This window comes from Molossus molossus, unplaced genomic scaffold, assembly GCF_014108415.1.
Source record: "Molossus molossus isolate mMolMol1 unplaced genomic scaffold, mMolMol1.p scaffold_m16_p_6, whole genome shotgun sequence".
Lineage (NCBI taxonomy): Eukaryota > Metazoa > Chordata > Mammalia > Chiroptera > Molossidae > Molossus > Molossus molossus.
In genome coordinates this window covers 41,255,900-41,544,257 of record NW_023425399.1, presented here as the reverse complement: position 1 = coordinate 41,544,257, position 288,358 = coordinate 41,255,900, and the positions used below count along the sequence as shown (strand labels likewise).

Here is a 288,358-nt window from a genome sequence, read left to right as displayed (position 1 = left end):
CCAAGTCCAAGTCCAAGCCAGGGAAGGCCTTGGGTCTGGAAGGAAGAGGAAAGGGAGGGAGAGAGAGAGATGGCGAGAGGGAGGCCTTTACGTCTAGAGGGGCTGCATAATGTTTCAGTTGGCCATTTCCTGTATCAGGAATACACTTCTGGACCACATTTAGTCCCTCCCCTTCACACAGTGCTGTTTGTGTTCAGGGCATTTAGTGTCCGAAATCATCTTATTGCTATCTCCTCCCTAAAGAGCATTCTTAAGATGACATGGTGGGACCTCGAGAGTATTATGCTAAGCGAAATAAGCCAATCAGAGAAAGACAAATACCACATAATCTCACTTATTTGTGGAATATAATGAACAAGGTGGGCTGATGAATGAAACAGACCCAGAGACATAGAAAGGAGTATGGTTCAGACTGACAAACCTCAGAGGAGGGAGGAGGGAGGGGTGGATGAGACAAACCAAAGAATTTATATGCATTTATGCATAACCAATGGACATAGACAACAATGCTGAGGAGGGGCAGTTTGGGGAGGAGGGTGTCTGGGGGGGGGGGGGGAAACATCTGTAACAAAAATAAATTAATAATATATATATATAAAAAAAGAAAGAGCCCTGGCCGGTTTGGCTCAGCGGTTAGGGCGTCGGCCTGCGGTCCTGAGAGACCCGGGTTCGGTTCCCGCTAAGGGCACGTACCTCGGTTGCAGTTTGTCCTTGGCCCTGGTCGGTTGTGCGGGTGGCAGCCACTCGATGTGTTCCTTTCACATCGATGTTTCTCTCTCTCTCTCTGTTCCTCTCTCTCCCTCCCACTCTACCTGAACAAAAAAAAAAAAGAAAGAGCCCTGGACTGTTTGGCTCAGCGGTTAGAGCGTCAGCCTGCGGTCTGGAGAGACCCGGGTTTGGTTCCCGCTAAGGGCACGTACCTTGGTTGCAGTTTGTCCCTGGCCTTGGTTGGGTCGTGTGGATGGCGACCACTCGATGTGTCCCTTTCACATTGATGTTTCTCTCTCTCTCTCCCTCCCACTCTACCTGAACAAAACATTAAAAAAAAAAAAAAAAAATGGCCTCAGGTGAGGATAAAAAAAAAAGAAAGAGCATTTTCTATATGGTCAGAAACTGCACCCTTTTCACTATGTCAGCTCATAGAATGAGCTTAGAATTTATTCCTTTACTTGCCATATATTTGTTGAACTCCTACTATGAGCCAGATACCACTTTGGCACCTGGCTGTCAGGGAGGAGCTGGGTCTGGCTGCTCTAGAAAGTTGTGCAGTTAGAGTTTCTTTTGGTGGCTATGTCTTGAGGCTTGGATCCAAGCTGCCTTATTTAGGAACAAGGAAGAACAGAAAGTGGCAGATTCATAATGCAGGGAGCACAGGCTGGCTCACCTGGTTGCCTGCTGTTCCAATTATCTGTTGCTGCCCAGCAAGTTACCCCCAAACCAAATGGCTTAAAACACAGCCTTTTCTTATTTATTTTTTAAATTATTGCTTTCTGTTTGAGAAAATATAGTCTGGCACAATCAGCCTCTTGAGTTTCAGTTTCTTCATAGAATTATTGTGAGGGTTATATAGGTGAAAATTTGAATTTTAAAAAATGAGCTAGCCCGACCAGTGTGGCTCAGTGGACTGAGCATCATCACATGGACTGAGAGGTCCTGTTTTGATTCCTGGTCAGGACACATGTCTGGGTTGCCAGATGTATCCCCAGTAGTGGGTGCACAGGAGGCAGTCGATTGATGTTTCTCTCTCACATCAATGTTTCTGCCTCTCTCCCTCTCCCTTCCTTTTTCTCTAAATAAAAAATTTTAAAAACCAATAAATACATAGTTTTTTAAAAATGAGCTAAAAAACTAGCTAACATGCCAAGGGCCTGAGTGGATAATTTCCCCCCTTTCTTACTCAGAGGCATTTACCTTTTGCTTCATTTTTTAATTGTTCATGAAAGAGTTCTTGGGCAGTGATTGCCAATTTTTTTTTTTTTTTTTGGTCAGAGTTATTGAGGCATGATTTATGTACTGTAGAAGTCACCCTTTTGCGTGCACAGGCCTACGAGTTCTGACAATGCGTATGCAGTCATCTAGCCACCACCATGGTCAGAATATGGAACATTTTCACGAACCAAACCTCTTCACAGCCAACGCTTCCTTCCCCAGCTCCTGACAAACACTGATCTATTTTTTGTTCCCATCAGTTTATCTTTAATAGGAATCAAGTGCACCCTTTTGAGTCTGGCTCCTTTCATTCAGCATAATACTACCTTTGGGATTCATCCACGTTGCTACATATCTTACCACTGCATTTCTTTGTGATGCTGAGTAGTTGTCTGGCAACTAGCTATACTACCATTATTTATCTATCCCAACCTTGCTTTTCAGATAAGAAATTCTTTCAATAAAATCCAATGTGGGAACTCAAAATATAGAACAGATGAGAACTGAGATCTTCTGGTGTAGTCATAGGTGGTGGGGTAAGGAATTCAGGGATTTCCTTGGAACACAGCTTGAAGACTCCTGGTCTAGCCACTTGTGGCTGAACCTGTCTGTCCCTTGCCCTCTCTCAAGTTTTGAAATCTCTGTGGGGTTAATTTTCCTGGAAGTTGTTTTTCATCTTTGCCAGGAGACGGACCTCTGTGTGTGAGGGACTGTGTGACAGTAGGAGGACAGAAGCTTAGAAGTCAGTCTGTCTTGATCTAGGCATGACCTTAGGTAGGTTCTGGACCCCCTTCAAGTCTCTGTTTCTCCATCTGCAGAATGGGGATTAAATGAAAATAGACACATGGGGAATCCTGTTAGGGAACAGGGAGAAGCTGAGGATGTTGTAGACCCCAAGGCTCCCATGCTTCTATTCCCTTTCCTCTGACCCCAGCCAAGAAGAGGAATCCCTACAGAACCACCATCCTGTTGAGCAATGCTGGGAAGACAGATGCAAGTAGCATAAAGCATGGAGGACTGGGAGGAGAGTCTGTTTTTGCCTTCTCTAACTAGAAAAGGAACTACCCCTTGGCCCTGCTGTCTTCTGGCCAGGACAGCTGGAGCCCAAGGAATCAAAATTCTTTTATGTGACTGACACCTCACCACTGTGATGATGCCATGGGGATGCTGGGGTGACATTGCCCAGCTCCCAGGACTCACTGCTTTCTGTTTTTTTTTGTTTGTTTGTTTTTTGTTTTTTTTTATCCTCACCTAAGGATATTTTTCCATTTTTTGTACAGATAGAGTGGGAGGGAGAGAGAGGAAGGGAGAGAGAGAGAGAAACATCGACGTGAAGGGACACATCGAGTGGCTGCCACCCGCACGACCAACCAGGGCCGGGGACAAACTGCAACCGAAGTACGTGCCCTTAGCGGGAACCGAACCCGGGTCTCTCCGGACCGCAGGCCGACGCTCTAACCGCTGAGCCAAACCGGCCAGGGCTGCTTTCTGTTTTTTGACTTAGCCAGAGAAGTGTGGTTAAACAACATGTCAGCCTCTCATAAAAGTGATGGTGTTCTCACTGGAATAAATAATTAATAGTGACACTGTACAACTTAATATCCAGGAGTATCATTTTCTCAAAATCCCAGGAACTATTAGATTCACACCCTGTTCTGAGAGAAGGGACATTTAACTTGGTTTCAGACTTTGTTCTTGGGATATGTTCCAAAAATACTCCCAACACCACCTTGGACATATTTGTGGCTAGGATCACCTTAAACAAATTACCTTTACCTATTTTAACCTCACAGTTGTCATTATACTTGTAGGTTATTTGGGTAAGTAAAACAGCTCTCACCCCTACACTGGCTCCAGACTCAAGAATAGCAGCCTGTTTCATTCCATTCAGCAGTGGGTGGGTTTTCCACTTGTCTACCCTGGGCTCCCAGAATCAGTGGGACCATGCTGCCCTATATTGTGGGTGGACATCTGACTTCCTCATGTACCAGGCTTGGTTCTCACCCAGGAAGCCCAACTTGGCATAGCCTCAGGGTCTCTGGAGTAAGAGAGAGTTTTTCTCTGTGGCTGAGATGTGTACCCATGCAAAACAACCCCAGATGAGCCAGTAGGGTCTTCTTTAGGAAGGGTCTTATTGTTCAGGCCCATGAAGAAGCTTGAATGAAATATCCAATTATAACCACGCCAGACACCCCCTGGCAGGCTGCTGCTTTCAGTGTAGCCATTACAGTGCTCCTGTTTCCGAATCCTCGCTGGCCTCCATCCTCTCTGACACCCACCGCATATGTGTGCTCTGTGGACATCCAGGCAAGGTGCTCAGGGCCTAGAGGTCCAAATTTAGCTTGTGCAGCATCAGATGCCATATGTATAAGAGAAGCCCTGCTACGGGGGTTGGAAACAGGGATTTAAGGGTACATCATTTATCGGGAGGTGACCCGAAAGGGAGAGGGACAGGGAAGGGGAGAAGCCAGTGCAGGTGTGTTATGGAACAGGTTACTACTGTGAGAGGCAGTGTTGTGCCCACTACTCAGGAAGGCTGCCCTAAAGGGATGGAGGGGGTGTTTGTGCACCAGTTCTCATCAGCTGATGTGGGGTTGACTTCCCTAGCCCTTCCAGCCCAGCCTACTCACTGGCAGAACAGCCTTCTGAGGCTTCAGACAAAGAATTTGTGTAAAGAGAGGCAGACACAGGCAGGTGAAATTGGTAATGCCCAAAGAATTCAGTATCCACACCCGCTACAGACAGGTCTAAACATCCATCCACTCATTACCTATTGTTGGCCATCTACTGTGCCAGAACAAGTGCTAGTGGCTGGGAATAAATGTTGAACAAGTGAAGGAAAGGAGGAATGAATCTTGGGGGATCAGGAAGAATGGGAGGGGGGTTGGGGACAAGGGGGAGGATGCTGAACTTCCAGCTGCACATTTGCCAGTTGGTCTGCAGGGCTGAGACCATGAGTGTGGAGATGAACTGGATGGCCATCCTGGGCAGCTGCAAGGGGGATCAGCCTTCACAGCCCAGTTTCACCTCAGCCCCATCTGTTGTCTTGACCAACATGCCGGGGATTCCTGTTTGGGGGACTTTTGCCTCTTTGAGGAACTCAAGCAACAAAGTCTCAATCACCCTGGGAGTCTTTTTCACCTCCTTCAACACATTTTTCTTGGAGTTAGGGTTCTAAGATGGTTGACTTAGCTCTGTTTCCAGAAGAAAATCTAAGAACCAAGGCAGAGAGAGGAGAGACTGAGAGGGGCAGAGTGAAGACAACAGTTAAAGAAGGGAAGGCACAGAGGGGTGGGGCAGTGAGTTTCACAGCCTTCTTTCCCTCAAGCCCCTCCCCAGCTGTCCCTTCCCTCACTTCTTTCCTTCCTGTCTTGTTTGGCCACAGGAGGACAGGAGAAAGGCCAGGTGAGGTGTGGGGGGAGTTCTGTGACAGAGAGGTCACTGACCAGCACCTCTCACTCCAGCATGTCATGAGGAAGGGACAGTTTCTGAAACTCACCCAGAAAGTAATCTGTCACCAATTCCACTGGAATAAATTTATAGTCACAGCTGTTTCTTCCCATAGACAAGCCAGCATTTGGTATGGTGATAGAGGAGTGGGAGATAGGATAAAGGTCAGTGGCCACCAATTAAAAGGTCTTGTGGGAACTTCAAGCACAGCAGTGAAGAAAAATAATAGGGATTCCTCCCAAAGCTCCCCTCAAACTCATCCTAGGTCTCTCATCCCCTCCCTGGGACAGGGAGAAGAGTCCAAGTGGAGAATACAGGAAAGAAGAGTTCCAGCCCATTGTGAGAACCCGCCCATCCCTGATCCCACCCTCCGACCCCAGGCCCTTTTGGAACCCCCAGAGTCAACCCCTGCCCCCTCAGCCCTTCTTTCCCCAGAGCCAGGGAAGGGAAACTAACATTTAGTGAGTGCCTGGTACTCACTATGCATTCCCCATGTCATGTAATCCTCAGAGCAGCCCTTCAAGATAGGTCCTCGCCCTCCTGGCACTTCATCTGGAGATAAAGATACTTAAACAAGCAACTTCAGGACACGCAATGAATGATATGAGGAGTGAATGCCATGACAGGAAGGGTCAGGGAAGGCTCCTCCATTATGGTTGAGAGCTGTAGGGTGATCTGGGAGGAGTGATGGGGTCCTTGTTGAGGGTGATTGGTGCACTGGGAAGAGTACTATTTTTGGTAGGTGAGAGCTAACACCTATGACCCACTTAGGGACCTGAAGTCGGTTTTGTAGGGGAAAAGAAGATGGGGATGGAAGAGGGGGCTGTGAGATGAGGCTATGGTCACTCTGCTAGGGCCCTGTAAACCATATTAATGAGGACAGAAGCAAGGCATTGAAGAGAGTCAACCATGGAAGTGACCTTCCCAGCTTTGTGGTTTTGAAAGATACCCCATTACCTATATACCTCATCTTCCTCTTCCCCACAGATCTCATTTCAGGTTCCTAAGTAGATCACAGGTGCTCTCTCTGATGGCTGTGTAAACAGTGGTTTGTGTGTAAGGTGGGTGTAAGAAGAGGGACAGTGGTGGTGGGGGGGTAGAAGGAACTGAAGGTGACAGTGGCTTGAACTGGGATGGTGCTTGGGGTGAGAAAAGAACCCCTGCCTCTTGAAGTCTTTTAGGGAATTCCTAATAGGATATGAAAGTCAGTTAGCTCTGGGATACCTCTTCCCCTTTCCCAGCCTTTATTTTTATGTTTTTACCTGTCATTTTGTTGTTAACTTCTTTACTTGTATATAACTTATAGAATGTAAAGTACAGGAATTGTTAAGTGGAAGCTCACTGGATGTTTATACATGTGTACGGCTGTGTGGCCCAGGTGGAGACATCGGGCATTTCCAGCCCCCAACAGCATCCTTCATGTCCCCTTAAAATCATTCTCCTTTCCCAATTAGCCACCATTCTGACCTCTATCAGAAGTTAGTTTTAACTGTCCTCGGCCTGCACAGAAATGGAGTCATATAATATTTGCTTTCCCTGCTCTACATTACATCTCTGAAGTTCATCCATGCTGCTGTGTATTGTCAATGGTTTATTATTTTCTTACTGTGTTGTGTTTCATTGTGTGAAGACACACACATTATTTATATTTCCTCCTGCTGATGGTATCTGGGTTGGTTCCAGTTTGAGGCTATTGTGAATAGTGCTGCTGGAAATATTCTTGTACATGCCTTAGGTGCTCATATGCAAGATAAGCACTCATTTCTGTTGGACACACTCTCAGGAAGAAATTCCAGGCTGCATTTTTAGGAAGCCCTCCTCCACCTATCTCCATCCTTCAGCGAAAGGAAAGGTTTGAGAGGCAATGAAATGTAGGACTGTTACTGTTATAATGAGGTAGCTAATATTAATAATAGGAAGACAGCAAAGGGAAGGCCAGACATTATAAGCATGGTCATCTAGGCAGCTTCACAAGGAAGCTGCAATTTTACACTCCCTACAAGGAACCACCAGTCCATTCCCTGCAGATCACTTGGGGAAGGGGTCCAACAAAGGGGTAAATGAATGCTTGCTCAGTGAGGTTGGGGTGATGTAGGGAAGGTGCTTGCCTGTCAGTCTAATCTGAGAAAAAGATACTTGGCTAGAAGTGATGGAGCCACTGCAAGCATGTGAAATCCTGAAAGATTTATTAGATAAGCTCCTAAGTTAAAATTTCAAAACAAAGCATTCTTGCTTCTTGTTCTTCTTGCTTTGCTCCTGCTTCCTTGCATTCACTTGTTCCTTGACCTGCACTAGTCCACCATGTGGCCCTAGAAGCCACATAGTCCATGGCCAAGTGAATCCTACACACAAGGGACTGCAGCTGGGAGTACAAGTTAAACAAGTTAGGCTGGACTGTGCTTCAACATGGAACAGAAACTCAGAGCAGTGGCTTTAATCCTAGCTCTGCTGAAGAAAAAATGGGACTTTTTCCATGGCGGATGGAGGGAGATGGGACCTTGAAGAGAAACTCCCTCAATGTTACATCATCAATAAAGCTTCCCATAATACCTCATCTTCCTGTGGGGGGGCTCGGGAAATTCTTATATCTGTGGCACCCCAAGAAGCCCACTTCCACGGACGATAGGTGGAGATGCAGAGGATACCCCACCGATAACAGGACTTCCTTACAATGAATGTACTCCTACAGATGGGCAGTAAACCTGATATCCGGGTACTTGTCTGTCCAGTGAGCCCAGATGCTTCCCAGTTAAACAAAGTAGGGCAGGCTTTCTTACTTTGGTGAATATCCAAAAGCCTCCTACACCCCTTTTCTCTCTGGTGGATCATTTTGCAGGATGAATGATCTGAGGACCCCATACTGGGAAAGTCTGTGTAGAGGGATATTTAGAATGAAGTATTCATAGAACATTTATTTTTGTCCCCAGGGCCTGGTTTTCTCCAAATCTGAGCCTGAGGCAGAGGTTGGGCCCACCAAGGCATCTCTCTTGGGACTGCCAGGGTGAGCACATCAGTGTTCATCTACTCTTGATTTTGACTCTACCCAGCTCTGAGTATTGGGTTGACTTGTTCAATTTTGTCTAAATCAGGGGAGGATGGAATCAGGCCTCTGGGGAGTTCTGAGGAGCTCCAGGTCACACAGACCCCTATACAAATGAGGGGTTTCTCTCCTCTGGAGTCCCAGGGGACTGTAAACCTGCCAGCCCCTCTGGCTTTCCTCCTAGATAACTGACAGCCCACTCCCTGACCTCTCAGGCCTTGACTTTCTCAGTGAGATCCCTGAACACCCTAGAACTGCCACCCTCCATTTCCTGTCCACCTTCCTGCTGTTCCCCTCCTTAGGTCTCACCACAACTTACCACAATGCTCTGTTATCTAATTTGTCTGTTGTTTATCACCCTTTTCCCCAGCTAGAGTGAAAACTCCCTGAGAGCAGGGATTTTTATGTCTTTAAAAAAAAATTTTTTTTTTCTTTATTGATTTTAGAGACAGAGGAAGGGAGAGAGAGAGAGAGAGAAACATAGATGAGAGAGAGCATCGATTGGCCACCTCCTGCATGCCCCTCACTGGGAATCAGGCCCACAACCTGGGCATGTACCCTAACCAGGAATCAAACCAGTGACCTCTAGGTGCATGGTCAACACTTAACCGCTGAGCCACACCAGCCAGGCTTATCTGTCTTGTTATGCTGTATTCCTCTGGGCGTATATTCTGCCTGGCACCCAGTAGGTACTCTGCAATAGGTACTGAATGAATGAAGGCATGTTTGCTGTGTCCTTATCAGAACTGTTTCTTCTGATTTTGTTTTTTCTGCCTAGAGGGGGCCAAGTTGGCAAGACCTATATGATTTAGAGAGGTGGGGGCCACACTGGCTTTATTCAAGAAGGACCTATTGGTTATTTGCTCTGAGCCAGGCACTGGGAGGAGAACTGACGTAGGAGTCTAAAACCCACCATGAGACTGCACACCATGGTTAGTGAATTCAGACTAGAAACAAGGGCTCCTTTTTGTTTTTATTGATGTTACATTAAAAATGTGTGTGTGTCTGTGTATTATACAAAGTGAATTCTCTCGCCTTGACCCACTATGTTCCACTTCTCCCCACAGTCAGCCCCTAATGATAGTCTTTTGTTTGTACTTCCAGAGATGTTTTGTGCATTTTTAAGCACATGATGCACACTCTTCAACATGATGTCCTTTCACTGAACAATAGGTCTTGGAGGTGCTTCCAAGCTCAGAGCAAAAAAATCTCTCCCTCTGGAAAGGCCACTGAATAATCTATTAGATGGAGAGAGCATAATGAAATTAACCCTCCCATACCCACAGGCACCAAAGTGGGGTCCAGTTTTTGCCCTATTACAAGCAATGGCATCACGTGTATACTTTGTGCTGAGAGAGATGTTAGGAGTTAGGAAGGGCAATCCATCCATATGGCTTCAGAATTTACTTGACACATATTTATTGGTACGTATTTTAAGGGCCAGAATTGTTAAATTCTGTGAAGCTCTTGTCCTTGGAGCCAGTCTAACAGTGAATCTCAACACCCTGCCTTTTTTTTTTTTTTTTCCTCAGTAGAAATTTCTTATGGATTCTCAGGCAGGGTGGGGAGAAAGGGAAAATGAAGAGGCTCCTCTTTGAACAGCACACTGCAGCTGGGTTTTACATGGAGACACTCAACCACATGCTGGGAGACTCTCACAAATATGCATCTGGGCAGCCTGAGGGTTGTGAATTTGTCCAGATATATTTAGAATGAGCCCTTTAGTGGTGTTCCAGGCCAGAGAGTAAATAGCTGCTTGCAGGGGCCTTCAAAGCCAGCATAGAAAGAGGCTGTAATTGCAGAGCTCAGGAAATGCTGTACTTGGGAGCTTTTCTGAAATGACATGCTATTTGACCCAATATTTTCCCCTGAGAGCAGAGGCCTCTTTGATCTCTGTGGCCAGCCTCCCTTGCACAAAGACTGGTTCACAGTGGGGCTCTGGAGGAACTTGCTCAGCTGGGGTAGAGGCTGATAACTGGCAGGACTGGGCTGAGAGTTTGTGGAAGTTGTTTTGAGTTGAATTCTTCCAGGAACAGATGAGGATCAAGTGCCAGCAGACGATTTGGGAGGCAATTCCTGGAAGCAGGATGAGGGGATCGGGGAGGGGAGAGTGGGATGGGAAGGAGGCCCAGGCAGAGTGTAAATGGGCAATTACTGGGGTTCTGGGAGCCTGCACAGAACATGTTGCACACTTGCCCACCTGAGGGCAAGGAAGGTGGATTATTCATTCCACCAACACAGATACATTACTGGTTGAAGTCTCCTCATGAGGTAGTGGGGGTTGAGTCCTCAGCCTGCCACGCAGGAGTGGATGAGGCTGAGGAGGGAAACTATTGGGTTGCCTCCAAGGGCCTTTTATGCAAAATCTCCCAATTGAGAAGTGTTAGCAAACAACCCCCACATTTTCTAAATGCTATGAGAGGCAAATGACACAAGTTGAACACCTGGGATTCAGCTTGTGCCACCACTGCTGGACTAGGGCAAGACCCCACTGCCTGCCACCCCACTCCAAGGGACTGCGTCCTCTGTGTCCTGGCCAGGAGACCTCCCAATTCATGGGGCCTAAAGAACCATGGAGCCCTGAGTGGCAAGGGTTTTCCCATGGATCTTCAGATGATTTGCAGTTATCCATCTGTCTATCTTCATCCCCACTTTTAAAAATTCTAATGAATTTATCTGAACTGGAACTAAGTTCTGCATACTTGAAATTTATAGGACTGGTACAAAATTGGAGCATTCTTTAAAGAATTCAAATATTCTTTGTGAAAACTTCTGATTGAGGGTAATAAGAATGACTGCCAGCAGCAGGGGCAATAGTTGTTTACAGGTTGTGATTTACGTCCCATCAACAGCACCCTCTCCCTTTCAAAGCCTCACCTAGCCAAGTCCCCACTGGGGGAACAATGCCTGAGGCTGACATCACTGCACTATTCTTCAGCTTTTGGCCCAGTTAAAAATTCCACTAAGTCAGAGAGGGCTGACAATGTAGACCTCATCAATTACTTTACTTCAGTTTAAATGAGTTTTTAAGATTAAAACGGTGTTTCTTTTTACTGAAATCTTTATCGGCAAAATGATATGATATTTGGTATTGTTTCAAAGTAATACAAGAAGTGAGGAATGGATCAGGTGTAGATACAACCTGATTGATCACAAGTGATAATAATTGAAGTTGGATCATGATGGTCATAGTATTTTTGTATATGTTTAACATTTTCTATAATTAAATTTGAGGGGACTTCAAAAGTTACTATTTTGTAAGTGAGTAGCTTAAATGTGACATCATAGAATAAAAGCAAAATGGAATGACGTACTTGCTGAAAGTATACAAGGCCTCAGAGGAGGTTTTGTAGAGGGAGTCAGCTAGCACCTCTCTCTGCACATTTTTACTCTATAGCCTGAAGTAGCCTTAACTTTAATTTTGGAAGTGGCTCTAAATTCTAGACGAGAATTTAGGTTTCTTTATTGGATTATCATAAGCAAATCTACTTGAGTGACAGTAGGTGAAACAGCATCAACAAAACATCTAATGTGGCCGACCCGGAGCCTCAGCAGAGCCCCAGGCAGCGCGGCTCCAGCCAGGACTGGCCTCGGCCTCAGTACCAACCTGCCTTCCTGCCCAGCCGGGCCCAGAGGCCACCCGCCCGTGGGCCTGTGGTCCTGCCCCCAACCTGTCACTGGGGCCAGGGGCACACAAAGCCGAAGCCGGCCTTTGGGCTCCCTGACCTGCCAGGCCTCGTCCCACCTTCCCAGCCCCAGGGACCGTGTGGCCCGAGGGTGCGCAAGCCTGGGGAAGACTCAGGCCATTGGGTCCCCAGAGGACCCACCTCGACCTAGGGAGCCCGCGGGGGCCGGACTGTCCTCAGAGCCCACTGGACCATCCAGCAGGGTGTCTGCAGCCCTCACCTGTCGCGTGCCTGTGTGCGTGCCTGCCAGTGGGGGCTGTGCCTCGAATGGCCCAGAAGTTGCAAGGGAGCGGGGCAGCTTCCACATGCTCACCAGCCAGAGATACTCCCAGAGGATACCATGATTCTCTCCATTAAAACAGCAGCTCCACTTTATTAGCAACATCTCTTTACGTGTGTCTCTGACACTAGACGCCAAGAAGAGTGAAAAATGGCGGCGGAGTGAATGGAAGCTACACAGACCATCTCCCAGGACCAAACTGGATTTACAACTAAAATAAAGACACATCGTCAGGAAAGGGCAACTGAAAGGCAGCTTGGAGGACCACATAACCAGGGGCACTGACTCAATCCTGGTAGGCTTGCGAGGATGTGAGAGGGGGCCAGGAGCCCATGGTCTGCAGCGGCCTGGGATGGGACCAGCGGATTCAGCTGGGACCAGGGGACTCGGCTTGAAGCTGTGCTCTCGGCTGGGTCCTGTGACCTCCGCTGGGTGCTATGCCCTCGGCTGGTGCCTCAGCCTTGGCGGCCCTTGGCTGGGAGCAGCGCCCTCGGGTTAAAAGTCCCAGGCGACTCCACGACACAGAGCCTAGACAGAGGCTAAATTGGCAGCAGCCACTCACCTTGGGCTCTGGCAGAGGGAGGGCAGACTGGACTGGAACTGTGTGGGGACCCTCGGGATTTGGAGGGTGCTCAGAGCTTTTGCTGAGTGCAGCCAAGCAGGATTGTGGTCATCTTACTCCTTTCCAGGGCCCTGGGGAGAGGTGGCGGCCCCTCCCTCAGAAATTCAACCCCACCTGGTGGCCATTGAAATGCTAATTGAGGCCCATTAACAACCAGCATGTGCCCCACCCTCTGGAAATCCTCTTACACTGAGCACCTGAGGGAGTTTTTCAGCCAACTCAGAAACCAAGGCTCTTCAGGTGACCTCTACTAATAGCCTCCAGGCAAAAAAAAGTTAGAGGATAACTACCATTCCCTGGGCTAGCAACTCTAACCAGGAAATTTAAGACTTGACAGTGGTATTTAAAGTGGGTCCTTCCTGCCTCATCCAAACCCAGGACAGGGAGCCACAAACAGCAGAACACCAACACCGGAAAATTTGGCAGACTCCAAAGCCCACTGTAATAGCCAAAATGGTGAAAAACAGAAACAAAAGCCAAAAGAAAGAAAAGAGACCTCTACGGAAGATGAGATAAATGAGGTGCAGTTAAGCAAGTTAATAGAACTAGAATTCAGAGCCATGATCTTGAGGAAGCTCAACAGCATGTGTAAAGACATAGAGATGATGAAAATAAGCCAATTGGAAATTAAAAACCACCAAGAAGAGATAAAAAATGACATATCAGAAATGAAAAACATATAGGAAGGTCTAAAAAGCAGAGTAGAGGAAGCTGAGGACCAGATCAGTGAATTAGAAGACAGGGTAGAAAAAAATCAACCAATCAGAAAAACAAAAGGAAAAATAAATTAAAAAACAGGAAGACAGCTTAAGAGAACTGTGGGAAAACTGGAAACGGAATAACATTCGCATCATAGGAGTCCCCAAAGAGGAAGAAAATGGGCAAGGGTTAGAGAATATATTTGAAAAAATAGTGACAAAAAGCTTCCCTAACTTGGTGAAGGAAGAAGGCATTCAAGTTCAAGAAGCACAGAGAGCCCCAAGTATGAAGAACCCAAACAGGCCCACACCAAGACACATAGTAATTAAAATGCCAAAAATTAAAGACAAAGAAAGAATCCTAAAAGCAGCAAGAGATAAGCAACAGGTTACCTACAAAGGAACCCCCATAAGGTTCTCAGCTGACTTCTCACAAGAAACACTAAGAACAGAAGGGAATGGCATGAAGTAATCAAGGTCATGAAAAACAAGGATCTGAATCCAAGACTACTCTATCCAGCAAGGCTATCATTCAAAATAGAAGGTCAAATAAAGAGCTTTCCAAACAAAAAAAGGCTAAAGGAATACATTAGCACCAAACCAGCACTGCAAGAAATGTTAAAAGGACTGCTGTAATTAGCAGGAGAAATGGGAAGAAAAATAGAACCACACTAAACAAAAATGGCAATAAATAAGTACATATCAATAATCACCTTAAACGTAAATAGATTGAATGCTCCCATAAAAAGATACAGAGTAGCTGATTGGATAAGAAAGCATAACTCATCTACATGTTGTTTACAAGAGACCCACCTCACAACAAAAGACTCACGTAAATTGAAAGTGAAGGGATGGAAAAAAATCTTCCAAGCAAATGGAAAGGAAAAAAAAAGCTGGGGTAGCAATACTCATATCTGATAAAATAGATTTAAAAATGAAGGCCATAACTAGAGACAAAGAAGGCCACTATATAATATTGAAAGCATCTATCCAACAAAAAGATATAACCTTGATAAACATATGTGCACCCAGTATGGGAGCACCAAAATATATTACAAATCTTCTGGAGGACTTCAAAGGAGAAATCGATAGCAATACAATCATACCAGGGGACTTCAAAACCCCGTTGACAGCACTGGATAGATCCTCTAGACAAAAAATTAGCAAGGAAACAGAGACTCTAAATGAAGCACTAGACCAAATAGATTTAATAGATATCTACAGAGAATTACACCCGAAAACTATAGAATTCACATTCTTCTCAAGTGCACATGGGACATTCTCATAGATAGACCACATGTTAGGGCACAAACTAAGTCTCTACAAGTTCAAGAAGACTGAAATCACATCAAGCATCTTCTCATATCACAATGGCATAAAACTAGAAATCAATTGCAAGAAGAACATACAAAGACATTTCAACACATGGAAGCTAAATAGCATGTTATTAAACAATGAATGGGTCACCGAGGAGATCAAGGAAGAAAGTAAAAACTTCCTGGAAACCAATGAAAATGAACACACAACAACACAAAATCTATGGGATGCAGCGAAAGCAGTTCTGAGAGGGAAGCTCATAGCACTACAGGCCTACTTCAAAAAACAAGAAAAATTTCTAATAGATTATCTAACCTCACAACTTAAAGAACTAGAGAGCAAACAAAAGGAAAACCCCAGAGCAAGTACAAGGAAGGAAATAGTAAAGATCAGAGCAGAAATAAACAACATAGAGACAAAAACAAACAAAAAAAACAATTCAAAGGATCAATGAAACAAAGAGCTGGTTTTTCAAAAAGATAAACAAGATTGATGAACCCTTAGCTAGACTCACCAAGAAACAAAGAGAGAGAACCCAAATACAGAAATTTGGAAATGAAAGAGAAGAAGTAACAACTGACACCACAGAAATACAAAAGATCATTAACAACTACTATGAACAATGATATGGCAACAAATTCGACAATCTAAGTGAAATGGACAAATTTCTAGAAACACATAGTCTCCCAAAACTGGATGAGGAAGAGATAGAAAACTTGAACAGACTAATAACAACAGAAGAAATTGAAGATGTAATCGAGACTCTCCCAGCAAACAAAGGCCCAGGCCTGGATGGCTTCACGGGGGAGTTTTACCGAACATTCAAAGAAGAACTAATACCCATTCTCCTCAATTTCAAAAAATTCAAGAAGAAGGAAGACTTCCAAACTCGTTTTATGAAGCCAGCATAATTCTAATTCCAAAACCAGAAAAAGACACAACAAAGAAAGAAAACTATGGGCCAACATCCCTGATGAACATAGATGCCAAAATCCTGAAAAAAATACTAGCAAATCGGATCTAGCAATACACCAAAAAAATTATCCACCATGACCAAGTGGGATTCATCCCAGGAATGCAAGGCTGGTACAATATTCGCAAAATCAATAAACGTGACACACCACATAAATAAAATGAAGAATAAAAACCACATGATCATATCAATAGATGCCGAAAAAGCCTTTGACAAAATCCAGCATCCATTTCTGATAAATACGCTCAGCAATGTGAGAATAGAGGGATCATATCTCGACATAATAAAGGCCATATATGAGAGACCTACAGCCAACATCATATTCAATGGGCAAAAACTAAAAGTATTTCCCTTAAGAACAGGAACAAGGCAAGGATGCCCACTTTCGCCACTCTTATTTAACATAGTACTGGAAGTCTTAGCCACAGCAATCAGACAAAAAGAAAAAATAAAAGGGATCCAAATTGGAAAGGAGGAAGTGAAACTGTCATTATTTGCAGATGACTTGATACTATATGTAGAAAACCCCAAAGACTCCATTGAAAATTTACTAGACTTAATAAATGAATTTGGCAAAGTAGCAGGATACAAAATTAACATCAAGAAATCAATGGCATTCTTATACACCAAGGATGAACTCACAGAAAGAGAAACTAAGAAAACAATCCCATTTACCATTGCGGCAAAAAAATTAAGATACCTAGGAATAAACTTAACCAAAGAAATAAAGGACCTATTCGCAGAAAACTACAGATCATTGAAAAAAGAAACAGAGGAAGTTATATAAAAGTGGAAGCACATACCCTGTTCATGGATTGAAAGAACATCATTAAAATGTCCATATTACCCAAAGCAATTTATAGATTCAATGCAATCCCTATCAAAATACCAACAGCATACTTCACAGAATTAGAACAAGTACTTCAAAAGTTCATATGGAACCAAAAAAGACTTCAAATAACCACAGCAATCTTGAAAAGGAAAAACAAAGTTGGAGGGATCACATTACCAGATTTCAGGTTATACTACAAAGCCACCGTAATCAAAACAGCCTGGTACTGGCAAAAGAACAGGCATATAGACCAGTGGAACAGAGAACCCAGAAATGGACCCAAGGCAATATGCTCAATTAATATTTGACAAAGATGACAAGAGCATACAGTGGAGTAAGGACAGCCTCTTTAATAAATGGTGCTGGGAAAATTGGACAGCTACATGCAGAAAAATGAAACTAGACCATCAACTTACATCCTACACAAGAATAAACTCAAAATGGATAAAAGACTTAAATGTGACTCATGAATCCATACAAATCATAGAAGAAACTACAGGCAACAAAATTTGAGACATCATACGCAGCAGAATTTTCACTGATACATCACCTAAGGCAATAGTAACAATGGAGAAAATGAACACATGGGACTACATCAAACTAAAAAGCTTCTGCACAGCAAGATATAATCATCAAACCGGAAAGGCTACCCACTGTATGGGAGAGCATAATTGCCAATGATATATCAGATAAGGGGTTAATTTCCAATATATATAGAGTGCTCATACAACCCAACAAAAGGAAGACAAAGAACCCAATCTAAAAATGGGCAGAGAACTAAATAGACACCTCTCCAAACAGGACATACAAATGGCCAAGAGACATATGAAGAAATCCTCATCATCACTAATCATCAGAGAGATGCAAATTAAAACAACAATGAGGTATCACCTCACACCTGTCAGAATGGCCGCCATCAACAAATCATCAAATAACAAGTGTTGGTGAGGGTGTGGAGAAAAGGGGACTCTAGTACACTGATGGTGGGAATGCAGACTGGTGCAGCCACTATGGAAAACAATATGATGTTACCTCAAAAAATTAAAAATTGAACTTCTATTTGACCCAGTGATCCCACTTCTAGGAATATACACTAAGAAGCCTGAAACACCAATCAGAAAGAATATATGTACCCCCATGTTCATAGCAGCACTATTTACAATAGCTAAGATCTGGAAACATCCCAAGTGTCCATCAGTAGAGGAATGGATAAAAAAGTGGTGGTACATAAACACAATGGAGTACTACGCGGCTGTAATTAAGAAAGATCTCTTATCCTTTTAGACTACATGGAGGGACCTGGAAAGTATCATCCTAAGTGAAACAAGCCAAACAGAGAAAGACAAGCATCATATGATCTCACTTATTTGTGGAATATAATGAACATAACAGTCTGAGGAATGGGGTAGTCCCAGAGACGTGGAGGTGGGGTACAGACTGACAATCCCCAGAAGAGCAGGTTGTGGGGCAGAGATAAACCACAGAACTTACATGCATGTATGCATAAACAGTAGACATGGACAACAAACTGGGGACAGGGCAGGGAGGGAGGGATGGGGGAAATCAGTGAGGGAAAAAGGAGAAACGTGTAACAAAAATTAATTAATAAAAAAAAATAAATTAAAAAATTTAATGTCGTTCTAGAGTCACATAGAAAGTATAAGGTACTCTTAGGCTGTGGGGTGCTAGAACTGGTTCGCATCAGCTTTTAAGAGCAGTAGACTTGTACACATTATATTTGTGTCTATAAACTGATAGGGGAAGGGTTTGTAATAGGAATAGAACCACAGTTGTTTAATGATTATTCACTTTACCAACTATAGATATGAGGTATCTTACAGACCCTGGAACACTGGAGGATGTGTTGCAAGAAGAAAAACAGGGCTGTGAAAAGATAAGATGCCTTGGAGCCCAGATAGGTCTATTACTCAGAAAAGAAAATACATTTTGAGAGTAGACCAAGGTCAGGACACACTTTGACTTGGTTGCTATGCCTGGACCCTGACCCCCTCTGGGAGTTTGACTGGGGAATGTTGACCATTCTTTGGTCCCAGGAATGGGCTGAGCTGTTTTTAACATCATAGAAAATTAACTCCCATGTTATTGGACTTCAAGATCCTGGAAAGAGACACACGGACCCTGCAGCCCTTATCCTACCCCTTCCCCCTTACACACAGCCCTTCTTTCTTATCCCTATATAATTAATCAGCTATAGGATACGGGAGAGCAGAATTTTCAGGATGACCTGCTGCTCTCTCCATAATGTTGGCATTATTGAAATAAATCCTCATATATAATTCAACACTGTCTCTGCTTAATTGGCTTATAACAGGTGGCCTTGGACTCCTTTAGTGTCTGTATCAAAACCATAAAATTCTGCCAGAAAAACAAAAGTAATAGACCCTATCTTTCATATATACACACCATGTGCTTTGTGAATGGCTTCTTTTGCTCAACATGATGTCACTGTGCAAAGCTGTGGATTGTTTAATCTCATCACTGTAGAGTATTCCATTGAATGGCATTTATTTATTTATCTACGTGTTTATTTTTGATTAATGATTATTGTTGATTATCTTTATTTAATTTATTTATCCATTTTACTGTTGATATTCAGGTAGTTTTCAGTTTGGACAACTGTGACGGATGCCAAGTGTCTCTTGCTTTCCCTGTCAGCCAATATCTGAGAGGGAACTGCAGAGCCCTGGGGTGAATGCGTATGGCAGGTCAACTGCCTTAATTCATAGAACATGGTTTGTTTCTTGGGGGGTGGGCAACATATGGCTTTCTAAGGCTTTTGGACCTTACCATGTTGGGTATAAATTGCCTGACTTGGTTGAGAAACATTTTCACTTTCATTTTAAAGGAAGCTGCTGCATCTCTCTATATCATGACCTCCAAAGAAACTTCCAGAGCCTGGATCCTGTGGGACCACATTCCTTCTTCATCCCAACCCAGCTCAGGGGCTGCCCCAAGGCTAAAGGGGTGTGATCACCACATTGGGGAAGTAGAAGGGGGTGGGGGTTGGGGCAGGAGGATAGGAATGAGGGAGAGAAAGAGACTGAAGACAGAGACACCATCAGCTGCAAAGCAAAAATGAATGAAACCTGGGGTTTGTGAAGTGAAACAAAATAGATCTGGGGGAAATATGTAGCTTTGAATGGGTGACAGTTGTGTTTTAATATCAAATTGTTGCAAGATGTGGCTTCAGTTTAAAAAGTTCACAAGATTCAAAGCAAAATGACTCCAGGGAAATGAGATAAGTGAGGTCACTGGACCAACTTCAAAAGCAGCAGGAGGCTTGGCAGGAGGAAGATGGACTCCTGGGAACTAACTGGGACCTTCCACTATGGCCATGTTCCTAGGACAGTGAAAGCTTCCAGTCCTACAGGCCCTGTGGGTCTAAAGGAAGAGACTGTAGAGTTGTTCTATAGCATGCAGCAGTGAGAGCTTCCTCCTCTTCTCTCTGCACAAGTTTCGCTCGGGGCAGGGCACATTTCTAAATGTCAGGCTGTTCAGAGGGGTAAGGACCATAACAAGAAGGCCAGGCCGGGACTGGGACTAGGGTAAAGCAATGAGGTGCTTGCCTTGGGTGCAATATTTAAGTGGACACCAAGAGACTTAGTAATTAGGATAAATTACATTTTAATGGGGCATCTTAAAAATCAAAAGTAATGCAAAAAATCTATGATGAATAAATATCAAAATCTTAAATGGAGACAGGATCCAATCCTGCACTTGTCTTACCCTGCCTTGCTTATCTCTCAGCCCCAGTGTCTGTAAAAGTAGGCAGCTGGCCTGCAGACCATAGTTTGTCAATTTGGTTTTTGAAAACTATGGGTGAGATTAATCATCTTTTTTTTTTTTTTTTATCCTCACCTGAGAATATGTTTTTATTGATTTTAGAGAGAGAGAGAAAAGGAGACAGAGAGGAAAAGACATCAATGTGAGAGAGAAACATCCATCAGTTGCCTACTATAGGTGCCCTGACTAGGATCGAACCCACAACCTTTTGGTGTACAGGACAGTTCTCCAGCCAACTGAGCCATCTAGACAAGGCTGATTATCTTTTTTTTTTTTTTTTAATTTTTTTATGAGCAGCAAGAGACAAGGACTTCAGGTGTTGTGAACATTGAGATTAGTAGACAGGAAACAGAGAGCAATGAGATACTCATGTGTGGGTGGCTGACTGCATGGCCAGGAGGAGGGGTGATAAGATGGCTAATAGTCCATCAAAATATATGTTCTGTCCTGGCCGGTTTGGCTCAGTGGTAAAAGCGTTGGCCTGTGGTCCAGAGAGACCAGGGTTCAGTTCCCGCTAAGGGCACATACCTCAGTTGCAGTTTGTCCTTGGGCCTGGTTCAGTGGTATGGAAGGCAGCCACTCGATGTGTCCCTTTCACATGTGTCCCTTCCTCTCCCCGCCCCCATCTGAACAAAAAGTGGAAAAATGTCCTCAAGTGAGGATAAAAAAAAAAAAAAAAAAAGTATGTTCTTCCTTATATAGTATAAAGTTGTGGCTAGGAAGAATTGTCTATCCAGGAACTACATTTCCCATCACACCTTGCATCCTGATAGAGTCATCTGACCAGTTCCCACCAATGGGACTGTGAATAGAAGTGATATGGTTAAGAAATGAGTGTGTCTTCCCATTCTATCTTTGCCCACCTTCCTGACTGAATGCAGAGGACTCTGAGACAAGAAAAGATGGAGCCACAAATGGGAGAATTCAGAACCCTGAGTTAATATGTGAAAGGCAACCTCAACTTTAAACACATTGAACTTTGAAGTGAGCCAGAAACAAACTTGTATTATACAACTTATTATAATGTAGAGGCTAATTTGTTATAGCTGGTAGCATTACCCTAACTCATAGGGAAAGTCATCAAGAGTTAGAGTGACTCTAGGAAGGAGGTCACAGAAGAAGCCAACCTAAATAGTCTCTCAAGCTTGGAGAGGATTTTGGCAGGAGTTGAGCAGAACTTCCAAGATGGAAGAGTGAGAAAAAAGGATGAGCTTTGGGTACCTTCCACCTATCTCATTAGACACTTCAAAGCTGGCAGTAAATTTGGAGGGGACATCTATGGTTGGGTCTACAAGGCTGCCCACCTTGAGAAGCTCTTTCGACCCTATTGCCAATCATTGTGGCCCACTCCCTCATGACCACTGAGTTGATCATTGCCCTCCCCCAGGACTTTAAAACCTGCAACTAAAGATTAGACCCTCTGTTTCTTGTTGCAGTGGATATGAGGCTCCAGGACTGGGGGCAACAAAGTTCCTTGCATTGTGGAAATTGCAGTCTGTGGTCAGAGAGATTAAAGCGTCGAGAGAGAGAGACAGAGAGACAGAGAGAGAGAGAGAGACAGAGAGAGAGAGAGAGATAAAATGCAGAGAGAGAGAGTAGTGCAGGGTTGGATTATGGATCCAGCTGCCTGAGACCTAGGTTCAGTCCTACCTTTCCCACACTAATTTGCAATAACTCAGAAATGACTCTGCAACAAACTCCTGCTCTGGGCCTGTCGAACTGAGTTTTTGTCATGTACACAGATCTTTATGGAGCACCTACCATGTGCAATACAGCATGGTCAGCTTTTTGTGGCTTTGTGGGGGGCTGTGGGAGAGAATGCCTCAGGAAGGTATAGAAGGAATGGAATCCCGACAACTGTGTCAGGAGCCTCTGTTCAGATCCAAAAAGGAGAAATGAGGTGAAGAGAGAAAGAGGGAATCCCACCTACAGCTCTCTGTTGAAGGACACAACAAAGTTGGCCCACTCCCAATTCTCTCCCAAACATCTTCACTGATCTGTTGAGTGATTTATTTATTTACTTTAAATATGGTTTTATTGATTACTTAGAGAATATGGGAGAGAGAGCTAGAAACATCGATGTGAGAGGGAAACCTATCAGCTGCCTCCTGCACACCCCCTACTAGTGATCTAGCCCACAACATGGGCATGTGTCCTGACCGGGAATCAAACCAAGACCTCTCAGTCCACAGGACGACACTCAATCCATTGAGCCACACTGGCTGGGCTGATCTGATGGGTGATTTAGATCCAAGATCATCTCTTGAACCCAGGAGCAACAAATGCCCAGACTTTGGGAACCTCAGCTGGTAGGAGATGGGGTACTTGAAAATGTGGAGACTTGCAGGGAATACAGACTTTAGAACTGCACTTGTTGTTTTGCTTTCCAAAAAACAAAGCTCAGAAATGAACAGAATTTAACCAAAGAGAATATACAGGTGACAAATAAGCACATGAAAAGATGTTCAATATCTTTAGCCATTAGGGAAATGCAAATTAAAATGACAGGTTATCATTATACACCTACCAGAATGGCTTAAATAAAAAATAGTGATAACATCAAATGCTGGTGAGGATTCAGAGAAACTGAATCACTCTTTCATGGCTAGTGGAATGTAAAATGGTACAACCACTCTGAAAAAGGGTTTGGCAGTTTTTTTAAAAAAACTAACCATGTAACTACTAGACAATCCAGCAATTGCAATCCTAGGCATTTATCCCAGAGAAATAAAGACTTATGTCCACACTAAAGCCTGTATACAAATGTTCATAGCAACTTTATTTGTAAGTCAAAAGCTGGAATCAGTCCTGATGTTCTTCAACAGGTGAATGGTTAAAACAAACAAACAAACAAAAAAAAAAACAATGGCACATTCACACCCTGACATAAAGAAATGAACTATTTATACATGCAACTTGAATGACTCTTTAGAAAATTATGCTAAGCAAAAACAAAACAGGGGGTGGCGGGGATAGATGAGATGAACCAAAGAATTTATCTGTATGTATGCATAACCAATAGACATAGACAACAATGCTAGGGGAATGGGTGGGGGCGGGATGGGGAGGAGGGTATCTAGGGGGGAAAAAGGAGAAACATCTGTAACAAAAATAAATTAATAAAAATTGGAAAATCAACACAACACAAAACAAAACAAAACAGAAATTCCCCAAAGGGTTATATACTATATGATTCCCTCTAGGTAGTCTTGAAGTGACAAAGTTTTAGAAATGGACAACAAATCAATGACAGCCAGAAGTTAAGGAAGGGGTGAAGGTGGGAGGGAAGTGAGTGTGGATATACAAGGGCAATAATGAGTGATTCTCATGGTGATAAATTTTTTTCTGTATATATATATATTTTAAATATGTCTTTATTGATTTTTTAAAGAGAGAGGAATGGAGAGAAAGGGAGAGCTTTTGGTGCATAGGACAACTCTCAACCAATCTGAGCCATACCAGCTAAGGCAAAATGTTCTGTATCTTGACCATATCAATATCAATATGTTGATCGTGATATTGTACTAGAGTTTTGCGAGATGTTACCATTGAGGGAAACTGAGAAAAAGGTTCAAGGGTTATCTCTGTATTTTTACAAAGAATGTATTCATTCTTACAAATGAATGTAATTTTATAATTATCTCAAAATTAAAAGTTTAATTAAGAAAACCCTGCCTGAATATACTAGAGAGTGAACAAAAGCAGGCAAAAATAGGAGGGTGGCTCTGCATTTGGTCATAAAAGATTTACATAGAGAGAGTTCCTCATTTTTTTATTTTTATGGCTTTTAGCCTGAGGACAGTTCCCTGCCTGAAGGGAAGCTAAAACTCTAACAGAAAACCTGCAATCTTTATGGTTTGAAGAAGTCTGGGCAACCACAGCTGTTGGAAAGTGCAAGAAGAACCCCAATAAGGTGAGGACCAGTGAAGGAAAGACCCACATTCTGAGTATTAATTCTGTCCAAACTTCTGGCTGACTTCTGAACCATGCATGTGTGGGGAAACTTATAACAGTTTAGCCAAGGCTAAGATAACTGAACTGAGTTTTGAATTCCTGTCCAAAAGCTATTTGGAAATTTGAGTCTAGCAGGCTTGTTGCTTTATAGAACAAGTAATCAAACACACAAACAAGCATTAATACTCTTCAGAGGAATATAACAGAATCTGGTGTCTCTACAAAATAGTATTTACAATGCCTAGAATACAATCCAAAATTATATGACAAAAAGAAACCTAGCAGTGATCCTTGATTCTTTTTTGTTCCTCACTTTCTATAATCAATCAATTCATGGTAACTGTTAGTCCCTCAAGAACACTGCCTAACTCTAAATGCTTGTGGACATCTCCACTATGACCTCCTGTCCCAGCCACCCCATCTCTGGCCTGGATTACTACACAAGGTTCCTTGCTGGTATCTCAGATTCCTTACTTATTCCTCTGCAATTAATTCCCTGAACAACAGCCAGAGCCATCTTTATAATGTACAGACCACATCACTTGCCCTTGCTCTTAGGATACAATCTAGCTTCCTTGCTTTGTCCCACAAGGCCCTGCAAGACCCCACCTGCCACTTTGGCCTCATCTCCTCTACTCATGCCCTTCTTCACAGTTTTCTGTCTATTTATCTAGCATCCTTAGCACCTTTGTCTTTGATGTTCCCCTGGTTTCCCGTTATCATTCATTTCAGCCCAAAGATCATCTCATCAAATAGATCTCCCAACACTACCACCTCCCAAAGGTAGCCTGACAGTCACTGTTACATTCTCTGGTTTTATGTTTCTAAATAGAGTCACTGCCTTAGTGTTTATTTACATTATCTGTCATCCTCAGGAGGAACATTATCCTTACACATGACTATACTTTGCCTATCTGGCTTATTGATTATCTACAGTGCCTGGAATAGCACTTAATACACAGCAAATTGTTGTCCCAGCTATCTACTATGCATAGTCTTCCCAAGCCTAAAGACACAAAACAATAACCATTTTATTATGCCCACAGATTTGGAGAGGGCCTAACAGGAGTAGTTTGCTTCTGTTTCATGATGTCTGGGGCTCAGAAGGGAAGATTGAGTGAGTGGGATCACTCAAAGTGCTGGGTTGGGACTCGAGCTAGAGCATCCACTTGCAGGAGATCTTCGTCTTACCCTTGTCTCATGCCTGGGCTGGAATAATTAGGAAGTTGGGCTCTGTTGAGAATATTGGCTAGAACTCAGCCTGGAAACCACAGGGTCATAAGATTTTTTATATTGTGGCTTAGCCTTCAGTGAATGAGGCTAGAGCTGTGTAGCATCAGAAGTTACACAGCAGAGCTTCTACCATACTCTGTTGGTCAAAGTAGTTACAAGGGAATCTACCCTCCAATTCTTGATGAGAGAAATATATTTAAAAAAAAATTGTGATCATTAAAAGAAATCTGCAACAGTTATCAATAAATATTTGTTGGGTGAATGAATGAATGAATGAATGAATAAGTCTATATTAAGGCATCGTTAGGTCTTTGGTATCATGTATCAGCAACTGAGGTCAAATCCAATACTGAGGAATCTCTCCAAAGGAGAACATTTAGATAAATGCATTTTTCATCTATGGTAGTTTGATTGGAGGGTCCTTCATGTTGTCTTTTCTGCTTCTTGTTCTCCTGGCCTGCGTGAACATATCAGTGAGTGAGGACATTAGTCACTGCATTGAAATTTCTAACACCTTGACTTCCTCTCAAGCTGCTGATGGCAGACACTGGATCAGATCTGAGCAATCCAGCATGTGGTGGCTCTCCCAGAGATGTGGAGGTGTCCCATTGATCTTTGTGTAACACAGCCTATAACAGAGAACCAGATGGCCTCCCTGACCCTAACAACTGGGTATTGATTATCAGTGACCACATGCCATTCTAGATTACTTCATATGAAGTAAAAAGGTGAAAGAGCCTGGCCAGTATGGCTCAGTGGATTTTTGTGTCGTCCCATGGACTGAGAGATCTCAGTTCAATTCCTGGTCAGGGTACATACCTGGGTTGTGGGTTTGACGCCCAGTAGAGGGTGTGTAGGAAGCAGCCAATCAATGTTTCTCTCTCACATTGATGTTTCTCTCTCTCTCTCCCCTTCTCTCTCTCTAAAAATCAATAAAAACATATTTAAAAGAAAAAAGACGAAAGTAAGGTTCCTGCCCACACACCCTCTTAGAAGGGTAAAACCATCACTAGAACTCAAGCCTGAAACTGATCAAGAGAGATAATGTGTGTGAATAACTGCTTTGTAAGCAGTTGTAAACACTCTTCGAGAAGATGATAAAAAATGGAGAGAAGCCCTTCTCCCGAAAGCTAGTCAAATGAAGGAGATCACTGACACACAAACAGGATTGAAAAGATTAATTAAACTGCCCTGGCCAGTTTGGCTCAGCGGTAGAGTGTTGGCCTGCGGTCCAGAGAGACCCAGGTTCAGTTCCCGCTAAGGGCACGTACCTCGGTTGCAGTTTGTCCCCAGCCCTGGTTGGGTCGTGTGGGTGGCAACCACTCAATGTGTCCCTTTCACGTCGATGTTTCTCTCTCTCTCTCTCCCTCCCCACTCTATCTGAACAAAAAATGGAAAAATGCCCTCAGGTGAGGATAAAAAAAAAAAAGCTGATTTCAAAATGGTGATGGAGTGAATGGAAGCTACACAGACCATCTCCCAGGACCAAACTGGAATTACAACTAAAATAAAGACAAATTGTTGGATAAAAGCAACAGAAAAGCAGCTGAAGAGGACCCATATAACCAGGGACAGAAAAAACAAACAAACACTGAATCGAGCATGGTAGGTCTGTGGAGGTGTGACAGGTCGGGCTGGGAGCCCACTGACAGCAGCTGTTTTAGCTGTGAGCAGCTCCCTCAGGGTTAAAATCCCAAGCCAGCTTCACAGTGCAGAGGGCTGGGTCAGAGCATTTAATTAGCTATAGCCACTCACCTGGGCTCTGGCAGAGGGAGGGCAGACTGGACTGGAACTGTGTGGGGACACTCAGGATTTGGAGGGTGCTCAGAGTTGTTGCTGAGTCATGGCCACACAGGATGGTGGCCATCTTGCTCGGGGAGCTGTTCCCCGGAGCTCAGGGAGAAGCAGCAGCCCTTCCCTCGGAGATTTAACCCCACCCAGCTGGACCAGAGAAATGCAAATTGAGGCTCATTAACAACCAGCATCTGCCCCACTCTCTGGAAATCCTCTTTGCTTAACACTGGGTGAGTTTTTTATTCAACTGAGGGCTACAACCTAAGGCTCATCAAGTAACTGAGACTAATAGCCTCCAGGCAAAAAATACTAGAGGATAACTGAACCTATTTGCAGAAAACTACAGAACATTGAAGAGAGAAATAGAGGAAGTTATAAAAGAGTGGAAGCATATACCTTGTTCATGGATTGGAAGAATTCACATCATTAAAATATCCATACTACTCAAAGCAATCTATAGATTCAATGCAATCTCCATTAAAATGCCAATGATATATTTCACAGAACTAGAACAAATACTTCAAAAGTTCATATGAAACCAAAAAACACCCTGAATAGCCTCAGCAATCTTGAAAAAGAAGGACAAAGTAGGTGGGATCACAATACCAGATATCAGGTTATACTACAAAGTGACCGTAGTCAAAACAGCCTGGTACTGGCACAAGAACAGGCATATAGATGAATGGAACAGAACAGAGAATCTGGAAATTGACTCAAGACATTATACTCAATTTATATTTGACAAAGGTGGCAAGAGCATACAATGGAGTAAAAACAGCCTCTTTAATAAATGGTGTTGGGAAAATTGGACAGCTACATGCAAAAAAATAAAACTAGACCATCAACTTACACCATACACAAGAATAAACTCAAAATAGATAAAAGACTTGAATGTGACTCATGAATTCATAAAAATCCTAGAACAAAATGTAGGTAACACAATTTCAGACATCATACACAGCAGAATTTTTACTGATACGTCACCTAAGGCAACAGAAACAAAGGAGAAAATGAACACATGGGACTACATCAAACTCAAAAGCTTCTGCACAGCAAAAGAAACAACCATCAAAGTGGAAAGGGAACCCACTGTATGAGAGAGCATAATTTCCAATGATACATCAGATAAGGGGTTAATTTCCAATATATATAGAGTGCTCATACAACTTTACAAAAGGAAGACAAAGAACCCTATTAAAAAATGGGCAGAGGACCTAAATAGACACCTCTCCAAAAAAAAACAAAAACATACAAATGGCCAAGAGGCATATGAAGAAATGCTCAATGTCACTAATCATCAGAGAGACGCAAATTAAACAACTATGAGGTATCTCCTCACACCTGCCAGAATGGCTGCCTTTAATGAATCATCAAACAACAAGTGCTGTCGAGGATGTGGAGAGAAGGGGACTCTAGTACACTGCTGGTGGGTATGCAGACTGGTGCAGCCACTATGGAAAACAGTATGGTGTTTCCTCAAAAAATTAAAAATTGAATTGTCATTTGACCTAGTGATCTCACTTCTAGGAATATACCCTAAGAAGCCTGAAACACCAATCTGAAAGAATATATGTACCCCTATGTTCAGAGCAGCACTATTTACAATAGCTAAGATCTGGAAACAACCCAAGTGTCCATCAATAGATGAGTGGATAAAAAAGCTGTGGTAGATATATGCAATGGAATACTATACAGCAGTAAGAAAGAAAAGTCTCTTATCCTTTGAGACAACATGGAGGGACCTCAATAGTATTATGCTAAGTGAAATAAACCAATCAGAGAAAGACAAATACCACATGATCTCACTTATTCATGGAATATAATGAACAAGGTGGGCTGATGAACAAAATAGACCCAGAGACATAGAAAGGAGTATGGTTCAGAGTAGGAGGGTGGGTGGGGGGAATGGATGAGATGAACCAAAGACCTTATACGCATGTATACGTAATCAATGGACATAGACAACAATGCTAGGGGGTTGGGGGGTGAGATTGGGCGGAGGGTATCTAGGGGGGAAAAGGAGAAACATCTGTAACAAAAATAAATTAATAAAAATTGGGAAAAAATGGCATTAAACTGAAAGCTGAAAGGTTGCAGTTTAGCTCTTCAAAGCCTGCCAAGGGGCCCTGGGCTAGGCAGGGTAGATGGGGTACTGTGTGAAAACACTGGCTTCTGGTCCTGGGTCATCTTAATCATTTCTGTTCTCACTGTCCCATGTCCTGGACTCCTGTTCACTCCTAGGGCACTCCAGTCTGCCCCACTGAATGCTTCTCACTAAGCTTACCAGCTGCATCCTTGTTGCCAAATTTCATGGGCACTTTGGGTCCTTTTCTTGCTCAGCCTCTGAAGAACTGACACTTTTTTGGAAGCTCTCTCTTCTCTCCATGATCCACGGAACCTCTCTCTTCTGGTTATCTCCCTTTCCTCTGAATCTCCTTCTTGGTGTCCATCATGGGTCTATCTATACCCTCTCACCCCTGAAGTCTTTATTCCTGATTCTGTCCCAGGTCTTCAGCTTTTCCGACTGTGCTTGATCAGTCAAGTCTCCTCTGTGTCTTAACCTGTGTTCTGGTAATCCCTAAAGTGACATCACCAGCCCCAGTTCTCTTTCTGATTTCCAGATCCACATGCTTACAGGATGCTGGCCCTCAGATACTGCACAAACACCTCCAATTGAACATGTCCAAAACAGAACTTATCAGCTTCCCCTACAAACCTCTCTCTGCACCACCCCCAACTTCCAATCAGTCCCCAAGTCCTAGAGAGGGGAAAAAAGCTTACAGAACATTTCTCTAAATCCCTCTCCACGGTTTCTTGTCCGAACACAGTCTCCACTGAGACCCTACCCTTCTCAGCCAGATTCCTGCAATCATTCTCAGTCCTGTCTTTCCTCTCCCTGCCTTTCCTATTATGTAGTCATAGTGACATGAACCCCCTTCTCCCCTCCCGCCCCCCACATAGCTTAAACCCTCCAGTGTCTCTCATCGTGGTTAGGAAAAAAATGTAAAGATCGACAATAACACGACAAGATATTGATTGATCTGGCTTCACCGCAGCTAGCTGTAACAAGGCTCTTCCACTTACTGGCTGTGTGATTTTGGGCAAAAAAATTTAACCTCTCTGTGCCTCAATTTCTTCATATACAAAGCAAACAATAATTCTAACATCTGTTCTGAAGTTGCAATGAAAAAATGCACACAAGTGCTTAATACCATGCCTGGCATAGAGTGGACTGCCATTGATCATCTTGCTTTTTTGTTTGTTTTGTTTTGTTGTGTTTTATCCTCACCTGAGAACATTTTTGCATTTAACTTCAGATAGAGTGGGAGGGACAGAGGGCGGAAGAGAGAGAAAGAAACATCAATGTGAGAGAGACACATCGACAGGTTGCCACCCACATGACCCCAACAGAGGCCGGGTACAAACTGCAACCAAGGTATGTGCACTTGCAGTGGTTCTCAACCTTCCTAATGCCTCAACCCTTTAATACAGTTCCTCATGTTGTGGTGACCCCCAAACCATAAAATTATTTTTGTTGCTACTGCATAGCTGTAATTTTGCTACTGATATGTCTTAGGCGACCCCTGTGAAAGGGTCGTTCGACCCCCCAAAGGGGTTGCGACCCACAGGTTGAGAATCGCTGCCTTAGCAGGAACTGAACCCGCTCTGGGCCAGGGGCCAATGCTCTAACCACTGAGCAAACCAGCCAGGGTGATCACCTTGGTTTTTATGGACAATCCAGGATCTCTCCTCACAACCTTCTGTGTTCCCTGCATCCAGACACATCACCCCTCAAAGCTCTAGGGGCTCTCTTTATTTTCCATGCACAGCTCAGCCTGTTACTTCTTCTGCCTGACATTCTCTTCCTCTTATTTCTCCACCTTCTTCCCTTAGCTGTCTCCTTCTCAAGACCCTATTCAGGGATCACATCTTTCAGAAAGCTTCTTCCCCTTCCTCCATCCTCCTGGCTGGGGTCCCTGGGCTCTCTGGACACATTTGTTTATGTGTAACAAATTCCTGGCTGTAAGGCCCATTACAGTTGCTGACATGCTTTACTCTAAGCAATACTTTTCAAACTTTTGCATTGGTGACAACACAAAAAGTTGGGAGACAAAACATGGAAATCTGAATTTCTGATAATTCTTGAAAAACTGAAGGGGATGACAAAATGGTCACCACCAATCTGAGCTGAGTGTCAGCTCTCCCTACAGGAGCACAGGCGCTCCAGTTTTTCACACTCCCCACTGCTTCCTATTGATGACACCCAGCTGTTTCAGTTCCTCCCACACCAGATGCTGAGATGAGAAGTTGGGTGCAGGTGGTTTATTGGGAGGTGAATCCAAGCAGCACAGGGAGGGGTTGGAAAAGTGAGGTGAGGAGGACGGGAAGCCAATACTGGGCATGTTGATGGGTGGGCTACCTGTGGATAAATGAGGCTCAGTCCCACGGGGCATCTCTGGTAGACACTATAGAACATGCCTCAGGATGGCCCCAATGGGGATGAGAAAGCCAGAGTATTCATCCATTAGCTGTCATCCTCATTAGTTGTGGGTCACTCCTGGGGTCATACTCTCCCCACTCTCAGCTTGCCAAGTGTGTGAGCACAGCAAGTTCTTAAAGAAACAGAGAGCTGCAAGGTGTCTAAGGGGTGTCTGCTGCAGCCACAGGTGAGCCCAGAGGTGGGCCAGAGGAGACAGGGCAGGGCATTTCACAGCATTTGTCTGGACCCTATAGACATGTTTGCAATCTCTGAACCCAATAGCATTGCACTTGTCTGGTTATTTTTCTTCCCCAACTAAACTGTGAGTTCCTTGAGGATAGGGATGATGACTTTCTTAACTCCAGTACCTAGCACTGTGCCTCAAAGGTAGTCAAAGATGTCTCATTAATGTCCATGCGCCTCAGTTTCCCTGTTGTAAAACAAAGGAGTCCAGCATAGACACAGGTGCACTCTGCAGGAGTGGAATAGCTCCCCCAACTTTTGCAGTCATGCTGCACAAATCCATGAACCAGCAGAACTCACCTCCCCTGTGTGGCTGCAGCTGAGGTGGAAAAAGCCCATATACCCGCATGCATTCATGGACCGTCCCCCTGAGAAAGGTGGCCCTTGAGCAGTGGTGAGGATACCACCACAGGTTGTGTGAGCCGGGGAAAGGGAGGGGAGCCAGAGGACATGGCCCTACTGCTGCTGGAAGTGTGTTAGAAGTCACTCAGCAAATACATGCGAAGTTCCTGCAGTATGTTGGTCACCTTTATTTTTTTTTTTTTTTTATTTTTTTTTATTTTATTTATTTTTTTTTTTATCCTCACCCAGGGACATTTTTCCATTTTTTGTTCAGATAGAGCAGGAGGGAGAGAGAGGAAGAGAGAGAGAGAGAGAGAGAGAGAGAAACATCGATGTGAAGGGACACATCGAGTGGCTGCCACCTGCACGACCAACCAGGGCCGGGGACAAACTGCAACCGAGGTACGTGCCCTTAGCGGGAACCGAACCCGGGTCTCTCTGGACCGCAGGCCGACGCTCTAACCGCTGAGCCAAACCGGCCAGGGCTGTTGGTCACCTTTAAAGGTGCTGGACCTTGCCCTGGCCAGTTTGGCTTAGCGGTTAGAGCGCCCGCCTGCTGTCCGGAGAGACCCGGGTTCAGTTCCCGCTAAGGGCATGTACCTTGGTTGCAGTTTGTCCCCGGCCCTGGTTGGTCGTGCGGGTGGCAGCCACTCGATGTGTCCCTTTCACATCGATGTTTCCCTCTCTCTCTCTTCCTCTCTCTTCCTCCCACTCTGTCTGTACAAAAAATGGAAAAATGTCCTCGGGTGAGGATAAAAAAAATAAAAAATAAAAAAAAATAAAGGTGCTGGACCTTACATACTAGTGCTGGGGAGACAGGCATTTCAGAAGTAAGTGCAGATCTTTCTAGAAGGTGATAAGTGCCATGAAGAACATAAACAGGGTGATATGACAGGGAGAGAAGATTACTTTAGATTGAATGGTCAGAAAAGGCCTTTTTGAAGAGATGATGTTTGAACTCAACGCAAGTATCAGTGGGAAAGGCATTGCAGGTGGAGGGAAGAGAATGTTCAAAGAGCCTGAGGCAGGAATGAACTAGTCTAACATATAGAATGGAAAGGAGTTTATGTGCATTTTAAATATGTTTTTATTGATTTTAGAGAGAGAGAAAGGGGGGGAGAGAGAGAGAGACATCGATGAGAGAGAAACATTCATCAGCTTTTTCCTGCATCACGCCTTACCAGGGATCAAGCCCACAATTCGGGCATGTTCCCTGACCAAGAATCAAACTGGTGACCTCTTGGTGCATAGAACAATGCTCAACCAACTGAGCCATACCAGCCAGGACTAGAAAGACATTTGATGAGGACAGAGAAAGAGAAGTACAAACAAGGTTCAAAAGGGAAACAGGAGCAAGTCGCATGGGACCTGGCAGTCCCAGAGAGTTTTGGGGTTTCTAAGGGCAATTGCAGTTTTAAGAAAGTGCTGTCATAATCTCACTTTGTTTTTAAAGAATTTTTCCAGGCAGATAATGGCCCATGGGGGCAGGCGTGAAAATGGGTGGATTGGTGGGGAAGCGGTTGTCATGTTCCAGACAAGACCTCTGCTGTGGTATGAAGCTAAGGAAGTGTGAAGGTTGTGGCTGCATTTTGGAGTTAGAGTTGACAGGACTAATGATGAACTAGAAATGAGGGTGAGGGAAGCGGAGACTGAACCTTTGGGGTCTAGAAGACATGATCATTTCTGCGCTAGGCTATTGGCAATGTCCCCAGTGTCTACTTGTCACCCTCCCTGGTCTGCCTGGGATGTTAGGACAGAGGCTCACAACTCTCCTGAGGAAAGCAGCACCCTCCCCATCATCTTTTTTTTTTAATCCTCACCTGAGGACATTTTTTTGCATTTATCTTCAGATAGAGTGGGAGGGGGAGAGAGAGAGAGAGAGAGAGAGAGAGAAACATTGGTGTGAGAGAGACACATCGAGTAGTTGCCACCCACACGACCCTAACTGGGGCCAGGAACAAACTGCAACTGAGGTATGTACCCTTAGCTGGAACTGAACCTGGGACTCTCCAGTCTGCAGGCCAACGCTCTAACTGCTGAGCCAAACCGGCCAGGGCAATCTTCTTTTTTAAGTTAAAAACTAATAATTCTAACTACAGTTGAATATTATATTAGTTTCAAGTGTAATGCATAGTGGTTAGACATTTGTATAATTTACAAGTGATCCCCCAATAAGTCTAGTACCCACTAGACACCATACATAGTTATTACAATATTATCAGCTATATTTCCTATGCTGTACTTTACATTCCCATGACTATTTTGTAACTGCCATTTGTCAGACAAACGTTCATTTTTTGGTTATCTTTATTGCTGAATGTACTACAGATGTTCCACATTTTTCCCCATTGACCCCCTCCTCCCCACCCCCGTCCCCTTTTGCCTTTCCCCACATTGTTGTCTGTGTCTATTGATTATGCATATATGCATATAAGTTCTTTGGTTTATTTCTTCCCACCCCCCAAAGCCCCTTCCCTTTGAGGTTTGTCAGTCTAGCAACCAATTTGTACTTCTTAATCCCTTTACCTTTTCACCCATTCCCCCAAACCCCCTCCCATCTGGCAACCAACAAAATGTTCTCTGTATCTATGAGAATGTTTCTATTCTGCTTGTTCATTTTCTTTGTAGACTCAGTTGTCGATAAATATATATTCATTGCCATTTTGTTTGTTCATACATTTTATCTTTTTCTTTGAGAAGACCTTTCAACATTTCATATAATAATGGTTTGGTGATGATGAACTCCTTTAGCTTCTCCTTGTCTGGGAAAGTCTTTATATGGCCATCGATTCTAAATGACAGCTTTGCAGGATAGAGTAATCTTGGTTGTAGGTTCTTGCTTTTCATCACTCTGAATATTTCTTGCCACTCTCTTCTGGCCTGCAAAGTTTTTCTTGAGGAATGAGTTGACAGTCTTATGGGAACTCCCTTGTAGGTAACTAACTGCTTTTCTCTTGCTGCTTTTAAGATTCTCTCTTTGTCTTGAACCTTTTGCATTTTGATGATGATGTGTCTTGGTGTGGGCCTCTTGGGGTTCATCTTGTTTGGGACTCTGTGCTTCCTGGACTTGTATGTCTGTTTCCTTCACCAAGTTAGGGACGTTTTCTGCCATTATTGTTTCAAATAGGTTTTCAATTTCTTGTTCTCTCTCTTCTCCCTCTGGCACCCCCAAGATGCGAATGTTGGCACAATTGAAGTTTTCCCAGAGGCTCCTTACACTATCCTCATTTTTTTGGATTCTTTTTTCTTCTTGCTGTTCTGATTGGGTGTTTTTTGCTTTCTTATATTCCAAATTGATGGTTTGCTTCTTGGCTTTACCTACTGTACTATTGAATCTATGTAAATTATTCTTTATTTCAGTTAGTGCCTCCTTCATTTCTGACTGGTCCTTTTTAATGCTCTTGAGGCCCTCACTAAGTTCGCTGAGGTTCTCACTAAGTTTATTGAGCATCCTTATAAGCACTGTTTTGAACTCAGCATCTGTTAGGTTGCTTATCTCCATTTCACTTAATTCTTTTCCTGGGGTTTTGTTCTGTTCTTTGGGACCTGTTTCTTTGTCTCCTTATTTTGGCTGCCTTCCTGTGTTTGTTTCTGTGTATTACTTAATGAGAGGTATGGGGCTACCTGAGACCAGATGCTGCTTGTTTGAAAGAATATAGGAAAACCTGAAACAGGATCCAAGACAGGCCAATTCTATGGTTAAACAACTGGCAATAGCTTGGGTGGGCCTGAAAGTTGGTTGGGGCGGGGCCTTGGAATCACCAGGGTGGGGCAAACAGTGTGAGCCAGGTTGCTGGAGTCCCAGATATGGCGACTGTCTGCTGCCCCAGGGAAGGGCTCACCAAAGGAACAAAGGCCTCTGACAGCACGTCTGTCCCGGAGAAAGCCCCCTCTCCAGCTCTCGCTCCAGTGCCAAACAGCTCAGTTCTTCCCTGTATGTCTCTGGCACCCCTTGAGCTGCCTCCCCTCCAAGCTTAGAGGGAGTGAGTCCAATAAGTCTGTGCGCGGGCCCTTTAAGAGGAACTGCCTGGGGCTCCAGTCGCCTTAGCCTCCCTGAGCCTCAGTTCCTGCTGGTTTTCCAGCCAGAGGTTATGGGGACTTCTCTTCCTGGCACTGGAACCCTGAGCAAGGCACCTGGGGTGGGACAGCGACCCCCTCAGTCCTCAGGGAAGACCTTCCCAGCTGAGGTTTCCTCCTGATTTTTATCCGCCACATGTGGGTGTGAGACCTGCCGGTCCGACTCCGCCCCTGTCCCTCCTACCAGTCTGGGTGTGGCTGCTTCTTTAATTCTGTAGGTTGTAGGACTTCCATTCAGCTGGATTTCAGGTGCTTTTGAATGATGGTTGTTCTGTAGTTTAGTTGTAACTTTGATGTGGTTGTGGGAGGACGCAATACAGCCTTTACCTACACTGCCATCTTGACCAAACTTTCTTAACCAGAGGCCAATCTTTCCTTGATGGGCACTCAGGAATCTTGGGGTTAAGGTAGAGATGGAGAGTTTGAGGAATTATTTGTAGGAATTCTGAAATGCCACCAAGAGAGGCACTCCATGCTCCTCCCCAGCCCCCAGCCCCTTTGAGAAATACCTGAATTACTGTAGCACACTTGGAATGTGTTTGGCAGTATCTAGGAAAGTTAAATGTATCTACACACTTAGTAGCCAGCAATTCCCGAGATAAATGATAATATATCCACCTAAAGACACATATAAAAATGTTCTCTCCAGCATTATTTGTAAGAGTTAACAAACCAATTAGTCAATTCATGGAATGGAATAGTATGCAGCCACAAAAAAGGGTGAATTGCTGCCTGCAATATCATACACGAGTCTCACAAATATAATGTGGAAAGAGCCAGGCACAGAAGTGTACATATTGCAGGCTCACATTGTATCAAGTTCAAGAACAGGCTAAGCAATTTCTGCTACTAGATGTCAGGTACCCTTGGAGAAATAAGCCTGCCTGAATGGACCTCAGGGGCCTCCCAGCTGCTGGTAATATTCTATTCTTGCTTTGGGTGATGATTACCTGGCGGTATTTTATTTCTGAGAACTTCCAAGCCACTTATTTATGATTTGTTCATTTTTTTGTGTGCATATTATACTTCAAAACAACAACAAATTTTTTAAGAACATGTTCCATTATATTCATAGCACTTTGCTCTAAATAACTTTATTCTTCCCCAAATTCAAATGATCTTTCAGAAGACAGAGATGTGCAATATTGATAATATTTAAAATAACATTTTAGGCATTAGTGAACCTTCTGAAGGAGAAATTCCAGAAATGTTCTGAGCCAGGATTGAATGGTCCCTCACAGTGGCTCAGTCCCCAGGGACCTGGGTGGGCAATGAACTTATGGGCAAATCAGGATGGAAAATCCTTGGGCCCTCAAGTTGGGTTCTATTGCTGGTAGAGGTGACTTAGGAGTAGCTCTGGGGTTGGGACCAGTTTTGAATTTTCTTTCTTTGCTGAGGACCCAAATCTATAACCACTAATTATAGGACATTATTTGCCCATTCACTTAGGGACTCTTTAAAAACATGGCTGTATGGGTTTGGGAATGCCGAGCCTCTGCCTGAACTGGAAACCCCAGGAGCCTGGCCAGAAATGTCCCACAATGGGAGGCTCCAGAGGGACTCCCTGATGCTTTGCCAGCCTGGCCAGAGAAGGAATTTCCAGACTTTCCATAGTTTCTTCCTATCCTTCCCCCTGCATGCGCTGCACTGGGCCTGGCCTGTGTGCAGGAAATCACCTGCTCTGCAGAGACTGGTAGGCTGCTGTCCTTATTTGAGTATGGGAGCCTGCTCCCTGCAGGGTCCTGGTGAGTTCACAGGCACCCCATGGGCAGCTCAGGGGCCAGAGGCTGGGTGGGTCACTGGTGGGCTCTGCTCTGTGTGGCCCTGGGAGAGTTTGCATTCCTAGAAACCCAGTCACAAGCCAGCTGATCTGCCAGGGGCAACTTCCAGGTTTTTACTACAGGGCAGAACAAACAGTACTCAGGGCAGTTGTCTATTCAGTTTGCTCTGGAGCTGAATCAAGAAAGCTGACTAGGACTTGTTGGAAGACCAGGGCCTGCTGCTGATGTCTTGGGGGAAGGTTGAAGTAGCCCCCCAATTTCATAAGGAGAGCTCTGAGTACTATCTGTCAACTAAATTCAACATATATTTATTGAGAACCTGTCTTCCTAGGCCAGGCACTGGACCAGGCTTTAATGGTTAATTTTAGTGGATTAAAATAATAAATAAAATAAGCAAATTATGTAGTATATTAGAGGTGATGTGTGCTGTGGAAAAAAATAAAAATAAAGCTGGGAGAGATGATAGAGAATGTGGGGGTGTGATGTTTTTAATGAGAGGACTTTATAAAGAAAGTGCGAACGCCACTGACCTCCTTGCCAGTGAGTGGCTGTGGCATTTAAGGACTAACTGGAATGGAGAGCGGCAGGGTGGGAGAAAGAAGAGGTTATTAGAGAAGAAAAGGGCTCAGATTATGCAGAGCCTCCTTGGGCCATTGTAAGAAATTTGGTTTTACTGAGTGAGATGGAATGAGATGTGATTGGACTAACTCAAAGCCACATTCAGCAGAGTGGGTCAAACTTTCTAGAAAGCAGTTGCAGTAAGAATCAGAAGTCTTAAAAATATATATTTTTTTTCATGCAGTTAAATCCATTTCTAGGCAACTTCCTTGAAGGAATAATAGAAAATTTGGTGAGGATTTATCTTTAAGGTTTCATTCATTCATTCATTCATTCATTCATTCCATAGAAATCTTGTTTATAATGGTGAAAAAGAAACTAGCAAACACCTAAAAGTCCATAAACTAGGGGCACATTTCAACATATTATTGCACACAAATTTGATAAATTGTTATGTAATTGTTAGACCTATTTTTCAACAATCTAATAATGAAGGGGAAATGTTTAAAACATATAAATAAAGGAAACGGTAACAAATGTTTGATGGGATCTCAATTTGCTTTATAGAAATGTACACATGTGCATGCTATTGGTGATGGTGAAATGGCACCAGGGACCTCGGTTCAGCAACCTGGGTCCCTGAGTTCTGGCTAAGAAAGAATTCAGAGTCAAGTCTCAAATTATAAGAGAAAGTTTACTTAGAAAGTTACAGAGGTAGGAGAAGTGAGCTGCAGAAGAAATGGGCTCAGGAAACAAGTTACAGAGGCAAAAGAAGGGCCCTTGGAGCTTAGGAGAGAGAAGCAAGGAAACCACACCTGGGGGAAGGGGTAGTGAAAGGCATGGGTGTTCACCTTAGAGAGAGCAGCACTGGGTATTTATCTGAAGTCTCCTACTTAAGGATATTTATCTAAGGTCTCAGAAAGAGCCCAATGGAATATTCATCAGCTTTTCAGGTGTGTCCTTTCAGGGTTGTGGTCTCTGCTGATTGGTTGATGCCAGGGCAGAAGGTCATTAGTCAGTGCAGCTGGTCCTGAGGTCAGCTATGGAGTCACTTGTCTGGTTTTGCTGCTTTTCTGGGCCTGGAGTTGAAATACAACTGAGGCCTAGATGTATTTGATACCAGTAAGAACCTCATTGTCCTAAGGGCTTAATGCTTAAGGGCTATTCTCTGGTCCCCTTTCCATTCCCACTTTAAGGGGGTCTAAACCCATGACTAGCAACATGCCAGGAGAGGAGAGGTCAGGGGAGGGTCCTAACTGCATGACCAGCAATATGAAATGTCAGAAGTTCTAAACTGCATGACTAGCGATATGCTAGGGGAGGAAAGGTTACCCGGGGATTGAGATCCTTGTTTTCCCAGTTTTGTCCATTGCTAGGCACCTGGGGTTTTCACCCTGGTGACCTTCTGTCCTTATTCTGCTCATGTCTGTCTAACTGCCTACCACACTGTCATATGAATGAACCCTGAACACATTATGTTAAGTGAAAGGAGCCAGTCACTAAAGACCATATATTGTACAATTCCATTTATATGAAATGTCCAGAATAGGCAAATCCATAGAGACATAAAGTAGATTAGTGGTTGCCAGGGGCTGGGCTGGGGCTGAGGAGTAACTGCTATTAGAACTGCTAATGGGGTTTTTGGGGTGTGATGAAAATATTCTGAAATTAAATAGCGGTGATGGTTATATAACACTGTATAGAATAAAAACCACTGAATTATACACTTTAAAAGGGTGAATTTTATGATGTGTGAGATATATTTCAATAAAGCTGTTGCTAACAAATGTATGCCTGTGCAACGAAGAATTACTGGGAAGAAGTACAGTGAAATGTTGGATGATAGTTTTTTTGGGGGGAGTTATTAATTTTCTCCTATACAGTTTCTTATATTTCAGTGATGGAGATAAATTTGCAAAAAGACAAAGAAAAGTGACAAATATGGTATGGAACAGAGTGTTCCCAGGGTCTTTCTGTGGGTCTCTCCTCCACCTCCCATTGCAGTGATTTGCCTCAATTTTCCTTTCTTCCTCCTTCTGGCAGACGGCACTGCCTGGTCCCTTCAGGGTTGGGTGGGACTATATAACTGATTCCTACCAATGATTTGCTAGTAAAAATGACATGTTACTTCTAAGCCAGAGCATGTAATTGCCAGTGTAAGACACCCCCACTCTTAATGCTGAAGCAACCTTCAAACACTCAAGATGGGGGCTGCTTTTCATCCTATCCCCAGCAGACCTGAGATGGGCAGGTGATGTGAGTGAGATATAATGCTTTGCTCCTCTAAGCCACTGAGTTCTTGGTTTTTCATTGTTGTTATCACAACCTAGCCAGTACTGACTAATGTGTGCAAACAGAGAGATCTGAAGAGCTGCTGCCGCCATTAGCCATCTGTAGCTGCTATCCAAAATAAAATAGTGTAGTAACTACACGCTGCATTGCTGTAGGGCACACCATCTCCTTTAAAATGCCTTTCTATTTTTGAGTTGTCTTCAAAACAAAGTTGGATGATAGGAGAATCAGATATTTTCCTTATTTCACAGTAAGTCAAATGATTCATTCATAGTCCCAGACTGACTTAGTGGCATTATCCAGGTCTAACTCTCAGCCTAGTATCCTAGCCACAGTGGCTACTCAGTCTGATCCAAAAAGTTCCAATGACTGGACCAGGCTAAGCAATAAAACAGCATCTTTTGTGCAATATGTTTTCTCCTTAAAATAAACCAGAGATTTGACTATGGAGGGGAAACCAATGCACAGCTATGAAGAATCTGGTAGAAATGTGTGGGAATGGGTCTATTAAGACAATTATTCTCTTCCATTTCTCCAAGGTAACTTTGGCCTTCAGAAAGTAAGGGGAGAGCCCTGGCCGGTTTGGCTCAGCGGTTAGAGCGTTGGCCTGCGGTCTGGAGAGACCCGGGTTCAGTTCCCGCTAAGGGCATGTACCTCGGTTGCAGTTTGTCCCCGGCCCTGGTTGGGTCGTGTGGGTGGCAACCACTTGATGTGTCCCTTTCACATCGATGTTTCTCTCTCTCTCTCTCTCTCTCTCTCTCTCTCTCTCTCTCTCTCTCTCTCCCCCTCCCACTCTATCTGAACAAAATATCGAAAAATGTCCTCGGGTGAGGATAAAAAAATAAAAAAAGAAAGTAAGGGGAGAATGAGAGTATGAAGGTAGTGAGAAGGGAGGTCCAAAGTTTCCAAGCTGGAGAAATCTCAGAGGACCTTTCCCTTTGCCTAGAGGGACAGAGTCGTGATGTGAGACCTGTCATATGGGAGAACCCAGGGCAGGACGGGGTGTTGGCCACATAGAACGCTGTTTGAAGGGCCTCAGTCCACCTGTCTCTAGAACTCTAATTCTTTGTGGTCCAGAATGTAAATGTCTTTTTTTCTTCAGATTTACAAAAGTAATACAGCTAAAAAGTTCAAATGATGGACTGAATAAAGTGGAAAGTGAAAGTAATCCCACCCTCCAAGAATAACCCCTGTTGACAGTTCAATGTATCTCTGTCTCTGTCTAGACTTTTTCTATGCATATACCTTTTGCATAGCTAGGATCTATTCTAGATCAGGTATCTGTAATTAGATTTGCTATCTATCTGTCATCTATCTATCGATCTCTGTCATCTATCTAATCTATCATCTGTCTACACTTCTTATACAAATGAATCTTTTTCTCTGTACTACCCTCTATTATCCTAGAAAACTCCACTCCCCATTCTCACTCAGCCTGCTATCTTGTTTCCTATTGCACTAAGGCCATTAGAAGAGAAATTCCATACTCTCCCATCCCACGATGGCCCACTTCCCTGGTCAGGTCCCCTGCTGTCCTTTCCCTTCAACGGTCCACTACGGGAGAACTGTGTGTGCTCCTAGCCAAGGCCAGTCCTTCCTCCTGTGTCCTGTCACCTACTGAAGAACACAGTTCCCACGATGCTTCCGTCTTCCCAGTATCACCAAAATTTTCCTCTTTGGATGGGCTGCACAGCACACAAAAAACTGTCCAACATCCATTCCCAGTTCTCACCTCTACTGCCCTATCAGCAGCATTTGACACAGTTGCCTTCTCCCTACTCTAGTGTGCTCCCACCCAGTCTCTGTAGCTCTCTGTTATCTCTCTGCCATCTAAACATGGAGGCCCCAGGGCTTGCCCCTGGTGGCTCTACATTCAAAATAGATTCTGATCTGACCCACCATCATCTCTCACCTGGATTATTGTGTAGGCACCTAACTGGTCTCTCTGCTCTCACTCCTGCCCCTTGAGACTCTTCTAAACATAGTAGTGATCCTTCTCAAATGTATGTCTGACCACGTGATTCTCTAATGATTTTTCATTTCTACCTGAGCAAAAGTCAGAGTCTTGCTGGTGACCCACAAAGCCCTACACCCTTTTCTGACCCCCATCCTTTTCTCTCTGGCCTCATTTCCTGCTGCCCTCTGCCTGACTCCGCTCTTAAACTCATTAGACACACCCTACCTCAGGGCCTTTGCACTGGTTGTTGCCTCTGCCTGAAATGGTCTTCTCCAAATCGTCCCATGACTCTCAGTCTCATCTCTTTCAGGACTTTACTTCACCTCAGTGCATAATGAGGCCTCCCCTAGCTACTCTATTTAAAATTTCCCATCTCCCACCTCTCTTGACCCCCCATTTTCTTGCTTTATTTTCTTCGTAGAACTCATCCTGAAACTAACATATAAGGTTGAACCATATTAAATTGTCTATAGTCAGTAACTTTTGATTTTCCCCAAGAGTCAATTTCATATCATCCAAATTAATATATATTTTACTTATTAACCTTCATCTTCTGCCTTCCCCCATTAAAATGCCAGCTTCACCCTGCCCTGTTTGGCTTAGCAGTTAGTGTCGGCCCACGGACCAAAGAGTCCCTTCTAATGCCTTGTCTGTTCCTGGTAGGTGTGACATTTGAGTCCCTGAGAAACACCTCTAAATCACCAAATATACCATCTACCACCACCACCAAGATGGCTCTGCAGGCAGTGGGTACAGAGTTAACATCAGGCAGCCTGGATTGAAACGACTTGCCAAATCATTGTAGCTATGTTATTTAACCTCTTTGGTCCTCAGTTTTCCCATCTGTAAGACAGAGAAAATAACCCCAGTCTCACACCTGGGAGGATATGGGGAATGCTAAAGTATCTGGTGTAGTATGTGCTGAATCTACTGCTTGTGTGTTCTGTTTGTAAAGATTTAGAGCAGCAAACATTTAAAAATCGCATATATGTTTTTCCGGCCAGAGTGGCTCAGTGGTTGAGTGTCAACCCACGCACCAAGAGGTTACCAGTTTGATTCCTGGTCAGGACACATGCCCAGGTTGTGGACCTGATCCCCAGTGGGGGGCATGCAGGAGGTGGCCAATCTGATGCTTTCTCTTATTGATGTTTCTATCTCTCTCTCCCTCTCACTTCTGCTCTCTCTAAAATCAATAGAAGAAAAAACAATTTTTTAATCAGTTTTAAAAAATGAAATAAAATAAAAATTGCATATATGTTTTAAAATGCTGGATATATATATATATCCAGCAACACTTGCTAAAAGTTTTATTTGTGAGAGTGAGCTTTCTTTTAGAGGTTTCCAGGAATAAGTCACCCAGGCCACCCACAACTAGTCACACAATCGATAGCTCTTGTCTCGCTGTCTGAGATTGTCATAATTTTGTCCTACCTCCTTCCACTCTGAGTCACACTTTTAAAAAAATACTGTTCATAGCTTACCTTCCACTGTTCTCTTCACTGTTCCCCCACCACAGTTGCTTGGTTTTCATGTATGAGCCATGGTGATCCCTTTCATTATTACAAATAGAAAAATATTCCTCAGGATGGTTTCTAAAAAATAAGTAGGAGGTTCCCACTTTGCACCTGGACATACTCCACACTCCGAAGCCGAATAGCTGCATGACAAACATCCCCCAAAATACAGTAGCTTAGAATAATAAGATTTATTTATGTGAGTCTGTGGGTTAATTGGGTGGTTTTTCTGGTCTTGGCCAGCTATGGCTGATCTCAGCTGGACTTACTTACAGACCTGAGGTCAGCTGATAGGTTGGCTGGTCCAGGAAGACCTCACTAACATGTATGGAGGTCAGCTGGCTATTGGCTGAAGCAATGGGGACAACTAGGCCATGTGTCTCTTGTCCTCCTGGAAGCTAGTCCAGGTTTGTTCCCATGGTGGTCACAGATGCAGGAGAGCAAGCAGAAGCCTAGGCTCACAGAAGTCACAATGTCACATCTGCGATATTTTGTTCAAAGCAAGTCACAAAGTTAGTCCAGATTCAATAGGAAAGGAGAATGACTCCCCCTCTTGTCAGGAGGAGCTGTAGTCATATGAAGAGTATGGATAGGAGAAGTAAAGGTTTGTTGGTATTTTTAAGAATCAGTTACTACAGGGTGTTTCTCAGGATTGAGGAACAGAGCCAACCAATTTTGGGTTATTAGCATGGCTGGGGTCCCAGTTCCCACTGACTGCTGTAGAGCGCTAACATTCGTTAGGAGTGACTGGCTTCTCAAATGGGGCCAACTACCAGCTCACACTCAGTCTGGGGAAATGGGAGGAGGCCTCTTACCGTACAAACTCCAGCACTACCCCTTACCTGTTCCTACAGAGTCCCCACAACTCACTCTTTCTGGGCCAACTATGTTTGTCTTTTTCCTTATAGCTCCTTCTCTCCCTCCTCCCTGTCTCCCTTCTTTCTCCCCTCCCTCTTCTCCATCCTTAGCTTATTCAACCCTGGCCTCCCCTTTAACATCAAGCTGAAATGTCACCTCTTCCTAGAAGCTTTCCCTGACCAGTCTCACCCATACCTACTTCTCCTTTGTTTAAATACCAATACACAATCAATCAGTGCCATACATTTCAATACTTAGGTTTATAGAGCTATCCATGCATGAAGCTTTTAGCAGGTGCCAAGAATTTTAATCTTCCTAATGCTTGAGTAAATACTTTTATCATCATCATTTTATAGAAGGCAACTGGGCTGAGAGGGTGATTTTCCAAAGGTCTTAGAACAAGCATTAAGGGGTGCATTCTGTTTTCAAAGTTAAGTGTGTCCTTACTCCAATACCCACCATGGCAGAAGCTGTGGGTGCCCTGCTCGCTATGTGCCCTCACCCTCTCCACTTCAGTGCATGTGGCTGGCCTGGCTTCCAGTTGTCCGTGCCTGCAATCTCTGCCTGACTGCTTTCTCAATGAGGTTCACTTTACCCACGTGGCAGGCTCAAGAGCTGAAGGATTAACTTCCTGTGGGAGCAGTGCTCAATAAATAGCTGCCAAGAGTTGTGTTTAGATACCCTAGGGTAGGGTAACTAAATGCCTGTCTACACTGGCTCCTGGAGTTCTCTGGCAGCACTGAGGTCCAGTTGCTCGCAGTGATAATGATGACACACCTTTTTTTGGCTGTTATGCCCTCCCTGACACACTCCTCCCTCCCCTACAGGCATTTCCTGGGAGCACTCCTGAATACACTCCTTTCCCTCAAACCATGTCTCAGGATCTGCTTCTGGGTGGGTGGCTCAAACTAAGATACACCTTCTACCACCTTGGCTGTTTTGCCCTCCCTTTTTTCAATCGCTTCTTATTAAGTTGTAAGCTCCTTTAAGCTAGAGAAACTCATACCTCTCTTGCTTTTTCCATAGCACCTAACCATACCCAGAACCTTAGACACTCCATAAATACTAATCAAAATTGTTTGTTAATTCATGGATATTTCCAGACTACAGATGTCAAGCCAAGAGTCAACATCTGGCCCCTCTTCCATGCAGATGGTTCAGTTCCTGTTTAAGATGCTGGTCAAATCCATGACAATTCGTAAATATTTTTAGGCACCAATCCTTTCCCAAATCATTGAAATAACTGCCCTGCCAAGTAGATGATGAGCCTTTAACTGGGCTGAGGACACAAGGCAAGCCTGTTCCTCCAGAGTGTTCTTGAAAATGCTTTTGGGGCTCCATGGGATAATGTGACCCTAACAAGATTCCAATAAAAATCTGAAATAATCTGATTTTTATTAGTTGTCCTCTTCTACTCACCCACTAAAGAATTTTTTCTACCAGTTGTATAGTGTCCAGTACTTGTACGTGAGACAGAATTGGACTAGATTGGATAAGCTGATAGCTGGGCTCCTTCCAACTCGCAGCTGTGAATTCTCTCATGAGTGCCACACAGTGTCCAAGCTCTCAGGAAACCAGGCTCGAGGAGATTTGAAGAACAGGGACAATGTTCCTGCTGTGTACCACATACCAGACAGATACTACTACCTTAGTTCATTCACCCTGTGAGGCAGGGTATTTATCTATTGCCCCCACTTACAGGTGAGGAAACCAAGGCTCAGAGAGGTTAAGTAGCTCACCTGGGTAAGGTGGCATTGGCCATAGCTCTTCTTTCAGTGTTAACAGAGGCACAGGAGAGCAAGTGGAAATGTGAAATGAGGCTCAGAACTGGCACGCTGTCATTTCAGGCTTGTAACACTGGCCAAGTCTATGTCTAAGGACTGGGAGTTACTCTGCCTCTAATGGGAGGAACTGCAAGATCTTTTGGCAAAGGTGGGGCACACAGGGAAAGGTGAAGAACTGGAGCCAAAAACTTCATCTACGAGGAAGACAAAAATAGACACAAGGGAATGAATGGCTTGTGGAAAACATTCCCAGTGTCTGTGAGGAAGATTTTGGGGAGCCAGATATGTGGAAATAGAGTGAATGACAAAGCTACTTCCTTCTCTCCTTTCTCTATAGCCAGCCAGCTCCTGTCTTAGAAATGGAATGACTTCTAATAGTATGACTATTTTAATGGAGAATTAATCCACTGAATTAATCTATGCAGGAGGGAACAGGGGAAAGACTCTGGATGGTCAGAACCTGAGCTCTCAGGAGATGGAGCTATTCAAATCTTTGGACAACCAGTTGGCTCACCTAAAATTTTTCTCTAGTCTCTTTTTGGGGTGAGTTAAAGAAGCAAAACTAGAGAGTTAAGCAGGCCCCAATAGAAATATTCCAGTCATATTATACACTTAGGAAATATAAAAGTTTTGAGGCATTCAGGGGAAAATAATAAACTTAATTGAGTATTGTCACTACATTTCCACTTTTTCTGATTTCAGAAGAATCTTTGCCCCTTTGGAGTTAGGTATGACCATGTGACTTGCTCAGGTCAATGAAATGAGAACATAAGTGGAGGGTATCACTCTGAGCAGAGGCTTTGAAAGACACTGTGTAATTCACCATGGCACCTTCCCACTGTGTGGTACTCATGCAAGCACACATTGAGAGGGGATTTCTATCAACTTAAGACTCAGAGTGATGACAACAGACAGCACTCACCTAATAACATGTACTGAACATGTAGCAGAAGACAGAAATAGCTAATTCCTGACCCTCAGAACCTGTGTGAGATAAAATTACTGTTTAAGCTGCTGTGTTTAGTGTTTATTTGTTATGTAGCAATAGATAACTAATACACTGACAAAATTTAATTCCCATTTTTAAGCAAAATTGTTCATTCTTTTATATAAATATATGCTGAGATATTTGGCATGTTATTCGTGTAAGGGAAATGACAGTCACTTCTAGGTAGTGGACTTGAGTCATTTTTCTTATGTTTGTCCTTTGTTATATTCTTGAATTACTTTTGTAACAAGCATATATCATTAAAGTTAAAAACAAAAAATAACGACTCTGAGCCTGGGTCTGGGTACAGAAGGTGTCATTCCCCGGGCGGCAGTGCAAGGAGGTATGTTTATAGGAAGCAGGAGCACCACTCCTTCAGGCAGTTAGAACTCTCCTGGGCCTCACACTCTGTGGCGCCACAACAACAAATAAGCCACCTCTGAAATTCAGCTTCATTCTTGTGCATCAGAAGGAACTGTCCCAGCAGGGTGTAGGCCTGTGGAGAGGGGATGAGGCAAGGAGGAAAATAGAAAAGGTTATAATAAACCTGCTCACATGTGCTCTTCCTCCCTCAACATGAGGGCCCACATGAAAATCGAAGGAAGGGCTGGTCATACTGGCAGTCCCCGAAACCCTGAGTGGGCAATAGGGATTTGGGACAGGCTTTTTGTTGAGATATAAGGCCAAGTCAAATGCTTGTCTCTCAGGGCAGAGTTGGAGGCTGTCCAGTCTGAGATAAACCAGAGCCTGTCCTTCTCAACTTTAATGAGTGCATGAATCACCTGGAATCTTGTTAAAAGACAGATTCTGGCTCAGAAAGCCTGGAGTGGGACCTGAGAGTCTGCATTTCTAACATGCTTCTGGATGATGATCATCCAAGGGCAACATTTTGAGTAGCAAGAGCCTAGCATACCTCTGATGCTCCCTTCAGGCCTCTGATCTCGTATTTCTCTCTCTCTCTCTCTCTCTCTCTCTCTCTCTCTCTCTCTCTCTCTCACACACACACACACACACACACACACACACACACACACACACAGTTGCTCTCCAATCCTCTACTTTTTCAATTATTCTAGCAAAGGGTTTCTAGCCCTAGGCACTGTTGACATTTTGGATACTTGTGTATTGTGTGTATGTGTGTGTGTGGTGGGGTCGGGGGTCATCCTGTGCATTGTAGGATGTTTAGTGACGTTCCTGGCCTTTACCCACTAGATGCCAGTAATACACACCCACTCCCCTGAATTGTGACAATCATAACCATCTTCAGACATTTCCAGGGACAAAAATTTCCCTTGATTTAGAAACACTACACATGAGACTAGCAGATGAAGGGAGTCTTAGCATTGATTTGCTTCTGTGTGAGAACCTGCAGAATCTGGGCCTTAGTTTCTGCTGTCTTCAAAGGCACATAGTATGTTCTGCCCCATCCTGCAAATTGAATTAAGTGAGTTCAATGTGAGAGTATTAGAATAGTGTAAATTCCCTTTTCACCCTAGATACATAGCCCTGTGGGTGGAGCAGAAGGCATACAACACACCCATCTTTCCCTTCTGAAGAGTCTCTGAGGAAAAAAACACATGTAAAATAAAGATTTCAGGACTCTTAGTCTATGGCATTCTTAGTTTTCTAATTACTTTGCCCCACAATGTTGCATTTCCTTTTTATCATTTTAATCACACTCTGACTGATGAGGAACAAAGACCATGTGGAGAGAGGGACATCCAAGACCATATGACCACAGATTGGCCCAGCCACCAAACAGTGAAGCCTGGAGATTTAAGGTGATATTAAATGTCAACCTCTCAGAGTGGTTTGGTGGCTCTCCAGCCTGGAATGGACAAGAACCAGTGTCCACATCTCAAGTTCTGGACCATCTCCAGGAAAACCCAGTGGCATCTGTTTACTTTTAGTTGCATAAAACAAAGCAAAGTTAATCTTGACTGAAGGAAACATATTTTTTAAAAGAGAAATTAAATAAAGCGGAATCCCAGTCATAAAACATACCTGAGCATTGGAGTTTGGGCTTTTTTATTTTGAGTCATTGTCCAGTTGAAAAGAGGAAAAGCCAGAATTTCATGGACATTTAAAACTATTTTAAAATAATTTTTCATGCATTTTTAAAAAATTAAATATTTATTGTTGAGAGTATTACAGATGTCTCCCCTTCCCTCCATTGTTCCCCTCCTCCTAGTTTTCTTCCGGCCCCAGGCCTTCACCACCCTATCCTCTGTGTCCATGGGCAGTGCATATATGCATATAAATTCCTTGGTTAATCTCTTCCTGCCACCCTTCTCCCCTTCCCTCTGAGGTTCATCAGTTTTCATGCTTTTTTAAAAAATTGATTATATACATATATATACAGAAAAAGATCAATGTAAGAGCAAAACATCAATCAGTTGCCCCCCACCTAGGCCCCAAAGGACATCGAATCCACAACCTGGGTATGTTCCCTGATTGGAAATCAAACCTGTGACCTTTCAGTGTACGAGATGATGCTCCAATCAAGTGACCCACACTGGCCAGGGCTAAAACTGCTATTTTAATCATCCTAAAAAGCAGTATAGTTGCTTAAAATGATCTCATTTTACTTTATAAGTGTTCTCAAAGTTTCAGTGATGGATTTTACTGAGATGTTTTTAATTGAACATTTAAAAAAATTAAAATTTATTGAATGTTAATTGAGCCAATTGCTGCAGTAGGTGTGGGAGGTGAAGACATGAAATGACAGGATCAAGAAACACAGAGCTTTGTCCAAGGAGAGAGAACATTGAGAATGATGATGATGATGATAGTAAGTTGCACTTCTGAGTTCCTTTGGTGAGCTCCAGGACCCTGGCATGTTTTTTTATTTTTGTTACAGATGTTTCTCCTTTTTTAACCCCTCCACCCCATTGCCCCCACCCTCTCCCCGGTTTTGTTGTCCATGTCCATTGCTCATGCATACATGCATATAAGTTCTGTGGTTTATCTCCTCCCTTCTCCCACCACCCCCTCTTCCAAGGGTTGTCAGTCTGAACCCTACTTCCACGTCTCTGGGTCTACCCTATTCCTCAGACTGTTATGTTCATTATATTCCACAAATAAGTGAGATCATGTGGTATTTGTCTTTTTCTGCTTGGCTTGTTTCACTTAGGATAATATTTTCCAGGTTTCTACATGTCATCTCAAAGAATAAGAGATATTTCTTTCTTACCGCTGCATAGTACTCCATTGTGCATATGTACCACAGCTTTTTGATCCATTCATCTATTGATGGACACTTGGGCTGTTTCCAGATCTTAGCTATTGTAAATAGTGCTGTTATGAAGATGGGGGTACATATATTCTTTTTGATTGGTGTTTCAGGCTTCTTAGGGTATATTCCTAGAAGTGGGATCACTGGGTCAAATGGCAATTTAATTTTTAATTTTTTGAGGTAACACCATATTGTTTTTCATAGTGGCTGCACCAGTCCGTATTCCCACCATCAGTGTACTAGAGTCCCCTTTTCTCCACACGCTTGCCAACACTTGTTTGATGATTTGTTGATGGTGGCCATTCTGACAGGTGTGAGGTGATACCTCATTGTTGTTTTAATTTGTATCTCTCTGATGATTAGTGATGTTGAGCATTTCTTCATATGTCTCTTGGCCATTTGTATGTCCTGTTTGGAGAGGTGTCTATTCAGGTCCTCTGTCCATTTTTAAATTAGGTTCTTTGTCTTCCTTTTGTTGAGTTGTATGAGCACTCTAAATATTTTGGAAATTAACCCCTTATCTGATGTATCACTGGCAATGATGTTCTCCCATACAGTGGGTTGCCTTTCCATTTTGATGGTTGTATCTTTTGCTGTACAGAAGCTTTTTAGTTTGATGTAGTCCCATGTGTTCATTTTTTCCTTTGTTTCTGTTGCCTTAGGTGATGTATCAGTGAAAATTCTGCTGCGTATGATATCAGAAATTTTGCTGCCTACAGTTTCTTCTAGGATTTTTATGGATTCGTGGGTCACATTTAAGTCTTTTATCCATTTTGAGTTTATTTTTGTGTATGGTGTAAGTTGACGGTCTGGTGTCATTTTTTTTTTTTTTTATTGCATGTAGCTGTCCAATTTTCCCAACACCATTTATTAAAGAGGCTGTCTTTACTCCATTGTATGCTCTTGCCTCCTTTGTCAAATATTAATTGAGCATAATGTCTTGGGTCCATTTCTGGGTTCTCTGTTCTGGTTCACTGGTCTATATGCCTGTTCTTGTGCCCTGGCATGTTTTAATCCCTCTGATCCTCATGTGTCCCATCCCATTCTCCAGATAGAGTCACTAAGAATTAGAAGGTGAAGACTCCTGTTTTCCTCAGCCTCACTTTTGCACATCCCAACCATCTAAGTCTGGTCTGGCATCTGTAGAGTCCTCTGCCACTTTGAAGGCCTCGCTGCTAATATCCACCAGTCTGGTAATAGGACCTCCATGTTCCCACCAGACTTGGTAGCCCAGAAGCCAGGGAATACATGGTACACAGGGTCAGAAGCAAACTTTCCAGGAATGCTGCAGGAAGAAGGGCCTCATCTTACAGCCTCCAGAGCCAAGTTGCAATCTGACACGCCCTTCTCCATTTTCTCTCTGTTCTCAGCCTGCTACCTCCCATCAGTAGGGAGGGAAAGTTAGCTTGCTTCACTTTGCTCCCAAAGGAACTGGAGTTATGGATTCCCATCATGGCCCTGCTGGAAGCCTGCTTGGTTTCTCTACTGGCTCCAGAAAGGCAGCCCATAACCCTGGAGAAGAGAAACTACCCCTCTCCCTTCTTGGGCCAAAGCTCAGAAAAATCTGGCTGTAGGAACGATGATGTAGAGACACAGAAATCCTGAGCAGACATTCCCATGCTCCCACCACCCTGGACAGTGGCCATGTCAAAGCCAGTGATGTTCATTCTTTCCTGTGGCAGCCATTTCCATGTGGAAGGATGGTGACCCAACAGGGCACACTTCCCTTCAATTCCAAGTCCAAACAGTGAGCAAGTCTGGGTCACCCTCCAGTTTTCCATGTCCAATTTCTTGCCGAACAATAGCAACATTTGTGTCTGCACTGGAGTTGGGTTCCCTGTGTGTGACCCACACAGTCACACCAGGACTGCACTGAGAAGGCCCCACCTGGTCTAATGCTCTGCTGCTGCCATCTTAAAATTCTTCATACGTTTACACAAGGAGCCTCACATCTTCATTTTGTACTGGGCCCCGAAAATGAGGTAGCTGGTTGTGCTAACTAAAAATTTCAGTCTTCACTATGACACCTGGCCTTTCAAACAATGATATGGAGGCTCAGCCCTCTCATTCTCAAGCTTCTCTGTTCCCTCTGTCAAAGCTCCCAGGGCTCCTCAGCACCCACAGTGAGTGATTTTCCATCGCCACAAGACTTCACTGTGTGACGAACAACTTTCTCTCTGTTTCTCTAATTCAGTGATTTTCAACCTTTCTCATCTCATGGCACACATAAATCAATTACTAAAATTCTGTGGCACACCAAAAAATGTATTTTTCACAGATCTGACAAAAAAAAAATAGGTATAATTTTGATTCATTCACAGTAGATGGCTATGGTTATGTTGGCTATTTTTATTTTTTAATTTGACAATCTAAGGGAAAAGAGGTCAGTGCCCCTGACTGAATAGTCAGGTATCGCATGTTTTAAAAATTCTTGCAGCACACCAATTAAAAGTCACTGTTCTAAATGGCTATTGGTTCTAAGCCTTCACGGCTACTGATAGCCAATGATAACCTGGCAAATCCAATATCTTTCAGTCATTTCCAGTTTAAAAATTATTTTCTTTAGTGTAAATGCTCAATCCAATGCAGGACTTGCCCCTTCTCCTTTCTCTTTCCTGTCTCCCTGGGGCAAACGTATACTAAAAATATTGTTTATCTAAAATTTAACCGGGCATCCTTATTTTGTCTGGCAACCCTATGCAAGGTAACCCCAAACTTATGTGAATGCCTGTCCCAGAGCCTGTCTGCCCAGATTCAAATTTTGTCTCTCTCACCTTGAATGACATTGAGTGAATCATGCAGCTGTTATGTGTCTCAATTTCCCCATTGGTAAAATGGAGCTGAATATAAATTATAGGATTTTTTTATGGTTAATAAAATAAATACATGTGATGCACTTAGAACAGTCCCTGACATGTAGAAAATATCTTATGCTAATTCTCTTATTAGGAGAGATTTGGAGAGCAGATGGCACCCAGAACATTTACTCCACCCTGATCTTCCAAGCCTCTTTTAGGAGGAAAATTTAGACTCAAGGATGTGACTTTATAGTGTCTTCAAAGAGCCAAATCACAGTCTCTGGGATGTTAGACTTACTTCCACCTGTTGGAATAAGTCTAGAATTATCCCCAGAGTAATGCATCTTCCCCTACGAGGCACTGTTTGATAACTCTGAATTTATCAAGCACCTAGAAATTCACTCACTCCTGGGCAAGATTTTCATAGGGACAAGAGGAGTACAAAGAACATAGAACCATCCTCTGCCTCAGAGGAGGTGTGGGAGTATACCAAAGGCAAGCTGTGCCTCCAAATTCATGTGTTTCTCAGTCCACATGTGGAAAAAATAGTCAATGGTATGAATATCATAGCAAGGGGTCCTACTGAATACTCAGTCTTCAGAAACAGAAGCCTGTTAGGCTGGGGTAGTGAGCAGAAGGAAGGCTTACTTCCCAGAAGGGGTGGGCTGTGAGAGGGCCTTGGAGGGGATGGGAATCCATTTTGAGAGGGGACTCAGGTCTGCAGGAGGGAGGTCCCATATGTGTTTGTGGATTGTGGATAGTCTGGCTGGAATATGGGGTGGGTTCACAGAGAGACAGAAGAATATAAGATGTAGCTAGAGTTAGGCTGTAGAAAGCCTTGAGTATTTGTGCATAATGTATTTTCCTTTCTCAGTAATTCCTTTTTCCCATGCAGCCCTCCCACCATTAAATCTAGACCAATGGTGTCCAGTAGAAATCTAATGTGAATTAGCCACATATGTAATTTTTAATTTTCTAGTAGCCACAGCAAAAGGGAGAAAGAAAACAGGTGAGGCCCTGATCAGACAGCTCAGCTGGTTAGAGCGTCATTCCGCGACACCAAGGTTGCAGGTTTGATCCCTGGTCAGGGCACATATAAGAAGCACCCAATGAATGCATTAATAAGTAGAACAACAAATCTCTCTCCCTCCTCTTCCTCTTTTTTTCTTTCTCTCTGAAATAAATTAATTAAAAAAAAATAAAAAGAAACTGATGAAATCAGTTCTAATGTTTTATTTTCTCCCTTATTTCTAAATATTATAATTTCAACATGTAATCATTAATATTGCAACCAAAAATATTGATGAGATACTTTTAATTTTTTTGTCTTAAGTCTTTAAAATTGTAGTGTGTATTTTATATTTTTAGCACATCTCAATTCAGATGGATGCTCACCGGTATAAGTGGCCAGGGACCACCATGTTGGACAGTAGAGATCTAAGTTCTCAGGCCAGAGCTGACTGCTCCAAGGAAGGGCAAGCATGAAATCACCCAGAGAGGATGTTTAACTTTTGGGATCCTGAGGAGAATTGGATGAATACATTGCAGGGAGTCTGGACTCCAGTGTTTCAGTGTTTTGGGAGAGTGCTGATGGCCAGGCAAGTAGGGCTGAGGACAACCTCATGGTCTGCATCTCAGTGGAGCCTCAGAAATGGTGCAGAAAGAACCAGCACCCATGAGACAAGACCGAGAAAACTATCATGACTACAGCCCAGACTCTGAGTAGCAAGTGCTTGGATGCCTGAGAATTTCTCATTCATTCCTTTGTCTTACACATGCCTATCACCCTACCTGCAATTCTCATTAAAAACACAGTTAAACTGGAAAAATAAGAACTATAGGAACAGAAAATAAATCAGTGGTTTCCAGGGACTGAGGGTGGGGAATATGAAGATTATGGGGGACATTTTGGAGTGACAGAATTGCTTTATGTCTTGATTGTGGTAGTGGCTACATGAGTGCTTGTACCTGTCAAAACGTGCAGAACGGTATACTAGAAAGGTAAAATTTACTGTATGTAAATGAAATTATTTTTTAAATGATGAATATGGCTAACCCATAGCCAAACCTCACAATTATGGAAAGACTAAATTAATGGCGATAGAAGCCAGAATACTGTTTATGTCTTGAAGTGGGGGATGGCATTGATCTGGAAGAGGCACGAGAGAACCATCTAGAATTCTGGAGGTATCTGACCATTTGATCTAGGTAGTGGGTCCATGGATGTATAAATATGTGAAAAATTTATTGAACTGAACCATTCATATCAGTGTAAGTATGCTATACTACAATAGTAAAGTAAAAAAGACAATCATTTCTTTTTAAAGAATTTTTTGCCCAGGCTGGTTTGGCTCAGCATTTAGAATAGCAGCCTGCAGACCAAAGAGTCGTGGGTTCAATTCTTGGTCAAAGGCACATACTTTAGTTGCAGGTTTGGTCCCCGGCCCTGGGAGGGGTCATGTGGAAAGCAACGAATCAATGTATTTCTCTCACAGTGATGTTTCTCTCTCTCTCCCTCCCTCCCACTTTATCTAAAAAGAAAAAAAAATTTTTAATTTAAAATCTCTCCTCTAGTCAGATTTGCCCACCATATTATGTACTGGGGAGTGGTCCTACCTCTTTTATCTGAGAGGAAAGAATCAAATGTACCTTAATCATGGAATTCCAACTTTCTAATAATACTACCTATTGGATATTAAATTGGCTGCTAGATTAGGGTAATTTTCAGAATATTTAACATCTGGTGCAAAGCAGCATGTCAATTAGAAAACCACAGGCCCAGTAGTCCAGATGCCTCCTGGAAATAGCTGTGCACTGTGCAGGTGCAAACCAAACTGATTATCAGCCGTGCAAGCAGCAGTTCCCAGCCTCATTGGGTGTTTCTGCACTGTCTTTCTGCCTGGTCATGTAGACTGATGTTGAAAACTGAAGGGAGTAAGCAACAATAGTTCTGTTGTTGGTGCCTCTCTTGACAGAGCATGCAAGGCTCTGTGTGAATTCCCACCCGCCTCTGTGTGTGCTCACTTTCTTTGGGTGCTCATTGGGACCATCTCTCATTCTGTCCTAAAGTTCCAAGCAGCCTTGTAATAGCACCATGGAAGCAATTACATGGAAGCAATTACATGTTCAGAATCCATTAGATATCCTTGAGGCCATTGTTGGGCTGTGAGTAACATCTTCGAACAACTCATATCCTCTTACTCTGGTGTAGACCCCAGGCTGCTGTTACTCCACCTGCCTTCTCCAGGCTGGTGCCCAGATGGGGCAAGTGAGACCCCACAAGTCTCTGCATGGATGTGGGGAGTGCACCCAATTCATCCATTCCAACAGTTCAGCCCCAGACTCAGGTGTCTGGTTCATCTCTGTCAACCACTGGGTGTTTGAACACCAAATAAATCATACCTGGCTCAGATACTCTGAGCCAAAGAGGTTCAATTTTCCCATCATCCACTGACTCTTGAAGATGCCCAAGCATATGGGTGGGATCAGTATCACAGAAGCATGTGGCGCCCTGCCAAGTGGAAGCTTTGCTCTTTCACGGCCACTTGCAGGAACATAATGCAGGGCTAGGGGAAGAGAGGCTGGGAAGAGAAGTTGGAGAAGTAAGAAAAAAGGAATTACCTTGTTGAAACCTTTGGCGACCAAATTGATTGCAAGTTCGTGGCTGATCCCATCTACCCAGCCAACATCCTTTTCTCCAATGGGTTCAGAGAGGAAAGCTCTCAACCTGGGAGACATGTGATCCATTTTCTGCAACAGCAGTGGAGGAAAAGGGTTAAGTGGTGACTGGCTTCTCAGAGTATGAGTGGACATTGGGGAACTCCCTCAGCCTACCAAGAGACAAGGACAGATCATAGGTTTCCTTTCATCTTCCAAATTTATTGGGGACTTTTAGATGCCAGGTGCCATGCCCAGCACTGAAGGCCTTTACACATCCATTTCCATGGATGGACTAAGCAATGTATAATGATGGCTGCAGATGAGTCCAATAAAACCCCACATAAAGGATGTGCTTGATACTAAGAACTACAGTGATCCTTTTCAACCCTCCATCCTAAATGCTTAAAGAAACATTGCTTCTCTTAGTGAATTATCCTACCTTCTCAATTACCCAACACTTTTTCATACTTTTATTTTTAACATTTATCACACTCTATAGTAGTTGGTTGTTTGGTTGCAAGTAACAGAAGACTCTTTAACTGGATCAAATATTAAAGAAGACAATATAATAAAAGCCAAGGGCAAAGGTGGGTACGGTACAATCAGGTCACAGCTCCATTTCTCTGATTCTTTCCATTTTCCTCCTTGTGTTTGCTTCAGCCGTGGTTATTTCCCCTCATGGTGGTGAAATGGCTGCTCCAACACTTATATTCCCCAACAGTGGTACCCCGAAAAGAGAAGGAAAGAGAGAAGGTGTCTCTGAGGAGTTCCAAGCAGAGCCTCATTCAGTTTCAAAGGTCTGCGTGGAGTCACTGTGTAAGCTTAATATCAGCTGTACTCCCCAGTCCTAGTGGGAGTGGAATTGGCTTTCTCTAAGCCATGCATTAAGCTGTGAGTTTGAGCATAGTTACCTGAACAAAATAAAGGTTATTATTCAGAGTTTGGGAGATGGGTGTTACAGCAGTAACTATAACATCTCACTATGGTCCACCCTTTTGGTGAACCAATGTTCATACACTCTCCTTCCCTTAAATAATTATCAGAAATGCCCACACTCAGTTAAAAAAGACCCACTCCTTCCCCCAAATGGTAAAGTTCCACAATTCAGCCAGTTACTGGATTCAATTCAAGTTTATTATTTTCTGGAAGACACATCATAGTCTCCATCATGTCTGAAAGCAGCTACTCATGGAATGGTAACCTCTTAACTAAATTCTGAAGCTCACCTTCAGCACAGCCAGCAATGCCAAGAGAAACCCAGGATACCTGCATCAAGCATTTCCAGAATGGGAACTCTCCATTTGGAGAAGGGGAGAATGGGGAATAATAGTAAAGAAATAATGAGGATTCTTTGTCCTAGTGGTAGAGCAAGTTCTTCAGTTAGACAAGATGGCAACACCAAGTTCTGAATTTGAGTGTGTCTCCTCCATCCACTACCTTGTTAACATCTGTGTGGGCATGGGATTGATGCCTTCCAAGAAGAGTCACTATTTTGACACCCTACTTCTTGTACATACAAGTTCAGAGAGTCTTAGACCATAGTTGGCCACTTTCCTTTTTTTTTTTTAATATGTTTTTATTGATTTCTTAGGGAAAGAGGAAGAGAGGGAGGGAGGGAGGGAGGGAGGGAGGGAGGGAGGGAGGGAGGGAGGGAGGGAGGGAGGGAGGGAGGGAGAAACATCGATGTAAGAGAGAAACATCCATTGGCTGCCTCCTGCACTCACCCCACTGGGAATCAAGCCTGCAACCTGGACATGTGCCCAGGCCAGGAATTGAACCAGGACCTCTCAGTCCATGGGACAATGCTCAATTCACTGAGCCACACTGGCCGGAAGCATAGTTGATCACTTTCTTTGACAATTCAGCTCCCCTATGGATTTAATGGGTTTCTTCTATTCAAGTTCATGGGCTAGTGCTTCAAGCTGAGATACTGACCTCAGTCTCCTTAATTTGGAAATTAGCTCTGTGCCTTGGCCACTGCCCTGCTCCTCAGATTAGTGGTATCTTCTTTCATCTCTGAAGTGGGTAGCTACCCAAAATTTGTTCCTTGCTCCCCAGCTGTATCCCAGCTGCATCTTCACAATAAGTTAATTGTTCCCTTTTTCAAGATTGGTGTCCTTGAGACAAGATGCTCAAAAGAGATGTGGAAACTGGAGCAATGTTTTTCTAGGACCCCAGTCTTTTTCCTTTGATAAGTCACCCAACTTATTGCCTGTGTTTTAACTTTAGCTAGAAAAATCAGCTTTCCAACCCATCAGGACTTGGTCATCAATGTGCAGTCCATAGGCAGAAAGGCCCTCTCATTAGCAAGGTTGTATTTTTATCCCTCTCCACTCTCAAATGGACCACCTTCCCCCTAAATATGAGTCTTCTAGAACCTTAAATTAATTAAGACTATCACAGGTAGGCAAAATCCTGAACACTTCCCATCAGATCTCCAAATGTCATGTCTCCATATGCAGAAGGTCTGTCTTCCAGGATATAAGAGGCCTACCATACCAGCCATTTTGCTAAACCAGGATTTCTGTCTTCCTAGTTGGAGTAAAGACGTCCTTGTTGCTCTCTGTGTAAACATCTCTTCTCAGTCAACCCATATTTTAGGTTTGTTCATTGTCACATCCTCTTAGCTTATGATACAAGCAACAGAAAATCAGTTCTAAGAAAATTTACTAGCATAAGCTACCCAAAAGTCCAGAGGTGAATTGCATGAGGTTTGATCAAGATCCCCACTTGATTTCCTTACAACGCTGTTGACTAAACCTATCTTTACATATTGGCTCAATCATCAGCTGATTCTTCATGGAAATAATAGGGCTGCAGCAGGGCCTGTTGTGATTTCGTAAAGCTACCAACAAATGCCTTCTTCAGTCCAAACCATCATATGCCAGGCTCTAAAATGTTATCTATGGCCTAACACGAGTGTACTACTTCTAATTCAGAAAGTATGTTACTTATAAAGCACATAGGCTATAGGGTGAGAATAGGGCATAAAATCAGGGTAGTTGCTATGTTTCTGGGGATAGTTACCCTATACCACAATACAGGATGAAGTTAGGAGAGCAACTCAGCATCAATCACATATTCCCCAGTAGATTGTGAAGTTCCAAGGGCCATAGCTGCCTCTAATGGCCTTTGCTCCCCAATGGAGGCCCAGACCTAGTGCTTGGTAGAGCCTCACACATGGTAAGTACTCAGTGACATAAATGATCAATGCACCCACTGCTTTCAAATGCCTCTCTTTACCAGCACTAAGTGCCCTTGCCTGTCTCCCTACTCCCAATTCTCCTTCAGACCTTTCTGTAAAGTTCAGCTCCCCCTGTAAGCCTTTCTGCTTCCAGATGTTTTGACACTTCAGATGAAACTAAACTGTTCAAGAAGTACTGGATCTGGCCCTGGGCGATGTGGCTCAGTTGGTTGCATGCCATCCCACCAAAAGGTTGCCAGTTCGATTGCCCGTCAGGGCACATGCCCAGATTTCGGGCTTGATCCCGGTGTGGGGTGTGCAGGAGGCAGCCAGCCGATGTTTTGCTCACATGGATGTTTTGCTCTCTCTCTCTCCCTCTCCTTTTCTCTCTCTCTAAAAATCAATTTAAAAAAAGTATTGGATCCGAAGGCATTGATTTTAGGAGTCAGGGGGCTCCTAAGGAAAGTGGTCTCAACATGTTGGCTAATTTTAGAAAAGGAAGTATAGGCAAGAGAGGTTGCACAGGGGCCCAACTCTGTGGGTCTCAAATACATGAATGTATGAGCTGCAAATACATTATTATACAGAGAGCATTGATCTCTCTCTCTAGCAGCTAAATATGAAGATCGCTCTTAATCTGTGAAAATATGTCAACAGGTGAACTCTACAGCACCCATTACCTCGTGGACAATAAACCAGGATTGGTGGCCCAGCTCAAGGCAGGCAGGTAAGAGACTGGGATTTCTGAAGCGGAAGAAAGAGCCCGAACATGCTGGCAGGACTCCTCACTTTACTGAGGGAAAATTCCATTCACTATCCACATTGGCCATCTGTTAAGTTAAACATCTCTGCCTATTTTAAGAATAAATGGAAACTACAACATTGTTATCAGTTTACCAGCAGCATCAAAGACAGGTAATAACTAGCAACATCTTGTATGTGTTTGCTTTTCTCACACACCTGATCTCACTTTGATCCTTGGAACACTCTGGAACAGGGGCAGTGATTTTACCCTCCTAAGGATCCACTGAATAAAAGGCCTTTGAATTAATTAGGATGTCTTTGTCTGAGATAGGGGTTCTCAACTAGGGGTAAATTGCCCCCTCATAACATTTGACAATGTCTGGGGGCACTTTTTGTTGTCTAAACTGAGGGAGGGGAAAGTGTGGCTGGCATCTAGAGAGCAGAGGTCAAGATTGTTGCTAAACATCCTATAATTTATACAACAGCCTTCTACCCCAAAATAATTATCCTGCCCCAAGTCCATAGTATTGAGGCTGATAAACCTTGGCTAAAAGTAACAGAAACTTTTATTCAAACAGTTAAAGAATAAATACATTTCTGATCTCACATAAGCAGAAACCCACCAGTGAGATGGACCCAATATTTTGTGAGTCAGTGATCCATGTTATCAAGGACCAGACTAGCTGCCCCCATGGTCCCAAAATGCCTACATGGAGACTTTCAAAGGAAGGAGAGGCCATTGATTCTTTGTGTCTCCAGAACGCCTTCAGTAGAACTTCCCTTAGTCTCATTGGCCGGAACCAGGCAATCTGCCCACCCATAAAACAGCTACTGGCCAGGGGACTGGGACCACGTAGGGTGTGAATGAAGTCAGCCTCCTGAGCATGCAGCCACTCAGAGAATGTAAGAATTAGGAGGGGAGCAGGTTGATGCTGGGTAGGCAGACAACCTAATAACTATGCCCACTATGTCTTCTAACCCTGCTCTAATAATCAGTCCATCACCGCCAGTGTTTCTCAAGGTTTAATGTGTGCACAGACCACCTGGGAATTCTTGTTAAAAAATGCAGGTTTTTATACAGCAGGCCTGGGGTGGGGCCTCAGATGCTACATATCTAACAAGTTCCTGAGAAGATGTCCATGCTGCCAGCCCACAGATCACGCTTGGAGAAGCAAGGTGTTACATGATGCCACTTATCCTTTTTATGTTATTTTATATTTAATTGTGTTAGTTTATATTTAAAGTACAGTAGTTTTCCCTTACTTGTGGGGAATACATTCCTACACTCCCAGTGGATACCTGAAAACTTGGATAGTACCAAATCCCATAACATACTACAATGATTTCCAATCGGTATGACACAAATTTTTTTTTTTATCCTCACCTGAGGACATTTTTCCTTTTTTTTTGTTCTGGTAGAGTGGGAGGGAGAGACAGGAACAGAGAGAGAGAGAGAGAGAAACATCGATGTGAAAAGGACACATCGAGTGGCTGCCACCCGCACGACCAACCAGGGCCAGGGACAAACTGCAACCGAGGTACGCGCCCTTAGCGGGAACCGAACCCGGGCCTCTCAGGACCGCAGGTTGACGCTCTAACCGCTGAGCCAAACTGGCCAGGGCGACACAAGAATTTTTAAAACATGCAATACCTGCCCAGCTGGTGTGGCTCAGTGGCTCAGTGGTTGACCCATGCACCAAGAGGTCACTGGTTCAATTCCTAGTCAGAGCACATGCCCAGATTGTGGGCCCAGTCCCCAGTGAGGGGCGTGCAGGAGGCAGCCAATTGATGTTCTCTCTCATCAATGTTTCTATCTCTCTCTACCTTTCCCTTCCTGTCTCTCTAAAATCAATAAAGAAAAAAAAAATTTAAACATGCAATACCTGACCATTTAGTCATGGGCACTGATCTCTTTTCCCTTAGATTTTTTTTTTTTAATACTCACCTGAGGACATTTTTCTATTTATCTTCAGATACAGTGGGAGGGAGGGAGAGAGAGAGAAGAAGAGAGAGAGAGAAATATCAGGGATGAACTACACAAGGTACATGCCCTTGACCGAAATCGAACCCGTGACTCATTGGTCCTCGGGCTGACGCTCTAACCGCTGAGTCAAACTGGCCAGGGCTTCCCTTAGATTGTTAAATTAAAAAATGATGAGAGCCAACACAATAGTCATCCAGTGTGAATGAATCAAAATTATGCCTATTTTTTTGTCAGATCCGCAAAAAAATAATATTTTTGGTGTACTACAGAATTTTAGTAATTAGTTTATGTGTGCCATGAGATGAAAAGGGTTAAAAATCGCTGATATCCTACACACATACCTTTTTATTTAAAGGAAGCACTTTAGCTCTTGCTAGTTTGGCTAGCACGTACCTCGGCCCTGGTTGGGGTTGTGCGGGAGGCAGTCACTTGATGTGTCCCTTTCATGTTGATGTTTCTCTCTCTGTTCCTCTCTTTCCCTCCCACTCTATCTGAACAAAAATGGAAGAATGTCCTTGGGTGAGGATAAAAATAAAATAAAAAGTAAAGGAAGCACTTTACCACTTCTTTTTGGTGTATTTGAATTGCTAACATCTCTTGTACTTTGTAAAAAGGGTTATTTGAACACAAGCACTGCAATACCTACCAACAGTCAGTATGGTAACCAAGAGGGTTACTAAATGAGTGACGGGGTGGGGGAGTGGGGCAGGGATCATATACAGAGTGGAGACACTGGGTGAAGAGATGATTCACGTTCCATGTGGGATGGCGCAGGACAGCACAAGATTTCATCATGCTACTCAGAACGATACACAATTTAAAAGGTATGAATTGTTTATTTCTGGAATTTTCCATTTAATATTTTTGGACTGAAGTTGATTGTGGGTAACAAACTGCAGAAAGCAAAACTGCAGATAAGGGCAGACTACTGTACACAGCATACAATTTACCATCTTAATCCCTTTTAAGCATACAGTTCAGTAGTATTAAGCATATTTACATTGTTGTGCAATCAATCTTCAGAACTCTTTTCATCTTGCAAAACTGAACCTCTGTCCCCATTAAATAACTCTCTCCATTTCTACCTTTGCCCAGTTCCTGGCAACCACCATTCTAATTTCTGTGTCTGAATCTGACTTCTGCATGTACCTCATTTGTCCTTTTGTGACTGACTTATTTCGCTCATTATAATGTCCTCAAGCGTCAACCACCTTGTATCATATGTTAGCATTTTCTTTGTTTTTAAGGAAGCTCACCTTGTATGTACATAGCACATCTTGTTTATCCATTCATCCATTAGTGGACACTTGGGTTGTTTCCAACTGTGTGCTACTGTGAATAAGGCAGCTATGAACATGGTGTACAAATAAATATTCTTCAAGATCCTGCTTTCAATTCTTTGGGGTATAATATACCCATAAGTGAGATTGTTGGATCATAAGGTAATTTTGTGTTTAATCTTTTGAGAAACTGCCATACTGTTTGCCATACTGGTTGTACAAATGTCACTTATTCTTAAACTTGACAGGACATTAGACTCATATTGGGAGATTTACAAGTTACTGACACTTTAGTCCCTCTTCCAATGTTTGATTTAATTAGCATAGCTTATTGCCCAGGCATTGGAATTTTTAAAAACTCCCCAGGTGATTCAATATGCTTGCAAAGTTTGAGAGCCACTGCTTCCTTGTCATTTGCTTCTTTCTCATGAAACTGTGAGCAGGTTTTCTAGAATTATGGGACTCCAGCTAAGTGGGACTTTATGGTGGGCTTTATAATATCTGAGTCACCAGATGGCATATGCTCACCAACTCACAGGCAGTGTTTATTCCCAACCCTCAACCCCAGTGATGAGGCACATCTTATCCTCATTAACCATCAATAAGAAGGTTTAACTATGACCCCTGATGGCTTTGAAGTCAGAGAACTTCAGAGCAAGCAGACTTCAGTACCAGCCTATCCATCCCCCTTTTTTTTAATTAAAAAAAAAATGAATCTTTACTACAAAGAAAAATTTACCTGGAGTTCCTTTATGTAAAATAGATCAAAGCAGAATTACTCTGTTGACTTGGGAATGAGGTGAGGGCACCAGAGAAGCTTCTTTCCCCCAAAATACAGAGTCATCCCTACAGCTCCCCTCGCATTTCCCCCAAACCCTCTCTGATCTAGCCAAACCCCTCATTTTACCCCAAGAAAGCTGAAGCCCAAGAATTTACATGATCTTCTCAAGATTATGCACCTAGCAAAGCACAGTTGTCTCCATGTTTCCCAGGGGAGTGTCCCCCTTCTTAATCACTCAGCATTTCCTGGGTGAGTTTCCAAGTGTGCTGTGTTATGGGCAGATTAAGCACATGGCCACCATGTGACAAAATTACTGAAAATGCCTTTAACAGTTCTGTATCAGATTCTTGTGCTCTCAATTACTTTATTTTGAACCACAAAGTACTGTTGGTAGCGGGGACACATTGGCAGGAAATGACCTCAATCAAGTCTGGTTTTAGATGCTTAGAGAAGTAACCTGTTCAAACAAGGAATAAAAGAGTGGATGGAATTTAATCATGGTTCCCAAAGTAATGGCCTCTTAGTTGCAAATGGTTGACTTTGTTTAAAGGTCACTTAAAAAATCTATACAAGAGGTCTTCATGTGGAGTCATCACAGATAAACCCTATTAGATAAATGGGGTAGAAGTGAGGGCGCTGCTCTAATGCCACACCAATAGGTATCTGGGGGCTTGGGATACAATTTTCAGTGGGGATGTTATGCATGAATTAAAAAAAAAAAAGACATCTCTCAAAAGCAACAATTAGCTGGAAATGAAATCATTTCATTCCTGAAAACTCTACAAGATGACTCAAAAAGTGACTACAATGATGAAGCCACTGATGTAGACAATACATTTATATAGTGATAATACTATTGTTTTCTTGAAATATAAATGGAAAAATGTCAATATTTCTAAATATGTAGTTTTGTATGCGTGATTTTAAGTGTATATAATTAAATTATGAAATCAAATGGTATAAGTAGACTATTTACACCCCTAAACATTTATATTCAAATGGCCAAATATTTTTGGGGGGGTCTTCTTGTTGAGAAAATGGGGTATTATCATATTTTCATGCTTGCTTTATATTTCGGCATATATGGGATTGCCCCAGGAACTGAGATGTTAATAGTCAAACTTCATATTTTGCCCTCAACCTTTACTGAGGGTGGTAACAGGGGTAAGTGTGTGTGTGTGGGGGGGGGGGGATGAGGGGGATCTGCATATGTGCTAACATTACTGAGAATACTGCTGCTATATTTTGCTCTATAAAATATCCCACATAATAAATCATTTGGAATTTAATGTAAAGAAAAAAGTGTACCTTTCAAGATTGATATATTTCTATTTTTATGATAAAAATAATTTGTAAACATATTTCTCTTTTTACTCAGCCAGCTAGGAAGCTTTGAGCTAAATATGATGACCATATAGAGAAACTAGCATGGATTAAAACCTCCCTCCCCTCATTGTTCTCATATTTACTTCTTCTGTTCAATGCCTCCATTTTCTCTTTCTACTTTTACTTTAAAACTTAAATTCATGTACTCGAAGTACTCAACCCTTTATTAAAACCTGCTTTATAATGTGCTCAAAGCCTCAAACATATGGAGAATATAAAAAGTTCCTAAATTAAGCAGATTTATGGGAAATTTTAGATCCAATCCTATGTCCTCAAAACTGCAGCCTTGTAGCACCAAATGAAGGCAAGAGAATGAGGGTAAGAATGATCTCAGGATTGTCCCTACAGAGCTCCTTGGCCTCCAGTGAATGGATAGTGGGATGATGGAAGTGGACCAGGAGGGACTGAAGAAATTATACACTTCACACCATTCAGGATCCAAAAGGAACACTGTCTATCAAACGCCACTCCTGACTCTCAGTACCTCCTCCCTTCTTCTCCCTTCAGAAGACCAAGACCGGCCCTTCCCAAGTCATTCATAGAGAAAGGATGAAAAGAAGGATGGTAATATGTCTGTGACACTGAGGTCTGACTCTGAGGAGCCCTTTTTTTCTTTTAAGCTGTTGTGTCTGAGGAGACCCTGTAAGGTTGCCTCCCTTTTGGATGGAAATTGATGGCCTCAATACATAGAGCTCCAGCCCTGGCATGTGTGGCTCAATTGGTTGGGTGCATCCGAGAGAACCCAGATTGCTGATTCGATTCCCAGTCAGAGCACATGCCTGGGTTGCCGGCTTGATCTCCCATAGGGAGTGTGTGGGAGGCAGCTGATTGATGTTTCTTTCTCTCATCGATGTCTCTCTCTCCCTTTCTCTAAAATCAATAAGAAGTCTAAAAAAGAAAGAGACATAGAACTCCAGTATGTATAGTCAACTAGAGAATCACTTTCCGGGTACAACATGCTCACCACAATGTCCTGGGGCTGGCATGTGACCACTTCTCACCTTCTCAGCCACATCCTGGCACACCTATGAATGTCTTTCTCATGAGAATTGCTCACCTGGTGGGATCTAAGCCTGCTGGCAGCTACCTTTTCCATCACCGATTGATAGCCTACCTGAGAAGGAAGTAACATAGAGAAAAGTAGATCTGAGAGAAAGAAGCCTCCAGCAATGCATATAGGCAGAAGAAATGCCCAAGTAATAGTCAGCAATAAAAGGGTGAAAATATCTATCGTTTCATTTACTGGCTATGAGACCCTGAGAGGATTCCTGAACCTAAGACTCAATTTTCTTATCTGTAAAGTGAGGATCATGTCACCTACCCACAGGATGGTTATGCAGAGCAAATGAGTTAACTGAATGTCAAATGCATAGTACACTGTCTGGAATAGAGTAAGCACCACTACAGGTGAGCTAATTCATTGGGGTTATATTTAATCATTATTTCTCAAACAATTTTCTATGAGTATATGATCAAGTTGATTTCTGTTTCTTCTAAGCACTATTATCTTCTAAAACATGAGCTTAATGCATCCTTCACATATCATGGAAAGATACTTTGACATCAACCCTTGTAAGAGACATTTATTGTCAATCTTGCTCAGTATCCACACTCTCTACTTCCGGGACCATCACTCCTACTTCCTTGTAGAGACTACTTTTCCCCAAATCTCATTCTCTGTCTTCCCAACACCCTGGCTCCAGGGGGCAGCCATATTGAGGCCTGGGCAATGAAACTAGAACATCACTCGGCTATAGTGATTTATTGGTTCAGAAAGGGGTACACTACCTAGCTCATGCCAAGTCTGGGAGTTCAGTTAGAATTACTGGTAAAAAGGCTGTCTTTCTCTGGAAGGATTGCTGAGCTTGTAGGATATGAGTGCAGACCATCTTTGCCATTACCTGTGCCCGAGAGCCTGCCTGAGAAGGAAACAACATATAGGAAAGCAAATATGAGGGAAGGACAGAGACAGATTCCCCAGTAACCATTTGCAGGCCTGGGTTTAGCCATGCCTGAAGGCATCTACCCCTGGACTTTTCAATTATGTTAGGTAACATTTCTTACTCTTGTTTAATTCTGTTTAAGTTGGAATTGTGCTATTTGAAACAAAGAGTTCTCATTAAAACATCCCCAATATTCATTCAAGTGTTTGTAGTTATGCCTACTTTGTGCCAAGTACTATGGTAGGCACAAAAGCATTCTGTCCAGAGACCTGTGGCAGGATTAGTTCCATGGCTTAGGTATCAGGGATAAAAAAATCATTTTTCAATGACCTAATTAATGTTCATCCTTCAAAAATAAAGATAATATTTGCCTTCCTTGCCCTTAGATTCAAGTCTACAATGAGAAATAAGATCTTTGGTGGCTGTCTTACACATGACCCTTTAAGGCTGAATAATACTGTATTGTGTGCATATACCTCATCTTATCATCATTCATCTATCAATAAATGGAAAGTCTACATACAAGTGATTAATACTCAAATAAGTCCAATGATTCCTCAGACTTTTACTGAGTACCATCTGTATACGAGGCCTTGAGTTAAGTCTATGAGCCTGGAGGACAAGGTCTAAAATAGATACCTCTTCCAGAGAGTATTTAATTGGCTCATCTCCAAGGTATAACAAGCAAAAGTCAGAGATGAGGAGTGGGGTGGGGGAAGCATTCCTAGAGGCAAGAGGTTACTTCTTCAGGGAACTAGAAAAGAGAAGGAGATTTGACTTTATGGATTCTAGACTCTACTCAAAGATAAGGGCATGAAGGCCATTGTTAGATTGCCTCTGGGTGTGCTGGGTTGGCGGTAGGAGATATAAGCCTGATCTTAGCTCATGACCAGCAGTGTGACTTTGGGCAAGTCACTTTTGTGTCATATTTATAAAATCATAATGCTGGATGAGCTGGAACCCATTGTTATGGCCTCTTCCAACATTTTGTGTCTTGGTTAATTTATAGTCTTTAGATGGCACAAAATTCATACAGATCCACAATCCCTCTTCTTCTACATTTGAATCCAAAAGGTTCTGGAAATCAGAAGGTTTTCTTGTTGAAACTATTTGGCAGCAAAACCTGGCCTGAACGGACATGAGGCTATTTATAGTCTTTATTATCCCACTTACTGTGAATATTTATACATTTGTTACAGGAATATTAATGGATTTGTTTACAGGGTGCTGAGCCAGACTCCACTGGGAAAGTTCTGTAATGTACATAATATGCACCATATTGCCTTTCTAAAATTTAAAAAAAAAAAAAAAAAAATCTGGCTCCAGTGGTTTTGGGTCAGGTATTACAGACCTGTGCTAAGATCACTGTGCCTGCAGCCAAGACAATTACGATAATCCCCTCAAGAAGCCACTTGTCTCAGTTTGACCCAGTTTGTCAACACCTCACCTTTCTCATTCATGACACTAAGTCTCCCAATATTCTTACTCTGGATAAACTTGTGCCCTTTCTCTAAAATCCTACTGATGCTGGATATCCTTTGTCTGGATAGTGGTCTAGCTGGCACTAGACCACTGTTTCTGGTTGCATCGTTCTTTCATAAAAATATTCCCTTTCTTTTGAGGCCCTTTTCTTTGCAAAGGATCAAGGGTAGATCTAAAAAAATAAGTCACCCTCTTGGTCAGGTGGCTCAGTTGTTTGGAGCATTATCCTGTGCACCAAAATGTTGTAGGGTCAATTCCTGGTCAGTGCACATACCTGGGTTGCAGGTTTGATCCCTGGTCAGGGCATGTATGGGAGGCAACCAATCAGTTTTTCTCTCACATTGATGTTTTTCTCTCTTTCTCTTCCATCCCCTCTCTCTAAAAATCAATAAAAACGTATCCTCAGGTGAGAATTTAAAAATATATTTTAAAAATATTAAAACAAAACAAAAAACAAGTCATCTAGGGAATAAATGCATGTATTAGTTACCCTGCATTTGTAACAGACAGATTTTATACACACACACACACACACACACACACACACACACATTCACTTTTTATTTTGCATGGTGGTGAAATGCACATACCATAAAATTTTCCATCTTAACCATTTTTAAGTGTGCAGTTCAGTAGTGTTGAGAATATTCACATTGTTATGAAACCAATCTCCAGAACTTTTTCATATCCATTAAACAATGACTCCCTCCTCCCCCTTCCCCAGGCCCTGGCAACCACCATTCTACTTTCTGTCTTTATGAGTTTGACTACTCTAGATACCTTATATAAGTAGAATCATACAGTATTTGTCCTGTTATGACTGGCTTATTTCACTCAGCATAATGTCCTCAAGGTTTATCCATGTTCTATCATGTGTCATAATTTTCTTTTTAAGGCTGAATAATATCCCATTGTATGGATATACCATATCTTATCATCATTCATCCATTGATGGGCATTTAAGTTGTTTACACCTTTCTGTGAAGTTGGATGTACTATAACATTTATTTTTAAACATCTTGATTTATATCCCCTTATTGGTAAACCTTTTTTATTCCTCCTATCTGCCATTATAGCCCCAGAGAGAAGGCAAAAGCAATGTCATCTTGGGAAACAGAAGGAGTTTCCCCAAAAGAAAGAAAGAGGAAGAGAGTGCTTACCTCTTCTGCTCATAGATTCTAGAAAGAAGGAGAAAGCTTGCCCCATTATCCACAAGAGAGAAGGTGATGTTTGGGAAGTAAGTAATAGGGGAAGGGGGCTCAACCTTCCCTCTCTGGGACAAAAACCAAAAGTGGGCAGACACATTAGATCCAGAGGGCAAGGTCTGGAACATTGGCTATGCCATGGGAGTGCTTCCCTGGGCTTACCAGATGACATGAACACACAGCTTCCAAGGTGCTTTGGGCAGTGGTGCAGTAGCCATAAACAATGGTTGGATAGATGAGGCTGTGCACCTGGCAGAAGATGCTTTGAGGGCTGAGAGGTGAACAGAAGACTGGAGTCAAAATGAAGAAGTCCCATGAATGGAAAGCTTATAACCAGGGCAAATGACTTTAGCAGTGGGTGCCAAAATATCCCTACAAGAACAAAGTGGGCTGGTTATCCCTGAGGATCAGAGCAGCCACTCTGCCACAAAGATCAGGTCATCATCCTATAGACACCACAAGTATTCAAAGCCTCATTCTCCCGCTGCCATAAAAATACATAGGCACTTCTCCCTACACCAATAGCCACATAACACCTTAGAGAGGATGGGGAGGGATCCGCCTGGATAGTTGACTACTCACACTGAAAGAAAAAAGGTATGAAACTGAAGAGAGTGTGCATAGTAGATGCTATTGGTGCCATGCACAGATTCTCTGGACCAGATGGTGCACCCATTCCCAGCTGCTAAAAGTGCTCACTAACACAATGATGGCTCTCCTGAGAGTATTGGCTTCCACTGGCAAAGGAAGCAGCCACACCTAGAGATACCTGGGAGGGTAGGAGGCTGTCTGAGGGCAGCCAATGTGCCCTGACACTGAAGCACAAAAACCTGGTCCTCTTGTTTCTAGGTGGGACCAACTCTCTGGCACAATCCTACTCCAGAGCTACTGTGGGATCAGGGAGATTCCAGCAGGCATGAGCTTTGCTCAGCTTCTTCTCCTGCCCTCTTCCTCTCTGGGCCATGTGTACCTGAATCCTGGTCACAGGGGAATCAGCCAGAGACATAACACTTTGCTACGTTTATCTACATTTCCCTGTACCCCATTGGGTGGTGGTGTCTAAGAATAAACAAGTGTGTTTTCTTTGTACATCTAAGTATAATGCAGGTAAATTTGTGACTGTCTCCATTGTATAGTTATCAATGCCTTAAGGAAAAAAAGTAACTCTAATGAGAAGTTTACAGGCCTGGAGTAAGGCCCCCAGGATACAATCTGGAAGCAGATAGTCCCTCACATCTCTTTGCCTACAGGGCTGACTGAATGGTTTCTGGGCTGGTCTCTTACCCAAACCTCCCATGAGGGCTTGGTCCTTGTTCCCCCAGACTAGCATGGGCAGGTTTAGGAAATTAAAATACAAGGTGCCCAGTTAAATTTGAATTTCAGGTGAATAATAAATAACTTTTTAGTATATCCAAGTATTTAACAAGACATACTATACTAAAAAAGTTATTCATTGTTTATCTGAAATTCAGTTTAACTGGGCATCCTGCATTTTTCCTGGCAGCCCTCTTCCACGTCATCTGACTCAGCAGAAGCCCCGAGATCTGCCCACACTCCCAACCCTGGGCTACTGAGTGAGCAGTGAAGGTCAGAAATGTTTCCTGTTGGGATTTTGCTCTTGGCTTGACCTCTTTCAGGCAAGCCACTTATGCCTCCCATTCTAATTCTGATGAAAGTCACAGACTCATTAAGTTTGAAGATAAAGAGGAAACAATGTAATAATACATAGCTGGGGAGATCATTGTGTCACTCAAAAGTCACCTCAGAGGCAAACACTAGTTTGGATGTCAGCATTCCCCTGCTCATCTGGAAAGAACATCTCCTGCCAGCTGAGGCTTATCCTGAGACTAAGAAGAGAATAAGGATTGTAGGAAAGTGGGAGAAACAAAACCAAGGGGGTTTACGTTTGTTGGACACCTACTATGTGCCTGCCTCTTTATGGCCACCATCACAATAAACCTTTAAATTAACATGGCAGCACTAGAGAATTGTTCCTATTTTGAGAGATGGGGAAACTGAGGCCCAATGGGGAAAGAAGGTCACATATCTGGTAAAAGGCAGTACTGGGATGTAAAACTGAGGTGTGGGTAGTTCCAAAGCCATGTTCTTTCCTCTGCAGGGTCATAATCAGGAGAAAAACAAAGGCAATTTTAGCAGATGCCACCCCTGCCTGCCCACATTTCCTCAGGGCTCACAATCCACACTGCTCACTCCTGTGGATAAAGCACCAGTAGATGAATAAATACACAGTCCCTGCATCCCTCAGGTGGAACAACTCTGAGGCTTATTCCAAGTTACCTGCCAGATGTCACCTCAATTGCCGGTGGTGACCACAGTTATTGGTGGCCCTCCCTTCCCTGTCTTGCTGCCTCACTCCTCTACTTGTGTGACCTGGATTCCTTCCCAAATTAACTATAAATGGCCTAACTTATGATGGTTCAACTTATGCTTTTTTTTTACTTTATGATGGTGCAAAGTGATACACATTCAGTAGAAACCATACCTGAATTTTGAATTTTAATCTTTTCCTAACCTAGTGATATTCAGCAGGCTACTCTGGTGATGCTGGGCACCAGCAGCTAGATACAGCTTCCAGTCAGCTACACAGTTATGAGGGCCAACAACTGTATTCATGGTGTTCCATGATTGGCCCAACTACCATGTTCGGGAGTTTAGGTGTATTAAATGCATTTTTTACTTACCTTATTTTCAACTTACTATGAGTTAATCAGGATATAACCCCATCAAGGGTCCAAGAGTATCTGTACTTGTACTTAAAATAGATTCTCAAAGTTGGTGGCCTGCCTAAGAGAGCAGTTAGTGCTTCTCCATGCTTCCTAAGGCACTGGGCAAAGAACTTCTCTTGTGTTATCTCATTTAATCTGCCCACAGTGTGAGGAGGTAAGGTTCTATGATTATCCCCATTTTATAGATAAGATACATTAATTGACTCAGGGCATTGCTATACCTCAAACACAAGTGTACCTCAGACTAAATCTGTGTTCTCAAGCACTGGTTCATCAAGAAAAGCTTCCACTGGATTTCTGGGCTTTGAGAAATCACTTCCTCTCCTTCCAGCTCTGGACTGAATTTCTCTACTGAAGTACAAATACAAACTGGGATGGCAGCATTGGCTGTCAGCTAGGAAGGGATATCTTATTGTATAGGTGGAATTGTGCAACTGGGCAGCATTTTAAACATTGCATTGATTTCAGTCTACAATATGTAAGGCCCACATTCTGTGTCATCTACTTGTTCTTTGACAGACAGCATACCTAGTCCAAGATTTAAATTTCCTTTATCCCTTCAGCTGTCACATTCTGTGCACCTTCCCTTGTCTGCTGGTTCTCACCACCAGCAGTTCCGGTACCTTCTAAGGACCCCTCCAGTTCTGCACGTCTCTGGGTGTAAGGGTATGAGGGTATGCATCCATGCATCTGTGAGTCTTTATTCAGAAATGGCTCTTAAGTGACTTGCCCAATTTTTTCAAATGCAAAGACCTATTTGAGACTACAAAAATAAAATAAAAATCACAGCCTTGTTGGCTCTGACTTTAGAAAGGAGGTCTCAGCAGGAGTTGTGTGTGTTTGTGTATGTGCGAGCATGTGTGTGTGTGTGTTTCTGATTTGTCTCTACTCAAAAGCCAAGTTCTCAAGGCCATAAAGAAAGGATTCCCCAAAGATCGCCATGGAGTTCATTGATGGCATTCTCATCTGAGCAGATAATGAACTATTTGTATTGTAAATAGGACTCTTGCAGAGACTATATGAAGGAATTTCAGTAATTTCTGAGACTTTTGGAGTTTTGTGACCATCAAAAGATAAGCCTGCTTATTTGTAAGCACATTCATGGACACAGAAGAACATAACCACATTCCTTAGGCAGAAGAGATTCTGGGCTCCTTGGCCTGGGCAGGGCAGTGCTCTGCTTCTAATGCTGAATTGTGATGAAAAAGTTTAACCTGGAAGGGATCTTAGTCTCAGTCACCTTTTTGAAATCAGACACACCCTTTTGAGTATCTATTAGAAGTTCAGATTAGAGATCACAAACACAAAAACCAGTGAGTCCAAGCAAGTGAAAAAAGTAAATCAGTGAGGAAAGACAGTGGAAGGACAATGATAAAGATTGACATTTGGCATTCATCAGGGAGGTCACAAAATAGTACGTATAGACTATCTCACACCCCACCTAAAGGAGGTAGTAGCCCTCTCTTGGCAATGTGGATCTCTGGTGGGCAGATCTTGTGTTATTTTAGGAGAAGCCCCAAATTTTTATCTTTTTGTGCAAGTTCCCAATTTTAAAATACTGAGCAATGATTCAAAAATCTGTTACACAACATGAACTCAACAAAAAAAAAACCCATACCCACCAGTTAGCCTTTCTTGCTATAGACTTTCCTTCCAGCAAAATGCCTAACACACATATAAAGTTTGACTTTAAGTTTCAGGGGCTGTGGACCAAGATCCCAGGTTAGAAAATTCTATTGTCAAGTTTTAATTCTTATAAAACCCTCATCTTGGGTTGAATGGTTACTATCTTCAACCTTGGATATGGTTTCCTAGGAATATGTTCTGACCTTCTTAGAGATCTCTACAAATTTGTAGCCAACATTCTTGCCTCCACTCCATCTTCCACATAGTGGCCAGACACTACTCCTAGCACCTTCTCTTAAATCCTCACTGGGATTTTCATCTCAAATGCATCCACTGATGCTCAACATCACTAATCATCAGCAAATGTAAATTGAAACTACAAGAGCTATCAACTCACACCTGTTAGAATGGCTATTATAAAAAAGACAAGAAACAAGTGTTGGTGAGGATGTGGAGAAAAGGGAAACTTTGTGCACTGTTGGTGAAAATGTAAATTAGTGCAGCCACTATGGAAAACAGTATGGAGGTTGCTAAAAAATTAAAAATAGAACTACCATATGATCCAGCAATTCCACTTCTGGGTATTTATCCAAACAAAATAAAAAAATAAAATAAAAAGATATATGCATTTCCATGTTCACTGTAGCATTATTCATAATAGCCAAGACATGGATGAATAGATAAAGAAAATGTGGCATATATGTATGTGGCTCAGTTGGTCGGGCATTGTCCTGTGCACCAATAGGTTGCCAGTTTGATTCCCAATCAGGGCACATGTCCAGGTTGTGGGATCAATCCCTGGTGGTGGGCAGTGCAAAAGGCAGCTGATCAATGTTTCATTCTCACATCAATGTTTCTCTCTCCCCATCTCCCTTCTTCTTTCTCTAAAATTAAAAAAAAAAAAAAAAAAAAAGGAAATGTTGTCATTTGTGACAACATGGATGGACCTTGAAGGCATTATGCTAAGTGAAATAAGTCAGAGAAAAACAAATAACATATAATCTCACTTATATGTAGAATCTAAAAATTAAAAAAATTAAAACAAACCAATCTCATAGATACAAAGAATAAATTGGTGGTTCCCAGAGGTAAAGGGATGGGGAGTGGAAGGTGAAAAAAATGAGTGAAAGTGGTCAAAAGGTACAAAATTCCAGTTGTAAAATAAAGACGTCATGGGAATGTAATATACAGCATGGGGACTATAGTTAATAACACTGTATTTTGCATTTGAAAGTTGCCAAGAGAGTAGCTCTTAAAAGTTCTCATCATGAGAAAAAAATATTTGTAACTATGTATGGTGATGGATGTTAACTAGCCTTAGTGTGGTGATCATTTCACAATATATACAATATCAAATAATTATGTTGTACACCTGAAACTAATGTAATGTTATGTGTCAGTTATATCTCAATTTTTTTTAAAGCATTTGCTGGTGAAGACTTGATTTTCAGTGCATGTTGTCCCCAGTCTCTTCCCCCAGGTGGCCTTGAGTTCTGATGACAGATGCCCACCCAAGTTATACTTGGCACTGGCTCTGCTCTGAGGGGTCAGGGATGCACACCCCAGCCTGCTCTACATCTAGTTCTCTGTCTAGCCTTCAGATAGAGTTACCTGAAAGTGACCAAAGAAACAAATATACCACCCCTCTTTTTACATAGAGGAAGACTTGGAAAAGCCCTTTGCACCTCTCTGTGCACCACCATCTGCTCATAAATTCTGCTTCTCTAAGTAACAGTGCAGGGGCAGTAAGAAGCCAAGTCAGGGCATTGGCTGAACCTATGTTATTTCATTTTATTTTATTTTTAATCCTCACCTAAGGATATATTTTTATTGGTTTTTTTTTTTTTTTAGAGAGAGAAGAAGGGAGAGGGGGAGAGAGTGAGAAACATCGATTTGAGAGAAATATTGATCAGTTGCCTCCTGTATGAGCTTTGATCAGGGATCAAACTTGCAACCTAGGTGTTTGTCCTTATCTGGAATCAAACCTGCAAACTTTTGTTGTATGGGACAATGCTCCAACCAACTGAGCCACCTGACCAGGGCTGGCTAGACCTGTGTTTGATCTTGGCTTTGCCCCTTACTAGATGCCCCTTACTAGAACCTGATCCAACTTCTCCATTCCTTCTATCACAGAAGAAGTTATTACTATGGATGGGTTAGGCACATTGCTATTTCACAGATATCATCTTATTTATTTCTCAGAACAAAGCTGTGAGATAGGAACTATTTTAGCCCCATTTAACAGGTGAAGAAAGTGAAGCTTAGAGAGTTTAATAACACATCCAAGACTGTACACTTGCCAAGAAGGAAAGCTTGAATTCTTTGTGTTTTGCTAATACTTGTGAGTTCTGCCAATTAACTGATGCTCACTTTCTCTGCTTTATAACTGTGGGTCTTAAAGTGGCATGTATGAAGTGTCCAGACTAGAGAGATCTTAAAAAATGACTTTGTTATAAGAATTATCTGGCGTCCGCAGGCCACAGCCTTAACACACAATCTATGTCTTGATCTAAACGGCATGCCTGTCTCCAGGAACAAGATTTCACCTCTGGCCCATCTTTCCTGGCATTCTCAGTGTCCTGGCTACTGCTGCCTTCCACATTTGGACAAGCATTGAGCCTCTCAATCTCATCAATGGCATCATCTTGCAGGTCAGGTGGATATGACCCTCGTGGCTTTTTGCACTTTCAAAAAGCTGCAAGGGGCATGTCCCAGGCAGGGGCCAGAACTCTGGGCACCTGTGGTCTCCCATAGAGGCCATGCCATGGAAACCTAAAAAGGACTGTTATGGAATGTCTATGAGAAAGGAAAATTAACACTCTCTGGAGGGAAGCAAAATAATGCAGCACTGGGACAGGGCTCCCCTGAGGTACAAGGTGATGCTTCTCTACAGCATCAGATATGTCTTGGTACAGCAGCTACGGATAAACCCCATATTAACTAGTTGCATGACCTTGCCCAAGTCAGTTTCCCTTTCTTGGCCTCAGTTGCTTCATCTACAAAATGGGTGAAGTGAAGTTAGGTTAATAATTTCCCAAAGTGTGGTCAACAGAAAAATAGCCTCTAATCTTCTCCACTCTTGGGGGGATTCACAGTGTGTGCCAGCTTATTCAAGGCCCTGACCCGGCCTGCACAGAGAGAAAAAAATTTTTTAATGAAATTACCTTTTTTTAGAATTTTAAAATTGATTTTAGAGAGAGAGAGAGAAGGAGAGAGAGAGAGAGAAACATTGATGAGAGAGAACATCAATTGGCCACCTTCTTCATGCCCCCCACTGGGGACTGAGCCCACAGCCTGGGCATGTGCCCTGACCAGGAATTCAGGAATTGAACTGGCAACCTCTTGGTACATGGGTCGATGCTCAACCACTGAGCCACATCAGCCAGGCAGAGAAGAAACTATTGATTTGGCCTAATACATTGTCTCCTAAGTTTCCTGGACTGCACAGCACTTTTTCCCCCACTGATTTTTAGAGACAGTGGAAGGGAGGGAGGGTTGAGGGAAGAGAGAGAGAGAGAGATCGATCAGTTGCCTTCTGCACATGCCCCAAGCAGGGATGGGGATCAAACCTGCAACTGAGGTATATGCCCTGATGGGGAATGGAACCTGTGACCCTGCAGTGCTCAGGTGGATGCTCTAACCACTGAGTCATACCAGCCAGGGCCACACAGCCTTTTAAGTAACATCAATTAACATCCTTTGGGCCAGTGTTCAGGAGATCATGCCTTATCTAATTTTCAGGTCTCTTCTGGTGCTAAAGTTCTTCTGTAGCTCAGTGGAATCTGAATCTATGCTGGGAGATAGGAGACCTGGTTAGCTATGGGCCTCCTGGGATTGAGAAGGACCCTCCCTGTTCTCTGATTTCCCAGTCATCACAGAATATCTGTTCTCATAGCCAACTGTGGTGATTTTTTGGCTTCCTATCAGCTCTCTCTCCTTTCCAGTTTTACATGGAGAATCATACCTTTCCTGCTCTCATTCCATGTGGCTTGGGTGGGGCTGAACTCATCACCTGGCTCCAAGGGCGCACAGGTGACCCAGGCCTACTCAATGAGGTTATATATCCTCCTGGCCACAGTGAATGGTTCATTGTGGGCATGTGACCCCAACTAGGCCAACCAAAGAGAACTCAAGCACTTTTGCAGGAAAAAGTAGAAACTAAATGGTCCTTCATTTTTCTGTGGTTGCAAAACAGGAGGTTGTCTTTTCCTTCACTTGGGGACAGCATGCCTGAGATAAGAAGGCATAACTGAAGATGGTGACAATATCACCAACGGCTTTGCTCCAACCAGTCCTGAAGCTATGGCCCTCAGTCCTTTCCTTTATAAAGTAGAGGAGGTAGGCGCCATAGAGCTTGGTGAAGAATGTGTGGGGAGCATTCAGGAGATGGAGTGGTATGGGCACAAGCCCACTGGCCTGGGAGAAGGGATGATCACATGGACCCCCATCAAGAGTGAGTAATGCTTAACCCAGTATAGTGATGTGCCCCTGGTGGTATTTGGGTCACTTGGAGGCCAAACCTAAACACAAGGTCAGCCCTAACCACATAACCTAAGCCAGCCTTGCTACTCCAACTATGGTTGTGGACCTGCAGTCTTCAAATCTCGTGGAAGCTTGTTAAAAATGAAGAACCTCAGGCCATACCCAAAACCTGCTAAATCAGGATCTGCACTGTAACAAGATTTCAGATGGTTCTTGTGCACATCCCAATCTGGGAAACACCACTATAGGGTTTGTGGTAGCATGCAAAGGTGGCCACCACCAGTTCCTCCTGTATGTACCATTGCCCCACCCATCAGGAAGAAGACAATTTTCACTCCCCTTTTATCTAAGCTCACCCTGTAACTTGTTTGGACTAACAGAAACCAGCTGTCATATAAAAACTTCAACTATCCTAAGCCTGAATGAAGATGCCATCAGAGGACCTGTGAGCTCCAGATAACCAAGGGAGGCTTTCTTGGACCGCCTAGTCCAGCCTAAGCCCCAGCCGAATGCAACTGAGTAAGTGATCCTTATTGGTGTCACATGGAATTGAGTCCTGCCCAGATTTTTGGCCCATAGAATCAGGAGAAATAATTAATCACTGATGTTTTAATGCACTAAGTTTTGGGACTATATTGTTACACAGCAAAAGATTATTGAGGCAGGGACTGTCTTTCCTCCACACAAAAGGAGGAGGCTGAGGAATGCATCCAGGCCATATGTGGGGTGTTCATTCACTTTATTCACTTTGGACACTTGCCTGAGCACTTTCCACCTGCTAGGTGCTGTTCTAAGCACGGTTCCAGGTCTGGGGTGAAGTGCTGACAAGGATAGACACACTCCTGCCTTTGCAGAACTGAAGTTCTTGTCCAGGAAGACAGCAATAAACAGGAAAACACAATGCTGTGGACTGAATATTTTTGTCCCCCTCAAATTCATATCTTGAAATGCTAACACTCAATGTGATGGTATAGGAGGTGGGGCCTTTGGGAGGTGATTAGGTCATTCAGTAATTAGGGTGCAGCCCTCATGAATGGAATCAGCACCCTTATAAAAGTGCTTGCTCACTCACTCACTCTCTGTCTCTGTCTCTGTCTCTATCTCTGTCTCTGTCTCTCTCTCTCCCTCTCCCTTCACCAAATGAGGATACAATGAGAAAATGACTGTCTGCAACTTGGAAGTGGATCCTCATCAGAACCCAACCATGCTGGCATCCTGATCTCAGACTTCCAGCCTGCAGAACTTTAAGAAATAAATTTTTATTGTTTATAAGCAATCCAGTTGATGGTACTTTGTTATAGCAGCCTGAACTAAGGCACACAATCATTTCAGAGAGATAAAAAACAATTTCGAGGGGAGATGAAGCGATATTAGACAACAACATGAGGAAGGTTTCTCTGAGGAGACACACTTGATCTGAGGCCCTGATGTTGAACAGGGGCAAACTGTAAAGAGATCAGGGGAAAGGTGATGCTGGCAGAGGGAACAGCAAGTGCCAAAGCCCTGAGTAGGGATATGCATGCTGTTTGAGGTGCAGGCAGCCAATCTGATGGTAAATGCAGAGGGAAGGAGCAAAGCTAGGGTTGGGGGGTGAGGTCAAGAGATGAAGTCACAGAAGTCATTAGGGCTATAGCTGTTCCATCCAGTTTATTGGCCACTAAACTCACAAGGCTATTTTATATTAAACTCAAAGTTAACATTAAAATTAAGTAAATTTATATTAAAATTAACTATAATTGAAAATTCAGTTCCTCAGTCCCACTAGCCACATTTCATGGGCTTAATAGCCACGTGTGGCTACCATATGGGACAGCGTAAGTGAGAACATTACAGTCAAAGCAGAAAGTTCTATTGGCCAGCACTGGCTATGGAACAAATAAAAAGTAAGCCAAGGTTCAAGGTCAAACCATACACTCTTGGCCTTGATACTTCATTAAATCCCTTGAGGTTCCAGTTTTCTCCAGGATTAAATGAGACTCTTCCAGCCCAACAATAGGCCCAAATTATCCACAGCAAGATGCCAAGTCCATGAGCAGCTAAACTGGGGTCTTACCCAAAGGGCATGTTCAAGGCCTCATCCATGGTAACTGGCAGCAAAGAGGCCTCTTTAACTTCTTTGCAACCTTATTCACAATGCTAATTTGGGGCTCCCTGATGTAAAAAAAGAACAGAGCATGGCTACTATTCCAGGGCAACATGCAGAAGGGAAATTGCTACAATTAGCCAAAGCTGATTTTGATTAGCATATTTTCTTCCTTGGTGCATAACATCTGTCGGTGTGGAAACAGCCGTTCCATCTTGCCCATCAAGGCCAGAGGTATGGGCAGTGAACCAGGCAGGCCCACAGGAAGCCCAATATCAGCCAGAGAAAAATCAAGGAGGGGCTATATATTAACCCCCAAGGAGCTGGGAGAGTCACTAACAGTTTGTCTTTAGGAAGGATAAATATGAAAATACTTTCTTGCATACACTGGGAGGCAGCAGGTGGAGGTGCATTCTCTCTTTGGAGTTAGAGAGACCTGCATTGACATTTAGTATTTGTGACATCTTCACAAATCTCCTAACATCTGGAACAGTTAGGTAACCATCCTCATCTGAGAAATGGGGATGATGACACCCACCTGATGTGTGGGTTGGATTACATGAAATAATCTCTGTGAATATAGTTGGCAGACTGTAGGCACTCATTAAATGTTGGCCAAAGCATAATCTTGATAGGAAAATCTTGGTAAATGAAGAAAGATGAGCTAAAGAGATGTTTGCTTAGCGTTCAGGTTGGTTCCAATCCTGGGCCCCTTACTCCTTCCTATATTCATTCATTCAATATTCATTCTTTGAATTGGCTTTGTGGCTTTAGACCACCCCCTTAACCAGCCTGGCCTCCTGGTTTCTATCTGGGGCCCAGAAGGTCCAGGGAACTGATCTCTAGAGTTCCTTCCAGCTCTCTCCTAACAAATTTCACAGCCACCCTGGAAGGCCTGATCCATTTGGTTTTGAACTTGGAGGATTAGCAAGATATCAAGACCCATATGTTGCAATCTGAAATTTAGAACAACCTTTAAAGATCTTTTGGTCCAGCTCACAAATGATCCCAAAGATCCTGTCCCAGCCCTGGAAGGTACCTGGTTTTCCTGGATCCCTTTACAGGCACACTCTTGTTACCCTTCTATTTTCAGAGCACTCTAATGTTAGGGACACTCATCTCTATGTGCAGTGTATATAAATTCTAGGTTAATGTTCCTCTTAAAATGTGGCACCCATCACAGAACATAGTTCTCAGCTTCTGTATTTATCAGTGGAGCAGGAGAAGACCTACTTCTCTTTCCTGGTGGTAGGAATTAAGAGCAATACTATAGGTAGTATGTCTGACACTAGTAGGTGCTTACTAAGTGTTTGTTCCCTCCCTCCTCTCCAAAGGAGGACTGGCTCAGGCAGAGGACAAGGGGCCCCTTTAGCTCTGTTCCCCTAGTCTGTTCTTTCATTTCAGTGGGGCCTGGGGTGGAGCTAACATGTTCTTGGCAGGCTTGGTGGACTCTTTAGAAGTCTGAATCCACCATCACAATAAGATCAAGGAGGATGGCATAGCTTCAAGGTAGAAAATTTCTTCTACCGTTCACCTCGCTTTCTGCCTTAGACACTCGGGTAAAGCCAGGAGCTGCTCAAAATCTTGGGCCCTCTGAAAAACCTGTGTGTGAGGTGTGCTACGGCTACACAGACCTATTGGTTTTCACAGATAGCAAATGGCCCATCTGGATGCATGAGGCTGATGGACAGATAGGCTGAGGGAGTGCATGACTATGGGGGAGGCTGGCTCTGCCTCCTAGTGCCCCTGCCCCAGTTGGCTGTAGAGGCCTGTGGCCCTCAGACCACCCTCAACCAACTGCTGGTGGCCCAGCTGGTTGCAGAGCCAGTGTCCTCTCAGAAAAATGGCTTTCAGCTCTGTGCCCATTCCCTCACCTGCTTCCATTTTACCTACTCTTCTGGTGTTCTAATCTATCTGCCCACTTCCCAGCATGGTCTCACATCTCTTTCACTGTTCCTAAAGGAAAGGAAGAGATTTGATACAATGGGGTCCATGGAGCATTGGATTTAAAACTGCCAAAGAGAGAAGGCAAAATATACAGACAGGAAGGGCCAACATGAACATTTTTTGGAGGGGAAGTGGTTATAGCATGCACCACACAAAGCTACACCTGCTCACACTGCTCTGAGGAGCGTAACTGGGCCAAATAGCTGCCTGTGGCTTTGGCTGCCACTTGGAGTGATACTCCAGTGGACTTCCCATCTGAGAGCCTGGCCTCCCTGCCCTGAGCCTCTACAAAGCACACAGTTGACCTGTGTCCAGGGAGCTGGAGCAGGTGTCAAACTGGGCCCTGGAGGTGATGAGAAAATATCACTTCCTGCAGCCAGTAAAGTACTGGGCTAGCCCACCATTGGCTGTATTTCTTTCCATGGTTCTCGGGAAGTCTAAATACTCACCAAGAGTGCCTGGTAGGTTGGCGCCACAGGTCAGCTTGTTGCCGTGGCCCTATAAATGCAGGCCAGCCCTAGGAGGGTAAATGTATATCCAGGGCCCAGGGGAAAGTCAGTCCCAAGATCCTGAATGAACTACATTATGATGTCACACCACTGGGGTGGTCTCCACAAGGCCTGCTGTTACTGCTGGTGTCAGAGGATTGAGAGCTCCTCCTGAACAAATGAACACATCTGGGTACCGTTCTGGGCTGGCACAACTGGAGAAGCAATGAGAGATGCCTGTCCTGGAAGAGACATCCATCAGTTAGCTGGAAGAGAAACCACCCCAATGCCATATGTTCCTACCTCTGCCTGGCCTGGGTGAATGCAGTTACACCAAGCCCAGTTTTCTCACACAAATTAACTGAAGGGTATAACCCCAACTCTTTTTTTTTTTTTTTTTTTTTTTTTGGTGCATGGGAGCCACTGGCCAGGGTTAGAACTTTGTTTATTTTATTATTTTTTTTTATTAATTAATTAATTTTTTTACAGATGTTTCTTCTTTTTCCCCCATTGACACCTTCCTCCTATTCCCACCCACCCCCAGCATTGTTGTCTATGTCCATTGATTATGATTATATGCTTAAGCTCTTTGGTATAACCCCAACTTTTACTTTTTCTTTATTGATTTTAGGAAGTGAGCGAGAGAGATAGAAAGAGGGCGAGAGAGATTGATGAGAGAGAACATCAACTGGCAGCCTCCTGCATGCTCCCCCACCACAGATCGGGTCTGCAACCTAGGCATGTGTCCTAACTGGGAATCGAACTAATGATCTGTCTTTTATTTTAGATAAAGTGGAAGGGAGGGAAAAAGAGAGAGAGAGAAACATCAATGTGAGAGAGACACGTCAATTGGTTGCCTCCCACATGACCTGACCAGTGCCGGGGATAGAACCTGCAACCCAGGTAGGTGCCCTTATCTGGGAATTAAACCTATGACCCTTCAGTCCATGGTCTGATGCTCTAACCTCTGAGCCAAACTGATCAGGGCTCTGTGATTGATTTAAAAGTCCAGAGCAGACCCTTGACTTTTCCCCTATCACCCACCTAGTGTGTTCAGAGGGCAACCAAAAGAATTTAAATATTAGCTTCAGGAAAACAAATAGGAACATAAATTTCTCTTGTCCTCTGTCTCTTTAGTCAAATCCAACACAGGTGTCTTTCAGGTTATCTTCTATAGTATATATGCCTCTGCTTTCCATCGGAGGTCATTGGCAATTAAGCACAACTTATATTTAATAAGCCCCCCCCCCCCCCCGCCGCCAAAAAAAGAGAAAAACTCACAAAAGGGCCAGAGTCTAAAATGTTTCTAGAGGCTCCATCCACTTTATCCTCTTGTGCTTCATGTTGGGAGTCAGAAGCATTCTAACCAAAGAAAAAATTGGCTTGCCTTGGAGACTGTCCTAAATTTTAGAGTCTAAAATAGTGGTTTTCAAACTTTAGGCTTCATTCAAATCAGCTGGAAGGCTTGCTAAAATACAGGTTCCTGGGCCTCACCCCCAGAGTTTCTGATTCAATAGATCTGGGGTAGGTCCCAAGAGTTTGCATTTCCATTAAGTTCCCATGTGATGCTGCTGCTGCTGCTGCTGCTGCTGCTGCTGCTGCTGCTGCTGCTGCTATGCCAGAGAGCACACTTTGAGAACCATTGCTCAAAAATGTAAGGGGTGCTGGGCTCCTGGGTTTGATCCTAAAGTAGCACTGCCAGCTGATAGCAGAATTCTGGGGTTGCTGGAGAACAAACAAAAGCTGAGCCCTCTGGGTTCAACTACCTGCTTTATGGAGGATCTACTCATTGCCAGTCTGAGCCATGTTGAAAGGCACAGCTGAGGTTGTCTGTGCCCTGTCTATAGCCTCTTGGTTTTATCACTTTAGTGCACAAAGGTAGCCTGACTTCCTGCTGCCAATACCTGTGTCTCATTGCTTGAGAACTGTCTCCAGCTACTGAAGCCCACCCTACCTGCAGGTGGTACAAATGTAAGGCCAGGAATTTAAAGTCTCTCCAGGAACATCCTCAACTGATGACTGTTAGCATGTTAGCAGTTGATGGATAAATACCTCAGCTCCCTCTGCTCAGTGTGGTAATGTAGAGGCATGCCCAGTACCATCTCCCAGAGGTCCCCACAGGACTGACTCTCAGCTGCTCCAGTGGTAACTGGCTTGATAACACACCTATCTTGCTGCCCTCTCTCTCCTAGGTTTCCACTTCCTCACTGCCCTGAGTTTTCTGGGATTGCCATCTAAATAAATGACTTGCACTTGAATACTGGTTCCAGGGTCTGCTTTTGGGGAAACCCAAACTAAGACATTATGAATAAGGAATGGTTTTTGTCCTTGATAAGTTCATATTTAGAAGGGGGTAAGACAAATAATGTTGCTTTGTATGATTAGGAATTTCTGGAAACTCCTGATGAGTGTCAGGTCTCTGGGCAGCTGAAGGCATTCTGCTGGTTGCCCTTTAAAGTGTCATCAGGGGCACCTTGAGGAAATGCAGGAGCTCAGCTGATACTCTTGGAGAGGCAAGGGGGAAAAGGGGCCTGGCAACCTGGCCCAAAGACCTTTTCTTCCACACAAGAAGTCCTGTATGTGGTACCAGCAGGGCACTTATTTGCTATGCAAATTCCTCCTGCTTTCCACCTCTCTGGACAATTCATCCTGAGATAATATGCAGGTGGACCTGCATAAAATATGACTCTTGTTAGGTTCAGGGGGCTGTTGGATGCTTGGAGAGGGGTTGATGAGGGTCTCTGCTGGCCTGATTGGATTAATATGATTTCCTAGGTGCCCAGCTCCAGTCATGGCTGTTCCCAGCCTCACACCTGCACTATGGCAGAGTTAATCCAACTCCTTCATTGCCTTCAAATGGGCCATAGTCCCCCCCCCCCCCGCAACTCTTCCCACATATGCCTTCCCATCATCATCAGTAGTCCTCCCAGAGTCCCTCCACACAAACATACACACAATCCAAATGACAACATTGCACATGGCATCAAAATACTCTTCAAATCAAACCCCCCGTTCAACCACACCCTTCATGTACAGAAATTCTGAAACTACCATTAAATGGACCCAATCACTGCTTGGCTGGGCACTTTCACAGATCATTCTGAGGGAGCAAAGCACTCCAAAGTGCTTTCCTCACATTCCAACTTGGTTAGAAGGAGAGTGAAGCCTATTGCAGTAGAGCATTGTGTCAATAACAGTACTAACCTTTTCAGCATTACTCAGGACTCAAAAAATAATTGGCTACAAAACAGCCATTAGCTCTGTCTCTAAACATAAGGATCACATACATGAATGGGACCAATTCTAACAGAGTTCAGGACAGAGCTAAGAGATATAAAAGGCTTGTGTCTTCAAAGAGAGTCTCAATGGTGACCTCATATTTCACATTCCCAAAGCCACAAAAATGCCTTTGACCCAATCATTTTACTTTTGTGATTAATTTAAAAAAATAATCTAAAATATTATTTAGAAATGTGCATACTCATGTTAATTTCAGCATTATTTAGAATTGTGGGAAATTGAAAATAATTTAAATGTCTAATAGAGGAATGATTAAATAAATTGTAGAGAATTTCCTTGTTGGAATATTAGGCACCATTAATGTAATGGTCATGAAAACTCAGGGTAACGGAAAAATGGTAAGATTAAGGGTAAATTTAAAAAGCAGAGAATACAAATAATTATAACTACAAAAACACGTGCCTGTGAAAAATGTCCAACATCATTAATGATCAGGGAAATACAAATTAAAACCACCACACATTCACAAGAATAGATAAAATAAAAAGAGCAACAATACTGTGTGTTGGTGAGCATGTGGAATAAACTGAACTCCCATACACTGCAAAATGGTACAACCACTTTGGAAAATTACTTGGTACTTATTTTTTTTAAATCCTCACCCAAGGATATTTTTAAATTTATCTTCAGACAGAGTGGGAAGAAGAGAGAGAGCCAGAAAGAGAAACATCGATGTGAGAGACACATCGACTGGTTGCCACCCACATGACCCCAACTGAAGCCGGGGACTAACTGCAGCTGAGGTACGTGCCCTTAGCCTGAATCAAACCCAGGACTCCTTGGTCCGCAGGTTGACACTCTAACCACTGAGCCAAACTGGCCAGGGCTATTTGGTACTTTTCTATAAAGTTAAACATACAGATCTACTTTATGATCCAGCAATTTTACTTCCAAGTATTTACCTATGAGAAATGAAAACATGTCCATAATTGTACAAGAACGTTCATAGCTTGTTTATTCATAACATTTCCAAACCAGGAACAATCCAAATATTCATTAATAGGTGAATGGATAAACAAATTTTTGTATATTCTTATAATGGAATACTAATCAGCAGTGAAAAGGGAAAAATGACTGGTTTATACATGATAACATGATGAAGCTCAGAAACAGACAGAGAGCAACAAGAGCCAGAGACAAAAGAGTATACATTTAATTCCATTTATATGAAGTTCTGGAACAGGCAAAACTACTCTAAGGATAAGGCTGCAGAAATAAGTTTAGTGGTCGCCTGGAGGAGAAGACCAGGCAGACAAGGGAATTTTGTGGGGTAAAGATAGTATTCCAGATCTTTAGCATAGTGGTGGCTAATCTGGTGCACACATTTGTCAAAGTTCATTGACCTATACACCTAAAATGTGTGAATTTTAAAGCATGTAAATTATATTTAAATAAAGGTGAGAATATGTGTGTGTGTGTGTGTGTGTGTGTGTGTGTGTGTGTGTGTGTGTAGTTGTGGTGTGTGTGCTTAGGGGGAAAATCCAGAAGGAAATATACTAAAATGTCAAAAATGTTTGTGTTCCATGAATGAAATTATAGATGATCTTTTTTTCTCTTCTTAGATTTGCAAAAACTTACCTGTATGGTTCTATTTTTCATATGATAGAATAATAAATGTTCATTTTTTAAAAACCTCAAGATGCTGGAGGCAAGTACCTGCCATGGTCTACAACTCACCTGGTTTTATTGTATGTTTGCGTGATGAAGTCCTATGAACTTTTTTTTACTAGCATCCACCAGTTTAAATATTCAAGTCAGGGTCAAATTTCACACCCCCTATTAAGTCATCCATAATGTCTTTGCCTGAAACCAATACTGTCTAGTATCATCCACCATCTCTTCATATATTATTTCTCTTTAACCCCATCATGTGCTCACCAAGGGCTGGAATAATATCTTTATTTTTTGTATTCTCCATAGCCCCTAGCATAGAAAAGGCACAGAAATTTGGAGAAAGAAGACAGAGCTGGCATAGGGTCACTATGTACAGTGACACCAGCCTGTGCACTGCACAAACTCCAGGCAATGCCACGAATGGTACCTCTGCTCTACAGATAGCATCCTCTGGAGTTATATAAACTTAGTCCTTGGTCGGAGTCCCTGTCCCACCACTTCCTAGTTTTGTGACCTTGAGGAAGTTACGTCTTGAGCCCGTTTCCTTATTTACATAATAGGGTTGTTTGGAATTACAAATTGAGATAGTGTGTGTTCAAAGCCTTCTGCAAACTAGAACACACTTTACATTGTTAGTTGTGATGTTTCTCATAATAAACCTGGTCTCTGCCTTTCTTTACCCTTCACTTACTCACCAGCTTTTTAAAAATTGCCTAACATGTTCCTGCCTCAGGGACTTCGCACGTATTACTACTGCTGCTTAGAAGACCATTGTGCCCAAATCTTCCCCCAGCTAATTCCTTCAGGTGATTCAGATTTCAATTCCAGTGTCACTTGAGGCTTTATCTAAGCATCCTAAAATAGCTTTCTCTCTACTATCATTTCCTATCTGTTACTGGAGAATGTGTGGATTGCCTTTCTCCATTGCTAGTGGGAGTGGGGTTCTTATGCTGTCTTGAGAAAAAAAATTTCTAAGACTCACATGGGAGAATAGTGATCTTTACTTGTATGAAGGTACATCTCTGGGGTTCTAAAGTCCCATTTGTTTTAATCCAAAGTAGAGCCAAAAACAAAGCCAGTGTCCAGTTTCTGTACCATGGTGGAGTTGAGTCGGGCGTAACATGAGGCTAATCACAGTCCATTAATCCATTGTGTGGGGTCCACGTTGGCCATGTGGATGAATGCAGGAGCCTGAGAGCCCCTCAAGCCAGGAGTCAAGTGTGAGCAGCAAGAGAGCAAGAAGGGCCAAGGGAGTCAAGAGAAGGAACTCCTATTGTTCAGGAGTTTAAATATCAAATCTTCCCCTGCTTGCAGTGGCCACATCTATTTTGGCCAATTACCCACTCCCAGGTGTGACTGATAGGTAAGCATCTTCTGACATCACCCAGACCTTACTGGACATGTGTCTATTGTCCAGTCCCTTCCCCTAGCGATCTGCAGAGAACAGACTTGGAGAATGTTAAATTGCAGTTTTTGGCCAAAGCTGTATAAATGGCATGCCTAATTATATAGCCTCCCCTTTGCTCCTTTCCTGTTAATTAATAACCAAGTTATTACAATGGTATCATCATCACCCTGTGTTATTAGTACCTGAAATTATTTTGTTCAATGCTGATTGTCCACCTCCCATCTCAAACCTCTTTTTATATAAAATATATGTCTATTTTGTTCACTGCTGTATCTCCAGCCTCTGGAGCATACTAGGTATTCAAAAATCATTTACTGAATGAATGAACAAATACTTATTGATAACTAGGTGACACACTGTGTTTATTCAGTTCAGTCTGCCAACTGTTTTCCAAAAACAAGAGACTATGAGGCAAACACTGCTTGTTCCCACCTCTGCTGAGTGTGGGAACCCACCCCAGTAGCTAGAGGAATCTGCCCAAGATGTGCCTGGCAGACGTGCCTGGGTAAGGCTCCAAGTCAGCCACCATGTGGTGAGGACACAGGGAATAAGGAGAGCATTGTGCTGCCCACAGAGATGGAGGGTTCTGAGAAGGGCTCAGGGAGAGTACCTCCCTCTGACTGGACACACCTCTTCCAGCCAGGTGCTCTTTTCCTCCTTTCTTTTCCAGACTGTCAGCAACAAAACCAGGCCAATTATCCATACCTTTGTTCCTCATAGCTCTCAATGTGGGGTTTCTTTAAAGTTCTGATGCCTCGGAAGAAACCCTGCCAGCGCCACAGTGGAATTTTCTAATCCATGCCAAAGATGGAGCTCATTAATTTTCCTGCCTGAAAGAAAGAAAACACTTCTTTAGGAACTGACGTGTTGAGTGTTCTGCTGAAGGAGAGTGAGGCCTCCCTGCAAGGAAGATTAATCTCGATTTGTAGGTGGGTCATTCAGGGAAAAACCCAGCACACTGCAAAGTGCTCAAAGGCTTTTGAGGCCCCTGGGCATTGTCCACAACCATGGCAGAACTGCCCCTGGGCTGAGATCTGGGGGTGGGGCTGCTCAGAGACTTGAGCAGAGGCAGGAATGCACCTCCATCTCCCCCTAAAGTGTCCAACCAGTATATTTCCAGAAAGTTATTTTGCCCTCTCTTCTTTTCTCTTTTGAAATGTGCATGACTCCTGGAGGGTATCGCACCTGATGCCCCTCTTTTCAAACTGGAAAACAGGTGGGCCATCCCCAGTGCCTGGACCTGACACCACCAGGTAAATAGCCAGAATCTTTTTACACAGTGGTAAATCATGTAACACTTTATTTTATATTAAAACAAACAATGTGTATTTATTATTAGAAAATAGTGTAGTAAGAAAAAAGTGATATATACAGAATATAATGAACATAACAGTCTGAAGAATAGAGCAGACCCAGAAACATGGAGGTAGGGTACAGACGGACAACCCTCAGAAGAGAGGGTGGTGGGGGGTGGGAAGAGATAAACCACAGAACTTATATGCATGTACACATAACCAATAGACATGGACAACAAAGCCGGGGATGGGTTGGGGGTGATGGGGAGGAGTGTGCCAATGGAGTAAAAAAGGAGAAACATCCATAACAAAAATAAAATTAAAAAGAAAGAAAGAAAGAAAGAAAGAAAGAAAGAAAGAAAGAAAGAAAGAAAGAAAGAAAGAGAAAGAAAGAGAACAAAGTAAAAAATGTCACATGAGAGTTGGGGTTGGGACTTCAGGTGATTTTCTACATTTCTCTTGATACTTTTCCCTGTATTATTTAAATTATGTATTCATAGGTATTACTTTCATGTCATAAAAATAACAATAAGATGGTTTCCATTTTTAGAAAATCTGCCTTTGTGGATATATTTTGGGGAATAATGCAAAAATCACATGGACCTTTAATTTAAACCTAACACCTTCCTGATACAGATGGTTTAGAGGCCAGAGACATCCATCCTTAGTATCCACCCTCACTCTCCCCTGCCATTAGTCATTTTGTTGAGACTGTTTAAGAAGCATTGCATGGTAAGTCAGTAAAACTTTAGTATGAATTAGCCTAGTTCTCCTCCTCTCTCATTCTCTCACACATTGACACACAAGCACACGCACACACACACACACACCCCTCAGCACCTACAACTCTGTAAGTCTGTTAACTCACAATGAAATCACACTGTAAGAAGAAATGAAAGTTACCTAAATTAAACCGGCTAACTGAATTCTGCCCAGACCTGGATTTTTCTAACCACAGTAATCAACAGCAATCTGAAGAAGAGGGTCAATGGGGCTGCCAGCTAAATTCTCATCTTTCCAAATTAAAATTTTCTGCAGCACACATTCAGATTGGAAGTTGGAGTGTTTTTTGAGTCAGGACAGTCTGCTTGATCTATGATATTAGCTGCTTGCAGGGCCTGCCAGTCAAAGGCAGAACACTGGTCTCAATCACCCTACCATCCCTCTCTGTATTTTATTGTACTTGCTTTTTTGTTTCTGGTTTAAAGACCCACTTCAAAACTTTCACTAATGATTTTTTAAAGCTGATTAACATAGTTTGAGAAGAGCTATATAATGATTAAGTGGTTGAGGGGAAGACATAGACGAAAGCTTTAAGAAGCTGTAGTTTTTAAGTCTGGAGAGAAGAACCCAGAGGAGGGGATAGAATAATGATGCTTAAGTGCCAGGCACTTACTAACACACACTCTGTGAACATAGCAGAGTACACAATGAAGTAGGAGTGATTTAAGACAGACATAAGAAAGGACTTCCTGAAGCTAAAAGCAGCTCATTGAAGAACTGGAAATCACAGGAAATTTAGAAGGAAAAACACAAACATAAATTTTTGTCATTATTGAAGAGTTATAATTCCTGTACACAGACTCTACCAGCAAACTCTGGTGCCCAGTTGTGTCATAGCAGCCTCTAAATGAATAAGGTGATGGGAGAAAATATATTCAGAGACTTTGTGGAGGGAGCAGTTCTGTGGGTTTTTCAAGGGCAGATAAAAAGCAAGTTTAATCCAACTTTGTCCCCCACCAACAAGAGAGTGCCTGGCAAATTTAGTGCTCAATTCCAGAATGAATAATCAAAGGCGGACCTTGAGAGATGGCGTGGAAGAAAATGGATCACAGTTAGAAGAGCGTGCTTTGGGCAGAGGCACAAAGAGGGCATAGATGGGAATAAGGGGAAATTGTAAGGTACGGGGCACCAGGCTATGGGCTGGGAATCAATTTATGCTCCTGAAGGGAAGACAAGGCAATATGCAAATAATGGTTTTAGAATGTTAAGTTTGCTAAAAGTGAGCAAGATGGATTGGAACGAGAAAGAGAAAAAAATAGGTCTTTCATTGTACCTGTATCCATTTTGCTCTTTACTTTGGAGCATTTACCACAAGCTGAATCTTAGTCTAATAAATTATTAATTGCTTGCCCCCATCTCTTCTTGGCTATAAGGTCACTGAACATAGGGTCCTATTTTTCTTGTTTTCTTTTGAATTCTTAGCACCTAGCATAGACCCTAGCAGGCATCAGTGCTCCATAAATATTTATTGAATGAATGAATAAACACACCAGAAATGGGGGGAGGGGAAGTTCTGGTCCTGAGTTCTTCATCACTGGTAATCTTATTCGAGAAGAGCCAAGATGTCTGAATAGCTAGGTTAGTTAAGGATACTTTCTGCTCAGGACAAAAGATGAAGCCCCATGTGTCTGCTAACTAAATAGCCCTCAGATTTTGTCCCAAGATGTCCAGTGTGAGGCATCTAGCCAAGCCAGGCTGACTTCAAGGCCATAAAATCTTTCTCATGATTGATATTTCCCATCTGAGAAAGAGGGACATGATTCCAGAATTCCTAGGACAACATAGCTGGGCAGCACAACTGGACAATGTCTACAGTTCAATTAAAACATTTTTATAGCCCTGGCCAGTTTGGCTCGGTGGTTAGAGCGTTAGCCTGTGGTCCAGAGAGACCTGGGTTCGGTTCTCGCTAAGGGCACTTACCTCGGTTGCAGTTTGTCCCTGGCTCTGACTGGGTCGTGTGGGTGGCAACCACTCAATGTGTCCCTTTCACGTCAATGTTTCTCTCTCTCTCTCTCTCTCCCCCTCCCACTCTATCTGAACAAAATATCGAAAAATGTCCTTGGGTGAGGATAAAACAAAACAAAACAACATTTTTATAGTTTACCAAATGCTCACTGTTTTCCAAGGAGTAGGCTGAAGGGGAGACCCATGGAATCCTGGAAGGTCAGTGGAAAGGAGAAACGTTTCATTAACTTGTAGGGTCTGTTATACTTGCTCATTTCCCCATTGGCTTTTCATGGGAAAGCAGAGATGAATCATGTAAAGATGCCACTTTTGGAGTCTCTGAGGTTTATTCACCTTTGTCATTTATAAGTATGAAGTCTTGAACAAACTACTGCACTTCTCTGAATGTCAGTTGCCTCACGTGTAAACTGAGGGTAATGATAATACTCCACTTTCATGGATCTAGTAAGCATCATTTTCAAAGCACTTAGAAACAGGAAGTGCCAGACAAATCCATTCATCTATTTTTTTCCCCTTGTTTTCTTTGTGGGCTCATATCCAGCCACTGGATCAATCCTCACTTTTGCAAAAGCTCCTATAGCTAAGCTCACTTTCCAATATTGCCCAGACAGCAAACCAAACATTCTTACCCAGGTTATTTTTTACTACTACTAGCAACCATATAAATTGGTAATTTGGGTTCACACCACCTATTTTCTTTGGTAAGTTTTATTTTTCTTTTGCCAGTTACTATAACCTATCTGCAGAGATTTTTAAAAAGTTTTATAGGACCTACATTTTTTTTTAATTAAATTTTTTGTGGTCACATTGGTTAATAAGATCATATAGATTTCAAGTGTACACTTTTTTTTTTTTTATAAAAAAAATTTTTTTTATTAATTAATTTTTGTTACAGATGTTTCTCCTTTTCCCCCCACTGATTCCCCCCTCTCCCTCCCTCCCTGCCCTTTCCCCAGTTTGTTGTCCATGTCCACTGTTCATGCATACATGCATATAAGTTCTGTGGTTTATCTCTTCCCCACCACCCACTTCTATGATACATGATCTGTATATTGTATTGTGTGCCCACCACCCAAAGTCAAATCATCTTCTATCTCCATATATTTGGCCCCCTTTACCCTCTAGAACCCACCACCCCCTTTCCTCTGGTAACCACCATACTGTTGTCTATGAGTTTTAGTTTTATTATGAGTGAAATCATACGGTTCTTAGCTTTTTCTGACTGATTTATTTCACTTAGCACAATATTCTCAAGGTCCATCCATGTTGTTGCAAACGGCAGTATTTCATCTTTCTTCATGGGTCAGTAGTATTCCATAGTATATATGTACCACATCTTCTTTATCCAATCATCTATCAAAAGACTCTTTGGTTGTCTTCATGTCTTGTCCAATATGAATAATGTTGCAATGAACATAGGGTGCATATATCCTTGTGAATAAATGTTTTTGAGTTTTTTGGCTAGGTACCCACAAAAGGGATTGTTGAGTCATGTGGTAACTCTATTCTTAATTTTTTGAGGAACTGTCATACTGTTTTCCATAGTGGCTGTACCAGTTTACATTCCCATCAGCAGTGAATGAGGTTTCCTTTTTCTCCACCTCTCCAGCACTTGTTATCTGTCTTATTGATAATAGCCATTCTAACAGGTGTGAGATGGTAGTTCACTATAGTTTTGATTTGAATTTCCCTAATAGCTAGTGAAGTTGAGCATCTTTTCATATATCTGTTGGCAACTTGTGTGTCTTCTTGGGGGAGGTATCTGTTCAGGCCCTCTGCCCATTTTTAAATTGGATTGTTTGTTTGTTTGTGTTTAGTTATATGTGTTCTTTTTTTTTTTTTTTTATTTTTTTATTTTTTTTATCCTCACCCGAGGACATTTTTTCATTTTTTGTTCAGGTAGAGTGGGGTGGGGAGAGAGAGGAACAGAGAGAGAGAAACATCGATGTGAAAGGGACACATCGAGTGGCTGCCACCCGCACAACCGACCAGGGCCGGGGACAAACTGCAACCGAGGTACATGCCCTTAGCGGGAACCGAACCCGGGTCTCTCAGGACCGCAGGCCGATGCTCTAACCGCTGAGCCAAACCGGCCAGGGCTAGTTATATGTGTTCTTTATATATTTTGGATATTAACCCCTGTCAGAGCTGTTGTTTAAAAATATCATCTTACATTTGGTTGGTTGCCTTTTTGTTTTGTTGTCAGTTTCTTTTGCTGTGCATAAGCCTTTTAGTTTGATATAGTCCCATTCATTTATTTTTGCCTTTACTTCACTTGCCTTTGGGGTCAAATTCATGAAATGTTCTTTGCAACCAAGGCCCATAAGTTTAGGACCTACATTTTCTTCTATGTGATTTATTGTTTCAGATCTTATATTTAGATCTTTGATACTAAATATATTGAATTAATTTTTGTACATGAGGACAAACTATAATCTAGTTTTATTCTTTTGTATGTGGCTTTCCAATTTTCCCAGCACCATTAAAACCTAAATTTGTGTTCAAAGGAGCTCAAAAGGCCCTATATTCATGCAGTTCATTTTTTTCATTCATTCAATAAATATTTATGAGTTTTGGACCAAGACAGTCATTGCCCTGTTCCCATCCCCTCTGCCATCCCTGTGCATATCAACAACCCCTGATTTCAAGCACCAGCAACCTTCTTCCTCAGGGCTTTTTCTGAGATGTGGGCTGGAAATGCCAGGAGAAGCCTTCCACCAGTGATGTTTAGGAGTTGGTGAATAAGTACCCCGGCATCCTCGCTTCTTAGTTTGGGTAACTCCAAGGCATACAGGACACTTTCTCCCAGTGTTCCTCATTGGATTACGCTTCAGCTGTCCACAGCAGAACTTATTGGTGATGCACTGTTCGTTGGTCAACTTTTTTTTTTGTCTCACGTCTTTACTTCCTTCCTGGTGATTCCTGGGATCACCTTCCAAATAAACTGGTTTCACTCAAATCTTTTTCTCAAGGTCTTCATCTGGGGAGATCCAACCTAAGGTGAATTTTTACCAGAATCAAGGCATTGGGCTAGGTGTTCAGGGAACAAAATGATACATCAGATAGAGCCATTGACCCTGAGTCCACAGTCAGACAGGGAGTGAGCTGTGTGTAGAAATGTCAACATGAACATGTACAATATTTCATTTTTGTAATCGTGTTGCGCTCCTCTCCCTCTCCCTCTCCCCCTCCCTTCTCCTCTCCTTCTCCCCCCCCCCCCATCTCTCTCATACACACACACACACTTCTCTCTGGTCCAGAAGAGTATTAAATTTAGTGTAAGAACCAACCAGCTCATAAAAGCTACTTGTTACATTTTTAGGAATTTTTATGAAGTTTATAAAGCATAGCCATTATTAAAAATTTAATGATATAAACTTACAATGAAATCAATTACATCAAAAACAAAAATAATAAATACTCAACCTGTCATTCCCAAGTTATTTGACTACAGTTTACTATCACATAGTCCCTTGAGAATATTTATAAGATTATCTATATGGTATATAATGTTATATTCCTGCAAATTTCTTTCTACCTTAGTGTTCAGTGACTCAGTAGTTTGAAATCAGCTATGATGGGAGTATTTACACCACAGAAACGGGCAAATGGCACAAATTAGGAATCCTCCCAACCTCCCACCTCCAATAGCCAATTGTTAAATATTTACCAGCATATCAAACATATCTTGCCTGAAATTTTGCAAAAGCCTACTAACTGATCCTGGGAGAATCCATTACACCATCCTAACTATTCTACACACCACTGCTAATGTAATCTTTTTTTTTATCCTCACCTGAGAACATTTTCTGCATTTATCTTGAGAGAGAGAGAGAGGAGGGAGGGAGGGAGGGGAGGGGAGAGAAAGAGAGAGATCGATGTGTGAGAGATACATCGAGTGGTTGCCACCCACACAACCCCAACCAGGGTTGGGAACAAACTGCAACTGAGATACGTGCCCTTAGCGAGAACCGAACCTGGGCCTCTCTAGTCCGTGGGCCGATGCTCCAACCGCTGAGCCAAACCGGCCAGGGCCTAATGTAATCTTTTAAAATGCAAATCATATGCTATCTGTCCTTCTCTGATATTTGTCTTAGCATAATACCCTCCAGGTCCATCCATATTGTTGCAAATGGCAAGATTTTGTTCTTTTTTTATGGCTGAGTAATATTCCATTGTATATACATGCTATATCTTCTTTATACATTCATTTAGGTTGCCTCTGTATCTTGCCTATTGTAAATAATCCTGCAAAGAACATAGGGGTACATATATATATTTCTGAATTATTGTTTTCATATGGTTTTACTTACATGTGGAATCTAAAAAACAAAACAAAACATAAACAGACTCACAGACATTTGAGAACAAACTGATGGTTGCCAGAAAGGAATGAGTGGGGAAGGGTGAAAGGTGAAAGAACAGACACATTTCTAATTATAAAATCTGTAAGTCAAGGGAATGTAATGTACAGCATGGGAAATATAGCCAATAATATTGTAATAACCTTGTATGGTGTTAAATGGTTGCTAGACTTGTTGTGGTGATCACTTCATTAGGTATATAAATGTTGAATAACTATGTTGTAAACCTGAAACTAATATATTATATATTAACTATATTTTAATTAAAAAATAAAATAAAATGCAGATCAGATTTCATTACTCTCTTTAATGCTCCCTGTCCCCATTGGCTTTGCAATATATCCCAAGGTCCTTGCTGGTATCTAGTATCTTTCTGCCTTATGGATCCCTTGCCTTTTTCTCCCTTCCTCCTTCAGCTCCAGCCACACAGCCTTCTTTCTGTTCCCTGAACAAGAGCTAAGCTCCTCCTCACCCCAGGATTTTTCATATAGTTATTCCTCTTTCTGAGACAAGATCAACTTCTTCTCATTATTTAAGTGTCAACTCAACTATCACCTCCTCAGAGAGGCTTCCTTTAATCATCTTTACATCTACTGCATTTCTCACTCCCAAATCTCTGTACTTCTCCATCCTGTCCTCCTTCATAATTCTATTCTCCTTTCATCATTTTAATTTATCTTTCTTATTTATTGGTTGTCTTGTCTTCTCTCTCTCTCCCCCCACTAAAATGTGAGCTCCATGAAAGGAAAACCTTTGCCTTATTCATGGCTGTCTCCCATCACCTAGAATAGTATGCTAGATATTGAGTTGGAGTCATCTATTGGATGAAAGGATGTATATTGCTTCTACCTTTTCCTTTCCCATTCATTTATCAGCCTTTCATAGCTTGGTGACAACCTTATCACACACACCCTTGTCTAAAACTGTATTCTCAAGTCCCTGGTGACTCTTGAATTGCCATGTTTCATACATACTCGTCTTCATCTTGTTGGATTTCCAGGCTGCATTTAACAGTGCTTACCATTCTCCACTTCTTGAAACTCTCTCTCCTCCATGAACCTATCCTCTCCTGATTTACCTTTTCCAACACTCTTTCTTGAACTCAGTGGTAGAGTGCATTAATGGTGCAATTTCTTCACCCCTGACTGTATTTTTCCTCCCCTTGAACCTGTGCTTGTTCATGTGGCATGCTTTGCTCAACAGAATGAGGTAGAATCAACACAACTCTAAACCTTCAAATGAACTTGTGTATTTCTACTTGTTTTCTTTTGCTTCAACTATCACCAGAAAAAGTGCTGATTCCAGAAGAAGGGCATGAGCCAAGTGGAGTAGAACTTCTAGGTTGTCTCAGTCAAGTCCAGAGTAGAAGTGACCTCCTAGCCCATCCAAAGAGTCATGCACATGCCAGTCAAGATCCACCAAGCCTCAGCTGACCCACAGATGTGTGAACTCTAATAAGAAACCATAATTGTTTCAAGCCACTGAGTTTTGGAGTGGTTTGTTATAGAGCAAAAGCTGACTTCTACAGACTCTTTTGTGGGTTTTCCTTTCTCTGCCCAGGACTGAAGCACTGGCTTTCTCCCCATATCCACATGCAGCTCCCAGCTTTATATGCTGTGTATGATCATCTCCATTTTGAGGTTTAAAATTCCACTTATGTGTTTAGGTTTCCAAACTGTATTACCTATGCTGGCCTCAACCCCTGAGCTTCAGACCCACAGAAACATTACTGACACCTGGACTTCCTCAAGTTCCTCGAATTCAACTTGTCAAAACAACATGCAACATCCTCCCTAATTCCTGCCCCAACCTGTTCATCTGCCTGTGTGTCCTGCCCCTACAGTGACACCATTAAGCTCTCTGTCACTCACGCCAGCAACAGGGGCTCACAGATGACTCCTCCCTGTCCCTCACACCTTGTAGTTGCCAGCCTCGCCTACTTTACTTCCTAAATATCCCTAATGAAGGACCCTTGCCTCCCATTCTACCACTACCCAGTTCAAGCCCTTACACCTGAGCTATTGTAATGACTCCCAACCCAGTGGATCCACAACCTAGCTGAGCATCAGTGACCTATAAGAGAGGGTCAAGGGAGTGACCTCGACTGTCATTGATCACAAAATCTTCCCTAAGCCATCACCATAGAAGGTTCATCCCTCCCTGTACCCTACACACAGGCACAGCATACCTTCCAGATCTGGCACCAAATGCAGCAGTTATGTGCATGGACCCTAGTCCTCCTCTGACTAGCCCTCCTCTAACACTGGGAAGGTTACTCAGCCTCTCTGTGCCTTAGTTTCCTCATCTCTAAAATGAAGATAATAACTCTACCTCCTTTACTGCGTTGATCTGAGGGTTAAATAATTTTACTTACTTATAGGACATCTTGACCTAAGACCTAAAAATATGATATATTGTTATAATGGCTTTTTTCCCACCCATGACAGTTTATTCTGTTTACCATTTATCATCCTTTCAGAGTTATAGATAAAACAAAACCTCTTTTTACACCATAAGATATAACATATTCTCATCTTTCTGCCTAGTCTTTTAAAATAATATTTGCAATTTAGTAATAGAAAGCAAAGCACTGTCATGAGTTAATGGACCATATTAGATAATTATTCTGTTACTTTTTGTTGTTGTTAATCCTCACCTGAGGATATTTTTTCTATTGATTTTTTAAAAAGAGAGAGAGACTTCGGCCCAGCTAGTGTGGCTCAGTACTTGAGTGTCAACCCATGCACCAAGAGGTCGCTGGGTTCAATTCCCAGTCAGGGCACATGCCCAGGTTGTGGGCCCAATCCCCAGTGGGGGGCATGCAGGAGGTGGCAATTGGTGTTCTCTCTCATTGATGTTTCTCTCTCTCCCTCTCCCTTCCTCTCTCTCTAAAAAAAATAAAGAAAAAAATATTTTTAAAAAGAAAGAGAGACATCGATTGATTGCCTCCTGCACAACCCCAACTGGGGCTAAGGATCGAACCTGCAACCCAAGCATGTGCCCTTGACTGGGAATGAAACCCGAGACCCTTTGGTCCACTGGCTGATGCTCTAACCATTGAGCAAACTGGCCAAGGCTAGGTAATGATTTTTGTATGTTTAGTTTTTCCTAATAGTAATGCTTTATTTGTTTTAAAACCCAATATATTCCTTGAGTCAGGTTGATTGAAGTATAATTTGTTTACAAATTAAATTCAGCCTTTTCAAGAGTGTATAATTTGATTATGGTGACCATCACTATCACGGAGACATGTGACATTTACATCACTCCCAAAGAGTTCCCTGGTGCCATTAAGATCACTGTTTGAGACTCATCTCTTCTTACCCTTTTCCTTCATCCTTCAGGCTTTGGCAAAACCCAATTTGTAGTTGCCCCACATGCATCATGCTGAGATCACCAGGCCTTTGCTCAGGTTGTTCTCTCAACAGGTGGGCCCTTCACCCACTTCTTGACCTGGCTAACTCCACTCAAGCTTCTCCTGTCACCCCCTCTACTGTCCTCAGTCTTGATTAACACCCCTGCCTGTCCCTGCCCATGGTCTCCTCTCTCTCTGGCCTGCTTACATGTGACAGTACCTCACTGGACTATTATCCAGGGGAATGGCAGAGACCTGTTTCCCAAGCTCTAGCCTGGTGCCTGACACTGGGCAGACAGGCCTGGAGGCCAGACTTTGTGATGGGCTTTCTCTCCTGCAGTGGAAGGCTGTGTAATTTGGCAGATACAGGCCTGTGGTAGACAATGCAACAGGCCCAAGGGCTCTGAGTCTGGAGGAAGGTCCTCACTCCCACATAGGCACCCCTGTCCATTTAGTCCTGGGTGGTTCTAGTTTTTCCCAGATGCACCTTGGGAGCGTGCAAAGCTGAAACTTGATGATCAGGCAAAGCAGGGCCAAGGATAGCAGTCCATGGATATAGCAGTAGCCAGGATAGGCCAGAGAATGGAGGGTTGAGGTGGGGGCTGACCTGGTCCTGATGAAACCTGGTAGAGGAAGGACAAAGGGCAGGGAGGGCGGAAAGATGAAGAATCATGCCAGGGCACCTTTCCATACTGGAACATATCACCACCCCTTACTCCTAGGAAGTTTATAATCCTATGATTCATTTAACAATATTTATGGAACATATATTTACCGAGTCTCTACTCTGTGCAGGGGCGGTGTCAGAGTTGGGTAGAAGACACTATTGTGACCATTCCCCTCCTAAATCCACCCTGCTTTGCACCCTCTAGACAGTCACCTTCTGTGGAGGGCTTCTTGCTGCGTTGGTCTGGCTGACGGGGCATGGAGATAAGTTAACGCCCCCCCAGAAGAAGTCCTCAACCAACAAGGACTGGGAATGTGTAGGTAAATAACCCACTTTCTCACCCCACATGTAGGACATCTTTGGGGTGTGTACCACAGGGTTTCTGAGTGCCCAGAGACAGTGAGCCCTGGTTGCCTTCAGCAGTTCCTTGCTTGATTCTGTGCTCTTTATCAGCTCCTTTGATCACATTTCTCTACCATTGTTTCCTGTAATCATCCCCAAAATGAGTTACTTGAACCCAAACCCTCCTGTCAGGATTTGTTTCTGAGAAAATCTAAACAGTAAATAAGGTAAAGGAGGAGGTCTCTGCTCACAGAAAGACCCTTGAGGACAATGGGTCTTTACTGAGTCAAGTATATCATTCAAGGCTGATTACCTACAGGCATTCAATAAACACAAATGAATGAATGAATTTCCTGTTTAAAACCCAGAGAGAGCAATTATTGTCTTAGCGGAGTATACCCATTTTTGGAGAGGTTAACTGGTTTACCCATGCTTAATTAAAACTAGATGGTAGCATATGCCACCCAGAAGCTGGATTTCTTGATTTTTATTTCAAGCCAGAGCTTGCTACTGGAAAAAGACTGAGGATTGAAAGCTAATTCAGGTTAATTCCCATTGATTAATCATTAATATGCTAAGGAACTGCTGAGATTAAAAATAGGAATGAACAGTTTTATTTCAACCCAGCCCCTCTTTATTCCCTCATGACAACTTATATTTTCCACATCTTCCTAAAACCAACTAGTACAGTACCAGCAACAAAAGGGGGGTTATATGAAATTGTCCAAGAAATAGATATTAGGAACAGGATTCTAGAGCCACAGGGGCCAGGGAAGTCGTGTGGGGCAGATCAGGCTGCAGCAGCCCTTTTGGCCTCTTAGAACCTTAATTTCAAAGATGCTAGTTCAAAGAGTTAGCTTTAAGAGACACTGATATAACAGTTAAAAAGCAGTCTTAAAATTATATTTACTTATTTGTCAGTCTGATTCCTACTTCTATGTCTCTGGGTCTATTTTTTTCATCAGCTTGTTTTGTTTATTCCACAAATAAGTGAGATCATGTAATATCTGTCTTTCTCTGAATGGCTTATTTCACTTAGCATAATACTATCTAGGTCCCTCCATGTCATCTCAAAGGATAGGAGATCTTTCTTTCTTACAGCTGCACAGTATTCCATTGTGTATATGTACCACAGCTTTTATTCACTCATCTATTGATAGATACTTGGGCTGTTTCCAGATCTTAGCAACTATAAATAGTGCTGCTATGAACATAAGGGTACATATATTCTTTCTGATTGGTGTTTCAGGCTTCCTAGGATACATTCCTAGAAGTGGAATCACTGGGTCAAATGGCACTTCAATTTTTAATTTTTTGAGGAAACACCATATTGTTTTCCATAGTGGCTGCACCAGTCTGCATTTCCACCAGCAGTATAGTAGAGTGCCCTTTTCTCCACACCCTTGCCAGCACTTGTTTGATGATTTGTTGATGGCAGCCATTCTGGCAGGTGTGAGGTGATACCTCATAGTTGTTTTAATTTGCATCTCTCTGATGATTAGTGACCTTGAGCATTTTTTCATGTCTCTTGGCCATTTGTATGTCTTGTTTGGAAAGGTGTCTATTTAGGTCCTCTGCCCATTTAACTGGATTATTTGTCTTCCTTTCATTGAGTTGTATGAGTTCTCCATATATTTTGGAAATTATCCCTTTATCTGATATATCATTAGTAATTATGTTCTCCCATACAGTGGGTTCCCTTTCCATTTTAATGCTTGTTTCTTTTGATGTGCAGAAACTTTTTAGTTTGACTCCATCAAAAAACTACTAGATTTAATAAATGAATTTGGCAAAGTACCAGAATACAAAATCAACATCCAGAAATCACTGGAATATTTATACACCAATAATGAACACACAGAAAGAGAAACTAAAAAAAAAAAAAAAAAAAAAAAAAAAAATCCCATTTACCATTGTGGCAAAAATAATTAAGATACCTAGGAATAAACTTAACCAAAGAAGTAAAGGACCTATTTGCGGGACATTAAAAAAAGAAACAGAGGAAGATATAAAAAAAGTGGAAGTATATACGTTGTTCATGGATTGGAAGAATTCACATCATTAAAATGTCCATACTGCCCAAAGCAATCTGTAGATTCAATGCAATCCCCATTAAAATACCAATGACATATTTCATGGAACAAGAGCAAATACTCCAAAAGTTTATATGGAACCAAAAAAGTCCTCAAATATCCACAGCCATCTTGAAAAAGAACTAAGTAGGAGGGATCACAATAATGGACATCAGGTTATACTACAAAGCCACTGTAATCAAAACAGCCTGGTACTGGCAGAAGAGCAGGCTTGTAGATCAATGGAACAGAACAGAGAACCTGGAAATTGACCCAAAACATTATGCTCAATTAATATTTGACAAAGGTGGCAAGAGCATACAAAGGAGTATAAAGACAGCCTCTTTAATAAACGGTGTTAGGAAAATTGGATAGCTACATACAAAAAAATGAAACTAGACCACCAACTTACACCATATCCAAGAATAAACTCAAAAGGGATAAAAGACTTAAATGTGACTTGTCAACCCATAAAAACCCTAGAAAAAAATGTAGGCAGCAAAATCTCAGACATAACACGCAGCAGAATTTTCACTGATACAATACCTAAGGCAAGAGAAACAAAGGAAAAAATTAATACAGGGGACTACATCACACTAAAGATTATCTTAATTCAAAGACTTAATTGGTTATGAAGAGAGAGTGTTGACTTACCTTGGGAAATAACATCATGTAATGAAGAAATACTATTTGCTCAGTTTTCTGGGAAATGGGTGTTCTCCTGAGTCAGACCCTATCACCCTCCCCAATGCAAGGAATAAAAGCCATAAGGCGGCCAGAAATTATGCTTTGCCAGCTGCGGTTTGGATGGGTAACTCAAACAGACTATGCCTCAGTTGTACCTTCCCTAAAAATGAGTGCAAGGACGTCCACCCTCCATTCATTGTGCACCTTCTGGCCTTTCCACCCCAATCCTCCATTTACTCAAGAATATTCTGGTGCTGATTGCAGTCTCTTTGAAGACAGGATTGACCTCCAGCAGAGCCTGTCTTCACACACGGGGCGGGAGGAGTCGCTGTTGTGGGGAAGTTAGTTGGATTTAAATAAAGCATTTCTTTGGGCCGTTAGCGGGTTGTGCAGCCCTGCTCGGCCTAACACCCACCGCTACCTAAGTCGGGCGGAGTACAGGGGCGCAGGCCCAGCAGAGCTGGGATTTGAACCTTCCGCCGCTCACGCAAGCGGAGCCTGCTTCAAGTAAGCCTTTGGGACCCGCGCGGGGCCCGGAGTGGGCGTGGCCGGTCAGCGCCCCATCCCCCGACCGGCGGGGCGTCCGACCCGGTCCCGCCCCCGCGCAGGGCCGAGCGCCGTGCAGTGCGGCCCCGCCCCGCCCCGGCTCCGCCCTCCCGGTCCCCTGCAGCTCCTCCCCTCTCTCATTGGTTGAGGCGGAGACCCTCCTCTCTGCCCAATGACCGCTGTCGCTGCTTGGTCTCCCGCGCTCTGACTGGCCAGCGGCTGGCGAAGTGACGGGGCACGACCCAATGGGGAGAGGCGGCTCTATGAATGGCTGGCCCGGGTGGGGACGGCAGGAGGCGGCGATCCCGGCGGAGGGGGCCGTTCGCCAGCTCCGAGGCAGAAAGTGCCACGACTCCACACGCGCGCACGCAGCCAGCTAGCGGCCGGAGCGGACAGCGGACGGGGCGGGCGGCGTTGGGGTCGCGACGCCTGCAGCTGCTCGGTGGCGGCTTCTCTGCGGAGGCTCCGCCGGCTTCTCTCACTCGGTTCCGCGGCGGCGACGGCTGCTTCTGCCCTCATCCTCTCCCTCCCGCTTCTCAGGCTGCAGGTAAGAAACTTGGCCGGGCCCTGCAGCGGCGGCGACCGTGCGCGGGCCAGGCCGTCGGGGAGCCGGGGCCGGGACCAGGGCCGGCCGCGCCGCGAGTGACACGTTTCCTCGGCGGCCCCTCCCCCGGCAGCGCCGCCAGTCGTCGCCGTGGCCGCAGACCCTCGGAGTCGGGTCGGGCCCCGGGGGCGTGTGCCGGGCCGAACCCGTGTAGGGGCGTCGGCGGAGTGCGCCCCACAGTGTAGACCCAGCGCCCCTCGCCGTCGGGGGGGATCTCCGGCGGCCCTGAGGCGCGACGTGGCGTTCCCTCCTTCTCCGCCGGGCCGTCGGGCAGGCCCGCGCGCACCGAAGTTGGGCGAAGAAAGTTGGCGGGGCGGGGCGGCGCACAGCTGGCAGAGGAAGGGGTTAAGTTTCGGGAAGCGGCCGGATGACGTTGCCGGGCTGCAGTCCGGACTGGAGGGGGTGAGGGGACGGGCGGAAGGCAGCGGAGGCCGGCCTCGGGGAGGAGGGCGGAATTGAATGAGTGGCCCGCGAGCCGAGCGCGCTCGCCTGCGGCCTGAAGGCCCTTCTATGGGCCGAGCGGCCCTCGACGGGACGGGCCTGGGCTGCGGGGCCGCGGGCGAGGCCGTGCGGCGACCGAGGGCTGTACGGGGTCCGGACGCCCTGGCGGCCGCCGTGGCAACTTCCCAGTGTGCGGGAGGCGGCTTCCTGCTCCCCCTGGCGGTGGGGCTGTGGGCGCCGTTTACTCCGGCCCAAGGCGTGCGGAGCTCAGCGCCAGGGCATCCGGCGGGAGAACCGGGGCACCTCAGGCCCTCCCCAACCCACTCCGCTCGCTCCACGATGAATGGGCTGGCGGTGCCAGGCCCGGGCGGAAGCGGACACCTCTGGCCCGGTCGGCCAAGAGCGCTGGCACCCAGCCTGCCGGGCTGCTGGCTGGGGCAGGGGAGGGCAGGCAGGGGTCCTCGCTTCCACTGGGGCTTCCGGGAAGTTTCAGGACCCCTCCTCACATTACAGATCATAAAAGGTAGGTCGGTATGTTGGAATGGTTTAGGGGGTGGGGATGGGGTCTTCTGAAATCCCAGCGCCGCTGAGGGTGACCTCGACCCAGCTGTTTAACTCCGGGTTCCACTTCCCTGTGTGAAAAACAGGGCTGCTGATGTTTCTACTTAAGAGAAAATTTGAACACCCAGCAAACGTAGGGAGTAGTAAACAAGTGTTGGCCATTATTGTTGGGATGGGTTTTTAGGGGTGTGTGGAGCCCAGGACGGAAGTGGAATCTGGGTCTGGCTCCATCCTGCTTGCTGCAAATGCAGGGCTGGATTCCACCCCATGCCACCATGCTTACCCCTTGCATAGGTCCCTTAACCTGTCTGAATCTGGGTTTCCTTATCTGTACCCTGGAGATAGTAAAACACGCTCACAACTAGGAGCTGGGCAGCCGCCCAGAAAAGTGCTAGATAAAACGGGGACCTTGTGCAAACAGGGCAGTTTGGCAATAATTCCTGGAGGTCAGAGGTTAGCAGATCCTAGGAAGCATCAAGGAAATGAAACTTTGAGGACTCTTGGGAGCCTCCCACATCACTGTTTGTCTAGTGTGCTGGAACCTTTAGGGTGAGGGTGCCTAGCTGGCATTTTCTGGACTTCGGGCCTCACATCCCAGGCTGGACATCTCTTCAAGAACACTGCTGCTGAGGGTCCAGAGACCTAGGTCTTTTGTCCAGCACTCCCAGGAGGGATAGCTGCATGTTTTATACCATCCTATGCATTTTGGGAGATGTATTTTCCCCTGACCCTGCCTCCTGCTTTACACTTTTCCCCTGTGCTTGGTTGACTTAACTAACTTCCTGTTAATCTGACACCAGAGAAGTCTTGGTGATCCTGCAGCATGCTGCTTACTGTGGTGATGTCTCAGTTCCTTTATGAACTTTCCAAAGGTCAGCCCGACTATGGGCTGCCAACCCGTTTCCCTTCCAGAGAGTAGCTTCCGGTTCTGAGGTCCTGGAGATGCTACTTCCCTCTCTATTTAAGCAAAGGATGGAAGGTGGGGACAGACCTAGTAGGTTGTTTTCCCTTTATACTGAGCAGTTTGAACCTGGCTTGCAGGGCTTCTGGGCCCCATTGAGAGCAGGAGAACAGTAAACCTTTGAAATAAAGTTGGGCTCAGTATTGGGGTTTGGAAATAGAGGGTATCCAGTGGTTAGAGCTAAAGTCATGCTATAACAGAATTCTTTCATAGTTAGGAATTGGCCTCTGACCATCTATAAAGAGATTAAGAAGTTAGAGTGGTACTTGGTGTATGAAAATGTTTTGGTGTATGAAAATGTTTTGGTGTTGGGAGAGTTTTAAATAAATGCCAAGTCATAGAGTCACATTTGAACAATTTTTCTCTTTGCTGAAATGAGCTCTAAGTCAACAGGCTGCAGTAATTATGCAGCACCAAATTCCATTTAAGTGGTTGAATACAAGTGATTTATTTGGAATATTGGTTTATTATGTAGTAGGGACACCTTTAAAAAGTGACAGGAGCTCTGGCCAGTTTGGCTCAGCGGTTATAGTGTTGGCCTGTGGACCAGAGAGTCCCAGGATCGGTTCCTGCTAAGGGCACGTACCTCAGTTGCAGTTTGTTTGGGGTTGTGTGGGTGGCAACCAGTTGATGTGTCCCTCTCACATCGATGTTTCTGTCTCTCTCTCTTTCCTCTTCTCTCCCTCCCTCTCTATCTGAAGATAAATGCAAAAATGTCCTCGGGTGAGGATTAAAAAAAAAAAGTGACAGGACCCCAGACTTTTCTTATTTGTTCTTTTATTCCTAGGAGCTTAACCTAATAGGTGGATGACACAGAGAGTCAACAGTTCATTTGAGACAGCAGATTTTTCTTTGCTAAAATCTTTTGGGGGGATGGTGGTGGTCAATCAGAATAATGAAGGCAAGACTGTGCTATTTTCAGGACCTGCAGTGGTTAAGGCCTAGCCCCATAACACAATAAAAGTTGACTAAGTGAGATAGACTGCAATACCTATTGACATAGTCTCCTTAGTTGTTTCATATCTCATTGGACAAGTGAAGCTGAGCCCAACTTTATTTTAAAGGTTTACTGTTTAGAATCAGATTCCACAACTTTGATGTACATCTTGTAATAACTCCATTCTATAAGAGTAAGTATGGTTGTCTCCATTCTGTGAATGAGAACATCGAGATTCAGTCGGTCGGGTGGTTGTCAGGCCAGTTCCCATTGTGGAGTTGCTGACTTATGTGGGCACAGCTTTCATATTGTTCACCTACAGGTCCATATAATTCCACATTTGTTGGGACAGTAACTACCCAAGGGAGGACACAGAACTAGAAGATCTAAATTAAGAGTTTCAGTGGAAGAAAGGTGGGGACTCAGTTGAAAATGTGACAATGTAAGAAGATACTTTTAATTTTAATTTCATCTCATGTGTGCTGGGCCTTCAAACACTATAAATACAAAGTTGTGTGACTTCTTATCCGAAGAAGCTACCATCCAAAAGACTGTTGTCCAATATGGCGTCCACAAAGAACTATTTAATCTTAAAATTAAATAAAATTTAAAATTCAATTTTTTTTCTTTTTTTTAAAACTATTTTTTTAAAATTGATTTTAGAGAGAGAGGAAAGGAGAGGGGGAGAGAGATAGAAACATCAATGAGAGAGAACATCGACTGGCTACCTCCTGCATGCCCCCCACTGGGGATTGGACCCACAGCCTGGGTATGTGCTCTGACGGAATTGAACTAGCAACCTCTTGGAGCATGGGTTGACGCTCAACCAGTGAGCCACACTGGCTGGGCAAAAATTCAATTTCTTAGTCACACTAGCAACATTTCAAGTACTCAGTAGCTATGTGTTGGTCAGTGGAAATAGAGATCATTTTCATCATCACAGGAAATTCTCTTGGACAGTGCTAGTCTAGAGATAGTTGGTATTCTGTAAACATTCAAGTTTCTATTTCTTGGATCATTTAGAAATGTTAATATGTTGAATCATGAAATTGCCTAGTCTGTACATCAAAAACGGTTGACCAGTGGCAGTTCATGCGCTTCAAACTAATGCATTATCTCACCTTTAGAAAACAATCCTTCCCAACTCTTTGGGTGCATTGTAAATTGCATACCAAGAAAAGGAAGGAGGGTGGATGGGCAGCACAGATAGTGGCCTTGCCCTGAAGAGATTCTTACTTAATACCAGTAGCATCAAAATGGTCAAATCAAACACACACACAAATAGTTATTGGACAAAAAGCATTTAGCTAGTAGGGAAAGTAAATACTTAATTTTAAGTAAGAGAGCCTGGGCAAGAGGGCCACTTAGCATTATAGAAAATTAACTTGGGTGCTTCCTAGGAGGCTGTTTTTTTAACCTGACAAATTTTGATGAGTCTCCTGGAACAGGCACCCTGGCTCCCAGGTCTGAAAACCAGACATATCTAGTGTATTTTTTTTAAGTGCTATAAGTGACTTGTGTCTCCCACCTGTCTAGCAATGGGAAGCAACTTTAATCTATAAAGAAAGTTTTGCAGTTTCTACATTCAATTATTTTGACAGGACTGGAACAGCTGCCAGTTCCCTAACCTTACATGTTCCAATATACTGGTGTTTTTATACTTGGCTGACATAAGTTTTTTCCTGGGTCAGTGACTATTTACAAGGCTCTATTATACTAGTGGGCTGATCTTAGTACTCTGAGTAGAATAACATAAAACCAGAGTTAACAACCCAGAATGATGGGTAGCTACTTACTCTCTTCTTGGTCAGAGAGGAGGTCCACTAAGATTGCCAGAATTTATCTGCTATTTATAGTTATAACGAATATCATCTGCTGACTCAAAAGCTGGAATAAAATAGCATTTTAAACCCAAATCTTTAATTTCATAATCTAACCCTGGTCAAGGTGTGGGCAAACAAGATATGTTTTAGGCTGTCTTGAGACTGGTTCCAGGCTGGCTGTCTTGAGACTGGTTCCAGGCTGGTACCCTGTATGGACACCATACAGAACTTGTCTGCACGTGAGATTTGCTTGGCCAACCTTATGTTACTAAACAACAAGTAAGCCACCTTTTTAAAATGGAGAATTTTTTTCATAAAATCTAGATTTTTGAGTTCTCTTGGGGAAAATGGGAATTTCTGGCCACACCAGGTCTGCCTTCTTGAATGGCAACCATGGACCATGGTCACCCTCTCTGGGCAAGACCTGTGCTCTTTCACCAGCATCCTACTCTGATTTACATGACTTTTGTGGGTATTGTTTGTTCCTGAGAAGGCACTGTCTAGTCCAGCATCAGAGAGCAGAGTGGAGTTGGAGGGCACCTGAGTGGTCACCAGTGTCCACTGCTGAGCTGCAGTTTGGGGTAGTGGGAGAAGCACTGGTTGGGAGTTCCAGTCCCAGAAATAAGTGGTGCAACCTTGGACATGACTTTTCTCTTTCCTGGGCTTCAGTTTCCTCCTCGTGTAAAATGAAACTAGGCCAGATGGCTCCATCGTTCAGGCCACAAACCTTGGTTTATCCTTAACTCCTTGCCTTCTCATACTTGTATCCTATATAATAGCAAATCCTGTCAGCTCTACTTTTAAATTAGAGCCAGAATCCAGCCATTCTCACTACTTTCACTGGTACCACCCCTGATCCAAATCCCATTTGTTGCTTGGGTTGTTTATTTTTATTTGATGAATATTTATTAAATATTATTTTACCTGGGTTATTTCACTAGCTCCGAAGTGGTCTTCTTTTGCCCTCACTCGTTCATGTCACTTTTCTGTTCAAGATTCTCCTTGGCAGTCCCTATAGTGGCTTCCAAGGACCCCACTTTTACTCTGGCCTCACTCCTACCATTCCCTTGTTTCTGATCCAGTCACACTGGCCTCCTCTTTGTTTCTCAGGCATGCTTCTGCCTCAGGGCCTTTGCACATGCTGTTGCTTTCAGTGGGAAGCTTTTCCCCAAGTGGCCACATGACTTGCTCCCCCAGCCTTCTTCAGGTCTGTGAAGTATTACCTCCCTGACCACCCTATTTAAATTGGCAGTCCCTGACAATCCCCCACCCCTACTCTGGCTCCCTGCCCCACTTCTCTGAATGGTTTTCTCTTCATTATTACCACCTGACATGCTGCATATGTAACTTATTTTGTCCTCTCTGCCCTTGAAGCATAAGCTCTACCATTCCAGGGATGTGTCTTATCCCTAATGCCTGAAACAGTGACTGGCACACAGTAGGTGCCCATCCTTGCTGAGCTAATCGAGAGATGACTTTCTGCTTGTGTTCTATGAGTAAATCATTATTTAACTTATAGTCATCTGAATTCCTAGAGTATCAAATATAAACATATTCCAAAGCCAGGTGATATTTGGATTCCCTCCAGCTTGGCTGCAGTTGGGAAATTGACAGTTACACCTGTGGAGGGGTGCTGTCAAATGTGGATGGTCCTGCTCTGTAGGCAGAGGTCAGGGGTTTGAAGTGACCCTTAGGAGGAGACTGTGTCTTTATTTCCCTATGTAGCTAATGAGTGTTAAGTGGGGCTTGAAGAGTAACTGAGCAAATCAGTGATGATACACTTACCAGAAAACAAAAGTTATTTTTGGTTTGAACAAAGCTGGCTTGCTCTGAAAAGAGGTGGGTTTTGTGTTAGTGGCACAAGTATTCTGTAGTGGTAGGACGGAAAATTCTTTCCTTGTAGCTGAGATTGTGTTCTCTCTTAGTCAGACTGAGGAGAAAGAGATGTTGCTAAGCTTAACCTTCTGACTCCTCATGAGGTGGTTTTCTTTCCTCTGGGAGCACTTGCCTGTGGAAGCCAGGGAGGTGGAGGAAAATTATTGGGGCAGGTGGTCTGGTTGGTGAGTGGCCATTCCAAGCCTAGCCCTCATCCTTCATTTCTCTTTTTCTCTTTCCACTTTTGCTTTTAGGCAAAGAAATGAAAAGTAGATCCTAGATTCCTACCTGTTTTTTTTGCTTTTTTATTTTGTTTTAAATTTTTTTTCTTTATGATTTTTAGAGAGAGAGGAAGGGAGAAGGAGAGAGAGTTAGGGACATCGATGAAAGAGAACATTGATTGACCACCTTCTGCATGCCCCCCACTGGGGATCAGGTCCTCAACCTGGGCATGTACCCTAACCAGGAATCGAACAGGCAACCTCTTGGTGCATGGGTTGATGCTCAGCCAGTGAGTCACAATGGCTGGGCCTAGCTCTTTTTGACCAGAGGATCTGGCCTACGCATTTTATGTGGAACACCCTGGTCTAGCCTTAAGCCCAACTGGTATGTTTTTCTGGAACTTCTTATTCAGTCATTAAAATGCACAACTCGACTACATAAAAACTATTTTGTCTTCCATCAAGACTCATTCTGAATAGGAATTAGATGTAGCTTTATTTCTGTTGCATACATTTTTATTTCTCTGTGAGTTCTAGATACTTGTGATAATTAGAAAGAATCTTAATTTTCGGAATTTAGTGGTAATCATGGTGATGGAGGGAAGGAAGGAGTCAGTGCTGAAGAATAAATGCATTATTGACACCGTGAATGGAAAGTCTCAGTGATGTGTCAAGGGACATTTTAAAGGTCAACTTCAGCCACGACTCTGAAGCCCAGCCACTCTTTTCAGTGTTACGTCGCTTCCCTCTTAAGTTGGAAGATCCTGAGCCTTAATCTGAACAGTTTGATTTTTAAGGTCAGTGAGGAGGATGGCACAGTTGTAAAGCCCACGGACAATGAGGGTCTTGGGACAGTTAAAGCAGGAGGTGACTGCCCGGCTTACCTTGGTTCTATGCGTGTATGCATAGGTGAGGCCTGGGCGATAGCAGGAATGAAAGTGCTGCAACAGATTCTCCAGTCATTAAAAATGCTCCTCCTTCAAGAGCCACATGGTCATTTTCCTACCAAAGTTGGCATATGTACACTGTTTTTCTCTTTATTAAAATAAAATACATATACAGAAAAATGTAGTCATAAGTCTGTAGATCAGTACGGGGTGGGCAAAAGTAGGTTTACTGTTGTTCATATGGAAAAATATATAAAACAAGAATACATAGTAATACAAGAATAAATTCAGTTTTACATACCCATAACTGTAACCTACTTTTTCCCATCCCTATATATACTTTCACAAGCTAAACACTCTGTTTTACCAGCAGATCAAGATTATCATACCCCATGCCAGCCCCTGCCACAGGCTCCTCTTATGCCCCCTTTATTTATTTATTTATTTATTTATTTATTTATTTATTTATCTATCCTCACTCGAGGACATTTTCGCATTCATCTTCAGATAGAGCAAGAGGGAGGGAGAGGAGTAAGAGAGAGAGAAAGAAACATCGATGTGAAGGAGACACATCGACTGGTTGCCACCCACACACATCGACTGGTTGCCACCCACACAAGAGGGAGGGAGAGGAGTAAGAGAGATAGAAAGAAACATCGATGTGAAGGAGACACATCGACTGGTTGCCACCCACACAACCCCAAGCGGGGCCCTGGACAAACTGCAACCGAGGTACATGCCCTTAGCGGGAACCAAACCTGGGTCTCTCTAGACTGCAGGCTCACACTCTAACCGATGAACCAGGGCTTGTGCCCCTTTTCGTTGCTGTCCATCCTCCAGAATATATGTTCTGATTTTTGTCTAGCACACAGATTCATTCAGCCTGTGTTTAAACTTGATGTAAGTAGAATCAAATGGCATATGCTCTTTTGGGTCTCTCATTGGTTATGTGTGAGGTTCATCCTTGCTGTCAGGCTAGTTCATTCTTGTCGTATAGTATTCCATCATGCATCATAGTTGATCCATTTCACTATGGATGAGTACTTGGATAGTTTCTAATTTGGGACTTACATTATAATTTAAATTACATTATATTATAAAATACAAAGTGTTGCCTCTGACTCTGGTAACTGCTTATTTACATTTCCATTGCGTCTCTTCCTAGGAGTGGGATCTTGGGACCACAACGAGACATATGCTCAGCTTTAGAAGAGAGTGCTAGACTTTCTCCCAAAGTGCTCATACTAATTTATACTCCCACCCGCATGCAGTATATGAGAGCTTGGAATATATTATACAATGGCTGACTTTAAAAATGAGCCAGAATGAAGTTTGAGTTACCATTGCTGTTAATAAGAAATAACTCTCATGTCATAGTTCTCCTTGTCAGAGAGATGGGAAGGTTTGGCTGCAGAATTCCTTAATCAAAGATAGGCCTTGCAGAGGGCTTGTGAAAGAGGGCCAGATTTTATTGCCTATGAGCAAATGCTCTCTCTTAATCACAAATCTGAGAAGAAAGGCAGCTTCTCTGCTGTAGTTAAGTGAAGGTTGGAGTTCCTCAGCAGGGCTCTGATCTGGAGATTTGAGTGTTTTCTCAGAAAGAACCCCCCTCCCCATCCAGGTTAATGTTGGGGTATTAAGTGGATTTCATAAAAACAAAGGAGCCAGCAGTTGGGTACCAGAGGTCATTCAGCCCTGATCCACAGTTTCTAACCTGAAAATCTGCCCACCTGGAATCTGTGCAGAGCTCAGGGCTGGTGGTATAAGGACACAGCAAGCTCCCCTCTTCCTGGATTGTTGTATATCCAGGTTTGTCTTTGGAAGGCTCCCTAGCACAGTCAACTCTCCTGTCATGTAGCAGGGATGATCTCCTTTTACTTTTAAGAGCTTGGTTGGCTAGGATTTGCTTTGTCTAGGAGTGACAACAGTGCCAAATGTCAGTAGCTTAAACAAGGAAGGGGCACTGGGTGATTTGACAGGGTTTGGTGGGGCAAGTGCTATATAACAAGTACAAACATCTTCTGAAAGCATTGAATGACTTGGAAGATATTGAGGGAGGATAGCAAGGAGGCTGAAATCTCAGTGACTGAAATAATCCTGGACGGTAAGCACAACCCTAAAGGCATTTGGTGAACTGGGCAAAATCTTGAGTTTTGATGGCATCTCTGGGCACAGGGGGCAGTATGATGGAAGACCCTTACTCTTAGAGCTGTGTCTATGCAGGTAGTCTAACTACAGTTCAGTTAAACTAGAAATACGAATGAAAAGATAAATAGAAAATCTCCATGCCCTAGCCAGTGTTGCCCAGTGGTTAGAATTGGCCTGCACACCAAGGGGTCAAGGGTATGTACCTGAGTTGCAGGTTCTATCCCTGCTCCAGTCAGGGCACGTGCGGGAGGCAACCAATTAATGTGTCTTTCACATTGATGTTTCTCTCTCTCTCTCTCTCTCTCTTACTCCCTGCCTCCCTTCCACTCTCCAAAAATCAATAGAAAAAATATCCTTGGGTGAGGATTAACAAAAGAAGAAGAAGAAAGAAAATCTCAGTGTATTTGTAAATTTTTTAAAAATCTGCTTCTAGAATTTATTTGTAAGCCAAAAGGAAAAAAAAAGGAAAATAGAAAATGTTTTGAAGTGACTGATAATGAAAAGACTACATATCAAAACTTGTAGGATATAGCTAAAGTATTATTTATAGGGAAATTTATAAGTTTACATACATTAAAAAAGAAAAGATAAAAGTAAATGAACTAAGTAAGCATCTCTCAAGAAGCTACAAAAGGTAAAATAAAGTTAAACCAATCAGAAGGAAGTAACAATAAGAAGGAATTAATTAAATAGAAAACAAATGTACAGTAGAGAAATTCTACAAAGCCAAAACTTCTTTCTTACAAAAGATGAATAATGTTGACAAATATTAAGCAACATTGACCAAGGAAAAGACACAAATAATATCAAGAATGTATAATGGGACTTCACTACAAATGTGGTTGACATTAGAAAAATGAGTGATTATTATGAACAACTTGTGCTAAGTAAAAGTAAATCAAACCATTATCATTGGTGTTCATTAAAAGCATCTGAAAGATCCAGAGGAGTGGGTGCTGTACCACACATCATACATAGAAGACTTCTTTCTTACCTCTCAAAGTGGCAATCATTTTGCAAGTTCTGACAACATAAATAAATTTCTAGGAAAATAACTTATCAACACTAAACCAGCTAAAGAACCAAGAACCTAATTTAAAGGATATCTACAAAAAGCCTACAGCAAACATCACACTAAATAGCAAGACACCTTAATTTCCCTTTGAGATGAGAAAAAAATAGGGTGCCTGCTGTTATTCCTTCTCTCTAGCACTGTGTGGGAGGTTCTGTCCTATGCAAAATTCAGGAAAACTAAAGCAACAGATATGAAGATTGGGAAGAAAGGAACAAAAACTGTGATTCATAGGCACATAATGCTTATATATGTAGAAAAAAATTTTTTGATCTATCGATATGTTACTAGAATTAGGCAAGGTTGCTAGGGGAAAATGTCAATTATATTTCTGTATATCAGCCACAGAGAATGGAACTTAAAAGACACCAGTAGCAATAGTGTAAAAACTATGGAGAACCAAGGAATAACTCTTTCCAAAAGCATGTTAAGTCCCCACAGTGCATTATTTTCCTCTGCCAGGATACCTGTGTTTTTCTGTTTAGATCTGGTCCTTATAACCATATGAATGAATGACTCCTATCCTGCTGTTATATTTAGTAGAGCCTTCATTCAGTTTACATGCTGAGGTTTGCTTGGTGAATACAGTGCGGAAGAGACTGATTCCTGCTTTCTGGTAGTCTTGTGTCTACTGCAGTAAGAATCCTGTTGTGGGCTAGCACATCTTAACTATTGATGTTCATTTTGAGAAGTTAGGATTCTTTTTTTTTATCCTCACCCGAGGACATTTTTTTCCATTTTTTGTTCAAATAGAGTGGGAGGGAGAGAGAGGGAAGAGAGAGAGAGAGAGAGAGAGAGAGAGAGAGAGAGAGAGAGAAACATCGATGTGAAGGGACACATTGAGTGGCTGCCACCCGCACGACCAACCAGGGCCAGGGACAAACTGCAACCGAGGTACGTGCCCTTAGCGGGAACTGAACCCGGGTCTCTCTGTACCGCAGGCCGACACTCTAACCGCTGAGCCAAACCGGCCAGGGCGAGAAGTTAGGATTCTTGATTCCTACTTCAAATGCATATTGTCTTCATAAATGAGGTGAAGCCTGTAGGCTTGTAAACTCTCAGAAGATTTAGATCTATTTAAGTACCTGCTTTTCCAAAGACTATTATTGTGGAAAAATACAAGAACATGTCAATTCTTTATATTTTTTAATTGGGCCAAGAAATTGAATCTGAAATGGCTGATGAATAAACAAAGGCTTATAATAGAATACATTTCTATTTTTAGTATTTAAATTTTTCTTTAAAATTAGTAGCATTGCCCTGGCCGGTTTGGCTCAGCGGTTAGAGCGTCCGCCTGCAGTCCAGAGAGACCCGGGTTCAGTTCCCGCTAAGGGCATGTACCTCGGTTGCAGTTTGTCCCCGGCCCTGGTTGGTCGTGCGGGTGGCAGCCACTCGATGTGTCCCTTTCACATCGATGTTTCCCTCTCTCTCTTCCTCTCTCTCCCTCCCACTCTGTCTGTACAAAAAAAAAAAAAAAAAAAAAAAAAAAATAAAATTAGTAGCATTGTTTCTTTAAAGTAGGAAGTTAGTTATTTCCATCCTATTAAAGCATGAAATGAATTATTTCAGACTACATTTTTTAGTTGCAGGATTTCTCTTAGTTTCTCTGGGTAAAACATAAAAAATCAGATTATACTTAAAAGTTTACATCAGATGATCTGAAAATTTTCTTTTCCATTTTTAAATGTTAGATGAAGTGAATAAACATGCTCTTAGAAACATAGCTTAGTTTATAAGGTAGTAAAAGATATTGCCCGAGGCCATCAACCAAGGGTGAGAGAAGTGACTGGGACCCAGGAGTAAAATAACCTTGGAATATGGGTGGGGCATTGTCAGCCAGAATCTTGTTGGGTCTTTGGCCTTTGGCTTTAATGTCCAGGTAGGTATAGGGGTTTGTCTAAGGTGGGGAGTGGGACCTGAGCCTCAGCTCATACAACCAGGCTAAAGCCTGCACCCTTGAAATTCCACATCCTCAATGGAAGGACAGACTAGTGGCAAAGGGTGGTAACCTGTGGAAGTTATCTATTTTGTCCTGAGGGTGGGGAGGCAAAGTCTCCTGAGAATTTGTAACAGGAGGCCCATGCTGGTTGTAAAAAGAGTAGTCTAGGGCCTGGTTGAAGCAAAGATAAAACAGGTCTGTAGGGACAACTCCACAACTGAGCCCAGACAGGATTGCCCACCAAAGGTATGATAAAAAACCATTAGTAAAGTCATGAAAGTAGGTAATGAAAAACATTAATGGGAAAAATAATACTAGGGAAAACAAACAGGTTGACTTGAAAAAAAAAAAAGCACAAATAGAATTAGTTAAAGGACTGATTATAGAGCTGGTTAGATTCAGCTGAAGAGATAGTTGGTGAAGTGGAACATATGTCAGAGGAGTTTTTCCAGATGGTAGAACAGAGAAATTGAGGTCTAATTAGGAGTTTGATCATAAAGAAATAGATACAAGAAATTTTTCAAATAACTAAATGGTCAAGGATTTTCCAGAATTGATGAAAAACATGATTCCTCAAACTCAGAAAGCACAGTGAGCCTGAATAAGATAAATAAAAATAAATACACATGAGAAACTATTTTGCTGAATCCTTAGAATCCCAGACATGGATCTTAATAGTAATGAGAGATTTTTAACATAAGTTTTTTTCTTTATTGATTTTTAGAGGAAGTGGAAGGGAGAGGGAGAGAGAGATAGAAACATTGATGAGTGAGAACACCAATTGGCCATCTCTTGCATGCCTTCCATTGGGGATCAGACCCACAACCTGGGCATGTACCCTGACTGGGAATTGAACTGGCGACCTCTTGGGACACACCAGCTGGGCTAGTAATGAGAGATTTTAAAAAAGATATTATAAAGAAATGACAAATTGACTGACAGCCTATTTCTCAATAGTAACTACCTCCCATCCCCAAAAGATGGAAGACAAAATATATCTTCAAAGCAGTGAGAAAACAAAATTGATGGACCCTTAGCCAGACTCACTAAGACACAAGGAGAGAGGACCCAAATAAACAAAATCAAACAAAAGAGGAGAAGTAACAACTGACACCACAGAAATACAAAGGATCATTAAAAATACTATGAATAATTATACACCAACAAATTAGACAATCTAGGAGATATGGACAAATTTCTAGAGTCACACAGTCTCCCAAACTGAACTGGGAAGAGATAGAAAGTTTGAGCAGACCAATAACAACTAAGGAAACTGAAAATATAATCAAGAAACTCTCAGCAAACAAAAGCCCTGGTCCGACGGCTTCTTGGGGGAGTTTACCGAACATTCAAAGAAGAATTAACACCCGTTCTCCTCAAACTATTCCAAAAAATTCAAGAAGAAGGAAAACTTCACAACTTGTTTTATGAGGCCAGCATAACTCTAATTCCAGAACCAGATAAAGACACTACAAAGAAAGAGAACTACAAGCTAATATCCCTGATGAACATAGTATAAGGAATTGGGGGCGCCGCCGAAAAACAGAGAAGAGACTGGAGAGCCAATCAGCTGAATAAACAGGGATCAGGCTTTATTGGGTACACTCCGGGCGGGTTCACAGACTCCGGGGGTCGAGTCCTAGAAGCCGCGCCCGATGCTGGGGTTTGTGCTTTTTTAATATCTGCCCGTTGCAGCTGAGATTTGTCTGTTAGGGTTTGACTTTGCAGGGGCTATGCATGGGAGTCTCTGGAATGTGAGTAGATAAGAGCAGGATGGGAGTTAGTCTACAAGCTCGGGGCAGGCCATTCCCGGAACAGGGTGGGAGGCAAGGCTGAGCAAGCGAGACAATGGTCGAGCAGTTTGCCTAGCGCCAGTTCCCAGGTTATCGGACACATAGATGCCAAAATATTGGCAAATCGGATCAAGCAATACATTAAAAAAATTATTCACCATGACTATGTGGGATTCATCCCAAAGATGCAAGGGTGGTATAATATTTGTAAATCAATAAATGTGCTACACCACATAAACAAAATGAAAAAAACCATATGATCTTATCAATAGATGCTGAAAAAGCATTTGACAAAATCCAGCACCCATTTCTGATAAAAACGCTCAGCAATGTGGGAATAGAGGGATCATAACTCAACATAATAAAGGCCATGTATGAAAAACCTACAGCCAACATCATACTCAGTGGGCAAAAACTAAAAGCATTTCCATTGAGAACAGGGACAAGATAGGGATGCCCACTTTAGCCACTACTATTTAACAGTTCTAGAAGTCTTAGTCACAGATATTAGACATGAAGAAAAAAATAAGAGGGATCCAAATTGAAAAGGAAGAAGTAAAACTCTCATTTGCAGGTGACACAATACTATATATAGAAAACCCTAAAAACTCCATCAAAATTCTACTAGATTTAATAAATGAATTTGGCAAAGTAGCAGTGTACAAAATTAACATAAAGAAATCAGCGGCATTCTTATACACCAATGATGAACTCACAGAAAGAGAAACTTAAAAAAAAAAATCCATTTACCACTTTGGCAAAAAAACTAAGATACCTACGAATAAATTTAGCCAAAGACATAAAGGACCTATTTGCAGAAAACTAAAGGACATTGAAAAAGAAATAGAGGAAGATACAAAAAAGTGGAAGCATATACCTTGTTCCTCAATTGGAAGAATTAACATCATTACAATGTCCATACTACCTAAAGCAATCTACAGATTCAATGCAATCCCCATTAAAATACCAATGACATATTTTACAGAACTAGAACAAGTACTTCAAAAGTTTATGTGAAACCAAAAAAAGACCCTGAATAGACACAGCAGTCTGGAAAAAGAAGGACAAAGGAGGAGGGACCACAATAACAGATATCAGGTTATACTACACAGCCATTGTAATCAAAACAGTTTGGTCCTGGCACAAGAACAGGCATATAGATCAATGGAACAGAACAGAGAACCTGGAAATTGACCCAAGACATTATGCTCGATGAATATTTGACAAAGGTGGCAAGAGCATACAATGGAGTAAAGACAGCCTCTTCAATAAATGGTGTTGGGAAAATTGGACAGCTACATGCAGAAAAAGAAACTAGACCACCAACTTACACCACACACAAGAATAAACTCAAAATGGATAAAAGACTTAAACATGACTCGTGAATCCATAAAAATCCTAGAAGAAAATTTAGGCAAGAAAATTTCAGACATCACATGCAGCAGAATTTTCACTGATACAACGCCCAAGGCAAGAGAAACAAAGGAAAAAATGAATATGTGGGACTCTATCAAACTGAAAAGCTTCTGCACAGCACAAGTAACAAGCATCTAAATGAAAAGGGAACCCATTATATGGGAGAGCATAATTGCTGGTAATACATCAGATGGGTTAATTTCCAAAATATATAGAGTACTCATACAACTCAACAAAAGGAAGACAACCCAATTAAAAAATGGGCAGAAGCCCAACTGTTGTGGCTTAGTGGTTGAGCATTGACCCACTGACCAAGCGGTCACCGGTTTGATTCCCTGTCAGGTACGAAACATGCTCCAGTTTCTTTTTTTCTTTTTTTTTAATCCTCATCTGAGGACATTTTTCCATTTTTTGTACAGACAGAGTGGGAGGGAGAGAGAGGGGGAGAGAGAGAGGGAAACATCGATGTGAAGGGACACATCGAGTGGTCGTCACCCGCACGACCAACCAGGGCCGGGGACAAACTGCAACCGAGGTACATGCCCTTAGCGGGAACTGAACCCAGGTCTCTCCGGACCGCAGGCGGACGCTCTAACCGCTGATCCAAACCGGCTAGGGCACATGCTCCAGTTTTGTACTCGATCCCCAGTAGGGGGCATGCAGGAGGCAGCCGATCGATGTTTCTGTCTCACATCAGTGTTTATCTCTCTCTTCCTCTCTTTAAAAAAAAAAATTCAACAGAAACATATTAAAAGAAGGGTTTGTAGCATAAGAACAGTCTTTGAGTTGGCATAATATATTTTACTGTAATTCAGCCTATTTCAGATTAGAGAAAATGTCAAGTGATAAAAAGTATTTGCTAAAATTCAGTATCCAATTGTTAAAGAAAAGGTAACTAGGAATATAAGATAGCATAACCTGAGAAAAACACTTCTACCAAAAAACTGGCCAACACAGCATCTAATAGTGCAACATTAGAAACGGCAAACTCAGGGATGATACCAGGAGGGTCCCTCTCCCACCCTGTTCAACACTGCTGCAGAGTTTGTAAAACAAAAAAAAGAGGGAGGATTCCAAAATGGCGGTGGAGTGAATGGAAGCTACAAAGACCATATCCCAGGACCAAACTGGAATTACAACTAAAATAAAGACAAATCGATGGGAAAAAGCAACGCAACAGAAAAGCAGATTGCAAGGATCATATAACCAGGGACACTGACTCGATCCTGGTAGGATTGTGGAGGCGCGAGAGAAGGGCTGGGAACCCGCAGACAGTAGCGGCCTTAGCTGTGAGCAGAGCCCTCGGGTTAAACTCCCAAGCGGCTCCACAGCACAGAGCTGGGACAGACGCTAAAATAGTCACAGCCACTCACTTTGGGCACCGGCAGAGGGAGGGCGGACTGGACTAGAACTGTGTGGGGACACTTGGGATTTGGAGGGCACTCAGAGCTTTTGCTTAGCTGCAGCCATGGAGGACCGTGGCCATCTTACTCCTTCTCAGGGCTCTGGGGAGAGGCAGTGGCCCCTCTCTCAGACATTCAACACCACCCACGCAGGCCACTGAAATGCATATTGAGGCTCACTATCAACCAGCATCTGCCCCACCCTTGGGAAATCCCCTTACGCTGAGCATCTGAGGGAGTTTTTCATTCCACTGAGAACCCAAAGCTCTTCAAGTAAATCCTACTGATAGCCTCCGAGCAAAAGCTAGAGGATAACTACCATTTCTGGGCTAGCAACTCTAACCAGGAAAGTAAGACTTGACAGTGGTGTTTAACGTGGGTCCTCCCTCGCTCATCCAAACCTAAGAGAGTGAGCCACCAACACCACAGGGAAAATTTGGCAGGCTCCAAAGCCCACTGTGATAGCCAAAATGGTAAAACAAAGAAACAAGCCAAGTGAAAGAATAAGAGACCTCTACTGAAGATGAGATAAATGTGGAACAGTTAAACAAGTTAACAGAGCTAGAATTCAGAGCCATGATCTTGAGGAAGCTCAATAGCATGAGTAAGGACATAGAAATGTTGAAAATCAACCAATTGGAAATTAAAATCCACTGAGAAGAAATAAAGAATGACATAGCAGAAATAAAGAACACATTGGAAGGTCTAAACAGCAGAGTAGAGGAAGCAGAGGACCGGATCAGTGAATTAGAAGACAGGGAAGAAAAAATCAACCAATCAAAACCAAAAGGAAAAACCAATTAAAAAACAGGAAGACAGCTTAAGAGAACTGTGGGAAAACTGGAAACGGAATAATATTTGCATCATAGGAGTCCCCGAAGATGAAGAAAATGAGCAAGTGTTAGAGAATATATTTGAAGAAATAGTGAAAGAAAACTTCCCTAATTTGGTGAAGGGAGAAGGCATTCAAGTTCAAGAAGCACAGAGAGCCCCAAGTAAAAAGAACTCAAACAGGCCCACACTAAGACACATAGTAATTAAAATGCCAAAAGTTAAAGACAAAGAGAGAATCCTAAAAGAAACGAGATGAGCAACAGGTTACCTACAAAGGAAACCCCATAAGGCTCTCAGCTGACTTCTCACAAGAAACACTACAGGCTAGTAGGGAATGGCATGAAGTAATCAATGTCATGAAAAACAAGGACCTGAATCCGAAACTACTCTACCCGGCAAGGCTTTCGTTCAAAATACAAGGTCAAATATAGAGCTTTCCAGACATAAAAAGTCTAAGGGAATACATTAGCATCAAACCAGCACTGCAAGAAATGTTAAAAGGACTGCTCTAATTAGTAGAAGAAATAGGAAGAAAAATAGAACCAAACTAAACAAAAATGGCAATAAATAAGTACATAGCAATAATCACCTTAAATGTAAATGGACTGAATGCTCTGATAAAAAGACATAGAGTAGCTGACTGGATAAGAAAGCATGACTCATGTATATGTTGTTTACAAGAGACCCACCTCACAACAAAAGACTCACATAGGTTGAAAGTGAAGGGATGGAAAAAAATCTTCCAAGCAAATGGAAAGGAAAAAAAAGCTGAGGTAGCAATACTCATATCTGATAAAATAGATTTAAAAATGAAGGCCATAACTAGAGACAAAGAAGGCCACTACATAATACTGAAAGTATCTATCCAACAGGAAGATATAACCTTGATAAACATATATGCACCTAGTATAGGAGCACCAAAATATATTAAAAATCTTCTGGAGGACTTTAAAGGAGAAATCGACAGCAATACAATCATAGCAGAGGACTTCAACACCCTGCTGACATCAGTGGCTAGATCCTTTAGACAAAAAATTAGTAAGGAAACAGAGACTCTAAGTGAAGCACTAGACCAAATGTATTTAATAGATATCTACTGAGAATTACATCCCCAAACTACAGAATTCACATTCTTCTCAAGTGCACGTGGGATATTCTCAAAGATAGACCACGTGATAGGACACAAACTAAATCTCTACAAGTTCAAGAAGATTGAAATCATATCAAGCATCTTCTCAGATCACAATGGCATGAAACTAGAAATCAATTGCAACAAAAACATGCCAAGACATTTGAACACGTGGAGGCTAAATAGCATGTTTTTAAACAGTGAATGGGTTACCGAGGAAATCAAGGAAGAAATTAAAAATATCCTGGAAACCAATGAAAATGAACACACAACAACACAAAATCAGTAGATGCAGCAAAAGCAGTTCTGAGAGGGAAGTTCATAGCACTACCTCAAGAAACAAGAAACATTCCTAATTCACTGTCTAACCTCACAACTTAAAGAATTAGAAAGCAAACAAAAAGAAAACCCCAGAGCAAGTAGAAGGAAGGAAATAGTAAAGATCAGAGCAGAAATAAATGACATAGAGACCAAAAAAAAAAACCAACCAAACAAACAAAAAATACAATTCAAAGGATCAGTGAAACAAAGAGTTGGTTTTTCGAAAAGATTAACAAGATTGATGGACCCGTAGCTAGACTCATCAAGAAACAAAGTGAAAGATCCCAAATACACAAAATCAGAAATGAAAGAGGAGAAGTAACATCTGACACCACAGAAATACAAATGTTCGTTAACAACTACTATGAGCAATTATATGGCAACAAATTCGACAATCTAAGGGAAATGGAGAAATTTCTAGAAACACATAGTTTCCCAAATCTGAACCAGAAAGAGATAGAAAACTTGAACAGACCAATAACAACTAAGGAAATTGAAGAAGTAATCAAGAATTTCCCAGCAAACTAAAGCCCAGGCTGGGATGGCTTCATGGGGGAGTTTTATCGAACATTCTAAAAAGAACTAACACTCATTCTTCTATTTCAAAAAATTTAAGAAGAAGGAAGACTTCCAAACTCGTTTTATGAGGCCAGCATAATTCTAATTCCAAAACAGGAAAAAGACACTACAAAGAAAGAAAACTACAGGCCAATATCCCTGATGAACATAGGTGCCAAAATCCTGAACAAACTACTAGCAAATCGGATCCAGCAATACACCCCAAAAATTATTCACCATGACCAAGTGGGATTCATCCCAGGGATGCAAGCCTGGTACAATATTTGCATATCAATAAATGTGATACACCATATAAAGTAAATGAAGACTAAAAATCACATGATCATATCAATAGATCGTGAAAAAGCATTTGACAAAATTCAGCATTCATTTCTGATATAAATACGCTCAGCAATGTGAGAATAGAGGGATCATATCTCGACATAATAAAGGCCATATATGAAAGACCTAAAGTCGGCATCATACTCAATTGGCAGAAACTAAAAGCATTTCCCTTAAGAAGAGGAACAAGACAGGAATGCCCACTTTCACCACTGTTATTTAACATAGTACTGGAAGTCTTAGTCTCAGCAACCAGGCCTGAAGAAAAAATAAAAGTGATCCAAATTGGAAAGGAGGAAGTGAAACCGTCATTATTTGCAGATGACATGATATCATACATAGAAAACCCTAAAGACTCCATCAAAAATCTACTAGACTCAATAAATGAATTCAGCAAAGTAGCAGGATACAAAATTAACGTCAAGAAATCGATGGCATTCTTATACACCAATGATGAACTCACAGAAAGAGAAACTAAGGAAACAATCCCATTTTACATTGTGGCAAAAAATTGAAGATACCTAGGAATAAACTTAACCAAAAAATTAAAGGACCTATTTGCAGAAAACTACAGGACATTGAAAGAAGAAATAGAGGAAGATATAAAAAAGTGGAAGCACATACCTTGTTCATGGATTGGAAGAATTCACATCGTTAAAATGTCCATATCGCCCAAAGCAATCTATAAATTCAATGATATCCCCATCAAAATACCAACGACATATTTCACAGAACTGGAACAAATTCTTCAGAAGTTTATATGGAACCAAAAAATACCTCAAATAGCCTCAGCAATCTTGAAAAAGAAGGACAGAGTAGGTGGGATCACAATACCAGATATCAGGTTTTACTACAAAGCTACTGTAATCAAAACAGCCTGGTACTGGCACAAGAACAGGCATATAGACCAGTGGAACAGAACAGAGAACCCAGAAGTGGACCCAAGACATTATGCTCAATTAATATTTGACAAAGGAGGCAAGAGCATACAATGGAGTAAAGACAGCTTCTTTAATAAATGGTGTTGGGAAAATTGGACAGCTACATGCAAAAAAATGAAACTAGATCATCAACTTACACCATACACAAAAATAAACTCAAAATGGATAAACGACTTAAATGGACCCGTGAATCCATAAAAATTCTGGAAGAAAATGTAGGCAGCTAAATTTGTGATATCATATGCAGTAGTATTTTCACTGATATATCACCTAAGGCAACAGAAACAAAGGAAAAAATGAACACATGGGACTACATAAAACTAAAAGGCTTCTGCACAGCAAAGGAAACAACCATCAAAATGGAAAGGCAACCCACTGTATGGGAGAGTATCATTGCCAATGATACATCAGATAAGGGGTTAACTTCCAAAATATATAGAGTACTCATACAACTCAACAAAAGGAAGACAAAGAACCCAATTAAAAGATGCGCAGAGGACCCAAATAGCGTTGGTGAGGGTGTGGAGAAAAGGGGACTCTAGTACACTGCAGGTAGGAATGCATACTCGTGCAGCCACTATGGAAAACACTATGCTGTTACCTCAAAAAATTAAAAATTTAACTTCCATTTGACCCAGTGATCCCACTTCTAGGAATATACTCTAAGAAGCCCGAAACACCAATCAGAAAGAATATATGTAACCCTTTGTTCATAGCAGCACTGTTTACAATAGGTAAGATCTAGAAACAGCCCAGGTGTCCATCAGATGAATGGATAGAAAAGCTGTAGTACATGTATACAATGGAGTACTGTACAGCGGTAAGAAAGAAAGATCTCTTATCCTTTGAGTCGACATGGAGAAACCTGGAAAGTATCATAAGTGAAACAAGCCAAGCAGAAAAAGACAAATACCACATGATCTCACTTATTTGTGGAATATAATGGACATAACAATCTGAGGAATATGGTAGACCCACAGACATGGAAGTAGGGTACAGACTGAGAACCCTCAGAAGAGGAGGTAGTGGAGGGAGGGAAGCGATAAACCACAGAACTTATATGCATGTATGCATAACCAGTGGACATGGACAACAACGCCCGGGACGGGGTGTGGGTGATGGGGAGGAGGGTGTCAATGGGATAAAAAAGGAGAAACATCTGTAACAAAAATAAAATTAAAAAGAAAAAAGAATGACGAGGGAGAGTATCGCTTAGAAAGCAAGAAACAACACTGTCTTTCTTTTTTTTAGGTGATTTTTTTTTTAAAAAACAAAATTCCAGTGAATATACAACCTCTTAGATTTGTTAATAGTTTAGCATAATGTCTGGATAAACGAGTGTAAAAATGAATACCTTTGCTGGTTGCCTATAGCTAGAAGTAGAAAATGTAATTTACAAGGTATCTTCTTTAGTACAGTTATTAAAAAAGTAATCTTAATAACAAAAAAGATGGTTAAGACTATTATCGGGAAGATCTTAAAAAGGTGATTGCAAATTTAAAAGAATATAGAGCTTTACCAAACTATATTCATTCTTTGGAAACTCCCATAGTATACAATGTCAGTTCTCTCTACATTCATCTATAACTTCAGTATGATTTAAATAAAACATTCTAGAATTTTTGGAGGGGATGCATAGGCCAAAAATGGGGTGACGTCGCAGGGCATAGATAAATATATTGGTAAAAAAAAGTATGAGTGTAGTAGCAGATCCAGGCATATTTCAGAGTTGATGGTACAGAGATGGCCTGTAAGTAATCAGGAGCAGGGGAAGATAGAACAGTTGGGAAATGGTGCTGGGTAATTAAACTGATGGGGAAAAGTTAAATCACAATTTCCTGTCATATGCCAAAGTAAATCTCAGGTGATTAAAAACTACCTACAGAAAGCATTACAAGGGTTTTTAGGAAAAAAAAACAAAACTTGTAAACAGTAAAACGACTTCTGTCATTGGTTGTCTTCTATCCCAGTGGGTTGGAACCTGGTGGCTAGGGGTCAGGTATAAGGGAGATTTTTCACTTTGTATGAGTTTTAGTTTAAGTTTCCTTTTTTTTAATTGATTATTTTTAAAGCGAGAAAAATATTAACATGACAGAAAAACATTGGTTGCCTCCCACACACACTGCGATGGGGGATTGAACATGCAGCCTGGGTATGACTGAGAATCAAATTCATGACCACCTGCTGCACAGGATGGCGCTCCAGCTAACAACCCCAGCAGCCAGGTCTGTATGAGTTTTGACCCATAGGAATGTATTGCCTCTATCCAACATAAATGAGTAATCATTTAAATTTAAAGGATAGTGACACTTTTTTCCTTTAAAAAAGTGAACATTTTCTTTATGACTTTGAGGTAGTAGCTATGAAACAAGAATGACAAACCACAAGGCAAATATTAGTAAATTGGACTACATTAATATTATTACTAATAGTTGATATTGAAAAACATACATTGGTTGAAAGAGAAACCACAGATTTGGACACAACCAAAACAAATGATTAATATCCAAATATGTAAAGGTCACCTACAAATAGGAAAAAAAAAAAACTTATAGGAAAATGGGCAAAGGATATAAATAGTGACATAGTAAAGAAATTTGAAGAGCAGTAACAAGATGCAATGTCTCATCATTTGATTGGCACCATGTCTCAAGTTTGACGACAGTAGGAAATGTTGGCAAAAATTTAGAGGAGGGGGGGGCTTTGTGGCACTGCCACTTTGGGGAGCAGTTTGGTAACATCTGGCTAGCCAGATGTGACCCAGCAGGTGCCCTATGGTATTTCTGAGCTTACATGTGGCCCACAGCAGAACAGTTGGTTAGTGATGATAATAGCACTGGGGGTGATGTTGAGGGTTCTTTTCTGCAACATCCACCTCATCCCAATTGCCAAATTGGACTGAACTGGCCAAACTGGACTGGACTTATCTCGCCACATGAGTTAGCAGATATATTCCATGTATGAAGATTTTGGGGTTTTTATTCCCTGAATTCTTACCCCCTTGGAACAGAAGAAAAGCCATTCTCTCAGGATCCTCAAGGTGGGCCAGTGAGTTTCAGCCAGCTGAGCCTAGAAGTGCTCCTCAAGCCTCTGGGTTGCCTCCTGCTTCCTTCCATCACAGGGGCTTCTTCACCTTTTTTTTTCTAATTTATTTTTATCCTCACCCAGGGATATTTTTTTGCATTTATCTTCAGATAGAGCGGGAGGGAGAAAAGGGGGAAGAGAGAGAGAAACATCGATGTGAGAGAGACATATCAATTGGTTGCTACTCACACAACCCCAACTGGGGCCGGGGACAAACTGCAACCAAGGTACACGCCCTTAGCGAGAATTGAACTCGGGACTCTCTGGTCCATGGGCCGAGCTCAAACTGTTGAGCCAAACTGGCAGGGTGGGGCTTCACTTTTTTACTTTACATTCTAAGCATATTAGTAATAGTAACTGGACTTCCGGTCAAGATGGCAGCGTAGGTAAACACGGTATCGCGTCCTCTCACAACCACATCAAAGTTACAACTAAACTATAGAACAACCATCATTCAAAACCACCTGAAATCAAGCTGAATGGAAGTCCTACAACCACGGAATTAAAGCAGCAGCCACATCCAGACTGGTAGGAGGGGCGGTGGGCGCGACGGGTTGGTCCCACACCCAAGTGTGGGGGATAAAAATCAGGAGGCTTCCGCAGCTGGGAAGGTCCTTCCTGAGGACTGAAGGGTCCCCGTCCCACACCAGGTGCCCCGCTCAGGGTTCCAGTGCCAGGAAGAGAAGTCCCCATAACTTCTGGCTGGAAAAACCAGCGGGAACTGAGGCTCAGGGAAGCTGAAGCGGCTGGAGCCCAGGCAGCTCCCTAAAGGGCCATGCACGGACTTATCGGACTCTCTCCCTCTAAGCTTGGAGGGGAGGCAGCTCCAGGGGCACCAGAGACATACAGGGAAGAACTGAGCTGTTTGGCACTGGAGCGAGGGCTGGAGAGGGCTTTCTCGGGGACAAACGTGCTGTAAGAGGCCTTTGTTCCTTTGGTGAGCCCTTCCTGGGGTGGCAGTCGCCATATTTGAGACTCCAGCAACCTGGCTCACACTGGTAGCCCCGCCCTGCTGACTCCCTTAGGCCCCGCCCCGCCCCACCCAACTTTCAAGCCCACCCAAGCTGTTGCCACTTGCTTAACCATAGGATTGGCCTGTCTTGGATCCTGCTTCAGGTTTTTCCTAAATTCTTTCAAAGGAGCAGAATCTGGTCTCCGCGAGCCCCATACCTCTCAGTAAGTAATACACTGAAACAAACACAGGGAGGCAGCCAAAATGAGGAGACAAAGAAACAGGTCCCAAATGAAAGAACAGAACAAAACTGTTCTCTCTGTTATGGAGATAAGCAACCTAACAGATACTGAGTTCAAAATACTGCTTATAAGGATGCTCAATGAACTTAGTGAGAAACTCAGTGAACTTAGGGAGGGCCTCAAGACCATAAAAAAGGACCAGTTAGAAATCATGGATACACAGAATTGAAGGAGGCATTAACTGAAATAAAGAATAATTTACACAGATTCAATAGTAGAGTACGTAAATGCAAGAAGCAAACCATCAATTTGGAATATAAGGAAGCAAAAAATGCCCAATCAGAACAGCAAAAAGAAAAAAAAAATCCAAAAAAATGAGGATAGTGTAAGGAGCCTGTGGAAAAACTTCAAGCGTGCCAACATTCGCATCTTGGGAGTGCCAGAAGGAGAAGAGAGAGAGCAAGATAACGAAAACCTGTTTGAAACAATAATGGCAGAAAACTTCCCTAACTTGGTGAAGGAAACAGACATACAAGTCCAGGAAGCACGGAGAGTCCCAAACAAGATGAACCCCAAGAGGCCCACACCAAGACACATCATCATCAAAATGCAAAAGGTTCAAGGCAAAGAGAGAATCTTAAAAGCAGCAAGAGAAAGGCAGCTAGTGCCCTGGCCGGGCTCAGCGGTTGGAGCGTCGGCCTGCGGTACAGAGAGACCCGGGTTCGGTTTCCGCTAAGGGCACGTACTTCGGTTGCAGTTTGTCCCCGGCCCTGGTTGGTCGTGCGGGTGGCAGCCATTCGATGTGTCCCTTCACGTCGATGTTTCTCTCTCTCTCTCTCTCTCTCTCTCTCTCTCTCTCTTCCTCTCTCTCCCTCCCGCTCTATCTGAACAAAAAATGGAAAAATGTCCTCGGGCGAGGATAAAAAAAAAAAAAAAGAAAAGAAAGGCAGCTAGTTACATACAAGGGAGTTCCCATTAGGCTGTCAGCTGATTTCTCAAAAGAAACTTTGCAGTCCAGAAGGGAGTGGCAAGAAATATTCAGAGTGATGAAAACCAAGAACCTACAACCAAAATTACTCTATCCTACAAAGCTGTCATTTAGAATCGATGGACATATAAAAACTTTCCCATACAAGAAAAAGTTAAAGGAGTTCATCACCACCAAACCGTTATTATATGAAATGATGAAGGGTCTTTTTGAAGAAAAGATAAAATGTATGAACAAACAAAATGGCAATGAATACATATCTATCAACAATGGAATCTACAAACAAAATGAACAGGTAGAACAGAATCATTCTCATAGATACAGAGAACATTTTGTTGGTTGCCAGTTGGGAGGGGGGTTGGGGGAATGGGTGAAAATGGTGAAGGGATTAAGAAGTACAAATTCATTGCTAGACTGACAAACCTCAAAGGGAAAAGGGTTGGGGGTGGGGGGTGGGAAGAAATAAACCAAAGAACTTATATGCATAACCAATGGACACAGACAATAGTGTGGGAAAAGGTGGGAGGAGGGCAGGAGTGGGGAGGATGGGGTCAATGGGGGAAAAATGTGGAACATCTTTAATACATTTTACATCCAACAATAAAGATTTGAGAAAAAATAAAAATAAATAAATAAATAAAAATAAAATAATAGTAAAAAGTACATATTTCATAGGAGTTTCCAGAATTAACAAAACATAGGTGCCTTGTGGTCAGTCCATACAGAATATGGGCCAGGCACACACCTTCTTTGCCAACCTGGGCATGGACTATGGGAAACCCAGTGGGGATTTCAGAAGTAAAGCACCCTGAATGCTGATCTTGAGAGCACATTGTGAGGCATCACTGGCTTTATTTTTCCTGTGATTCAAGGATCTCCCATGATACTGCCACCCAAGCTGACCCTGCAGAGCAGCAGGAAGGCTGGCTTTTACTTAGATTTTACTGTTGTGGTGATACAGCTTTAGCCTTAAATGTTTCAGTGTATTACTCCTTAAGACAAGCGCTTTTTATTCTTTTGTGAAAGATTTCTTTTAATAAAAATTCTAACCTAGGAATTAGTGGTGAGGATGTAATTTCTTTTTAGAGCAACACATTTTCTGTAAGTTGGGAAGACACATTTGCACTGCTATCAAACATACACTTGTGTGTGCTGCAGAGGGAAATATTCTCTCAAGCTAGCCTTTCTCGATTCTGAGCTCCCAACAGAGAATATATTTCTGTATCCCATGTTTGTATAACTTGAGTAAGATTCAAGGCTAATTTTTCAACTTTGGCTTTTCTGCCTAAACCACAAAGCTGCACAGGTCCCACAGTGGTCTGCAGGGACAGACCCGCTTTGTAGTAGCCGGTGACCCTGCTGCTCCATGGGAGACCACCCCTCAAGTGCAGGATTGTTGGAAAACCACTTGGAGCTTATGGAGTCTTGGCCAGGGTGACTCAGGCTCCTGATCTTGTGCTGCTCTGGAATTTTGTCATCTGAATAGACTGAATATAGTGATTATAATGTAGTTTTTGTACCTGAATGTGTCCGCATTGGCTAACTTCTGAGAGGTCTTTGTGAGGACCTGGAGGTTCAGTTGGTAGATACCTACCAAGAAATGGAAGTTGACTAGAATATTCCATGGCTTCTTGTCCCTGCATTCCCACCCCATGGATTTCTCCAGAAGTAAGTAGAGCAGTTTTCTTCTTAACACTTAGCTTGTGTTTCTGGAAGGACTACCTTTGGAGAGCCTTTTTACTGTCATAAATGAGGGCACCCTGGCTGTGGATCATGCTGTTAGAACCCACGGCCTGAGGTCAGAACCCACTTGCCCAGGTTGAAAGTTCCATGATCCCGCATCAGACTTCATTTGCAGAGGTTCTGGCCGGAATGAAGAGTTTGATGTAGTCCTGCAGACCCAGGGTGATAGGCTAGGAGAAGTATCACAACTGCAGCTGACGGAGTTACCACTTTGGAAAGCACATGTGAAATTTTTGTCAGGAGCTCATTAAACCCTCTTCCTGCAAGGGTTTTATTAGAAAGGCATAATAAAGTAGTGTGCTTGTTCTGCAGTGACACTGATTTTTCTTAGAACATAATGCTGAGACATTTAAAACTGTCTCTCTTCTTAGTTCCTTTTTAAAAATGCCCTAAGGTCAAAATTTAGATTTCATGATTGTTTAGAAATTTCTACTCTGTTTTCCTTTCCCACTCCCACTGGAAGAGGAATCTCAACTTCTAAGCCACTGACAAACCTGGACACTGCCCCGGTGCGGTGTCTAGAAATTTTGGGAGGGTTATGCTGGGGAGGTGGGTTCACTTCTTCTGTTCCTCTCTTTTCTACCCCTTTCCACTTTCTTTTACTCACCTGTATTACACTCACATTTTGTTCACTAATTCCATCGCTGATCCTCTAGGGGGCTAGGCTCTGTTTCTCATTTCAGTTCAGGGGGATGGGAATCTGATAATAACATCAAAATTAGTTGGTAAAAGTTGAGTGTATCCAAATAAATAAACTCTTGAAGATTCTCACTGAAGTTGAATCTAACCTGGCCTATCAGCTAGGAAAGTGTAGACCAGGCTGTCTCTGACTCTTTGGATTTTGGTCCATGGGTAGTAAGAAGGGGTGGTTCATCTTGTTTTGAGATATGTCACCAGGCATAGGGCCCCCTCCCCAGGGTGAAGATTGGGCCTGGTAACACTTCCTCCCTCCCTCCCTCTTTGCAGCCTCCGGATATAAAATTCTAAACCTGGAAGTCTTTTATGTGGTGGGTTTTTCAATACTGATACATCCTGTTTCCTAATGTGTGAATTGCAGGTTCCATAACCTTTCAGCAGCTATCACTGGCAAAAGGCCAATTTTCCTCACCAAATTTTTGGTCACTTTTCAGAATTTTAATGAAAAGGTTTTCATTTCTTACCCTGGGTAGTTGTGTTTATCAACACTGGGCCTGAGATGGCACACCAAGGGCCTGCTGCCAGAATGTATGCACCTGAAAGCCTGCAGAAGTGTTTGCTTTGGTATGTTAGTGGCAAAATGCACCAGATGTTAGACCTGGGTCCTTGAGTTTGGCTAGGAAAGAATTCAGAGCTAATACTGAAATACAACCGAAATTTTATTTAGAAAGTCACAGAAGTAGAGAAGTGAGCCATGGAAGATGTGAGCCAGCTAGACTGCATGGACTTAGGAAGGGATAGAGAAAGAAAGAATGAGAGAATGAGAATGAATGAACCTCTGGGTCTTAAGGGCTTTTATCTAGAGGTTTCAGGGAAGAATCTCAATAAAATACTCATCAGCTTTCCAGCTTTCCAGGAGTGTCTCCTCAGGGTCGTGGTCTCCACAGATTGGTAGGCGCCAGGACAGGGGATCATTACTTAACAAAGCTGGTCCTGATGTCAGCCATGGCATCACCCCTCCTGGCCTTGCTGCTTTTCTGGGCCTGGAGCTGAAACACAACTGAGGCCTGCATGTTATCTCTTGTTTGACTAAAATTCTGTCTCAGTGGTCAGAAGACTGGATGCTTTGTTCCTAAGATTATTTGATGCAGGGTGGAACCTCATTGTCTTGGGAACTTAATGCTTAAGGGAATGGTTATGCAAGGGCTTGTTTGGGAGTCAAATGAAGCTTTTCTCCAGCCCCCTTATTCCTCCTCTAAGGTGTGTGTGGGGGGAGTCAGGGTCTACTTCATGACTAGTGGCATGCCAGAGGAGGAAAAAGGTCAGGGGATGGTCTGAACCACATGATGACTAGTAATATGAAAGGTCAGGGTGTCTGAACTGCATGACCAGTGATATGCTAAGGCAAGAAAGGTCAGGGGATGGTCCACACTGAATGACCTGTGATATGCTAGGGGAGGAAAGGTTACTCTGGGGATGAGGTCCCACCTTACAGTTGTCCATTGCTAGGCTCCTGGGGCCTTCCATCTTGGTGACTTTCCATAACTGGCTTATTGTTCCTACTCTGCTCATGTCTGTCTAATTGCCTACTACTTATCAGGCTCACATGGCTTTTTTTTTTGCTTCCAATTTATCAATGTCACATTAAGGAAAAAACATTTCTGGCCTAATGTGAAAAAGCAAAAGATCTCGGCTTAGTGCTTGCATTTCTAAATCAGCTATGGCTGGTTGACACTTGCCCCCTAATTTGTGGGACATTTTTGCCATACTCCTCAACACTCCCCGTTGTTTCACACCTGGCTTGTGGTTGTGCTTATGTGCATCTTTAACTCCTATGGTTAGGAATATCTCGAATTGTGATTGAGGCTTCAGAATGTCCAGGCTGTCACGGGCCTTAAGTACAGACCTGCACTCTTTTTTTTTTTATCCTCACCCGAGGACATTTTTCCATTTTTTGTTCAGATAGAGCGGGAGGAAGAGAGAGAGAGAGAGCAACATCGATGTGAAGGGACACATCGAGTGGCTGCCACCCGCACGACCAACCAGGGCCGGGGACAAACTGCAACCGAGGTACATGCCCCTAGCGGGAACCGAACCTGGGTCTCTCTGTACCACAGGCCGACGCTCCAACCACTGAGCCAAACCGGCCAGGGCCAGACCTGCACTCTTCCATCTCTCTAGTGCTTTGTATCTGCCGGCACTGAAAAGAACCACTCAACTCATGTCTTGCTTAAAAATTTCTAACTTCTAAGGAAGGGCAGGTAAGAATGTATGGCATCAGAGATTACCTAGATTTGTTTCTTCTTTGACTTTATCAATCTGAAGAATTAGTGAAACCTTAAGTTTGGTGATAGGTTAGGGATGGAAACTGAATGCCTCAGTTTCTGCAAAAAGTAATCCATGTGTATCTGTTTGGCAGGTGAACAAAGCAAGCCAGAATGGACATTTACGACACTCAAACCTTGGGGGTTGTGGTCTTTGGTGGATTCATGGTTGTTTCTGCCATTGGCATCTTCCTGGTGTCGACCTTTTCCATGAAGGAGACATCATATGAAGAAGCTCTAGCCAACCAGCGCAAGGAGATGGCAAAAACTCATAACCAGAAAGTAGAGAAGAAAAAGAAGGAGAAAACAGTGGAGAAGAAAGGAAAGACCAAGAAAAAGGAAGAGAAACCCAATGGGAAGATACCTGACCATGAGCCAGCCCCAAACATGACCATCCTCCTCAGAGACCCAGTGCGGGCACCTGCAGTGGCTGTGGCTCCAACCCCAGTCCATTCCCCTGTGGTCATTACCCCTATAGCCACGGTATCAGCCATGCCCCAAGAGAAGCTGGTCTCCTCTCCTAGGGACAAAAGGAAGAAAGAGAAAAAAGTAGCAAAAGTGGAACCAGGAGTCAGTTCTGTAGTGAATTCTGTCCAGGTTCTTGCCTCAAAGGCTGCCATCTTGGAAACTGCTCCTAAGGAGGTGCCTATGGTGGTTGTGCCCCCAGTGGGGTCTAAGGCCACTGGTGCTGTTCAGGGCAAAAGGGCAGAAGGGACCCAGAACCAGGGCAAAAAGGCAGAGGGAACCCTAAACCAGAGCAAAAAGGCAGAGGGAGCCCAAAATCATGGCAAAAAGGTAGAAGGGGTTTCAAACCAGGGCAAAAAGGCAGAGGGGGCTCAGAACCAAGGCAAAAAGGCAGAGGGGGCCCAGAACCAGGGCAAAAAGGCAGAAGGGGGCCAGAACCAGGGCAAAAAGGCAGAAGGGGGCCAGAACCAGGGCAAAAAGGCAGAGGGGGTCTCTAACCAGGGTAAAAAGGCTGAAGGGACCTCCAACCAGGGCAAAAAGGTAGAGGGGGCCCCCAACCAGGGCAAAAAGGTAGAGGGGACCCCCAACCAGGGCAAAAAGGCAGAAGGGGCCCCCAACCAGGGCAAAAAAGTGGAGGGGGCCCAGAATCAGGGTAAAAAAGCAGAGGGGGCCCTCAACCAGGGCAAAAAAGTGGAGGGGGCCCAGAATCAGGGTAAAAAAGCAGAAGGGGCCCCCAACCAGGGCAAAAAAGAGGAGGGGGTCCCAAACCAGGGCAAAAACGCAGAGGGGAGCCCCAACCAGGGCAAAAAGATAGAAGTTCAGAATCAGAGCAAAAAGGTGGAGGGAACTCCCAATCAGGGTAGAAAGGCAGAGGGAGCCCAGAACCAGGGCAAAAAGGCAGAGGGAGCCCCTAACCAGGACAGAAATGCTGATGGGACTCCCATCCAGGGTAAAAAGGCAGAGGGTGTCCCTAACCAGGGCAGAAAGGCAGAGGGGGCCCAGAATCAGGGCAAAAAGGCAGAGGGAGCTCCCAACCAGGGCAAGAAGGCAGAGGGTGCTCCCAACCAGGGCAAAAAGGCAGACGGGGCTCCCAACCAGGGCAAAAAGGCAGATGGGGCTCCCAACCAGGGCAAAAAGGCAGAAGTGGCTCCCAACCAGAGTAGAAAGTCAGAGGGGGCCCCCAACCAGGGCAAAAAGTCAGAGGGGGTTCTCAACCAGGGCAAAAAGGCAGAGGGAGCCCAGAATCAGGACAAAAAGGCAGAGGGGGCCCAGAATCAGGGCAAAAAGGCAGAGGGTGCCCAGAATCAGGGCAAAAAGGCAGATTCAGTCACTAATCAGGGCACAAAGGCGGAGGGTGTTGCTAACCAGGGGAAAAAGGCAAATGGGGCATCCAATCAAGGCAAGAAGGCAGAAGGAACCCCAAACCAGGGCAAAAAGTCAGAAGGGTCCTCCAACCAGGGCAAAAAGGTGGACGTGTCTGCCAATCAGGGTAAAAAAGCAGAGTCAGCTCCTAACCAGGGCAAAAATGCAGATATGGTTCAGAGCCAGGAGGTGCCAAAGCAAGAGGCTCCTGCAAAGAAGAAGTCTGGTTCAAAGAAGAAAGGTGAGCCTGGTAAGTAGCTTTGATTTCTTTATGAACTTGGAGGAAAAGGCTCTCTTTAAATGGCTAATGGATTCCTTTTGGGGAAGCCATCTGTATCAGTTAGTTATTGCCACAACAAGGCCGCATAACATTTCAGATTTCAGTGATTTACATCAGCAGTCATTTAGTCTTGCTCATGCTTCTGTTGAATTGGCTGGAGGTTGACTGATCTGGGTTGTCTCAGCTGAGTGGCTCTGTTCACATACAGTTCAACTGGATTTGGCTCCTTTCTGCAGGTCGAGCATGGGTCTGTTCCACATATGTTCATTCTGGGGCCCAGACAGAGACTTCAGTGACTCTCAGGGCACAGGCCCTTCTTATGGTTATGACAGAGCTATAAAAGGGCACATTCAAACCAGCATCCTATTGGTAATAGAGCAAGTCACGTAAGTGAGCCTGAGTCAGGGGATGGCAAATCTTTCTTAAATGTTTGACTGCTTTCTGTGAGCTGTTCTGTTGTGTACCTCACCTGGTATTTTAGCATAGCTTTATTCATTTCTGTGTGTCTGTTGAATGAATAATGGTAGTGTTCCATCTTCCCTATCCTCTATCCCAACCATTTAATGTGTGTGTGTGTGTAAAAGAACATTAATTTCCTCTTATTTTTTTGGTTCATGTTACTATAGAAATTGGGCCAGTGAATTCCTGTTTCATGTTCATCTCTCGTTTGCTAGAATAGGCTTAATGTTTTCTTAGTTGATTTGGAAAATGACTTGCATTTGTCTTGATGAGGCATCTTAAGGGGTCTAAAATGTTTGGACCTATGCTGGGTAGCACAGGTCCTCTGTTTTTAGCTAGCTTTCCCTTTCTTGCCCCTTAGTGAAGCTACATTACCATTTCTCAGGCTTCCTTCCTCAACTTTGGGGTGTGGCATTTGCTCAGGTAGCACCTCGCTCCATGTGAGGGAACCCATCCTTATGAGTGACTTTGGGCTCCTGCTAAGGATCAGGGATCAGCCACCTGGCCCAATAGGTTAAGTCAACCTCTCAGACCCTTTGAAAGCCCAACCACTCAGCTTCAATCCTGTCTTCACAGGCTAGAGGGAGGGCACACTGCCCTGGTTTAAGGTGATGTTCTATCTGACACAGGCACAAGGGCATTTGAGATGCAAAGACAGGAATGGGACTGGAAACAGTCTTGTTTTATGGCTTTCCTACATCAGGTGTGTTCAGAATAGAGCTCCCTGTGTCCTTTGGCCATTATTTCCATAAATGGCTTTTGACATCTGAGATAAGGCATGAAACAAAAATGTGGTGATAAGAAAGGAAGGCAGATTGGTCCAAATTTGCAGGTAATAGAGAACCTTGTTAGGAGGAAGATTTAACTTTATGCCTGTGTGAAAACCCACATAGCAGCTTGGCTGAGGTGGTATAAGACAAAATTTGAAGGGGAAAGAAAGAACCATGGTCCAGGAGAAGAAAGATGAAATAGTATAGATAAAATGATAGTTATTCCCAAGTTTACTTAGGGGGTTATTATTCTTCCAACCAAAATTTCAGTGGGATTTCCCTCCCCCCCCCCCCCCCCCGACAAAACTATTCTAAAAGTCCCATCTGGAGGGAAAAATAGATAAAAATATTGGATATAGTTGTAATTGACTTTTGGAAGACCAGTTTTGTCTGATGTGTGAATGTATACCGTATTCCCAAACTATTGTAATTACAAGTAGGATGCTGGCCCAAGACTAACCAGGTCCTGAAGTAGGCATCATCATCCCTAAGAACTTCAGTGAGGGGAGGGAGCCTCATTTCAGAATGAAGGAGAATGTTCAGGCAATGATCTTGGGCAGCATAGCATGTTCAAGATTTAGAAGAGTCTGCTTATACCTCTCTAAGGTTTGGATTAATTAGATATAATTTAAAAAGAAATCAAACTCTAGAAAACATAAAAGATAGCCAAAATGAGTATTGATCAAGCCCAGATGGTGGAAGGCTGTCACTCCAAGGTTGCAATTAGTGGCTCTTATCCACACAAACAGCCATGTGGAGAAAGTCAGGAACAAAATGAAACAGCCACAAGGGGTAATACATATGGCTGGTATGACCCCCAAAAGGTGAATTTTTTTTCTTTAGGGCGTGTGAAAGTTTGAAAACTTTATTTATTTGTTTATTTTATCCTCATCTGAGGATATTTTTTTAAATAGAAGAAGAGGGAGAGAAAGAAACGATTGGCTGCCTCCTGCATGCCCCCTACTGGAGATGGAGCCCTCAACTTGGGCATGTGCCTTGATTGGGAATCTTAACTGATGACCTCTTGGAGAGTAGGTTCCCAATACTGATATGATGCAGGCCAGGAGGGGAGTTCTTCCTCTGCATTGAGTAGACCTTGACTCAAATGGAGGAGGATTCCAGGGCCATGAGGTTTTTGACCATGGCACCAGAGAGCTACAGTCTAGGGCTGCGTTGTTCACTATGTACGTTAACATTGAAATCCGTCAAAAGTCAATAAAATGAAAGATTCCATTACACTATTCCAAATGTTCAGTAGTCACACATGGCCAGCAGCTGCTTCCTTGGGTAGTGCAGATGAAGAACAACATCTCCATCAGCATAGTAATTTCTGTTGGACAGTGCTGCTCTAAACAGGAGTCATTAAGAGGGCGGTGGTCTCTTGGGTGGCCTTGCAGGTGACTCTGAAAGCAAACACGTCTTTGCAGCCCTGTGTTGGTGCCATGCAGCTTCTTTCTGCTTTGTTCTGTCTGCCTGCGTCCTGACTGGAGTGGAGGAGTGTTCCTGTTGTCCTCCATATCACAGTGAGATGTGACGAATGGGGCCATGGAGGCTGCTGCTGGCCATGACACGTGACACATCAGTGGCAAAACCTGTCTCGGAACTGGGGTCCACCAGAGATAGGGTTGTTTTCTTAGTCATCACCAGGTTGGCCCATTGGGGCCCTCACTGACAGGTGCCCAGAGGGAGACCCAGTAGGTGTGGAGGCGGGCACAGGACATGCTTTTGCAGGCCCATTCGAGAATTTCTGATCTAATTTTCCTACAAGAGCAAATCAGGGCTATGTGACAGCTTTGACTACTTGTCTGTGGCCAGATTTGACAGTGAACACCTGCCTTCCTAATTCTTGCTTTTTAAATTTTGTTATTGTGTAAATATGTGCTTCCAGCAAACAAAATTCAAGCAGTATAGAATCATGGAAGGTGAAAATTGAAAGTCTTCCTTTCCGCTTCATCTCATTCACCACCCATTTCCCAGGGGGAGCCCCAGGGATACTTAACTCATCACACGAAATGCACTGATGGAGCACAGCTTTGGAACTAGCTTCTTTACTTTCAGGTATACTGATGACATCTCCTACAGGGCTGCCATGAATGTATCACTTAGTTTAAACTTATGTTTATTGTTGAATGTATTACAGATGTCCCTCTTGTCCCCCCCCCCCCACACACACACCCTCTTCTTTAATTCGGCCCCCTTCCAGCTTTCTCCACACTATCGTCTGTGTCTATTGCTTATGCATATATGCATATAAGTTCTTTGGTATCTCTCTTCCTGCCCTCCCTCCCCCCTTCCCTTTGAGGTTCATCAGTCTAACAACCAATTTGTACTTCCTAATCCCTTCATCTTTTTCATCCACCTCCCCTCCCTTTAAGCAATCAACAAAAGTTCTCTGTATCTATGAGTCTGTTTCTATTCTGCTTGCTCATTTTGTTTGTAGATTCAATTCTTGATATGTAGTTATTGCCATTTTATTGTTCATATTTTTTTATATTTTTCTGCAGGAAGACTCATCAACATTTCATATAATACTGGTTTGGTGGTGATAAACTCCTTTAGTTTTTTCTTGTCTGGGAAACTCTTTATATAGCCATAGATTCTAAATGATGGCTTTGCAGAATAGTGTAATGTTGGTTGTAGGTCCTTGCTTTTCATCACTTTAAATATTTCTTGCCACTCCCTCCAGGCCTGCAAAGTTTCCTTTGAGAAATAAGCTGACAGCCTTATGGGAGCTCCCTTGTATGTAACTAACTGCTTTTCTCTTGGTGCTTTTAAGATTCTCTCTTGTCTTTAACCTTTTGCATTTTGATGATGGTGTGTCTTGGTGTGAACCTCTTTGGGTTCATCTTGTTTGGGTCTCTCTGTGCTACCTGGACTTGTATGTCTGTTTCCTTCACCAAGTTAGGGATGTTTTCTGTCATTATTTTTTTCAAATAAGTTTTCAATTTCTTGTCCTCTCTCTCATCTCCTGGCATTCCCATGATGTGAGTGTTCGTACACTTGAAGTTGTCCCTGGCTTCTTTACTTACAGGTGTACTGGTGACATTTTATACTATCCTCATTGTTTTTGATTCCTTTTTCTTTTTGCTCTTCTGATTGGGTGTTTTTCCTTCCTTATATTCCAAATTGATAGTTTGATTCTTGGCTTCACTTATTCTACTATTGATTCCCTGTAGATTTTTTATTTAAGTTACTGCATCGTTCATTTCTGACTGGTCCTTTATTAAGTCTTAAGGCCCTCACTAAGTTCATTGAGCGTCCTTATAAGCACTGTTTGGAACTCTGCATCTGTTAGATTGCCTGCCTTCATTTCATTTTGTTCTTTTCATGGAGTTTTGTTCTGTTCTTTCATTCTTTCTAAATGTCTCCTCATTTTGGCTGCCTCCCTGTGTTTGTTTCTATGTTTTAGGTAGAGTTGCTATGTCTCCTAGGCTTTGTAGGGTAGCCTGTTGTAATAAGTGTTCTCTAGGGTCCAGTGGCACAGCCTCCCTGATCACCCAGCTGGGCCCTCGAGGTGCACCCCTCATATGGACTTGACACCCTTCTGTTGTAATTGAGTTTTGATTGCTGTTGGCATGTCAGTGGGAGGGTTTTACTCAGGCTGATCAGGTGTAAGGACTAGCCACCGACCTCTGACTACCTAGGATGATCATCTGTGCAGGGGCCCACCACACAGAGCAAGACTTACTTATCAGTGCTCTGGCACCCCTTGAGTCCATTCCTTGAGTGTGTTACTTGTGAAGGTGGTTGGGTAGTGGTGCTTTGATGTACTCTGAAGCTGTCCACTGGGTGTGTTAGTTGTGGGGCAAGGTCAACCACTGCCTGTATTCTACCCAGGGATACCGGGTGTAAGCTACAAAGCGATCTGCTGATGGCTGCTTCTTGTGGTGGGCTTGGAGGTGCCCAGGCGAAGCCAAGCTGTGCACCAAGGCTAGCTGCTTCTAGTGCTGGGCCTGGGACCACTTAGCAAGAGGTATGGGGCTCAATGTGGCCAGATGCTGCTTGTTTGAGAGAATTTAGGAAAATCTCAAGCAGGAGCCAAAACAGGCCAATCCTATGGTAAAGCCACTGGAAACAGCTTGGGTGGGGCAGGGCCTCAGGGGATCACCAGGGAAGGACAAACAATATGAGACAGGTTGCTGGAGTCCCAGATATGGCGCCATCTGCCGACCTCTTGGGAGAAGGGCTCACCAAAGGAATGACCTCCGCCAGCATGTCTGTCCAGGAGAAAGCTGCCTCTCCAGTCCTCCTCCCATGCCAGACAACTCAGTTCTTCCCCGTATGTCTCTGGTGCTTTTCATACTGCCTCCCCTCTATGCTGGAGCTCAGAGGGAGCGGGTCCAAGTAAGTCCATGAGTGGGCCTTTTAAGAGGAGCTTCCTGGGTCTCCTGCAGCTTCAGCCTCCCTTCCTGCTGATAGGGACTTCTCTTCCTGGCACTGGAACCCTGAGCTGGGCACCTGGTGTGGGAGAAAGACTCCTCATTCCTCAAGGAGGACCTTCCCAGCTGAGGTGTCCCTCCTGATTTTTATCCACCACACATGGGTGTGGGACCAGCCCGTCCGCCTCCACCCCTCCTACCAGTCTAGATGTGGCTGCTGCTTTAATTTTGTAGTTGTAGGATTTTCATTCTGCTCGATTTCAGACGTTTCTGAAGGATGTTTGTTCTGTAATTTAATTGTAATTTTGATGTGGCTGTGGGAGGAGGTGAGTACTGCATTTACCTACACCACCATCTTGACCAGAAGTCTTGTATTATTCATTTAAATGATGTTAAATAGTGTGCAGTTTTTTTGCTGCTAAAGTTAATGCTACATTGATGTATATATGTTGTGCGAGTATCTCTAGGAAGTAAATTCCTAGATGTGTGATTGCTAAGTCAAAAGATAGGTACATTTTAAAAATATTTTTTATTGATTTTTTAGAGGGAGAGAGAGAGAAACATCCACGTGAGAGAGAATCATAGATCAGCTGCCTCCTGCACGGCCCCTACTGTGGATTGAGCCTGAAACCTGGGCATGTGTCCTTCTTGTTGCATGGGTGGACACTTAATCCACTGAGCCACACCGGCTGCGTAAGTTAGGTACATTTTTAGTTTAGAAAGATAGTACAGCATCACTCTTCAAACACATTTCATGATTTGTTGCAGAGTGCAAGATGCCTGCATGAGTGTTTCTAGCGTCCTCTGTCTTACTTGACTGCTCATGCGGTACTGTGGAAATGGCGACAGTTTCAGGGGAGCATCATAAACCCAGGTGTGGAACAAGGAGAAAATACTTGCTTATGAAACAAAAGGCACAGACTCTTGTCTCTATGTTTGGAGAAGAGGGAATTCATGGAACCACAAAGAAGGGGACATTTCCCAGAACTAAGCTAAGCATTTGCAGTGCCATGCAGGCCTCTGCTGATTCATTTTCTGATACGTTACCTCAGCACTTATGCACGATGCCTATTAGGAAGCCATTTTTCTTTCACAGGAAATGTTTGTGTGGTAATTTTTTAAAAATCTATTTTTGTCCTAAGTCTTGGTCTTTGCGTAATTATGCCGGCCTGCCTCCCCCACACCTAGTGTGTACTGATGGGCATGTTAACATTACTCTTGGAGGAGAGCTGTCTGTTCCACGACCAGGAGGTAAATCCAGATTAGCATAGTGTGGGTCTGGGCCCTGGATAAACCAAAGACTTAGCCTTGGGAAGTACAGGAGGCTTGTTCTGGAAATTTCACATAGATGTGCTCTAGGACATTGGGCTTCTGCTGGAACTTGGTTTTCATGGAGTAGCAGCTGAGCAAGGCATAGCCTTCCTCTCTCGGATGGCTTTATGCCTAAATGCTCCCCATCTGCAGACTGTTTACTCTGGGCTAGAAGGCCACCACAACAGGGTCCAGGAAAGCCCAGCCACCCTCTAGGAGACATAGCCATTTACAACCCCACGATGATCACATTGTCAGACTTACACAGCCATGTGGGAGAAAGAGGCTGTTTTGGGGGACAGGATTATAGGTAAATCTTAATATCTTTCATCCTTCTGCATTTCCCAGTTTTTCTGTAACATGTATTATTTTTTAAATAGAAAAGAAAAACTCCATTATTTGTCTGAGTCAAATAAACAGGCTCTCATTGTATCAAGCAGAACTTCTGTCCTTTCAGGCACTGTGAGGTAGAGGTCCCCTGAGTGTCCTCTGAGCAGCAGAAAGAAGTTTTTGCTTTTTTAGGGGGGCCAGATGGGGGAAAGAAAGTGACCAGTTCTTCTCATGCCTGTCCCAGCCTTGGGTATCCAGTAAATGGTCACGAACTGAGCTAAGAAGGAAATTTTAAGGTGGGTCTTGCATTTGCCAACCTGGCGGCATCCTGGGGAGCCTAGCAGCTGCATGTTGTGCCAGGCCTTGACAGGCTGCTTCTGCCTCTGCCAGAGCAGGTGGAAATGCAAATAGGATCATGTTCTATAACCTAATGAATGGGACAGGGGTCACCAGAGGTCAGGGGAGATGCAGAGGCATTTTCAGACCTACTAGAAAAACTTTACTCAAGGTGTCTGTAGCTTAGGGGCCTCTCATCTTCAACTGTTCAACTTGATAAGAACACTACCCCTTCCTCCTATGCCACTTCCCTTCCCCCCATGCTGTCCTTTGTGCTGTGGGCCTGCTATATCTAAGGTCTGGGCTGGGTCACCACCAGGACTGTGACACCATTGTTCTCAACCAAATGTTTGGTTAGGTGCATGGTTTATGAAGCTCTTCTCCATGAATGTATCCCCCTAACATTCCGAAAGGTGGATTTGTATTTTTACCGGTTTTACAAAAACAGAAACCAAAGCTCAGCTCTGTTTTGAGACTTCCCAAAAATCACGAGGCCAGCAAATGCCAAGGCAGGGACCAGAGCTCAAGCCGAGGCCTCTATCTGTGCTGTGCTCCGCCATCCCCTCCTCAAGGTTGTGGCACAGACAGGTATGTATTGAGAGTAAGTTTGATACTCTTTCTTTTGAACTTAACTAAGTTTTTCAGGGTCTAAAGGTCTGAAAAAAAAAATCTCTGTGGGGCTTGTGAGCCTTTATTCACTTTCTCTTAAGTTCTTCAAATCCAACCCTTTTGTTGTTTTTTAAAATTATAAAACTATCTCTTAGGCAAGCAAGCCAAGTATCAGTGTGGTGCTGCCATGTCTTAGAGAAGCTACAAATGGTGTTCATGTTTCAGATGTAAAATCAATTTTTTGAAATTTGGGGAGGAAATGAAGTCGTCCAGTTTATAGGATTAAAAAACTCCATTAGATATCATTGAGAGCACAATTTCCCAGTTAGTTGAGAGATTACTTTTTCTCCAACCAAAGGAAAAGGCCTGATTCACAGGCCCCAAATAGCATTACTCTTAACACTATTTGTACTTCATTCCAGTGCACTCAAAAGTCCAGATTTTAGTGTTCGTTGCAGTCAGGGGTTGAGTGCATCTGGTCATGAGGCCAGACCAGCCCCTGCACAGTGCTGAGCTCTGGCCAAGCTGGGCTTGAAGACTGCCCAGGGCCTGCCTCCACTGTGGTGTAGACTGATGGGGACAGCAGGAGCTGCAGTTACTGCCGCTGATTCATTTGAGGGATCTTTTATCAGGTGCCCATTAGGGTTGCTTTACCACAAGCTCAGGAAGACGCTTCTCTGTCAGTGAACACGTAGATAGTGGGGAGGCCAGCGGCAGTGCTAGCCCAAATTTATTGTTTCTGGAGATGGGTGCACCTGCCTGCCAGTTTCTGTGATTCGTGGGGATGCTCTCTGCACTTGAGGTCAGTAGGAGTCAGGGGTTTGTCTTCCATATCTAATTGAGGTGATTGCTTTTGTAGTGCTGGGCTTCAAGGAGGTATAGGGGAACCCTTCCTGGGCTCTAGGGTCTTTGACTGGAGTTCGGCCCAGGTGATTGGAGATGCCAGCCAGGAAGGCACCCTGAGATTAGTGTCTGGCTTTCTGTTGGGGGGACCGTGCTATTGTTCAGAGGCAGCAACCATTCTGCGTGTGTCTGAGGCCAGCAGACTGGTTCAGACATTCCATGAGAAAATGAGTGTCTTTGCCATTGGTGCTCTCCCCTAAAACCCCAAGACCACACCCCCAAAGCAGATTCTGCTATCAGAGCCCCTGAGTTGACACTTGAGCCTCTGTCCCAACAGCATGGCTTTCTAAATACTCTCAGGCCTGGCCCTTGGCCCTGGGCTCTTCCCTGATCTGCCTGTCTCCAACCTTGTCTCCCTGGGTATCCCAGAATAATTTTACCCAAATGCAAACCTTGCTCCTTGCCTATTGACTAAAATCCAGATTCCTGGGGCCTGTGAAGACTTGGACTTACTCTGGCCTCTCTTCCTTCTCTCTGACTAGCGAGGCCTCTTGCAAGCCTCAGTGCCTGTCCTATGCTGCTCCCCTTGCTGAAGCCCCAGCCCTTGCCTTCTCCTTACTCAGTAGTGTTTGGCTCAAGCATCCCCTGTTTAAAGGCCTTTCTGGTGATGCTGCCATAGTTGCTTGTGCAGTGATGCACACAGTCCCCAGGTTCCCTCTGTGTGGCTCTGCTGGGTTATCGCTACATGTCCTGTGTCTCCTCCGCCTGTTTTAGCTGGCAGTTTTACCACAACTTAACCTTTCCAGGCCTAGCCTTTTGTAGTCTGCCAGGTACACACACATTAGGTCCATACTTTGTGTATGAAGACTAACGATATTCCTGCCTTAGGCAGGACTGCCAAGCAGCTGCAACAACAGCTGGAGTTGAGCCGGAGCCTGTGGCAGGGCTGTGGCAGTAATTTCTTCCCAATGATCACCAGCTATCTTGAGCTCAGAAGGCAGTTCCTGGAGAGGTACTGGCATCCTCCCTGTTGGTTGAGTTAGCTGGGCATGAGCAGTGCCAGGAGTGTTCCAGTAACTGCACACTGGAGGGGCTGATGCTGAAACAGTACTGGGCTGTGGAACCCAGTGAGTCCCCTTAGGCTGGAACCTGGCAACTGGGGATCCTGGTAATTATGCAGGCAGAGAGAAAATTTTCCCTGAAGGATCCCAGTTGACAGTGAGAAAGAGATTCTTGAGTGCCTTTTTTTCTAAGATAAATTTAATTTTAGGTGATTGAGCTTCCCATTGTGGTCACAAAAGGGAGCTTAGTTTTGTAATTTGAAGCATTATGTGCGTTATCTGGATGCTGCGAGCTTCTTGGCTGAGAGCCTAGAGAGGCAGATGGCTTCTTGCTTACCTGTATGTGCTGCCCCTTTAACCTCCTGAGTAGTGAGGATAGTGGTGCAAGGCAGGAGCTAGAGAGTCAGCAGCCTGTGGTGCTCTGTCCACGGAGGGCTGGCTCTGGGCACCACCTTTGTATGACTTCCATTCCATTGGTGGGAGTAGAAAAAAGGGCAGAATTGCTTCAGCCACCCTGAGCTCCTCCCTAGGTGCACTCTGTTCAGGGAGGGGTCTGGGTCTGTGATTCTCCTGTGACGGGCTTGAAGATGGCCCTTTTGATAGATTCTGCAGTGCCTTACCCTGTGCTGGACATTGTTCAAGCATGTAGTGAGGCTATGAAGAAGAAACAATTGCTACCTCCATTAATTACACAGATGAGGAAACAGGCAAAGAGAGGTGAAGCCGCCTGTCCAAGATAAGCAGATGGAAAGGAGCTGAGCTAGAATTTGAGCCCAGGCTACCAGGGGCTTTGTTCTGACTATAGTGCTGCTGCCTAAGGGCAGAGGTGACCTGAAGGCTGGATGTTACCCATGGATATGTTTGTTTAGGCCCATATTGATTTTCTTTATCTGTTTTTCATTGAGTTAGCTAAAGGTCAGAAAATGGCATGTAAAAATCTCTTGTCCAGCTCTCATAATCAAGTCCACAGCTTTGAGGCTTCTAGTTCAGACCATGAGATCCATCACCTGGAGGTGAAAGAACATGCCCAAGGCCACCTCACTCAGAAGAGGCTTCCCCCTGAGCCCAGGCCTCTCCCACCCCTGCCAGACGGGCACCTGGGTTACTCCAGAGCTGTGGGACGCTGGCCCTGCCTCTCCACTCTTCACTCTCCTGCTACCTCATTCCTCCGCTATCCCTCCCTGTCCTGTTCCTGGTATTTCAGACTCACCAAGGTAGGCAAAACATTAGCTACAGGAGCAGGTCCTCAGTAAGTTGATCTCACAAGATTTCACTGCCTTGTGGTCTTTATGAAGTTTGTGATTTGACAGATTGGATGTTGAATCTTTGGCAAATTTATTTTAGTGCATTGAGATTTCACAATATCAAGGGTTATTTCTAGTCTTCTGAGTATTTTCTGGAGATGCGTGATGTTCCAGCATATATTAAATCCTGTTAGTATTGTATGCTGTTTGTTGATGGAGTCAGTGTGCCTGTCTCCCAGTAATGGGTACCTCATCAGGGTGGGCTAAGTGCCACTGATGTGGCGAGAGGATCTTGAAACCCAGAAATAAATGTAATACCCCCACTTCCCCCGCAGAGGTTCAGAAGTTCTGGTTCCTACTTCCAAGTCCTCTTTTCTTTCAGTTTTACTTCCCTGATTTGGGAAGCATAGAGACAGCACCATTCATACCTAAAAAACTCAATGAAAAAATGTAAAGTTATGGCTCTCTAAATATAGTGTTAAAGATACTGTTTGTATGAGGCTGGAGAAGGCCATGGAAGTTTCTGTGAGGGAAGTGGGCAGGAGAGAATTAAGTTTTGCTGTACATAGCTTTGGATTGTTTCACTTATTACAAGTTTTTATTACCTTGTTCATTAATGTATCTAATAAAATTGAATACATTTACATTATAAAGTATATTAGAATGACACTCTCACAGAGTACTCTCAAACGGTTTATGGACCGGGTGTCTTGGAGTCCATCTCTCCTACACCTCCAGGAGGGAATGCACATTTGTTTAAACCACTGGGGTGATGCCTGTGAAGGAAATGACATTTCACAGTGAAGTATAGTTGCATTACCTTGATGTCCCCTTCACCCCAGCAGTGCACTAGGGGTTTTAGGGGCCTAGAAGGATGGTCTTCAAGGAGAGCTTTCAAGAGAGGCCCGAGCCCCCAGTCACTCTGAGGCCCCTTTGGGGAAGAGGGCTGCCAGGACTTTAGCAGGGAGTGCTTTGAAGGTCCCCAGGGCTGGAAAGGAGCAGAGTGGCCTGTCCAGTAGAAACACAGTGTGAGCCACTTGTGTGTACTATGTATGGAATTTAAAACTTCCTGGTAGCCACATTTAAAAAGGCAAACAAGAAAAAAATAGAATTCATTTTAATGATATATTGTATTTAACCCAGTTTATCCAAAATATTATAATTTCAGTGTACAATCAATGTAAAAAATTATGACAGATATTTAACTTTTTTTATAGGAAGTCTTTGAAATCTAGAGTATACCCCCACTTGTAACACACCTCAGTTCACACTAGCCACATTTCAAGTGTCTGGTAGCCAGTGTACCAGACAGTACAGTAGCAGACCTTTCTGAGTGAGGACAGGAAATTGTCTATGCAGTGATCAGCTTCAGAGAGGCTGTCTGCCCTGTCTCACTCCAGTGGTGTCTTCGAAATGAGTGGTCCTCCTCCTTCTGGAAAACACTGAGAGCAAACATCTGTCTACAGGCTGAGGGAGGAAAGCAGGAATCCCGTAAACAAAAATGCTAACAGTGGGGTTCTCTCCCGATAGTGAATTCAAGAGTGGTTTTTATTTGTTTTTGGTTTAGCTGTACTCAGAAATTTTTCTAGTGTTCATAAGTTTACCATTAAAATTATTTCATATTATATATGTATATTTCAATGAAAAGATAGAAGGCTGAAGGGGGCATGCTTCCTCCCATTCACCCACCCATTTTCATGACACCCTTGAGCTCTTAGGCCTTTAATGTCACCATGGTTATTTCTAATCTCGAGATTCACCAAGGTAAGAAGCTCTTAAAATGAAGGTGCTCATAGCAACCAGCTCACCCACGTCCCACATTCCTTTTATTAAGGTATCATGCTAAACGCTTTGACTTGTGATGAAAATATTGTGACAAGCCAGAGAATTTAGGGTTGCTATGGAAACCTTCCCCATTCATTGTCCTCAGTGAGGTGGGCTCTAGCTAAAGGGGCCACAGCAGGTCAGACTGTTTTCTTGGTTTCAGCTCATTTTTGGCCCTGTCATTCAGCTGTAGGGCGGATTTGAGCCTCAGTTGTAAGGAATTGTTTGGGCATTTCAGGCAGTGCTTCTACCAGACAGGGCATCTCAGTTCATCCTTTCTTGCTTTGAGAGTCTGTGATGAAAGCAAAGTTTTTTGCAGAGGGTGGCATCAGGAGTGTTTCAGAAGTGACCATTGGTTTTTGACAAATGGTTGTCTCCCCTAGAGATCCCTGATGGACTGAGGAATGGGCAGGCATGTTCTGAAAGAACCCAGCTCAGCTTTCCCTCTCCTAAAACATGCCTAACGCTCATCCAGGGAGAGCTGGAAATTGTGTTTGAAGCTGGATGTGTGGGAGGCAGCCTCCTTTTTTAGGGGGACTCAGAGAAGCAACCTTGGAGACAGGGCCTCTTGCTTTCTGTACTTCTCCCATGACCACAGGGGTGTGGCTGTGGGCATCTGTGTTGTGGGGAATGACTGGCGAGCCTTGCTAGGCTGTCTGAGAAAAAAGGGGAAAAAAAGGATCTTGACTGAGAAAGGAGGAAAAATCACCTTTACCTTGACTAATTCTGCTCATTTTGATAATAAGGATGCGAGGTATCACCCCCAACCCAGGAAAACTCCACCTTTGTTTACTTGGGGACCTCTCCCTTGGTTATTTTTAGATAGTCAGGAAGTTTTGTGCAGGGTCCGCAGTTTATTCCACTTCTGAGTACAGATGGTTCCTGACTGACGATGGTTCCACCTACAGTCTTTCAACTTGATAATTGAAAACAATACACATAATAAATTGCATGAGATATTCAACACTTTATTATAAAATAGGCTCTGTGTTTGATGACTTTGCCCAACTGTGGGCTACTGTAAGTATTCTAAGCACGTTTAAGGTAGGCTGTGCGTTTTGACTTATACGGTGTTTTCAAATTATGATGAGTTTGTTGGGATGTAAACCCACTGTAAGTTGAAGAGCCATGCCTCAGGCAGCTGGACTGAGTCCTCAGCTCTGACTAGCCCCTGCTGCCTCGGGATGTGACACACTTGGTTTCTCATGTCTGAGTGTAAGTCCCTGCTCCTTCCCTGTGCACAGGGCCCCTGAACACCGACAGTCCTCTCTACCTCCCCTACAAGACGCTGGTCTCCACGGTCGGAAGTATGGTGTTCAACGAGGGCGAGGCCCAACGGCTAATTGAGATCTTATCTGAGAAAGCTGGTGTCATTCAGGACACCTGGCATAAGGTGGGTCCACACTCCCCTGCCCACATTCAGAGGCCTCTGCAGCTGGTCTAGGTGGTTTTTCCCTTCCCCTCTCCCTCTCAGGGATCTGTGAATTGTAGTGGTTACCTGGTCCTGGGGCTGGCCACACCTGTCATGCCAGGCTGCTCAGGGAACAGCCTCCACTTACCTTTCTCGGCAGAACCTGCTGCCCTTTCCCAAGCAGAGGCTGCATGAATGACACTGCAGATTCTTTGACTTTAGCCACAGCTCAGCTGTGGCTGGGCCACTGAAACATAAAGAGCCAGGGCAGAGCTCTGAGTTACAGGGGTCCTGGGAGTGGAACACAGGAGCTGGGGCACAGCTGGTTTGTGGCCAGGGCTCCAGGTATAGGAAGGAATTTGTGTAGGGACACACTAAATGTGAGGGAACCCTGTGATGGGCCCAGAAGCACCTTCCCTCTTTCTGTTGGGGGCCAGTTCAGAGGATGGCACCCAGTCTCTGGTACTTTGGCAAATGAGCTACCACCGGGAAGGTGCTGCATGGTAGATATTTGTTCCTTAATCAGAGTTGGAATTGTAGTTAATTTTGAATGGAGAATTTTATGGCAACTTAGTAGTAAGAGATGTTGGGGGGTATCCTGAGAGGCCAGTGGGGATTCCTCCTCTCTTGGCCCTTGCTGAGCTGTGATGTGTCATGTAGTCACAGGGAGCTGCTTACTCAGTGAGCACGGAGGCTGGGTGGTTGGAGGGAGGTTTCCTGGGTGTGAGTGGCTGGAGAAGGTCCGGATGACCACTCTTCTCCAAGGAGAGAGGTTTGAACTTAGCTCAGGCTACTGTCTCCAGAATACACTTCCCCTTCCATGGCTTCTATGCTTCAGCCAGAGGCTTATGGGCTACACACAGTGTCTAAAGGGTGGGCACTGAACACAAAACAATGGCCGCTGCCTCTTATTGGGGCAGGAAGAGGCCCTGGCTACCACTGACCCGAATTAATGGGAAACACCATGCTCCTAAAAACTACCTCAAAGATCCAGCACTTTTGCCAAATAGCTTCTATGCACACGGATTCTGGAGGCTCTACAGATTGGGTGGCCAAGATAGGGGTACCTTCTCCCAGAAGTGTCTGGAGTTAAGATGGAACCTCCTTGTCTTGAAGCTCCTGCTTCTACTTCATCAGGACACTTCTCTTTTCCTGGGTCCAAGTCTGATTGCTGGGTTGGGGGGACAAACCAAATATCTGTCTGTACCCTTTGTTAATGTGGCTCTGTGGACATTTCTAGGCCACTCAGAAGGGCGACCCTGTGGCGATTTTGAAACGCCAACTGGAAGAGAAGGAAAAGCTGCTGGCCACAGAGCAGGAAGATGCGGCTGTTGCCAAGAGCAAACTGAGGGAACTCAATAAGGTATGGCTGAGAGACCCTGGGCGACAGCCAGTGCTGCCCCTGGATCATGGGGTTGGCCTCCCTACTGCAGCTCCTTGCTCAGACCTGTTGAATGTAACTGCTCCTCAAGCCAGTGTGTGCTGTGACTGTGAAGCCTGGGCCGGCCTATACAGCCCCTGCAGAGCTCCATGGGGTGGTGGCTCCCTTCTCAGGACTCAGAATGCAAGGTCGTTAAGTTGGGGTTAGGGCCCTCCGTGTGTGATGGGGGTAGACCATAACAGCACTGGCCTTTTGTCCCACAGTGATGGGCTGTCAGCAGGGGTGGGGAACGACAGTCCATGGGCCATATAATAAGGCCTGCAAAATCAATACCAGCTAACATTACATGCCTCACCAAATGAGCCTGACCAAAATATAGCAGGCAAATTTTTTAAGTTGATAATTGTATGGCCCATGAATTATGTTATAAATATCCAGCTGGCCCTTGGATATTTATAAGGGTCAGAAAAAGGTTCCCCACCCCTGGATATACCCTGAAAGGACGATGGACACAGTTGATCCACAATTGTTTCCTTAAGAATTGGAGCAAAAACTCATGGGGGTGCTGCTTTTCCCCCTTTTCTGCTGTCTGGAATAATCAGGCAGGGAAAGTCTGGCTCCTTGTGTCAGCTGAATGGCTTGGTGTGTAACATGTGTACTTAGTGAACAACAGTCAGATGAATCAGGACACATGCACAAGGGGCTGCTCTCCCCTTTCCTTCTGAGGAGAAAGTTCTGGTGCCCCAGTCCATAGGCTAGGTTTTCCCAGCAAAATACTGAGCATTGCTCTTGCCCTTTCCCTGCCTACCTGCCTCCTCCACTGGTGCAGCAGATGCAGGGGGTAGCCTGGGTCTTGGAATGCCCCACAATGTCTGGGCTTCACTCCTTCCTCTGAACACCTCCTTCTGCTCGTCTGAGAAGAATCAGAAATGAGGCAGCCTGAGTTTCTGTCCTAAATTAGAGGGATGTGGCTCCGAGCCAAATGGCAAAGTTTGTTTGGTGGGGAATGGCAGGAGTAGAATATGAGCCTTTGGTTGGTAACTCTTGGTTAATGCTCTGCCCAGGAGAAGCAAAGAAAAAGGCAGGACTCTGTGGCCTTCACTAGAGCTTGGTAGTTTCTGCACAGGGTGGGAATGTCGGAGGCTCTCTCTCAACACTGTCCACGTGTGGCCTTCACGCGTGCCCATCTTGTTTTGTTGGTTAAATGCAGGGTGGCTGGAGCCATTTGCCCTGCTCCCATGAGTTGATAACACATGTCTCTTCCTGGTAGACATGCTGTAATGTGCCGTAGGCTAGGGGAATTTACACCATGGAAGTGGTCCAGGCTATACAAATCAGAGCCCTTTCTCCTGAGAGCCAGCCGACAAGCACACCACAGGTTAAGAGTCTGTGGTTTAGGGGAGCCATTCTTCCATATCTTCTTTCTGGACAAACTGAGAAATCCCTATGAAAATTTGTTGACATCCCTAAAGTAAAGTTCAAGTAAGAAGAAGCAGGAGTGAGTGTTCCCACAACTGGCTATGTGGTTGCTTGGCTAGTTCACTGTGCCTGCCGCCTTGAATTTCGGAAGGGCTGTAGGTGTGATGAGTGAATCAGTGCAATCTCTAATAGTGATGCTGGCCTCTCTCTTCCCTGTTGCTGGTGTCTCCAGCCACCGTGGGCAAGTACATTCTTTAGAATGAGGCCCCTTAGACACTACCCCTTTTGTTGGACACTTACTGCTCTTCCTCAGTGGTGGCTGCTTCATGAGATTTCCAAACCCACAGTGGCAGCTAATCTATAAACACTCTCCTCGGGTCTAGATACATTTCCAGTCCTCCTGGTAGATCTCCCTGGCTACCAGCTGCAGCGGCCTATGAGATATACAGGGGTTAAGCCCTTGCCTTTCATTACTCGTCCTCCAGGAATCCATGCCTTGGCTTCAAGGCAAGGAGATGTCTGACGGTGCATCCAGCCTTCCCTCCCCTACTACATCCTCCTCCCTGCAGCCTGCAAGGATCTCTTTAAGCTCTGCCAGTGGCTCCTAATCTTCAGACCCGAGTCTGCACCCTGGGTACCACCTCTGGTCTCCCATCTCCATCTGCTCTGCAAAGTGCTGTACCTTTATCACTTCCTCTGGTCCTATCCTCCTGCTCTTACATTAGCTTCAAATGCTCTTCACTGCTGAACTGGCTGGAAATTTTTTTCCTCTCCTTGAAGACTCAATTTGCTCTTCCCCATGACTTTTTGCAGAGCCCCCATTTTCTTGTTTCAGCATAGCAGTCATACATTACTGCCATTGTATCTGTCCCTGGTGACTCTGGCCACCTTGTTCAGCCTAGCAGGTCACCTGTTAGCAAGTGGCTACTGAGACTCAAGGCCAACTAACAGGATATCTCAGATGGTTTTTGCATCGTCTTCTTTCCTCCCTGTGCTTCTGGAACCCATGAGCATGAGGTCCCTGCATTTCTCTGCTGAGAGTTTTGGGCAGAGCTGATGTCTTGACTTCATTCTTGTCACATCTCCTAGCCCAGCACCATTGAGGAAAGTTATATCAGAAACTAAATTTTTGGGAATGTGGAAGTTCCTCTTAATTCCTCACAGGAGCTAGTGAGAGGGATAGGATCTGGTTTTTTCTCCACATGTTTTTGTCCTTGTGGATTGTTCACTGTGACAGATCCATGTTTTGCAAATAGATGAAGTCTCAGCAGAGTTGGGCTCAAGGACTGTTTTAAGCACCTGCTAGCAGGAGTTAACAGGCTTGGGCACTCGAGGCTCTGTCCTAGCTTTCTGACAGTCTTCTGGGCCCTGTGCATGGGTTCGAGGAACCATGCTTGGCTTTGGTGCAGCCCTTCTAGAAAACCATTTTTCTGGCTGTTGTCTTCTCAGGCACCAAGTGCCCTGTCATGGGACCTCGGTCCTGAGGCAAAGATCTGGACTTAACCCCATCCTGTGTTCTCTCAGCCTGGGAGATCGGGGTCTAACCTCATGTAATCAAGGAGACCGTCAGGGTAGGTGTGCTCCCAGAGGTGGGGTGGGAGATATTCTTGGTGGCAGACCTTTTAAAAAATATATATTTTTATTGTTTAGAGAGAGAGAGAGATGGAAACATCGATGAGAGAGAACATCGATTGGCCGCCTCCTGCATGCCCCGTATTGGGGATTTGGCCCACACCTGGACATGAGTCCTGACCGGGAATTAAACTGGTGACCTCTTGGTGCATGGGTTGATGCTCAACCACTGAGCCACACCGGCCGGGCAGTGGCAGACCCTTTTCTTAAAAATATTTTGTCTTATGGAGTACTATGCAGCTGTAAGAAAGAAAGATCTCTTATCCTTTGAGATGACATGGAGGGACCTGGAAAGTATTATCCTAAGCGAAACAAGCCAAACAGAGAAAGACAAGCTTCATATGATCTCACTTATTTGTGAAATATAATGAACATAACAGTCTGAGGAATGGGGTAGTCCCAGAGATGTGGAAGTGGGGTATAGACCGACAATCCCCAGAAGAGGGGGTGGTAGGGGAGAGATAAACCACAGAACTTATATGCATGTGTGCATGAACAGTGGACATGGATAACAAAGCTGAGGACAGGGCAGGGAGGGAGAGGAAGGGGGAATCAGTGAGAGGAAAAGGAGACACATCTGTAACAAAAATAAATAAAAAAATAAATATTATGTCTTTATTGATTTTAGCGAGAGAGGAAGAGAAAAAGGGAGATAGAAACATCGATGAGAGAGAACATTGATTGGCCACCTCCTGCATGCCCCCTACTGGGATTGGGCCCACAACCTGGGCATGTGCCCTGGCTGGGAATCGAACCGGCGACCTCTTAGTGCATGGGTTGACGCTCAACCAATGAGCCACACCGGCTGGGTGGTGGCTGACCTTTTTGATGGGAACTGTCTCCTGTAAATGCCTCAGCAGGCCTTAGAAGCCCACACCCAGAAGGGCCCACTCTTAGACTGGAGGGCAGAGTGCCATTTCTGAGCCAGCAGTGCTTATGATGGTGCCAAGCCTCCTCTTCCAGCCCAGTCAAAGAAAACTGGGCTTCAGTCCTCCATTCTTCACCACCACTGAGCATGCCTTTCAAGAAAATGAATCTGACCCTTGGCAACTGAATTAGGAATTTGACAAGCAAGAGGAATCCTGGGATTCTGAGCTCTTAGAAGAAAACAAAGCCAAGAAAGGCTAAACAAATGCCCTGAGGAAAAGCTGGCCTTTGTCTGCCCCTTAAAAAGCCCAGAGGTAAAAGGAAGGGAAATCCCATTGAATTCTGCTGGCCTTGGGACCCCATTGGATGCCTGGGATGGGGAAGGCTGTTCCTAGATGCTCAGTGCTAGCCTCTGGGTGTCCTTTAGGTGGGGCCAGCAAAGATAGGTGGAGGATGACCCACATGTGGCTGCACCACCTGCTGCTGGTGTTTCTGTGGGCGCTCTAGGGTCTCTCTTAGCTTTGATTTCTTTTTTCGAGTCTGGATCCTGTACTGGAAGGGGTCTCCTCGTGTTGCTAGTGTGTGGAGTTTTGCTGGTGGGGCTGGCAGGGGGGCATGTGTGTTAGAGGAAGCTTGGTGGAGCTTTGAATTCCCACTAAGTTGCCCTGTCCTGCTTCTTTAGAGGTGCCAGGCCAGCCAGAGGAATGGGGCACCTTTTTGTTTCTTCCACTTTCTGGGACCCTAGTGGACTCACACAGTTCCAGGTTCCAGACCACCTCTGCCACTAATAGCTGCTCCCCAGCCTAGGACATCATTTCCTTCCCAAGGGTCAGCGGTCTCAACTTTAAACTGGGGATCAAGAACCTCACCTTACTGAGAGACTTGAATGAGACACTGCTTGTCCCAGGGGGTGCACACAGTGTCACCCTCCCCTCCCATTTCTGTAGATAATGAAGTGGTCCTGAGTCTGGACCTCATGCCATCAACCCTTCCTCGTACTGTGATTCCTTGTTTCCACAAGGCTTACATCCACTGCCATTCTTTCTGGGGTGACAGATTCCAGCCAGCTCCTCTCCCTCAGCTTATCCTTCCCACCTGGTACTCTGCCCCTACCCAAGGCCCAACATCCTGTGTTAATCATGGCATCTGATACTGCTTAGAGTAGACATTTCCCTGGGCTGGGGTGGAGGACTGAGTGACTGCCCACACAGACCCAGGCTCTCCAGGAGTGGGGCTGAACACCCAGCCATGGCAGGACAGGCAGTTAACCATGTCCTCACCTCAGCCATGAAAACTTGGAGCTGTGTCAGCCCTGACAAAGGTACTCACGAGAGGCAGGCATTCTGGGGCCTGGATATCAGGGACCAAGCCGATTGTAGTGTTGTAATCCCCGCAGGCTGAGCCAGCGTCTCTGGAGAGCCCAGGGAGAGCATGCTGTACTTACTCAGCTCTTTCCTATGTCCACCACATCCATTGTGGCCGAGGCCTGACATCCAGCCCTTAACTGGTCAGGCCAGCAGGGTTTTCTAGTAACCTCTTATCTCCTGCTTGCTGTCTGCTATGACTGGTGTGAGTCTGTCTGAGAACTCAGTACAGACTCTGAGTGTTTTGGCTCTGATCTGAAGCTCCTCCCAGCCCTCATCCTAGTCCCAGCTGATGCTATAGGTTCTGATGATCTTGGTTCTACCTGATAAGCTTTTGCTCTTGCCTAACTGGTCCTCTGCCCTCTGTTTTCTCCAGGAGCTTGCAGCAGAAAAGGCCAAGGCAGCAGCTGGGGAGGCCAAGGTGAAAAAGCAACTGGTGGCCAGGGAGCAGGAGATCACAGCTGTGCAGGCTCGAATGCAGGCCAGCTACCGGGAGCACATGAAGGAGGTGCAACAGCTGCAGGGCAAGGTGGGTAGTGGTGTGGCACGATTAGAGAACAAGGAGGGCTAGAGTGGTTCCCCAAAGGCAGTTGAGGATGCCCTTGGAGCGGGGGGAAGAGGGGTGTTCTATAGAATCTGGTTCGTTTTTAGAAGAAACGGCTATTTTATCTGGCCAAGTAGTAGCAGCCAGCCTACCGTGTGTGTTTAATATTACTAACTGGGAAAATGTAACATACATTTTAAAGAGCACTTTTTGAAAACAGTCTGGTCCCAAGTGGCCAGCCCTGTGTCTTGTCTCCTGGGTGCCGGTGGGTCAAGTTTTCAGCCTCCATGTGACCCTAGTGTAATGCTGGCTTTGACTTTTCCACTTGAGGTAGGAGGATCACCTATAGCAAAAGTTCTAAAAACCTCACAGCTCTGGAATGGGGCTGGGGAAGGGCCCATCCAGCTTGGCCTGCATAAGCCCTGGGCCTAATCTTCCTAAACCTGTGCTCTGCTCATGGTGGACCATAGGAGGCCAGAGGGCAGGAACCGAGGCTTCCTTGAGGTAGTTGTAGGCCATGGCTGTGGCTGTGTCCTTTGTCTCAGACCTAAGAGGCAGCGTGTGTGGAGCATGTCTGGGAATCTGGGCTGAGCACTTTGCTGCCTGGAGGCCATAATCTGGGAGGCAGAGGAGAGAGGTGTGTGACTGGGAGTCAGTCTTGGCCCTAAGCTCCTGCTGCTAGAGCTGGTCAGTTTTCAGACCCCTTGTTCTTAGGGGTCCTGCCCACCTTGTGTGGAGAAGTGGAACCCTCGGGGGTTTTGTCTGTAGGCTGTGATCTCACTAACTTTGCTCCAGAAGTCAGTGCTCTCTGTCAGGCCAAGTAGCACTCTGACACCCCATCAATGATTTTTAGATCCGAACTCTTCAGGAGCAACTGGAGAATGGCCCCAACACACAGCTGGCCCGTCTGCAGCAAGAGAACTCCATCCTGAGAGACGCCTTGAACCAAGCCACAAGCCAGGTGGAGAGCAAGTAAGCTCAGTGCTCCCAATCAGACTCTGCAACAGCACAGCCCTGGGGCACTCCAGAGCTGGGGAGGGTCTCTGAGCCTCCTGCAAGGCTGCAGCGGGTGCACTCTAGTTTCTTACTGGATCTGGGGCTGGCTGTGCACTTCTGCACTCCCCATTTGGTGCTCCATCCTCATCCTCCATCTCTTGTCTGGTTCTGAGTGGTTGAACCTTCTAATGCATAACTGGCATCCTCTCATGTATTCAGGCTGTAGGGAGAGGTGACCTCCAACATGCCCTTGTCCATGTGATCAAGTGCCCCTCGGGTCCTGGCTGTTGCTGGTATCTGCTTTCCTTTTTCCATGTCTATACAACATCCTGATTTGAGGCTTTTAAAAACTGATTGTGACCTACAGTATCAAGGCCAAGTGGATTGTCCAAGATCAGAGTTTGATGTGGTGTAGGGACCTGCTGTGGGCCTGAGTGTCTGATTCTCCTCTGGGAATGATGTCTCCTGTGCTGGGAGTACATTTGCTTTCGATGCATTGGTGATAAGTACTGTTTCACAGCACACCGGCCGAGTCTGCTTAGCAGAGTTCTTGATCCTCAATGTTGCCTCTCAGGAGCTGAAATTTTTGGAAGTTCTCAGCAAGTGGGCCAACCCCAGAGGGTAGCATGGAGCCTCACCATGTTAAGGACACTTTGGCATTCTTCTGATTATTAGTTTGAGCATTACAGTTTCAACAGGCTGGCTTGGAGGAAGCCCTCCTACATTTTTGATTCACATTTCTTTCCCTTCCCTTGTCCTGAAGCATCCTGAAGGGAATTTCTGGGGTCAGCATTATCCCCAGAGCATTTTCTTTTGCCAAGAGAAGAACTGACTGAGGCAGAGAATACAGGCATCCTCAGTGGGTTGGAAGTCGAGAGGACAATGTTGGCCTGAGATCTAGACCAGGGAGGGAAATCAGTGCCCACACATGCTTTGCTGGTGGCCCTCCTGGCATGAAGTGAGATCTGAAGGCTACCTTCCCTAGCTGGTTTCTTGTCTCTGGAGGTCCCCTTTGGGTATGCGTGTGAACACATCTTTATCATCACCCTGGCCCGTCGCAGGTTGGAGTTTTATGTCAGTTTCTTCTCAGCAGCCACAAGCAGAAGGTGAACACGGGGATGGAGGAACATTGTGGCTTCCTCAGTCATGTAGAATTTGCTGTGGCCTCCATCCTAAAGCTCCAAATCATGGAGAACTGTCACTCTGAGGTGGCAGGTACTGACTCTGTCAGTGTGTGGAAGCTCTGCCCATGGGGGATGGATGTTCCTAAGCCTTCCCAGAATTGCAGATCAATCCCAAGGGGCCGCCCACCCAGCTTCCCATCTTAATCCAGGGTCCCAGAGACAGCCTTCCCTGTGAGCTCTCCAGTCTTGAATCTTGGTACTGTAAGCATGAGCAGACAGCCCCCCAGAGGGCTTTGGATGTCCTCCCTGGTACAGAGAAGGAAACCCAAGTCCAAAGGTGGGATACTTCCCCCTACCCAACCCTAGCAGCAGACAGAGCTGGTCTTGGCCAGCTTTCCTGCCTTTCAGGGTTGTGGATAGTGTTATCTGTCCCTTTGTCTTGTCTGGTGCTATCCCTTGGCTGGACCGTCGGTCTTGTCTTGAAGAGGTGTCTAGTGAAGGAGGCCGGCATGTTGATTACCTCCTCACACTAGGAAAGGCAGGTGTTGAGGTGCTCTCTTTTCCTGTGAATTAAGTCCTTCCTTCCCTCCTGAACTTCTCCCTGATCCTGAGACCTACCCACCTTCTGTGCAGTGTTGAAATCTGTTTTGTAAAGTGCCTCAGTCTCCTACTACGGGTGGCCTCCAGTAAAACGGGTCACATGGACTCCAATGGGCTGTTTCCCTCAGCCCTGCAGGGGTGTTGAGGCAAGGCAGCCTGCATTCTAGGGCTGTTTGGATCCTGGTTGGCAATGAGGAAAATAATATCTTGCCTTTTTTCTATCTGAATTTCCAGATGTCTGGGAATGGCACCCATGGGATATTTTAGTACACTTTCCTTTTTTTTTTAGAGAGAACCATCGCTATGAGAGAGCAACATTGATCGGCTGCCTCCTTCACGCCCCCTGCTGGGGATCAAGCCCACAACCTGCACATGTGCCCTGACAGGGAATCAAATCAGGACCTCTCTGTCATGGGGCAATGCTCAGTCCACTGAGTCACACCAGCTAGGCTTTAGTGCATGTTTTGTATTTGCTCTCTCTGGTGCACACACCTGGCTGATAATGCAAGAGGCGCTACAACTAAAGACTCAGGCAGCTACTTAGGAAAGAGCAGGTGCCCTGGAGGGAAGGCTAATAGCACAGTCCCAGTCAGCCCAGTCAGCCAGGGGCAGTTCTCGGGGCTGGCAGTAGCTGACTCAAGCCCTCTTCTGTCTGTCAGTTGGGGGCTGGTGACTATCTTGCAGGCAGAATGCGGAGCTGGCAAAGCTCCGGCAGGAGCTTAGCAAGGTCAGCAAGGAGCTGGTGGAGAAGTCGGAGGCAGCACGGCAAGAGGAGCAGCAGCGGAAAGTTCTGGAGGCCAAAACAGCTGCTTTTGAGAAGCAGGTCCTGCAGTTGCAGGTGAGTCGGGAGTGGTGACCACCTCAGTGCCCTGTTCATCCTGCCCACCAAGCCTGTGTGCGTAGCAGGGACAGGCCAGGGCTTGCCCAGCTACACAGAATCGTGCCTTCTCAGCTATGACTGATAGCTGGAGGCTCAGGCAATTCTGGAGCTGGAACCCTCAACCTTGGCCTCATGAATAATAGTGATAGCTTGCTAGCTTCGAATGAGTGCTTTCTATGTGCTTAGCATTGTTCTAAGCACTTTATAAGCATTAACTTAGCTCATTCTTATTGTAACCCTATGAGGTAAGTTCTGTTACTATCTGGAATTTACCCATAAGGAAATTCAAGGAACAGAGAAGTTAAACCAACTATTCCCAAGTTCACATAGAGTCAAGATTTCAACCTGTGGGTCTAGCTCCAGAGCTGTGTTTGTTCTCCCACACTCGCTACCACCTCTGGTACCACAGCTCTGGCAATAGCCATCCAAACTAACATTAGCAACCTTTGGCTTCAAGGCTGGGTGAGTGTTCTTCCTTCTCAGCCTGTAGATATAGCCTGGAAGCTCTTGCTTTTCCAGGAGGATGCCCTTTCTTCAGAGGAAGGAAGATTGTTCCCCTGTCCCCAAAGTGCACTGGGGAACATCTAGTGTGACCCTTCAGCTGCCTGTTGGCCCAATGACTTCTGGATCGCCCGGCTGGCCTATTTTGGGTCAGGTGACAGGGTGTGGTTAGCCTTAATATCATGCCTGCTTTTTATTTAACTTTTCTGGGTAATAAGGAAATCCTGCTGTCCTGAAGGACTTTGGGCCCTTTTTCTGCTTAGTCATTGAAGCTAGTTATAGCACATAGGGCAATGAGGTTGTCTTGTGGAAGGGACTAGAATGACAAACAAAACTGTAAGACTGGTGTTTGTATGTATACAAGAGATGAAAAAGGAATATGGCTAAATAAACAATGGTTTGGATTGTTCAGATTGGAATCAAGGTAGGTAATTTTTTGTTTACTGATTTTCATGTAAAGCAGGTCTACCCAGACTAGTGAAATGAGAACTGCTGGGGTAGGCATAGCCATGATTAGTTTTTAAAGGCTCTCGGATGGTTCTAATGCTTCTGGGGCTACAACCACTGCTCTAATGGGTATTGCCATTTCAGGTGTCAAATTTTTTTTTTTTTAATTCTTACTCGAGGATATTTTTCTATTTGTCTTCAGATAGAGTGGGAGGGAGAGAAAGGGAGAGAAAGAGAGAGAAACATTCACATGAGAGGGACACATCAACTGGTTGCCTCCCACACGACCCCCACCAGGGCCGGGGGTGAACTGCAACTGAGGTACATGCCTTTGGCTGGAATCAAACCTACGACTCTTTGGTCCATGGGCTGACACTCTACTGCTGAGCCAAACCGACCAGGGCACCAGGTATCATTTCTAATGACCCAGCCTAGGGCAAGGCCTGGTCCTGGCTCTTATCAGTAAGCCCTAGACTCTGAGCATCTCCTGCCCTGGCCTCTGGGTACTTTTCCTCAGCCTCCAGCCACACTAGGGGATTCATTCTTTCCCCTCTTGATACCAAAGATTTTGGGAGTGGCTGGCCGCGGATGGTGAAAGAGACCAGGGCATGGTGTTGACATTGAGGCACCCGGTGTCTGCTGTGGGCTTTAAGAGCCTCTGTTTCCCCATCTATAACATAGGCATGACAGTGGTTTCTGTCTCATGGAGTGGCTGGGGATTAACTATGTGACACATATACAGTGCCTGGAACAGTGCCTTGCATAGAAAAAGAGCTCAGTAAATATTAACTGTACAAGGGCCCACTCAGAAAATCTCCAAGTTAGATGGGGGGGGGGGGGGTAAAGTTGTAGGAAGCATCTCTGTTCCATGCCGAAATGAAAATGTTTTTTTTCCTTTTTGTGCCTGTCCTTCTTTACCTGAGACCCCTTCACCCTTGAACCAGCTCTTCAAGGGCTAGGGTTGGTATAGCCTCCTCTTTTTTTCCAGTGGATAAACTGACTTTAGAAATCCATATGGGTTGTATAAAAGTCATTGGGATGGATGGCAGGGTGTTCTGTGCAACCTCAGAGCTCGCTGAGGGTCTGGCCTCCCTTCTGTATACACATGGCCCTTTTCTTTCTGCCCACTCCCCAGGCATCTCACAAGGAGAGTGAGGAGGCCCTGCAGAAGCGTCTGGACGAGGTCAGCCGGGAGCTTTGCCGCTCACAGACCAGCCATGCCAGCCTTCGGGCAGATGCTGAGAAGGCCCATGAACAGCAGCAGCAGCTGGCTGGTAGGGTTTGCGCCAGAGCCAGAACCCATCAAGTGGGCCAGTCCTGTTAATCTGTAAGGCAGGAATTATGCCCTGTTGGGACAGACAAGGTGCAGGAGTGAGGCTTACCCCTATGGGAGAGCTGGATTTGGGTGGAGTTTGTGAGGGCTGGGTGAGGGGATGGAGTTTATGAAGGCAGGATGTGGGGGGCGGGGGACTTTGAGGGCAGAGTGGTGGCCAACAGTGCTGCTATTTCCAACCTTGTTTGTTGTGGAGCCCCACCTGGAGCCATGGCTGTAGGGGACTGAGGTGCTCCTGAGATCATTGCTGGGTTTTTCAGCTGACTTCTGGACCTTTCTGGCTCTCCCAAGTCAGTTAGCTCAAGAGGCCAGGTTTTGAAGGTGGACCTTAGGTCCCCCTGTGCTCACAGATCTGCTTTGCAATTGGGAGAGGATGGCAAAGTTGGGGGCACCAAGGGCCCCTAGAGAAAGAAAACAATGTCAGTGACAGCTTGATGGTCACTTGCTCACCAGTATTTCCTGAGCACTGCTATGGGCATCCAGGGCATGGCCAGGAGTGAAGCAGTGGGCACCTGGGCAACATTCTAGCAGGAGGGACAGACATAGGTAGGTAGACACATGTCAAAAGGGTCAGACCGCATGTTGCTCTACAGACTTCAGATAGCATGACCTAGAGCCAGGCTGGCAAGCTGTTTTCCTTGAAGAGCCAGGTAGTAAGTATTTTTGGTTTTAAGGGCCAGATGTTATCTGTCACAACTGCTCAGCTTTGCTGTCATAGTGCAAAAGCAGCCCCAGACAATATATAAACAGATAGGCCTGGCTGCGTTTCAGTAAAACTTTATGTACAAAAATGTGTGGCCAATGGGCTTGGTTTGCTGACCGCTGCTCTCTTGGGCCAGGTGTGGCTTTAGATTGGGCAGTTGGGTGGTGGTGTTTAAGCTGAGGTCTGGATGATGGGAAGGAAGGGGCAGAATGATCAATAAAGGACCCCCGCAACTGGGAATGAATGTGACCAAGAAATAGAAGGTCAGCAAGTGACTGAAGCAAGAAGGCAAGTGACCAGTGTGTGGGGCCGGATGGGTGACCCTCTTTGTGAAGCATTTGGGTGCTGTGTTCAATAATGGAAGTATTTAGAGAGTTTGGGACGGGGCTGGTATGATCCCATTTGTACTTCTGGATGGTCTGATGCTAGGTGGAGAATGGACTTGAGGGGCAGGAGTGGTCTAGGGAACCAGGAATGAGGCTCTTGTAGTCATTCAGGCCAAAATGCAATAGGGCTGGGCCCAGATAGTCACAGAGGTGCTGGTGAGGGAGGGATGGACTTGGCAAGCAATGAATGTGGAATCCACAGGCCTCGAAGATGGGAGAGAGGTGGAGGTGCAGGGAAGCAGAGCAGCCGTGATGGGGAGGTCAAAGTGCTGGATTCGAGTTGCCTAAGCAGAGCTTCATTTGGAAGTGTCAGGCAGCTGAGCCTGGGTTTGGGGATGAGACCAGAGCTTTGGGACTTTGAAGAGTCATAGACACGTGGCTGACATTTAGAGCCATGGGACTTATCTGAGGTCATCGAGGGAGGACACCCCCAGAAGGACCCTGCCCTTAGTCTCAGCTAATATGAGCCAGTCTCTTAGAGGACAAATTTTTAGAAACCGCAACTGAAATTAGATTTTCATCATTTTCCCATGAGAGATCTGAGGGCATTTTATTCTACCATACCGAGTCTTCGAGAACAAAGCCATGATTTGGCTTTCTCCAATAGCTAATAAGACATCCCAGGGGTCAGAAGTAAGTCTTCAACTCCCAGGTGCACAGAGGAGGCAAGGGAATGAGTCCTTGGTGCCCGTGTGCTGAGGGGCAGGTGTGGTGTCCATCCCGGGCATTTGCAGCCATGATTGGAAGGTCAGAGTGCTTGATTCCTGACAAATTCTTGCTTGTCTTCTGACCCAGAGCTGCACAGCAAGTTACAGTCCTCTGAGGCAGAGGTGAAGAGCAAATGCGAGGAGCTGAGTGGTCTACATGGGCAGCTCAAGGAGTCCAGGGCAGAAAATTCACAGCTCAAAGAGAGAATCCGGTCCATCGAGGTCCTGCTGGAGGCAGGCCAGGCCCGGGATGCCCAGGATGCCCAGGTCAGCTGGTACCTCCTCCCCGGGGCCGACAGGAGGGGAGAGAGAATGCCACTGAGTCCTGACCCAGCTCCTCTAACACCATCACCACCTTGTAAAATGGATGAGAGCAAATCCCTCTTCCCCTGACTAGTTGCCAAATGAGGTGAGTCTCATAGTGATTGAGAGCTTTTTTTCTCTCGTTCCAGGCTAGCCAAGTGGAGGCCGACCAGCAGCAGGCACGGTAAGTGGAGGTAGAGAGCTACAGCCTCCGCACATGGTGGCCCAGGGCCCTGGGAGCCAGGACTTTCAGTGGGGCACACGGCTCCCCTCACAGGAGCCCCTTTTAGAGGCCCCTGCCTTTTCCCCTTCCCTCTGGTGACTTTGAGGACAGGGGATAGGCCTAGTTAGGAAAGAAGGCAACCTTGCAAATAGCTCCTTGCCTTTTTTGGAGGAGCAAGACTCATCTGTGTGAAGAGTGTCTGGTGCCTCAGCAGGGGCACCTCCTGCCATCTATCCATCTCTCAATTGGGAGCTGGTTGGGAGTTCTCTCTCTCTCCAGACTTTAAAGACAAGTCATAAATCAAATAGGAAAAATGGTTACATACCCTGAATGGAGAACCTGGGAGGTGGTCCAGGCTTTTTGCACAAATTTGGGATGTCAGTATATTTCAGAGCTGACCAAGTCCAAGAGTTGTCTGTGAGGTAACATCACTGTTGGCGGACCTTGTTTTCCCTTTGTATTGGCCCAGCACCAGGCAGTGTGCAGGGACAGTTTGCTGTTGTTAAAGCCAGAGCCAACATCTGGGTGAAGTGTCTCAAGTCAGGGAGCCAGTGTCCTGCCTGGGGTGTGCGTCCCTCAGCAGATGCCCATGGGCTTGAGAGGTGAGCTCTGGCTGCTGTGGCCAGGAGTCCACAGAACACCCATATGGAGGTGAATGGAGGGTGTTTCTTGTTCTGGCTGCTGCTGCCAGTGAATCATCCCCCCTGTGCCTCCTAGTCCATGGCCCATGTTCCCTAGCCTTAGGCTCCAGGGTTTGGGGGCTAGGGAAGGAAGCTAGCTACCCAGAGGGTCCAAAATGCCTTGCCACCAGAACCAAACCCTCTCCCAACTTACTTTCCCAGTATCCTTTTCTTCCAGAAAGGTTGGGGAAACTTTGTTTCTCATGGTATTTGTTGAGGTAGAAAAGTTGTATTTGTTTAGTTTTTTTCTGTATTTAAGGTCAGATTCTGGCTGCACAGTGAATTCCTATGGTACTTTAGTCATGGTACACATTGGGTTCATTCCAATTTTTTGCATCATGCAGATGTGTTTGGCAGAACTTGGGTTTTTTATTTCCTTCTCAGACAATTTATCTTAAAGTTTTGTCTAGGCCAGGTCATTCTGTTTTGGAGTGGAAATGAGAGATCTAGCCCCAGATATTCTAGAACTCAGAGAGCAGCCTTCTGAGTCTTCTTCTCAGGGCTTTGTTCTTTTGGGGACCCTCCTAGAGTAGTTTGCTTGAGGCAGGCTGTTGCATAATGCAGGGGCTGGAGGGAACAGCTATGAGGGATCTCATATAGGAGTTGTGAGGGTGGGGTCAAGGTTCTGTGGGCCTGAAACCAACATCCAAGAAGTCAACAACTGTCTTCAAGGCCAGATGCAGACTGTATTTGGAATAAATATGTGAGGCAGTATGTAGTGGTTGTCCAATCTCAGATACGGTGGTCAGGACAACCAGCATGCTTGGCCCACACTGTAATTGTGTTTATTTCTAACATGCATTAGATGGTGATTATCAAAAAGTTTTTTTATCAGAGCCCACAATAAGAAGTACAAATCTGTATGTCCCCGTCTGCTGGCTGGGGCAGCCCTCTGGCAGGAGCGTCCTCGGCAGGGCTTCTTTCTCAGTTTCTGAGTGGCTCTGGTTGTTCTCATTCAAGTTAGCATTATCCCTTTTGGACTTTAGATTTCACATGTCCCTGGGGCCTTCCTGGCCCTAAATCTTAATGACATATCCACGTGTCCACCTGAAGCTCATTCTTTAGAACTGCTAGTACAGTTCTAATGTCAGCTTTTCACTTTCTGGATGATGAGATTGGACAAAGCTCACTGGACCATATAATCTGGAGAGAAGCATGCAAAGATGGGACTGACATTTTGCCAACCATGTGGCATCTGGGGGTCTGAGGGAGGAGCCCTTGGGTCTCAGCAGAGTTAGGTTTTAGACAAAGGATGGTCCCACTGTACCCAGTGAGCTACCGAGAATAGTGACACTGAATCTCTGGGTGTGCAGGTGACAGTGCCACATGAGTCTCCAGCTCAGGTGTCTTCTGAGAGGGGCCAAGTTCTGTGGGGACAGAGCAAGACCAGGTTGATCAAGAGCCAGTAATTAGGCAGTGGGCTTGGTTCACTGGAGGAAAATGCTTCCCGAAAACCCTACTGTCGGGGCCCATCCCTGCTATAGCCGCTTTGGCTGCCCGGATCTCTGCAGTCTCAGTGGCCATAGTCGCCAGGTGGGACTTTGGTGGCCTTTGGGTTCTGCACCCTGGTCCCTGGTCACTCAGGATGAGTGAGGGGAACAGGTAGCTGCTTGGTCTTCCTTGAAAGCTTGTGCCCTATGAGGCAGTCAGAGTGCTCCTGGAAAAGGTGGGTGCCCAGGCAGAGGAAGGGTCCCTCCTGAGACAAGAATGCGGGGCTCTGTGCCCTCAGCCTGGCAGTGACCCCACTATTTCCCTTCAGCCTCAAGGAGCTAGAGTCCCAGGTGTGGTGTCTGGAAAAGGAGGCCACCGAGCTCAAGGAAGTGGTTGAGCAGCAGAAAGTGAAGAACAATGTGAGTATTGGTGTGTATATATGTGGAGGTGGAGGGGCTGAGAACAACATGTGTGTCAAAGGGCATGCATGTGCGCAGCAGGGGAGGGGGGGGGGGTGAGGCCCCGGGCTAGTCAGGAAGGGGCCTAGCTGCCTCTTTACAAACTATTGTACTACTCATTGATAAAAGCCTGCCTTTGGGTGCTTGGGGGGCCTCTCTGCCCCTGGGGTCCATCCAGAGTCCCAGGGAAGACTCCCATTAGATCAGCCTGGGTCATGTGTCCCCAGCATGGAACCCTCATGATGGGGACATAATGTACCAATTGGACTTGCAGGAGTCACATGGTCAATTGCCTTGGAGAGGAGAGGCTAGTATCAGGAAAAGGGGGTGTGGAAGTCCCTCTGCTCTGTGTGGGTTTGGGGGCGTGCAAAGGAGCCTTGACTATATCTTCCCCACCAGGCTGTCCACCCACTGCCCCTCACAGAGCCTGGGCTTTCGGATAGCCCTGTCTGCTCTCCCCAGAGGAAGTTCCACCTATACTTCCCTGTTCCTGGCTTGGCCAGAGCCAGCCATGGGGTCAGTGCTTGCTGTTTGGTGACAGGAGCCTATTTTTTTTTTTAGGAGCCGCCAGGCTGACCCTACCTCCTTTAGAGTAGCTTCTCCCTGGAAAGATGCTCAGCCTCCTCACGCCTTTATGCCACAGCCACCCAATAGTCGGCTGCAGCACCTTGGCCTTGTGTTAGTGCTGCCCAAGAGAGGCCCAGTGGATGTGGCTTAAGAGAAAGGGCACCGCGTCCCTTTGCAGGCCCCTGTGAGGTCCAGAGTAGAGTCCGGAGGTTCTGCTCTGCTGAGACCCACTGAGGCAGCTTGTGGGGGATGTATCAGCTGCTGCCCTGCTTGGATGCTGATTTTTTCCACATCTTTTCCCAAGGACCTCCGAGAGAAGAACTGGAAGGCGATGGAGGCACTGGCTTCATCTGAGAGAGCCTTTGAGGAAAAGCTGCGCTCCCTGACCCAGGCCAAGGTCAGAGGCCCATCCTTAGACTTGCCTGGTAGTGAAAACTTGATCAGCAGCACCTTTGTAGTTTAGCAAAACAAAACTCACAAATTATATGCAGCACAGCCTTGGCCCTGGAGCCTCTCAGAAATCCACATCAGGGTCCTTCAAGAGGCTGGCACAGAGTCCCCTGGCTCCTGCATCTTCCTCCTTCCCTCCCTTTCTTTAGCTCTGAGATGACAGGTGTAAATGTACTTTTGACTGCTTTTTTCTCACCTGAGCCCTTTGCTATCACAGGGCAGAGACAGAGGCCATGGAGGCCATGAGCCCATCTGGCTGCACTGCCTCTGAGTGAGCTCAACATTGGGCTGTCTTCGAAAGCCTGATATTTTGTCTGATCCTGCTACTTTTTCAGGCCCTCTGAAATCATGGTCCAGTAGGTTCTGTTCTTTACAATAAGTCACAGAGGGGAAAGACATCTTTAGCAGCACTCAGGTCCAGAGGTGCATATTGGTCCTGTGCTCCATGCAGCCCAGGTTGGGGAGAGTGCAGGCATCTCAGTGTCTGGGGCCCTCACTTCACTTTGGAGCCCTGGACTGGGAGCTAGCGCTGAGGCTCAGGCGAGGGTTGGGGGAGATGGATGGCCTACAGCAGCAGCAAGTGCAGGCCTTGTCTACCGTGTCTCATGTCTGCCCTATTATCAGGAGTGACTTCATGAGCCTTCTAGGAAGCCCGCGGGTTGTATGAAATGGGACCCTGAGATGAAGTGGGAGGTGGAGGGCTGGCCTTGGGTCCATTTGTACCAGCTGTATTAGACTCCCCGGAGGTGACCTGAAAGCCTGTCTGGCTTTTCTATGGCAAATGCAGAATCTATGACCAGAGATGTCGCCTGACTTGCTTGTGGTCATGCAGCCAGATAAAAACAAGAGCTGGCCTCTGGGTCTACTGGCTCTGGCCTCAGACTCCCACGCTTGGGGTCTGAATGGTGGTCACAAGGTTGGGGGTCTGTGGCAGGCATGGACATTGTCTGTGGATCACTGGTGAGCCAAGAAGGGTCCAGACCATGTGGGTGCTTTGATAAGTTGGTTGTCTGTCAGCCATCCTTCCTGTGTACGATTCAGAGCATCAATCAACAGCTCTAATGCAGCTGGAGTTCCTAATACTGCCCCTGGGGCTCAGGCCATGCTGAGATTGTGGCAGAACTGGCAGTAGGTTCAACCTGCTGGGTACAGGTTATTAGAGAAACTTTAGCCAGAAATCTCCTGTGGCCACCCCCAGGCTATGGAGAAGAGGGGGTTTTATCTGTCTCCAGGGGATGCTGCTTTCCTAGGCTTTGCTTTATGACTACGTTGGTCCTTCTTCATGCTTTGAGTGGGAGCCTCAAGGAGGACCAAAGAGGCTGCTGGCTGAGTGTGGCATGGCCACAGCATGATTCATGCTTTGGGAGAAAAGCATGAATCATGACTCCAGCAAAGAACTTATCTCCATTGAGTTGTTTCTACTCTGCAAAGGGAGTACTGATTCTCTCTACCTCCAGGGTTGCTAGATGTCCCGCCATCCCTGGCCAGCAGTAGCTCCTAACTCTGGTGGCTACTGGGAGATACACCTCTTCTTTGCCTCTTTCTTGGCTCCCACAGCAGCTTGGACACCCCCTCCCCAAAGTGTACACACACACCTGGAAATGGAGAACAGATTTAACCTGGGTGTCTGCTGGGAGGTGTTGGATTAACCCGTATCTGCCATGTGGGCCAGCCTGCTGTGTCATCCTTTATTAGAGCTGAGTCTGTTTAAAATTTACAGGCACAGGTTGGGGTAGCCAGAATTGGCCACTGAGGTTAAACACCCCCGAAAATCAGCCCCACAAAGCTATCCACCTTCTCCTTTGACCTTTGTTCCTCCCTTTCTGGAGTGGAGACCCCAGCATCTCAGGAACACTTCCCAGAGGTTGCCCTAAATCTCGTCTGAATACCACCATCCCCCTGCAGGAGGAATCCGAAAAGCAGCTCACCCTGACGGAGGCACAGACCAAGGAGGCCCTGCTGACTTTGCTCCCAGCGCTTTCTAATTCAGCCCATCAGGTAGAAGGGGGGCCCTTCCCTGGGACCTCACTGCTCATCAAAAATGTCACTGAGACCCCCTTTGCTCATTTTTGTTGCAGAATTACACTGAGTGGCTCCAGGAACTCCGAGAGAGAGGCCCGGAGCTGCTGAAGCACCCGCCGGTGAACACAGAGCTGCCCTCTGTAAGCATGACATAGACACACTCTCCTGGGGCTGCCACTTGCTTTCCTGTCTCTGGGAAGGGAGGTGTTTTTGTTTCATCAGGCCGCTGGAGAAACCTTTGTGCTTGGCTAAGCAGACCCTTGTTCTGCCCTTTGCCCTCAGGACCTGGCCTCTAAGCTGAGGGAGGCTGAGGAGACCCAGAGCAGCTTGCAGGCCGAGTGTGACCAGTACCGCACTATTCTGGCAGAGACAGTAAGGCACGAGGGCTGGAGCCTCTGGCTAGGCTTTTGGCTGGGCGTCCCGGGAGCTTCCAGGAAAGAGCTTTTCGGGCCTGTAGGGCAGAGGCAGGCGGCAGTATGAAAAAGCCCACTGACCCTTCTGAAAAGAGGCCTAGGTTCAGATGCAGCCTCTGTGGGACTTTGTGCAAAGGCACTACCTCAGTCTGGGCCCCATTTCACTGGCTGAATGGTAAGAGGGATGAGTAAGCCTCTCCCTTGTTTCTCAGCTGTGAAGAGGGCTGAAATGAAGGTTCGGGGCTGCTCTCGGGGACAGAGAGACTTGATCATAACAAGGAACAGTCTGGGAAAGGAAAGGAAGCATTTAGCTGACAGCTGGCTTAAAGTTGTGGTCTCTGATTCCAGGAGCAATGCTAGGCACATCCTGTGTTCCTCATCCTGGGCCACTGAGATTGCACTGGTGGCAGACTCAACAGAGATGAGAGTTTCTGTGGCCTCGCTTGGGTCATCGGCCTCATTCCCATGCATGGCCCACAGCCTTTGTTCACACACTGGCCAGAGGGCCCCACTCCGAGACTCGAATACCTTGCTCCCCATGTGACGCTGACTACAAAGTCAGAGCAGGGCACATTGGTAGTCAGGCAGTTGTCTCAGTGGGACTGAAGGGACATGAAGACTTAGTTGTGTTTATGTGGGGTGGGCCTCCACAGAGAGGGCCCTGCCTCACTGCCTGTCCCCCCAGGAGGGCATGCTCAGACACCTGCAGAAGAGTGTGGAGGAGGAAGAGCAGGTGTGGAAGGCCAAAGTCAGCACCATGGAGGAGGAGCTCCAAAAGGTACAGCACAGGCCCCCTCTTACTCTTGCCAGGGTCCAGCGATAGAGCATCACTCCAGGGAGTCCACCTTTCCTAGGAATTCAAACGTAGAATTCAAACGTAACTTACTCAAGAAAGATAGCTGGGCCAGAATTCTATAAAATCGAGGGGGAAAGCCGATGGAAGTATTTGGGAGACAGAAGATACTTGCTGGTTTTGGGTGATGACATATTAATATGGCAATTGCAGAATGACAGCTACGTCCTCAATCTCAAGGAGACAGTTAACTCCTCAACCTCAAGGAGCCTTCCCCTTTCCTCCCACTCACCTCTAGGAAGAGCCTGTTGGGTCATGCTCAGAGTGGGTGGGCACCATTGGGCATCCTGAGAGATGGGGCTCGCGTCTGACATGGGACCTTCCCATTGCCTTGTAGTCACGAGTAACAGTGAAACATCTCGAAGAGATTATAGAGAAGCTAAAGGGAGAACTTGAGAGTTCAGATCAGGTATGTATGTATGATCTTCTCAGAGGGCTGCTTTCCTTACTTATTACAGAGAAACGTCATTATAGAGGCTTAGATAGTTATTTTCCCTTGTGAACCACATGTTGTAAGAGTGGCTAGAGGATCTTAAACAGTGGCCTTCTGATTTGTGGGATGTCTGAGAGATGGCCCCACTGCCCTTTGCAGACACACTGTCAGCCCTGGCCTTGAAGAAGGTGCCCCTGGTATCCACCTAGCAAGTCAGCCTGAACGCTCTTCTCCCTCCTGCTGAGGTCTGAGTACACAGACCCAAGAGTGCTGGAGTTCGGGTACTATTTTTAGGATGGTGTTCTGTTGCCAGGTCTTTCTGCCTGACCTTGGTTGGCTCCATAGTCTACAGGATGTGGAGGTCTCTTCTTAGCTTTTATCCCCAGGACCAGCCACACTTGTCATCTCTTCAGCCTATATTCCCTGTTGGCTGTCTTGAGGCTTCTGACATGTGCATGTATGTGTCCAGGTGAGGGAGCACACCTCGCATCTGGAAGCAGAGCTGGAGAAGCACATGGCAGCCGCGAGCGCTGAGTGCCAGAGCTATGCCAAGGAGGTGAGTCTCCCCATGGGGTCTTGGCCTGCCCAGAGTTGCAGCTCTCATTCACATGAACTCAGAATGCCAGTTCTTGGGCTTTGCTCTAGGCCTTGGGCCAGCCAACGGGGCAGGGGTGAAGCCCTATCACCTGCATAGCAAGAGAATTCTCCACCTGGCTTGGTGACATCATTTCTGGAGAAATGTATTTAAATCTGATACTGTTTCCTGACTTCAGAAGCGGAAAGCACAAACCTGGCACCTCTGATTCTAGTTTGATCTCAAACTTTTAGTCTTATATTGTGAAACAATCTGTAAACATTTGCAAAGGCCCCAGACGAGGCAGACAATGAAATGCCAGCCTTCCTAAGTCTTCAAAAAAGAAACAGGAGCTGCTGGAGGCCTGGGAGCCCACTGTGCTCACTCTGCCCTGCAGTGTTCTCAAGGGTTTGGGTTACAGGGGTGTATTAGACTCTTTGTTTAGGTGCTAACTCACAGGAGCTGGTTTTCTCTTCTCTATCCTTTGCCCCCATCACCTGGGTCTGTTTACTCCTCAAGTTGAGGCAACTTTTATTAGAATCTCAATCTCAGCTGGATGCAGCCAAGAGCGAAGCCCAGAAACAGAGCAGTGAACTTGCCCTGGTGAGTGAATGTGGTATGGGGGAACGGCCTGAGACATGGAGGAGTGGTGGTGTGTGTGTGTATGTCTGATTAATTTCTACTTATGCTTTTACATCCTGTCAAATGTAACAGTGTGAAGAGGCCGCTTGCACCAATTTAGTGTTTGGGCCAGACTTGGATTGGGCTGTGATGAAGGGGCGCCTTGCACATTTGCTCTTAAGCTGGGCCTGTGGCTCCTGGGACCAGTGTGCTCAGGCCCACCTCCCATCTCTCCTGGTGCAAACTGGTCCCAGGCCACAGAGCTGGATGCTCAGGGAAGTCTGACCCCTATGAGTCCAGTGTCACCTGGAATTTCTGGGCTTGGGTATTCTGCACCCCATGGCTGTCAGCACAGGCCTTGCCCTCTGTGGGACTTGGCCTTTTCTTACTGTAGCAGAGGCTAAGACTAGTTCCAGCCAACCTGTGGGCTGAGAGGCCTGCTCTACACCTGGCAGTAGAAGCAGACTCATGGAGCTCCCTGCTATGCAATTGGCCTCTGGGTCCTCCAAGTTTTCAGTGTTGGTGTCTGATCACACTCCCCACTCCTTGACACAGGGTCAGCCCAACCTTGTAGAGGTGGGGCACCACTGGTCCCCCTATCAACCAGCTCCAGGGTTAGGGCTGCAAGCAGCAGCCTGTAAGGTCACAGACACATTCTATTTGATCTACATGGTCGTTTAAAATTTTGAACTAAAATTTTGAACTAGTTATTAACATTTAGAAATTGGGAGATTTTGAATACAAATGGATGTGTCTGGGTTTTTGTGAGACCAAAGGTCTCAAGTGTGGGCTGCCATTCCTATAGCAACGTCCGCTGAGCCAGCCCCATGCGTGGCACACCTGCTTCTGACTCCCCGGGGGCCTTACCTGGGACTGACACACTAGAGAGTGGGTGCCATCCAGACTGAGTCACTGCCTGAGAACAAGGGCCACTCCCTAAAGCAAGGTCTAGGTGACGGTCTCCAGGGCACTGCCCAGGCTGGGGGCATGTGTGGAGAAGACTCCCCTGAGTGCTCATCATTGAACTGGGCAGTTTGGTTCTACCTTTAGGGGTTGTTGGAAGGGAGGGAAGGAAGTGAGGGAGCAGGCCCCACACACTTGGGGTGTCTGAGGCTACCCACATACCCTGGGAAGCTCGTGCCAAGGGCCCACCCAGATTCCCCAACTTGAACCTTTACCTGAGCTTTATGGGTGACACTGCTGCCTTTTCAGATTTGAGGCTTAATGGTCTTGGGGATGTGGGGACCACCAGATGTGTCATCTGCTCCCAGCAATGGAGCTCAGGGGTGGGGGGACCTTATTAGGTAAGAGTATTATCATCTTGTAATCTTTTCTAGACCCCATACTCTGGACAATGGATTACGTCTAGAAGTAATCCAGAACCTAAGTAGTGTTGTGCGTGCTGAGCCTGTTGGCCGCCTCACTCCCTTTTGCATTTCTTAGCTCTGTGTGTCACCTCCCTACTGGGGAGGGTTTCATGCTGGCTGGTCTTGGAACAGAACACGTGGGTCAGGCCATCCAGGCCCCTCATTGACCCCTGGGCCTAGGCTTGGCACAGGTGAGGGGTTGTGGCGCTGGCCTCTCTGCCCCAGTAATCCTGCATGGGGACTCTGACACAGGTCACAGTTACCAACCAGGTCCCCTGTAGGGGCTTTGGCTGTTGAGAGCATCTGTGGCCCTCCCAAGGGGAACTGTGTGTACGCGCAAAGTGGGCATGCATCTGGCTATTTGTACAAACCCACCCCTCCCTGTTTCAGGTCAGGCAGCAGTTGAGTGAGATGAAGAGCCACGTAGAGGATGGTGACGTAGCTGGGTCTCCAGCTGCTCCCCCAGAGGCCCCCCCAGCAGAGCAGGACCCTGTCGAGGTTAGGGCGGTGAGCTGGTCCTCAGATGTTTGTCACTAACCACCCCCGGGCCCCTTCGACCCCAGGTGGAGCGCAGGCACAGCAGGCCTCTGTTCTGGCTAAACATCTGCTACTTGTAGCCTCCACTGCCTGCCCTCCCCACCCCACTCTGCCTCAATACCCGGGAGGGGGTCCTCTCAGCTCTGCGAAAGCCACAGAGCAGATGCTAGGGCAGGGAAGGTGTCCAGGCAGGGGGGGTATTGGAGGCTTGATCCTAACACTGTGTGCAGGAGGGACTGGAAGAGGGAGGTGGGGCAGCTAGTCCTGTGATTAGGGTCTGATGTCCTAGTGTGGCCCTTGCTGGGACATCACTAGCAGTGTGCTTGTTTTCCAGACTTTTGACCCAAGTAACCACTGCTGAAAGTCCTCACCAGGAGGCAGGGGCCTGACACCAGAGTAGCAGTGGGGTCGTTGCTAGATGGGGATACCACTGTGGGGCAGGGCTTGCCCAGTGGCTCTGAGGCATCTTTGTCCTGTGTGCCTCATTAAAGGTGTCTGAGGTCAGCAGAAGTCCCATAAACATCTCCCTTCAGCCACATCAGCTTTTGTACCCAGAGGCTAAGGTACCATCTCCCCCATAGGGGTAGCTTTGGAAATTACTTGGTTGGCTAGCTGATGGTCAGAGGCCACTCCAGCTGGCCAGAGGCAGGGAAAGGCAGTCACACTAGAAGTAGCCAGAAGGTGGAGCCTCCAGGTCTCAGCCTGCCTGGGAGCCCTGGGCTCCCAAGAGGGTCCTTCATCAGGTTCCCAAAGTATATTTGTGGTGTTTCCATGCAGCTGAAAATGCAGTTGGAGCGGACAGAAGCCATTCTGGAGGATGAGCAGATGCAGCGACAGAAGCTCACAGCCGAGTTTGAAGAGGTCAGGCCCTGTCTGGGGGACCCTGAGCCATCAGCTATGTTGGGAATGGTGGAGGGTGTGGTCCAGGCAGGTGGTTGTGGGTCTGGAGGGTCCTTCCCTTGGGGATGTTGCTGTGCAGTTGGTCACCTGCCTCATGTCAACAGACTGGTATTGTTGTCCCATCATGCTGGGTGCCCTTCTATCCCCAAGCAGGCTAGTTGGGTTTGTGAGGTGACTGATGTGACCCTGTGCCCTAACTCCACTGCCTCTTCTCTGCCAAGGCTCAGAATGCGGCATGTAGGCTACAGGAGGAATTGGAGAAGCTTCGAGCCAGGCCCCTCGAGTCTGCAGAAGCAGAGGCAGCCGCACAGCTGAAGGTAGAAGGGTGGGCTCTGCTCAAGGCTTGACCAGGGCTAGCTCCGGGCACTGGCTTCCCATTGTCACCACCTGGGGTAGGAATAGAGGAGGAACCATCTTGCATCCCCTTGGGGTACAGGCTGATTTGGTGGTTGGGGGGTAGTCCTTAAACCTCTAGTGTTATATACGATAGCCACTAGTCACCGTGCTTATTTAAATTTAAATCCAACTTGAAGTTCAGTTCTTCGGTTGCCATGGCCATACTGCAAATGTGTAGCAGGCACCACATCTATCCACAGTGGCTGCTGGGTTGCACAGTGCACATCAGAATATCCCCAGGGTCGCAGGAAGCTCTACTGGCATTGCTAGTAGACAGGGCACAGACCTAATTGTGACCTGGGCTGTTTGCTCCTGATCATTACTGCCTGTCTGGGTGACCAGGAGACAGCATTCTCCAGCATCCTCCTACCTTCAGAGGGCTCCCAGTTCCCAGGGCATCGGGCCCCACAGGCATAGCCAGGTGGCCTTGATGTGTGCCACATGAAGGCTGATCCTCTTCAACCCTCTGATCCACAGGAGAGACTAGAAAAAGAGAAGAAGTTAACGAGTGACCTGGGACGTGCTGCCACCAAATTACAGGAGCTCTTGAAGACAACCCAGGAGCATCTGGCAAAGGAGAAAGACACAGTGAAGAAGTTGCAGGAGCAGCTGGACAAAACAGTGAGTGTCCTGGCCATGCAGGGACACTGGCTCTCTACAGGGCTGCTGGGAAGGATTGGGCATGGTGCTGGGAGCCCCGGGACTCCCAGATGCAGGACCAATAGGATACAGACCTGAATCAGAAAGTGGTGGGGCATATTTCTGAAGGCAGCATCAGGATGTGCAGCACCCATAGCTCCCTTTGATGGGAAGCATATCTCTGACCCCCCACTGCCAGCCCAAGGCCTGTGGGACCAACGTCCTCACCCAAACTCGGGGCCCTCAGTTCCTGCCAACCCTCAGGCATCTCTAGCAGCCCCAGGAATCAGCTCTGGTTCTCCAGATGTGCTAGGTATTCTCTGAAGGGTTTGGAATGGTGTGGGGTGTTAATTCAGAGGAACTGGAGGTCCCTAGGAGTTGAGGTGAATGCTCCCCTTGGCTCCTCGGCCCCACCCTCTCCCTCCCTCTGCCCCATGTTCACAGGAGGACGGTAGCAGCTCAAAGGAGGGCACCTCTGTCTGAGTCTCCTCTGCGGAAAAAGAAGTTACTGTTCAACTTACCAAAATGCCTTATACATTCCTTACAAATACACAAGCCGACACAGCGTTATCCAGGTCCAACTCCGGTGGCTCTGAGAGAAGCCATTACAGACAAGAGTCTCTTAGAACCACAGAAATAGATCTTCCAGACCCCCACTTTGTAAGAGAACCTGTCACATTCGATAAACACTATTCCCCAGGACCAGCCCTGGACCACTGCAGAGCAGACACCAAAGCCCTTATCAGCTGTGACAGACCCCAGGGTGTGTGCTGGGGAGGCCGGGACCTCTGGCTGTCTGTATGTCGAGATCAGTGCAATTGTTTTGTCTTTCAGTAGGTCGGGGGTTGGGAGGCGGGTGGACCAGATGGTGAGTCTCAAAGGCTGTGGCACAGACTGGAGGGGCCTAGCCCAGCCCAACAAGGCAGCAGCCCCTCACCCCTGGAAGAAGTTACCAACCAGAACTGATGTGTGACCTCCTGGATGTTAATGCCATTAAAACCAACATTGTCGTCTGGCGCTGCGGTCTTGTCTGCTCTTCTGCTGGGGCTTCCCCACTGGTTGCTGGGCCTGGGATGAGGAATGAAGAGGGGCTCGATCCCTTAGAGAACAAGTGTGGTTCTTGGTTTCTCTGAAGTCGGGGGATCAGCAGCTCTGCCTAAACTGGGGGTGAAATGAGTTGCTTCCTAGTCCCCAGCACTTTTCCCCATCATGCCACCCAGGCCCCAGTGCCCACTAGGCAGGATGAGTAGGGCCTGGGATGCCAGGTGGCCAGATGCACTGACTGTGGTCCCTGCCCTGGAGGATCCGAGGTTACCTGAGCAGGGATATGGGTGGGCTAGGTTGCTGTGTGCAGTGAGCTCCACGAGTGAATAGGGAGTCTCCGTCCTTCTGGCTGGGGCTCGGACAAACATCCGTGCCTCAGGAGGGGCACACTAAGGCTGGAGCAGTGAGCTGAGACTTACTGTGATCCTCAGGACCTCCTGTGACCTTGGTGGCCCAAGACAGTGCTCCAGAAAAACCTTGGGCCAAGGGGTGTATTGGGGATGTTGTAATAAATAGGAACCTGGAGCTTAAGCAGAAAGTGGATTTAGAGGCTCACAGGAGGGGTTGAAACACCCCAGGAATGGAAGGTGTATCTGAACATCATGGGTTCTTGGGGGCAGTTGTCAACCGGTTCTGTGAATAGGCTGCCTGGACCAAACTATCCCACTTCCATCTCCCAAGCCTCACAATCCTGGATCTCTCTGCATCTCGTGCAGCCTTCCAGGTGGTGGGTTTGACTCCTCTGGCATGGTTGTCATGAGAATCTCAAGACCTTGGGAGGTATTGTGCATGTCTATCATTTAACTGCTTTCAGCCCCCACAGTTTGAGAATCTACCAGGGACTGGGCAGTCCTGACCTCAACTGGCAAAATCCTGGTCCTGGCTTTCATGTAGCACCTGGTCTATGGGCCACCTCACCATGCTGCGTGGCATTTGTGTGTTGCAGTCATATTGGAATCAGGGTGCTGGGAAGGCTCCCCAGAGCCGGAGAAGTGAGCCTAAGCTGGAGATAGAGTTAACCAGAAGAGGAGGCGTTTGCCAGGGGAAGGAAAGGGGTTAAGACGAGGGGACAAGTATGGAGGACAGGTTATGAAGTCTGGAGTCTGGACAGATTAAGGGAGTAGGAGAGCCACTGAGGTTTTTAAGTGAGGGAAGACAACTACCTGTTCTAGAACTCTGGAGGGGGGCTGAAGTGGAGGGAAGCCCATGGGACTTGGGACATGGATGTCATGGTTCCTGGCCAGGAGACTGAGCAAAAGGAAGTCACTTATTAACACCTGCCACCGGCCACATGCCCAGCCCTCTGCCTGGTTCTCACATGAATCTTTCAGTTCTCAAGGGAGGTGAACCTCCCCTCTATTCTGCAGTCCCCATGAAGAGAAAGTAGTTCACCAGGTAAACTACAGGCAGGTTACCCATCTCTAATGCTTGGTAGTCACTAGGCAGCTTGGGATGGGGTAGCGGTGTCATTTGGAGGGAAAATGTCATCTGGAGTATTCAGACCCCATGAAGAGTGGCCACTGAGCCTCCATAAACCTGTGTTCCCTCACACTGCACCTTCTGTGTGGCCTGTGCCTCAGGAGAAGGGGCTTAGTACTGGAGGCTTCTGCACAGTGGACTTATGTAAGGTCAGTTTTGGGCCTTGGTGAGTTTCCTCTGTAGGTCTGGGAGCCTGCATTCCAGTAAGTTCCCCACCCTGCCTCACTGACCACAGAACTGAGAACACCTATGCCTGTTGGATGCCCTCAGAAGGCACAGTAATGGGAGGATCTTTAGGAAAGAAAGGGTAAAAGAAACCCATGTACCTTTGGGTTCTGGTTACAACCCTATTCCCTTCTCAGACCACCTGGTGGGGACCCAGTGTTCGCCTGTGGGGAGAAGGTTAAAGTGCAGGATGTGGGGCCCTAAGGGGCTCAAGAAAATGTTACCTTGAAGGCTGCCTGGAGTTCAAACTCTCCCTGCCTGTCCAGCAAGGACTCAGCAGCCCTGAAGCCCAGCAGTGGCATCTCCCGGGCTGGCAGAGGGAGCCCGAGTTTGCCAGGCTTCAGTCTGGCCTTGTCCCTAGAGCTGTTCCTGGGCAAAGCTTCATTATCAGGCTGGGGAAGAAGGAAAGCTATTTGGGAAGGTATGGGAGACAGCTGCCATATGCAGATTGCAGCATAAGAGGCTGACAAGGCCTCCTGGTGTCCCATTACATGGAACAGACACCCAGGAGCCTGGCTCATTGGCCTGGCCACTCAGGCCCTGGCCTGCAAGTATAGTGACATCCCTCCAGCACTGGAGTACTGGCTCTGTAGTCAACTTGGGATGAAGTTTGTGTGGAGGCAGGGATCATCTAGGCTGGATTGGAGCATTTGTCAACTAAAAGGCAGTGGCTGACCTAACAGGAAGCACTACTCTGCCACAGCCTGGGCGCAGTGCTCCTTACTGCTCATCTTAGACCAGCGATTTTCAACCCTCTTCATCTCATGGCACACAAACTAATTACTAAAATTCTGCAGCACTCCAGAAAATACATTTTTTTTTTGCCAATCTGACCCCCCCCCCAAAAAAATAGGTATAGTTTTTATTCATTCACACCAGACAGCTATTATTTTCTTAATTTGACAATCTAAAGGAAAAAAGGTCAATGCCCCTGACTAAATAAGGTAGTGTATATTTTTAAAATTCTTGCAGCACACACCAGTTGAAAATCGCTGTCTTAGACCACCAACAAATAGACACCCTCCACAGATGCCCTCTCTCTGAGCCTCTTTCAGATTTGGGTCTAACTGGATTCAGAGTCCAAAATAATTGTTTTCCTTCCCAGTTCAAGTCTCATGTGTAGCACTGAGTAAGATCTAACCTCAGAATTTCAGGTGTTAGAAATGAATTCTCTAGGGTCCAAGGGGAAGAGCTAAGTACCAGAAAACAAGAGACCCATCTTGCCCTGGTTGCGCTATTTATGAATTGAGTAACCTTAGGCAGGCAAGATACTTGACTTGTCAGGGCTGGCTACTGAGGGCACTGGCTACAGGCTGAGTAAACCCCCTTTCCACTACCCTTCTGGAACTGGGCAGAGTCTACGGAGAGCCCTGGCCAGCCAAATAGCTCAAGTTACAAAACCAACCTTCCACCAAGAGCCTGGATTTTGGAACTTCCTCCTGTCCCAGCCACAATGTAATTAATGGCCCTTCTTGCTGGAGCTTAGTCTAGAGACTTTTATTTCAGAAATGCCCCAAATTATGAGAAAGGTAATGTATCCTTGGGCATATCCAGTCTCTGATAGTTCAAAGAGCAACAAACGAGTCAAGAAACAGAAGCTGTACTTCCTGTGTGTTGACCAAGCCAGCACTCTGGGCAGTTCTACAAAAGAAACCACTCAACCAAGCCTAATTCTATTCTTCAAGTCATTGTGTTCACTGTTTTCTGACTGACGTTCTTTGAAATAACAAACTACACAGTCAAGTTCTGAATTTCTATTAGCAGTGGCTTTATCTGCTGTTGTCTTAAAACAAAATACTAGATGAACCCTAAGCTTTCCACAAACACATTTTGTCATGTGTTAACTCTTGGAAAAAATGTAAATATGTTTGCTGAAAGCAGAGTATACCTGCAATTTTATTTCTTACCAATGTCAGCTGAGGTCCCAAACAATAATTTTGCATGAGAATTACCTGGAGTGCTTATTATAAAGCAGGGTTCTTGGACCCACCATCAGGAATCCAGTGAAACTCAAAAGTTGCCCTAGGTAGAGATGTAAGTAACTAATATCTCCCAATTTATGGACTAAGACAAGTGTTGAGAGGTGTTTACATTATATTACATCCCTGTACACTGCTTGAAATCCTTCCCATAGCATGTATCACACATATACACACACAGATGCACAACTGCATGGAGTGGTGGATAAACCAAGTTGTATGTACCACATGTCACAAGCTAAACCCACAGAAAAGACTTTCTCCTAGAACTCCCGGTGTGCTCTACATGGCTGATTCTTGAGTAGGGCAGCCTTGGGCCTGCAATGCTTCTCGAGAGGCCTGTTAATATACAGTCACTAAAAGCACTCCAAACAGCAAAATAAGAAATTCAGGATGAAAGAATGACAAGTAGCTTATCAGCAAACCAGTAACCAGCACTATTTTCTAGACAATTTTGAAGGAGGTATTTTGACTAAAGCTCTTTTTTTCCATCCCAAATAAATCAGAGGTGATAAAAGCCTGGTATGTGGATAAATGTTTGAAATAAGAAAAGATACCCAACTTTTATAGCAATGTTCTCATTCAATATGAGGGAGCTGTGACCTTCATTGTAATTGTCCGAAATACTGAAACCTCCACAACTTGCCCCATATATGGAAGACAAACTCCTTTATCCCCAATTCACACATGAATAATTACAAAAGAGATTTAAGTTAAAAATGCTTCCTTTATTACATAAAGCCAATACAACTACTTCTAAGTTCAACTGTTTGTGCATCTCTATATTGTTCAAAGCATTATGCCTGTGATGTTAAAGACAATCACTTCCAAGTGTCATCCGGTAGCAGTTTTCTGTGGATGTCATCATTTGTCATACCTGCTCCCCATTCCATGTACAGTTGACAAACTGCTCTAGAAAATTAAGTTCTTCCAGGCCCCAGAGTAAACATATACCTAGTGTTCTTCCACACCTTACTGTGCCAGAAACAACAAAATTCTTGTCCCAGCTTATCAATAAACTGTTTTCATCTTCATTAACAAAGTATATTACAATGGAGCCCCAATTTGCATTATAATTGGTTGTTACAAGATATTGCACATTCTCCTGAGGACACATGATTCTCAAGATGCAAGCAAGGTCATTCTCAGAACAGTCTCCCATCTAGTAAGTGGAGAGCTCACCACAGGTACAAGGAGTTGTTTCCTGTACTCCATCCAGCTAAGTGCTTGAAATAGTGCTCTGCAAGATCAGCGCTGATTATAAGCATACACAATTCTGAGACAGTGTTCATTACACATCTGGTAGAATTAAAATACTGCCTGACTTAATCTTACTGTAGTTAGTATATTAGTGTTATTACATGTTGTGAGAATTATTTTCCATTATTCAGTTTAGCTCAAGTGAGAATAAAAACTTTGGGCAAAAATTATAATCAGATTATGACCAATTCTCTAAGCTAAAGAAACAAAGTAATTGCTGAGGTTAATTAACAAAGATGCAATAATTCTCTTCATATGACCTTATAGTGTTTTGTGAACTGCATTATTAAAAATCATGAGCTTAGCAAAAATCTTTACAAGCCAACTCATTAAAACAGGCATTTGGCCAATAAGAATTTAATTTCACACCAATAAAACTTGAGATTTTAAATTTATTTAGGGCTGTTTGCACATTTATAGAATATTTAGTTTACTCTAACAGATGACACGATAGCTCCCCCTCAGTGAGATCCTGGCCTAAATATATTTGCTTTACTTAAATAGCAGGAGGATAACATTAAACATGGAAGCTTTTGACTTGTGGCACTGAACGATGGTCTACACAGGGCATCCTTCAAAAGCTACAATTAAGGATCCACCTAGCTTTTCAGCAATACAAGCCCGATTGAGGTCTTCTGGCCCATTTGCTTGACATTCGTGTTTTATGCCTAGGAAGGAAAAAGTAACAATTCTATTTAGAATTATGGCAGTAATTTACTTATTTCTCTAAATAAGATCAAGCTGTTTTAAAAGACTAGTTCTAATATGTCTAGAAAAGCTGTGGTATACACAAACAAAATACTACACAGTAATGAGAATAAATAATCTGTAACTACATGCATAAAAATGAATGACTAACAAACATAATGTTGACTGAAGCATACAATCTGGATGATTCCATTTGTGTAACACAAAATCAGCCAAAGCTATTTTATGGTGTTAGAAGCCAACGTATTGGTTACCCTTAGGAGAAGGAGTAAAGAAGCGGTGTAAGTGGAAGGGGTCTGAGTAAGACTTCTGGGGTACTGGTCATTGAATCAAGAAACAACCATTATGTCAGTTTGTGAAAATTCATTGAGTTCTACAATAATTTATGACATCTGCTTTTTTATAGACATGATGCACTTCAATAAAAAATTAAAAAGCAAGTCTAGCAATATTTTTTGTTTTTTTAAAATAAATATATATATGAATTTGACATTTTGATTGCAGTTGATTTAGTCAACTGTGTTGAAGAGTAAGAATATTTACAAATGGCATTCTTTTGTTCTACAAAACAGCTCTTTAGTGGTATTACACTTTTATGAAATCTAGCACAAAAACTGTAAAATGTGTTACTAATTGCTTTCTCAGAAAAATTACATCACCACACGCAGAATGAACTCAATTAAGGAATTATATATAGCAGCTTCTCTGTAAATAACTTTCTTTTAAATACTTGCATTGTTTCTGATTTTCCATAATTTTAAGACAATTTCATAAGCTGATGAAAACCTAACAGGCCAGCTAGCTTTTGGACCACTTAGGACTGACTGGAGAAAGCCAGTAATGGTTTCACTAGAAAAGAGGCAGCAAGGTGGCCATCTTTAATATTACCAGATCAAGTGTATGTAGCAAAATTCCCTTTATTGAAAGGCAATGCAGAGTAAGGATGATGAGGAATCCACACCCTGAATCCTTTTCAGTTACATTGTGGAAGTGCTGACGCTATGCAGTCCCATTAAAACATCAGTTAACCAACCAGTGAACACACTTCTGGGGAATGGCCCAACATCAGCTCAAAGGCATGGAGAACCTGCAAGGCCTGAACTATGCAGCAGCAGGTTCCAGGAAAGAAAGTGAGAGTTTGTTTTCCTAGGTAAAACAAGCCAGGGAAAACCTTTTCAACTACAAGAATGTAAAAATCAGTCACAGTCAAACAAAACAAAAACCACACTAGGCCAAGTCCTTGTGACCTTGGCTCACCCAGCTGTTTGGAGCTGGCCATGGCAGGAAGGAGGTAGGGCAACCTCTGAGACTGAGCTCACACAATCAAGACAATCTCATTCCACAGCTGAGAGAATCAAGGCCCAAGGAGATTAAGCAGTTTTGGTCAAGGTCACACAGTAGTTAGATGACAAGCTTAGCCTTCAGTGCAGGCCTTTGGGCATTTGCCCCATGCTCTTTCCAGCGTACCAACATTTCCTCCTGGCTGGAGACAGTAAGTATGGTCAGGCCATCTCATCAGGATCCCAATCACCCAGTGGACAAGTCAAACATAATTGGCCAGCTCAAGGAGGGAACTTTCCTTTGGATACAGATGAGTCAATTACCTAAAATCATACCATTCCAAAGTAAAGCTAGAGATAAAAGTATCCTTTCTCATTTATAAGCATTTCCTTTTTCAACTTTATGTCAACTACAAAGGCAAGAGCAAATGTATCATTTAGTATGACCAATGTGAACCAATCAGTCTCCATCTGTTTTGTGAGAAACTTGGCAGCATCTCAAACAAATTTAAAAGCAGCCTGAATAAGTGATCCACAATGTAGAGAGAAGAAGGTTATTAAATAGAGGCCATGCAGACCCAAAGTGACCAGCACAAGGTGGAGGACACACTGAAAACCAGGTTCAACCTTCTGGGTTTTTTCTCAAAACAGTGTTTCCTTTCCTTGTGGCCAAGGCTCTCCAAAAAAAAATAAGGTGCTTCCTAGAAAAGATGCAGCCCTCATTCCAAGGGCTCACCACATCTCTAAATATTTGAAAGTAAGTCTAGACCTTACCTTGAAATTTCTTTTTAATTGCATCCTTGGAGCTCGCATAGATCATTTTACTTTTCAGAGGTGCTAGCTCTGGTGCCCTGGATAAAGAGATGCCAAAAATGAAAAATCTGGTTTAGAGAACATACTATTTATGTATTGTTAAACATCTCCATCACTAATTGGGGATTGGTGGGGGGGTTCCTCAGAATATCCTAGGAGAGTCTAACTATACAATTTTTCTATGTCTCTACCTCCTTAGAGAGAATTGTTACGGTAGGCATACACAGAAAGGCTCAGGCTGACCAAGTGGGAAAAAAGTAGAGAAGCACTGATTAAAAATCAGATTAATAGGGCCAGACCAAAAGAACCAACACTGACTGGATACTTCACTGTACTGCCCAATTCATTTTCTTAAAAATAAACATTAAAAAAATTTTATCAGTAAAGGCTTGAGTTTAGACTAATAACAACCATCTTTATATAAGGTTTTTAACCCCTTCTGGTTAGAAAAAGTTTCAAAATACAGAGAATAATCTGTACATCATGTATCTGCCACCCTGAATTAAGAAATGTTAGCAATTTTAGCATTTTTGCTTCAGATTGTTTTCTTAAAAAGAATATAAGTAAAAGTTCCCTTCTTACCCCTTCTTTTATGTCTATTCCAATAGCAAATTCTGACCACATGAGTCCTTGTGTTTTCCATCTTAGTCTAACATAGTAAAACATGTCAGAAGGATTTCATTTTTAAAACTTAATGGCAATTCCGGCAATAGCTATGTCGTAATTGTCAATATTACTACTATCTTGTATTTACAAAATTTTTTTGTGCTGGCCCCATCTTGAATGAACACTGGTAGCAAAGCATATGTTTCACCACTTTCTTCACCAGCAATATTGAAAAATAACAGAAATAGCCCTGGCCGGTTTGGCTCAGCGGTTAGAGCGTCGGCCTGCGGTCCTGAGAGACCCGGGTTCGGTTCCCGCTAAGGGCACGTACCTCGGTTGCAGTTTGTCCCCGGCCCTGGTCGGTTGTGCGGGTGGCAGCCACTCGATGTGTCCCTTTCACATCGATGTTTCTCTCTCTCTCTCTGTTCCTCTCTCCCCCCCCCCCAATCTACCTGAACAAAAAATGGAAAAATGTCCTCGGATGAGGATGAAAAAAATAAAAAAATAAAAATAACAGAAATATTAACAATTGACAGAAAAATCCCATCCTATTCAAATTGCTATCTGTGAATGCATCATTTTCTACGACACCACCCAACCTCAGGCCTACCTCCACTCCACACTACCAAGATACCAAAGGGTAAATGGAATGTAATTAAATATTTTTAGCACTTAACAATTCCATTTCACGGTCATTTCCAGGATACTCCACAGCCATTAATTAGCACCATGGGCTGGCATGGACCTCACCTAGTTTACTCCTCCCACAGCGGGCAGAGTCTAGTCTCCAGAACCAAGGAAAAGGGCAGTCTCTAAGTCTCTCTGAAGCTTATTCTTTCCAACTATAAGGTCAAAGGAGGAAGGCAAAGCATAACAATAACCTCGTCTGGCAAGTGTTTGAACTGCAAAGTTAAGTGGGTACTTTTTTTTTTTCCCTTCTTTTTTTTTTTTTATCCTCACCCAAAGACAGTTTTCCATTTTTCATTTTTCTGTTCAGATAGAGTGGGAGGGAAAGAGAGGAAGAGAGAGAGAAACATCGATGTGAAAGGAACACATCGAGTGGCTGCCACCCACACAACCCAATCAGGGCCGGGGACAAACTGCAACCAAGGTACATGCCCTTAGAGGGAACCGAACCCGGGTCTCTCAGGACCGCAGGCCGACGCTCTAACCGATGAGCCAAACCAGCCAGGGCACTTTGCTTATGCAAAATAGTCAGGGATAGGAAAAAGGATTTGCTGCTCTGATTTTAGTCTGACCAGATTTTTAAAACACAGCTGTTCCTGGGACCCTTTAAACAGAGCCTGTTATGGTACACTCCTAATGGTTTTACCTTTTCTTTAAGAAAAGCAACAGTACAAAATAAAACACCGTACTAACACGGAATTTCCTTTTCTTCTTTCTACTTTGATTTTCCAAATGGTTTTTCATATGGAGGATCATTTTCATAGTAAAAAAAAAAATATATATATATATATATACACACACACACACACACACACCAGGGGGAAATACTGCAAACAAAGGAAATAATGGGTGGGGTAAAATTAGGTGTATGGTAGTTTGTATGGAAAATAATACAATAAATAATACTACTACAAGAATAAACTGTTTTTTGTGTACTCCCAACTGTAAACCTACTCCCCCCAATTCTCCAATTTACAAGCTAAAATCTTATCAAATGTTTCTTATTATAAATTTAAAAAAATTTTTTAGGCCAAAATCTTTAGTTAGCTACCATATCCACCACTCAGCTGTAAATCCCAGAAGAGCAGGGACTTTACCCATTTTACTCATAGCTGTTTTCCCAGGCCACAATACCTGACATGTAACAGAAATTAAGTTTAATAGCTGCACCTTCAATCAAATCAGGAATGTGCTCCTAATGTCTCATTAAGTATTGTATGTATGTATGTAGCTACCAGGCTTGCAAAATAGTAAACTGCCTTAATACATGCACCCAGACCTCATATTTATATCCTCATAGCATCTTGGTTTAGACAAGTCTTAACAGGCTTGCTGAAATGAAACTGGAGTGTGATCTAGAGTTGCATGCCTTTAAACCGGAGTTTTCTGTACTTCGTAGCCCCACATCCCAAACTATTGGTGGCACACAGCTAAGAGCTAAGCACCCCCTTGCCTTGCCCTGGTTCAGGCCAAAGTATTAAGAGAACCCTCACTCCTCATAAATCAGAGGCTGTTACCACTCTTCCTTCCCCTTAGAAGCTAAAAATGGTCTCACTATGTAAAAAAATCAAGAAATGTATAATACAATTAAATGAGGGACATAGGTGTGACTTTCAACTCACAATGTAAAATCACTTTATAATACCTTTTCACTATTTAGAATAGAACTTTCTATAATGATGGAAAATGTTCTATACCTGTGCTACCCAATAAAGTGGCCACTAGTTACATGTGGCTATTGAGTATCTGAAATGTGGCAATTCAAGTAAGAAAATAAATGTTAAGTTGTATTTAATTATTTTCTATCTAAACAGCCACAGTGGCTAGTGGCTACCCTTATGGACAGTGTGAACACTGAGCAAATCACAGTTGCAGGCAATGATAATACCAACTTCAAAAGGAGCAAACCACAGAGGCACACGAAAAGTTTAAGTGTTTAAAAAACTGGGAGGCTGATTTCTAGCATTTAGTTTTGGTCCCACAAATGTCAATCCAGCTAAGACCTTTTTTTCTTAATTAAAATTTTTTACTGTTGACACTATTGCAGATGTCCCCTACTTTTCCCCCTTTGCCCACCTCCACCCAGCCCTTATGAAACCTTGCAAATAAAAATTAAATGGCAATGACTGCAGACAGCTTGACTAAAATTACTTTGGCCCCAGGAACTAGTTCTCCAAATGCTAAACTAACAATGAAATTAACTCTGGGTTTTACAGAGGCTCAATATTACTATCACTGCTCACCATAGAAAAAACATCAGCTCCTCTTTTCTGGATTCCTTGGTTTCAAAGCTTGCATCATACAAAGCATAGCGGCAATCTTTCTCCGGAAGCATTCCCACAAAATGCTTGAAAGGATCGGTTATGGTTACACCAACATCTCCAACCAAGATCTCTTTGCCTTCTTCTACAATGATACACTTTTTGTCTGCACTGAGACAAAAAATGACAGCCTTCTTTCTTTTCTTGATTTCTTCTGGTGTAGAACACTTCCTAACTTTCATGTCATAAAAAATGCGACATACTTCATCAGCAACTTGCACTCCTGAGGCCTATAATGAGAAAAAGAAATCAAAAAGAGGCTTATAATTTTTATTGTGCCAAATATAAAACACTATATAACTTTTTATTTTTAGACATACACTTAAAATTTTTAAGGTATACTTATCCAATAGGGAAATTGGAATACCTGAGCTGCAATCACAATTTTCAGTAACTGAACATTTACAAGATTACATATACAAGCCATTCATCATTATTATGTGGGAGTAATGGAAGAGTCATCTATGCAGCCCCTCATACCCTAAAACCTGAAAAAAGGTAATTCTGAGGTGCTGGATTATTTTCTTCTTATAAAGGCTGATCAGAGCACTGACTGGGGGTAGTCATCTCCCCAGTTTGGTTAATAATATTACCCCAAATCCTTTTTATAATGCATAATAGATGGTCAGAGTGGTTGGGCTGAAAAAAAAAAAAAAATTCCTATGGCATAGCTTTGGCTAATAAAAAAAAAATTAAAACATCTTTGTTCTACTCACATTTCAAAAGTATGTGATTAATATTCAGTAACATAATAGCCACCTGCCTTTAAAATTTCACTTAAAAAATCTCCAAGTTTTAAATTAAGGGTAGAATAAATAAAGTTAAGAGATTAGATCTTAATTGTTCTCATCACAAAAAGAAATGATAATTATGTGATGATAGAGGTGTTGTTAGCTAATGCTACGATAGTAATCATATTGCAATATATAAATGTATCAACACCTTGTATACCTTAAACTTACACAATGTTATATGTCAATTATATCATAATTTTAAAAAAGAATAAGAAAATGTTTACTGCTATGACAAAGAGGACAGCTTAATTTGGGATTAGACTAACCAGAAAAATAAACTTTTTACCATGTTATATTTGCTATTCTGAGATGCGGAAGCAATTACACATGATCTTTTCTTTTTTTTTTTTTTATCCTCACCCGAGGATATCTTTCCATTTTTTGTACAGACAGAGTGGGAGGGAGAGAGAGGAAGGGAGAGAGAGAGAGAAACATCGATGTGAAAGGGACACATCGAGTGGCTGCCACCCGCACGACCAACCAGGGCTGGGGACAAACTGCAACCGAAGTACATGCCCTTAGCGGGAACCGAACCCGGGTCTCTCCGGACCGCAGGCCGACGCTCTAACCGCTGAGCCAAACTGGCCAGGGCTGATCTTTTCTTTTTTAAGTTACACAAGATCTTGATAGCAAAAGCTCTAAAACTAGTTTTTAATCTTTTCATCATCTTTAAGGAATGTGCTTTTTACATTAACTTTACTATAGTCATAATTTTTTAAAAGTTTTAATTGATTTTTTTAGAGAGAGGGAAAGGGAGAAATAGAAACATTGATCGGCTGCCTCCCGGATAAAGCTGGAAACCCAGGCAAGTGCCCTTACTGGGAATCCAACAGAGACCTCTCAGTCCATAGGACGGTGCTCAGCCCACTAAGCCACACCCACCGAGCTATCCATAATTTTTGTATATTTCATTAACTACTTTGATTTGCATGTTAGCTTTTCTAAGGCAAGAATTTAAAGTTAATATACTAAACAATGCAAAAACATATTTTTTAAAAAGATTAAGCTTATCTATTTTTTTTCTTTATTGATATTACAGAGAGAGAGGAAGGGAGAAGAAGAGATAGAAACATCTATGACAGAGAACATCAACTGGCTGCCTCCTGCATGCCCCCGACTGGGGATAAGGCCCCATAACCTGGGCATGTGCCCTGACTGGGAATCAAACCGGCGACCTCATGGTGCATGGGTTGATGCTCAACCACTGAGCCACACCAGCCGGGCAACAATGCAAAAATATTAACGGTAACCCAAAATTAATGTCAAGTAATTTGATTAAGAAATAAAAATACATGTGAAATGAAAAGATAACCCATACACTGGTTTGCAAATCATGCATCCAATAAGGAACTTGTATCCAGAATAAAGAACACTTATAACTCAACAATAAAAAAAGACAACCCAATTTAAGAGATATGAATAGACATTTCTTCAAAGACAATTTTACAATGGTCAATAATCACCCCAGGAAAATGCTCATGACATTAGTCACTAGGGCAGTGTATAGCAAAACCACAATGAGCTACTACTTCACACCCACTAGGATGGCTATAACAAAAAAGACAACAGTAACAAATGTTGATGAAATTAATGAAAAACTGGAACCCTTAGACACTGATGACAACTGCTGAGCGGTGCTACTGCTTCAGGAAACAGCCTGGCAGTTCCTCAAAAAATTAAACATGCAGTTAACACCTAGCAATGCCACTATCCTAGGTATATGCAAAAGAGAAATGAAAATATATGTTCATACAAAAACTTATACATGAATGTTCATAGCAGCATAATTCCTAATAGCCCAAAATTAGAAAGAACTAATGAATAATAACAAATGTGATATATTCATACAATGTAATATTATTCAGTCATAAAAAATAAGGTATTGATACATGCTACATGATGAAAGAACCCTGAAAAACATTATGCTAAGTGAAATAAGCCAGACATAAAAGGCCACATTGCATGATTCTATTTCCACAAAATGTTCAAAATAGGCAAATCCATAAACAGGAAGGAGATTAGTGGTTTCCAGGAGCTAAGAGGAGAGAGGAGTGGGGACTGCTAATTGATAAGGCATTTCTTTTTGGAGCGATAAAATGTTCTGGAACTTGATAGCAATGGTGGATGCACAACTCTAAATATACTGAAAAAACCAGTGAACTGTGCTTTATAGTGTGTCAATTATATCGCATAAAGCTGTTAGTTAGAAATGTATGAAGAATTCTGGGGTTAAAATACACTAAGATCCCAGCATTTACTTAACATTAGGGTACTTGGGTCATCTAATCATATTAATTAAAAGAGCTGTAATACACTTCAATCCCATCCAATGTAATCACAATCTACCTCAATTCTATGTAATCTAATCCACATTTTGTTTATAAATGAACATTTCACTCTCTAAAATAACAAAGTGGTAAATACAGAAAATTAAGACTAGAAAATTGCTTTAAAAACTACACAATCTTATCACTTTCCCACTTTTAAAAAGCACTTTTCTTAAACCTTTCCTGCTTAGGAGTAGTATTGTTCTGATCTTTATCATCTGTGTTCACCAAATTAAGAATCTGTTTTGCTTTTTTAAAGAGAGATGAATAAAATGTTTAAAGCCACAAAGTGAATAACTAAAAGCAGATCCAAATTCTAACTCCAAAGTCTGTGAATGTTGATTTGTTAATCATACTTGCCCAACCTATCTTTAAAAGCATGAAGGCAGTATTTAAAGCCTTAGAGCCAACCAGTCAATATCTGAATTTATCTGTCAAGATCTAAGTGAAGTACCTCAAACACTTTACATTATGACTTGGAAATTAAATTAGTAATTTACCAGTAACTGAAAACAGAAAGAAAAATGTGTATCCTGCAATTAAAATACAACTAATCTCAGCCAAATCAAGCTGTAATTTACAGGCACCTTAAAACCTCAGTAAGGAGGAGTTAGGGCTTTTTCTATCAAAAATGAGGTCTGTGGAAGTCTGATGAGAAGACACTTCTGTCTGAAGAAATCAATACTGAAGACTGTGAAGGAGAAACTGGTAACAACACTGGAAACAGGAAGACCCCTTTTGAGACAGGTACAAATATCCAGAGGAGAAAGCTCTAACTATAGCAGTGGGGCTGAAAACAAAACAAATCCAAGGACATTTCAAAGTAGAACCAATATAGCTGAGTGAAACCATAAAAAAGTAGCATCAAAGATGACCCAGGATTCTCTAGACTGGTGAGTAGAAAGATTGTGGTGTATAAACAGAAGGGGAAGATGAGTACAATTTGACATGTCAATTATGAAGAATGTGCAAGACATCTAGGTGTAGATTTCAATGGGAAATATGAGCATGGATCTAATATTTTGAACTACAGTCAATACCATGGAGGCACCAACATGAAGTAGCAAAAAAGAAACAAGATCAAGGGGACTAAGAAGAAATGACAGGAAAGCTAAGAAGAAAGAGTAAGAAGGGAGAAAATAGCATCCTAGAAGCCAAGGGAGAATGTTTTGAGGAAGGAGATCTGAAAACAGACAACTGGGCTTGGCAATCTGGCCTCTGAGCATTTCAGGAGACTGAAAAAATGGGGAAGAAATCCAGGGTAAGGGGCTGAGGATCCAAACGGAATCGAGGCATGAAAACACAGGAGAGTTGATGGTGAAGGGAAAAAAGACGGCTGAGTGCTAAGTTGTCTTTTTACTGGGAAAATTCTGACCATACTAAAAGTTTAAGAGCTCTTGAGGGAACAAGAGAAAGGAAGCCAAAACACTAAAGAGACAAAAACCAAAAACCTAATACTGAGTACTTATGATTGTCAGACACTTCTAAATAACAAAAATTCTATGAGAAAGCTACTATTATTTGCTTCTTACAGATTTTAAAATTGAGGTATAGAAAGATTAAATACAATAACGTGGCCAGAGTCACACAGAAATTGGTAGTGGAACTGAAATTTGAACTCATGCAATTTGGCTCCAGAGAATACTCATAAACATTCATAACTAAGGGGCAGAACTCTAAAGAGACCGAGGAGATGCAGAGCACAGGAGAACACTGGTCTTAGTTCCCTCTAAAATAGGAAGAGGGGGGTTAACAGTTGGAGAACAGAAGATGCACCACTAAAAATTGTGCCTGACAGGCTCTATTTTCTCTGTGGAGTACAAGCCAGTACGAGTAGTGCAGCAGTTTGAGAGCATACTAGATAAAGATTTAGAATAGCTGTTATGAGGAGTTCCAAAGGGATTCACCCAAGGAAAAGCAAAAGGGCTGTGAGGACATCAAAAGTTTCGGCTGTGGTCAGAGAGGGTGATGGTAGTGCAATGTGGCAGAAAGGAGATACTGAAAGCAGGATGACAGTGCAGGTGGGAAGAAAAGGACTATGTATTATCTCTACATTTTATCCAAGCTTGAGGTTTCAACCATCTAATCCCAATGCACACATTGTTCAGACTTCTGCTTTTCTGTTTGCAGCCTTTATACCCAATTTCCTACCTAACACCTCCAGCTGGATGTCTCAAAGAGATCTGACCCTTAGCATGTCCAAAGTCCCCTTCTAGTCAGTCTTCCTTTCTCAGGAAGGTATTTTCATATATTTTTCCAAGACATCACCATCCTATTTACATAAGCCCCAAACCTGAGACACCCTCAACAATTCCTTCTCCCTCACCTCACTTAGCTCTTTGGATTCTCATACAGTTTTCCAAGGCATTCATCTCTCTCCCTCTCTGTTGCCATTCTTCCAGCCCAAACCACCACTGCCTGTTATCTGAACTGCTAAAATAGCTTCCTAAGTGGTTGCAGGGGAGAGGAATGAGAACAGGATGTGTACCACACTGCTTCCTCTTCCTGGACACACAGGAAGACTACATTCCCCAGCCTTCCTTGAAAGTTCACCAGGGGCCACATGACTGAGTCTGCTCAGCAACAAGTAGACACAGTGATATAAATCACTTCCAGGCCTGGCTTTTTAAAAGTGATCTAGCTCCATCTTTCCAACAAGACAACTGCAGAAGATATACTTCAAGATAGAACAGGGCTGCCCAACTCTGCTGGACTCCACATGATAGAGATAAATCTTGTTACCACTGTCGTTTAAATACAACAGACTGCTTTTTTATCCATTTGTCTACTGATGGACACTTGGGCTGTTTCTAGATCTTAGCTATTGTAAATAGTGCTGCTATGAAAATGGGGGTACATATATTCTTTCTGAGGTGTGTTTCGGGCTTCTTAGGGTATATTCCTAGAAGTGGGATCACTGGGTCAAATGGAAGTTCAATTTTTAATTTTTTGAGGTAACACCATAGTGTTTTCCATAGTGGCTGCAGCAGTCTGCATTCCCACCAGCAGTGTACTAGAGTCCTCTTTTCTCCATATCCTCGCCAACACTTGTTTGATGATTGGTTGATGGCAGCCATTCTGACAGGTATGAGGTGATACCTCATTGTTGTTTTAATTTGCATCTCTCTGATGATTAGTGATGTTGAGCATTTCTTCATATGTCTCTTGGCCATTTGTATGTTCTGTTTAGAGAGGTGTCTATTTAGTTCCTCTGCCCATTTTTTAATTGGATTTTTTGTATTCCTTTTGTGGAGCTGTATGAGCACTCTATATATTTTGGAAATTAACTCCCTATCTGATATATCATTGGCAATTATGCTCTCCCATAGAGTGGGTTGCCTTTCCATTTTGGTGGTTGTTTCTTTTGCTGTGCAGAAGCTTTGAGTTTGATGTAATGCCATGTGTTCATTTTCTCCTTCATTTCTGTTTCCTTAGGTGATGTATCAGTGAAATTTCTGCTGCATATGATGTCTAAAATTTTGTTGCCTAGATTTTCTTCTAGGATTTTTATGGATTCACGGGTCATGTTTAAGTCTTTTATCCATTTGAGTTTATTCTTGTGTATGGTGTAAGTTGATGGTCCAATTTCATTTTTTTGCATGTAGCTGTCCAATTTTCCCAACACCATTTATTAAAGAGGCTGTCTTTATTCCACTGTATGCTCTTGCCATCTTTGTCAAATATTAATTGAGCATATTGTCTTGGGTCCGTTTCTGGGTTCTCTATGCTGTTCCACTGATCTGTGCCTGTTCTTGTGCCACTACCAGACTGTTTTGATTACAGTGGCTTTGTAGTATAACCTGAAATCTGGCAATGTGATCCCTCCAACTTTGTTCTTTTTCAAGATTGCTCTGGCTTTTCAGGGTCTTTTTTGGTTCCATATGAACTTCTGAAGTATTTGTCCATCAGCAGACGAATGGATAAAAAAGCTGTTGTACATATACACAATGGAGGACTATGCAGCTGTAAGAAAGAAAGATCTCTTATCCTTTGAGACGACATGGAGAAACCTGGAAAGTGTCATCCTAAGTGAAACAAGCCAACAGAGAAAGACAAGTATCATATGATCTCACTTATTTGTAAAATATAATGAACATAACAGTCTGAGGAATGGGGTAGTCCCAGAAACGTGGAAGTGCGGTACAGACTGACAATCTTCAGAAGAGGGGGTGGTGGGGAGAGATAAACCACAGAACTTATATGCATGTGCGCATGAACAATGGACATGGACAACAAAGCTGGGGACAGGGTAGGGAGGGAGGGGAGGGAGGAATCAGTGAAGGGAAAAGGAAAAACATCTGTAGCAAAAATAAATAAATTAATTAAAAATAAAATAAATGAATGAATATATACAACAGATTGCCCATACCCATTGCTGAGCCCCTTCCACTCTCCAATTCATTCTCTACACTGCATCCAGGGATCTGGACATAAATCCTATCTCCATGTTTAAAACACTTCGATGGCTTTCCATTGATCTGAGGTAAAAGAGTAATAATTGTTTAGTATGCATAATCTGACCCTACTCACCTCTCCAACCTTATCTTATACCACACATGCTCTGCAACCTAAATAACTGAACCTTCTTTTAGTCCTATCGGCCACACTCCTTCTCACCTCAGGGCCTTTGGTCATACTATACACTCTGCTATACACGTTTCAGATCTCAGATTAATTCTTACTTTGTAAATACGTTTTCTGGGTCAAAACCACTATTTCATGTTTCCATGAAATCACTGATCTCTATCCCACAGCACCCTAACCCTAGTTTCAGTGTTCTCTAAGATTATGTAATGCTTGTCTCCCCAAATAGGCTGTTAAAGTTCCTTAAGATAGACTGTGTCTACTTTTTTCACTATTGTGTTCCACTGCGGAAATCAAAGATGAATCAGACTCCCAATGTAGTTTATATGACTAATGGAGAATGGAGAAGATAAAGACAGCATATGCAAATCCTCAGTACTTGATAAAACTACTACTCCTTGATAAACTCCAAAGGAAGGGAGTTGAAAGGTAAAAGATTAAGTTAGGACACAAGTAGTGGGGGATGGGTATTCACATATAAACTGATTGAAAGGATGAAAAGAGTTCCTGACAAGGGAACCTGACATATACAATACGAGAGGAGGATAAGGGAGGAGGAAACTGAGAAGTGGACTGGGTTCAGGAGGAAGAGACCACAGGTGACAGGTTCAAGAGTCTTGGTCAATGTTGTTCAGTAGTTAGAGTATCATCCGGCAGACCGAAGGGTCCCACGTTGGATTCTCAGTCAAGGGCACGTACTTGGGTTGCAGGTTCGATCCCTGGCCCCAGTTGGGGCAGGTTCAGGAGGCAACCAATTGATGTCTCTCTCTCACATCGATCTTTCTCTCACCGCCCCCCCAACTCTAAAAATCAATGGAAAAAATATCCTTGGGTTAGGAGTAACAAAAAAAAAATTTTTTTTTTAAAGAGAAAAGAAAGATGGCCCTGGCTGGTTTTGCTCAGCAGTTACAGCATTGGCCTGCGGACAGGAGAATTGTGGGTTCGGTTCCCGATAAGGGCGTGTGCCTCGGTTGCAGTTTGTCTCCAGCCCCGGTTGGGGTCATGTGGGTGGCAACTACTTGATGTGTCTCTCTCACATGGATGTTTCTCTCTCTCTCTCTTCCTCCCTCTCTCCCTCCCACTCTATCTGAAGATAATGCAAAAATGTCCTCAGGTGAGGATTAAAAAAAGAAAGAAAAGATGACCAGCTAAAAAGGCTAATTCAGTAAGCAAAGCAAGAGTTGATCAAAGCCTTCACAAGGGTAGAGGGAGCAATACAAGGAAGAGGGCTGGGTGCCAATAGTGTGTAAATACAAACATTTGTGCTTCACAACCCTGGCTGGGAGAGGGATGGTGGAAAGGAAGGAATCAGAATAAAGTAGTTAGTTTGGTGATCAAGAGGCTCATTAATGCCCAGGACAGTGTGGCTCGGTTGCAGCACTGTTCTATATACCGAAGAGTCACAGGTTCAATTCCAGGTGGGCACTTACCTTGGTTTCAATTTTAGTTCACCAGCTGGGGCGTGATGGGTTGTGTACAAAAGGCAACCAATTGATGTTTTTCTCTCTCTCCCCTCCTGTCTCTAAAATCAATGAACATGTCCTTTAGGTGAGGATTAAAAAAAAAAAAAAAGTATGATTAATATTGCCAAATGCTCATTTTCTCTCATCTTCCCATGGTGGTGGCTTTAGAATTGTTGATGTTAGAGAAGTATGGTTCTCTATGAAAAATCACCCTGGCCAGTGTGGCTCAGTTGGTTGGGTGTTGCCCTGGTTCCTGTAAGGGTCTTACAGGAGGCAGTCGATGTTTCTCTCTCCTTCCCTCTCCCTTCCTCTCTCTCTAAAAATCAATAAAAATATTTTTAAAAAATAAGATATAAATCCACTATGTAAAGTATATATTAGATTCAACTGTAATAAACAAATATACTTAAATTTGGTATGCCTTGATTTACTTAGTATATCCTTGAAATAGCACTGATATGGAAGATTAAACAACTGGTCCCTAGATTCTTGACAATGATTTTTATAAAGTAAAACTAAAATCACGAGGACAGATTAAGAAAGCAGGGAATACCGCTCCTGCAGCCTGGCCTAATACTGTTGCAGGGCTCCTCCCCCTCTGCCCTCTAAACTAGCAACAGCATTGCTCCTTTCAATAAGTTGGCAGTTCTTTTACTTTTGATTATAGGGGGTGAGCTGGAAAGATGGGATAAAGATAAGTGGGATAGAAAGAAGATAAAATAGTCCTTAAGTATATATAGGTTATAAATATCTTGGAGGTCAAAAGATGATTACTTGAAATCAAAGCACCAGAATTATGAAAACAACCAATCCATCGATGCTTCTCCACTAACTAGCTCTATCACCTTGGGCACATCATTTAACATCTTCAAAATTAGTTCCTTCAACTAATTTACTTAGGGTAGAGCACTAGACCAATTATCAAATTTTAAAATGCACAGGAATCTGATTCAAGATATCTAGGATAGAGTCTGAGATTTTGCATTTTCAATAAACTCCAGGTCAGAGCATTGTCCCGATACACCAAGGTTAAGAGTTTGATCCCCAGTCAGGGCACATATAAGAGTCAAACAGTGAGTGCATAAATGAGTGGAACAGCAAACTGGTGTTCCTCCCTCGCTCTCTCCTTTTCTCTCTCTCTCTCTCTCTCAAATCAATAAATAAAAATTTAAAAAAAAATTTCTGTGAGAGAATTTGGGTGAATTTTTTATCACAAAGAAACATTATAGTGAATCTTAAAAACAGCTGTGATATACAGAACCATTTGTGGTTTTTTACTTTACACTGTGCTTTTACCTAATAGAAAATGTCCTCCTCATCAGTCTCATTTTTCAGTATTTCTCTGAAATGTTAGATGACTAAGATATTAACTACTCAGCTGTCGAGAAAGCTAAAGTTAATTTTAAAAAGCAAAAGCAAATTCAGTTTTGATTTAAAATTATTTTAGTTATTTATATTCAATTACAAAGTTTTAACAATAAAGACCATTAAAGGATACTCTGAACACAGCACCAAAATTTGCTGCACAGCTAGAAAGGAAAATCTTGAGAGTAAAAATAGATTGCTATTGCAACAAGAGCTTTGTGATTACCTTAAAAAGATATGTTATCCACAACTTCAGTTTCACTGTGTTCTGTACCAGTGACCACTGGAGAATAACAGTTGCTCTTAGAACTCCACCCCCCATGTCAAAATAGTTGTTGTTAAATAATTACTGAACTGTATTTTATCCCACTTGACTACCAGTTTTAACTTGTTCATGAAACATAAAGGGTCTCAAACCTGTCTGAGTCTCTTCTGGCAGAACTTTTGTAAAACACGGATTCAAAGATTAAGTGAATACATCTGAGGCACTGCCTTAATACTAAAGAGTCTCTCAGTATATTCTTCTTTAAATAAAGTCACTACTCAAACAGAAGGGGAAGTAAATGCTACAGAGAATTTGTAACACTAGGTATTTTATAGTTGCGAATGAGAGAACACACTTAAAACATCAATTCTCTCAATTCTAGCACAAGGGTAGTGATCTCTGAAAGGAGCCTTATGTTTTTCTGATTCCATGTTTGTAAATGAAACCAGCCCAAACCTTAAATGTAGTAACTTACAGCCGCCCATTCTAAACTAAAATATCAGAAACAGTGGTTTATTTCTATACTACGAACTCAAGTAGGATACCTGACTTGGGCTCCATAATTAATGCCAACTACACTTTACCCAACCCTCACTGGAAAAAATAGGAATAAAAACTATTTTTCTAAACAATTTTTCTAAGCTAAGAGAGTATGAAATATTTGACAATAAGATATTGCAAAGCAGAAAAATACACTTTCAAATTTACAAAACCTGGCAGAAAACAGTTCCTTTCTCAATCTACTGACTGTAAAAATCCAGCATAACTTCTAATTTAAAAACGGGTTCATGCCCTGGCCGGTCTGGCTCAGTGGTTAGTGTGTCAGCCTGCAGTCCAGAGAGACCCGGGTTTGGTTCCTGCTAAGGGCACGTACCTCGGTTGTAGTTTGTCCCCATCCCTGTTTGGGTTGTGCGGGTGACAACCACTCCATATGTCCCTTTCACATCGATGTTTCTCTCTCTCTCTCTCCCCCTCCCACTCTATCTGAACAAAAAATGGAAAAATGTCCTTGGGCGAGGATTAAAAAAAAATGGGGTTCACGATTCTCCTTTATTTACACCATGCCTTGCACAAGGACCACAAAAAAACAACAGAAAACTGAACTGACTGTCTACAAAATATCTGAACTTTTGGCTGATACCTCTGAGCAATAATGTTGAGACCACAACCAAGAAAAACAAGTGACAGTGCTTAAGAAATCAGTAACATTTCTACATATAAGTGTTCAGGGCCCTACAGAGCCTGTTAAAATGGGAGACTGAATATGTACATCTAAATTTATCTCCCTGCCAAAACTCCACTGAGAGTACAAAAGGAGATTTCAAAAAAGAGAAGACAACTTCTGGTCAAGATGGTCGTGTAGGTAAACGCGGTATCGCGTCCTCCCACAACCACATCAAAGTTACAAGTAAACTACAGAACAACCATCACTCAAAACCGCCTGAAATCAAGCTGAATGGAAGTCCTACAACCACAGAATTAAAGAAACAGCAGCTGCAATGAGACTGGTAGAAGGGGTGGAGGCAGACGGGCTAGTCCCACACCCACATGTGGGAAGGCCCTCCCTGAGGACTGAGGGGTCCCTGTCCCACACCAGGCACCCTGCTTAGGGTTCCAGTGCCAGGAAGAGAAGTCCCCATAACTTCTGGCTGGAAAAACCAATGGGAACTGGGGCTCAGGAAGGCTGAGGTGGCTGAAGCCCCAGGCAGCTCCTTAAAGGGCCCGCACACGGACTTACTCGGACACGCTCCCTCTAAGCTTGGAGAGGAGGCAGCTCTAGGGCGCTAGAGACATACGGGTAAGAACTGAGCTGTTTGGCACTGGAGCAAGGGCTGGAGAGGGGGCTTTCTCCGGGACAGAGGTGCTGTCAGAGGCCTTTGTTCCTTTGGTGAGTGGCCATATCTGGGACTCTAGCAACCTGGCTCACACTGGTTGCCCCGCCCTGGTGATTCCCTGAGGCCCCACCCCACCCAACTTTCAAGCCCACCCAAGCTATTGCCAGTTGGTTAACTATAGGATTGGCCTGTCTTGGATCCTGCTTCAGGTTTTTCCTAAATTCTTTCAAACGAGCAGCATCTGGTCTCAGCTAGCCCCATCGTTAAGTAATACACAGAAACAAACACAGGAAGGCAGCCAAAATGAGGAAACAAAGAAACAGGTCCCAAATGAAAGAACAGAACAAAACCCCAGGAAAATAACTAAGCGAAATGGAGATAAGCAACCTAACAGATGCTGAGTTCAAAATACTGCTTATAAGGATGCTCAATAAACTTAGTGAGAACCTCAATGAACTTAGTGAGGGCCTCAAGAGCATAAAAAAGGACCAGTCAGAAATGAAGGAGGCACTAACTGAAATAAGGAATAATTTACACAGATTCGATAGTAGAGTAGGTAAAGCCAAGAAGTAAACCATTGATTTGGAATATAAGGAAGCAAAAAACACCCAATCAGAACAGCAAAAAGAAAAAATAATCAAAAACAATGAGGATAGTGTAAGGAGCCTCTGGGACAACTTCAAGCGTGCCAACATTTGCATCTTGGGGGTGCCAGAAGGAGAAGAGAGAGAACAAGAAATCGAAAACTTATTTGAAACAATAATGGCAGAAAACTTCCCTAACTTGGTGAAGAAAACAGACATACAAGTCCAGGAAGCACAGAGAGTCCCAAACAAGATGAACCCCAAGAGGCCCACACCAAGACACATCATCATCAAAATGCAAAAGTTTCAAGACAAAGAGAGAATCTTAAAAGCAGCAAGAGATAACAGTTAGTTACCTACAAGGGAGTTCCCATTAGACTGTTGGCTGATTACTCAAAAGAAACTTTGCAGGCCAGAAGGGAGTGGCAAGAAATATTCAGAGTGATGAAAAGCAACAACCTACAACCAAGATTACTCTATCCTGCAAAGCTGTCATTTAGAATCGATGGCCATATAAAGAGTTTCCCAGACAAGGAAAAACTAAAGGAGTTCATCACCACCAAGCCACTATTATATGAAATATTGAAGGGTCTTCTTGAAGAAAAAGATAAAAAATATGAACAAACAAAATGGCAACGAATACATAGTTATCGACAATTGAATCTACAAACAAAATGAACAAGCAGAACAGAAACATTCTCATAGATATAGAGGGCATTTTGTTGGTTGCCAGATGGGAGGGGGGGGTGGAGGAATGGGTAAAAAAGGTGAAGGGATTAAGAAGTACAAATGGGTTGCTAGACTGACAAACCTCAAAGGGAAGGGGAGTTGGGGGCTGGGAAGAAATAAACCAAAGAACTTATATACATATATTCATAACCAATGGACACAGACAACAGTGTGGGAAAAGGCAGGAGTGGGGAGGGAGTGGGAAGGAGGCAGTCAATGGGGGAAAAATGAAGAACATCTATAATACATTCAACAATAAAGATAAATAAAGAGAGAGAAGAAGAAGAACATAAACCCATAAGAACGAGAACAGAAGAAAAATTGAAGTTCAAATAAGGATGAACGAGTGAAATTAGATTGAGAAGCACTTAGCCCCAGACTCCCTCCTGATCTCCACCCTACCACCACCCCCTATATTCCTGGAATTCCTGAGTTTATTCTCTGGAGAGGGTACGAAGTAGGTCTTCCTGGCTTAGTTGTCATACTGAAAATAGGAGAAATGAATGCTAAGACACTCTCTCCGCCACCACCATTACCTTGAAGACTGGCTGTCCAACAGAACTTTCTGTGATGATGCAAATGTTTTATATCTGCACTGTCCCATATGGAACACAGTAACACACGTGGCTATTTGAGCACATGAAATGTGGTTAATACAATTGAGGAATTAAAATTTTAATTTTATCATATTTTAAATAATTTAACATAAAAATTAACTCTCAGTACAAAAAAAGCATTTATTTTATTTTAAGACAGGAAGGAAGAGATAGAAACCTTGATATGAGAAAAAAACATCAATTGGCTGCCTCCTGCAAGTCCTCTACTGGGGATCCAGTGGACAACCTGGGCATGTGCCCTGAACGGGAATTGAACCAGGACCTCTCAGTCTATGGGATGACACTCAATCCACTGAGCCACACTGGCTGGGCTAAAATAGTATGTTTTGAGTAAACAAATTTATAAAATATATTACATAGTTTACTGCATTGAAAAAACAGTATATTATTAAAATTTATGGATGACTTGTTTGTGTCATCAGGAACCTCAATTATTATACTATGCAATGACAGAATATTGCCTCCAAGGGTAAGAATCTCAATTCTAGTTTACTATAAAAATTATGGTTGACTATTTTGGGGGGCAAGTAAGCAATGTTGGGGAGACATTCAGACAGACTTTTTGTCTGTATGGAAATCTTCTGAGTGTTAATTTGAAAAAGTCAAAACAACCAAAATCAAGAATACTTCATAAAACTTCAGACAAGAAGGTTTGACTTTAAGCAAAGATTTTAATTATTTTTATTTATTATATTTTTAAAATTTTTTTTTTTTTTTAAAGATTTTTCATTGGTTTTTAGAGAGAAAGAGAAAAACATCCATCAGCTGCCTCCTGCACACCACCTACCCAGGATCGAGCCAGCAACTCAGGCATGTGCCCTGACCAGGAAATGAACTGGCTACCTTCGGTGCACAGGATGATGCCCAACCGACTGAGCCATACCAGCCAGAGCTTTTATTTTTCAATTACAGTTGACATTCAATATTGTTTTGTATTAGTTTCAGGAGTACAGCATAATGGTTAGATAATCATATACTTTACAAAGTGATCCCTCCAACATTTCCAGTACCCACCTAGCACCATACATAGTTATTACAATATTATTGACTATATTCCTAATGCTGTATTATATATCCCTGTGACTAATTTGTACCAATCTGTACTTCTTAATCACTTTACCTTTTTCATCCCCCACTCGAACCCCCTTCCCCTCTGGCAACCATCAGTCTCTGCAATTATGAGTCTATTTCTATTTTGTTTGTTCACTTATTTTGTTCTTTAAAATCCACATACAGTGAAATCTTATAGAGACACTTATCCAAAGAGGACATACAGATGGCCAATACACATATGAAAAGAGGTTCAACATCACTAATCTTCAGAGAAATGCAAATTAAAATCACAATGAGGTATCACCTCACACCTGTAAGAATGGCCACCATCAATACATCAACAAACAAGTGTTGTGGAGGATGTGGAGGAAAGGAAACCATTCAGCACTATTGCTGGGAATGCAGATTGGTACAGTATGGAGGATCCTAAAAAAATTTTAAATGTAACTGCCTTATGACCCAGAGATTCCACTTCTGGGTATATATCTGAAGAAACCCAAAACACTAATGCGAAAGGATATATACACCCCATGTTCATGGTAGCGTTATTTACAATAACCAAGATACAGAAGTAATCCAAGTGGCCCATCAATAGACAAGTGGATAAAACAGTTGTTGTATGTATATACAATGGAATATACTCGACCATAAAAAAAGAATGAACAAAGCAATCAGAGAAAGACAAATATCACATGATCTTATTTATTTGTGGAATATAGTGAACAAAATAGACCCAGAGACACAGAAGTAGGGTACAGACTGACAAACCTCAGAAGGGAGGGTAAGGGGGGAGATAAACCACAAAATTTATATGCATGTACATAGACAAAAATGCTGGGGATGCGGCGGCGGGGGGTGTATTGGGAGGAGGGTGTCAATGGCGGAAAAAAGGAGAAACATCTGTAACAAAAATAAATTTTAAAAAATAAAGAATGAAATATTACTATTTTCAACAGCATGGATGGACCTAGAGGGTATCATGCTAAATGAAATAAGTTAGACAGAAAAAGATTTTAATTCTTACAAATGGTATAACAAAAAGTTCTTTTATTCCTTGTGAGGAAAAAAACCTAGATACTGAAGAACTGAAATAATTAATTTAAATACAAGGTGTATTTAATAGCAATAAAGAGAATTTCATTTTATGTAGTATTACACATAGGGCTATTCCAGATGGATTTTATAACTAATTAGGTTATGTTTTTAAAATAAATTGATAAAGTCAGATATTTAATTTTTTAAATTTGCTGTGTTCTTATAAACAGTATTTGGAACATTTATTTATCCTTAGAAGACCTTTCTAACTAGAGGAGAAAGCACACTGCAAGTCTAAGTCAGACTTATTCAAATCAACTTATTCAACTCAGACTTGAGCAAGTAAACTCCTCTAACTTCAGTTTCTGTAACCACTGTAAAATGTGAATTATGACAATCCTAACTTAAGAGGATTGACATCACAACACAACATATGTAAATCACCTAAATATAGTGCAGGGCAATGGTATGACTCAGTAAGTGCAGACTCATATTATTATTAACCAGCAAAACTGTGAGAGCTTTTTCAATTCCTTATAGTTACCAATGTGGTCCATTTTTAATGAAGTCTTTCAGTAATGGAAGGCTATGGATAAAATAAATCCAGATGGCTTAAATTTCTAAGTGAAACAGTAATTTCTGTCTGTCCTCTGATGACCAGAGCTACTAATTAAAAAACCATATTGATTGAACAGGTACATGCAAAAAAATGAAACTAGACCACCAATTTATACCATACACAAGAATAAACTCAAAAGGGATAAAAGACTTAAATGTAACCTGTGAAACCATTTAAAAATCCTAGAAGAAAATGTAGGCAGCAAAATCTCAGACATCACACATAGCAGAATTCTCACTGATCATCGCCTAGGGCAAGAGAAACAAAGAAAAAAATTAATAAACAGAACTACATCAAACTAAAAATCTCCTGCACAGCAAAAGAAACCAGCATCAAAATGAAAAGGGAGCCCTGGCCATTTTGGTTCAGCAGTTAGAGTCAGCCTGTAGACCAGAGAGACCTGGGTTCAGTTCCTGTTAAGGGCATGTATCTTGGTTGCAGTTTGTCCCCGGCCCTGGTTGGGTTGTGTAGGTGGCAACCACTCGATGTGTCCCTTTCACATCGATGTTTCTCTCTCTCTCTCTTTCTCTTCCCCTCTCTCCCTCCTACGCTATCTGAACAAAAAATGGAACGGTGTCCATGAGTGAGGATAAAAAAAAAGGGGGGGAATCCACTCTCTGGGTGAACATATTTGCCAATGATACATCAGATAAGGGGTTAATATCCAAAATATATAGAGTACTCATACAACTCAACTAAAGAAAGACAAAGAATCCGATTTAAAAAATGGGCTGAGGATCTGATTAGACACTTCTCCATACAGGAAATACAAATGGCCAAGAGACATAAAAAAATGCTCAACACCTCTAATCATCAGAGAGATGCAAATTAAAACAACTATAAGATTATCACCTCACATCTGTCAGAATGGCTACCATCAACAAATCTTCAAACAACAAGCGCTGGCGAGGATGTAGAGAAAAGGGGACTCTAGTACACTGCTGGTGGGAATGCAAACTGGTGCAGCCACTATGGAAAACAATATGGTGTTTCCTCAAAAATTTAAAAATGGAACTGCCATTTGACCCAGTGATTCCACTTCCAAAAATATATCCTAAGAAGCCTGAAACACCAATCAGAAAGAATATATGTACCCCTATGTTCACAGCCATGCTATTTACAATAGGTAAGATCTAGAAACAGCTCAAATGCCCATCAGTATATAGATGAGTGGAAAAAAAAGCTGTGGTACATATACACAATGGAATACTATACAGCTCTAAGAAAGAAAGATCTCTTATCCTTTGAGATGACATGGAGAGACCTGGAAAGTATTATGCTGAGCAAAATAAGCCAGTCAGAGAAAGACAAGTACCACATGCTCTCACTTATTTATGGAGTATCATGAACAAAATAATCTGGTGATGAAAGTAGATCCAGAGACATGAAGCAGGGAACAGACTGACAAACCTCAAAGGGAAGTGGGGTGAGGCTGGGGGTGGGAAGTTCGGGAGAGATAAACAAAAGAACTTACATGTATATATGCATAACCAATGGGCACAGACAATAGTTTGAGGAAAGCAGGAGGAGGAGGGGGTCAATGGAGAAAAAAAGGGGGACATCTGTAATACTTCCAACAATAAAGATAAAAAAATAAAAAAAACATATTGACATTCCTATGACTATTAAATGGTTGACCAGCAATAACATGCAAGAACAAAAAGAGTAACAGTCCTCTTTAACACAGTTAAGACTTAGTTACACTACTACCTCTTGCCATTCTCCTAGGTACAACTAGCACCTACAGCCATAAATCAAAATCCACAATGATGAAAACTGGGTTCTATGGGGTAAGCTAACCGGCTTTGTCCTAAAATCTGTCCCTGCCCAGTACACAGCGACCTTTGATTAAGGTAAAAATGTCCAGAGCTGCTGGGTCTAGTTTTATAGATTGTGCCTTGCTCAAAAAGTGCCTGGTCAAGACAGAGCTAACTTCAAGGAATGCCTGCAGCGCTTCAACTGTTCCAAGGAGTGTCATCTACTTGTGTCCTGAGGCCACATCGCCCAGAGGGAGTACCACTATGTAATTTGCAGAGTCACTACATAGGCTATTAGTGATCCAGAAAATGTTTCAAGTTAACTCTCTGCCTTAATATACTAGTCCACTTCCCCAAACCAGGATGACAATGTTAAATTTACAACCAATTTCCAATTATAGAAATGCTTCATTCACCTCATAGCAAAGTACAGACAGCAGCAATTCTACTAGCTGTGAATTAATTTTGAAGAGGTCCACTAAAACAATTGTATGGTTACACCTTACTTAGTGGGATAAAAATTCATTCAATAATGTAAGCTCTATGAAATACTCCCATCCCCACCCCTACCAAATGCGGGGGGAAATCATCTCAACAGCCAAACTGGATTAGATATAATAAAACCCAGCTGCTAAAAATAATCAATCTCACCCTGGCCGGTGTGCTAAGTGGTTAGAGTGTTCGTCCTTGCATCGAAGGTTGTGAGTATGATTCCCAGTCAAGGGCACATACCTGGGTTGCAGGTTCAATCCCAGCCCCAGTTGGGGTGTGTGTGGGAGGCAACCAATTGATTTGTCTCTCTCACATAGATGTTTCTCTCTCTTTCCCCCCATTCCACTCTTTCTAAAAAAAAATCAGTGGGAAAAAATATATATCCTTTGGTAAGGATTAACAAAAATAAATAAAAATAATCTCATTCAGATCTTATTTTATACACAACCCTAACCAGGTTTGTTAACAGGTTTCCTACCCCAACTAGGAGGGAGACAGGAATTCAGAAAGGCGGACAGGAACAGTGGGTACAATAAAGTTTTATAAGTCTGATAGAGAAAAATAATACTCCCCACTCCTTCTTCCCTCAAAAACACTGGCAACCTAGGGCTAGTAAGCACATTGGCAAATAGTCCTATGCCTTTACTGTTTGTTTTCTTTCGAGAGTTCTCAATTTCTTTCAAGAAAAAATCCATGCCATGTCAAGCCCTTTAATGTCCTCTCTCTCCAGCCTCCTTTCCCACTTCTCCTGATACATACCCCTTAATTCCAGTCATGTACAATTCTCTGTGATTCCCTAAATACACTATGTTCTCTTGTTATGCTTTACCTTCTTCCTCTTCACCTAGTTAAGTCCTTCAAGGCTCAGCTCACATATGGCCTCCTCTGGAAAGGCAGCTCTTACTTCAACACCATCTCTAATCCTACAGTATTATCTATCACTGTGATTGTCTATTGGTTGTCTGATTCTCTCATTAGATATGCTCCTTAAGTGCAAGAACTGTATTTTTTTTAATCCTCACCCGAGGGTTTGTTTTTTATTGATTTCAGAGGGAGGGAGGGAGAAGAGAGAGCAACACTGAGCGGCTGCCTCCGGTACTCTTCCAACCAGGGATCGAACTTGCAACCCAGGTATGTGCCCCGAATGGAAATCAAACCCAAAACCTTTTGGTGTACCGGACAACGCTCCAACCATGTGGGCCATCTGGCCAGGGCTCAGTATCTTTTTCAAAAAAACCTCATTCTACCTAAGAACAATTATCTACTTTGATCAGGTTTTGAAACTAGTCATTCCTTAAATGTACTACTGCCTTCAAGAAAAATTTCCCCCATTCTTTATGTTATAATTTTTCAGTTTATACCAAAGAAAATCTTCCACCTTAAAACCTGAGGATTTTTTTTTGGGGGGGGGGGGAACTAAGCAAAAAACTTCTAAGCAATTTTTATTGATTTCCCTTGGTATATTTTGGTCTTGATAAAATCTGCTATTGTTGTCTTTAGATACAGAACTTCAGTCCTCTGAAATACTGTTTGCATATATTTATGTTTCTACTTTATTTTTATTCTCCTTGTAATCGACTGACAAGAAAAAACTTGTAAAGATGGAAAAATTTCACACTATTTAATTTTTAAGTGACAACTCACTGAGTATTAATTACATCATGGAAACATGAACGTCTTCTTGATGATGATAAATTGAAAATATTTTTCTTTTAGCTACAATATAACATTGTATTCATTTCAGACATATAACATAGTGATTCATTATTTATATATACTGCTAAATAATCACCACAATAAGTCTAATTATCATCACCACACAGTTATAATTTTTTTCTTGTGATGAGAACTTTTCAGATTTGCTCTTAGGAACTTTTAAATATATATACAATACAGGACTATTAACCATAGTCACTATAGTCACCATGCTGTACATTACATTCCCATGACTTATTTATTTTATAACTGGAAATTTGTATCTTTTGACCACCTTTACCCATTTTGCCCATCTTCTACCCATTGCCTCTGGCAATCACCAATCTACTTTCTGTATTTGTAAGTTCAGGGGAGTTTCTTGTGTGTGTTTTGTTTTGTTTTAGAGTCCACATGTAAGTGAGATATTACAATATTTGTCAAGTTTTCATTTCCTCTTGATAAATGATCAGAAGTGGAGTCACTGGAGCATGCTGTAGTTCTATTTTTAATTTTTTTGAGGAACCTCCATACTGTTGTTTTCCATAGTGGCTGCACCAATTTACTACATTCCCACCAACAATGCACAAGGGTTCCCTCTTCTCCACATCCAAAACCAACAATTGCTATTTCTTGTGTTTTGAATAACAGTCATTCTAACACATATACAGTCAATTAATTTACAACAAAGATACCAAAAATACACAGTGAAGAAAGGACAGTCTCTTCAATAAATGGTGTTGGGAAAACTGGGCAATCACGTGCAAAAGAATGAAACTGGACCACTATTTTACACGATACACAGAAATTAACTCAAAATGGATTAGACTTGAGTGTGAAACCTGAAATCATAAAACTCCAGAAAGAAAACACAGGCTGTAACCTCTGACATATGTCTTGACGATTACTTCTTTTGGAGGTCTGACACCAAAAGCAAAGGCAATAAAAGCAAAAAAAACAAAGTGGACTACATCAAACTAAAAGGTTTCCTGCAAATCAAAAGAAACCACCAACAAAATGAAAAGGCAACCTAACAAATGGGAGAAAATACTTGCAAATCATGTATCTGGTAAAGGGTTAAGATCTGAATAGACCTTTTTCCAAAGAAGTCATACAGATGGCTAAAGGGTTACATGAAAAGGTGCTCAACATCAATAATCAGGGAAATGCAAATCAAAACCACAATGAGACATCACCTTAACTCTTAGTATTTTCATCAATTCCTTCTGCCCAACATATACACGCAATCCCACATCTACCCAGAATTGTAAAACTGCATTATAAATGTTTACTTAATCAATACAAGTTCTCTAATTCACGTTGTTTTAAAAGTCAAGAATATATATATTTTTTTTATTTTTAAAAGTGTCTGATACGTAAGCATCACTTAATTCAAGGTAAATGCTAGATAAAAGCCATTAATATATATAGTAATCAATATGCAAAGAGCATGACCTTTAAGAAATCAGTATCTCATAAAATACACTGAACATTTCAAAATTTCTGTAATCTATACCCTTGCTAAAGAACCATTTGATTGTACAGTTCAAAAAATAAAAAGGGCACTATTTAATAAAGATATATCCACCCAAGGTAGAAAGAATCACTATTTCAAGCATTTATTAATACTGGAAAAAGATCTCTACAATATTCTGTCTCATCCTTCAGTAAGATAGAAAATTTACAAAATAATATATTCCTCAACTGGGGAATGGAATACTACTCACCATAAAAAGGAACAAAATGCTGATGCACAAATGCCTTATGCTAAGTGAAAAAAAGCCAGATTCAAAGTGTATGACTGGACGATTCCACTAACATGATATTCGTGCAAAGGTAAACTATAGGGACAAAAACCCAATTAGTGGTTGTTGAGGGTGGGAAGAAGAATTAACATAAGAAAGTTTTTTGGAGTGAAGAAACTATTCTATATTTTTATTGTGGTGGTAGTTGTACAACTATACATTTGCCAAAACCTGCAGAAAGACAAAGAAACATATATACACATGAAATACTACTCAGCCATGAAAAATGAAATATCATTTGCAACAACATGGACTGATCTTCAGAGTATCATGCTAAGTGAAATAAGTCAGATGAAAAAGGACAAGAATCTTATTATTTCACTCATATGTGAGATATAAAATAGAAAGCAACAAGTCAAAGAACAAACTCAGAGACAACAGTATGGTGGTTACCAGAGGAGAAAGAGGGTGGGGAGAAGATAAAGAAGGTAAAGGGGGTCAAACATATGGTAATGGGAAGAGACTAGAATCTGGATGGTGAGCACACAATGCAATATACTGATGATGTATTATAGAATTGTATGCCTGAAACATATGTTATTAACCAAAGCTACCCCAATAAATTTAAATTTTAAAAAATGGTGAATTTTGCTTTATGTAAATTATTCTAGATGAAAAAAGTATACATTACTTCTAGTTTGTTTTTTTTTAATTTTTTGTTTATTGATATTTAGAGAGAGAGGAAGGGAGAGGGAGAGAGAAATAGAAACATCGATGAGAGAGAACATCAATTGGCCACCTCTGGCATGCCCCCACAGGGGACCAGGCCCACAACCTGGGCATGAGCCCTGACTGGGAATTGAACCAGCAACCTTTGGTGCATGGGTCAATGCTCAACCACTAAGCCACACTGGCTGAGAGCTCTAGTCTTTAAGAGTAACAATATAGGGAAGAGGAAAAATGGCGGTGGAGTGAACGGAAGCTACACAGACTGTCTCCCAGAACCAAACTGGAATTACAACTATAACACAGACAAATTGATGGGAAAAAGCAGCAGAAAAGCAGCTTGTGAGGACCATATAACGAGGGACACTGACTCCATCCCGGTAGGCTTGCGAAGGCGCAAGACAGAGGCTGGGAGCCCACGGTTGCCCAGCAGCAGCCTTAGCTGGGAGCGTCGCCCAGCAGCAGCCTTAGCTGGGAGCGGCACCCTCGGGTCACACTCCCAAGCGGCTCCACAGCGCTGAGCCGGGACAGAGGCTAAGACAGCCACAGCCACTCACCTTGGGCTCCAGCAGAGGGAGGGCAGACTGGACTGGAACTGTGTCGGGAAGCTCAGGATTTGGAGGGCGCTCAGAGCTTTTGCTGAGTGCAGCCACGCAGGACGGTGGCCACATTGCTCCTTCCCAGGGCTCTGGGAAGAGGCAACAGCTCCTCCCTCAGAGATCCAACCCCACCCTTTGGGTCACTGAAGTGCTAATTGAAGCTCATTAACAACCAGCATCTGCCCCGCCCTCGTGAAATCCCCTTGTGCTGAGCACCTGAGGGAGTTTTTCAATCAACTGACAACCCAAAACTCATCAAGTAACCTCGACTGCTAGCCTCCAGGCAAAAAGCTAGAGGATAACACTACCTTTCCTGGGCTGGCAACTTTAACCAGGAAAGTAAGACTTGACAGTGGTGTTCAACGTGGGTCCTTCCTCGTTCATCTAAACACAGGGGAGGGAGCCACAAACAGCAGAACACCAACACCCACAGGGAAAACTTCACAGGCTTCAAAGCCCACTGTGATAGCCAAAATGGTGAAACACAGAAACAGAAGCCAAATGAAAGAGCAAGAGACCTCCACTGAAGATGAGATCAATGTGGAGCAATTAGGCATGTTAACAGAGCTAGAATTCAGAGCCATGATCTTGAGGAAGCTGAACAGCATGAGTAAGGACATAGAGACACTGAAAATAAGCCAATTGGAAATTAAAAACCATCAAGAAGAGATAAAAAATGACATATCAGAAATGAAAAACACATTGGATGGTTTAAAAAGCAGGGTAGAGGAAGCTGTGGACCAGATCAGTGAATTAGAAGACAGGGTAGAAAAAATCAACCAATCAGAAAAACAAAAGGAAAACAACTATTAAAAAACACGAAGACAGCTTAACAGAACTGTGGGACAAATGGAAACGTAATAATATTCGCATCATAGGAGTCCCCGAAGAAGAAGAAAATGAGCAAGGGATAGAGAATATATTCAAAAAAATAGTGACAGAAAACTTCCCTAATTTGGTGAAGGAAGAAGGCATTCAAGTTCAAGAAGCACAGAGAGTCCCAAGTAAGAAGAACCCCAACTGGCCCACACCAAGACACATAGTAATTAAAATGCCACAAATTAAAGACAAAGAGAGAATCCTAAAAGCAGCAAGAGATAAGCAACAGCTTACCTACAAAGGAAACCCCATAAGGCTCTCAGCTGACTTCTCACAAGAAACACTACAGGCCAGAAGGGAATGGCATGAAGTAATCAAGCTCATGAAAAACAAGGATCTGAATCCAAGACTACTCTACCCAGCAAGGCTATCATTCAAAATAGAAGGTCAAATAAAGAGCTTCCCAGACAAAAAAAAGGCTAAGGGAATACATTAGCACCAAACCAGCACTGCAAGAAATGTTAAAAGGACTGCTGTAATTAGCAGTAGAAATGGGAAGAAAAATAGAACCACACTAAACAAAAATGGCAATAAATAAGTACATATCAATAATCACCTTAAACGTAAATGGATTGAATGCTCCCATAAAAAGACACAGAGTAGCTGATTGGATAAGAAAGCATGACTCATTCATATTTTGTTTGCAAGAGATCCACCTCACAACAAAAGACTCACATAGGTTGAAAGTGAAGGGATGGAAAAAAATTTTCCAAGCAAATGGAAAGCAAAAAAAAGGTGGGGTAGCAATTCTCATATCCAATAAAATAGATTTCAAAATGAAGACCATAACTAGAGACAAAGAAGGCCACTACATAATATTGAAAGGATCTATCCAACAGGAAGATATAACCTTGGTAAACATATATGCACCCAATATAGGAGCTCCAAAATATATTAAAAATCTTCTGGAGGACTTCCAAGGAGAAATCTACAACAATACAATCATAGCAGGGGACTTCAACACCCCGTTGATAGCACTGGATAGATCCTCTAGGCAAAAAACTAGCAAGGAAACAGAGACTCTAAATGAAGCACTAGACCAAATGGATTTAATAGATATCTACAGAGAATTACACCCCAAAACTACAGAATACACATTCGTCTCAAGTGCACATGGGACATTCTCAAAGACAGACCACATGATAGGACACAAACTAAATCTCTACAAGTTCAAGAAGATTGATATCATATCAAGCATCTTCTCAGATCACAATGGCATGAAACTAGAAATCAATTGCAACAAGAACATGCAAAGATATTTCAACACATGGAGGCTAAATAGCATGTTATTAAACAATGAATGGGTCACCGAGGAGATCAAAGAAGAAATTAAAAACTTCCTGGAAACCAGTGAAAATGAACACACAACAACACAAAATCTATGGGATGCAGCGAAAGCAGTTCTGAGAGGGAAGTTCATAGCACTACAGGCCTACCTCAAAAAACAAGAAAAATTTCTAATTGACTGTCTAACCTCACAACTTAAAGAATTAGAAAGCAAACAAAAAGAAGACCCCGGAGCAAGTAGAAGGAAGGAAATAGTAAAGATCAGAGCAGAAATAAATGACATAGAGACCAAAAAAACAATTCAAAGGATCAATGAAACAAAGAGCTGGTTTTTCGAAAAGGTAAACAAGATTGATGGACCCTTAGCTAGACTCACCAAGAAACAAAGAGAGAGAACCCAAATACACAAAATCAGAAATGAAAGAGGAGAAGTAACAACCAACACCACGGAAATACAAAAGATCGTTAACAACTACTATGAACAACTATATGGCAACAAATTCGACAACATAAGCAAAATGGACAAATTTCTAGAAACACACAGTCTCCCAAAACTGGACCCGGAAGAGATAGAAAACTTGAACAGACCAATAACAACTAAGGAAATTGAAGAGGTAATCAAGACTCTCCCAGCAAACAAAAGCCCAGGCCCAGATGGCTTCACGGGGGAGTTTTACCGAACATTCAAAAAAGAACTAACACCCATTCTCCTCAAACTATTTCAAAAAATTCAAGAAGAAGGAAGACTTCCAAACACGTTCTATGAGGCCAGCATAATTCTAATTCCAAAACCAGAAAAAGACACTACAAAGAAAGAAAACCACAGGCCAACATCCCTGATGAACATAGACGCCAAAATCCTGAACAAAATATTAGCAAATCGGATCCAGAAATACATCAAAAAAATTATTCACCATGACCAAGTGGGATTCATTCCAGGGATGCAAGGCTGGTACAATATTCGCAAATCAATAAATGTGATACACCACATAGACAAAATGAAGAATAAAAACTACATGATCATATCAATAGGTGCTGAAAAAGCATTCGACAAAATCCAGCATCCATTTCTGATAAAAACGCTCAGCAATGTGGGAATAGAGGGATCATATCTCGACATAATAAAGGCCATATATGAAAGACCTACAGCCAACATCATACTCAATGGACAGAAACTAAAAACATTTCCATTAAGAACAGGAACAAGACAGGGATGTCCACCTTCGCCACTCTTATTTAATATTGTACTGGAAGTCTTAGCCACAGCAATCAGACATGAAGAAAAAATAAAAGGGATCCAATTTGGAAAGGAGGAAGTGAAACTGTCATTATTTGCAGATGACATGATATTATACATAGAAACCCCTAAGGACTCCATCAAAAATCTACTCTACGTAATAAATGAATATGGCAAAGTAGCAGGATACAAAATTAACGTCAAGAAATTGACGGCATTCTTGTACACCAACAATGAACTCACAGAAAGAGAAACTGAAAAAACAATCCCATTTACCATCGCGCCAAAAAAATTAAGATACCTGGGAATAAACTTAACCAAAGAAGTAAAGGACCTATTTGCAGAAAACTACAGGTCATTGAAAAAAAAAATAGAGGAAGATATAAAAAAGTGGAAGCACATACCCTGTTCATGGATTGGAAGAATTAACATCATTAAAATGTCCATACTACCCAAAGCCATCTATATATTCAATGCAATCCCCAACAAAATACCAACAACATATTTCACAGATCTAGAACAAATACTTCAAAAGTTCATATGGAACAAAAAAGACCCTGAATAGCCACAGCAACCTTGAAAAAGAAGAACAAAGTAGGTGGGATCACAATACCAGATATCAGGTTATACTGCAAAGTGACTGTAACCAAAACAGCCTGGTACTGGCACATGAACAGGCAGATAGACCAGTGGAACAGAACTGAAAACCCAGAAATGGACCCAAGGCAATACGCTCAATTAATATTTGACAAAGGTGGCAAGAGCATACAGTGGAGTAAAGACAGCCTCTTTAATAAATGGTGTTGGGAAAATTGGACAGCTACATGCAAAAAAATGAAACTAGACCATCAACTTACACCATACACAAAAATACACTCAAAATGGATAAAAGACTTAAATGTGACCCGTGAATCCATAAAAATTCTAGAAGAAAATGTAGGCAACAAAATTTCAGACATCATACGCAGCAGAATTTTCACTGACACATCAACTAAGGCAACAGAAACAAAGGAAAAAATGAATACATGGGACTACATCAAACTAAAAAGCTTCTGCACAGCAAAAGAAACAATCATCAAAATGGAAAGGCAACCCACTGTATGGGAGAACATCATTGCCAATGATGTGTCAGATAAGGGGTTAATTTCCAATATATATAGAGTGCTCATACAACTTAAGAAAAGGAAGACAAAGAAGCCAATTAAAAAATGGGCAGAGGAGCTGAATAGACACCTCTCTAAACAGGACATACAAATGGCCAAGAGACATATGAAGAAATGCTCAACATCACTAATCATCAGAGAGATGCAAATTAAAACAACAATGAGGTATCACCTCACACCTGTCAGAATGGCCGCCATCAACAAATCATGAAACAACAAGTGTTGGCGAGGGTGTGGAGAAAAGGGGACTCTAATATACTGCTGGTGGGAATGCAGGCTGGTGCAGCCGCTGTGGAAAACAATATGATGTTACCTCAAAAAATTAAAAATTGAACTGCCATTTGACCCAGTGATCCCACTTCTAGGAATATACCCTAAGAAGCCTGAAACACCAATCAGGAAGAATATATGTACCCCCATGTTCATAGCAGCACTATTTACAATAACTAAGATCTGGAAACAGCCCAAGTGTCCATCAGTAGATGAATGGATAAAAAAGCTGTGGTACATATACACAATGGAGTACTATGCAGTGGTAAGAAAGAAAGATCTCTTATCCTTTGAGACGACATGGAGGGACCTGTAAAGTATTATCCTAAGTGAAATAAGCCAAGCAGAAAAAGACAAACACCACATGATTTCACTTATATACGGAATATAATGAACATAACAGTCTGAGGAATACAGTAGACCCAGAAACATGGAAGTAGGGCACAGACTGACATCCCTCAGAAGAGGGAGGGTGGGGGGTGGGAAGAGATAAACCACAGAACTTATATGCATGTATGCATGACCAATGGACATGGACAACTAAGCCGGGGACGGGGCGGGGGTGGGGTGGGGAGGGGGGTGCCAATGGGGTAAAAAAGGTAAAATATCTGTAACAAAAAAATAAATAAATATTTTTTTTTTAAAAAAAGAGTAACAATATAAAAAATATTCTATTCTCCTTTGAGAAAGCTATTTTGAACACCCAATAAGATAAAGTAGCAATTTTCAAACCTTTTCATCTTACGGCACACATAAACTAATTGCTAAAATTCTGCAGCACACCAAAAAATATCTTTGCCGATCTGACAAAAAAAAAAAAAAAAAAGTATAATTTTGATTCATTCACTCTGAATAGGTATTACTGTGTTGCCTGTTGTCATTTTTTTAAATTTGACAATCTAAGGGAAAAGAGGTAGGTGCCCCTGACTAAATAGTCAGGTATTGCATGTTTTAAAAATTACAGCGGCACACTGGTTGAAAATCGCCAAGCTAAAGGTAAAAGAGTTCTCCCTGGTTTAACAATTTGGTTTCTCTCTGGATGATTAACTAACATGTCAATGAACCCAAGATACAAAACAAACCTGATGCTTTTGGTTAACTGACCTACCTCTGTTCCATGGTCACATTCAGTTTCTAAACCTTACCAATTCCTTCTTAAATGTGGATATCTATTTCATCACATCTCCTCTTAAAATCTCATAACACTCCCAAGATTAAAAGTCTCTACCAATTCCCAAGCACTTACAAAATAAAGTCCATATTCATTAACAGAGCATAAAAGACCCTTTATCATCCAAACCAACCAACTTTTCCAGTTTCATCTTCCACCATAGTCAATTGTATTATTCACTCATACCTTTCAGAAAGCAATTTGGCCATTTACATCCAGAGGCTCAAAATAATCCAAACCCTCTGACTCTTTAAATCAGTAATCCCACTTTGAAGAATTTATTCTGGGGAAATAATCTTCATAATACTTAAAACCAGACAGCCCAAATAAATAAAAAAAGGAGAAATGCAAAGAAAAAATGTAACAAAAAAATAAATTTTTTTTTTTTTAAAAAAAGAGTAACAATATAAAAAATATTATAGTATATCCAGGACAGTTTCTGATACATCCATTAAAATCATGTTTATGGAAAGTTTTAATGCCACAGGAAAATATTCATGATTTAAGCGAAAAAACAAGCTGGACATAAAGTTTTACATACAGTGTAATCTGAACTATGTAAAATAGTATACAGAAAAAGAATTTTATTTCTAACAGTGAGAATACAAGTAATTTTTATCTTCTCTCTAGTTTTCTGTATTTTCAAAGTTTTCTGTGATGAACATATTTTTAAAATTAGGAATATATACACATACAAACTTTTGGATTCAATGACTATATACCTACGATTCTATTTTGAAGAATAATGCAGATGCAAAGATTTATACTGAATTTAAACTTTAAACAGGGAATAATTTAACATCATCACTGTATGTGTAGGATAACATTAAACAATTTAAGTAGTTTTTACAGATATAGTTAATGTCATAAAATTCAAAGTGTAGCCCTGGCCGGTTTGGCTCAGCGGTTAGAGCGTCAGCCTGCGGTCCTGAAAGACCCGGGTTCGGTTCCCGCTAAGGGCACGTACCTCGGTTGCAGTTTGTCCCCGGCTCTGGTCAGTCGTGCAGGTGGCAGCCAGTCGATGTGTCCCTTTCACATCGATGTTTCTCTCTCTCTCTCTCTGTTCCTCTCTCTCCCTCCCACTCTATCTGTACAAAAAATGGAAAAATGTCCTCAGGTAAGGATAAATAAATAAATAAAATAAAATAAAATTCAAAGTGTAAACTCAGTGAGTTTTACTATATTCACAAAGCTCTAATGTACATCCATTAACAATCTAATTTTACAATATTTTGAACCCCGTACTCGTGACTAATCACTCCTTTTCCCCACTCCTCCCCACTCAAGACTTAGCCAATCACTTATTTACTTCCGTCTCTACGGATTTGCTTATCCTGGATATTTTATATAAGTGAATCATACAATATGTAGTCCATTTTTTTTATTGGCTTCTTTCATTTAGCATGTTTTCAAACTTCATATTATTGCATGAATCAGTACTTAGTTTCTTTTTATTGCTAATGATATTCTATTGTATGAATATATAACATTTTATCTGTCTAATCATCAGTTGGAATTTGGGTTGTTTCAACTGTTGGTGCATTGTGAATAATGCCATTATGAATATTCATGTACAAATTTTTATGCAGACATGTTTTCCTTTTGCTTGGTTATATAATTAGGTGTGAAACTGCTAGGTCATATGGTAACTCCCAAGTTGAACTTAAAGAACTGCAGTTTTCCAAAGTGGCTGCACCATTTTACATTCCTACCAGCAATGTATTCCCATAACCTTGCCAACCTTTATTTACTTTTTTCTTTTTTACTACTGCCATCCTAGTGGGTGTGAAGTAGTACCTCATTGTGGTTTTGATTTGCATTTCTCCAATGGCTGGTTTTAAGCACCTTTTCATGTGCTATCGACCACTTGTATTTCTTTTAAGAAATGTGTACTCAAAGCCTTTGCCCTTATGATTAGGTTGTCTTTTTATTGTTGAGTTGTAAGAACCTTCATAATTCTGAATACAAGTTCCTTGTCAGACATGTGATTTGCAAATATTTTCTCCCATACTATGGGTTATCTTTTCATTTTCCTGATGGGTGTCCTCTGATGCAAAAAAGTTTAAATTCTAATAAAGTCCAATTAATCTATTATTCTTTTGTCACTAGAGGTTTTAGTGTCATTGCTTAGAAAAGCCAAGAAAATTGACCAAAAACACTATCTAAACCAAATTCACAAAGATTTATGCCTATGTTTTCTTCTAAAAGTTTTATATCTTTAGCTCTTACATTATGCTACAACACATTTTGAGTTAAATTTTCTAGATAGTGTGAAACGGATCCAAATTCATTCTTTTGAATGTGAATATCCAGTTGTCTCAGCACCATCTGTTGAAGACACTATTCTTTCCTCCAATGAATTAGCTTGGCACCCTTGTCACTTTGGGATATGGGAAATAAAGAATATAATTTGTTACAAATTAACTGTGTAAGAAAAATCTGTATTGGCTGTCTCTAGATACTCACTTTCTCCCTTATTTTCATTATACTACTTACTTACAATCTGTAATTATCTTGTTCAGCTGTCTATTTATTTCTTATTTGTCTCCCCCATAATAATGTATACTACATAAGGACAGAGACTTTGACTTGTATACTGCTAAATACCCAGAGCCTACAACAGTATAGTCCTCCCTCACCATCATCAATAGGTTCTGCAACCTGAAATGAAACATCATATAATGAAACCAATTTTCCCATAGGCTAATTGATATAAACAAGAGATAAGTTCCTGGGGCATCTCATCAACACCAGGATGAAGTGACAATAAATAAGGATTTGCTTTCTTGTTTTCTAGAAGATACCTAACAATCATTTTTTGAAAGAATAAACATATATTTAAAATGGCCTAGAAGAAAATGCACCAAATGTTAATACTTTGGTTGGGATTGACATTACAAGCAAATTATTTTTTTTTTTTTTTTTTTTTTTTTTTTTTTTTTTTTTAAATTTTATTTATTTATTTTTTTGTTACAGATATTTTACCTTTTTACCCCATTGGCACCCCCCACCCCACCCCCCCTCCACCCTGTCCCCGGCTTAGTTGTCCATGTCCATTGGTCATGCATACATGCATATAAGTTCTGTGGTTTATCTCTTCCCACCCCCCCACCCCCCATCCCCTCTTCTGAGGGATGTCAGTCTGTGCCCCACTTCCATGTGTCTGGGTCTACTGTATTCCTCAGACTGTTATGTTCATTATATTCCGTATATAAGTGAGATCATGTGGTATTTGTCCTTCTCTGCTTGGCTTCTTTCACTTAGGATAATACTTTCCAGGTCCCTCCATGTCGTCTCAAAGGATAAGAGATCTTTCTTTCTTACCGCTGCATAGTATTCCATTGTGTATATGTACCACTGCTTTTTTATCCATTCGTCTACTGGTGGACACTTGGGCTGTTTCCAGATCTTAGCTATTGTAAATAGTGCTGCTATGAACATGGGGGTACATATATTCTTCCTGATTGGTGTTTCAGGCTTCCTAGGGTATATTCCCAGCAGTGGGATCACTGGGTCAAATGGAAGTTCAATATTTAATTTTTTGAGGTAGCACCATATTGTTTTCCATAGCGGCTGCACCAGTCTGCATTCCCACCAGCAGTGCACTAGAGTCCCCTTTTCTCCACACCCTCGCCAACACTTGTTGTTTGATGATTTGTTGATGGCGGCCATTCTGACAGGTGTGAGGTGATACCTCATTGTTGTTTTAATTTGCATCTCTCTGATGATTAGTGATGTTGAGCATTTCTTCATATGTCTCTTGGCCATTTGTATGTCCTGTTTGGAGAGGTGTCTATTCAGCTCCTCTGCCCATTTTTTAATTGGGTTCTTTGTCTTCCTTTTGTGGAGTTGTATGAGCACTCTGTATATATTGGAAATTAACCCCTTATCTGATACATCATTGGCAATGATGTTCTCCCATACAGTGGGTTGCCTTTCCATTTTGATGATTGTTTCTTTTGCTGTGCAGAAGCTTTTTAGTTTGATGTAGTCCCATGTGTTCATTTTCTCCTTTATTTCTGTTGCCTTAGGTGATGTATCAGTGAAAATTCTGCTCCGTATGATGTCCGAAATTTTGTTGCCTACATTTTCTTCTAGAATTTTTATGGATTCACAGGTCACATTTAAGTCTTTTATCCATTTTGAGTTTATTTTTGTGTATGGTGTAAGTTGATGGTCTAGTTTCATTTTTTTGCATGTAGCTGTCCAATTTTCCCAACACCATTTATTAAAGAGGCTGTCTTTACTCCACTGTATGCTCTTGCCACCTTTGTCAAATATTAATTGAGCGTATTGCCTTGGGTCCATTTCTGGGCTTTCAGTTCTGTTCCACTGGTCTATATGCCTGTTCTTGTGCCAGTACCAGGCTGTTTTGGTTACAGTCGCTTTGTAGTATAACCTGATATCTGGTATTGTGATCCCTCCAACTTTGTTCTTCTTTTTCAAGATTGCTGTGGCTATTCGGGGTCTTTTTTGGTTCCATATGAACTTTTGAAGTATTTGTTCTAGTTCTATGAAATATGTCGTTGGTATTTTGATGGGGATTGCATTGAATCTATAGATTGCTTTGGGTAGTATGGACATTTTAATTATGTTAATTCTTCCAATCCATGAACAGGGTATGTGCTTCCACTTTTTTATATCTTCCTCTATTTCTTTTTTCAATGACCTGTAGTTTTCTGCAAATAGGTCCTTTACTTCTTTGGTTAAGTTTATTCCTAGGTATCGTAATTTTTTGGAGCGATGGTAAATGGGATTGTTTTTTCAGTTTCTCTTTCTGTGAGTTCATCATTGATGTACAAGAATGCCGTCGATTTCTTGACGTTAATTTTGTATCCTGCTACTTTGCCAAATGCATTTATTAAGTCTAATAGATTTTTGATGGATTCTTTAGGGTTTTCTATGTATAATATCATGTCATCTGCAAATAATGACAGTTTCACTTCCTCCTTTCCAATTTGGATCCCTTTTATTTTTTCTTCATGTCTGATTGCTGTGGCTAAGACTTCCAGTACAATGTTAAATAAGAGTGGCGAAAGTGGACATCCCTGTCTTGTTCCTGTTCTTAATGGAAATGTTTTTAGTTTCTGTCCATTGAGTATGATGTTGGCTGTAGGTCTTTCATATATGGCCTTTATTATGTTGAGATATGATCCCTCTATTCCTACATTGCTGAGCGTTTTTATCAGAAATGGATGCTGGATTTTGTCGAATGCTTTTTCAGCATCTATTGATATGATCATGTGGTTTTTATTCTTCATTTTGTTTATGTGGTGTATCACGTTTATTGATTTGCGAATATTGTACCAGCCTTGCATCCCTGGAATGAATCCCACTTGGTCGTGGTGAATAATTTTTTTGATGTATTTCTGGATCCGATTTGCTAGTATTTTGTTCAGGATTTTGGCGTCTATGTTCATCAGGGATATTGGCCTGTAGTTTTCTTTCTTCGTAGTGTCTTTTTCTGGTTTTGGAATTAGAATTATGCTGGCCTCATAGAATGTGGTTGGAAGTCTTCCTTCTTCTTGAATTTTTGAAATAGTTTGAGGAGAATGGGTGTTAGTTCTTTTTTGAATGTTCGGTAAAACTCCCCTGTGAAACCATCTGGGCCTGGGCTTTTGTTTGCTGGGAGAGTCTTGATTACCTCTTCAATTTCCTTAGTTGTTATTGGTCTGTTCAAGTTTTCTATCTCTTCCGGGAATAGTTTTGGGAGACTGTGTGTTTCTAGAAATTTGTCCATTTCGCTGAGATTGTTGAATTTGTTGCCATATAGTTGTTCATAGTAGTTGTTAACGATCTTTTGTATTTCCGTGGTGTTGGTTGTTACTTCTCCTCTTTCATTTCTGATTTTGTGTATTTGGGTTCTCTCTCTTTGTTTCTTGGTGAGTCTAGCTAAGGGTCCATCTATCTTGTTTATCTTTTCGAAAAACCAGCTCTTTGTTTCATTGATCCTTTGAATTGTTTTTTTGGTCTCTATGTCATTTATTTCTGCTCTGATCTTTACTATTTCCTTCCTTCTACTTGCTCTGGGGTTTTCTTTTTGTTTGCTTTCTAATTCTTTAAGCTGTGAGGTTAGACAGTCAATTAGAAATTTTTCTTGTTTTTTGAGGTAGGCCTGTAGTGCTATGAACTTCCCTCTCAGAACTGCTTTCGCTGCATCCCATAGATTTTGTGTTGTTGTGTGTTCATTTTCATTGGTTTCCAGGAAGTTTTTAATTTCTTCCTTGATCTCCTCGGTGACCCATTCATTGTTTAATAACATGCTATTTAGCCTCCATGTGTTGAAATGTCTTTGCATGTTCTTGTTGCAATTGATTTCTAGTTTCATGCCATTGTGATCTGAGAAGATGCTTGATATGATTTCAATCTTCTTGAACTTGTAGAGATTTAGTTTGTGTCCTATCATGTGGTCTATCTTTGAGAATGTTCCATGTGCACTTGAGAAGAATGTGTATTCTGTAGTTTTGGGGTGTAATTCTCTGTAGATATCTATTAAATCCATTTGGTCTAGTGCTTCATTTAGAGTCTCTGTTTCTTTGCTAATTTTTTGCCTAGAAGATCTATCCAGTGCTGTCAACGGGGTGTTGAAGTCCCCTGCTATGATTGTATTGTTGTCGATTTCTCCTTGGAAGTCCTCCAGAAGATTTTTAATATATTTTGGTGCTCCTATATTGGGTGCATATATGTTTATCAAGGTTATATCTTCCTGTTGGATAGATCCTTTCAATATTATGTAGTGGCCGTCTTTGTCTCTAGTTATGGTCTTCATTTTGAAATCTATTTTATCAGATATGAGAATTGCTACCCCAGCTTTTTTTTGCTTTCCATTTGCTTGGAAAATTTTTTTCCATCCCTTCACTTTCAACCTATGTGAGTCTTTTGTTGAGAGGTGGGTCTCTTGTAAACAACATATAGATGAGTCATGCTTTCTTATCCAATCAGCTACTCTGTGTCTCTTTATGGGAGCATTCAATCCATTTACGTTTAAGGTGATTATTGATATGTACTTATTTATTGCCATTTTTGTTTAGTGTGGTTCTATTTTTCTTCCCATTTCTACTGCTAATTACAGCAGTCCTTTTAACATTTCTTGCAGTGCTGGTTTGGTGCTAATGTATTCCCTTAGCTTTTTTTGTCTGGGAAGCTCTTTATTTGATCTTCTATTTTGAATGATAGCCTTGCTGGGTAGAGTAGTCTTGGATTCAGATTCTTGTTTTTCATGACTTTGATTACTTCATGCCATTCTCTTCTGGCCTGTAGTGTTTCTTGTGAGAAGTCAGCTGAGAGCCTTACGGGGTTCCCTTTGTAGGTAACCTGTTGCTTATCTCTTGCTGCTTTTAGGATTCTCTCTTTGTCTTTAATTTGTGGCATTTTAATTACTATGTGTCTTGGTGTGGGCCTGTTTGGGTTCTTCTTACTTGGGACTCTCTGTGCTTCTTGAACTTGAATGCCTTCTTCCTTCACCAAATTAGGGAAGTTTTCTCTCACTATTTTTTTGAATATATTCTCTATCCCTTGCTCCTTTTCTTCTTCTTCGGGGACTCCTATGATGCGAATATTATTACGTTTCCAGTTGTCCCATAGTTCTCTTAAGCTGTCTTCCTGTTTTTGAATAGTTTTTTCCTTTTGTTTTTCTGATTGGTTGATTTTTTCTACCCTGTCTTCTAATTCACTGATCCGGTCCTCAGCTTCCCCTACTCTGCTTTTTAAACCTTCCAATGTGTTTTTCATTTCGGATATGTCATTTTTTATCTCTTCTTGTTGGTTTTTAATTTCCATTTGGCTTATTTTCAGTGTCTCTATGTCCTTACTCATGCTGTTCAGCTTCCTCAAGATCATGGCTCTGAATTCTAGCTCTGTTAACATGCCTAATTGCTCCACATTGATCTCATCTTCGGTGGAGGTGTCTTGCTCTTTCATTTGGCTTCTGTTTCTGTGTTTCACCATTTTAGCTATCACTGTGGGCTTTGGAGCCTGTCAAGTTCTCCCTGTGGGTGTTGGTGTTCTGCTGTTTGTGGCTCCCTCTCCTGTGTTTAGATGAGCGAGGGAGGACCCACGTTGAACACCACTGTCAAGTCTTACTTTCCTGGTTAAAGTTGCCAGCCCAGGAAACGTACTGTTATCCTCTAGCTTTTTGCCTGGTGGCTAGCAGTCTAGGTTAATTGATCAGTTTTGGGTTGTCAGTTGCTTGAAAAACTCCCTCTGGTGCTCAGCCAAGGGGCTTTCAGGAGGGTGGGGCAGATGCTGGTTGTTAGTGAGCCTCAATTAGCACTTCAATGGCCCACAGGGTGGGGTTGGATCTCTGGGGGAGGGGCTGCTGCCTCCCCAGAGCCCTGGGAAGGAGCAATGTGGCCACCGTCCTGAGTGGCTGCACTCAGCCAAAGCTCTGAGCGCCCTCCAAACCCCGAGTGTCCCGACACAGTTCCAGTCCAGTCCACCCTCCCTCCGCCGGAGCCCAAGGTGAGTGGCTGTGGCTGTTTCAGCCTCTGTCCCGGCTGCGCTGTGGGGCCGCCTGGGAGTGTGACCCGAGGGCGCCGCTCCCAGCTGAGGCCGCTGCCGAGCTGCCGACCGTGCGCTCCCAGCCCCGTCTCGCGCCTTCGCAAGCCTACCGGGATCGAGTCGGTGTCCCTCGTTGTATGGTCCTCCAGGCTGCTTTTCTGTTGCTTTTTCCTGTCGATTTGTCTGTGTTATAGTTGTAATTCCAGTTTGGTTCTGGGAGACGGTCTGTGTAGCTCCGTTCACTCCGCCGCCATTTTTCGGTCTCCGCAAATTATTTTTTAATGTTTTACAAGGAACATACATTATTATTATTATAATCAGATATGAAGTTAAGGTATTTTAAAGATTTGTAATATTTCTGGATCAATTTATTATTCCTCAAAGTTCTAAAAACCTCAATTTTTGTCAAACAATTTAAGTTTAGCTTCTTCTTTTTTTATCCTCACCTGAGGACATCTTCCATTTTTTGTTCAGATAGAGTGGGAGGGAGAGAGAGAGAGAGAAATATCGACGTGAAAGAGACACATCAAGTTGCTGCCTCCCGCATGACCCAAACAGGGCCGGGGACAAACCACAACCGTGGTATGGGCCCTTAGACCACAACCGTGGTACGTGCCCTTAGCGGGAACCAAACCCAGGTCTCTCTGGATCGCAGGCTGACGCTCTAACCGCTGAGCCAAACTGGCCAGGGCTTCTTTTTTTGTTGTTAGTCCTCACAGGAGCATACTTCCCATTGATTTCTAGATAGAATGAAAGGGAGGGAAGGTGGGAGGGAAGGATGGAACCTGCAACCCAAGTACTTGCCCTTGACTTTGAATCAAACCCCTAACCCCTTGGTCTGAGGATCAACACGCTAAGCGCTGAGCCAAACCGGCCAGGGCTATCTTAGCTTCTTTTATAGGTCTCCAGCACAGTGACACCACCTACTACCTAGTAGCTCAGGTCTAAATATTAGTATCCTTGATGTCTTTCTTACCCCTATGGCACACACTTAAATTATTAGTAAGTCCTGTCAGTTCTTCCCCCCAAAATATACAGTTGACCCTTGAACTGCACAGGTCCATTTAAAGATTTTTTTTTCAATAAATACCTGTACTGTTTTTGACCCATGGTTGGGAGTCTGCAAATGCAGAGATCTGACTATATGCACTGATCTATACCATTTTATATGAGACTCAAGCATCCATGGATTTTGGTATCAGGGGTGGGAAGTGGGAGGGGTCCTGGAACCAATTCCTCACAGATACCAAGAGTAGTTAAGTTTTAGGGGAGTCCAAAGTTATATGGGGATTTTCAGCTGAGCAGGGGTCAGTGTCCCTAACCCCCATGTTGTTCAAGGGCCATCTGTATATCCAATCTAATTACTTCTCACTATCCCATTAACAATCCCAATCCAAGCTACTATACCATCAATTGCCTGAATGCTAGCAATAGTCTCTTAATCAGCCTTTGTCCTCGTTTGTACATCTCCATACATGAACCACAGGGATAAATCACATCTTATTCCACTACTTTACACCTTAACACCTCTCCACCATCACAAACCCAGTGGTTTCCTGGGTAGTCACACTAAAATTCAAATTCCTCACCTTATCCTAAAGTGTCTTCCTGTTCTAGCTCTTGCCAATAGTACATTTTCTACTTCTCTTCTCTCTTTTCACTGAATTCTACCTATACAAGCCTTTTTGTCCCTGTCATGTCAAATTCATTCTCTTCTCAAGGACTTTTTACTTAGATTGAGTTCCTTCTGCCTGAAATGTTTTTCACATAGCCTGCTCTAAATGTAACCTCCTTAAAAGGCCTTCCTTAACAATCTAGCTAAAAGTAGACTACTCTTTTAGTACTACCTATTTTTACCTATTTTCTCCATAACACTTACTATTATCTGACATGGTCTTGTCATTTTTTTCTCTCTCTCTTTCCCCCCACATTTTAACTTCCACAAGGAAAGGACTTTGTTTTTCAGTACTGTATCCCTAGTACCTGAATCTGTTCTTGGCATATCAAATTTCTCAATTATTTACTGACTAAATGGTTGCTATTTTAAACTCTGAAGACAATGAAGAATTGTATTTGATTCCCCATTAATTACTTCAGGAAAAATATAACAGTTATATAACTCTTTAATAACTAAGAGATATTTTTAATCAAGAATCAAGTCACCTGAAAAATCAAATTAAAAAGCTGATCATGAAAAAAATTTATCAAATATAATGATTCCAAGTAAAATAACATTAAAGAAAGAATAAAACAAGCCCTGGCTTGGTAGCTCAGTTGGTTAAAGCATCTCGATACACCAAGGTTGTAGGTTCAATCCCAAATAATAATAAAACAATTAGAAACATGTTCTAAGGCATTCCTCCTACCCTTTTCATTTTACTTACAATTACTAAAGGATGCACTGGTGTTCAGAATATTAAAAAAAAAAGGGACTGATAATCTAATTAGTATCCAGGGATGTTTAATGTTATTACATATCAGGCACTGCTTTAAACTAGTTATATGCACAACCCAAATTGTTGTGATGGTAGGTACAATTATCATTCCACATTTGGAGGAATGATGAAACTGAGGCAAAGAATAATCAATGCCTTACCTATAAGGTCATACAGTTAGTAAGTGGCAGAGCCAAGATTCAAAAAACCTAAGCAGCCCTGGCCAGTTTGGTTCAGTGGTTAGAGCGTCGGCCTGCGGTCCAGAGACTCAGGTTCGGTTCCCGCTAAGGGCGCATGCCTCTGTTGCAGTTTGTCCCGGCCCTGGTTGGTTCTGTGGGTGGCAGCCACTCGATGTGTCCCTTTCACGTCAATGTTTCTCTCTCTCTCCTCCTCCTCTCTCTCCCTCCCACTCTACCTGAACAAAAAATAGGAAAATGTCCTCGGGTGAGAATAAAACAAACAAACAAACAAACAAACAAAAAACCTAAGCATAAGCCCAACTATGAGCCTATGCGCTTAACTACACAGTTTAGTTTAACAGGAATGATGATAATACCAACACTTCACTGGGTTGCTATAAGGACTGAATGAGATAAGTAACAATGCCTGACACGTAGTAAACAAAAGTAATCTAAGATAGCATTACTTCCATTACTTCTTTCAAGTGCTTTTCTATGGTTCAGGACACCTTAATTAGCATTAAATACTATTCAGTTTAATTTTTAAGATAAGAAAAGGAACTCACATTTATTGAGTAGTTTCTGTATTCCAGAATTATTTTAAAGATATTTATCTCAAAGGATTTCACTGTAATACTCAAATTAAAATGCAATGCAGTATCCCTGGCCGGGTAGCTCAGCAAGTTAGAGTGTCATCCTGATAGTGCTTGCGGGTATGATCTCCAGTCAGGGCACATACAAGAAGCAACCAATGAATGCAAAAATAAGTGGAACAACAAAATGATGTTTCTCTTTCTCTGCCTTTCTCTCTCTAAAACTCAATAAAATAAAATAAAAATTTAAATGCAATGCAGTATACAAAGGGGAGGTACTATTCAATTTAGTAGTTAAAATTCAAATTTCCATTACATTCAAAAAAAGTATGTATGAATAGAAAGTATAGAAATTAAAGTAATCCATCTCCATGGGAACCTATCCCTGTCATAATTAAGAATGTCCTCTAGTCCTGGCCAGTTTTGCTCAGCAGTGGGAGCATTGGCCTGTGGACCAGAGAGCTGCGGGTTTGATTCGGGTCAAGGGCATGTATACCTCGGTTGCAGTTCGGTCCCCAGCCCTGGTCAGGAGAGTGCAGGAGGCAGCCAATCAATGTGTCTCTCTCACATGGATGTTTCTCTCTCTCTCTCTCTCTCTCTCTCCCTCCCTCCCTCCCTCCCTCCCTCCCTCCCACTCTATCTGAAGATAAATGGAAAAAATATCCTCATGTGAGGATTTAAAAACACACACACACACACACACCAACACCACCACCACCACCACCACCACCACCACCACCACCCTCTGCCCTGGCTGGTATGGCTCAGTTGGTTGGAGCATCATCCCATACACTGAAAGGTCAAAAGTTCTACTGTGATCAGGACATATAACCAGGTCGTGGGGTTCAATCCCTGGTTTGGGCGCAAACAGGAGGCAACTGATCGATATTTATGTTTCTCTCTCTCTCAAATCAATGAAAAACATATAGTCAGGTGAAGATTAAAATACATACATACACACACACATACATAAATACATAAATCCCTCTGGCCCTGGCTGGGTAGCTTAGTTGGTTGGAGCACCATCCGGATACGCCAAGTCCATGCCCAGTCAGGGCACATACAAGAATCAACCAATGAGTGCATAAATAAATTGAACAACAAATCGATGTCTCTCTTTCCCTCTCTCCCTTCTTCTCTCTCTAAAATCAATCAATAAATAAAAATTTAAGAATGTCCTCTTATTCACCTATTCATGTCCATTCAGTAACATCTGTTGTGGGCCTACTATGAGAGAGTCATCTTGCTATTGAAATACACAAACCCTCTATTAAGGAGCTCAACAGCCTAGTTCCAAAAAACATCTTAATAAATGCTATAAAAGGAATTCATATACTATCTTAGCACTGTTTCTTAGACATGTGCAGAAATAAAGAGAATTAACACCACTGTTGGTATTCATACCAACTTCCCCTTATAAATAGGACAATTCATAGTCTGTGGCTAGTCCATTAAGGTGACCACTAAAATATGTTGTTTAGTGAATCCGTTAAATGTGGCTAGGGTAAATGAAGAACTGCATTTTTAATTGTATTTCATTTTAATTAACTTAAAATTTAAAACTGATTATCAATTCCATTACTGGAAAATTTGTAAGTATGCCCAGAGCAACTTAGGTATGTGAATCTACTTTTTCAAAAGTAAAATTTACATCTAAATACATATAAAATATTTCCTATAAAAACTGAACATTTAAATTGATGTGTACTATAGGTGTAAAATATATATGGATTTTAAACAACTTGTATGAAAAAAAGGATGTAAAATGTCTCATTAATTTTCATATAGATTAAATGTTGACATACTTCAGATATATTGGGTTAAATAAATTCCACTTTTTCTCTACTTTTTTTAATGGGATTACCAGAAAATTTAAAAGCATATATATACTTCGGGTGGTGAACACAATGCAATTTACAGATGATGTATTAAAGAACTGTAAGCTTGCCCTGGCTGGTTTGCTCAGTGGTTAGAGCATTGGCCTGTGTCTGGAGAGACCCGGGTTTGGTTCCCGCTAAGGGCACGTACCTCGGTTGCAGTTTGTCCCCGGCCCTGGTTGGGTCGTGTGGGGGGTGCCCAATCGATGTGTCCCTTTCACGTAGATGTTTCTCTCTCTCTCCCTCCCATGCTATCTGAACAAAATATTGAAAAATGTCCTCAGGTGAGGATAAAAAAAATAATAATAATAAAGAACTGTACACTTGAAATTTATATACTTTTATTAACCAATGTCATCCCAATAAATTTAATACATTTTTAAAAAAATACATATGTAGCCCTGGCTGGTTTGGCTCCACGGTTAGAGCGTCAAGCCCATGGAACAGAGAGTCCCGGGTTTGGTTCCTGCTAAGGGCATGTACCTTGGTTGCAGTTTGTCCCTAGCCCCGCTTGGGGTCGTGTGGGTGGCAACCACTTGATGTGTCTCTCTCCATCGATGTTTCTCTCTCTCTCTCTTCTTCCCCCTCTCCCTCCCGCTCTATCTGAAGATAAATATAAAAATGTCCTTGAGTAAGGATTAAAAAAAATATATGTAACTCATTTTATTTCTGTTCGGCAACACTGGTCAAAAGATTATTTACAACATTCCTAAAACAAGATTTCAATGATTGAAGTTCTCAGGGCTCTAGAGCTCTAACAATTGCCTTAAAAGATTGCTCCCTGGCAAGTTGAAGGAGTCTTACTGGTATTTGCCTATGCTTTAGTTTTAGCTCTATTAATACACGAAAATACTACCGTCAAAAACGTGCCACATGAAACCATTTGAAAGTAAACACTAATTATATTTAAAGTTGGCGATTTTCTGAAAGCAAGCCAAGATAAGAATATGGGTAGAAAATTCATCTTTTCTGTGATAGGGCAAATGGAAGTAACACATTATAAAGTAATGCAAAAATGCTGAAAGGAGTAACAATCTTCATTCAATATGATGCAAAAGCAAACACGGTGACAAATTCATTTCAAATGTAGGTTTCCTGTAATAGTATGCACTCAAATTGTCCACCCTTCAAATGCTCATCCTGTGCCCTATGGCAACAAAAGAGTTCTTTGATATCTGTTTCCCCGGTTAAATAAAGCCAAAATCTCAGCTTTTTCATACCTTCAACTACAGATTAAAATGTGAATTTTAAGAATTTTAACTGTATTTTTACATAAGTCAATTGCTTGTCAAAGATCTACATAAAAACTGATTCTTAAATTTTAATATACCAAAGCGAATCACAAAAGTATTACAACGTCAGCTACTAAAAGACTTATCTTCAAGAGTTAAGAATCACTAGCCTAAAAACTATTTAACTCTATGGGAGTCCCTCCCTGTACAGGTTCCATGATGAATGTAAGTAACAAGTTTGCCAAGTATTACTAACATGAACCAATCTGATATTTATTTTTCTATACTTATCCCAATGTAAAATTTCAAGAAAAGTAAACAGATAGCTTTTAGAAGCACAATTTCAAGTGCAAAGTCACTTCTAACATCAAGGCAAGGAGGCAGGGACAGAAGAAAAGCTGGGATTAAAATATTTCTGAAGTGTTAGGTATAAATCTTTGGGTATGGGCCCGGCTGGTGTGGCTCACTGGTTGAGTGTCAACCCATGCACCAAGAGGTCGCCATTTCAATTCCTGGTCAGGGCACAAGCCCAGGTTGTGGGCCCAATCCCCAGTAGGGGGGCATGCAAGAGACGGCCAACCAATATTCTCTCTCATGAATGTTTCTCTCTCTCTCTCCCTTTTCCTTCCTCTCTCTCTAAAATTAATAAAGAAAAAGTATTTTTCAAAAAATCTATGGGTATGGCTTTCATTGATAATCTAGAGGAATACTATGCTACAGGGGAAGACAGTTCAAGATACTTCGGTAACAATCTTCTACTTATTTCTTATTACGTTCTGTGGTTCAGGTATGCAAATAGCAAGCAGTACAGGCATACCTCAGAGAGATTGGGGGTTGGGTTCCAGACCACTGCAATAAAGTAAGTATCACAAAAAAGCCAGCCATAATCTTTTTGCTGGTGGAGAGTCTTGCCTTCAATTTATAAAAAACTCAACATGTGTGACGTACAATAAAGCAAAACACAATAAAACAAGGTATGCCTGTACAATAAAAAGACAAGGCTCAGAGTCTAGAGAATTGCTCTGTAGATAAAAACAATGCATATATATGTTAATCCAGTTTTTCAAGAGTTTTTGGTTTTTGTTTTTGTTTTTTTTTTGTTTTTTATCCTCACCCGAGGACATTTTTCCATTTTTTGTACAGATAGAGTGGGAGGGAGAGAGAGCAACAGAGAGAGAGAGAGAAATATCGATGTGAAAGGGACACATCGAGTGGCTGCCACCCGCACAACCGACCAGGGCCGGGGACAAACTGCAACCGAGGTATGCGCCCTTAGCGGGAACCGAACCCGGGTCTCTCGGACCGCAAGCCAACGCTCTAACTGCTGAGCCAAACCGGCCAGGGCCAGTTTTTCAAGAGTTTTAAGATTGATTTAGAATTTCAAAGATGGTGTTCATCTCAAAGTATCTTAATTATTACTGAAAGAAAACATAGTTACTTATTATAAAGATACAAATGTTTAGAGTCTTCCTGTATATTAAATACCATTTTGATTTAAACCAATTCTATTTATTAAAAAACAGTCACAGTTATCTGCTTTGTTGTGCTTGTTGTTGTTTTTAATAGAGTATTTTTCAGAGACCTTTTAGGTTCACAGTAAAACTGAGCAGAAAGTACAGAGAGTTCCCATATATCCTCTGTGTTGTATTTTTAACATTTTGGCTAGATGAAACTGCCTAGGAAAAAGAAAGGTATAAGTATAAAGCAAAGGATGTTAACATCCATGGCCTTGGCAAAAATGGAACTCTATCCTGGATCACTCTGCATTCTATTACTACCAGCGCCTGATAACGGCAGGTGTCTAGCATTAAGAGAAGAGTACTGAACTTGCCTTACTTAGCAGCCTGAGAGGCTTGCAAAGAAGCTAGGTGCCAGAGGAGAGGAATATGTTCTCTGTATGCAGTTCTGGCCTTGACAATCACTGTCTTGTTGATTTTTTCGACTCTGAATTTACTTGATGGCTCCACAAATTAGCTTAGATGAAGACGTGATGAGTATTTTACACAATGTCAAGTTCACAGGATGTACGTGCATGTAAAACATAGCTGCAATAAACAAATGAAAAGATACTCAAGATACTCAACTACTACTAATCAGAGAAATCCAAAGTAAAGAATGAGTCAACATTTCACATCCATCAGACTGGCAAAGGTTTTAAGTCTCAAAATAGCAAGTGGTGAAAGAGATGGAGAAACAGGCTCCTAAATGTAGATAATGGGATGGATGCAAACTAGAACCTCCGCTGGTAGAATAAAAAAGACATATGCATGGTCTCCAAACCAGGGCTTTGTCTTCTAGATATAAACCAAGAAGATACTCACTAGGGCTAGAGAAGCAATATACAGTAATATATAAAAATGGAAACAATATATTGCAAAAAAGTTTAAGTAGAAAAAAATATATATAAAAAGGCAAAAAGTTGGGCAGATGTCCACCAACAGGGCAATGGATAAACTTAAGAGTCATAAAATGGAAAGTATTCAGCCATTAAAATAAAGAACCAGAGCCACAACTAAAACTAAAAATCACCACCCCCCAAAAGCTTACCAAGTTTAAATTTTTTGAGGTGCAAAAGGACACACAAAGCATAATGTTTATATAAAATTTAAAAACACGGAGGGAGGGGCCACTGCCTCTCCCCAGTGCCCTGGGAAGGAGTAAGATGACTACTGTCCAGTGTGGCTGCAAATCAGCAAAAGCTCTGAGCGCCCTCCAAATCCCGAGTGTCCCCACACAGTTCCAGTTCAGTCTGCCCTCCCTCTGCAGGAGCCCAAGGATTTATTAAGTACCAAGCTTCTCAATTTCCAGGAAACCAGATGAACTTTATGGCAAGGAGCTGCTTAAAAGCCCGGCTCCTCTGTGGAACCCCACAGTGATGTCCAGGTTTAGCAGAAGCAATTATGGAAGACTGACTGCCACCCCACATCTTTCAAGAATGAAAAATAGGACACAGAGGAGGGATTTGTCACCAGTCTATTATCCAAAAGACCCTAATGTGGTAATAAACAAAGATTTGAAAAAACAAACAAACAAACAAAAAAACACACACACACAAAAACACATCAAGGCCATACAGTATATATTACTGCAGATACATACATGTATAGCTAAAAGTATGGAAATATCAGTAAGAATGAAATACATTATTTTAGGTAACTAAGCTGAATTTTACCTGAGCCCTGTGTTCCTGGAAAGCACTGCCAGTTAAGAAATCCACCCCCATCATTTTGTGTTCTGGGGAACAGGTAACAAAAGGATTCTGCCCTTGCTCACTGGGAGATAAGACCCATCCCTGTGTATCCTCTTAAGACTCGCTGGTTTACCTGTCCCAGGTCCTTATCCTTTCAGTTATTTATTTATTTTGAGATTTAACTGGCTGGTACATTGTGTCTTTGACACTGGAGTGGCTGGTTTTCTCTGGGGAGGGAGGAGACGGGGATAAGAAGATGTATACTTAGATGTAATGGTAACATAACCTGAAATATGGCAAAAAGTTAACCTTTTTTTGTACAAAGGGATCTGTTATTCTGTGTAGTTTTCTGCTTAAAATGTTTCTAAATTACATTTTAAATTATTTTAAAACTTGATGTAGAGTCAGAAAAGGTCACAAGTCAATTCATTCGTCAGTTTTCTGACATGTTAAATAGGCACACAAGCACATGACCAACCTATTCCACTAGGTTGTCTTGGGTAAAAACGTTTTTGCTAATCAAGTGGTACAATACATTTGTAATTCAGTCTGAGCCAATTAGTTCAGTTTGTTAGAGCAGCGTTCTGATTAGGATAAAGTTAAGGTCATATAAACCTTCACTCTGTTTCAGGGGCAACACTACACTCCTACTTCCTGGACAGCAAGATAGCTATACTGCAAATGCACATACTATCAGTTACAAGAGGAGCTAGGCAAGTTTATGTTATGTTTCAATCCATACCCATCACAAGAACTACTGAGCAGATAACCCAAAAAATTTGGTGGGTGGGCTGGTAAACAATCTTCATATGAGGAAACTAGAACACCCGGCACACATACACCAAAGTTTTGTTTGAAGTGTGTAGATGTGGTTGGTGTGGAGGGTAGGCTTTTTTCTACCTTTCCTTTCTCTTCCCTTTCCCCTCCTTTCTTCTTTCATTGGCACTGTAAAGTGAGATTCTGAAAACATGAAATTTCATGGTAAAGTACCCTGGGTTATCTTTTGAGTTGGTTTCAAATTGCTTTATCCCAAAGTGCTAAATTCTAGACTTGGTCAGTACCAGGAAGTGATTTTGTTAATGTAGAACAAAACCATCAGCAGTTAAAATTTAACCTAAAAAAATAAAAAATAAAAAAATGACCTGAGTATCCAGCCACCAGATCGAAAAAGTTTCAAATACAGAGGTAAAGGAACTTTCCATCTTCACAATATTCTCTAGTAGCTGGACAGACAGGAAACGCTGTTCTCATGAGGCTAAATACAAGAGTAACCTTAGTAATGATCAGTCTATATTCTGAACGTTCTTTGCAAGCATCTAAACAAGACTAGTTTATAAGGTCTTCTTGACCTTTTTATACCAAGTATGAAATGTATTTGGAATTGCCCATTTTGATTTGTATTTCTCTTCCTCCCCCAAGAACCAGTAAATAAAACAGATTCTTCATTTTATTTGAATTATAGAAATATGGAAGTAAAGCTTTAACTAAAGTTTAACTAACCATTTAACTAAAGTTAAAATGCTTGGTCCTGTGCAGCTGGTGTGGCTCACTGGTTGAGCATGGGCCCATGCACCAAGAGGTCACCAGTTCCATTCCCAGTCAGGACACATGACCAGGTTGTGGGCCCAATTCCCAGTGGGGGACATGCAGGAGGCAGCCAATGAATGTTCTCTCTCATCGATGTTTCTATCTCTCTCTCCCTCTCACTTCCTCTCTCTCTAAAACCAATAAAGGGGGGGGGGGGAAGCTTGGTCCTATTTTCAAACAAAATCAAGTTTGCAGTCTAATAACTCAAAAACATAGAATGTTAAATCAGAAGACCCTAAACCAAGTTTCAAAGCACTTTTATCAGAGCTGATGATCTTAAATTTATTAGAACTTAAAACCCTTAGATTAAAAATCTTTTAGTATGAAATATATAGAGTTAAAAAGTCTTAAAATACTGATGCTCTTTGTAGCTTACAGAATTAAAGCAAAGAACCAGAAACTGAACAAGATCACACTCCTCAGTCATCAAGAAACTACTGATTAACTTCATTTTTCTTCCACTGAGAATGTATGCAGTCATGAAATTTGCAATACCTTAAGAAAACCAAAATTATTATTCAGTGAAAATATTTTATATGGAAATAAGCTGATACCAACTGCTTCTAGGCAGACAGATGCAAAAACAGTGTAATATTTCCAGCACAGTCTGGTAAGCCTTTGCCTGCAAATCACTGACCAAAAATGGTAATAACGTGTGCAGACTAAAGAAAATGACAAAATGTTCTACTTGATCATCCCGTTAATACTGTCATGTAGCACACTGGAATTACAACGTAGAGGGAAAAATACGTAAATTAAGCAAAGTATCCATCACCAAGCACATATTGAACATCTGTTTACTTTTTAGAGACTAGGATAATTTAACACACTTTTAAAACGTATGCCCACATCTTGCATACTAAATTCTGGCACAGCCAAACTGCTTACAGGTAAAATAAATTTTCTAACCATACGTGGAGTGATCGGGCAGGTGAGGGTTAAAACAGACACAGCCAAGGTTGACAAGCACAAGAAGTGCTGCTGGAAGCTGATTGCCAGATACGACAAATACAGCGGCTGCAAGGCCACCCGTTCTTAATTCTGCAAGGGCCATGCTCGCAGCGATCATTCTGTCCCTAGGGTTGTTCAATAAGGCCTTATTTTCCTTATCGAGATGCACAGACCTCACTGGCTGCATGTGCGCCAGGCTTGGGGGAAAAGTACCTCAACAAGGCCCGTTCCGGGTTCTCACGCCCCCCTACCCCGGGATGGCGGACCCCCAGTCGATTTCACTGAGGGGGGGAGGGGCTCAAACCCAGCGGGTGGTACTAAGGCCCGGCCGGGAGGAACCGCTGAGGCGACGTTCCGGGGCAGCGGCCAAGCAGCAGCTGCGACCAACACTGCAGCCGGGGAGCCGCCCCGGGACGCGGGGGCCCAGCAGATCCGCGGGCGGCAGACACCCCAAAACCACAACACCGGGAGACAGCAGAAGGACCGGGTCCCTTCTGCGCCGGAGGCGGCACGCGGCGCTCGCCCCTCTGCCCAACCCCCGCGGCTCCCAGAGCCCCCGCCGCGTCAGCTCACGCCTCGCGCTCCCTTCCACTCACCATCTTCGCCGCAGCGGTGGCAAGGACGCGGGGCAGGGAGACGGCGGGCGCCGAGTCTGCTAAGCGTCCTTCTCACAGCAGCAGAGCTGAGCGACGGAGCAAGAAGGCAACGCTGGGCGCGAGCCTACCAGGGGGAGGGCACGCGGACGCGCGCCTCGGTCTAAACAGGACTGCGCACGTCACGCGCTGCCCGCAGTTGCTACGCAACCGGAAGGCCTGGCAACGCCCCGCCCGGGCGGTCTTCGGGACGGCCGCGGGAGAGGGTCTTCCTCCACTCCTGGAGGCTGGGGACCCCTCACTAGCTCCAGTCTAATGGGAGTGGGAGTGGGTCCTCCCTCTTCTGCTGGAGACAAGGAGGCGGAGCTTGGACTGGCACCTGCCGGGCGGGCGGCTCGTCTCCCTCAAGAGGCGGGGCCACATGGCGCTCCGCCCACTGCGAAGCCGTTGGCCTTACAAGGAAGTAGCTACCTGACCAGGTGTGCGCCTCCGCTGGGGGCGGGGCCTGGGACGGGAAGGCGGGGAAGGGAGAGAGTGGGCAAGGCAGCGGGGAAGGAGTCGGCGAGGAAGGACCCGCGGGAGCACAGGAGCGGGCGGTAGCGGAAGGCACGCATCCCACATATTTTACCTACTTTGGTGCGATTCTCGCCGTTCTACCCTGATTGGCCCAGCCCGGCACGTCGGCCCTCGTATGAGGAAAAAAATCTGCACATTTTTCCTCCTTCCGGAGGCGACTGTGGCCATAGCGGGTGCAGTGAGTCACCGCTAATTTCAGGTCTGGAAAAAACGAGGAGTGATTTATCTTTGGGAACAGCCAGGGAAAGGAGGCCCAAGGTCCGCTAGGGTGTGGCTGGGAACGGCCTACTTACTTGTCTTGGGATGATGGCGCGAACCCCGCTGCTCCGTTTGGGGGGTTTTAAATTTGGGAATGTGTTTCTTTAATAGGCGGTTGCATCAGAAACCGTTTTCAGAGGGCCAGAAGGAATCCCAACGTTTTTCCTGAGAGTGTTTTTGTGGGGAATAAAGGGAACAGAAAGAATTTACAAATGGGATGATTACTTAATTTTATTTTAGGTTTTATTTAACTTAAGATACTGAGAACATCACGACCTCTACCAAAACTATTTAAATTCTCTAAATGTGAGGCTTTTGAACAGGTTGGTCAGTGTGTTGTTTTGTTTTTTTCTGGGCAGTATCTAAAACTTAGATTGTAAATAGCTTTTGTTCTGACCATTCAACATAGAAACTCATTTCTTATTACTCTCACCATGTTTTTTTTGTTTTGTATTTTTTTTTTAAGACAGGAAGCAAATTGTGACCATTCTAAGCCTATATACAAGATTTTTGGCAGGCTTTGCAGTGGTTCTCAACTTAAAGAGAACTCATCCAGAGTTAGATTTGTGTGCCCCGCCAGAGAGTTTCTGATACTGTGTATCTGCGGTAGGACCCGAGAATTTGCTTTTCTAACAATGTCTAGGTGATGCTAATGCCACTGGTAGGGTAATAACTTTGAGAAGAAAAGAACCTTCCTATATCCGCCTGCAGCTGGAAACCCTTTGTTTCTTTGTCTGGTTGGGACTCAATGCCCGCCTCCACTTCTGAGTACCCAAGACTTCCTTTCTAGTCCAAAATTGAATCCTTCTCATTTAAGGACACAGTCAGCCTGCTCCAGCCTCTCTTCTGCATTTCATCCTGCACGCTGCCAGGAGAGTTATGTCCAAACATAAGAATCTGATTCTGTCACATCGTTGCTTAAAAGTTTTCTGTGGCTTCCTCCAGAATTCTCAGCAGGTCAGCCTGGCCTTTTGGCCTCTGGCCTCAACCTACCTTTACTGCCTTGTCTCCCACATCTTCCAAAGTGCCCAGTTTTTTTCTAGAATGCTTCTTGCTCTGCCATAATCATGAGCCTACTCCTTTCTCAGCCTGAAATGTTCCTATAATCCTACAGTCTGAAGACCTCTGATAACTTCCCAGGGGACCAGTAGTGCTCTTTTATAACCCCACAGTTCACTTCTCAAAGCTTTTTGAGGATCCAGGTCACCTGAAGATCTTGTTAAAATGCAGATTCAGGCGGTTGCGGTTTGGTTCCCAGTTGCCCCGGTAATCCAAATGCTGCTGGTCTGCAGATTTGAGTATCAAGACCTTATAGTTTTTTCCCTACTGTCAGTATAGCTCAGTAATTGTTTGTTTCTATATATTACCACCACCACCTGATTAGACTGAGTTCCTTGAAAACAAGGGGTATTTAGAATGTATCATATATGAACTTGCATAGCTCCTGATAATATAGTAAGTGTTTAATACATGTTTGTTCAGTAAGTAAACCAATATCTGAAGATGTTTTACAGTTCCTCAGGCAAACTTATATATATAAGTTCACTGTAACAACAAAACCCCATTTTTCTTAAGTTCCCATTGAATTTTAACCTTTGCATTTACACATAAGTTTGCTGGACAGTTTTATTCTTCCTCATCCCACAGAGGGAGAAAGTTTTAAGGTCTCTCTTTAAATATGAGATGGGTGTATTTCACTTTTCATTTAGGAAACATACTTAACAATATGTTGTTGCATACTTAATCTGTGAACACATAGGCACTTTCATTTAAAATCATTTATGAGTGGAAAAAATAAATTATACATTAATGGGGATCTTGAAGAGAGATGTGTATGTGTGTAAATAGACTGGAAAAAGTTTTTCTGCAAGAGTATAACCCTGTCAATATACAGTGTAGAAATATTTTTTAGTTTCTCCTCTGCCTCCCCACGAATTCACTTGTTCTGTTTATGTCTATAGTCTCTTTAAAAAATAATTTTAGCCCAGCTAGTGTGGCTCAATAGTTGAGCATCATCCCATGGACCAAGAGGTCCCCGGTTCGATTCCCGGTCAGGGCACATGCCTGGGTTTCTGGCTTGATCCCCAGTAAAGGGTGTGCAGGAGGCAGCTGATCAATGTTTCTCTCTCTAAAAATCAATAATAATAATAATAATTTTAATCATATAAATAAGACGTGAATATATTCTCATTATAAAAGATCCAAACAACACTCCTGAGCACCTCTGCTTACTATTTCCATAGTCTCAGTTGCCTCCTCACAGGTAACTACTACTATCACTTTGGTCTATGGCAGCGGTTCTCAACCTGGGGATCGAACTACCCTTTCACAGGGGTCGCCTAAGACAATCAGAAAATACATATTTCTGATGGTGATTCATAATAGTAGCAAAATTACAGTTATGAAGTAGCAGCAAAAATAATTTTATGGTTGGAGGGCACCACAACATGAGGAACTGTATTAAAGGTCATGGCATAAACCACTAGTCTACGGCCTTACAGAGAAATAAACCTTGTGCATGTCTTTTGTGTTGTGTTTTGCTTTTGTTGTGTAATGGTTTTATGTTGGGAGTGTGGTGTCCTATAGCTTGATTTCTAATTTTCTTGATTTTCTGCCTGTTAGATCTGTCTGTTTCTGATAGAGGGTTGTTAAGATTCCAACCATCTGTTTCTTCTTGCAGTTCTATCAGTTTTTGCTTCACGCAGTTTAACCTGATTAGGTGCATATATGTTAAGAATTGTATCTTCTTGGAATTGACTCGTTTATCATTATATAAGGCCCTTCTTTATCTCTGACAGCTTTCTTTCAAGTCTGCTTTGTCTGGAGTTAATATAGCTACTCCTGCTTTCTTTTGATTAGTGTTAGGTTAGCATAGTATTTTGTCTCCATCCGTTTACTTTTTAATCTATATGTATCTTTATATTTAAAATGGATTTTATGGCCCTGCCGATTTGGCTCAGCGGTTAGAGCATCAGCCTGCGTGCGGTCCACAGAGACCCAGGTTCTGTTCCCGCTAAGGGCACATACTGCAGTTGCAGTTTGTCCCCGGCCCTGGTTGGGTCGTGCGGGAGGCAGCCACTTGATGTGTCCTTTTCACATTGATGTTTCTCTCTCTCTCTTTCTCTCTCTCCCCCTCACTCTATCTGAACAAAGAATGGAAAAATGTCCTCAGGGAGGATAAAAAAAATAAAATAAAATGAAATGGATTTTATGTAGCCCGGCTGGTGTGGCTCACTGGTTGAGCGTCGACCCATGTACCAAGAGGTCACCTGTTCAATTCCCAGTCAGAGCACATGCCCAAGTTGTGGGCCTGATCTCCAGTGGGGGGCATGCAGGAGGCGGCCAGTCGATGTTCTCTCTCATCGATGTTTCTATCCCTCTCTCTAAAAAAAAATCAATAAAAACATATTGACCCTAGCTGGTGTGGCTCAGTGGTTGAGCATCGACCCATGCACCAAGAGATCACCAGTTCGATTCTCGGTTGGGGCACATGCTCAGATTGTGGGCCTGATCCCCAGTGCGGGGGCATGCAGGAGGTGGCCAGTTGATGTTCTCTCTCATTGATGTTTCTATCTCTCTCCCTCTCCCTTCCTCTCTATGAAATCAATAAAGAAAAAAATTAATGAACAAACTAACATTGAAAATAAAAGACAAAAGTAAAAAAAAAAATGTTTTCTATTTCTTGCTCTTGAACTTCTTATTTTTGTTATCTACTCTTTCTACCTTTTGAGCTTTTAATTGAACATTTTATATGATTCCATTTTTCTCATATAAATTTTACTTATTTTAGTGATTGCCCTAGAGTTTGCAGTGTATCTTTACAACAAATTCAAGTCCACTTTCAAATAACACTATATCACTTCTTATAACAAAATAATACTAATTCTTTCCTCCAATTCCTGCTATCATTGCTGTCAGTTACTTCACTTATATATAAGCATACATAAGCATATATATGCACACAGAGATATATACATAAGTGTATATAATCATACATTGTTGCCATTATTTGAATATATTGTTATCTGTTAGATCAATTAAGAATAAGAAAAATAAAAGTTTTTATTTTACCTTCACTTCTTTCTTCAGTGTTCTTCCTTTCTTTGTATAGATCTGAGTTCTGACATATTATTTTCCTCCTCTTTAAAGAACTTTTTAAAAACATTTCTTGCAAGGTAGGTCTACTGGCAACAAACTCAATTTTTGTTTGAGAAAGTCTTTATTCATTTTTTTTTTAATACACAAGAATATGTTATTATTGATTGTAGAGAAAGAAGAAGAGAGAGGGAGAGAGAGCAGGAACAGTGATGTGAGAGAGAAACACTGATCGGTTGCCTCCCGTACATACCCCAACCGAGGACTGAACCTGTAACTTGGGTATGTGCCCTGACCGGGACGAACCCATGACCTTTTAGTGTATGGGACGACACTCCAACCAACTGAGCCATACTGAACAGGGCTCTCCTTTACTTTTGAAGGATAATTTTGCAGGGTACTGAATTCAAGGTTGGTGGGGTTTATCTCTCAACACTTTAAATATTTCACTCCACTCTCTTTTTGCTTGCACAATTTCTGAGGAAAAGTCAGATGTAATTCTTACTTTTGGTCCTCTATAGGTAAGGTGTTTTTATTTTTTCCCCTTTGCCTTCTTTCGGGATTTTTTCCCATTATCTTTGATTTTCTGTAATTTGACAATGATATGCCTAGTTGTAGTTCTGTTTTGGTTTGTTTGATTTTATAAAATTTATCCTGCTTGGTGTTCTGTGAGTGTCCTAGATCTGTGGTTTGGTGTCTGACAATAATTTGGGGAAATTCTCAGTCACCGTTTCAAATATTTCTTCTGTTCCTTTCTACACCGTATGTAGTTGTCGTATAGTCCTTGCATATTCTGGGTTTTTTGTTTTGTTATTTTTTACTATTCTCTTTGCTTTTTGATTTTGAGAATTCTCTTGATATATCCTTTAACTTAAAGGTTTTTCCTCAGCTGTGTCCAGTCTACTAATAAGCCAATCAAAGGCACTCTTCATTTCTGTGATTTTTCTCTTTTAGTATGCCTTGTAATATTTTCTTAGTAGCTGGCCGTGATGTACTAGGGAAGAGGAACTTCAGTATATAGGCCTTTAGTAATGTGATGGTGAGGTGTGGCAGGGAGGGAAGCTTTCCATAGTCCTGTGATTAGGTCTCAGTCTTTTAGTGAGCCTGTGCTTGTAGACTGTGAACTTCACAAGTGTTTTCAGTATCTTCTTCCCCGTTCCCACTCCACCAAGCAGAGAAAGGATGTCTAGAGTGGGTAGGTATTTCCCTTCCCCAGGTCAGTTAGGCTCTGCTAATACTTCTGCAAGTTAGGCTGTGGAGGGCACTTGTTAAGAACAAAGTGCTGTGGTGTATTTCAAGACAGTTCCTTTTCCCCTACCCTCTGCCAGAGGCCAGGGGGATTTTTCTCGTGTTTACTATGGGAGCCTGGTAGAGCTTCCAGAGGTAAAACCCACAGAAGTGTGGGAGCGCCCTCCCGCCATGAATGAGTGGCCCTAGACTTTTTAACTCTCTTACTTATTGTCCACATTGAGCCTCCAGCAATTTGTTAGTTACAGTTCAAGTTTTCTTTCCCTGCCACTGGTTCCCACAGTGGTTTCCACATAGGAGTCTCTGCTCTGGTAAGCTGTAATTCCCTATATTTGCCTGACTGTCCCCAGTTTTGGGGACAGCAGTTTTCTCAATGTCTTGTCCTCTCTTATGAATCCAGAAGGAGCTGCCTGTTCAGTTTTTTGCTTGTCATTAGGACTGAGTGGCAACTTTCAAGCTCCTTATATGCAGAACTGGAAACTGGAAGTTCACCCTTTCCTTTTAAAAAGAAGTACCAGACTGGGTGGGTTTCCACTTTTATCTCATTGACCAGAACTAAGCCATATGGCTACAAGAGAGGCTAGATTATGTGGTCTTTTCTCTGAGCAGAACTGTGCTCAGCTAAGAAACTGGGGTTCCTTGACTAAGGAAGAAGGGAGAAATGGACATTTGGAGATAACTAGTGGTGACTGCCATAGGTAGATGTTATTATTAGTCTCATCCTACAGCTGAGGTAAGGTGAAGAGCTATTCCTTAGAAGCCCAGCTGAATATGTGATCTGCTTCCAAGCCCATGACCTTTCCTGTCAAACCACATAATGCATCACTCATGGGTAATGCTGAACAAGAAAATGAGGTACCTCTTGTTCTTCCTTCATGTTACAGGGGGTTTCAAACAAAATAAAGCATATGGAAGCTGTGGAAAATATATTCTGGACATTCAGTCAGCCCCTAGGACCCAGGCATCTATTTTAGGAAAGGGCTAAATACATTTAGGTATATTCATGGGGATGATGCAGAACCACATGGTAACACAATTGATTTCTGTATTGGTCCTTATGGCAGAGTAAAAGTCATATATTGCTATTTTATAACATTAAAAATTGAACAATTATGACATGTTTTTCAGATAACATGTACTTTTTGAGTTAACCTATGAGAAAATGTAGTAGAAACTGGCACAACAATCATAACCAATAGTTATTCCCTCTTGGACCAAATGTTCTCTCTGAGGCTCTGATGAAAAATATAGACCCTCTCTCTAGAAAAGTAGACACTTGCCAGTACTCACAAAGCTTAGCCTACAATTTCAGGGAGTTCATGGGCTACCCTCATGCCCATCCATTAAACTAGATATTTCAAGAAAGGTTCGGAGAAATGTTCTAAAAAGGAAACTCAAGGTAGGGATAAATGAAGAGTCCCACTGTTCCTACCCCACAATCCACACACCAAAAGCAGAAATGTTATTAGTTTAGCATGAAGCCTTCCAGACGCTCATAATGTGGATCATTTAAGAAATACAGATGGCCTGTACAAAGCATATAAGACTGCAGCTTGTTTTTATTCACTCATTCTACAGTATATGTTGGGAGTCTATCCATATTGTCTTCCCATTTTTCAGAAGCATGGTACATTCTTTCTCCAGTTCTGGGAAGGTTGCTCTATTTCTGGAGAAAGAAAAAAGAGCCACAAAATATTCAAAAAGGGACAAATAAAGGAATCAAGTATTTGAATTAATGATAGACTAAATGACTTCAAACTCTTCAGAATATAAATAAGCCTGAGGGTAGAGTGTGATCACAGTTATAAAATCTATGAAGAGTAGTAATAAAGGGAATAGAAATTTTGCAGGAAATTCTAATATAAAAATAAGAAGGCTTCTCTTAAAACTCAAAGATGTAATTTTAGGAGAAATGAGGACTATTTTGCATGATAGGAAAGAATGGGAGGAAGATGACAGATGGAGAAGAAAGGCATGTCATAAACAGTAATAGGCTAATATTGGCAAGCTCTCTGGTTGGGACACATTTTTCTCCACCACCATCCTATTATGCTCTGCAAACCTCTGCCTCTCCCGTGACTACTGAAGGGTGGGAAAACCTCAGAAGCAGCAAAGTGTCCACCTCAGAGGCTGCCAGGTAATGTCAAGGCAGTGCTGGAGCCCTGCTAGGTTGTGGGGAGACGATAATAACATATGTAGGTACATTGCCCAACCCTGAAACTTCCTCTCACCCCACTTTTACCTCTCCTACCCCTGAGGACTAAATAATTATATCCTGGAACAAAGAGGTTGCCATACTAGGAAGTCATCTAGAAGGTGTGGGGAATTGAGCACAGATTGTAACATCAGAGGTTCTCAACTTGATGCATCCCTATCTATCTCCCCCCAAATTCTACAGGAGTAACACTTGTTCTCACCTCCTCCCCCAGGTCTCTACAAGACCAGGTAGATGAAAATCCTAAGGATGTGTGTGAGTCCATAGGCAAAGATAATGAGACATAGGAGGCATTCAAGCATCTTGAAAGAAAGATAGCCAGCTGAATAATGAATAAACTCCAGCAGAAGAAGCAGGACAAGAAATTAAAATGAGCATAGTAAATATTCTCAGAGAAATAAGGAAAGATGTTGGGAAACCAGAAGCAAGAACAAGCAGTTATAGAAAAATTGGAGACATTAGGAGTATAAAATATTCTTAAACTAAAAGATGGGCTGGAAAACAGTGCATATGTTGGAGGTGGAGGGAATGGCACCAGGTATTAGACTGGTGGGGTCAGACTGGACCTGGGTTCAGCAACCTTGGTACTTGAATTCTGTCTAGGAAAGAATTCAGAACCAAGACCCAAATTATAAATGAACATTTATTTGTTGTTGTTGATTTCTGCAGGTAGCTATTTTTTTTTTAAACTTATCTTTATTGTTGAATGTATTACAGAAGTTCCCTCCTTTTTTCCCCTCTTGACCCCCTCTTCCTCACTCCCACTCCCTTCCCTACACTATTGTCTGTGTCCACTGGTTATACATATAAGTTCTTTGGTTTTCTCTCTTCCCACCCCACTTCCCCCCTTCCCTTTGAGGTTCCTCAGTCTAATAACCAATTTGTATTTCTTAATCTCTTCATCTTTTCCACCCATCCCCCAAACCCCACTCACATCTGGCATCCAACAAAAAAGTTCTCTGTATCTATGAGTCTGTTTGTATTCTGCTTGCACATTTTGTTTGTAGATCCAATTGTTGATAGATATGTATTTATAGCCATTTTATTGTTCATATTTTTTATCTTTTTCTTCTCCAAGAAGACCTGTTAACATTTCATATAATACTGGTTTGGTGATGATGAACTCCTTTAGCTTTTTCTTATCTGGGAAGCTGTTTATATGGTCATTGCTTCTAGATGATAGCTTTGCAGGATAGAGTAATCTTGGTTGTAGGTCCTTGCTTTTAATCACTTTAAATATTTCTTGCCACTCTCTTCTGGCCTGCAAAGTTTCTTTTGAGAAATCAGCTGACAGTCTTTTGAGAGCCTGTTTTGGTAACTAACTGCTTTTCTCTTGCTGCTCTAAGAATCTCTCTTTGTCTTTAACCTTTTGTGTTTAATGATGATGTATCTTGGTGTGGACCTCTTTGGGTTCATTTTGTTTGGGCTCTCTGTACTTCCTGGACTTGTATGTCTGTTTTCTTCGCCAAGTTAGGGAAGTTTTCTGTCGTTATTTTTTCAAATAGATTTTCATTTTTTTGCTCTCTCTGACACCCCTGTGATGTGAATGTTGATACACTTGAAGTTGTTCCACAGGCTCCTTATACTTTTTTTTTATTCTTTTTTCTTTTTGTGTTCTGATTGGGTGTTTTTTGCTTCCTTATATTCCAAATCGATGGTTTGATTCTTGGCTTCACCTACTCTACTATTGATTCCCTGTAAATTATTCTTTATTTCATTTATTGCATCGTTCATTTCTGACTGGTCCTTTACTATGCTCTTGAGGTCCTCACTGAGTTTATTGAGTGTCCTTACAAGCAGTGTTTTGAACTCTGTATCTGTTAGATTGCTTATCTCCATTTTATTTAGTTCTTTTCCTGGAGTTTTGTTCTGTTCTTTTATTTGGACCATATTTCTTCGTCTCCTCATTTTGGCTTCCTCCCTGTGTTTGTTTCTATGTATTAGGTAGAGTTGCTGTGTCTCCTAGGCTTCCTAGGATGGCCTGTTGTAGTAGGTATCCTGAGGGTCTAGTTGCATAGCCTCCTTGGTCACCCTGCTGGGCCCTCGAGTTGCACCCTCTTATGGACTTTACAACTTTCTGCTGTATCGAGTCTTGACTGCTGTTGGCACATCGATGGGAGTGTTTTTTACTCAGTCTGATCAGGTGCAAGGGCTGGCTGTGCCCACTATCCACTGACCTCTGACTACCTTGGATGATCAGCCGTGCAGGGGCCCACCACACAGAGCAAGACTTACTTCAGCAGGGCTTTGGTACCCACTGAGTCAATTCCTTGAGTGTGTCACTTGTGGAGGTGGTTGGGTAGTGGTGCTTTGACATGGTCTGAAGCTGTCCATTGGGTGTGCTGGCTGTGGGGCAAGGTCAGCTCCTCCCTGTGTTCTACCCGAGACCACCCAGCATAAGCTACAAAGTGATTTGCTGATGGCTGCTGCTTGTGCTGGGCGTGGAGGTGCCCAGGCAAAGCCAAGCTGTGAACCAAGGCTGCCTTTTTCTAGTGCCAGGCCTGGGGCTAAGTGAGAGGTATGGGGCTCACTGTGACCAGATGCTGCTTGTTTTGAGAGAATTTAAGAAAATCTGAAACAGGAGCTAAAACAGGCGAATCCTAAAGTAAAGCCACTGGAAACAGCTTAGGTGGGCATAAAAGTCAGGTGGGGCAGGGCCTCAGGGTATCACCAGGATGAAGAAAAGAATGTGATCCAGGTTACTGGAGTCCTGGATATGGCACCCGTCTGCTGGCCTCTTGGGGAAGGGGTTCACCAAAAGAGTGTTGGCCTCCACCAGCACGTCTGTCTAGGAGAAAGCTGCCTCTTCAGCCCTCGCCCCCAATGCCAAACAACTCAGTTCTTCCCCATATGTCTCTGGTGCCTTTCAAGCTGCCTCCCCTCCACGTTGGAGCTCAGAGTGAGTGAGTCCTAGAAAGTCCATGCATGGGTGTTTTAAGAGGAACTGCCTGGGAGTCCCGCAGCCTCAGCCTCCCTCAGCCTCAGTTCCTGCTGGTTTTTACAGCCAGAAGTTATGGAGACTTCTCTTCCTGGCACTGGAACCCTGAGCTGGGAGCCTGTTGTGGGACAGGGACCCCTCACTCCTCAGGGAGGACCTTTCCAGCTGAGGTATTCTCCTGATTTTTATCTGCCACACGTGGGTGTGGGACCAGCCCATCCTTGCCTCCGCCCCTCCTACGAGTCTTGATGTGGTTTCTTTAATTTTGTAGTTGTAGGACTTACATTCTACTCGATTTCAGGCTGTTCTGAATGATGGTTGTTCTGTAGTTTAGATGTAATTTTGATGTGGTTGTGGGAGGAGGCGAGTATCACGTTTACCTACGCCACCACTTGACCAGTGAACATATATTTGGAAAATCACAGAGGTAGAAGAAGTAATTTGTAGAAGAAATGGGCTTAGGAAACAAGTTATAGAGATAAAGAAAGGGCCCTGGGAACTTGGGAGTGAGGAAGGTGATGGTAAAGTACCTCGGGGAGGCAAGGGGCTGGCGGGAGGCCAGAGCATGCTCCTGGGAGAGAGAAAGCATGCTGAGTCCTCTATTTGGAGGGTTTTAATGGTGGAAATTTTAGGGGAGATCCCAGGGGAGGATCTTAATAGAATATGCAGCAGCTTTCCAGGTGTGTCCTTTCAGGGTGGAGTCTCCACTGATTGTTTGGTCAGCACCAGGGCAGGCAGGGGTCATTATCCATTGCAGCTGGTCCTAAGGTCAGCCTTGGGGTTGCTTGTCTAGTTTTGCTGCTTTTTTGGAGCTGAAATACAAGGGAGGTCTAAATGTTATCTGTAGGAAGGAGTCATGCTAGGGGAGGAAAAGTCATCCTGGGGGTGAGGTCACACACTATAATTGTCCTTTGCTAAGCACTTGAGACTTTTCACCCTGGTGACCTGGCCCATTGTCCTTGCTCTGTTCATGTCTGTCTAACTGCCTACCACACATATATCTAAAAAATGAAGATGTGAGTTGCAAGATAAGGTCAAGAAAGGAATCTAGAAAGGATAGAGATGTAAAGAATAAAAAAACGTTAAGAGTCATGGAGGATAGAGAGAAAGGGGCCAGTATCTGTATAGAGAAATTTCAGGATAGTGAAATTAGTAAACTGAGGGGAAAATGTGTTTGAAGAAATAACAACTGCAACTTTAGTTCTGTTTCATTTTTAAATTAATTACTGAATTCATTATTTCGACATCTATGTTGTGTCTGCAATATGCCAAATCTGTTCAGAGCACGAATAAGAAAGAAAAGGTTCCTGCTGTCCTGAAGCTCAAATTCTAGTCAGCTACAGGCAGAGAATAAACAACTAAACAAAAAAGTACTGGAGTGATAGGTGCTTTATTGAAAATGAAACTAGGTGATGTGACAGAGAGTAATGGGGTGGGGAAAGTGCATTTAAGTTGATGCTCAGAGAAGTCTCTGAAGAGATAAAATTTAAGCTGAGACTTAAGTGCCAAGAAGGACCCAGTAGTGTGAAGACAGAAGTGGGGAGCATCCCCTGCAGAGGGAATGAGCTAGGTGTGCTCAGAAACAAAGAAAGACAGTGCAGCTGGAGCCTGGAGGCCCCAGGTGTGTGGACCTAGCTGAGGCTGAAAGGGTACCAGTAATCAAATCATGTAGGACTTGTAGACCATTGTAAAGAGATCAGGGTGGATTAAAGAAAAAAATGAATTATAGCTTTATTTAATATATTACATTTGTATTATCAATTATATTAAGTTGAATGTAGGAAATAGGCAATATTCAACTATCTCTGACCTACAAAAGCAGAAATTTCTTGTGTTTCAATCTAATACCAAGCAGGAATCTGCAGCCTGGCCCTTTGAAAGGATGTTTGTATCACCCCATCATCTATTGTTACCATCTGAATTTCTCATGGACAAGAAGAGGTGTTAAAAATAAATAAAAGTTTGTGTGGAGGCAAAAGAAGGATCTTGATTTCATTCACAATAGGATGCCACTTTGAAGTATTTTCAGTTAGATCTGACAGATGTTTACTGGGATCCTACTATGTGCCAGCTGTGGCCATGTTAACTACCAGGACTACAAAGATAAATAAGTCATGTGCCTGCCACAAGATCACTAGTGAAAACAGATCAACATCAAGATAAACTCATCCCAGGTTCCCTTGAGAATTCTCAGGATCCTAACTGGTGGGGAAGATCATACTGGGGAGATGTTAAAGGATCTTAATGAGTGAGGCATCCTAAGAGGAAGGAAGTGTTTGTTACCAACACGATTTCTCTTTTAATTATGGAAAAGATGGTGAGAGGGCTCCCTCAGAGACTGATATTTGGAAGGAAAGAATACCAATGTTCCTACTGAAAAATGAGACCTCATGGACCATAATACCTAAGTAGATATAGATGTGAATTTTGTGTGCTTTAGGGGGGCTGCTCTGGCTTGCTTCCTGGTTTTCCCTTCATCTGGGAGTGAATTAAGGGATGTCAAATGATGGTTCAGGCAAAGAAACCCAGTTCTGCTGGACAAGAGAACTTGGAGAAAGTTAAAGCACAGCTCCAGCCGAAACACCCAAGGGACAATGGTTGTGATGTGAAATTCAAGTGCCTTGTAGTATAACTGTTTTTGCTTTTATCACTAAGACTCCAATATTTCTATCACCAGTCATTCAACCAGGTATTTGCTACTACTGTTACAAATTCTAGTCTTGACTTGCTGTATGTGACCTCCTGCAAGGTGCATCTCTCTGGGCCTCCCTGCAAACTGAAGATGTTGAGGAGTTTAACCCCTTTAGCTCTAAAATGTGATGCCTATACTACACAGAAGATTTATTGAGTATCTAGCACAATATTAGCAATTTGTGGAGTATCCATTCTAATAATAGTAAAGGAGATCCTTGAATTTTGATTTATAAACTCTAGGCCTTGAGCTCTTGACATAGGGCCTGTTTTTACAGCAAAATCAATAACTTGGTATAAATTGTCCAGGTTGTGGACTATTGAGGTCCTCTCAACTATCCACAACTGGAGAAAGGGAACTGATGGGCACAAAGGAAGAAAATAACATTAATGCCCCACACACTTGCATGTAAATGAAAGACAAACATGTCCCATCTTGCAATCATTTTTATTTTTTTTATTTTTGGACAGTGAATTCAGGCCCAGTCATTAAGAGGTGGTCCTCTCACAAGATTTTCCATGCTGGAAGTGGAAGGAGTTACTTGCTCATTTATATTCTGGCTCCTGTAAAAATCTCCTCTCCTATCCCTTGAGCCAGTGAGTTACTTCCTCTCTCAAACCTCTACAGCTTCCTTTCTTTGCAGCCTTGCCCTGACCCTGTGGAGACAGGTGGGGTCTGGGCTGTTTGGAAGGAAAGGAGCTTTAGGCAACAGGCTGCACACTTTGAGTAGCTTTGACATAGAGAAAGATCCTCCACATAGGAGAAAGTACTATGTGGTCTGATAAATGCTGTGTGGAATTCCAGCCTTTTTCCTTTTATTTTAAGCAACTTTAAGAAAAACACCCATAGAAGGTACAGTGAGTTTCAGGTTTATTTTATGACTCATGGGATTATTGGTTCAGCAGTAGTCTGACATAAGAAACACTCAACTAAACCAGACTCTATAGTTACAGAAAACAAGGAGTGTGTATTCAATAAATAAACTGTGACTCCACTTCTGAGCTTTCAGAGAAAAAAGAGCAGAAAGCCATTGCTTGAATTCCTCCTGGCCAGCCAAGATTTCATTTGTTTTTCCTAAAGCTAGAAACTCCTGAGATGGATTCAGTATCTTCCTGGCCAGAAAGCCATTTCAAATGCCTTTGGTTTTATGCTTTATTTAGTCCAGATCCTTTTTGTCTAATCTAATGAAAATATTTTACCAGCTATAAAAATTAATGAAGGTGAAGATGAAAATATTTTCCCCTCAGAAGAAAAAAGGAAAATATATGTTTTCCTTCCTAAGAAACAGTCCCTCCACGTCTCTGTATGGAAAAAGCTAGACATTCTAGAGAGATGTTAGGAGTCCAGAGCATCACCTCGTTTCAGAGAAAATTTAGAATGTAGGAGACGTAAGTAATGGTTAGGCTCCTGAGTAGAGGTTTTATTTCTTATGAAACAAAGTCCACATTACCTTAACTTGCTTTCAGCTGATTTTATTTTTTCTAATGAAACTATACTAATATTTATACCCAGGGAAAAGGCTAGTGCAACAACTTTATGAGTAGTTTGAATCTGCCTTTCAGCTGGTTTATCCTGTATAATTGTTGTAGGTTTATTAACAGAGTAGCATTACTTACTAGCATTGTTCTTTAGAATTGGCTATCCCAACATACACACAACAAACTTTTAAGTATAGAATCATGATATATACCTGATGAGGATTAAAAAAGTGAGAAAAGACTCAGGCCACAACTCTGTGCTTCAAATACAGGGGCGAGCAAAAGCAGGTTTACAGTTGTGAGTATGCAAAACACAGTTTATTCTTGTATTATTATTTATTTAATTATTATTTTATTAGTATTATCAACCTACTTTTGCCAACCCCTGCACAACAGCTAAAGGGACCATTAAGCATGTGTGGGTCCCAAGCCAGGAACCCAGGAGGAGGTACTAAATCTGAAAAGGTGTTTCCTTAAGTCAGTCAGGTCTTGTCGATGACCCTTCTACAACCAGTCATGGTCATATAGACTTCCCTTGAGAAACAGGAAGCTATGTTGGAAAATACTTAGCCACCAGGACTAAATTCTAGAACACATTGAAGGTGGGGGTTGCAGGCAGAGAAACAGCGAAGGTCACCTCATAAGCTCTTGCACAGAATCCATCATGAGATAGGAGAGACAAGGTGACTGGCATGGCCTGGAACACCAGTGCAGGTGGAAAGGGATGTACAACAAGATACCGCATCCATCTGCCTTTTGACCCAGCTGCCGGGACACTGATCTCAAGTTTCTCCAGAGAGAAACTGCGAGAGCCAGATTAATCAGAGAGATGTGCCATGTGGCCTAGGTGTGGTACTAAGGAAACTGGACTTCTTTGGAAGGACTGGCCTTCTGGATTTTTTCCTTCCTTTGCTTCTGTGCTCATCTTATATTAATAAGTGCTTCAACCTGATGGGGAGGGAGTGCTTTCCACCCGAGAGGCTATGGCAGGAGTGTCTCTACAGGTAGCCAAGGTGATGCTGGCAGCCACAGAGGCAGCAGTTGTGTGGATGGCTCCTGCAAGCACATCTCACTGTCTGCCAAGGGAGAGGGAGACCCCAGGCCCTGAGCCATGACACAGATGGGCCCTGCGTCATTCCACTGGTGAGCCAAAGAACATTAAAAATAGTTACAGAATAAAAATCCCTTTGATGCATTTTTTTCTGGTTATTAAAAAATGCAGATTTATTGGAAAAAAATAAAAATCCCGAAAATATATAAGAAAGAAAAGTGTTTTCAGTTTATTGTCCTATCACTGTTTTATCCAATAATAAAAAAGGTGATTTAAAATTTAATTATACAAATTATCTGGGAATACCTTCTCCTTATTAGAAAGCTATATAGAAAACTTTACATTTACTCTCCTGCAATTCCTTGCCCCTCACCAAAGTAAACCCTATCATTGGTTTGGAATGTGCCAGTCCAGAGTTCTGTATATTTGAACCACCCATAAACACACACACACACATGAATGATCAATTGACTGATATTATTTTGTATTTCTGTCATTTTTTTAAAAAACAGTATCATAGTTTCTCATTAACTTCCTTTCTTTCTTTTTTTCTTACAAATGTTTCTCCTTTCTCCCCAGTTGACATCCTCTTCCCAGTCCCAGCGCCCATTGTTATCTATGTCCATGGTTACGCATACATGCTTATAAGTTCTGTGGTTTATCTCTTCCCTCCCCTGCCATCCTCCTCTTCTGAGGTTTGTCAGTCTGTACCCTACCTACTTCTATGTGTCTGGGTCTGTTTTTTCATCACCTTGTTTTGTTCATTATATTCCACGAATAAGTGAGATCATGTGATATTTGTCTTTCTCTGATTGGCTTGTTTCGCTTAGGATAATACTCTCCAGGTCCCTCCATGTCGTCTCAAAGGATAAGAGATCTTTCTTTCTTATAGCTGCATAGTATTCTATTGTGTATATGTACCACAGCTTTTTTATCCACTCATCTATTGATGGATACTTGGGCTGTTTCCAGATCTTAGCTATTGTAAATAGTGCTGCTATGAACATAGGGGCGCATCTATTCTTTCCCATTGGTGTTTCAGGCTTCTTTGGGTATATTTCTAGAAGTGGGATCACTAGCTTAAATGACTTCAGTTTTAATTTTTAGAGGAAACACCATATTGGTTTCCATAGTGGCTGTACCAGTCTGCATTCCCACCAGCAGTGTACTAGAATGCCCCTTTCTTCACATCCTCGACAGCACTTGTTGTTTGATGATTTGTTGATGGCAGCCATTCTGACAGGTGTGAGGTGGTATCTCATAGTTGTTTTAATTTGCATCTCTCTGATGATTACAGGTGTTGAGCATTTTTTCATATGTCTCTTGGCAATTTGTATGTCCTTTTTGCAGAGGTGTCTATTTAGTTCCTCTGCCCATTTCTTAATTAAGTTTTTTATCTTCCTTTTGTTGAGTTGTATAAGCACTGTATATATTTTGGAAATTAACCCCTTATTTGATGTGTCGTTGGCAGTTATGCTCTCCTATATAGTGGGTTCCCTTTTCATTTTGATGCTTGTTTCTTTTGTTGTGCAGAAGCTTTTAGTTTGATGTAGTTCCATGTGTTCATTTTTTTTCTTTGTTTCTCTTGCCTTAGGCATTGTATCAATGAAAATTCTGCTGCATGTGATGCCTGAAATTTTGTTGCCTACATTTTCTTCTTTCTTCTAGGATTTTTATGGATTCACGAGCCACATTTAAGTTTTTTATCCATTTTGAGTTTATTTTTGTGTATGGTATAAGTTGGTGGTCTAGCTTCATTTTTTGCATGTATTTATTGAAGAGGCTCTCTTTACTCCATTATATGCTCTTGCCACCTTCGTCAAATATTAACTGAGCATAATGACTTGGGTAAATTTCTGGGTTCTCTGTTCTGTTCCAGTTATCTATATGCCTGTTCTTGTGCCAGTACCAGGCTGTTTTGATTACAATGGCTTTGTAGTATAAATTGATATCTGGTATTGTGATTCCTCCTACTTTGTTCTTCTTTTTCAAGATTGCTGTGGATATCCCGGGTCTTTTTTAGTTTCAAATAAACTTTTGAAGTATTTGTTTTAGTTCTGTGAAATTTGTCGATATTTTGTTGGGAAATGCATTGAATCTGTAGATTGCTTTGAGTAGTATGGACATTTTAATGATGTTAATTCTTCTAATCAATTAACAAGGTATGTGCTTCCACTTTTATATCTTCCTCTATTTCTTTTTTCAATGATTTATAGTTTTCTGAGAGGAGGTCCTTTACTTCTTTGGTTAAATTTATTCCTAGGTATCTTAATTTTTTTGCCACAGTGTTAAATGGGATTCTTTTTTTAGTTTCTCTTTTGTGAGTTCACTACTGGTGTATAAGAATTCTGTTGATTTCTTAACGTTAATTTTGTATCTTGCTACTTTGCCAAATTCATTTATTAAATCTAGTAGATTTTTGATGGAGTCTTTAGGGTTTTCTATGTACAATATCATGTCAGCTGCAAATAATGACAGTTTCATTTTCTCCTTTCAAATTTGGATCCCTTTTATTCTTTGTTCATGTCTAATTACTGTGGCTAAGACTTCCAGTAGTATGTTAAATAAGAGTGGCAAAAGTGGACAACCCTGTCTTGTTCCTGTTGTTAAGGAAAATGCTTTTAATTTTTGCCCCTTGACTATGATGTTGGCTGTAGGTTTTTTATATATGACCTTTATTATGTTCAGATATGGTCCCTCTATTCCTACATTGCTGAGTGTTTTTTACCAGAAATGGGTGCTGGATTTTATCGAATGCTTTTTCAGCATCTATTGATAAGATCATATGGTTTTTCTTTCATTTTGTTTATGTGATGTATCACATTTATTGATTTGTGAATGTTGTACCATCCCTGCATCCTTGCATCCCTGGGATGAATCCCACTTGGTCATGATGAATAATTTTTTTTTTGATGTTGGATCTGATTTACTAATATTTTGTTAAGGATTTTGGTATCTGTATTCATCAGGAATATTGACCTGTAGTTTTCTTTCTTTGTAGTGTTTTTATCCAGTTTTGGAATTAGGATTATGATGGCCTCATAAAACTAGTTTGGAAGTCTTCCATCTTCTTAGATTTTTTTGGAATATTTTGAGGATAATGGGTGTTAGATCTTCTTTGAATGTTTGGTAGAACTCCCCCGTGAAGCTGTTCGGGCCTGGGCTTTTGTTTACTGAGAGTTTCTTGATTACATCTTCAATTTCCTTAGTAGTTATTGCTCTATTCAAGCTTTCTATCTCTTCCTGGTTCAGTTTTGGGAGACTGTGTGTTTCTAGAAATTTGTCCAATTCACCTAGATTGTCCAATTTGTTGGAGTATAATTGTTCATAGTATGTTTTAATGATCCTTTGTATTTCTGTGGTGTCAGTTGTTACTTCTCTTTGATTTCTGATTTTGTTTATTTAGGTCCTCTTTTTCTGTTTCTTGGTGAGTCTGGCTAAGGGTCCATCAATCTTATTTATCTTTTCAAAGAACCAGCTCTTTGTTTCATTGATCTTTTGAATTTTTTTTTTTTTTTTTTTTTTTTTTAGTGTCTAAGTTGTTATTTCAGCTCTGACCTTTACTATTTCTTTCCTTCTTCTTGCTCTGGGTTTTTCTTTTTGTTTACTTTCTAGTTCTTTAAGTTGTGGGATTAGAAAGTCAATTAGGAATTTTTCTTGTTTCTTGAGGTAGTCCTGTAGTGCTGTGAAGTTCCCTCTCAAGACTGCTTTCACTGCTTCCCACAGATTTTGTGTTATGTGTTCATTTTCATTGGTTTTCAGGAAGTTAACCTGCTCATTGTTTAATAACATGTTATTTAGCTTCCATGTGTTTGAATGTTTTTGCTGTAATTGATTTCTAGTTTCATGGCATTGTGATCTGAGAAGATGCTTGATATGATTTCTGTCTTCTTGAATTTGTAGAGATTTAGTTTGTGTTCTAACATGTGGTCTATCTTTGAGAATGTCCCATGTGCACTTGAGAAGAATGTATACTCTGTAGCTCTGGGGTGAAATGTTTTGTAAATATCAATTAAGTCCAGCTGATCAAGTTCATCATTCGCCCTGACCGGGAATTGAACTGGCAACCTCTTGGTGCATGGGTTGACGCTCAGCCACTAAGCCACACCTGCTGGGCTATAAGGAACTCTTTTAGAAGTACCAGAAGAAGTGTTAGGTTCTGAGCTGCACTCATTTGAACCAGCAGATATCCATTCCCTAGCTACTTCAAGAATATAGAATGGGCCCTGGCAGGTTTGGCTCAGCAGTTAGAGAGTCGGCCTGCAGTTTAAAGAGACCCGGGTTAGGTTCCCACTAGGGGCACGTAGCTCGGTTGCAGTTTGTCCCCATCCCTGGTTGGGTTGTGTGGGTGGCAGCTACACAATGTGTCCCTTTCACTTTGATGTTTCTCTCTATCTCCCTCCCACTCTATCTGAACAAAATATGGAAAAATATCCTCGGGTGAGGATTAAAATATATATATATATATTAAAAAGAATATAGAACGGTGTGCTGTTTTCGAACTTCGACCCTCAGGGCAAGGAGTCACAAATACAATAATCCTATAATTACCCTGAATTCCAAAAATTGAAATAGCTAGTGCAAGTGCAAACATGAGTTAACTCGTGAGTGGTCAACAATGTGTTAATTATGATGTGTCTAGCTGCAGGTTTTTTTGTGTTCATCTTGCTTGGGACACTCTGTGTTTCCTGGACTTGTGTGACCTTTTCCTTCATCAAATTAAGGAAGTTTTCTGTCATTATTTCTTCAAACAGGTTCTCCATTCCTTTCTCTAATTCTTCTCTGTCTGGTACCCCTATGATGTGAATGTTGTTACGTTTTGTATTGTCCCAAAGCTTCCTTAAACTCTCCTGCTTTTTAATTTTTTTTTTTTTCCCCCATTTGCTGCTCTATTTGGGTGTTTTCTTCTACCTTGTTTTCTAACTCCCTGATTCGGTCTTCAGCTTTTTCTAATCTACTATTGAATCCTTCTAAGATATTTTTCATAACTGCTATGTCCTTCTTTATTTCCTCTTGATTTTTATTCATAGCTTCTACCTGGTTTTTTAAGCTGATGTAGTTCCCGCTGAGGGCTTTATAATTCTCATTAAGTTGCTTGTAGTTCTCACTAAATTGTGTAATTATGTGAGCACCCTTAAAATCATTGCTTTGAATTCTTTATCTGACAGATTGCTTTCTTCCATTTCATGTAGTTCATTTTCTGGTGATTCCTCCTTTTCTTTCATTTGGGTGTTGTTTCTTAGTCTCACCATTTTAGCAGTCTGATAGTTCTAGGCCTGGTGAGGGATGTTGGGATGTATAGGCAGGTTGATGTGTATCAAATAAGGCTGATGTGGCTCCCAGACTGTTTTGGTGTGTGGTGCCTCTTGCCTGCTGTGGGACCTGGAGTATTGACAACTGGCAGCTGGTATTGGTCTGTCATGGTAGGTACTGCTGAGGGTGTGTGGGTCCTGCTGGTACACTGCTGGGGTGTGTGTGTCCCACTGGTGCGCTTCTGGGGTACACTGCTGCCTGGTGGGGCTCAGCTCCTGATCATTTGCTGCTGATGCTGCTGGGGGTGAGTGTCAGCTCCCAGTTTGCACTGCTACTACTGATGCTGTTGCCAGAGGCGTTCTCAGCTCCCAATCCTCTGCTGCTGTTGGGGGCTGAGCAACTTTGCTGTTGCTGGGGGAGAGACTCCACTTCACATCTGCTGCTCCAGTTGTCAGGGGCAGGTCTCGGATGCCTGAACCTTACTGTTGCTTGAGCTGGGGCACCACTCCTGATCAGCCTCTGCTGATGCTGCTGGGGATGGGTCTCAGCTGCCAATCTGTGCTGCTGCTGCCTGGAGATGGATATCCACTCTGGAGCCTCTGCTGCTGGGGGTGTGTCTCAGCTCCTGAGCCTCAGCTGCCTTTGGCAGTGGGGCTCCACTCCTGCCCAGTCACTGCTGCTGTAGGGGATGGTGCTGGCTCCAATCAGGCTGCTGCTGTGGGAGATGGTGCTGGTTCAGATCAGGCTGCTGCTGTGGGGGATGGAGTTTGGCTCCCTGCCAGTTGCAGCTGCCACAGCAGGCACCTCCATAGCACCACTACTGTGCGCTAGTCTGCATTGGCACAGCGGGGTCCACTGGTCCAATGGTGCAAGGTGCACTGGTGGACTCAGGTTGCTTGGCCCTAACTGCTCCTTGCTTCCTCATCCCAGAGAAGAAGACCAGGGATCTTCCAAAATGGTGGGTCATTCTTGCCACAATAGCCAGCTGCTCCCTGTCCACAGCACAGGAACCCTCTGCCCTACGTTTCAGCACTGCTCAAGGTTGCTCATCCACACTCACATCCACTCACACTCACTCTCACACACTCACCCTCACCCCAATCTTGCCCGCTGCCATCTTCAATCTCATTCTAACTTGCTTCTTCATTCAGAAGTATGTCATCTGTCTATGGCTATATTTAGAGACCCATTTCATTCTTAGCTCTGTGATATAGTGTTCCATAAGAAAACACAAAAGTTTATTATTTATCTTTGTGAGAAATATTTAAGTAGCTCCCAATGACAAATAAATGTGCAGTTAGCATCCTTGTGCATGCTTCTTTGTGAACATGGGTAGTACAGATCTAATATAGATAACTAAAAAGTGGAACTTCAGGGCTGGAGAATATATACACATTTAATTTTTGAAACATAAGATAAATTGCTGTTCCAAAAAGCTTTTATCTATTTATTTTCTTACCAACTGTATGGAAGGGTACTGTCTTCCCACATCCTCACCAACTCTGGATATTAACCTTTGTGAATTTTGTCAGTCTGATGAATGAAAAATGTATTTTATTGCTTACATTTGCAATTTTCTGGTTACTAGTGATGTTGAGCATCTTTTCTCATGTTTATTGGGATTTTTTATATTTTCTCTTCTGTGAAATACATATTCACATATTGCTTAATTTTCCTTTAGTTTGTCTCTTTTTTATTTTAGTAGTTTTTTCTTTAATCTTCATCCGAGGATATGTTTTTGATATGCTTTTTATTGATTGTAGAGAGAGAGGGAGAGAGAGAAACATTGATTGGCTGCCTGCTGCATGGGCCCTGACCAGGGATTGAACTGAGACCCTTTGGGGCACAAGAAGACACTTCAAACTGTGCCACACTGGCCAGGGCTGATTTTAGTAGTTTTACTGTGTTCTGGCTATTAACCCAGAATATGTTTTATTTATGTGAAAAAGATATATCTCCTAGTTGTTTCTCATCTTTTAACTTTGTTTATCGTATCATTTAGTATATATTTTAATGTTAAACATATTAAGTGATGATAATAAGATAAATTTATCAATCCTTTTTTGGTGGTTATTGCATTTTAAATTTTTCATTAAAAGTTCTTTTCTACCACCAAGATTTCATTTGGATTTAATTTTATATGTTGTCAATATCTAATTTTATTTTTTCCAAATGTATATCCACTTTTTCCAGAACTAGTTTATCCTCTTCTCATTAACATGAAATATCATTTTACCGTATATTCCATCTCCATAGAATAGAATAAATTCCCATAGAATAGACTTCTCATATGGAGACAGAATAACATGAGTCTATTGCTTGTTATTTTTTCCACCAATTTGTTCCTTATATAGATACCACTTATATTTTAAATTTTGATAGGCACTTACTATTCTTTTAAAATTATTCTTAGTTATCCTTATATACTTTCTCTTTCCTATGAATTTTAGAATCAGCTTGTGAAGTTCTATAAAACGTTCTGATTGTATTTTATTGGGATTGTATTGTTTTTAATTTTCAATTGGTGGAGACTCCATATTTTTACAGTATTGACTCTTCTCACATATGAATATGACATGTTTCTATAATTGTTTATTTCTTCTTTTATACTGCTTAGTACAACTTTACATTTCTCGTCATGTACAGTCTATGTGTGGCTTAATTGGGTTTTTAGGTATTTTATGGTTTTCATTATTTATATTTTGTATGTATTACTGAGGTGAAGGTAAGCAGTTCTTTTTTTTTTTTTTTCCTGGTACATGCCCCTAGCAGGAACCGAACCCGGGACTCTCCCATCTGCAGGCCAATTCTCCAACCACTGAGCCAAACCAGCCAGGGCTTTCACTTTTCTACTTAATTTTCTTTTTCTTTTTTATTGATTTAAAAAATTTTTTTATCCTCACCCGAGGACATTTTTGCATTTATCTTGAGATAGAGCAGGAGGGAGAGAGGGAGGGAGAGAGAGAGAGAGACACACTGCGTGGTTGCCACCCACATGGCCCCAGTTGGGGCTGGGGACAAACTGTAATCAAGGTACATGCCCTTAGCAGGAACTGAACCCAGGCCTCTCTGGTCCGTGAGCCGACGCTCTTTACTGATTTTTAGAAGGGGGGAAGGGAGAGGGAGAGAGAGAGAGATAGAAACATCGATGAGAGAGAACATCTATTGGCCACCTTCTGAATGCCCCTCACTGGGGATTTGGTGCGTGGGTCGACACTCAACCACTGAGCCACACTGGCCAGGCTCTACCTGATTTTCTCCGATGTTTGGAAATATTATATAAGCTATAAATACCATAATAACAATTCTGTTTCTGATTTTTAAAATTAAATTCTATTTCTTGCCTTTGCATGGGCTAGATTTGAAAGCATAATGTTGACTAGAACAATGATAGCAAGAATCTTTGCCTTGTTCCTGACTTTAGTGGAAAGCTTCTAATATTCCACCATCTCTTACATTCTTAGCATTCTTACACTTTTTGCATTTAACAAATCTAAGAAGTTTCGTGTCCTAGTTTGCTAAAACTTTTTAGCGGTAGTGGGTGTTCCATTTTATTAAATATTTTTTGAGATACCATAGGAGTTTCCCCCCTTTGATCTGTTAACATAGTAATTCTATTAATGGATTTTCTAATGTTAAACTATCCTTGCATTCTGTGCTAGATTTTACTGAGCCACGATGTTTGTTATTTTGACCTACTGTTAGATTTGGTTTATTAGCCATTTAGGATCTTTATACCTATTTTTACAAGTGAGATAGGCCTATGTTTTATTTTGGTTTTATGTTTATGACATCCTGGGCCAGTTTTGGTCCTAAACTAGAGAAAAAGTTGGGACTATTTCTTTCTTTGACTTTGGTCTGAATATGTTGTATTAGGTAGGACTTACCTAGTCTGTAAAGCTTTCTTTCATAGTATTGGTCTGAGAGACCAGCAAGTCCTTAGATCTGATCTGAAATATAACTCTAATTTAAAGTTGAAACTTAATCTGATTTTTATGTTTTTATCTGTGATTGTTGTTCTTCTCAAGTTTCTGTTTCTTTAGTCAATTCTGGTGCTTTGTCTTCTAGAAAATCATACATTTTATGTAGATTTTCATTTGGGAAGGATATAATATTGTGCATAATATTCCCTATTCCCTATAATCAGTGTCACCTGTAACTGTAGTTTTGTTACCTTTCTATAGCAATTATAATTGATTGTGACTCTTATTTTTATCAGACTTGCCATCTATTATTGATTAAATGTTTGTACACCCCCAAAATTCATCCTGAAATCCTAATCCCCACTGTGATAGTATTAGGAGATGGGATCTTTGGAGTTAATTAGGTCATGAGAGTGGAGCCTTTATGAATGGGATTCATGCCTTTATAAAAGAGACTCCAGAGAGCACTCTAGTCCTCTTTCTGCCATGTGAGGATACAATGAAAAGTAGGCAGTTTGTAACCTGAAAGAGGGTCCTCACCAGAACTTGACCATGTTGGTACCCTGACCTCAGACTCACAGCCTCCAGAACTGTGAGAAATGAATGTTGTTTTAAACTACCCAGTTTATGGTATTTGTTATAGCATCCTGAGCTAACTAAGACACCATGATAATATATATTATTTTAATTTTTAAGCCAGTCTTTTCAAAGACCCCAATCCTAACTGATATAAGATCTCTACTCAAATCTGAGAGGTTACAATGATCACACCATCTAAAATAATTCCCCCTCATACCCTTTCAATCCCCTTTTCCATCTGTATTTTTTCAAAACAGCTTAAGCAACTGGCATTGTTTATTTGTTTAGCTGTTCATTGTGTCTTTGCCTCCAATAAAATATATGCTCCATGAAAGCAGAGACTTGTTTTCTTTATTGCTGAGTTGCCAGTTCCTAGAATATCACTTGGCACATAGAAGATAAACATTAAATATGTGTAGTTTTTTTTATTAAAGTAATTCTTTTATTTAAAGTAATTCTTTTATGGGATTCTTTTGTTTGCTCTATCAACTATTTTCTAAGTGTTAGTTCTGCTTGTTGAGTTGAGCATTTCATCCTCTTAGTTCCATCCCCATCACTTTTGAAACTGCTCTTACCAAGGTGACCAGGCAACTTCATACTGCTAAATCTAATGGTCAGTTCTTAGTACTCGTGTCATTTGACACAGTGAATCACATCTTCTCTTTTCCTTGTACACTTTACTTACTTGGCTTCCAGAATCCCACATTCTCCAGATTTTCTACCTACCTGTCTGGCTATTCCTTTTCAGTCTCTTTTGTAGGTTCTTCCTTATATCTCCTGATTTCTAATCTCTAGAGTGCCCCCATACTCAGTTCATAGACTTTTTTCTCTTTTCTATCTACCCTAATTTCCCTTGTATTCTGATTTAGTTTCATTACTTTAAATATCAGCTCTATGATGATGGTTCCTAAGTTTATATCTCCTTCCTTAATCTCTCCCCAGAGCTCCAGACTTACAGATGGAGCTGTCTATTCAACATTTGCCCTTGGATGTTTGATAAATATCTCAATTTATGATGATTAAAACAGAACTCCTGAGATTCTCGCTTAAGTGATCTGATGTGCCTATAATCCTCCCTATCTTATAAATGGCAGTTTCATCCTTCCACTTACTCGGGCCAAAATCCTCAGATTTATCATTGATTACTCTCTTTCTGTCATACCCCATGTCAGCAAATCCTCTTGGCTCTATCTTCAAAATATATCCATGATTTTCCCACTCCTCACTACCTCTATTGCTACCACCCAGTCCACCTCACCATCACATAAAAATGGATTATTACAATAACCTCTTAACTGGTTTCCTTGCTTTTGTTATTCTTAACACAGCCAATCAAATGACCCTGTAAATTGTAAATCAGTTTATGCCACTTCTTTGTCAAAACTCTCATTGGCACCCTGGCTGGTGTGGCTAAGGGGTTAGAGCATCAGCCCAAGCACTGAAGGGTCATGGATTCGATTCCCAGTGAAAGGCATGTGCCTGGGTTGCAGGTTTCATCCCCGTCTTGTGCAGGAGGCAACCAATTGATATGATAGTGTGTGTGTGTGTGTGTGTGTGTGTGTGTGTCCCTCCCTTCCTTCCTTCCACTCCCTCTGAAAATCAATGGGAAAAAATATATATATTTGGGTGAGAATTAAAAAAACAACAAAAACAAACAAAATCTCTCAGTGGCTTCCCTTCACTTTCATAGTAAAGCCAAATTGGTATGAAGGATTTGTAGAAACCCTCTAATATCAGGCGCCTTGATTATCCTTTCTGATCTCATAACCCTCCATTCTATCCTCACTTTCTCTGGTCTCACCGAGCCAGCCTCCTGACTCTTCCTTGAACAAACCAGGAATACTCTATTACACTTACTCTTCCCTGTGTTTAGGCATCCAAATGTCTTGCCCATCACTACTCAGGTATTTTCTCTACTCAGGGACTGTCCCTGACCACCTTGTCTAAAATTACCACACACACCCCTATCCTCCCAGTTCCCTTCTCTGCTTCATTTTTCTCAATAGTACTTATCATCATCTAACATAGTATATTTTTACTTGTTCATATTAGTTACTTTCTATTTTCCCCATTTGAATATAACTCTACAAGAACAGGGATTTCTATCTTTTTCCCCTTCTGTATTCCTAGTGCCTAAAGAGTATTGGCATATAGTAGGTTCACAGTAAATATTTGTTGGATAAATAAATGAATCAGATTCCAAAGAGTTGGTGGGAAGACACTGCAGGTGTCCCAGGAAACCCAATAATTCAAAGATGTAAAGTTGAAGAGGATCCCTCAAGAGGCTGAGAAGGAATAAGAAAAGGGAGAACCTCCAGAAGCGAGTGAAATCATAGAGCTAAGAAGGAGTGCTTCAAGAAGGAGAATGTTGTCAATAAACTCAAATGTTGATAAGAGGTCCCCAGGAAGGGAGATGGGGTGTTGAACTGAAAACACAATTCCTATTTTCTCTGTGAAGTAGCAGGCACAACCATCTGTGATAGTAAATGTTATGTGTCAACTTGGCTAGACTATAGTGCCCACTAGTTTAGATGTTGACATGAAGGTATTTTGTAGTTGTGATTAACATTTATAATCAGTTGACTTTAAGTAAAGCAGATTACCCTCCATAATGAGGATGGGCCTCCTTCAATCAATTGAAGGCCTTAAGCAACAAAAAACAGAGTTTCCTGGAGAAGAAGGAATTCATCTCAAGACTGCAACATTAGAAATCCTACCTGAATTGCTGTCCTGCTATCCTACTCTCTAGATCTCAGACTTGCCAGCCACTCCCATCCCTATATATACGTGTGTGTGCATTGGTTCTGGTTCTCTGGAAACCCCTGACTGATACAGCATCCATTGAGAATATGGAGGGTTCAGACATCCAATTATTTCTGTAGGCTAAATTCCTGTAAGTAGAACTGCTAGGACAAAGTTCATGGGCTATTTAAATAAATATCAAGCATATTGTCCGTTTGCTTTCTAGAAATGTTACATCAATATATATTTCTAAGAATAGTATATGAATATCTGGGTCTCTGGACCCACATCAACATTAGATAGGTATTTATGTTCTTTTTCATTTTCACTAATTTGTGGAGAGGTACCACCTTTTCATTTTATATATTCACTGTATTTTTTCATGTGTTAACTTTTTTGTATCTTTATTGTTGAGAGTATTACAGATGTCCTCCCCTCTTTTTTCCCCCATTTCCCCCTCCCACCTTAACCCAGACCTTCACCACCCTATTATTTGTGTCCATGGGCAATGCATATATACATAAAAGTTCTTTGGCTAATCTTTTCCTGCCCTCCCCTACCCGCTTCCCTCTGAGATTTGTTCATCTGTTCCATGTTTCCATGCCTCTGGTTCTATTTTAGTCATCAGTTTATTTTGTTCATTAGATTCCACATATAAGTGAGATCTGATGTTTTATATTCACTGTATTTTGATGAATAGTGAGGTTGAACATCCTTTCATATATTTTGACCATGTACCTTATTTTTTAAACTTTCACAGTTCATATCAAACCCTAAAGTAATTATTTTCTTTAGAAACTTGGGCCACTTATATATGGCTATTTTTCTTTTCATTTGAAAGTATCTCAAATGGTCAGACTTTGTAACATTGAATTCTCAACTGCATTTGTTCTTTGTCCACTTTTCTATTGGATGTTTGTTTTTTATTGACTTGTAATCTTTCTTTGTCTATTCTGCAAACTTTCCCCCAGGTTTTTAATTAACTTTTAACATTGTTTAGGGTTTTCTTTTTTTTTTAGTGGCACAGAAAAAGTTTGTATTTTATGTAGGCAAATCTATCAATCTTTACCTCTGAGGGTTACAGTTATGGGTCTCTTAATGATGGGGATGTGTTCTGAGAAATGCATGGTTAGGCCATTTAAAACTTTTTTTTATTATTGATTTTTAGAGAGAAAGGAAGGAAGAGGGAGAGAGAGATAGAAACATCAGTGAGAGAGAACATCAATTAGCCACCTCCTACATGCCCCTCACTGGGGATCTGACCCACAACATGGGCATGCGCCCTGACTGGGAATGGAACTGGTGAACTCTTGGTGCATGTGTCGACGTTCAACCACTGAGCCACACCAGCCAGGCAGGCGATTTTTGTTGTGCAAATATTATAGAGTGCACTTGCACAAACCTAGATGGTATATCCTGCACTCCTAGGCTATATGGTATAGCCTATTGCTCCTAGGCTATAAGCCTGTACAGTATGTTACTGTACAAAACAACACAAGATTAAATCAAGCACAAGAGAAAATGATGCAATGAAGAAATGAGGTAAACTAAGACATACAAGGCTGCTGCCAGCATAACACACATACTGTTTTACAGAAAACTTTCATACAAGTAAAAAGATTATACTCTAAAATAACGATTAAAAGGTCTAGTATAGTAAATACATAAATCAGTAACAGATTTTTTAATCATTATCAAGTATTATGTACTGTACATTATTATATGTGCTATACTTTTATATGACTGGCAGGTTTGTTTACACCAGCATTACCACAAACACATGAATACTGTGTTGTGCTACAACATTATGGTGGCTATAGTATCACTGAACAATAGGAATTTTTGAGCTCCATTATAATCTTATGGGACCACCATCATATATACAGTTCATCATTGACTGAAACATCATTATGTGGTAAATGACTATTTATTTTAAGAATATTGACCAATACACAGACTTTCCTCTTTTCACTTGAAAAAGACACAAAGGATCAGATTATGTAACAGGTATATTTTTCAGTTTAGGAATGGAGTTTATAGGTGTTAATTATTGTTTAGTATTCGAACCTCTGTCTGGATGCATGGGAAAGTCTTAACCTGTTATTTGTCCTAAAATCTTGAACTACTAAAAGGTTGGTGATTGGGAGGAAAAAGAAGGACGTTTTCCTTTTTCATGGAGGCTTGGCTATTCCACAGCACAGTTTAAAATATTAGATACATCCTTCACTTCAGGCAAAGGATATTGAGGAAGAGGTAATTGGCTGAAAGCAGAATTAGGGTTTAAACTTCATACATTATTCCCAATACTGTGTTGATTTGATGGGAATTTACAAACACATTTTTATTCTCTTTTTTTTTTTTTTTCCTTTTTTAAAATTCTTGCTTGTTTTGTTTTTTATTTTTTTTTTATTTTTTACAAACATTTTTTAAAATCCTCACTCAAGGACATGCTTGGGGGTGGGTGGCGTGGAGAGAGAGAGAAACATTGATGTGAGAGAGAAACATCAATCAGATGCCTTCTGTGTGTGCCCTGACTGGGGATTGAATCTACAACCCAGGTATGTGCCTTGACAGGGAATTGAACCAGCAGCCTTTTGGTGCATGGGATGATACTCAACCAACTAACCACTGTGGCCAGACCACATTTTTTTTTTATCCCCACCCGAGGACATTTTTTTCCATTTTTTGTTCAGATAGAAGGGGAGGGAGGGAGAGAGAGAGAGAGAGAAACATTGATGTGAAAGGGACACATTGAGTGGCTGCCACCCACATGACCAACCAGGGCCAGGGACAAACTGCAACCGAGGTATGCGCCCTTAGTGGGAACCGAACCCGGGTCTCCCTGGACCGCAGGCTGACGCTCTAACCGCTGAGCCAAAATGGTCAGGGCCAGACCACATTTTTTAAAGTTACATAATTTATTTCTTATCTTAGTACCTCCATTAAAACTATTTTTTTAGAAGGAACACAGTTTTTGTTTCATTGCATTATTGTCACTAGAGGGTTGACCCATTAAAACAAATATATAAAGGAAACTTCAGTTTATCTAATGATCTGAAAACAATGATGTGGGACTCTAGCAGCTGCTGCTGGGCCTCTCATGTCCCCATAGCACTTATTTCTAATGTCGAAGGCTACTTACTCTGAACTACCTGCTATTTTCTATCCCTTGTCCTAAAGTGTTAATGTCCTTAGGAGCAGCCCTCAACCAAAATGGACAGGGAGTTGAGGGTGAGCTTTTCTCTCCCCATGGGTGGGCTATCCCTGTGGTATGTCCTACTGTTTCCTAGAGTGCCCAGATGCAGTGAGTTCCAGTCACCCACAATGGTAATACCCCAATGATAAGCTGCCTTCCCTTTCTGCAAATTAAGACAAATAAGTCAGGCTACATGCAAAAAATAATGGCTGATATTTATTAAGCACTTACTATGTGCCACACACCATTCTAAGGAAATCATTTAATTCCCACAAGTTTTTTGGGCACAGCTATCACCTCCACTTTATGGATAAGGCATGTGAGGCTTAGAGAGATCACATAACTAATGGGTCATGAAGGATTTAAACCTAGACTATTTAACTCAAGTATCCATGGTTTAAATCATGGTATGTCCTGTGACACAGTTTATCAGGATATTTCAAATATCTTCAGTGATACATATTTAATAGGCTTTTTGAGGGCATTTTACTGATAGATGAGCTGATAGATTTTTTTTTTTACAATCTATCAGTACTAATAACGTTGCCTAACTTGGATTTTCTGCCCTCATCGGAATGACCTGAGTAAATGCAGGAAGCTTTTCTTTTTTTCCAACCACGTCAAGACATTTTCTCCTGGTTCTTCTAAAATGTAAGTCTGTTTTTGAAGCTCACCTCTGTTCACATTGTTTTTGTTAAAACTAGCTGCCTAGATTACAATTTATTGTATGGTAAATAAAGTTCACCATTTATTTCCTAATAGCCACCTGAATGGATCCAGGATTTTAGCTGGTTGGGATATTGTGTGAGGTATATTCATTACTCGTTTGGAAGACATTTCATGGGCTCTGGATGACCCTTCATTGAACTGAGATATTCTTCCAGCTGCTGACCTTATCTTTGTTGCAAGGCAAAATACTATTCTGTTCCTAGTCCCACTGCTGGTCTTCAGAAAGAGTAAAACAAATGTTTTGTGGTTCCTCAGAAATGTTATAAAATTGTTTCCCAAGTTAGCTCATTGCAGTTGCAAAATTTTTGTTTTGATAGAAGACTTGGCCAAAAACAACAAAGCCAATAGTCAGCCATTATTTCAGGGGAAAAAGATATTGAGATTAACTAGGGATTGCCTTCTTTTCCACTGAAATAGAAACCAAGCCCTGCCCTGGCTGGTTTGGCTCAGCGGTTAGAGCGTTGGCCTGTGGACCAGAGAGTCCTGGGTTTGGTTCCCACTAAGGGCACGTACCTCAGTTGCATTTTGTCCCTGGCCCTGGATGGGGTCGTGTGGGTGGCAACCACTCAATGTGTCTGTCTCATGTCGATGTTTCTCTCTCTCTTCCTTCCTCTCTCCCTCCTGCTCTATCTGAAAATAAATGCAAAAATGTCCTCGGGTGAGGATAAAAAAAAAGAAAGAAACCAAGCCCTGGCTGGGTTGCTCAGTTGGTTGGAGCATTGTCTTATATACCAAAAGGTTGCAGGTTCAATTCCCAATCAGGGCACATATCTAGGTTGTGGGTTTGATTCCCAGTTGGGGCATATACAGGAGGCAACCAGTCAATGTTTCTCTCTCATATAGATGTTTCTCTCTCTCTTTCCCTTCCCCTCTTTAAACATATCCTTGGGTGAGGATTAAAAAAATAATAATAATAAAGAAAAAATAAGGTGGGGTACAGACTGACAAGCCACAGAGGAGGGGGTTTTGTGGGGGAAGAGATAAAGAACTTACATGCATGTATGCATGACCAATGAACATAGACAACAAAGCTGGGGGAAAAATGAGAAACATCTGTAACAAAAACAAATTAATAAATAAAAAAAAAGAAAAGAAAAAATAGACACAAAGTCCTCCAGCTGAGCCTAAACTAATTTTGAGATAAATCTCTTTTTCTCTTATAGTCATATACTTTAATTTACTGGCTGACTTCCCGGTTTTTGAAGTGGTCCCATACAATTTTGAAAGGCATTTTAACTTTATAAGGCAATATATCATAAATTAATTTTCAGAAACTTCTTGAGCCAACTTGAAATCAAAACAAACCATTTTCTCAGGCTGTATACTCTAATTATAGTCTAATTTTTAAAAACTGGACATTTAAATTTAGGATATCATATTAAATAATATACTCAGGAAGAGTGATTCTTTTCTTTGAGTTTGCAGAGACCAGAAGGACTTCAAAAGTGTCCTTTTTAGCAATTTCAGCCTCTGGAGAGTTGGATCTATATTATTTCATAGGTAATGTGATGCCGATAAACATTAAACAACTGGTTTTCAAGGGGAAGAAATGTTCTAATTTATAGTGTTTGTCAATTCCTGGGTGTAAATACTCCCACCTGAAGCTACCAAAGAGGTGTCAACCAGTTCCCAAAATTCCTGAAAATTTAACAATTGGTTCTTATGAGCTTTTAAGAGGCAGCTCTGCAACAACGCTGTGACTCAGCCAAACAGTGCTTGACATGCAGGCTTGGGAACATGGGTGTGTTGGCTCTGTGATACTCTGGGATTTATCTTCAAGGTGACTAGGCATCATGTAGCAAATCCTGGCAAAGGCACTTTCAGATCCAATATGTGTAGTACCCAAAAACTCAGGTTACCTTAAAAAAGTAATGTACCCTGGGAGAATGTGGTCCAAAATATTCTGTTTAATTGATCCTTGCAGATACTAAGTCATACAATTAGGGTCATCAAGGACAGTCCAAAGGCATTTTAGGGATGGGCCACTCACAGCTCTGCCACTTGAGTTTAAACTGCTAGGTTTAGCAAAGGCTGGTCACAGAACAAAATACACAGCCAGAATCAAACTTGGGTGCCACCCTTTGCAATGGAATTTATTTTAGGTTTACCTCTGAAAAGCCATAGCCTTTGAGGATGCCTGGGAAGTGTCTTCATTATCATTTGGGGACATTTCTTCATTTTTTCATCTTCTGAAAATAAAAAGCTCTTTGCCAAGGAACTAGTTTTTCCTTTTAGTGTGTCCTGTAAATATAGTCTTTCTGCTGACTGGTGAATTGTTTTCTTTCTAAATGAATATATTTTCTATCTCTATATATTTCCTCTAATGATGAAAGACGACATAAACCTAGTCATCACAACAGAGAGCAAAGTAAATTTCAATTTTGGGCTGCTACTAAATTTATACATGCTCTTTGAAACAGCTCAGTCAGCAAATGTGGGGTTGAGGGCCAGACCTTCAGTACAGCTATTGATAAGAGTTTCATTGTTCATCTTTGGCCAAGTAATACCCAGCTTCCCTATTTAAAAGTTTGAAGGTGAGCCACCCAACAATAAAAAACTATCCTTCATTTCAAATTTCTATCTAGGATCTATTCTTTAGTTCACTTTATTGGGCACTACTTTGTGTCTAAAGCTTTACTAGTTGATAAATGAGATTGTATCCGTCAGGGTTCTTCTATGTCCAGCAGGAAATAAATGGCATAAACAAAGGGTTTAACTGAGAAGAATTGAATGAAGGGACAATATCTAGAATAGTGAGCAGTGGCGAGGAAATCAACAAATCATGGTGAAGCTCCAGGAACTAGTAATAGCAGGAAGCTGTTACTACCCCTCTGCTGAAAGGAGCAATGGAGCCATGGAGTCGTGATTATGCCTCAAGGGAGAGGGACACACAAAGGCGGCTCTCCTGCGAGTGACTCCCATTTGCCAAACCCCAGGAAGCCAGGAGGGCAGGTACGCATTCTGAGAGGGCCAGCCATTTAGGGTTCAGGCAGCATAAGGAAGGATGGAAGATGGTTCTCTTGGGTGATCCTCTGGTAGTGAATGGCTGTAGGGGAATGAACAGCATTGATTTCAACCCTGCCCTTAAAACTCTGCATTCTAGTCAGAATAACCATATGGGCAGGTCTGCTAGGATAACAGAGAGGTAGAACCTTAGCCTAAAGGGTATTTTAGCTAAGCCAATGAGCTTGGGTGTGAAGAACTGAAGACCTCTATAAACATTCATGTTCATACATTAATATGTATGACCAGTTGAATGAAAAATGCAAAGGAGTAAAGGAGATACTGGTATCCAAACTAAAGGACACAGGCAAGTGAAGAAAAGGATGGTGTCTGCGGGGTGAGAGGAAAATCCAGATGACAAAATTTTTAAATAAGTGAAGGAATGGGAGTCAGTAGACCTCAACCATAAGCTGGAGGTAGTCAGTGGAAAAGTGGAATAATAGTATTCATATAACTTATACTCCTTTTCCAAATAATAACAAGTGAGATGGTTGGAGTAGGTAATTCTTCAAATTTGGAGCAGACCACTGTGCATTTCAACCAATGGTAATCTGCAAACCAGCTCTTATTAGAAATGTCTTTTTTTGTTTTTTATCTTTATTGTTGAGAGTATTACAATGTTTTCCTTGTTTTCCCCAATTGACCCCCTCTTCCTCACTCCCACCTCCTTCCTGCCTTCCCCACATTATTGTCTGTGTCCATTGGTTGTGCATATATGTATATACGTTCTTTGGTTTATGCCCCCTCTGCTCTATCTCCCTTCTCTCTGAAATTTGTCAGTCTGTTCCCTACTTGCGTGTCTCTGGATCTGTTTTGATTGTCAGCTTATTCTGTTCATATGTTCCATAAATAATTGAGATTATGTGGTACTTGTCTTTCTCTAACTGGCTTATTTTGCTCAGCATAATTCTCTCCTGGTCCCTCCATGTCGTCTCAAGGGGTAAGAGATCTTTCTTTCTTACAGCTACATCGTATTCCATTCTGTAAATGTACCACAGCTTTTTTATCCACTCATCTACTGATGGTCACTTGCGCTGTTTTCAGATCTTAGCTATTGTAAATAGCGCTGCTATGAACATAGGGGTGCATATATTCTATGAAATTATTTATATATGTGTATATTGATATACATGCATATATATTATTTATTTTCTGAACTATGGAGAATAAGCTGAAAATTTGCCTCATTATTTTTTAAACTAGTGTATTTCCTAAAAACAAGTCATTTTCTTACATGACATAGTACAATTATCAAAATCAGGAGTTTTAACACAATGTGGTTATCTAATCCATGTTCCATATTTAAATTTCATCACAATAATGTTCTTTTATAGTTTTTTTTTTTTTTCCTGCTCTAAAATCTTACCCAGGATCATGTATTGCCTGTAGTTGCATGCCTTTTGTTGGACCCATCAATCAAAGACTATCAGGAGCACATCTGTCTTCAGACAAATTGGGCTAGTTGATACTTAACTTCAGTTACTGTATTTGACCCTGAGAAAAGCAGGTTGGATACTTACTGTCCTCCTGCCTTTGATGGCATCTAAATCTATGGACTTCACTTTCCAGAAAATGTATAGAGGATGTCTATAGATTCTATTACATTTAGAAATTGAAATGTATTTTAATAAACACTGGCTTTATAATTACACTGTTTTGTGTGTATACATTTTTTGAGGGTGGGTACCCTATATGTGTGTGTGAGAGAGCCTTACTTCTGAGTGTTTCTCATTCTACTGCCATGCTTCTTCTTGTTGACTCATTGCTTGGAGGTCAGCTGACCGTGCTTTACAACATATCTTTAGAGCCAGGGGGGGCAGAGGCCAGTTTAAAGGAGCAGGAATCAGGAGACTAGTGTCTGACTTTTGACTTTGGAGTTCCTGGCCACCTTACTTGAAATGAGCCTTTCCAGGCTGACTTGCATTTTGAGTTGTCCCAGTTTGGTGGAAAGACTTCAAGCTGTGCATCTGGGCATCTATCTGCCCCCTCTGCTACCTGCAATCACTCTTGGGGGTCAGGAGCTAGGGTGTTCACTCTTAGGGCAGCGTGGCCCCCTTGTGGCAGATATTTATTTGTGTGTCCTGGGAAAAGAATGGACTGTAAAAGATCATGCAGAATTAGAATGTTGAAGCAGTGTATTAATTTGCTGGGGTTGCCATAGAAAAATTTCACAGATTGGGTGGCTTAAACAACAGATTTATTTTCTTACTGTTCTGGAAGGTAAAAGTCTAAGATCATTGTAAGGATAGAAGATAGGACTTCTCTTTTTTTATGATTTTCCCCCCACAATTTATGAGAAGCATCCGGTAAGTAAACACGGAGGTTGCAGGTGTCTGCAACTTCAAACCACCTTTCTACCCAACTGAAAGGGTCAGGAAAGAATATTAGAATTAATAGAAAATATTAGAAGAGTAAAAAAACCAATCATAGTGGGGCACTAGCCATAGTTAGAAAAATGTTAACCATTTTTTACAATGTTGGTCAGGATTGCTTTGTTCTGATTGAGGAAAAGCCCACTCTGACCTGGCCGGGAGTTTACCTCGGGAATGCCATCCATTTTATTAATCAGAGGACAAGGGGGACTATCTGACATCATGGAAAGATTAACAACCTGATTATTGGAGCACAGGACCCATGACTGCAACTCACTGGCAACCAGCCCCTGCTGCACCCCATCCACATTCCTCTCCCCTTGCCTGTAACCATATTACCCATTTTTTTTCCTTTTTGCCTAACTGCCTTTTCTCAAGTAGTGATTGTTTCTCTACCCTTTAAAAGCAGCTGGCAAGTGGTGGTGGTGGGGAGATTTTTACAGGATGACCCACTGCTCTCCCATACTGCTGGCAATATTGGAATAAATGCTTACATATGATTCAACCTTATCTCTGCTTAATTGGCTCAAGTAGTGACAGGCGGCCCAGACCCATTCATTGTGTGGTTTCACAACAAGTAAAAAAGACAAGGGCTGGGCCCTTTTCCAGCCATTTTTAGCCTCTTTCTAATTCTTTGCAACTCCTTTAGGTGAAATTCTTTTTCTCTTTACTTCCAAATATGTTTTACAGGCCATCGAAGAGATGATAAGAAACCCCTCGGCACTTCAGCCAAACTGTCTCTCAAAGAACCAACAAACAGAAACTCCTCAAGACAACCAACCCCTGGCATCTATGTGACTTAAAATATGACCCCTCCCAATAAAAGGCAACTCTCCTACCTTTTGTTGCTCAGTGCCACCTGGTATTTGGCCCTTCCCTGTCTATGGGGAAAGACAAAATAAAGTTCCTTCCTTTTCTCTCTTCTCTCAGTTGTGAATTCTTTCACAAGCCCGCACCACTGGCCTAAACAAAACCCTAACAATCATGGTGTCAGTTGACTTTTTCTATCACCTCTCTCCCTGGAGTGTAGGTGGCTGCATTCTCCCTGTGTTTTTACATGGTCTTCCCTCTGTACCTGCCTGTGTCATAATCTCTTCTTATAAGGACACCAGTTATATTACATTGGGACCCATCCATTTGACCTCATTATGCCTGCATCACCTCTTTAAAGGCTCTGTTCCAAGTACAGTCACATTCTGAGGTACTGGGGGTTAGGGCTTCAACATACGAATTTTGAAGGACACTATTCAACCTGTAATAAGCAAGAAGGAGATCTTAGAGATTCTTTAGCTCAAATCCGCCATAGAAAACAGATTAGCCAAATTGTTTGAGGCCACACAACTACAGTCGGCCCTTGCCACTTTGCGCTTCGACTTTTCGTGGCTTCACTCTATCGCGGTTTTTTCAAATATATTCATTAAAAAGTTGATCGAGACAGTGAAAATGATACAGCACGTGCTCAGTTGTCTGAGTCAATTATACACCCCTGTATTACAATTAAAATGAAAATTACTGTACATATGGACTGTGGGTCTATGTATTTGAGCACCCCAGGAATCCTTCAATGCCAGGTGCAACCGCTAGAGTCTGGAACGTATTAACTGCGATAAATGAAGGTCAACTGTAGTAGACAGC

General features: G+C 42.7%; 3 protein-coding genes and 1 long non-coding RNA gene across 8 annotated transcripts; 2 read left to right on the top strand and 2 right to left on the bottom strand.

Moving 5' to 3' along the window:
* Positions 1-48,835: 48,835 nt before the first annotated feature.
* Positions 48,836-62,993, bottom strand: BANF2 (BANF family member 2). The gene is given in 5 exon segments (XM_036245867.1): positions 48,836-48,982; positions 58,141-58,269; positions 62,818-62,892; positions 62,894-62,936; positions 62,938-62,993. Coding segments are annotated over 5 exon segments (450 nt in total).
* A 77,218-nt stretch (positions 62,994-140,211) lies between these two features.
* RRBP1 (ribosome binding protein 1) lies at positions 140,212-185,566 on the top strand. 4 transcript variants are annotated; one of them, XM_036245204.1, is made up of 23 exons: positions 140,212-142,191; positions 156,632-156,780; positions 158,039-158,161; positions 163,838-163,990; positions 164,859-164,977; positions 167,410-167,563; positions 169,689-169,827; positions 171,771-171,949; positions 172,135-172,169; positions 174,648-174,738; positions 175,649-175,741; positions 177,700-177,792; positions 177,873-177,956; positions 178,099-178,188; positions 178,915-179,007; positions 179,420-179,491; positions 179,985-180,071; positions 180,609-180,692; positions 182,468-182,575; positions 183,392-183,475; positions 183,736-183,831; positions 184,388-184,531; positions 184,994-185,566. In XM_036245204.1, the coding sequence occupies exons 1-23, from the start codon at positions 140,229-140,231 to the stop codon at positions 185,030-185,032; spliced, it is 4,272 nt and encodes a 1,423-aa protein (XP_036101097.1). In that variant the 5' UTR covers positions 140,212-140,228; the 3' UTR covers positions 185,033-185,566. The 4 variants fall into 4 exon arrangements, with proteins under 4 accessions (XP_036101097.1, XP_036101099.1, XP_036101100.1 ...); XM_036245206.1 differs by lacking the exon at positions 180,609-180,692; XM_036245207.1 differs by lacking the exon at positions 182,468-182,575.
* A 4,417-nt stretch (positions 185,567-189,983) lies between these two features.
* On the bottom strand, positions 189,984-248,555 carry DSTN (destrin, actin depolymerizing factor). Of its 2 annotated transcripts, none has more exons than XM_036245598.1 (4): positions 248,379-248,555; positions 196,874-197,181; positions 193,299-193,375; positions 189,984-191,204 (listed from the first exon to the last, which is right to left on the bottom strand). In XM_036245598.1, the coding sequence occupies exons 1-4, from the start codon at positions 248,379-248,381 to the stop codon at positions 191,095-191,097; spliced, it is 498 nt and encodes a 165-aa protein (XP_036101491.1). In that variant the 5' UTR covers positions 248,382-248,555; the 3' UTR covers positions 189,984-191,094. The 2 variants fall into 2 exon arrangements, with proteins under 2 accessions (XP_036101491.1, XP_036101490.1); XM_036245597.1 differs by lacking the exon at positions 248,379-248,555 and adding an exon at positions 204,442-204,554.
* A 49-nt stretch (positions 248,556-248,604) lies between these two features.
* On the top strand, positions 248,605-287,640 carry LOC118618982. Its single transcript, XR_004957118.1, has 2 exons — positions 248,605-248,854; positions 287,414-287,640. It is a non-coding gene; the product is annotated as an uncharacterized LOC118618982 (long non-coding RNA).
* The last annotated feature ends 718 nt before the right edge of the window (positions 287,641-288,358 follow it).

Coding starts and splice junctions, on each gene's coding strand:
- RRBP1 (XM_036245204.1), top strand. CDS start 140,229: ATGGACATTTACGACACTCAAACCTTGGGGGTTGTGGTCTTTGGTGGA. Junction 142,192..156,631: donor AAAGAAGAAAGGTGAGCCTG/GTAAGTAGCTTT, acceptor CCCTGTGCACAG/GGCCCCTGAACACCGACAGT. Junction 179,492..179,984: donor AACTTGAGAGTTCAGATCAG/GTATGTATGTAT, acceptor GTATGTGTCCAG/GTGAGGGAGCACACCTCGCA.
- DSTN (XM_036245597.1), bottom strand. CDS start 204,474: ATGAATTGGAGAGTGGAAGGGGCTCAGCAATGG. Junction 193,376..196,873: donor GAGCTGATGTTTTTTCTATG/GTGAGCAGTGAT, acceptor CTCTTTATCCAG/GGCACCAGAGCTAGCACCTC. Junction 191,205..193,298: donor AATTAAAAAGAAATTTCAAG/GTAAGGTCTAGA, acceptor TTTCCTTCCTAG/GCATAAAACACGAATGTCAA.